This window comes from Macrosteles quadrilineatus, unplaced genomic scaffold (genome assembly GCF_028750875.1).
Source record: "Macrosteles quadrilineatus isolate MER2022 unplaced genomic scaffold, UCM_ALF_1.0 Scaffold_3__2_contigs__length_128488019, whole genome shotgun sequence".
In the NCBI taxonomy this organism is placed as follows: domain Eukaryota; kingdom Metazoa; phylum Arthropoda; class Insecta; order Hemiptera; family Cicadellidae; genus Macrosteles; species Macrosteles quadrilineatus.
Genome location: NW_026542596.1, coordinates 56,399,311 through 56,687,668, shown reverse-complemented (window position 1 = coordinate 56,687,668; position 288,358 = coordinate 56,399,311). Strand labels below are relative to the sequence as shown.

General features: G+C 34.4%; 5 protein-coding genes, 1 non-coding gene and 1 pseudogene across 9 annotated transcripts; 3 read left to right on the top strand and 4 right to left on the bottom strand.

Moving 5' to 3' along the window:
* Positions 1 to 59,995: 59,995 nt before the first annotated feature.
* On the bottom strand, positions 59,996 to 91,822 carry LOC128988719 (chromatin-remodeling complex ATPase chain Iswi). 2 transcript variants are annotated; one of them, XM_054410294.1, is made up of 21 exons: positions 91,645 to 91,822; positions 85,234 to 85,296; positions 84,804 to 84,976; positions 81,483 to 81,722; positions 80,717 to 80,858; positions 77,797 to 77,903; positions 77,415 to 77,595; positions 76,644 to 76,822; positions 76,054 to 76,219; positions 75,146 to 75,286; positions 74,295 to 74,489; positions 73,032 to 73,164; positions 71,927 to 72,072; positions 71,426 to 71,538; positions 70,737 to 70,863; positions 65,881 to 65,994; positions 64,350 to 64,475; positions 63,486 to 63,585; positions 62,237 to 62,397; positions 61,230 to 61,390; positions 59,996 to 61,030 (listed from the first exon to the last, which is right to left on the bottom strand). In XM_054410294.1, exons 1-21 carry the CDS (start codon positions 91,690 to 91,692, stop codon positions 60,799 to 60,801), a joined length of 3,048 nt encoding a protein of 1,015 aa, XP_054266269.1. In that variant the 5' UTR covers positions 91,693 to 91,822; the 3' UTR covers positions 59,996 to 60,798. The 2 variants fall into 2 exon arrangements, with proteins under 2 accessions (XP_054266269.1, XP_054266271.1); XM_054410296.1 differs by having other exon boundaries at positions 62,246 to 62,397; positions 91,645 to 91,821.
* Positions 91,823 to 109,649: 17,827 nt separating this feature from the next.
* LOC128989223 (caspase-1-like) lies at positions 109,650 to 110,546 on the top strand (annotated as a pseudogene).
* A 2,439-nt stretch (positions 110,547 to 112,985) lies between these two features.
* Positions 112,986 to 115,538, bottom strand: LOC128989713 (uncharacterized). Its single transcript, XM_054411717.1, has 2 exons — positions 114,831 to 115,538; positions 112,986 to 113,267 (listed from the first exon to the last, which is right to left on the bottom strand). Exons 1-2 carry the CDS (start codon positions 115,470 to 115,472, stop codon positions 113,076 to 113,078), a joined length of 834 nt encoding a protein of 277 aa, XP_054267692.1. The 5' UTR covers positions 115,473 to 115,538; the 3' UTR covers positions 112,986 to 113,075.
* Positions 115,539 to 123,400: 7,862 nt separating this feature from the next.
* Positions 123,401 to 123,472, bottom strand: Trnad-guc (transfer RNA aspartic acid (anticodon GUC)). Its single transcript has one exon. It is a non-coding gene; the product is annotated as a tRNA-Asp (tRNA).
* A 4,495-nt stretch (positions 123,473 to 127,967) lies between these two features.
* Positions 127,968 to 203,907, top strand: LOC128989779 (spondin-1-like). Of its 3 annotated transcripts, none has more exons than XM_054411823.1 (21): positions 127,968 to 128,103; positions 158,289 to 158,485; positions 173,913 to 174,189; positions 175,375 to 175,519; positions 176,309 to 176,421; positions 177,393 to 177,486; positions 179,048 to 179,171; positions 180,383 to 180,513; positions 182,281 to 182,374; positions 183,106 to 183,192; positions 183,482 to 183,644; positions 184,142 to 184,388; positions 185,513 to 185,896; positions 188,825 to 189,023; positions 189,640 to 189,792; positions 192,328 to 192,501; positions 194,961 to 195,058; positions 195,805 to 195,933; positions 201,492 to 201,573; positions 202,227 to 202,280; positions 202,745 to 203,907. In XM_054411823.1, the coding sequence occupies exons 2-21, from the start codon at positions 158,296 to 158,298 to the stop codon at positions 202,900 to 202,902; spliced, it is 3,096 nt and encodes a 1,031-aa protein (XP_054267798.1). In that variant the 5' UTR covers positions 127,968 to 128,103; positions 158,289 to 158,295; the 3' UTR covers positions 202,903 to 203,907. The 3 variants fall into 3 exon arrangements, with proteins under 3 accessions (XP_054267798.1, XP_054267797.1, XP_054267799.1); XM_054411822.1 differs by having other exon boundaries at positions 202,224 to 202,280; XM_054411824.1 differs by lacking the exon at positions 192,328 to 192,501 and having other exon boundaries at positions 127,970 to 128,103; positions 202,224 to 202,280.
* Positions 203,908 to 214,571: 10,664 nt separating this feature from the next.
* On the top strand, positions 214,572 to 259,149 carry LOC128988853 (neprilysin-2-like). The gene is made up of 15 exons (XM_054410567.1): positions 214,572 to 214,616; positions 216,679 to 216,726; positions 218,600 to 218,706; positions 219,622 to 219,760; positions 219,991 to 220,196; positions 222,485 to 222,661; positions 223,681 to 223,898; positions 232,568 to 232,726; positions 233,608 to 233,751; positions 234,343 to 234,439; positions 254,598 to 254,766; positions 255,793 to 255,911; positions 257,035 to 257,166; positions 258,209 to 258,369; positions 258,571 to 259,149. The coding sequence occupies exons 3-15, from the start codon at positions 218,608 to 218,610 to the stop codon at positions 258,740 to 258,742; spliced, it is 1,992 nt and encodes a 663-aa protein (XP_054266542.1). The 5' UTR covers positions 214,572 to 214,616; positions 216,679 to 216,726; positions 218,600 to 218,607; the 3' UTR covers positions 258,743 to 259,149.
* An 8,249-nt stretch (positions 259,150 to 267,398) lies between these two features.
* LOC128991073 (neprilysin-2-like) lies at positions 267,399 to 285,269 on the bottom strand. The gene is made up of 14 exons (XM_054413799.1): positions 285,245 to 285,269; positions 283,663 to 283,769; positions 283,089 to 283,227; positions 282,794 to 282,999; positions 282,308 to 282,484; positions 281,193 to 281,410; positions 277,372 to 277,527; positions 276,542 to 276,685; positions 272,970 to 273,066; positions 271,982 to 272,150; positions 270,604 to 270,722; positions 269,682 to 269,813; positions 268,919 to 269,079; positions 267,399 to 267,924 (listed from the first exon to the last, which is right to left on the bottom strand). Exons 2-14 carry the CDS (start codon positions 283,759 to 283,761, stop codon positions 267,753 to 267,755), a joined length of 1,989 nt encoding a protein of 662 aa, XP_054269774.1. The 5' UTR covers positions 283,762 to 283,769; positions 285,245 to 285,269; the 3' UTR covers positions 267,399 to 267,752.
* Positions 285,270 to 288,358: the final 3,089 nt, after the last annotated feature.

The window sequence follows — 288,358 nt, the reverse complement described above, 5'->3', positions numbered from 1 at the left end:
CTGAGGTGCGTATTGTAGGTCGTGCATTAATTGCGCCAAGCCCAATTCAGGTAAGGGTGAGTTGCTAGCAGAAGGAATAGCCTTGTTTACTTGTCATCCTAACTTAAACTTACCTAACCTAGTCTGACCTAACCTAACTTAACCAAATATACAGCGAGATATACAGCGAGAAAGAGAGCCGCCACTTGCGACCCCGTAATGAACTTATCGGGTGGATCTCTGGAGTAGTTGACGCAATTCACGAATACCCGACTATCTGGTCATTTGGCGCAATTAATGCCCGCCCGTATTTTAAGCCAAATATGAGTGAAGTAATGAGTGTAGAATGAATGGAGATGATCTGTGTAGTGTGTAGCTTGTTGCTGTTAATATTAATATTTAGCTGTTTCACCCAGCCAGTATAATTTATTAAAAGTCCAATGAACAAGAATGACGGCTGGGTCCAGTTTCAAATCAACCGAAAGCTTCTAAATTGTCTCAGGATCTGAATCAGGATCTCAGGAACCACCAGAAAGTACTGGCTTAGCCTATTTCTGTCCTGGGATCCTGTTGCAAAGCACGTTAATACTAAACAATGCAGAAATACACATGCAAAATCTCACGAGTTAAAGAAGAATGCACTCCAAGTAGGACACTAATTCAATACAATGGGAATAATTGAGTAACGTGCGACGACAGCGAAGCCCCGCGGCTTAGGAGGCACTTGATAGTCTGCGGGGTCGAAGGGACTTTGGTTATGTAACAATCCACTTTGGCTAAGCCAGACGAACCTATGTCCTGGCAATCCCTTTACACTGTGATGAAAAGCAAATTGGCATACACTGAAAGTATAAACTCCATATAGATGTGTCATCCTTATGAATCAGCTGAAGATAGTTTTAGGTTATGTCCGTCCTTTATGTAAATGGTGTTTGGTTGATTACTGTTTTTATTTCAGTTTTATTTACAATCGCCTCTACTGTCTACATTTTAACAAAACATTTGTTGGTCACTATCCACTGGCGTGAGTTCATTTAAGTTTGTTCATAGCAGTTATGTTGTTCAAAAGGTTTAGAAACAGGAAATTAGGTTGATTCCGAGTTTGTTTTGGTATTTACACTGAATTTCGTTATTTTTCTTGGACTGTTCGATATGTCGAGCAATCGACAAAAATTGGCTAAGAACTTACCTAATAAATCAATCGATAAATAATTTCGATCGATACGATTGCCCTAATCGAAATTTGCAACTGTCTACAACAGCTGATTTTTGCTCCCTAGAGACTAAAAATGATTTTTTCTCTAGAAATGCTACTTTTTAGACCCGCAACGCATGCATTAAAAACGGCTGTTTTTACTGCAGTGTGACGAAAAAATATTTTTATTTATATAAAAACGTCACCTACCCCAATCATTCATTGCAAAGTAATGATGCGTTTTCAAGTTATTTTTGTTGTAAATTGAACAAGTTTTCAAGTACAAGCCGCTCAGATACTCGGACGTGTTTCAACAGAACGTTTTACTATTGAGATTATTTCGTTGGTAGTTCTTTTATTTTTACTTTTTCCATTTTGATGTGTCACGCTTCGTACTTTTATTATGAACATAAAGTTCACAGATTTGTTTAGGTCACGTATTAGGCAGCCAAAACCTTACAAAGCTTAGTTAGACCGTGTTAATTTTATTACAAAATCAGGTAGGATTCAGCAACACCGGTACCAACCCTTACACAGGTCGTTTCACTCCATTCCACACTGACCATACATTCATTCACAGGTTAAATACGTACAACTCTATCTCCACAACATAATTGATTTGCAAACAATATCACACTTTTACAACGACCTACTCCATATTATTCACAACAATGGTTCAACCACTAGTAAAACATAGGCGACCGATGTCAACGCAATACGATTTTTTTCAGCAGATATCAAAAGACCATAAATGATTCTAGCGTCGATGAGTAAAAACAAAGGTAAACATTTCAACGCCATACGATTTTTATTTGTTTTCATCTGATATCAATGAATAGACCATCAATGTTGACAATCAGCTGGTACTGGCCGGATCTAGCTCGTCCTTCCGGTGTCGAGACTCCATGTTGAGAGGCTTCTCACTTCCCCTGGGGCACCTGCGGCCCAGGGCTACTCGGATGTCTGGGGGGAAGAGAGGGGAGGTGGCGTGACCACAACTGAACTTCTCACCTCCGGGTAATCTTATTGGACATACTCAACTCACTTACATTATAGTATTGAAGTTAAGTTTTTAAATGACATGTTTTAAATCACCTTCTGGATCTAGGACTCGTCATACACAACTAAACACAGAAACGTACACACGCAATTTTGTTGACCTGGAAATCAAGTCCGACATTTCGCGGGACAAACAGTCCAGTTTCTGCAGGGTAGGGAAACTCCATAGTTTTCCTGCTAGCGGGTAGAACGCTTAACTAAATATAATAGGGTGTTCCTACTCTAAAAATGCAGGACGTTTTTCGGGCTCCACGAAACCTGGGAGTTTATTTACAGGACGATTGCGTGTCATGTGTCGAGTCCTGGATATTGCCAGACAATTAATAATGGAGAGTAATGCCCACAACATGTTCCAGCTATATAAGTTTGATTGTAGAACTTGCTGCAGCTTGGACATGGTATTATTACAGCTTTAACATGTTTACTTACATCAGTTACATCAATAGTCAAATGTTAAATGCCAGGATAGTTATTGGGCAGGATAAACATACTGGTACAGAATGCAAAAAGTATAAAGTTGACGAATATTCTGAGAACATTGCTTGAAACGATTGAATGACACCTTACGTTTTCTGGTCACATGAATTGATTTCTTACCACTTAAATAAATAAATAAATACCCCCACCACACCAAACCTGCTAACTAGGCAAATTTCCGTTTGTCTGAATAGATTTTCAATTAAATCTATTTAAATAACATTAGGTTTAACGAGTACCTAGGTTTTTCTGCTACAGGGATGCTAACAAAGTGAATTTTTAGAAAAAATATTAATAGCCTAGTATAAGATAACAAAATTTATTAAGTTTGATCAAAATATATCCACAAACAAAGCAAACTACAACAATATACAATATTCTCCATAATAATAACTTAGGAATTTTAAAATTACGATTTTTTTTAATTTTCTCCGTAACTAATAACCGTGCAAAAAAAACTTTAATATACTAAATTATTTGTTTTTTTAAGCTCTTTGAAACAGTCTAGAGAGAAATCAGGAATTTCATTTGTTTTGAGGGTAAAAATTGAGAAAAATCTGTCCTACCCCACAAAACACCACATAAAAACCCGTTCCCATAGCCCGATCATGCTGGTTCGCAAATTCATTCAAGTTTATCGCACCTTACACCTTCAAGCCAAATTTAATCGTAATCGCACAAAAATTTCTCAAGTTATCACGTTCACGGACGTATATACATACAGTACATAAACATTTTTACGAATAGTGTTTTTGGCCTCTGGGGACATCAAAATTAAAAAGTAAATCGGTCCCGGACCTAGGTCTTACCATGAGATTTACGGTAATAGATATATTCTAGTTACAACTCGTGTTTTTGCCTTTGTACTGCATTTTGTAATTTGCTAGTATATTGTTGTTATAAACACATGTTACAAGTCTTTTTGTTTACTTTTTCCTTGTTACTTTGTTCAACCAATATGGTTAGTTGGCAACCCATAAGGCTAATGTTAAATTTTTAAATTTTAAGTGAGTTGTGTAGCAAAATACGAATTTTCCTGAGGTACTGGCTGTCGGCTGTCGCCAATCACGTTTTTAGTGCTATAAGCTCTGAATTCCAAAATTTAGTAAAATCCTTCCACTGGATTTCAAGATATATATTACAGACAGACAGACAGACAGACAGACAGACAGACATAGCTTGTACCTATTATAGTATATGATAGTATTCACAAAACAAACAGATTAAATCCACTTCCTCACAGATCTAGGTCCTACGTGAAGAAAATGTTGAGGTACAACTTCCTCCTGTATACTAGAGTATTTTGATGTTAGCAATTTGTCTCTTGTTGCTTTATCAACTGTGTTTCACCCATTGGTCATACTACACTGTACATCAGCGATGTATACAGGTAAGTTCTTCATCCTATTGTAAAATATGAAGCTTTTACTTTGTGTGTTTCGTGTACGATTACGTAAAAGAGCGCTGAATCCCACTTAATTCTGTTACATTTTAAGGCAAATTTCACACGCTTCAAAACCAAAGGGAAAACAATAGTATATCTTATATATTAAAAACACTTTTACAAAACTTACGACAGCCACCCTGACCATACTACTAAATGAACTGCAAGCAGGTTGTACCATAAGAAAGTTCATTGGTCCTATATGTGCAGGTTTTATTGGTATTTTGAAAATATTTATGTTAATTGGGTCAAAAATGGAAATAAACTTTTCTTATGGAGATTTAACATGTTCTGGGCTACATATTAATATACAAGCATGTTTATTGAAAAACTTTTTTCTCAACTCCTGTGCATCGTAGGGAAAATAATAATGCATCGAGTTTTAGTAAATAGGTAATTTAGTTTGGTAAAAACAGTTTTTAAGTCAGTGAAACATCGAGAAATAAAACATTAAACATAAAACACTCTCTATTTTCCTGAATATAAATATTTATTAAAAATTATGACCTGATCTATCAAACAGGCAAATCTATAAAAGACTATATATTTTTTATAATTGACTGTTTATATCCTTAATTGAATATAAAATAAATTGTTAATGTTAATATATAATATTTTAATCTACGGTAGCACAATGGTAAGATACTACAAAGCCAAGACAGCGTAGCAGTACTCTAATCCGCCGTTAGGAGCGCTAGCTGACAGATAATGCAGCACCGGTGTTGTCGGCAATGTAGATCGTCCATCGATTTCTTGGACCAAAGTTTAGAACAGAATATGATATAAGACTGCTAACAGTGCATTGTAATATATGTAACGAGTTAAAAATTAAACAGTAACAATATTATACTTAATATAAATAGTGAATTATTATAATAGGCTTTAAGCAATATTCACTTAAATATTTACTTAATTCATTTAAAGTAACAATAATAGCACACATTGAAAAACATGCGATAAAGAATGCATAAAAATGTAAAGTGGGAAGTACGAATAGGTTATCTTATATATTAAAACGTGACAGGGTTTTTTTATATCACGATTCTGAATCAACCACTTGACGGATTTTCATGATTTTTGTGTTGAAAGAAAGATAATTTTGAGAACTAGGGAATGTCGAAGCCATAATTTTAGTTTAGGCTTTCAGTTTTTTAGAAATTAACTTTTAAATTTTAAGAAGTCTAGCAGCCGACACTAACATTCTACTCTAGCTTCTGGTATAATACGATTTGCTTAACGTAACAGCTAGAAACATTCAGCGTTTTCGACACAAATTCAGCATTTGGATGAAAATGAAATTACATACGTAGAATTGACTATAGGCCTACTGGATGTTCTAATTTATTTTTTAGGACAATCTTAAAAATCTTAAGTTTGTTTTAGTGCAATAAATTTGTTATTACTAACAGCTGTTCGAATATAAAAAAATCTATATATATAAAAGGCAAAGCCCTCACTGACTGACTGACTCACTCATCACTAAATCTCCCACTTCCCACTTACCTAGGAGGCTGAAATTTGGTACACTGATTCTTTAGGCATTAAATAGGAAAACTGAGTGGTTTTTATTCTGATCGAACTCTCGGGCTCCGCCCCAGTGGCTCTGGAGTTTCCCATGTTAACCTAATGAGTACTCATATTTAAATGGAATTAATGAATCATAACAGCTGTTTCAATTAAACAAGTTGGTTCTGTTCTGTGATGTTCAGTTACTAGGATTACCAACAGAGTGCAGCACTATTATTTTTTTAAATTTATGACAACAGCTAATTTGCAACCAAAAGGTGAGTGAGCGCAGCGAACGAACTTCAACCCGGAGGCGAGTTAGCGTAGCGAACGAGCTCCAACCTAAAGGTGAGTGAGCGTAGCGAACGAACTTCAACCAGGACGTGATTGAGCCATGCGAACGAGCTCCATATGAAGTTAAACGGGGCAAAGCCCGCGGGTACAGCTAGTATTCTATAAAACTAAGAGGTCGGTTTATTTACTCTGTGATTTTGCTATTGAATATAGGAAATAAGTAAGATTCTATAACCATTGCTGTATACGAACCGAAGCTCAAGGGTGTTCAAAAGAAAGCTTTTGAAAATTATTTTACTGCTCAACTTTTTGAGGAAAGGTTGGGAAAATAACAATGATTACATATTGTTTTAGAAAGCTTTTTGCTTACAACAAATTTTGAACTGCTTAAACTATATCCAAAGGAATAGAAATATTGATATAATTATCCAGTTTACAGTTTTAGTGGACTACTCGATTCCCGTACGTAGGACGGGCCAACAGGTCGTACTAATAAGAAATCGCAGATAATGTTTACCTAAATTAGGTAACTTTCAAATGGTATCGTCTGCATAGCACCCCCATAGCTTTATCAATATTATAACTATAATTTAAACATTAATTAGAAACCATTTGATATCAGTGTAGTAAACTCAATAAGAAAATGGAAGTGAAACTCAATTCAAACATATTCTTTATTACACAGAAAATATGTATTCAAAGATACAGATATAAATAGACCAGCTGCATCAAATGTTTTACTCAAAGTGACTTTTTATAAAAATACAATCGAAGTTATATTTTTTGTTTCTTTCCTAGGTTTCAATCTGACGACAGATAATGTGAACACAAAGTATGCAAAAAATTGTACTGAATAAGTCCTTTATTAGCTTCAAAATAACATTTTATTTATAAAGGTTTTATGTTAGTTATTAGTCATTATAATGTCATAGATTATTTATGATTTGAATTGTACTTACTATGCTAATATTTGATGCCATGCAATATGTTACGATAATGGTTTCTACATATTACATCTGTTAATGATTTTTGATACTATCATTATTATTATCTGAAAATATAGAAACTTTTCTATATTATTATACTTATTTTATTACGTGCACACATTTAGTTACCGAATGAAAATCTTATTTTTTTAATTGAAGGGTTATGCAAAAGCACAATATCTCAAATAAAAAAAAAAAATTACTACCGATTATTTTAGCCTAGATTTTTAACCGAACTTATCTTGTCAAATAATTGTGTATAGAAATTTCGTAATCACCTCGACAGAATGATGGTATAACAATATTTTATTGAAGAAGATTAAGAATTATATACTCAATAATTTGTAAAAGCTAATGATAATCTTTTGTCTGCAAAAATGTATTTACATATCAAGTACAATTCGAAAACCCGACTGTGAAAACACGTTTCTATATTGGAGACTACAATAGGGGGTGGAACCGATGGCGCCCCTCAAGCATTGATTGCCAAACTTTACTATATTATAAAGGTTAACAAAACTACTGTACATGCTTTTCTTAAGAGTTTAATATAATGGAGTAGGCACATTTTTATCCATTTGATCTGAAATTATAACAAAATTAGAATGTTCGTGATATTTTAAAATGTCAAAAATATGTATAATTTAGAATTAATTGTATAAGAAATTGTACTTCATTGATATCTACATTTAAAATAATTTATCATAAACATAACTACGGGATGCAGCTGCAATAGTGTTTAGAGCTCTACGTCCTTGTGGACCAGGTTCAAATCCAACCATTCGCCAAAGGGGCTTAGCTAAAACATATTGCCGTAATTTCGTCATTCTTATCCAATTTTATGTAGACCTTTGTTTTTCTGTATAAGATAAGTAAGCAAATTAACATCAACAAGTGAGTGAAAGATTTTGTGTTAAATAATACAGAATAACTTCTTGATCAGCATTGTACGTGTTATTAAATTTACGGAAAGTAAATAAAAGAAACGTCTTATAACACATAAAACATATATTTACGCTTATACTGTATAATAATAATAATAATAATAAAATAATACACTTACTGTACAATAGAACTGCCTTTGGTGTATGATTAAGTATAGATATCGTGTGACTCAATAATAGTACGATAAAAAACCTTTGTTCACCAGGATAATATTAGCACTTAAATATTTGAATAGGTAAAGCCAAAATATAGAAATAAAATTATTTAAAATATTCTACCTCACCTAGAACTTTTGACTATAGATTTTATTAGACATCGTATTTCTATGTTAAGAGTTTTCGATTTTTCTAATTTTCATTTGAAACATTCATTTGAAATTTTCATTTGAATTAACGCGAATTGAGCTTTGAATTGAACTTTTCAACCTAAATGACTGATACCTGTCAAGTACGTCAACTTTTCAAACCGAAATGACTGATACCTGTCAAGTACGACAACTTTTCAACCTAAATGACTGATACCTGTCAAGTATGGCAACTTTTCAACCTAAACGACTGATACCTGTCAAGTATGGCAACTTTTCAACCTAAACGACTGATACCTGTCAAGTATGGCAACTTTTCAACCTAAACGACTGATACCTGTCAAGTATGGCAACTTTTCAACCTAAATGAATGATACCTGTCAAGTATGGCAACTTTTCAACCTAAACGACTGACACCTGTCAAGTACGTCAACTTTTCAAACCGAAATGACTGATACCTGTCAAGTACGACAACTTTTCAACCTAAATGACTGATACCTGTCAAGTATGGCAACTTTTCAACCTAAACGACTGATACCTGTCAAGTATGGCAACTTTTCAACCTAAATGACTGATACCTGTCAAGTATGGCAACTTTTCAAACTAAACGACTGATACCTGTCAAGTACGTCAACTTTTCAACCTAAACTACTGATACCTGTCAAGTGCGTCAACTTTTAAACCTAAACTACTGTTACCTGTCAAGTACGTCAACTTTTAAACCTAAACTACTGTTACCTGTCAAGTACGTCAACTTTTAAACCTAAACTACTGTTACCTGTCAAGTACGTCAACTTTTAAACCTAAACTACTGTTACCTGTCAAGTACGACAACTTTTAAACCTAAACTACTGTTACCTGTCAAGTACGGCAATGTTTCAACCAAGCTTAACTCAAAGAACAGATTATTGTAAACTATATAATTGCTTTATATATTTTAAAGTATCAAAAATTAAGGGCATAAAAAGAGTGGCTACTATTTTTTCGTAAAAATAAGTGAAGCTGGTCCATATAAATTGAATATCTACTTCAGCATCCAAAACTCAATGATGTATCAAGCAAAATGCAATAAATAATTTTATCCATTCATAACAAAACTGTTTACGTTTTGTGATGAAATTTAACATGTAAATGTCTAAGAGACGTAACTAGGCTTAGGCTATAAAAAAATCTTAGCAACACTCATGTAAATAATTTAGCCTTATTTATCCATGCGTAAAGCATTTAATTCGATGTTGAATGCTATTTATGTTTTGTTCATAAAATAGTTTTCCACTAACATTAGCAAATATTTCATGCTTATGTGAGCCCGATTTTTGACATAGTTTGCAAAAAACAATGCAAATAATGCAACAAGCTCTTTTATGTAAAAATTAAGAATGATTATGATCAAAAATATATTTTGAACGCTATTTTGGAATGAATTTTTAAACTGATCTAAACAAAGATATTTGCTTTACATCTAAATATTTATGGACTGGTCTATATTATCTTACATATCTATGAAGCTATATTTAATACTAGTTTAAATATAAAATCTTATTTCGAGTTAGAAACAAAACTCTCTTACCTCCAAGATCTCACTACATACGTCACCAAGTTTTGAATGTGATTTTGTCAAACAACAACTAGTAAAGCTAAAATAAATATAGAACGATTGTCACAACTACTGACTTTTATAACACGTAGCTCTATAAAACACATATCACTAATGGTTAGCGCACTGAAACCTGTTTTTTCCATCCCTATTTGTCCATGACCGAGTTCCCGCATGGCCAGCAATGACGTCACTGACTGTTAGGGGGTGGTTTTGTGGGGTAGGAAAAGGGGGTTCTGACGTCATCCCGGCACGTGCGGCAGGGAAAAATCCCCGTGTTAGGGATAACAGGGAATAAAGCACCGAGCTTACAGATGCTAACGGGACCGAAATAACCCGGGTGTGGGGAAACAGCAAAGTCCGGTGACGGATTACAGGGTAAAAGTGCAACGGGAGTGGGGTAGTTGTGACCTACTCTGTGTGACCTACTTCCGCGCTCTAGTCACTAGTAAATGTGATAAATTTATAGTAAATATTTTTTTTAATGACAATGATTAATAAATGTGTTGTACAAGTGAACTGTTCATTCAAGTTCTCCACGGTTTTTGTTGGAACAATGAAATAATCCCGAAAGAATTCGATTTAAAAAATAAACGATCGATATGAAATATCCTTTTATTCAAAACCACCCACCCTATTTTAATACCCATACACCAGGTTCAAAGTCCAAAACCACACTTATTAAAGCATCTATATGACCTATTTTCATATCCCCCGAATGACTCATTGATAGACAAGTAACCTAATATGGCTCGGAGCCATATTTTCTCTATGGAGGTTGAAATCTACGTGTATTCTTCTCAGGGTTGAGGTTCCATTCATTTTGGAGCATTTTGAATGATCGTCTGCAGCAAGGCTCGGGTGGTGAAGTGAATGGAACCCCACAGCCCTCTAGGAGGTCATCCACGTGCTCTTGGTGAACCTACGACCTAGTTGGGGGTTGTGGGGGTTGGTGGGGGTGAGGCTATTTTTAGAAGGTAACAGTGAATGGGTTTCACTTTCACTTTTCAACAATGCGATTCATAAGTTTATTTAACGAAAGTATGGAAAATGACACATGTTTTAGGTTATTTTCGAGGGGAGGAAAATAAATTAAGTGGTTAAAAGAATTGGGGTAGTTAGAAACAATTAGGTTGCCTGTAGTATGGATTTCTAGATATTGTGGGAGATTAAACATGGTTTAGGTAGTCAAGAAGATATTTGGGGTAAACAGGGCTGTGAAATAATTGTTTAAGTTTTAGTTAATTAGGTTCCCTGGAACACAAACTTTCATTGGACTTCAAATTTGTAGGAACAATGTAGGTTGTAGTTTGGCATGATTTAGTTTGGGACACAACATTTTCCTATATCTCAAGATTTTGTAGTGAACTTTGTAGTTGGTTTATACTAATAAGACAGTTAAAAAAATCCTATTAAAATGATTACGAAATATAATTATTAGTTTCAAACGAATGTATTTTGGGAAATTTGGAAAAACCACAAATTATTCAGTAATGTACTTTCAATGTTTTTTTGTCATATAATTTCATATTACATACATTCTTTTTGTTTGTGAAAACACATGTTCTGTTCTATAAATTTAAAATGCGATTTTATACTTTCCAGAGAGCTATGTTTAACTAAAATAAATGGTAGCTTTTCTCCAAAAAACATTATTTTTACTTGGAGGTTTTTAATTTTCTCTAGGAAAATAAAAATAAAGGTTCTCTTTAACACATGGATTTTTTTACCTTATAATGGTGAAAAACCTATAAACTCTTTCATTGATTAGGAACTGCCTACAATTACAATTTTTTAATAGTAGTTCCAGTTAACCTAAAGTGTGTATGTTGAAGTGTTTTGTTTTACTGAGTAGTGCATTATTGTTGTGTACTCCAAAGAATAAAATATTAACTCACAGTCAGATTATAACTCTACATTTTTCAAGTCTAAGTATATTACAATTGTAATATTTTCTTTTGAGCAATAACAATCTTTATACAATGCTCCTAAAAGAAAATTAGTTTAAATATCTTAAAGTAGTTTATATATTCATATTTCATAAACATTATTTACATTTATTTAACTACGGCAATTTATTATTGCTACCTTGTAGCAAGACATTATTATTGTGGTTAAGACATTATTTTTTTTACGAAAAACAAATTTACTGGAGCAAAACAATATTAATGACTAGGTAAAAACTATTAAATATACTCAACGAATTCCGTTACAAAGAACTTCCTTTACAATGTACAAAACGCATTGAGAAAAAATATATAAATCAAACAAACAATGTAAATAATTACAGTTATAACTTACGCGTTTACAGTCAGTATTAAACATTTTTTTTAAGAAGTTCTTGACACAATTAAATCTCGTAATTTTAATAAAAACTTTAACAAGTCAATATAACTTAATACAACCTAATACACAAGTTTTTTTTTTAATTTTAGTGCTCTGATTCCAACAAATATATAAATTGAAAGAACTTACAGTCTGTATATAATAACGTATATAATACCGTATACTATATATAATACCGTGTTTAATTAATCAATTATGAACAAGTAATAAGGTGATTTAAGCCGATATAGCTTAATGTTCCTTGATATAGCTCAATATACCTTAAAACTAAATACATTAAAATTCCATCTTGATTATAAAATTTCCTTTCCGCACTGGACTGAGAAATCACCAATACTATTATTTATTATTATTTTCAATTCAGGTTATCGTCTTTATTCAGAACTAATGGAATGTAATGTTAATTTCCATTTTTGAATCGAACATTAAACATCTCACAAAAATAGTACCTACAATGTTAATTTTTGACAACAATTCTTACATTTATTTTTATACTATCGATTTTTTATATGTTTTAACGAATGTGCTCCTGTTATTTATCAGTCAATATGTGTGTTTAGTCAATTATTAAGCTTCATCCCTTATAGCTGAATGATAGAGGCCTCATTCAGGCCTACTGACGTCACTCGCACGTGGAGGGCTGCAGATGACGTCATAGCTTTGCCCCCCTTCAACCCCCTTTACCCCCCTGGCTAACAACCGTTAGCATTCCTACCATCTCCTATCAGGGGTGATTTTAATAAACTCATTGACGATTAATCAATGTAAAAATCTCAATAGAATGAAGGTAGGTTATTCTAGGACGTGTTAATACGTAAATTTAATCAAATGATGACAATACTTCTGAATACATTTGTTAGAATTAAGAGAGATTAATCAATAAGTAAAATAGTTAGCTTTTGACTCTCTTTGATACAACCATAACTAGCTGCTACCCGTTCTTCGCAACAGGCAGATGTACTATACCACCTAATACAAACACGTGTTAAGTAGTTCGAATCGGACACGAGTTCTGGATGGATCACTCTCAAGCAATCGGGTGGCAGGTTGGGAGGCCACGTTGACTAACCCTCCCATGCCAGCCAGGGAGGAACTGGCTTCTGGTGGAGGCCTACATTACACGGTGTGGAAGACCCTAAATCGAATCAGGGTCTAGGTACCAAAATGCAAGACAAACATGCAGAAATGGGGTCTCTTACCAGACGAAGAAAACATCTTGTGTGCGTGTGGTGCTGTTCAGGATCCTGGCCATCTGCTGATCAGTCCACGGCTAGACCAGTCTTTCACATTAGATGATATTTTACAAGCGAATGATAAAGCCATATCGGTTGCCAATTTTTGGAAAAGCGAAGTCTGATTTCCGGACACGGAAAGTAAGTAAAAAAAAAATGTATGTAAAAAAGCATGACCTGTAATTGTACTACTATTTACATTAAAATATAGCAATAACATAATGCTCATAACTTGTAGTTATATAATCTTTCTTTATTTCCATAATTAATGATATCGTTGTTGAATAAATAATCTATGACAAAGTTTAAGAACAAATAAACCTACCTCGTAGTTGTGTAAAATATTTTATTTAGTTCGTTTGGATCGGCAGTATTATTAGTATAGTACTGCGGATATTCGTAGTACTCACTAGAGCGCATGTTAATCCACACCAGGGAGTATCGCATCCACAGTGCATGCCTGTAAATATCCACAATTCGTGACCTCCTAGTAGCTGGATTACAGGACGACGCCACCGTCCTAGTCCTACATTCTATCGACTGGATTAGCCATTTAATACGCGAAAAAGGTGTGAAATTTCAATAATGGCCACCTTATTGGAATATTTTGACTACAAAACAATCTGAGTTAATAGGGAATGTTTAATTTAAAAAAGTTAGACACAAGCTACGTTTAAAGTGTTTAACCTATAGTTACTGTTTATTAAATGTTAAATTTTAACAGTTTATTTCTGTTTATATAGCTAATATGAAATTACAAAAACCGACACAATCTATCAAAAACTTAAATGAAATAAAACTGTGAATAATTCAAAAAAGCAAAATAAATATAAGCATTCTTACTTTCACATAACTTACTGTATAAAACTCCGCCTGTATACATTTTGCGACACAGCTTCTATTGTGTTATCGCTTTAACCTTACATCCATCTGAAAGGTGGGTATTTTTTGGCTTAACATGTATGTTAAAATGTTTGGAAAATTATAAGTTAAAAAAAATTTATTGCATAGCATTGATCTGGTAACATAAAAAATGGCTACTCTCTTCAGCATCTCAGTATGTTGATAGATAAATAGATTTAAATATACACCGTAGCAGCAGTGCTGTAGTTAGCAAAAGTTCTGGCTTCCACCGCTACGGGCGCTGTGTGGTTACTTATCTTGTCCGCCGCAACTACACGGCGTGGCGCTCCCAACGGTGGATGCCAGAAATTATGCTAACCGCAGCACTGCTGACGGTCTATATTTAATTATATTTGTCTATAGTATATTAGAAACATATTAATAGGTGCCTTACCATAATAATTCAAGCAAGACAACCAATAACCCTATCTAGTATACACAATAGTTTTGCTAGTTGCAAACACAAATTCTGTAGCTGATGAAAAAATTGAAACACAAATTTGTACCCAACAGTCCCCTTGGATCTTATATTTTAAAACCTTAAGAAATAACTTTTAGTCTTTCAAAATTACAATACTGTATGTGTTTTGACCAATTATCAGTCGGGACGTAATTCAAAACCATTGTATTGCTGAAAATACTCAGCGTCAGGCCTATTGAAGCTTGTAAGTAAGCTTGTGATAGTTTCTAGAGGTGTTGGAGGGGGAGTGATGTGTGTGTGAGGGGGGGAGAGAGGGAGAGAGAGAGAGAGAGAGAGAGAGAGGCTAGAGAAGGGGGAGGGTATCTGCAGTGAATACGTCACTAACACGTCATTTTGTAATGAACCTGTTAAAATTTTGTCAACTGTTTCATAGCATCTATGTAATCCTGATGCAATACTTGTTAAGTTTGTTTATAAATATAATGCTGCAACATTATAAACACTGTATAAATTCTGTTCCTCAAGTTAACCATTGTTTAAGTTTACTTCCTCGTGAAATTATCATCCTGATGAGCTAAAGAAAACTTTAGATAGATTTTTGTTCTATACACTTTCATATTTTATTAAGCCAATCCTAAAACTGTAAATGCATATTAAATTATGTATTTGTAAACTTAAGTTGGTTCTTTGGTATGATTGTCACAGGGCAGATAATAGTACTAGTAAAAGGTAACTAAAAAATGTCTATATTTAATCTACATGAGCCCACAGCAAGCGTAACTGGATTAAACATGCTGAAAGACTTTACATTATTAATTAGGTAAAGAAAAATACTTGCAGTAACAAAAAACAATAGGTTTCCTCTTGTCTTAAATAACTGGCCTAATTTGGGTGGTTAGGCATAAAAAACAGTTATACATTTTTTCGAAGTTAGTACTAACGATTTTATATTTAACTTGTTGTTTTACACGTCGTTATAGTTTGTCCAAAAACTATTTTCTCAAGTATTTATATAACGATATGTTTATAAAATATTTCAATACAATAATAAGTCAATAGAAAGTCACTACAAGTTTAAATTTTACCTTGTGTCATCATTTAAACAACCACTTACAAAGAACATGTATTAGTTTTTAAATACTCTTTTTAAATATTTTGATTAATGTATCATTATTATTTAATTGTTTAGTATTACATTATTAAATACTATTATCACGAGTAGAAATATTAAATGACACTTAATAAATGTTAAATAATAACACTGTTTAATAATATATGTTTAGATTCTCAGTTTACGAAGAGGAAGTATTTCATAATGTATAATCAAATATTTGCATTTTTATATAATAATGTATTCATACCCATCCAAAATTGTTGTATACATTAAGAGAGTTTAGCACAGATAGCAAAAAAGTATTACATATTGACAAATATATACTAAATCATAGTAAATGTTTACAAGTTCCTCATTATACAATTAATTTATTCATCCAAAAGAATAACAAATATTACAATAAAATAAGGGTTATAATTAAATTATCTAACTTTTGGACTGAATTAAACCTTTATCGTTTATTCATATTCAATATACTGTTTGTAATATGTATTCCGTCGTATACACAAGTTTAGAACCAGTTACTATTATATTTCAAATACATTAATAATATATATAGCCACGTCTTTTATCAGTGTTGTGATGTCAAGTAACAAAACGTACGAATTAAGATTGTCCGGAACGATTTCCCGTCCAATAGCCGAGAGCGCCTTCATTTGATCTGATATGCAAAATGAATACTGCACTCATATTGCATTGGCGGCACGACAGGCGTTAGGCATTTGGTATCTACAATAACAATGTACCCACATAGGTTGGTCGTTTTTGTCCTAATGATATTCTATAATTTGAATGAAATGAAAATTAATCTCTATAAATAAATTGAATTGTATGTCGTTTATGCATTCATCAGATCGTAAATATTAAAGTACTTTTCTGAAATTTTTAGTAAGTTTTTATGACTCCACAGTGATATTTAGTGTATAAAGATATTACATTGATTAGTTTCCTTTAAAAAATAAGTTCAGAGGTACTGTATATCCGCTTTTCTCAATTTTATCCAAGCTGTTACATAGATGATTTACAAAAGTCAGATAGAATATCGTAAAAAAACTAAATAGAAAGTTTACCATGTTTGTACCAATTAAACATTGCCAGCCAAGATTTGGAAGCAATTAGGCATATTTTACCTAATAGTTAACTCTGGGTATGTGTAGAATTAAATAGATTAAACCTGATTAAGAAGAGTCGTTACTGAATTTGATCAGATGTTTTTTTTTATACCAGAGTATTTTTTTCGTTATTCAATTCATATAAATGCAATCACTATTATACAGTTAACGTGTAAGCTATTGACTTCAAAGTCAAATTGTACTGTTCAACTGAAAATAAAGGAACTTGTTTATTTTGTGAAGCTCTTGAAAGATAAAATACTACTTTTCTCAGGATCGAAGTGGCAACCTCTCGATTTGTAAGCATTGAGACAACAATATTAATTTTAAACACCTGATGAGAAAACCCGTCATCATTGGGAGTTTAAAACACTACTTTATAATCATTACAATTTCCAATACTGTATCTATGAAAGTGATTGAATTTAGTTTTCTTCCATTTCACAATTTTGTTCCTTTATATACTTTAAAATTATTATTAAAAAGAGTTTTGATTCATTCCATAAACTAAGGATACTTAATCAAGAACTAGAGTTGTTTTATGATTTAAATTGGTCTGCAATGAAATTGGGTTGATGAAGTTGTCTATCCTTAAAATAAAAATAAAAAAAAACGAGAATCTTGAATTGGATAGCTTTGTTTAGTATTGTATCAATATTCTAATACCACTGGCACCCCTGATTTAGTCTCTGGCAAAAAAGACAGCCAAATTGACACAAACAGAGAGACGTACAAACATGTAGAAATTACTCAAAAAAATCACTTTTAGTGAATTTCCCATTTTAGGGACTAAGCTATTACCATATGTCTTATGGTAAGACCTGGACCAGGGACCGATTTACTTATTAATTTTGAGGTCCCCAGAGGCCAAAAATACCATCCGTTCCAATTCATATATACTGTATATATATATATATATTTACTTATGTGTCGTTTGAACGATAACTCGACCAAAAATGATCCGTTTTTTATTAAATTTGGTACAAACGAGTAAACATACGTTTATTCGAACGAGTTCGCGAACCAGCATGACCGGACTATGGGAACAGAGGTTTATGGGGTAAAAAATGGGTTTTCCCATTTTTTTACCCTAAAAACAAAAATTTCACAATTTCCTTTCAAAACATTTTGTAGAGAAAAATTTTGTATATTGAAGCGTTTTTGTATGCCTAACGGTTACGGATAAACCCCAAAAAAATGTAAATTTAAAATTACCATGTTATTCTTATGGAGAATAAAACAAACTGTTGTAGCTTGCTAGTCTATGGACATATTTTAAGGAAATTTAGAAATATTGTTTCCTTCATTATAAGCTATCAATATTTCAATAAAAAACACACCTCATTGTCTTCCCTGCGTCAGCAAATCTAAGTACTCATCAAAATTGATGATATTTAAGGAGGAAACAAATCTGACAATTTTAAGGGAATAATTTAGTGGAATTCCAGGCAGTTAGATTGAAATTCACTTAGTCTGCAGGTTTGCTTTGGCGGGGGTATTTTATAAATAGGGGGACATAAACATATTTCTAACCACTCAGAAATTAAATGTATAAAAAAGTGCTTTACAAAAAAAAATACGGAGAGGCAACTATTCTTTAGGTTAATCTACAAACTAGAAAAAGTTCAGCTACGTAACGTTATAAATCAGCTGGAGCGTTACGTACAGTGACGTAAACAGATCGAAAAGTAACTAGGTTGCACAAAAATAGGCGGGAAAAGTATTAAAAGCTCAGGTTAGTGCGGGGGATATGCAATGGTCCACAGATCTATTTATAGAGTTACACTCAGGTCGGCAGCTATTTCTGTTGCACTCAATCACGTTATCGGTCATGCGCACTAGACTGTCGTGTTTCCTAGACAGGACTGCCAACCTAAGTGTTACGTCACGGAAATTGTCGTGTAGCATCTCAACATGTATATAGTCAATTATTAGTTTTAAATTAGAGGATAAAGTAAGGTTGGAAAAGTTAAATATTTATCAGGATTAAAAAGATTTTTCCAAACACATGTTTTTATTTTAATCTAATTATATAAAAGGCAAAGCCCTCACTGACTGACTCACTCACTCACTCACTCACTCATCACTAATTCTCCCACTTCCCATTTACCTATTTACCTTCAGGAGGCTGAAATTCGGTACACCGATTCTTTGGGCATTAAATAGAAAAACTGAGTAGTTTTTATTCTGATCGGGCTTTCGGGCTCCACCCCAGTGGCTCTGGAGTTTCCCATGTTAACCTTATGATTTTTCATATTTAAAAGGAATTAATGAATCTTAACAGCTGTTTTAATTAAACAAGTTGGTTCTATTCTATGATGTACAATAGCATTAAAGTTGCAAGGATTACCAACAAGGTGCAGTACTATCATTTTTTTATATTTATGACTTCAGCTAATTTGCAACCAAAAGGTGAGTGAGCGTAGCGAACGAACTTCAACCTGGAGGCGAGTTAGCGTAGCGAACGAGCTAACCTGAAGGCAAGTGAGCTTAGCGAACGAGCTCAAACCAAAAGGTGAGTGAGCGTAGCGAACGAACTTCAACCAGGACGTGATTATGAGCCATGCGAATACTTATGAAGTTAAACGGGGCAAAGCCCGCGGGTACAGCTAGTTAATTATAAACTTCATATTCTATATCAGATGTTTTAGTTTTGTTTATTTTTATTTACTTCTATTTAATCCCAGGAAATGGCATTTGAAATAGATTGATTGAAAATGGATTAAACGGTACCTGTTTCTAATTTATATTGAAGTAAATATATTTTTTTTGTCTTATATGATATATTTTTTGTTTTATGTATAATATAAATCGTATTTCATTTAGCAAAATATACTAAATGTAATTTTAAAAGATTTCTGCTATTTTGTTTATTTTTTAATTTAATAAATATATGTCATGTATACAATACCAGTAATCAGACTGGATTTAGTTTCTGCGCCTATAAAACATTTTTTGTATTTTTGTTAAAACCTTTTGTTTAATATTTTACTTATAATTTTATCAATTAATCACAACGAATCCAGTAATTAATGTCTAGACCAATTTTCTAAATTTGAAGACATGATTGGTAAATTTGTCGACGAATAAAAGCTATTTTATTTTGAATGCATTTGACTTACGTTTATTGCTATAATAGAATTATTTTGATAACATTAAAATGTTATAAAGTATATATGCATTACCTACTTAAACACTATTTATTATTTGGAAAACTATAACAGGAAATTTATAAAAAAATCATAACATCCGTGTTAAATTGTTATGAAGAAGATTAAACTGTGTAAGATAATTTATATTACGTACAAAAAGTCGTGCATATATGAAATGGGTGCAAAAATCTTATTTACTCTTGTTCGGATATCTCCATAAGTTAGAGCATACACAATAAGATCATTTACTCAGTATGATAGCCCATTCCACTATTAAGTTCACCATAGTTTTCATCCATTTAAAATATCAAGTTTAAATCAAACATTTGGCGAAAATTTGTGAAATACAGTTTTCTATGCAACATGTGGATTTGTCATTTTTAAGTGCTGTATAAAAACGTGAATTTAAATATGTACTTCAAAGTAAGGCTGTGGGTATTTTATGACATGAAAATTATTTCAATAACTAAATATTCAAAATAATTTAGTATGATTTAATAAACTATTACGACTAATGGTACATATGGTTTACCAACTGAAAATAATAGAATATAGCTTAGTTTAACTCAATAACCTCTTTAATTTAAATTTTACTAAACAGTAAATAGTTATTTCCAACATAATCCAAATAATTCGAGGGTCCAAGTAACTTAAGTTCCCAAAAGTCTGACCTAATTTTGTTTAACACAATATAATCCACCCACAGCTACTTTATAACTTACTATACACAAAATACATCTATTTCACAAATATTTTAACCTTTAAATACGGTTAAATCAGTAATATTCTACATATACATATCGTACCATGAGAGTCTGTTGTACGACTATTTGTCGTGCAGAGGTTGGCAGCGCTGTCCAATGACGTCAGAAGTGACGTAAGACCAGCTTCGTGCGTCATCGCTCGTTCCTCGCCACCAATAAACAATTGTATTGAACCGGCTGCCGCTACTGCTGCTCAACCTACTTCTACGTTTTTTACTTTATTTAGGCTTAAGCTGAATTTTCGGACCAAGAACAATTATTATAGTAATTGGTCGTGTAAACTACTTTCCTTAAAGGTATTACATTATTTGGTTAAGTTTTAAGTGTAGGGTTAAAAAGTTTCTTCCCAAACTTTTTGTAAAGTTGGTCTAAGTATTTTTGTTATTTAGGTTCCAAATAATTCGATTTTTGAAAAATAAACTCTTATAGTTTGTTTTAACAGAATCTATGTTTAGAGCTGGATGGATTTGAACTTTTGTGAAAACTGTAAGCCTACCTATCAACCGCATACTTGAATGAAAGGTCTTTATGTCAAACTTCCCCTAAAAATATCAGTTTGCCAATAAACCCTCTCCTATTAGGAACCTCAATTAAAGGGGATGTATTTTATCACAAAATACTGAGATACATCAGCTGTTGGATTTTGTTTAATTTTGTTTACCTTGATTCTTTCATACAATTTCTTTATTGCATCAAAACAAGTGATAGTAGCCTATGTTTTTCTTATAATGTAGAATAGTGTTCAAAGCTATGAATTATGTTTCAGATGTTTACACCAAAACACACCAATGTCGTACTTAAAAAACACACCAATGTTGTTGATATAATTAAATAACACAAGAACTATAGTTTGGAGGAGCCTTATAGGTTCTAACTGGTAAAAAAACGCATCTGTAGTGTATTTTGCCCTGGACATGGACATTGATAAAGCTGATTTACATTTAAACAAACAAGCGCCTAATAAGCCAGCAGTTTCCATTGGACGAGGTAGTAAAGAACGCCATATCTTCTCTGTGTTCTCTTTCCATGGCAAGACACGGGCAGAACAACTTATCTAAAGTCATGTAAAGGAAAGTCAAGTTTGTTTATGGGTAGATATAACAAAAGGTTTTGATCATTTGTTAAAATATTACAGATAATTCATTATTATTATTATTTTTTTTTTATAAAGAATAATAAATAAACATAAATTTCAGAGAAAGCTATGTTAAATTATCTATGTTATCATGCAACTCGGCTGAGTATTTGATTATTGGGGTCTTAATAAAACCTAGCTAAAACAGCTGATCTTACTCATCTTCAGCCGGTCCATTCTGTTGTCACAGGGTTCAATGGAGACAATTTTATGAAACGTAAAATGAACTTATTTTTGATCTTTCTGTGTCATTTATATTTTATGAGTTCTCCGTAAGGAAATTGTTCAAACCCAGAGCCATAGAGTCCTAGTTATTAATGAGATTTGGTCAAGAGCGGAATCTAAGATAAAACTGGCGAATATTTGCAAGTGATGACTGCAACTACAAAATAAAATCCACCAACAACAGTATTTATTCTTTATTCTGTGCTATCCAACGTTGTATATAGTCTAAGTATAGAGCTTCCTATCTAGCAAGTTCGATTACACAATTTAGTTTAGAACTCAGAAAATATTGGAGAATGTTTTCTATGATAATGTATGAGAGACAATACTTAAGTACGGGCGGTCCACAATTGTCACATATTAAACCATCACTCACAATAGATATGAAGAATTGTGATATGGTTTAGATAATTTCTATACTTTTATACGGATTATACGTAGAATGGATTAAAAGTTATTTTTCAGTGACCAAACAAAAAAGTGAAAAATTCCAAAGACGTAAATGTACACAAAATAAAATATAAAGCATTATTTTAATATTGTCCAAAGTATTAAAACATACGCACATTCCTTCTACTAAGTTAGCCTACATATTAAAAAGTACTAAAATAAGTTATTGATATTAGTGAAAAGTTGGTTGACCTAATTTTACTTTCCATATAAAATGCAGACTTTCATATAAGGCAAGACTCGTGCAAGACATTTTTTTAATAATAAAGAAATACATTAGTTGCTTCATCAATGTCACAGTTTTATTTTAAAAGATGAACGCTTTGAATATATTATATTTCTTTGTTTTACTTTAACATATACAAATTAATACTCAACTTTGAATTATTTATATCGCTGTACAATACTTGTTTTAACGTGAAATTAAAACTAACTATGTATGAAAGTTAGGTAAATACCCATGTAAGGATTTATTTTATAAACACAAACAAAAACCGAATTAAAAATCATTTAATTTAAACTAAAAACAGTATTTAAATTGAATTACCTTTGAATACGTAACCAGTTACATCTTTTTGGATATACCTGAAACAACAAATAACAATTTGTTTTTAAAGAAATAAATAACAATGAAACAGTATCGAACGAAAAAGTTATTAGCAGTATAAAAAATGTCTTATGAGTTGCAATGTGTTTTATATTCTAATCAATTGATTACCAGACACCATTTATTTACTTTCTATCTTATCATACACTACCTCAAGTTTCGTCCATTCTAATGCCAAATTTTGTATTCAGTTATGTAATAAAAAATTACTTAGACCAAAGTTCATATGAGCAACAAAAGAAATGGCTGATCAAACAGTGCAAAACAGTGGACTGATTTAATATAAGTTTTTCTGTATTTTTTGTATCTGACTACATACCTTTTAGCAAATGTTTGATTAAATTATACCAAATAATGACTTGATCAAAATTATAGTATCCGTAATGGCCCAACCAAATTCTGAGCTTTACCATAGTACTCTATTAATTTCTAATTCAATGAAGTTATATACCAATAAACGATGTCTACAGCTGTTTCGCATTAACCGGATATCTACTTAAACATAGACAAATAGAATTAATATATGATATATAGCATAAGTCCTGGCGTCCACCGCTGGGAGTGTCGTGTAGTTGCGGCGCACACGAGATACGTAACTACACGGCGCTTGCAACGGTGGACGTCAGAACTTATGCTAACCGCAGCACTGCTGGCGGTCTATATTTAATTTTATTTGTCTATGACTTAGGGGTAAAAAATGAACGTACTGCACAAAAGTTAATGGATGACCTTTCACAATAAAATGGAGATTCAACTTTTTAAACAAAACTTCTGTAAATGTGATGTGTTTACAAAACAGAGGATTCCTTTTAGAACATTTTAAATTTAAACTGTACATGACGTAAATAATATGTTAAAATCTTAGAATCCAATTCATGGAAAAATTCCATGTTTTATAAAACCAAAGGTTAAATGGGATTTTTGTATATTGTGAAACTGTTAAGCGGGAATTATTTTATTTATTATTTTATTTTTTTCGTACAATGAGTAGTTAAAGGAAAGTAAAAGATTCCCTGGTAGGAAATAGCTACCTTTTCAATTGGGCAAACATGAAATTTGCATGACTGGTTCAAACGTGTTTGAATAGAAAGTATTACAATATAATAAAATAACGTGAGTTGTTTTTGGTTCAATTTTGTCAGAATAGTTAAAAATTCCAAACTAGAAAGGAAAAACGTAAAACGTTTATGTTCAAGTTTATGCAATGAACTTCATAAACTAAAAGCGAAGCAATAGTATACTAATGTTTAGAAATTTTATTTTTCAATCTAATCCACGGAAATCAAACAAAACTAAACAAATTGAGCCATAAATACGAAAAACGACGAAAATAACTATCGGTAGGTGTATTAAGGTCTATTGTCAGTGAAGATATTTTTATCCCCATTATTATCCTACAACACCAATGAAATGATAAACAAATACGGAACCAAAAAACATAGACGTGACATTTGCGAATCCAAAAACGTCCTGTGACAACGAAGATCTCAATACAACTGTGACGTAACAGAAAGGTCACCCAGGTGAAGCACAATGACTATCTTCAACATTCAGTCAAGCAAAATTAGACTAGAAATGTAATGTTGTAAAAAGACTATCTTTAGTTGATATATTTGTAAGATTTTTAGTTAAATAGCTAGACTGAGTGGTAAAAGTGTCCGTGTGATAGTAAGAGGTTCCCCGGTTCGATCCTAATTAAAATTAAGCTTAATTATATTATAACGTATTGCATTGAAGATTTTTAGCTGAAGATTGAAGATTTCTGGCTCGAGATCGGTTTTTAACTACAAGACGAAGTCGAGAACTTGAAACGATCAAGAGCTTCAAAAAGATTTCGGCCCTGTGGTACGAACGCTACTTTTCACCACACTATACCCTATTACCACTATTCGCCACAATATTAATTAACAGTCAACACAACTATTACTTTAAGGTTATGTGAAATATTTTGAGGAATCAGCAAACATAACAATAAATAGTTGCATAGACAGCGGTGACAATCAAATAAGTCTATTCAAACGCATATGGATGCTGCTTGTATATTTAATATGAGACATTATTTTTTTAAGTAGGCTAAATAAACAAACAGCTAGTTTACAATCCTAATTAAAATGAAGCTTAATTATATCATAACGTATTGCATTGAAGATTTTTAGCTGGTTCAGCAAAACGTCTCACTGAAAGAATTTAGTATGAAATCTGTTGGTTTAAAATTTATTTTTGCGGAGGGAATATTATTTTCACCACACTATTATGTTTTTAGATGTGTTACATACGTTAATTGGTGGCTGAATGTTACGTTTTGCTGGCCATGCCAGCTGTCATCGTCATTTTGGGGGCCGAGCAGGTTTTTACATCCCTAGGGCCACAAAATCAGGTACCCTCTTACTTTCTTAAAACATTAATGCATGTTAAATACACAATCAGTATCCATAGCATTACAATAAAATTGTTTTATTGTTACCGCTGCCTAGCAACTATTCATTATTATCTTTACTGATTCTTCAAATAATTTATTTACATAACCTTAAAGTTGTAGCTAGCCTAAGTGTACATTATTATTGTGGTGAAAAGTGGTAATAATGTATAGTTTCGTGAAAAATAGCGTTCGTACCACGGACCGAAATGTTGTTGTAGCTCTCGATTGTCCCAAGAACTCTACTTCGTCTCAAACGAACCATCTCAACCACAAAACCATCTAGAGCCGGCAAAACCTCATTTTCGGCCCTAGGTACGAAATATACTATTTAGCCAACTATATCACAAAGTTTGCTATAGTACCTCCTAAGGAAATTGACACTGGATTTAAAGACACCACATGTATATAGAGCATAACCACCACTAAAAAAACATCATTGATAGTGCCTCTTTTCGGTGTACATTTCGGTGGAAATTGGATGCTAAATTTAATAATTACCTAATAATAAACCTAATAATTTGATTCTGACGTCAAAGTTAAGTCCAGTAATGCCACCATACTTCACACTTTGAAACAAAAACATCTGTTGAAGAAAAGGATTTTTCTAATTTTTATCAATCGATTAAAATTGCATAATCATTTAACATTTCTTATGCTCACCCATAAAAAAGTACCAATTAAAATTAAGGCTAAGAAGGAATCGTCATGTAAATGAAATAAAACTAAGAAATAAAGCACATTCCTTAATTTCACAGCTTGCACTGAAAAATACGCTTATTTATCTAGTAAAACTATTATCATCAGAATACTAAATACAATTACGGTATATTGCACTATTATCTTGATATCATTATATCACCAAACTATTATGAGGTATAATAATGCGTATATTAACCAATATAGTACAGTATTGTTAAATTATTTAATGACTGGTAGTATTAATAAATCCTAAAGCCAATCCAATTAGGAATAGTTAGTTTTTTTTAGAAACAACGTTAAGGGAAGCGATGAAAAGTGGAACCTTAGAAAATAAGCTTCAAACCTAAATAATGCTGCTATTTACGAACAAAGATCAGCTGTTCTTTGGCTAGGACCATTTAAGGCCCAATAGTCAAGAAGTTTTAGGTCCAGTGACAAACCACCAAAAAGGTACCTTTCACAGGATTGAACAATCTACCTTATTTTCAAAAGGCAGGAACTTTGACTTTTCGGCTTTTCCATCACTTAACATCAACAAAGTAAAATTTGGCAAATTATACCTAATGTTTAAATATATAGTTTTTACAAATAAATTTGATAAAACTTAACATCGGCCTCCATGACAAAAGCGGAGTGTTATGCAGACTCAATCTAATAACGATTATGTTAAGCTTTACACCAAGACTTTACATCAAAACACAATTACATATAGCCAATTTTACCTCGGTTGTACTAGTTAGATTTTATTGACTATTTAGGCTAAACGGTTATGCATTGCAGGAAAAAAGACTCGAAACTTTTAATTTTATTGAAAATAAACTAACTGATAAAACAATCTAACATCCAAGGGGTGCAGCCCGAAAGGAACTCAGGGAAGTGAATAGGCCTATGGCATTCCTAGATATGTGCACCATCTAGCTTTGTGTTTATTTTTGCCTCTATCGGTTTAGTATTTTAGTGACAGCTGCCCAGATAGACAGACACCACCTTAATTTATAGCACTAGCCGGCCCGACAGACGTCGTCCTGTCCTAATGTGGTTTAATGACAAATGCTCGTTCATTTTCAAGATTAGCTTGTTCACTTGTAAATTTGAAGTTATTTTTATCTGTTCAACAGTCAAACTATTGTGTGTATTAAAGTCTGAGAACAAATATCAGAAATGGCTGTGTAGGCCTACTCACAAATACAAAACAGCTAATGTCACTGCATTAAACTACTAAGGCTAGTGCTGGTAAAATAAACCTTCATATTTTTTATTTTAACAATCCAGATTCTGTTATATAATAAGAATGCTTTGATTCAAATCAATTTGAGTGTTTAAGTATAAATAGTAGAATAGAAGCGTATCCAGTTTATCTAACCTAACCTAACCGCTGCACTGCGACCTTATGTACAGTGAATGTTTCCGTGGCCTAAACTTGAAAGTTCATAATGATAATTTTCAAAGGTAACGGTTTAATTCAATACACAGCATAGAGTTTTGAAGATATGATATAATACTTATTTGAAGCAGCCTACCATCATAATTTATACAATACTTTCTTCATTTGTAGGCTATAGGAGGTGAAAGTTAAATTTCCCACCCCTGACATCTGATAGATTGAAACATGTATTTTGATCTAGCAAAGCCTTATTTGGAAAATTAGAGTCCGAAGAACGTGGATGGATATGCCTACCATCAATTTGGTGTAGACAAGCTTCAGTTTTTAATACTATAATAGTCAGAAATATAAAGTATTTTGCATTTTAGGCATTTTGTCCGTGGCTCATAAACTAGTTTTCTTATACTTTTAGCTACAAATTTAACATGGGAGTAGAATATCTACTTATGACGGTTAATTTGTAGTCGAAGGTAGGTATAACCATCTCTCTATGTAGTATGAACACCATCTGACAAGGGTAGTTATAACCACTAACCCAATTGCAAATACTTTATATGAAACAGACACTTAAATTTAAAGTATAACCGAAGTAATACTGTGGTAAATTCGTAGAGTACATTATACTATTTATAGCCATTCTGTAACATACTGCTAAATAAAATTGAGTTTACTTTAAAGTTATATAGACAAGGTAGGCATATATACACGGCATATAGAAGGTATGTACTTTCTTTATAAAAAAATATTAAATGTAGTTTTTAACTGATCAGTGATCACGAGGAACATTGTTTCTTGTTTAAGATGAAAAGCCTATATTTCAATAGTGTATACAAAAATAACTTCCAGAATATCTTTCTACCAACACGTTTGAAACAAAAACGTTAGCTAAATTAGATACAGTAAATTTACGTATTTAGTCAAGCTAACTGTGAATCCATCAAAAACATTGTTAGCTAGGCCTTATGGAAAAATATATGAGAACATCAGCTTATGAATAAAATGAAAAAAAGAGTTAAAATATATCTAATGAAATATTTTTTATTACGTATAGTATTCTACAACTAAAAGTGCTTCTATTTATTCCAACATGAATTACCACTATACTACCTAACAAATAATTTCACTACATACACCGTTTTGAGGTTATGTTCCTAACCTCACTTCAAGACAGCAAACTGCCAATTAATTACCCATTTTCTACTATCACTATTATTACTTCTCAAAACTCACACTTTTATCGATCGAATATATTAAAATACAACCTTTTACATTTCACTAATTGTGTAGTTCTGTTATTATCTCTATGCATGTCACTTAAAGTGGAAACGTAATAAAACGTCAAACAGCTGATAATAAAACGCCAAACAGCTGATAAAAGCGAGGGATTAGCTATCAAACAGTAAACAATGCCAGCGAACGTTACCTGGGTAGCTTAGATTACGTCAGCTGATACGTATACATACAAATACAACGTACGTCGTACAGCGTACAACGTAGTCTACAGCGTACAACGCTCGATCGATACGGACACACGAAACCTGATAATTAGCGAGTGATAAATAAAACACGGATACTTGCGATATTCGTGATAGAACGTTTAATTATACAAACTGTCAGTACAAACACGCCATTGTTGCAAGAAGGCCTAGCAGATGTGTGTGTGTGTGTGTGTGTGTGTGCATGGTCGATGGTTAACATATTATATATATATATATACTAGCAGGCCCGACAGACGTCGTCCTGTCCTAATGTGGTTTTATGTCAATGCTTGTTCATTTTCAAGATGAGCTTGTTCCCATGGCTCAATCACGTCCTGGTTGAAGTTCGTTTGCTACTCTTACTCACCTTTAGGTTAGAGCTCGTTCGCTGCGCTCACTTGCCTTCAGGTTAGCTCGTTCGCTACGCTAACTCGCCTCCAGGTTGAATTTCGTTCACTACGCTCACTCTCCTTTTGGTTCCAAATTAGCTGTTGTCATAAATTTTAAAAAATAATACCGCTGCACCTTGTTGGTAAACCTATTAACTTTTTAATGCTATTGAACATCACAGAATCAAATTGTTTAGTTAAACCAGCTTTAAAGATTCTTTAATTCCATTTAAATATAAGTACTCATAAGGTTAACATAGGAAAATTCCAGAGCCACTGGGGCGGAGCCAATTGGACAGATCACGAAATTGATGGTGTATAAACCTATTCCATGAAATTCTACACGTATGTACCAAGTTTTGTGGCAATCGGTCCAACGGTGTCCGAGCTCATAACGTTCAAACATACAAACTTCCTCTTTTATAAATATAGATTTTATAAAATGGTCGATGGTTTGAACATATTTTAAGCTGAATTTGTTTTATTGTTTCACTGTACGATATTTCATAATAGTGCTCGCCTAGTACTCTAGACTCGTTCAATCTATAATCTAGAAGTATTACAGAGAATCAATCCTTTTTCATGGTTCAAATCGAGACACAGCTGTTTTTGACCATTGGATTTTATCTTACTTGGTGGCCTATTGTTTGTGCTAGTATAAAAGTGAAGGTATGTGTGTTTGTTTGTTTGAACCTCAATCAACCATTAACTACTGGTTGGATTGGGTTGAAATTTGGCATGTTGATAGCTCACATTCCCGATTTACATATATACCTATTCTTATCTAAAAAATCATTTCGGGCTCCGCCCCAGTGGCTCTGTAGTTTCCCATGTTAACCTTATAAGTATTCATATTAAAATAATTTAAAAAATTAGTAAACTGTTTCAACTAAACAATTAAACAAGGTTGTTCTATGATATTCAATAGTATTATACAGTTTACCAACAAGGTACAGCACTATTATGTTTTTCATCTATGGAAACAGATAATTTGAAATAAGCAGCAATAGAAATCTGTAATACACAATGAGAACTGGCAAGGTAGGATTGTTTAGAGTTATATTTGTTTGTAATTTAATGGATAATTTGTGATATTGTGCGAATGATTGATATTTTTTATTTTTTTGCAGTGGTAGAATATTACGGCTATGGTAGATATGTTATACTGTACCATATCGTAAATTTTAATAGATCAACGTTATCAAACATGTCCTTCCCCATTGCAAACGCAACGCTTGGGTAGATCTGCAATAGGTTTTGTATACTTATGAGCCAACCCCGTACGCAGGACGGGTACTCTGCTAGTCTTAGCTAAGGAACTAACGCCATTCAGTAACATAACGTTCACTTCGTTCTTTCAACATGCTTTGTTCTAATCTTTATCTTCGCCTAAATGGCACCCAGGTTTTCATCATATGAAACAAAAATAATGTGCTCTTATATTCCCCAAACTATATGTGTTACATAAATTGACCAATCAATAAAAAAAGACAATCGTTATTGCAAAAAATAATGAGCTTGTGTAACAAAGCTTTGTCACTACCTAAGATCAGCTGATTCATTAGAAGTCATCATTTATCAGCTGATCATTTATTGGAAGTCCAATGAACACGGGCAGCTGGGCCCAGTTTTGAACAATCAAGGAGCTACAGGATCAATTTGGACTAGACGAGCAATATAACTATACCTCATCTCAGCTGTAGATAAAAAAAAAGACTTTGCAAAAAGAATTTGAAAAAGATCACTCGTAACGAGCACTTTCAAATGAATCTTGTTAAAAAATACTTCAGGTTTTTTTTATATTGCTTCTATTACTTTTTTATGCATAAAAAGTCTTTAAACGACCTTATCCCATGGCTGCTTTTGCGCTATTCTTGGAGGGTTCATTGCTTTTGGAGTGCCTTCCAAGCACTTTCAGAAAAATCTCCTGGGACAATTTTGTCATTTTTTATGTGTGTCTTGCCGTTTTCCTTTCAGTAAATTTTACATTTTGAAAGTTATATTTTAATGGGCTTTGTTCATAATTCAAGCAAATTAACGCCAGAGAATCCGAAGCAGTATTAGATCAAACAGTCTCGCAAGAATGCAGGTTTTAGCAAAAACTTTTGTATACCAAGGTAAACACCCCACGTATATGGACCAGCTGTAGCTAATTTTGCTCCCAAATAGAACCTAGTTGAATAAGCCACTCTTTGAGTTATCTATATTTTCTACCTTTGTTTTCAATAATTTTATAATAGGTATGACAAAAAATAAATATGCTTTAGTAAATTGCGTAAGTTATCGTGTTTACGAACATACGTATGTGTTTGAACGAATAGTTTTTGGCCTCTGAGGACATCAAAATGAAAAAGGTAAATCGGTCTCTGTTCTAACTCTTACTAGACCACCCACGGTATTGGTGTCATTCCTATATAAGAAATACAATAAAAGGAGAATGAATCCAATATTTTAAAGGAAATATTTTAGTTAAACTATAATTAGGCAAATATAGATTCGCTCAGTCTGCTGGTTTGCTGTAGCAGGGGTATTATTTGTATTTCTTGTTTACGAAACATAAGGTTTATTTAAGAAATATCACACAGACATAGTATTCTCATTTACGTTGAATAGAACACTTATAAAATGGTGGTCAACGAAGCTATTTGCCAAGGCTATCTGCTAGACAATGCGCTACAGTTTTAGTGACGTCAAGGCTGTGACGTTGGCTGGTATAGCGATGACGTCAGAGCTCACCCCCGCACACTTTGGACGTCAGTCAATTTCAAAATCTAATCAAGTACCTGAAGAATACGTCAATTTCTCGAACAATTGTAAATCTCATTTATTGTCAGTTTTTCCTATATTCTCCTTGAAAAAGGGTTAACCCTGGGGTAAAGATTTATAAATTAAATATGTTAACATTTTCAACCGTTTATATTCTTGAATCTTTAACATTTGTAAAATTAATTTTTCAATTGGACTTTTCTGTCAATCCCTATTAAACGTAGGGATGTAGGGACGTATTGAACGTATTGTAACGTCACACACATTACAAAACCTTAATTCAACAATTTCCCCACACACTTAACTACAATGGTAAAACACGTTTAAACTCATTTCTACTTTTGTTTAGACTTGAACCACACCTTTTGTTTATTCTGGCTCCAAAGAATATTTGATTTGCATAATTAATAGTTAGAACTGTAAAACGTAATATTTTAAAACTACGTTTAGCATTTGAGTTTCCAGTATCCTCATTGACGGTAACACTTGTTAACTAAGATCATAGACTAATCAACAAAAGGGGTATGTTTTATCTGTGCTAAGATACACCATGAAAGAAAAGATTTATTTCATAATGAACTACCTTACTAACACGACAAAGAAATCATTCTGTAATACCATTGACCATGCACATAATATACATCCCATGTAATGTAGAGTTTTGAAGCCAAAAAACGTAATGCAATCTGTAGAGATGGTCTACCAACTAATGACAATATTCTGTGTTAAGTGATAAATCAATCAGCTGTTTGCTATGATACTGCATTGGTTTTAATTAATATTTATTTAACTATACATTCCATCCCATGTTAAATTTGTAGCCAGTTTTTTTACCAAAATTGTTGTAGTTTATGTGAGCCACCGACAGATTGTGTTGATCTATATTGCAGATTTCTGTCAAATAAACAATCTTTTTTACTAATTCAAACAAATGGAAGGACTTATTATGAGCTATAGCAACTGTTATGACACCTCAACTTGGCCAGCAACAAAAAATAAGGTAGATTGTAAAGTTTTAGTCACTAACACATTCTGTGTCTGGCTCACACTACTAAGTTCTAAAAAAAATGGCTACAGCTGGTCCATATAGATGGGACGTCTACTTCAGTATCCAATAATCCAATTATTTAATCCAATTATTTAACCCAATACACCAGACAGTATACTCCAGTGAGATGGTCCTGAACTTCATATATAAAATTGTCCATTACATAGTATATTGTACATACATAGTATATACATTATAGTATATTCTGTGTATAGTCAATGGTAATAATTGTATAATAGCTTATTCTGCTGTAGCTTAGGATTAAAAATCTTAAAAGTAATATAACCTGACAATCAACCAACTGCATAAAATGGACATAACTATTTCATAATATGGGCTTCAGCTGATCCATAGGATTATAAATCTTGTATACTTGATTCTAAGGGGTTTCCCTATAACTTTTCCAGTTCCAGCCACCCAACTTAACAGAATTTTACGATTGTCATTTTAAAGCGCACCTGAGAATGATAATCATACAGGTGATTTCTTTTAGGGATTTGCCCCCTCCACAGGTTTAATTTATTTATAGTGTCAATTTTAAATATCCAATTATGCTGATCAACTTTCTTTATAACGGTAATGTGAATTATAATTTAACAGCCGTTCCTTCAGTTCAATGTTTATAAAACTCAAACATCTTTATTTTGGACAGTTGTTACGAACTGCATAATAGCGTCAAAAAAATTCTTTTAAATAAATCAAACAATATTTTTTTATGGATAAAATCTAAAAACTAAAAATCGTCTTTTTTATCCTTTTTCATCTTTTTTAATATTTTTTTATCAAGAGCCATATTTTAAAACAAGAGACAAAAAGTTTATAAACAAGTATTAGAGGCTACTTTTTTGACAAAATGTGACCTTAATTATAAACTATTAACTAAAACTATTAATAAATTACTAACTATTAATTCGCGTACGTTTCCTTTCGTATACAAAAGAGTACGATTTATCTATGTCTTTACTAATTACTGTAACTACTTTATTTGACGAAGGGAAAGATCACCTGTTTCAATCATAAACCGAATATTTATGGTTTTTTATGGCTAATTATACAACGTATCGACTATTTAAAGCCCGAACCGCTTAGTAAATTTCCAAAACAATGTTGAAACCTACGTTGCCTCGACGTAAGCATTGACGACACGGCAGCCATACTGCTTCCAACATGGCGGCCAAGTAATATTTACAATGAGTCTAATTTCCTTACATCGTCCTACGGTTTTAGATGAGATTGATTATTTTAGAGATTGATATTTTACAATGTTGGCTATCAAGGTATTGAAATTTAGAAAAAAAAATAATATCAATAGAACGATTTGCCTTTTACCACACTACCAACAGTTTAGATTATTTTGGGTGATTTTTAAATGTGTTTATCGTTTTTTCTTGTTATAAAGTAATATAGGCCTAATTAACTATTACAATTTAAATTTTAGTCATACACAAAAATATTTTGCGTTAATTGCCGTCGTTTCACAACTAATCGTTTATGAATTTATATGAATCATAAATTCATATTTACTAAACAAAAGGATTTGCTGATAAATTACAGCGAAGTAATCATAAACTGAAAAGATTGAAACGTTTTCCCTTGTTCAAAAGAAGATTGATAACTTATTTAAAAAAATATATTTAAAGCAAACGGGTTTGATCCCAATATGTTCATGTGTACATGGAATGTTTTACTTCAAAATATAATATAAAAAATTAAAAGTTCAGGCAATCTAGCCAAGTATCGCCTAAGTAAAACACCTTTAAAAACTAAACAAATAAAACCTAAATTTCTTCGATAGGTCTGGCCAACAATATTAAATCCCAAAGACTATCACATTGTAAGTTTTTATATGAGAAGAAAACCTTTATATAAATACGAGAGCTCACCCCGTGGTCGAAAACGCGACCAAAAGTATGTAATGTGCAAACTACTCAACTTTAAACCCACGCTGTAAATAAAACATGTGATTGGAATTTATTTAATTTGTTTAGATTTTCTGTTGATATTACTTTGTTATTTCGTCACCAACATGGCAACACATAAGGCACATGTTAATCTTTTTTTTTCAAATTCATTTTTTAGCCTATTTTAATTTATAAAGGGACTCTGCACATGCAAGAAAATATCTTTAATTTGGTGCCAACCACTTGTAATTCGGTCCAGTAGTATGGTCAGGCTAGATGTCGTAAGTTTTGCACAAGTTTTTCAGGATATAAGATAAGGAAATTAATTTCATTCATAATATTACAAAATACTATGCAGTACAAGTCAGCTGCTAAGTGCTAAGACAAAGCTAAGTGTCAATTTTAACATAAATTTAATGTTATTTTATTGATAGTTATGGTATTAAGTGACGATCAATTGTAACTGTACAAAGGATTTAAACTTATTCCCACATAGATTTATGGAATTGCTAAATACTCTTGATACTCTTTTCCGTGTAAGCGGAGTGTGGTTTGACGATCACAGCTAGCTTTTTAACTTCATCAACTTTCAAACTATTTTCACTAAAAAAAGATTTTGTTTGAATACTTTTTCTCTTGAATTTTTCATTGGAGGAAAACGCTGTTAAATTTACCGTGAAAAACATGAGCATATTTAATCAGCATCAACTCTTTAAAAAGCTAATCAGACGAGGTTAGGCTAGGTTAGGCGACTTACTTGCAGTAACCAAAGTAAATTACAATAATGATTTCTGTTGCCATATTTCCTAGTATTCAAATAAGACGTTATTTAAAGAAAACTCCAGAAAGACAGACTTGCGTGTAGGTTGTCCCAAACACTTCCTTTACCTCGGAGAGTTCATTTCTATTTTCGTATCACACGAATCCTACATATTCAATTTTATACGTTGTTTTGAACCGATATGAAATATTATTGAAGATACAAAACCTCAAAATACTGAACAAAATAAAATAAAAGGAAATTTGACTGTTCTACATTGAGTTTTGCATATAGAAAGAACTGTTTATATATCTGACGGGTTACAACATTTCAGATTTAAAAACAAATCTAAATTTGGGTTTATTTTGCAAATATTTCAAAGCCAAATCTAAATGTGCACTTTAGGTAAGTGCCTAATAGTTATGGAATAAAAAACAAAGTATAGATAGATGGTTCATTTGGTTTGTACTGATAATTAGATGGTTTTTAATTACTTTTCTTTGTATCACAATAAGAAAACAACGCAACATTTCTTGGCACAGTATAAGGAAGTGTGTAAGGAAATATAACCAAAACAGTACAATCGTAACAAACAGCACATGAATAGAAAAAATAATGTGAACGAAAAAGTAAATTATGGTTATGTAACCCCTATTAACGTGCCTACTGAGTGAACTGCACTGTTTTGAGGTTCTGAAGTGGTATGTTCTTCTATAATGTCCGATATGTAGAAAGACTTGTCAATGGGACGTCTGTTGAATATGGTTGTTTTATTGGAAGTTAAGATAGTTAATGTTGAAAATATTATAAAACGGCTAGAAAGTTGTGGGCTCCTATTCACTTTTTGTAGTTTTAAGCAAGGCGATTCTATATTGTTTCTTAGGTTTTTTTTTGTGAGAGTGCTTGTCTTGTCTAGAAGAATATTGTCATATCTGGTGATTGGATTTTCGTGTAGTCCTATACAACAAAATTATTGTTTTTATGTGTGGTTTTCAGTGTTTCAAGTGACCTAATTTAAAACATTCTCTAAAGTAGATTGTTTTTAATTTCCCTCTTTTGTTGAACCTTGTTGGTTCAATGGTGGCGGTATGTTAATTTAAGTTGCCTATGTTATTTGTTTCAATTTATACGTCTTTGTTTTTAACACTATATGTAATTCCATCACATGACGATCATGTAAATTCTCATTGTTGCATTCATTCATCTCGAATCACCTCTCGTACACACACGTACCCTCATTTTCTCTCATAAACTAAACCTCTTTTATACCAAAACTCTCGATTTTTCCTCTTCTAGTATAATTACACCGCACTATCTGAATTTGAGTACCTTAATTTCAATACCTTTCACAAGCTGATCCTCATTCAAATTCTGTAAATCAGATCAAAAACTTCGAAATAGGCCACCACGGACAGAAGATGCTGTTCTAATATCCGCGTATTTCATTATTTTCGTATGTTAAGGTATAACTGAGTTGGTATATTTTTGTCCAATAGTAACTTATGTAGTCTGGCATCAATAATTATCTCTCTAAGATGTAATTACCTTTTGGAAGGGTCCGCAAGCCCGGTTCTATGGCCCTTGTTCTTCATTTATTGCTTGTTTGAGTTTGGACTCATAAATTATCACCTATAATATAGTGCATGTTTCAGCGCAGGAACAAATTATTTTTTTGTAAATTGGCCATTGTTAGTATGGAGGGTAAAAAACAACATTGACAGCAATTAAAGCAGGAGTTTCGCAGGGCTCAGTCCTGGGCCCTTTTCTTTTCATTGACGCAGTTAATGATCTTCCATGTAACATTCCTATCGACTGTGTTATAAATGCAGACGACACAACAAATTTTACTTCTGATAAAGATCTAACGAAGCTCTCAGAAACACTTTTTAATGCAGAAAACAGTGTATTAAACAGGTTTTATGCAAATAAACTCATCTGTAACTAATTCAAAACGAAGACAATAGAATTCTCACTCTCTTCAAAACATTTCCAATTTAATTTACTATCAAGGTGAATGCCAAGAAGTTTTACTGAAGTGTTTTGCTCACATCACAAATCTAAGCAAAAACACTCTCAATAGTGTCATTTCTATTCTGGAAATTAATGCCTCTCGTCAGCATTGAATATCTCAGACTAGCCTATTTGGGGCTGTTTCAGTCTCACATTCAATATGGAATTTTAACATGGGCCCCTTGTTCATGAGCTTCTCCTTATACAAAAGGAAGTCATCCGCACAATGTTGAAGGCTGACCCTGCGGAGCACTGCAAACCACTTTTCATCAGACTAAACATATGTCAATCGTAAATACATCTAATCTGTTATTACATAGGCCTTCAAAATGAATTTTCTACCAGGCAAGACTACCATTCACACTTCACACGAAGGAAAGAACAGCTGGACATACCCCATCACAGACTAACCATCACAGGTAATTCCTTAAAACTAAATTGTGTGAAATTTTACAACAAGCTGCCTGAGCCTCTCAAGGCAGCCAGCCTTTCTCTTTCTACCTTCTAATCAAAAATTGTCAATTGGCTTGTGGCAAACCCGTTTTATAGTATTAAAGAATTCATTGAACATGAAATATAAATTGTTAAAACGGCTACATAATTCAACTAGTCTTACTTTTTAATTGTATTATATCTTAGAACTCTTTAGAACTTAATGACTCTTGGTTTTATGTATGTATATTATGTATTTATACTTGTTTTTATTCATATGCAGCTTTACAATGCCTATTGCGTTCTGTACATGGTCAATTGCAATAAACTATTGTTATTCTTATTGCGACTACTGTATTTGGAATATAAATTGGTATTTATCAACCTTGATTTCATGGCTATGAGCTTTTGTAAAGTGATGATAACAAACGCATTTTCAGTTGTATAACTGTTGTGTTTGTGCCTATATTCGGAGACAAGTTCTCTCTACACAATACACACCTTTTAGGCTAAATTTTCACAATTTGTATGAGTAGAGTTTGACATTTTGCCTTACAATTTACCAGTGGTGGATTTGTGAGTTGCTTGCAGGGGGTGGAGAGAGACATATTTGTCAAACATGTCAATTTATAATTTTGTTCATGAAAATATATCGTATGCAGCTGTAAAGGTCACAGAAACCTCCATGATAACCTTGAATTTTGAGGCAGTAAATAAAGTATTTTAATGGGGGTGGCAAGTTAAAGGGTAGCAAAATATATGAATCTACCACTATTCCGTATACTGAATCTTGCACTCATCTTATCCTTTTTTGTAACTCTCATGTTCAGTATTTATTGCTTATTTTGATAAGCTATCATTTTTGATCAGGCCATATTCATCGATGCAATTTAACTTTATAGTATTTTTTTTATTTCTGATTCAATCAAATTATTAGTTTAAGTTTGTTAAGATTGCATAATTCAAGGCTTTCTAAAGATGAATTGATGGCAGACCTCAAAAGTATGAATTTTTGCAAGATTAAATTTACCATAAAATTGATGTAACATTTTTCTATAATGATGTCAATTACAGTACTGCATTGTTCGAAGACTTATTAATGGCTGTTCGATGTTCTGTTGGTTATTTTATTGTACAGCTTAGAGGAATCAAATCAAATCAAATTAAAATTAACTATTTAATTAACTATTTAAGGAAATAACGTAATATGTCTTGATTCTGCTTCGAGTTGATATCGGTCAAGTCACACTGGTCATACTTACTACACAATGTGTGGAGGTTTTTTCTGCTTCGATAACTTTAGGACATTTTTACCGTAGGATTGTCAATTGTGGAATTTCTCTCTCTTTTTGGTTGAAGAGGCGGTTTCTTACTATTCAAGATGCATGGTTGTTCCTCATTGTAGAGCTCCATGAGATAGATGATAATGTTACCTATAGATTCACTGACACTGAGCAATCATTTATGTTCTTATTCCACATCTTAATAATTGTTTAAACAAGTGGTACACGATCTAACATAGTTCAACCTTCTGTTTGGTAACAAACATCCAGCCATAAATATCGCAGTACTGTAACAATGTTTCAAAACGTTACTGATTCGAACAGAGTACTGACCTTCTCAAACCTCATAGGGTCGAAATGCATTTATGAGCCAATTACATATCATTTCATATAGTTCTTGGCTTATTTGCAATTTACACCTACTCTTACTAAACGTCAATAATCTCATTCTTTCACTTATCATTCAATTTACTTTTTCTTGTGGAACATGGAATACAAGCACATTATTTACACCACGTTCCTCATTCTCATTGGTATGTTCATAAACTTTGTTGATAAATATCATAAAATAGCTCTCAGTGGAGAGTTATCCATTGAAGAAAAGTTACTCTTGTCTTTATTTCCTTATTACCGGTTCTTCATCTTTTACCCCATGGGGGATTGATGGCGTCATTAAAACATGAATCACTTGACTAAGTTATACATATTTGCAAGTTAAAGAAAACACATATTTAACACTGATGCTGTGGGCAGGCGTACTTCAGCCTATGCCTAATAGAGGGTCATCAAAATACTCCTTCAGCGACTTTAAATTACGCATAGAGTATCTTAAGGTGTTTCCTTTTGTCGAGGAGTAGGATGCAGTTTGGCAACTTATATATTGTTAGGGCTCCATTACTGCCTTCTGAGTCCTTGACAGTCTAACTCTAGGAACATCTAGTTGCCTAGAAAGGTGATGATGTGTTGCTGCTCTGGAAGGAAACTCTTCGATATTATCTAGTACGTAATTTATACAGGCAAGGATATAGTGACCAAACACTGTTATAATTCCCAGCCTGGCAAAGATAGGCTTGCAGTGAGCCAGATCGCTAAAGGTGATTATTCTTAATGCTCTCTTTTGCTGGACCAGGATCTTCAGTCGTGGGTGCGTGTCCCCACAACAGCACACCATAGCTCACGTGGCAATGAAACAATGGTAAACGTTCATCAGGTATTTCTCTGTGACCAGATACCTAAGTTTCAGGAGCAGGAAGCATGCCCTTGACAGCTTATTGCAGACCTGATCTACGTGGTCGTTTCAGGTCAGCTTCTGGTACTTCATAAACCATCCTGGTATTTTGTACATGTAATATTATTTTGGCTTAAGGCTAAAGTACGAATTTGCACTATTAATTTCACTATTAGACCTATCCCTGCTTGTAAATAAGTTTACACAACAGTACTTAAATCAATCATTGGACCTTTTCTAGGCTAAAACCCCACAGAAAAACGGTGTTTCAATGATATGGCTGTCTTCGCGATCCTCAAAGCTCGCCTAATGGAAAAGACGTTTTATAAGTGAAATGATATATTATTGCACTGCATCTTATTATTATGGTTAGTGTCTTTTTGTTTGACACTTATTTACTTGTATTGGTATTCTTGATTCATACAAATTATTAAGTTTTTTCCAAGTTCTAACACATAATCAAAAAAGTAAACTTTTTCAGGTATTCGTTTATCTTATAAGTATGTGCCATTATACCCATAGACTTTGTCTTCTGGTACAGTTTTGGTAATCAATTGAATGGTCTTGGGTTCTCTTCTGAACTTATATCTTTTTATCGTTGCCTATAACCTTTGACTATCAATACAAAATAACTTAACTTGAATGAAATGTATATTATTCTTGTCTGTGATATTATTTTCTATTGTGTTTATAAAAACCCCAATGCTCATGGACAGGTGGATTCAGTTTCGCAGCTACACTTTTCCTTATCGTATAAATTGTAAGATACCTATAAAGTTTGACGAATTAACAATAAAGAATATTGTATTGTATTGTATTATAAAGTAATCTGTTTTCAATCAAACCAAAAACTGTATAATTTAAACTAAGAACTCCTAGGAATATTAGAAAAGTTAAAGTAATGTGTTTACATACCAGATATATATTGGAATAATAATTACCATGGGCAAGTGCATAAAATAGCACTGGCGATTGGCAACAATAAAATCAGCTGATATTGAAGAGAACCTGCATTTATTTGCAGAGACTCGAGTACAAATAAATATCAAAAGGTACAATCTGTAATCCAAAATGTCCACCTCCATATTTAAATTCCATTTATATAATGACATACAGCATTTTAAACTAGATATAATAATTAAAATGGAATTCGTGCATTAAACTATGGTAAAATATTGGCTTTGCTACTCTGTGCCTCCCCCCCCCCCCAGTTTACCACCCCCAACCGTGGTTGGACTTTGTTTATCGTCGCATAACACGTTATAGTTATCAATATTGAAATATCTAAAAATAGTTTATATAGTAGAGTTAAATATCAAATTACAAAGTAAACATGCCTACTTTAACTAGATTGGCAAATTCATTGATATATTTTTAACTAGGACTGATTCGACATAACATAACCTCACTTTTTAGATCAGACTTGTCCTAATATTCTTACATTTTAGGTGTTTTTATGTTCGTAGGGGTTGGTTTTTATTTACATTGTTTACTCAATATGTCTTATTTTTATTATTTTTTTATTTCAATCATTAATTAATAGTTAACAAGAGGTTATATTAGTTAGTTTATATTAGTAGGTTATATTTTAAAACACACCTTCCTGTCATGCATATAAAAGTGTATTTTATTATTGTATACATTTCAAGTTGCAGACAAATTATTTTAATAATCCACGTGAATTTCACAAATGTTAAATCTTTTCCTCACCAGATATTCCTTCGATCGCAAGGCTAACAGATACTCACCTACATATTGTACAGACGAAGATGGATGTGATATTTGACAGCGATATCAGCTACTTATATCAGCACGGTATGATATCTCACTACAGTATATCACCTAACACAGTGCACATGAGCTCGCGAATCGGCCGACTGTCAGTGAATCAACAGTGTTCCGCGACCGAGTGAATGGCACTCGTTTCTGATTGGTCCGTGCAGTAGTGACGTCAGCAACAATTGATCCACCGTCCGCACCTCCCATTGGCCCACACGACTGGAAAGGAGGGGCTTCTCGAGATCAACATTATTCAAAAAAGTTCTTTTATTGTTTGCTTTATTGTTTATCTTATTGTTACATTCACAATTAACACATGTCCTATATAGGCTGTCTTGCTAGTTGGAGACGAAATCGGGGTATTTAGGTAATTTGAGTTTTCCTACATTTAGAAGTTAGGAATACGTGGTATTGACTTAGATGACGTCACGACTCTAGCTGAGTTTTGTTTTTATTTTATATACCAACGGACACATCCAATTTTATAAACTGGACATAAATAATTTTGTCTTAAGTGAATAAAGGAAATCTGAACATTTAATGGGTGTCTGCAACACATATATCAAGTTTTTAGAGAGAATAAAGAAAATACCCCCGCCGCAGCAAACCTGCCCACTAAGTGAATATCCATATGTCTGAATTGTTTTTTAATTAAATCTATTTAAATGCCAAGTTTGATCAAAATATATTCACAAACAAGCAAACTACGACATTTTACAATATTCTCCATAAAAATAACATGGGAATTTTAGATTTACTATTTTTTTCATTTTCTCCGTTACCAATAACTCTACAAAAACACTTTGATATAGGTAGTAAATTATTTGGTTTTTTATTTTTTTAAAGGTCTGGAGAGAAATTGTGAAAATTTGTGTTTTGAGGGTCAAAAATGCGAACACCAAAATTTTTACCTAATACCCTCGTAAAACCTTGTTCCCATGGTCCGATCCTGGTTCGCGAACTCATTCAAATTTACCCTCCTTAAGGCTGGTTTTATGCACCGCGACAGTCGCGAGTCGCGTGTCGCGCCACGTCTTGCGGCTGACCAAAATGTTACGCGACAGCGACACTTTTTTGTCGCGTAAACTCACATCCGGTGGTGGGGGAATTAAAGAAATCAGTCTGTTCTCAATCCAATGTTGTGTGTTTTGTTTGTGATGTAGAAGTGATTATTAAGTTGTTTAAATATAGACCCTGTAGTGTTGTACACGTTAATGACAAAACCCCAGTTATTTAAACAACACATACAATTTACAGTTGGAATTAAGTCAACCCTCTTAAAAATGACATTACATAATATAATGATGTAATTTATATTAGGCTACAAAAAAAGGATAAAGAACTCATTTATACTAATTATTAACATTAATCAATATAAATATATGGAGAATATACCACGTGGAGTATGAAAAATACTACTGTCGCGCCGCGACTGTCGCGGTGCATAAACGTGCCCATTTGATCCAATAGAACTTGAACCGCGCGCGACACATTTTTTGAAGCTGCGATTCTAAAACCTGTCGCGGGTATTTAGAGTCGCTCCGCGGCAGTTTGTCGCTGTCGCGGTGCATAAATGCTCCCATTTAACTCAATAGAACTTGAGTCGCGCGGTGACACGCGACACGCGATTATTTGGCACGCATAATCTATATAAATAATGTTTTTACTAAGATAAGTAAAGAAGGATATTTTAAAATACTTTTCCAAAACCACTTAAATGCCGACGAAATGCAGTTTGGTGAATTAATTAGACTTACAAAGAACTAGTTTATTATGATTCAGGATAGGCTGTAGCTGGAATCTTCTTCGATCTTAAAAGCCTTCGATACGGTAGATCACGGCTTCTTATTAGACAAACTTTGCTCACTCGGGATAAGAGGTGTGGCTCACTCCTGGATAGAATCTTATCTGGCCGGCAGAACTCAGGGAGTTCAAATTCCTTTCATTGATGACAACAACTGTTCAAAGTCTACATTTTCAACCCCCCTGGAAATCACTGCAGGGGTTCCCCAGGGCTCGGCGTTTGGTCCAGTCTTATTCATCCTTTTTATCAATGACCTGTCAAGTTGTGTGCCTGCGTTTGAGGGTAGGGTATGCTTGTTTGCTGATGATACCTCATTGACATTGTCTGCAGCATGCGTGCGCGGCCTCAGGACGAAAGCAATTGGTCAGATCAGCTCAGTATTAAATTGGTTTAGCTGCAATAACTTGTTTGTAAACAGTGCCAAAACTCAAATGATCGATTTTCGTATCAGAAACAAAAAGAAAAACACAGAACCCATGGCAATTTTCATAGACAACAATCATTTCATTTCGTCCTGTTCAGAAACTAAGTTCCTGGGGGTTCCCATCGACAGCCAGTTGAAGTTCACAGTCCACGTAGATTCTGTTTGTAAAAAATTGAGTTCTAATATATTCTTATTAAGAAATTTGGCGACATTTTTGGACTCTAAAATTCTAGTAGTGGCTTACTACGGACTGGTTTTTCCTTTTCTTCAAAATAAAAAATCTTATTTTTCCGTCCATCTATGTATCTTAAGCTATCTTGTATTTGTTAAGAAAGATATTGATCTTTTTCAAAATCTGTCTCACCCTATCTCCTATGGTTTGAGAAGCCGGTCCGGGAGTTCTAATATATTCTTATTAAGAAATTTGGCGACATTTTTGGACTCTAAAATTCTAGTAGTGGCTTACTACGGACTGGTTTTTCCTTTTCTTCAAAAAAAAATCTTATTTTTCCGTCCATCTATGTATCTTAAGCTATCTTGTATTTGTTAAGAAAGATATTGATCTTTTTCAAAATCTGTCTCACCCTATCTCCTATGGTTTGAGAAGCCGGTCCGATTTAGACATCCCAACACACATAACAGTTTTTTTTTTAAATAACTAGCTGACCCGGCGAACTTCGTATCGCCTAAGTTATAGGTTTCCCCTAAGACAGACCGATGGAAAGAAAGTACAGTTACGTTTAATTTTCAAGATGATCTCGTTCGCATCGCTCAATCACGTCCTGGTTGAAGTTCGTTCGCTACGCTCACTCACCTTTGGGTTGGAGCTCGTTCGCTACGCTCACTCACCTTTAGGTTGGAGCTCGTTCGCTGCGCTCACTTGCCTTCAGGTTAGCTCGTTTGCTACGCTAACTCGCCTCCAGGTTGAAGTTCGTTCGCTACGCTCACTCACCTTTTGGTTGCAAATTAGCTGTTGTCATAAATGTAAAAGAAATAATAGTGCTGCACCCTGTTGGTAATCCTTGTAACTTTAATGCTATTGAACATCATAGAACAGAACCAACTTGTTTAATTGAAACAGCTGTTAAGATTCATTAATTCCATTTCTCATAAGGTTAACATGGGAAACTCCAGAGCCACTGGGGCGGAGCCCTTTTAAGAATTTCGAAACGGGAAATAGTTTACGTCCGATTCGCATACCTACAGAATTTACACACCAAATTTCATAACGATCGGTGAAGTCGTTCCGGAGGAGTTTGCAGACAAACACTGTGACACGAGAATTTTATATATTAGATTTATTTTACAATGATATTAAACTGTTCAATGCACTTCCCACTCCCCTGAAGATAGAAAATAGTGTGGACAAATTTGGCAATGGGGAGAGAGTCTTCTTTTGTCACGTCTTTGACGACCTTTAGTTTTTAGATTTATCTATGAGAAAATATTGTTTTGATTTGTTTAAGAGAAATTTTGTTGACGCTATTATGCAGTTTGTAACAACTGTCAAAAATAAAGATGTTTGAGTTTAAGTAAAATACATCTAGATTTTACGGAAAATGTATTGTTTTGTAAAAAAGACAAGTAAAACCTATGGTAATAGCTACTTTCCTATATAATAATTTGCACAAAATAGAACAGGTAGTATTGACAATTCGATCAAAAATATAAAAAAAACATTTGATAAGCCGTTATGATCGTATTATGATCGTCAACAGCTGCTGGGAATTCGCTGAGCAAGCTAGAATAGGTTGGTTTGCTGTAATTATTCATGTATTAACTTTTAACAAAACTATCAACCGTTTAACAACAGTTTGGTTAACTACAACATTTAATAATAAAATTAAGTTTTATATCAGAAAATTTCATTTTTTTTATATTTCCTACGAAATACCATAGAAATCTTATACACTTAAACCCTTTTGCAAAACTTATGACAGCTAGCCTGACCATGATACTACTGGACTGAACAACACTCGGTTGGTACCAAATGAAAGATATTTACCTGTATATGTGCAGAATCCCTTTATAAATTAAAATATGCTTAAAAATATGCAAAAAAATTAATTTGAAATTAAAAAAAAATTACATGGGCCTTATGGGTTGCCATGCAGGTGACAAAATAACGACAAAATACAAACAGAAAATCAAAACAAACTGAAGAAATTCCATATACTGTACATGTTTTATTTACAGCTAGGGGTGAAAATAGAGAAGTTTGCACAATACTTACTTTTGGGGCGAGCTCTCGTAACTCTTAAAATGTAATCAAGTGTGCACTTTAAGCACCAATGAAATGTTTTAACCGCTTTTTACTGGTTTATCGTATATATAAAAAAATGTTTTTTCTTTCCGAGTTCGTTTGGCTATACTACCCGACAAATTTTCATATTTGAGGTCTCAAATTGAAGGCATGCACGAACAGATTTGCCATCAAGCATCGGCATATATTTATCTATAATCCCGCTCGGCTTATACGTAAACGAAATTTACTCCCCATGCATTTCTTAAGGGAGTTGGTTTTTCTTCTCAGAGTTCATTTGGCTCTTCTGTCCAAATTCCATGATTGAGACCCCAAATTAAACGAATGCACGCAAAGATTTTACATCAAGCATAGGCTGATGCAGTAGGTTTACCTACTGTATTACTTGACCAAAAAGTATAATTTAATTCATTTTCGAATTCGTACTTTAATTTAAGTTGTATTTCACCTTTATAATTATAAAATCCTATATATTTTGGTCTAAGAACCTTCTGTGAAATACCGGCTTTCATTTAAGCTATTAGTTATTCTAATTGGACCATCAGCTCCAGTATCGTTCATGTTTTATATTATTTAGACTCAAAATAATCAGTAAATTATAGGCTTTGATTTGAGCTATTGATCGTTTGAATAAGTAACGCTCAAGATACTGTATTACTCAAACAAAAATCATAAACTTGATTATTTCTCGGATATTATTTATTTTAACGCTACGAAGCAGCGTGGGTCCTCTAGTGTCTTTTTGTTATGTATATTAAAATGCTTTTAATGAAATAGAAAGTTCAAATCAATGCAAACTACCTGTTATGGAGCACAAACATGATAAAAAGGTCTATTTCACAGTGTTGACTTTAAACTGGTTTACCTCGAAACCCGTTTGAGATAGAAAAGATCATGTCGATAATGTAATTCCACACTAAAGATGTCTCCATTTTGTAGAGCTTAAAACAAATAATTAAGTATACTGAAGATTTATTGGTAAAAAGATTTAAGTTGAAAATTATCGTGTGATTCTTATGGAGAATAAGTAAAACCGTTGTGTTTCGCTTGTTTTTAATGCTATAATATCGATCAATTCAGCATATTTTGTTTATTTAATACTTAAGCTATAACCTTCAGCTAGGAAGCACTAATAGACATTTTTAGTGAAAATCAGGAAAATTAAAATTCGGTTAGTCTGCAGGTTTGCAGCTTCTGGGGAATTTCTTCTTACACTGTTCCAAACCATAGATTTAGTCGGCAATAGGCCTACCTGGAGAGTCAGATAGGCAGATATTGAATCCAAGCTCTGACGTCATTACCACGTCATAGCCAGACCCTCCCCCACACTTACCCCGTCCCCTTGCAAAAGTGGGTCAACATGTTCCATCACAAATAAATTATTTGCTGAAATATTGCTTTTCGAAATCTACTGTTGAAGTAAGATTCCTCCACAGCCTTTGGTCTACAAGGGCAGCGACTTAAATAGAATTTAGCTATGCGAAATGGTACAATTATTTAATAGAGTTAATGGTTACTAGGACATTAAAATAGGTCTGTTTATTTAAACGTTAGCTCGCTTTCTTGTCTTTTCTGTACAAATTTTGCAATCGATTTTCAACTAACTTCCCGATTAGCTAGAGACTTGAACCTTGAAATAACATAGCTCACAGATGGATGACAATGCAATATTATATCATTTTAGCGAATTTCCCCTATAGGGAATATGCTATTACCGTAGTGCTCATGGTAAGACCTGGACCCGGGACCGATTTACTTTTTCGTTTTGAGGTCCCTAGAGATCAAAAACACCATCCGTTCAAATTCATATATAAATATTTTATATATATAAATATTTATGTATATATATTATATTTATTTATATATGTGTCCGTTAGCGTGATAACTCGAGCAAAAATCATCCAATTTTGATTAAATTTGGTACAAACGTGTAAACCTACGTTTATTCGAACGAGTTCGCGAACTAGCATGATCGGACTATGGGAACAGAAGTTTATGGGGGGTTTTATTTGGCAAAAATTGGTTTTTCCCATTTTTGACCCTAAAAACTTAAAATTTAACATTTTATTTCCAAATTATTTTGTAGATCTTAAAAAAAAATAATAATCTAGTATATTGAAACGTTATTATGCGACCAATGGTTACGGAGAAAATTCCAAAAAAACTGTAAATTTAAAATTCCCATGTTATTCTTAAGGAAAATAAGTAAACTGTTGTAGTTTGCTTGTTTATGGTCATATTTTGATCAAATTTGGAAAATGCATTCATTTCATACTAAACTATTAACATTTTACAAAAAACACCTTTTTACCCTCCCTGTTGCAGCAAACCTAAGTACTCGTTTTACTAATGTTATTTAAATAGGGAATAAATGTGATATTTTTAAGGAGACATTTTAGTGTAAATCCAATCAGGCAAATGGAAATTCGCGTAGTCTGCAGGTTTGCTGTGGCGGGGATATTCATATTTCCCTTGGGCTACGCCCCACGGGCTTACACATTTTCAATGTTTACACAAAAACAGCACACAGTAACGGCATTTCTTGACATATCTCAGGCATTTGATAAGGTATGGCATGACGGTCTTGTCTTTAAATTGATTAATTTCGGATTTCCAAAATATTTAACCAGTATTGTAAAATCGTTTCTCTGTCACAGGACCTTCTCTGTTAAAATTAGTTCTTCCAAATCATCTGTACGACGAGTCAATGCAGGAGTTCCACAAGGTTCAATTTTGGGCCCTGTATTGTTCAATCTATACATGGCAGACATCCCTCTTCCAGAAGACGCCTCATTAGCTCTTTACGCCGACGACACTGCTATCCTGTGCCAACATTCCGACATCCACGAGGCCACGTATTCCCTGCAATACTCTGTGGATCTTCTCATTGATTGGTTCTACAAGTGGAAATTTCGCCTAAATTCAACTAAATGTGAGACAAAAATATTTTCCTTGAAAAAACATACATTGCCACATGAAATTCAAATATATGGTAACTTTCTACCTTGGAACCCTGATGACCGGGCCATAAAATATCTTGGAGTATGGCTGGACAAAAAACTTAATTGGAACTAACACGTTAATCAAAAATTGTCCCAAGGTTATGCACGCCTTGCAAAGCTTTTCCCTTTAATCAATAGGAAATCTACTCTGAAGCCAGCTTGTACAGTTCTAATCTACAAATCAATAATTCGGCCCTTGATTACATATGCATCTCCTATCTGGGGATTAGCTATATCAAAAAACAAACTCTTCAAAATTCAAGTGATTCAAAACAAAATTCTAAGAATAGCGGTGAATGCTCCCTGGTTTGTTAGAAACAGGCATATACATGAAGAACTAGGAGTGGAGTCTATCTCGGCTTTTATTGAAAAAACCACCTCAAAATTTCTAAAATCTTTAAACGATGTTCCTGGTGCATTAACTTTTCATCTTGGTGAAGCAACTGAGAACAGGAGGCTACGTCGAAGGCTCCCTCAAGATCTATTGGATGAATGAAGCCTAAAGACGATTAAATTATTCTCTAAATTAATTATGTTACAGGGTGTACCAGGTTTGGGCGAACCCACGATGTTATTATAGTTAATTTCTTTTTAATTTTGTTAACACTTCTGTGTATAATGTCTACATTGAACCAGAAATAAATGCTGTAAAAAAAACAAAAAAAACAATGTTTACATCATTTTGGAAGAATGTAAATAAAATTTAAGTCAGCTGTAAATACTTTAATTCGACAGTTTGTTCAAAGAGCAGCTGGTTAAGAGGTACAGGTTCTGTACCTGAGAGATTCAAAAGTTTTAGGATTATGAGAATATAAGTTAGTAGCAACAACATGATTACAGTTAAAAAGGGTTTGGTTATGTATTAACAGTCTATACAAAATATATTTCATATATTTACTCATTTTAAAGACTAACAATTAGAAAATAGTTAATAAATAAAAAAAAATGTTTTAAATACCACGTTTTTAAACTAGCCTAAATAAAAAGTAGAATATAATTTACGTGGAGTGAAAAAATACTTGTAAGATTTAAAACGAAAAACGTGGGCGCATGCATTAGGTGAAGTTAATAAATATAAATTACCTATTGCATGCACCCCACGTTTTTTTTTTTAATCTAACAAAGTATTTTTCCCCTCCACATATTTATAAATTATTTTCTACATTTTATTTCGTTTAAAAACGTGGAAAATTTAAAAACCCTTTTTATTTATCAATTATTTTTTAGAATCGTTTTTGAAAGACTTCATTGAGACAATATATACACGAAGTAAAATCGATCGCGCCATCCTAAATGACTGTGATTGTAGTTTTTTTATAAATTTCGAAAAAAGTCGGGGGTATTGCCATAGACACAAGTTTACTTTTCATACCATTGTAAATTTTGACGCTAGTTTTTCGTGTCTTGTTCTTATTTATTTATTTTATTTTACATTTCAACGGAACACTCCATTTTTACAGTTTTGAACAAAATATGAATGCATTCAAGACAATGATGAACATGCGTAAATGTATAATCCAAAATAAATACGTGAGCTATTGATGGCAATGACAAATCAATTTTTAGTGCGTGCAGTTAATGATAAATTTTGTATGTGTTGTAAATCTTGTCCGCTACTAAGAACTCTACTAAGGGAAATCTACTAAAGAGAAATCTACTAAGGGAGTATGTTTTGGCGATGGTAGCTTGCCTATCTTATGTGATTTTGACTTCAGATACTGCAAGTATCATCGTATTTTCAAAACTGATGCCTTTTTGGATGCGTGTGCCGCGTTTAGGCATGATGAACGCGATGTTTGGCCTTACCTTTAAGTAAAGAATGTGCTTGTATGTTTTACTCTTTAGTTTATTCTGCAACGCAACACTATTATAAAATATCAAACCATAAATCGAGTAGCCTGGTTTAAATTGTTTTAGATTTTGTGAAATGAAAAAATACTTATCCTAAACGTGCTATACATAGGAAGGACATAGTTTATTAAAAGGGCGTAGACTACAAATAATCAATGGTTAAACCTTCCGTACTTACACATTGCTAATACAGAGGCAGAAATAGCCTTCATTAAAAAAACGAAATTTCTGACGTTTGTAAGATTTAGATATTTTTGCTACGAATAATTCAAATGAAGTCCGTAAAAATACATTATTCAAACACTTTCAGGTCTTGGCTTGTACCAAATGAGTGGTAGAAAATTATGGAATACAAAGAATATGGCAAGATCGCCAATTCAAGAATATTAGATGCTAAAGCTAAAAAGGTTGGTTGGATCAGTGAAATTCATAGTAGTTCTTATAGCTACCCAAGAGGAAAAACTACATCATTATATCAGTCTAAATCTGCAAAGAAAGGGCTATAAAATGTTAGAACCATGACTAAGCAAGCTACCTAACCTCAATGGTAAAACTAAAAAACATAGAAATGAGATATAAAGAAACAAAGTGCATCGTTTTCATCAGGGTTTATTTCATTCACAACCTTTAGCAGAGTAGTAGAGGGTTATTCGAAAACAGTTATAAATTTGGAGATGGTTCCACATTTAACAAAAATATTTGGTGACAATGTCCATTGAAGGTTTTAGAATCTTCAGTACAGTTGGTGCGGTCAGGAACCTGAATGACAAAAGCCCATGCAAAAACGTTTCCCACAAGGTTATTTTTCCCTTTGATTTCAGAACTGGACCATATTTCGTCTGATCTAAAATTTGAAAAACACGCTATAACTACCAAACAGCTTACTAAGCGCATTATAGGCCTACATTGTATGAACAATTTTTAATTTCTTTCTGATATTGTAGTCATAGAAATAACTAGTGCAGTAAATAGTCTACCTAATAGAAAGATAAATTAGGAAGAAAGAATTTTAATTTACCTTTGTTATGAATTGCCATTCTTCAGATTATACAGGGGATGATAAAACATTTTATAGGTTAGAATACTACTCTTTGTCTCTAAACATAGTTTTGTATTTGATCAGCTGGGCAATTATAGGAGTCGGTGATGTTTACTGGCCAACATATTGTGACTTTTCATTTTTAGCAAATTTTCCATATAGCTTAGGGAATTGTTGATGAACAGGTGCTTGCTTCCTGACATTGTTTTGATATATGTTTTACTTATTGTTCTCATATTTAAACAGATTGTAAAATAAATTCTGATAAAAAAAGCTTAGGGAATAAGCTACCTATTTTCATTACCTTAGGTCAAATGGTAAGACATGGACCCAGGGCCGATTTACTTTTTTGCTTTGAGGTCCCTAGAGGCAAAAAACACCATGTTCAAATTCATATTTATTTGTGTGTCCATTAGCACGAATAACTCTAGCAAAAATGATAAGATTTTGATGAAATTTGGTATTAACGTGTAAATAACCTACATTTATTCAAACAAGTTCGCGAACCAGCATGTTTGGATCATGGGAACGGGGGTTTATGGGGGGTTTTATGGGGTAAAAATAGGCTTTTACCATTTTTGACTCTAAAAACAAAAGTTTTGTAATTTATTTCTAAACCATTTTGTAGAGCTTAAAAAAAGAAACAATTTAATATTGAAGCACTGTCGTATGCCTAACAATCACGGATATTCCACGGAGAAATTCCCATGTTATTCTTATGGAGAAAATGAAAACTGTTGTAGTTTACTTGTTTCTGGGTTTATATTGATAAAATTTGGCAAATTTGATTTTTTTCATCCTATACTATTGACGTATGGTCAAAAACACTTTTTATCTTCCCCATAGCAGCAAACGTATTCACTCGTTCTAATGTTATTTAATTTGGGAATAAATATGTCTTATTAATGGAAATATTTGAGTAAAAATGTTATCAGACAAGTTTAAATTTGTTTAGTCTGCAGGTTTGCTGCTGCTGGGGTATCTTTATCTACCTTACTAGTATTTCTTGTTTTAGCCGCTTTAAAACTAATTCACACAAAAAAACTGAATTATTTATTTACTAGTTACTTCTCTTGGAACTTACGACATTGTATAATAAAGAAGCTCTCTGGCATGTAGGATGGCAGAATATACAGCAATATTGATGAACTACCAGTATGTATTACAATCACATCATTGGTCATAAAAACATCACAGATTCATTACTCACAGTTTTACCATTTGCTTCAAAGGTTGATCACTTTTTAGAGTTACATACCTTCACTGACACAAATCTATTACTGTAAATAGCATACTTTATTATTCAACTAGGTACATTTATTTTGATATTTATAAAACTTTGACAAAGGGATAGAATGTCTAGGACATTATGTACGTTATTTTTGCCATACAAAAGCATCTGTCTTTATTGCTTTTAATTTTCTTTTAATGAAAAAAACATCAGGATGTAGTAATTAATTTCATTGTGAAACCGAGAGTGGAAATTAAGCTATTATTTATAAATCGGAGGGTGCCATAAATGGCTTTGTATGGCTTACCTGGATGTAAAAGTTCCAATCTTTGCACAAGAATCACTAAAACGTTACACTTTGAGGATGTTACCTAGAGACTAGAGCACAAGGGTCTAGGTATTTAGGGCTATTTTGTGAGGATAGTGTTTACCTGAATGGGTAAGAGACACAAAATTTGCACCATGTACAAAAAAAAATTGAACATTTCACTGTCACAGACAACATTTTCAAGGAAGTGTTTTTGAAAAAAAAAACAAAACAAAAAACTTGTAGAAACTTTCTCTTCCTTAGTTAAAATGCTGTCTGTGACAGTGAAATATTCCAATGTTTTGTGAACATAGTACGTAGTTTTGTGCTTTTTGAACTCTTTCTCATTCAGGTAAGCCTGCAATTTTCACAAAAAAAATCCAAAAACTTTACACTATTAGGCAAAACTAGAATCTTACTTTATCTAATACTCTGATAAACGTAAGGATGTTTGAATTTGGAAGAGAGATGTCTTGGCAATAAATGAATATCGGTACTGTATTATGTTTGTGTTTTTGAAACCAGAGTGGACAGACTTCTGACTTTGGTAAGTCTGCTATCCTAACCAAAGTCCTTATAGTTTGCAACAACCTTTCTGCTTGACTTGGTTATGTAATAAGGTTGGTACCTATGATATTATAAATCAGTAAACTTAATTAATTGGCAGCAGTGCAATCTGTTGGAGACTCAATTCATATAACTTTGTTTTCATTGTAAATTTGGCTTCAACTTTATATAAATAGCTTATTCCCTATATGGGAAATTCGCTAAAATGGAAAAGTATCAATCTATCCATTAGTAAAAAGGTTTAAAATGCTTGGACAAAGGCATACTGACAAGGGCGGCATTTCAGATGAGTTTGAGACAAAGACAGGTTTAAGACAAGGATGTATAGGAAGTCCTCTCCTGTTCAGCTTATTCGTAAATGATTTGCCAGAGGTGCTGGAAGGTGGCTGTAATTTCGGTGGAAAGAGAGTAAATGTTTTGATGTATGCAGACGATATCGTATTGTTGGCCCCCACAACAACAGCATTACAAATGATGATTAAAAACTTGGAGTGTTACAGTTCAATTTGGAACCTTAAAGTAAATATATCCAAATCCAAAATAATGGTTTTCAGGAAAGGTGGTAGATTATCGGGACATGATAGATGGTGGTATAAGGGCAAACAGGTTGAAGTGGTAGATAGTTATAAATATTTGGGAATGTTATTTACAACGACATTGTCATGGGAAAAACATTTCATAGAGAAGAGGAGGCTAACTAACTATGCAATTAATTCAGTATGGCAAAGGCTAGTAGACAACAACAAAGTCCCGCTGCAGATTAAAATATTATGCTTCGAATCTATTCTCAGAGCTATTTTGTGTTACGGCGCACAAGTTTGGGGGTTTTCAGAAATTTCTCAGTTAGAAAATGCTCAGAAAACGTTTATTAAAAGGATGTTTAGATTGCCACATAACACTCCCAACTATATTGTTTACTTAGAAACATGTTTTGAAAAGTTGTATTTCTTTAATCTACAAATTAACGCAACATACATTTTTAAGGTTTTTAATATGCCAGAATCACGCCTACCAAAAATTATTGCTAAATCTGTAATTGGAAAAGGTATTTTTTGGGCCAAAGAGTGGAAATGTCTAGGGCGAAAACACGGTTTGGATATTAATTTCGAGTCAGCAGATGTTTTTGAGGGATTAGTGAAGATAATTGAGGCGGAAAGAGATAGCTGGAGAATTGATATGGTTGGCAGAGCGCGTACATCGCAATATCACCAACAACTGCTTGCCGTTGACCTTGACCTAGGGCCCAGGAGTTTTCTCACTGATAGCATCAATATAAGTCTTATCTCATGGGTCATTAAGGCCCGAGCAGAGCTGGTTGATTTGAATCACAAACCATGGATAACGAATAAAAATCATTTCTGTAGTTTGTGCAATTTGCGTGAATTTGAAACAGTTTTTCATTTTGTTTCTAATTGCCCAATTTTAGGTGATATCAGGGAGTATTGGTTTGGAAAACGAAGCATGCATTGGGAAGAACACATAGAATACATAAATGGTAGGGATTGGCGTAAATTAGCAAACTTTATGAGGGAGGCGTGGAGAAGGAGGTGGGAGTTAATTAGAGAATTTAATTACGAATAAATTAAATGATTTTGTTTTTCAAATTCAAAATTGTTTTATTATCTTTCTAATTTATAAATTAAATCAAAACAATAATTATGTCAAACAACTTGTCAGCCTGTCTTCTTGAATATTCATAGTAATTTTTATAGTTTTCATTATGCGTAAACCTTTTAAATTCTAATAATTTTAAAAATAAAATAATAAAAGTTATGTAAACAATATTATGAAAAAGGTATTTTTTTTAGTTTTGTTGAAAATGGATGTAAAATTGTATGTAAATTTTTGTACGTTAGTAAGTGTATTTTGCTTCAACTTAATTTTCATAAATGTGTTTTCCAGGTGTGCCAACCAAACAGACGGTCATAGACCATTGTTTAATTAAGTGTATGCTTATGTTATGAGAGGAATATTTATGTTAAAATAAAGCACTTTATTCATTCATTCATTCATTCATTCATTCAAGGCATACTGACAGTAAATATATGTTTCCATAGAAACTATTTATTTTATTCATTCACTGCCACAGTAAATGAATACAACATGAAATTTTTCCTCCTGTAAAAATTATTTTGAGGAAGAATACGGATTCAAGAAAGTTACGTCTATTTGCTCCAATCCAGGAGGGTACTAGGAAGAATTCTTCTGTTCTTGGGACTATTGCTAGGTACTTATGAACTAGCAGAGGACACTATAGTAAACAACCAAGAAGCAGCTTCTAAGGAAATGGGAGGTCGTAACTACAAGGAGACCTGATGTTGTATTGCTTCAGTAAAAACAAGGATCCACTTAGTAGAAAGGATTGTTTAGAGTAAAGAGCCAAAGGATTTTCCACGGAAAAATGTAAAAAAAAACATGATGGACTGTAGGAGATTAATGCAATCATGGAAGAGGAGATTGAATTTCTGAGGAGAAACTTCAAGAGGAAGAAACATTGTTAGCCGATTGATGACAAGTCCCGAAGAGGATTAAACAAAGTAGTCTATGACATAGAACCAACTCGTTAGTGTTAAGTATACCACGTATCTTTTAAGTACCTATTGTTAAGTATCTTTTGTACCTGGTCTTAGTATTTTATGTATCTGGTAATAAAGTATCCGTGCGCTTTCCTACTTCAGCGTATACGGAGCGTCCCCTGGGTGGCGGATAGGGGGAAGGTCGGTGGAACTGCTTGTCAGTCCTCCCGGCTAGGTCCGATGGACCCGCTGACCAGAAGTAGGTCCTCCATTCACATTGGGGGTTGAGGCGATGGGCTAACCACCCTCCCTTGTAAAACAACCCTGGTTACCTGGAATACCTCGGACAGGATGGATCACAGTGGACAACAACCTTAGCTGCGCCATTAGACGCTCCATGTTGGCGTGAGGACACAATAAAAAACACTCGGCACCAATATCAACCACCTGTCTCAACAAATGCCCATAGGCAAAAACCAAAATGCTCCTGAATGGTGAAGTACACCTCTATCGAATCCAACCGGTCGGACCCCTCTCCACTGCTCTTTTGAGGCTACAATGAACCAGTCTCGATACTTATTGAATGGAGGGTGTAGGTCACTTTGGAACTAGTAGTTAGTGAAATATACTATTTCTGAAAGAAGTTGTTATTAGTTTGTATTGTAGCACTTTTTAAAAGCTGTCTTTGCACCAGATTTGCAACAAATAGTTCATAAAATCTTTTAACAACATATGTTTTAACATTTTTTTGCAAACTCCCAACACTTGTCTAAGAGACAGCACAATGGATGGTTCTAAATGTCAGAAAAATAGATTAGCCTATTATAAAATAGCCTCACCCTTTTTATTTTTGTTTATTGGGTTTTTACCACTACTGTATTTTTGAAAAGATTGAATTCAAAGTTTGTAATTAAATTTTAAGTCCTTTTTCGATGAGGCAAACAACCATTTAACTATGAAATAATAAAAAAAATTGTTCAGGTAAAATCAGTGAAACTTTATTAATTAAATGTTTCATGTAATAGGAATTTGTACCTATTTGTAGTTAGGAGAAATACAACACACCAGATATTATAAAAAAGATATTTATTACTACCGTCATAGTATCACTATACATAAGAAGGACGAAAACAAACACAGTAAAAAATCACAAAATACATAACTTACCCTTGGTACCAGAGTGTGATTACAACCTATTGAAAGTTGTTCATAATCAAATTTTCCAACATGGAAAAAATTTTATTGTAACAGATCACTGATGAACTAGTACAATTTTAAATTGAACTGTATTTGAAGTAGTTGTTCAAAAGTAAAAACATTTAAGTGGATACATTAAAATATGGTGCATAAAAATCAAATATTTAAAAGTCAGAGTTTAAAAATCTACAATTTTAATTAAGAATTTAAATTTTAGCATTTAATTAAAAGAATTAAAATAAACAGTGTTGACAATGAAAATTTTACAAGATTGATGACTGTCAACGGGTAAAATAAATGCCAAGTTATTCCATTGTAATGATCTAAAACAGCAAGGTGCTTGCAGTTTTTCAGATACTAACTTGGGGAAAGGATTGAAAGTGGTTAACCTCTGCTCATTTCATCAAAGAGTATTTATCCTATATTATACTTGCGTATTAATTTTTAAACTGCTAATACTGAAATGTTGCAGTACATTAAGTAGTAAAAGATCTATTATAAACTCAAAGCTTGATTTCGTGCAAAGTTCTACTTGTGAATCTTAGCCGGTTGGGAAAAGGACTTAAAAATGTGTGAATCCCATAGAAGACGATAGCTCAGTAGCGTATTGTTTTTAAAATAAAAGCTAGGCAATGCTGGTTTTAGACTAGCCCTCTGCACACCAAAGTGAATTATACCAGGAATAGAGCTAGTCTTATGGTAGAGCGCAGAACTTCGGTCGCTGAGGTTTCGGTTTAAAATCCCCTACCAATGGATTTTATCTAAACTATAATGCCACACCTTCTAGACCTTGAAGTAAAAGGGATGCTAGTGGGACATGAAAAAAATTGATTTAAATCACATCGGTACTTTATACTGAATAGACTCTTAATGTGTAGCAAAGCTCTTAATGAGGGGCGCTTAGTTGTGGATGGGCAACGTTTAATGCAAAATTAAAAGAGGCCACCAACCTCTTATAAAAAAAAAAAAAAAAAAAACAGAACAATAAAATGACAATGGGCAGGTGAGGTTTTTATTGCAAAGCATTTCCATGTTTACTGGTTGAGCCACAATAGCAAGTTACATGGCAAAGACAAATGCCAAACCTTTCCTCAAGTTATGTACATCTAATATATTTCAATTTTTGTTAGACCTATGGTTCTCAAAAACTGTCCGCTTAGTACACAATTCTTCTCAAAGTTTGAAATATTGGGTCTCCTCTGTAAAATTAACTAATAAAGCTGTGAAAGATTAAAATTATCATACTTTTTCATTTCCAGCATTATTTATGACAAAAATGTCCTTTGTAAATATTCTTGATTCAAAACAAAACAGTAAAAAATACATGGTAAGTTTAAAGGAGCTTTAGAAACTCATTTATTTAACACAAAATATTAAATACTATTATTCTACTAAACAATGGAATGAAACATGTAGAGCTCTGTTCTGATCAGTTAAGCTTTTCTTATTTACTAAATGCTATTTAATGATAAAACAAAATAAGTACCGGTAACAAACTCACAATGACTAAATAGCATGCAAGTACAGTTCGGCATGTAAAAGACAATGTTTATAAAATCCCTTCAGTTTAAATTTTTTTATTTACTTTTAAAATTTAATTGTTACAGTAATCGTTACTGACGATGAAAAATGAGCACCAGTTAAACATTGATGTTGAACAATTACACTTTTGCTACACATTTTCATGATTCTTAACGCTGTTGAGGTACTTTCAATTGTTTAATTTCTAGACACATTTGAAATAAATTAAGGACAGTCCACTGTTTGTTCACATCTACTTTTTCTTTTTCTTGGGTGTTTTTTGATCTGGTGTCTGTCCGCTGACATTTTCACTTTTCCGTTTCCCACTACCTCTCGGCGCTCTCTTCTTTTTCTCTGCTCTCTCCTTCTCTTCTAATTCTTGGTTCTCTCTCTCAATGAGAGTGATAAGCGTATTGCACCTTCTTTGAAGCTCCATCGCCGTTCTTGACTTGATGAACCAGTCAAATCGGAACTGCGGGGCACATCTGTATACAAAGATTATAAGAAATTATGTTTACCTTCCAAAAAGACAAGATTTTATAATCCTACCTCCTACCTTTACATCTTTGCACATTAAGATCTAGCCAGGAATTGTTTTTCACGTTACTTCAGGCTTGGCCTTTCACAGATGGATTTAATGAAATTGAACGAAGAAAATCTTAACTTAAATTTTCTTTTACTTACCTGACAGCAGCTCTGAGCTCTTCATAGACATTTTCCTTGTCAAAACCAAGCTTATGAAGCATACAGACAAGGAATCTGTCTTCTTCTTCAATAAAATTCTTTCCTTTGTTGGTGCCATATGCAATCCTCAGCTGATGGAATGGAGCTCTGTATCTTGCCATCTGTAAAGAAAACAAATGTTATTTATGCACAAGTTGAAACCAATTCTTCATCCATTTAATTTCTCAGACATTTTATACAGGTAATAAATTACTGTCAAGAATGCTTTTGATATTTAAAATATAAATATTTAAATTTAGTTATGAATATCAATGAAGTTTGTTAGGCCTATTGAAGAGAATGTGTTGGGTGTATAGGTAATTACAAAAAAAGAAGTTATGTTTTTTGCCAGAGTTATTAAAATCTAATTATGTACCTAGCATAAAATATTTTCACCTGAGAATAAAGGTGTAAACCTTGACATCAATGACAATCAAACAACAAAAAGCTTTGACAACACCTTAACACTCAATGGACAATATTATTTGCCTGGGATGAAAATACTTAAGATCCTGATCTATTATTTTGTTAACATAGACTTTTTGAATCCAAGGACTTGTAGTAGGGCGGACAATGTTATGTAACATTATATTTTACGTTAAATATATGTTATGTTATATTTGAGGATAAATGACTGTTTAGGTTTAAATTCTGTCATGGTTTTTCCTTTTTTAAGGTAAATTTTCCTGCACAACAATGTTGATAGAATAACATAACAACTATACAAAAGGAAAATACTTTATTATGCCGTAATACACAATCAAGTGGCAATGACGGTTCAAAGCACAAATCAAAGCGAATGTATATCGTTCCAGAAACAAAACTAGATATATTTCTTAAGTAAAAATAACTCTTTCTAGGTATGTGGAACAGTGCTAGTTCCTCCTCTTTAAGTACATTTCAATCACTTAGCACAAGATTTAAAACATTCGGTCATTGTTTGACCTGAATAAATGAAAAATACATACATCACCGACCTTAGCGTCAAGGGCTTTTTTGATGCTGGCCCGGCGCTGTATCTTGGCCTCGCCTCGCTCTATCTGGGCCATGATCCTGTCAATGTCCTGCAGCTCGTGACAACGGTCCCAGAACACCCGGCTGTACTGCCGCACCTCCTCCGGAGTTTTGCCTGTCAGTCAACATTGTGTTCATCAGAAATGTGATATTAATGATGTTTTAATTACTGTAGACTCCCTCTAGTTTAGATCTGTGATTTTGGTCCGACTTTGGATGATTTTGACTATGGATGCTTTTAACTATGGATGGTTTAGAATTTAGGAGATTTTGACTATGGATGGTTTTGACTTTAGATGATTTTGACTATGGATGTCCCAGTCTTATTGTCTGCAAGTACTCGGGGATAAGGAGTAATACTGTAGAGGTTGAGGAGAGGGAGGAAGTAAGGACCAGGCTTGGTACCTAGCTTAATACACTCTGCAACAACTGAAGCTACAGAGTTTTTTAGTTTGCCAACAGGCTCACGGTGTTGCAAACAACACCCGATTAGAATAACAAGTGTCTTATGTACAAATTCCAAACAGGTAAGTCAAGAAATCGGGACTGCCTGGTTATCAGGTGCAGAGTTTAGTATTAATTAGTTTTTTATTTGCTTCTGATGGCACACAAATTTTAGTCAGATAAGAGGGAGTCTACAAATTAAAATGTATAATAAATTTGTTGTCAAACTATTTATACTACAACTTCGTTGATCTTAAACCAACCATCTACAACAAAGAATCTTAGTGTTGTAAAATAATAACAGAAACTTAAATTATAGAAAAAGGAGGATAGCAGCTAGCTTACCTTGAATGCGTAGGTAGGCCATAGAACAAGTAGAAAACACAGTGCACAGTGTTTTTCTACTTGTTCTATGGCCTACCTACTCTTTCAAGGTAAGCTAGCTGCTATCCTCCTTTTGCTTTTTCTACAATTCAAAATCCTGGCCTATAGCCTTTCCTTGAACAAAAAGAAACTTAAATTAGTAAGGTTGTGAGATAATAAAATTTTTTGTAGAGAGCAGTAATAGGCTACTAAGGGTGATGGGCCTAATTGTTTTTTCCACAAGAAAAGCTTTAATTTATTCAACTGGTAAAATGTGATCTTCAAGCAGACTAATGAAGGTGTCACATTTGATAAAACAAAATTTGCTGGATCACTATTTGGATCATTCATAGCTTTAACATACTAAAGTTCCCTTTGTCATACTCCTTAACCTACCTTCAACATCTTTAGATATGTTATCAATGTCGTCTCTGCCATACTTCTCATTGGCCTTGATAAACTGATTGAAGTCTCTTTTGGTCCAGTTTGTAAATCCCTAAAAAATCAAAACAAATAAAATAATTAGATACAAAATATCATCCAAACCGGCAAAAGGCACATCTAGAGGATAACAGCTTTAAATTGATACCCAATATGCCTATAAAAATAAATATTTAGGGTTGATTTGCCGCACTTAAAGATCCAAAAAATTCTTTTAGTAATAAAGATGGTTATCTTAAGCATTGTCCTAAAAATCAAGGTATGTCCAATTTTTATAATAAAATAAAACACTGAAAAAGAAATTAAAATCCAGGCCGGTGGACTTCTTGAAATGTATATATTATGCCATAAAAGTGGTTTAAATTTATTTTGGGCAGAGGGATAACAAGGCTTAAAGAAAGTGATGTGTGGAAATTCAATGTGGAGCTTGTTTATCCAGCACTAGCTTCACATATTAGTATCACCAGACCTTATCTTGTCTAAAAGCTTAAATTAAAAAAGATAGGGCAACGCGCCACAAAACGAGGGAACACCATTATTTGAGGTACTCGGCTCAACCAAAACATCTGATTTTAAAAAATGCAAGAAAATTAACCACCAGTAAAAACACGTGATTAATGGGTTGGCTAAATCTAGCCTAAGTGTCACAAAGCCTTTAACACGCAGCATTGATATTTCTGTGTCACTTAATCAGAGAGTAGATTGAATGGTTGAGTTTTTTTATAAGTCCCTGTACACAAATGTTCTCAAGCTTAAATGTATGATTTATTCTAAAAAAACTCATTCATCTGCAAGATTTATGTTCAAAATTTATTTTACCTGAGTGAGCAACTTTTCCTTTTCGCCAATTTCATCATCATTCAAAGGCTGTGCGTCATCAATTTTTCTTTGTTCTTCTTTCTGTATCCTTGATGCTTCACTACCCAACTCCGGATTTTTTGGAACCTAAATCCATAGAAATACTAAATAAAAAACAATACAGTACAAAGATTTGACTAGCCATCATAACATGTATAATGTTAGTAAAATCGATACACAAGTTATATTTAAAATATTAAGATTAAGATGTTATTGCACCTATTGATTTATTACACCTGTACAAGTCTAAAGGGCCTTATGAAATCTTTAAAACAAAGATTAGTAGGCCCTAAGGTAGAATGTACTGGATCTCAATTAGATAATCACTTCTTAGAATTGGATATTGTGTGGTTATCCACAACTTGGGTTTCCACTTAAAAATCCCAATCTGTCAAATATTTGTTGGTCTTTTTTTTAATGGCCTACACACTTATTGAACTAGTGGCTCAAGCTTGTAAATGAAATTCATATGCATTTTTGTATATTTTGTATGACTTTGTAAGGGTCACCAGTCTTAGACAGGGGTACATGTGGAAATTGCAGCCTGTCACAACAAACCCCAGAGATAAACGTAAATTTTGCCGCATGTGGTTAACAAAATCTTTAGAAAACTCGTATCCCCATTCTTTGGGATTTTAATTATTTCAGCGTTTTTTAAATCTATAATTTTGGGATGCTCTGATTACTCCGTTTTTACAGATAGCCATATATCTGTAACAACGGCAAAAGCGTTTGCAAACGTCATGTACCATGGCCGTGCAGTTGAAAATTTACAATATCATTGTGGTCAAGAGATTACATTACACATTATTTATAAGTGTCATGTCCGCTACAGATGTTTCGAATTGACTGAAAATCCAAAGTTATTAATGATTGAGAAAGTTTGACCTTGTAATTCACAGCCCATTCCAGGTTATTTTTTCATTGAGCAAAATTCACGGTTTAACGTTTTGCTTGGTTGAGTGGGTAGGGTCCATGAATAAAATTTGTAGTACAAAACAAACTTATTTTTCTTGTTGCTGGTTACAAGAGAATATTAGTACAGTAGAGCGTCAAAAATCCGAACCGCTCCTGAGGATTTCAAATGTTTATTTAGCACTGAGACAAGAGATGTTTTACAATTTTGCAGGCAAAACAACAGTAGGCTAGTCAGTAATGTACCAAAAAAAAAAACTTAAGTACAAAAAACTTTGATTTAATTTTATTTACTATATCCTAGAATTTTTAATACTGAAGGCCTAATAAACTAACAACATTTGTTAAGTTTTTTGCCGAAGCAATCTCGACACCTAGAAGCATTGGTCCACCCAAATTATGTGTATAGAATTATGTGTCTATTAGGCATTTCTAGGTTTGAAAGTCCGAACAAATCAGTAATCTGAACTACCTACCAATTGGTTCAGACTTATGATGCTCTACTGTATAAGCCTTCCCCGAGTTATTGAAATATAAATAACCTCCTAGACTAAGTTATATATGAAGACAAAAATACCTTGTATCCAACGGTCTTCCTGAAGTAGTAAATCTCTTGGTCAAGCAGCTCAAATAGTCGAGGAGGGAAGAATTGGAAGTCTTGGACAATCGGTTGTTTCGGCGGACGAGGGGCCTGACAAGCAATCATGATCATGTTAAAGTTAAACTTAAAATTTATTGAAAGGTTATTTTGTACTGTGAATAGTTTATATTTTGTAATCAATACTTTGCCCAAACATTTCAAAAATGTTTGGGAAATTTTTTATTTTGTCCTATGAGACGAGATTTTATTTTGATCAACATTTTTTCAAGACAACATTATTAAAAAAATATTTTAAAAACACCTGCAGAAAGTCAATGCTAGCAATGCAGAAGCGTATTGTTGTTGCGTTTCCTTTGCGAAGGCATTCTTATTTAATTAATGCTTTACATGTAAATATTGCTTTGTTTTATAACTTTTAGTTTTGACATTGCAAATGATGAGAAGTGTTTTAAGTGTAAGCAGTGTGAGACTTGGTATACTGTAAACATAGCCAAAAACAATTCACTCCAACATCATTTTAAAAATAACACAAGACAGAAAAAGTATTGTTTTAGACTCATAAATTTGGTATTTTTCAAAGTTTTATCATTGTAATTCATACTTAACCAAGAAACTATTTATTTAATCAAAATGAACAAATTAGGAACAGTATTTTATCTAATAATTTCAACACCCTCCCCTCTTAGTCCCAGCTCTATTAGGGGAACCGAGCCTCAGGTACACGGTGGGTCACAGCTGGCGGATAGCGGACGTTCCATCAGATATGGTGGACAGCTGCGAATAAGGGGTACCCCGAATAAGCAGTCCCGGACCGAGGCGGCAGCACCGGAGGGCGTGGGAGGGTTATCTGTGGCAGGGTCACACTCAGCAAGTCCACATGAGCCCGATGATAGTGCTGTGTCATGGCGAGGAAGTGCCGCCATCAAACAAGCACTGCCCGTACTGCCTTGTACGATAGGGTTTGGGTATCCAAAGGCTAGGAGAAGGAAAACTCTGATGTAGGCCTAACACCAAGGGCACGACGGTTCCACATGTCAGTGGCGGTTTCCTGACAGCGTCTGATTCACATGTTAGTGGCGGCTGATTCATATCTTCTGTGGCTAACAACCATAGTTGTAACTCGAAGCTTGCTTCACCCCGAAGGTTTAACTTCTGACGGTCAATCATGGAAAGGTCTTTTAGAAGAAAATTTCCACCGTCTAACCCCTTGGGGAAGGAGAAGGCTACATCGGATTCGGTGGGTAGCCAACTAAAAGGCTCACATGAAACAAATTACTTGAAACCACTTGATCACAAACGTACAAACAAAATAAAACACAAACAAGTAAACTACATTGCGACACATAACATAAACTCTCTACTGAAGACTGGTAAGCTCAAGAACTTCACGAATGAACTAGACAACAAAAGATCATTATAGCAGGACTTCAAGAAATGAGGAATACAACAGAAGATCCATTTGAATCTCAAGGATATAGGATTTACAATGGAAAACCACGAAATAAAGTAATGAAACAGTGCCCCCAATTTAGAACAGGATTCATAGTAAGTTTGAAAGTAATAGATTCAATAGTTGATTTTAATGCTGTTTCACCACGGATTGCAACCTTAACTTTAAAAACAACAAATAAAATTTACACTATTATTAATTCTCATGCCCCTACAAATGAGAAAAACTATGGAAGAAGTAGAAGATTTCTGGGATCTTTTGGATCAGACAATAAACCAAATTAACAAGAACTTAAAGATATGAAAAATTATAAAGCATCTGGTGAAGATCAAATTTATGCAGGAATGTGGAAGTATACGGGCAAATCAACAAAAACATCTCTACATATGATATTACAAAAAATCTGGATAACCGAGAAATTTCCAGAGCATTGGACCACAGCCGTAATCAATCCACTTCACAAGAAAGGAGATAAGAGCAACCCGGATAACTATAGAGGAATTTCACTTTTGGATTGCACATATAAGATTTTTTCAAAAATTTTATATAATAGGATTAAGGAACAACTTGATAATGAACTAGGAGAATACCAAGGAGGCTTCAGACCTTGGAGGAGCTGTGCAGAACAAATAATTACGCTGAAATTGATTATGGATTACTACAGAAAACGAAACAAACTTCTTTCAATAACATTTGTAGATTTTAAGAAAGCTTACGATTCCATCCATAGACCATCATTGTTAAAGATTCTCAGACATTTCGGACTCCACCCAAAATTAATAAAACTTATAGAACTTACCTTGACAAATACCTTCAATAAAATTAAATTTAGAGGAGAAATATCAGAACCTGTCCTGGTCAAAACTGGTTTGAGACAGGGAGACGGCCTTTCACCACTTCTTTTTAACTGTGCACTTGAATACATTATGAGGCTTAAAACAAACCCAAAAAATATTACTGTTGGAACAAAAAAAGATGACATAAAGTTAAACTGTTTAGGATTTGCTGACGATCTGGCTCTTCTAGCTAATAACATCCAAGAAACCAAGCAACAAATAAAATCACTTCAGGAAATAGCCCAGAGCATAGGTCTAAAAATTTCTTTTGAGAAAACTGAAATAATGTTAACAAAACCACCATTGGCTAACAAAATCAAAATTGGAGAACATTGCATCAAAATTGTAGAAAATTTCAAATACTTAGGTGAAGTTATAACATACAATCTTAAAGAAAATCCATCATGGCAAAATAGAATTAATAAATTGATCAGAATGCAACATATTACTAAAAACACATACATCAAAAAATGCCTATCAATAGCAACAAAATTGAAACACTACAAAGCAGTTATACTTCCACAAATAACATATGCAAGTGAAACTATGTTTAAAACAACTAACACTGTAGCAATAGATAAAATACTAAAAATAGAAAGAAGAATCAGTCAGAACATGTATAAACAAAAAATATCAAAAAGATGGAGTTTGGAGACTGGCCTCAAATAAAACTGTATACATATAAGGAAATAGACTATGTTTAAAACAACTAACACTGTAGCAATAGATAAAATACTAAAAATAGAAAGAAGAATCATCAGAACATGTATAAACAAAAAATATCAAAAAGATGGAGTTTGGAGACTGGCCTCAAATAAAACTGTATACATATAAGGAAATAGAGCCATTAACAAGTATAATTAAAAAGAAAAGAATTTCATTCATTGGACATCTTTTAAGGACACCGGAAAATAGAATAAGCAAGAAAATAATTGACAAGTTGTGGAATAGCAAGAGTGACTTTAAAAGGTGGATTACAGAGATTAAGGAGGACATGAGAAGGTTGAAAATATCATTAGAAGATTTGGAAAATAAGTCAGAGGCGCTTGCAGTACACAAAGACAAAAATATCATCCTGCCAATAGGAGCAAACAATCAGAGACAAGGAAGAGTGGTTTCGGAAGAAGAAAGAAAACAACGGTCGGAAAGAATGAAGAAGTATTGGGCGGACAAGAAGAAGAGACAGAATTTAAAAAGAATCTAACCATTATATTGACTTAAGTGGTCCAATGCTGGCCATAAAATAATAATAATAATTTCAACAGCTCATCTCAAAACAAAAGGTAACAATAATAATAAATAAACAGTCCATCTGATCTTTTAAACATTAAAAATATGGTCAAAGATTACATATGCTACGCAAAATAGATATTACAGCCAAGCCATTTTTGTGATGTAAACTTCCATGCGAAGCCTAGCGAATGTCTTCACAACCTAAGACTTCATTGCCGACATGACCAGCTGTTATTTACGTATTTTTGTTGTTGTTTATTGTTATGGTTATTTGTGGTTGTTTGCTTCTGTAAGTAACAGGAAGTTTATTAGAAGATGGATTAGCAAGAGTGAAGAAGTGTTAGTATTATGTGTACTGAATAACAATTGTATTATGATGTGGATATTTTCATGAACAATACCAGGTATTAAGACGAGTGTATGTGATAAATAGCAAACACGGCAATCAAAAAACGGAAAGGCCTTCCCGACACTGCTTTACATTCACGTTTAGTTTGTGAACTGCATTTTGAACCTTACTGCTTTATAAATAATATGAAAAGTAAAAAGGAAGCTGTACCAACATGACTAGTTATGTACTAACAAACTATGGATGTACACCAGTTGTCACTCAGCAGTCTGCACTCATTACCGCCTCTACAGACGATCACCACTGTCTCGCGGCAGCCCCTTCATCACATAGCGATAAATTCACCAGTATTTCTACTGTCAAGGTCTCATTATCTTAAGAGTCTGCCTAAAAACAGTTACGATAGAGTTCCGAAATATAATATTAACTACCTTCATCATACTATTACGCAATAATTTGTAATTTATTGTCAATTTAAAATAGACGTACGTTGAACGTTGTGGTTTAAGTGTTTATCAACGAAGACCACTACGAGGGAAATAAAGTATCCTAGGCTATATATTTATGGGATTCAATTTTGGAGAAGGGTGGTTAGGCAATTTCTGCTCCAGGGCGCTCCAATCAAAACCTGGCTACGCCAATACAATGCCTTAATGTTGATTCAGGAACTTACCATGAATATAATGGGATGGCGAACGAAATGCCTGTTGTAAAATGTTATTACAGGCTTCCGGTACAAAGTATTCGACCTACTTGGTATAAAGTAAAATCCCTACTCGCCCACCCCTACCAATCTTGTCCATCCCTAAAGATCATCTATTACCAGCTATTAAGCAAATTATGAAAACCTCATAAAAAATAGAACCTCTATTATACTTCATAGAGGCTCCTTCAGCAATGTTCTGTCCAAGTGGTCTACTAAGAAGGGATGTCTACTTATCCATAGTCAATGGGAGTTACTCACTTTAGGAGCCTTGGGTTCAGACACTCTGAGGGCCTCTCTGAAGTAAGCGTCCACAGCGTAGTTTGCCTTGCGTTCTCTCTTTGGAGGCTCAATCCAATTGCCGATCCCCATTACTCTCTGTTTTTCTCTATAATAATAAGAAAAATAGAGAAATCAAATTGCACTAGTTGGTTAATCACTTACCATATATTATAACTCTGCACTTTTTGTTGCAAGTGTAACTTTGGAATTTTTACAACAATCTAACAAATCATCAAAATGCTCTATGTGTTGTAATAAAATAAAGGATTGAAAATTATTTCTATTTAATGCAACATGTCTTGTCCTAAAACTACTACTGTACTACTGTAGTAACAAATAAGTTAATGTATTGCTGCTTTCGTCGGTCATTCTCTCATAGTCAATCGTATAAACAAATAAATTCTCTTCTAGATTCTTTGTAAGTTGATTATTCTTTCACTTCTGTATTAAGGAGTTAATTTAATTTTTAATGTTTCTTTAAAAAGTTTGGTTTAGAGAATTGAACTAACAAATTTAAGATTTGAGTCCTCCTAAAATGGTAGTAGGCCTATACACCTCATTTTCTCGAACAAATCATAATGAAGGACAAAGTCACTTTTTAAGTCAAAGGAAACATTAGTCCTACTTGTTTTATCGCTTGTGTTTTATAGGTTGTTAGTTGAACCTACCTGTAATCTTCACCTTCAAACTTGTACACAGATTCTGTTGGAACTTCCATTGTGAAGTTCCTCAAGGAGGATTCGTCCCCAATATCTTCCAGCTTCTTTTTCATCTCCTCCGTCTAGAAAAACAATGACAGGAATTAGAATAGTTAAATAATAAAATGCGGACAAAAAATAGTTATGGTAAAAAGGGGGTTCTTCAGTACCTACAAAAAATATTTGCATCGTCTGAACAGAAAATATCTATCCTTATTTGTTTCCTAAATAGGTAGGCCTTGATGATCACATGTTGCAACTAAACCGGCACAATTATAAATGTTAGTTGAGTCGAAATAATACAGAGTACTAATTTTAAAAGTAGTTCTTACATTTAATTTTACAAAAAATGTTCCAAAGTTTAAAGATTTGGGACTCAATCTTCAGGATTTTGATTTGGGATTGAAGACTAATCCTAAGAGTTAAATTATACTTGTCTTGAGTTTTACAATTTCAATGACTTAAGTGTACCTTGGCTTCGCCCTTCTGTAAGATGGTATCAATGTCTTCATCAGTGATTTCCGAATCCTTTGAAGCAAACACATGATTGGCTCCGTGTCGGATCATATTGAGCATCTCGTCTTTGTTCAATGTGTTCTTGTTGTCTACTAGACGACCTGATGAAAAATAAATTGTTAGTTAGAATGAGGATTAGAGAAATGTTTGCTATACACATTGAGAATATTTATGTGAAGGGCCTACAGTACATACAATTTAGCAGGCCTAGCATAAGAAATTAATTCCAAACAAATTATTGGTAAGGTGTTAGTGAGAGATACACATTAGATTATTAATAGGCATATTTTTTTTTACTTTTTTCTCAGCTTGTGTGCATCACAGGCTACCAAAAAGCTACCAAGACTGTTATAAAGATAATCCTGTAGATGTGCAGAATCCCTTCGTAAATTAAAATAGGCTCAAACATAAGCACAAAAAATGAATTTTAAATTTAAAAAAATTAACATGGGTCTTATGGGTTGCCATGCTGGTGACGAAATGACAAGCCTACATAAAGAGAAACAGAAAATAAAAACAAACGGAATACTGCTGCACAATTATCACATGTTTTATTTAAAGTGTGGGGTGAAAATAGAGAAGCCTGTTGTACTTTAGAATTAGATTATTTTTTTGTTGAGTTTTTGACACCACTGCACGACCTTTAGTTTACATAAATACATGACGTTGCAATAACTTTATAGCCTAACAATTAAAAATGTTATATTTTTCCAATACTAAGTACTCTTACTCGGAAAATATGTTTTTTGTTGGTTTGTTTTAAGAGTCCTTGGAGACAAGACAAAATAATATAGAAACAAAGAAATTCTTTAAAAACTTTTTTACTGAGGATTGATCTCACTATATATCTGTACTGGTTTTTTTTACATGAATGCTTTATATGCCAACTTATAAAGTAAAGTTTTGTAAAGTTCGAGTTCGGTGGTAAAAGTGGCGTTACTCATATAATCTAGTGCATATAGCTAGGAGTAGTTTAGCTGTATTAGGTGGATTAAAATAGTTAAAGAGTTTGCAAAAGTTTAGTAACACTAAATCTCGGGTATTACACTTCATAGCATACCTTGTTGTATAACCAGCTTGTCCAGCCTTAACTTGACTTCCGCTCTTTCAACAATCTTCTCTTCCACAGTGTTTTCTGTTATCAGTCTAAACACCCTCACCTGCTTCTTCTGGCCGATACGATGGGCACGATCCTAGAACGGAGAATTAACATTGACAATCATGATGTTCTAATGAAAACTACATACAACAAATACATTATTTAGCATCATAGAAAGTCAATAATATAATGGAACCATGATAAACACATTTATAAGATTCCTTCATCAAAGAAAGACCTCTTAAACATCAATGAATAGGGGAATAGAGAGAGACTAAAGACATGAGAATGTTGAAGACCAATAAAGAAAAAGGACCAGAAGAAGTGCAGACTTATAGTTGGTGTGCCCAAATACCTGCTTGGGTATAAGTAACCATAGAAGTAGGAGTTATTTTTATTCGTCTCTTTACAGAATCAGAATCTTTATTGTTTGTTTACAAATGCAATAGACTAAAATCCAATTTTTAAAAATTTTAATGGGGTTTTTATAGGGAAATAACAAAAGTTACAATAACTTTTTAACCCCAATTTTCACAGAAATGGGATTTGTACAATTTTGTTCAGAATTTAAAGAACTAAGATATAACATTCAAAAATGTTATTAAAATAGTTCGAAGGCAATCTTAGAGAAAATCAGAATTTTACGTTACTCTATGGATGTTATGGGAAAATCAACATAAAATAAAATAACGCCTATGGAGATACCATGAATTAGTGCTTACAAACAAACCAAACTTCATCAAAATCAGACTACAGGTGTACACATCCACACATACAGAAACACACAGGCATTACTTTGAAAACCTCTTTTTTGGGTTCAGAGGAACTCAAAACGGATATAACCACTAATCCACTCAAAACTCAAAAAAAAATTTTACGAAAACAACACTTTCTCCACAAAGGCCTACTACGGGTATAGGGAGAGAAAGTAAAAATTACTAGTCAATAATAACATATTTCACAGATAATTGATAATTATACATCCTAGGCTCTAGTGTCGATCCGTTTCACACGTTACCTCATGCTAGGCCTAGAGGATTACGACATTATCTAAAAGCTTTAAGTTGTTGATAATAGATGGAATTTGAACCTAGAACCTCGGAGACCCAAATCGCTATACCACTAGACCAGCTTGCTTCCAGTTGATGATCCAGTTAGTGTAATAAAGTATTAGAAAAAAAGTGTGCATAATTCAAATGTTGAAATATAAAACTCTGTTTTTACCATAGCCTGTAGATCCATCTGAGGATTCCAGTCGGAGTCATAGATGATGACGACGTCCGCTGTGGCCAAGTTGATACCCAGACCTCCAGCTCGGGTGGATAACATGAAGATGAACTTCTCGCTGTCGTCTGCATTGTACTCGTTGATCTGTCGCTGTCTGTCTTCATGAGGTGTCTGACCGTCCAATCTGCAATACTGTACAGACAAAATTGTTGGCGTAGCTTGTAGTGGTTAGTTTGCTAAATTACTGCTCCTCTTAACCTTTCAAGGCAGTTCTCGCATCTTCCTCATCAGGTAGGCTACAAAAAGACTAAGACACTGTTAAGGTTTGACATCCGCTTGCCATGGCGCAACCCGGTAGCTGGTCTGAGGACGAATAATTTTTAACTTAAACTGTATTTAGCAGCACAAAGTCCATTAGTTGCTTGATCTTATACAGCTGATCCAAGTTGTAGTGAGTGCGACAGAGATGGATTGTTTTGAAAAGTGAAAACTATGAAAGGCACCTTCGTAAGTTCTCAACTCTTTAAAGAATTATTTAATTGTGAGTATGGACCTAGAATTTGAGTTTAGAATGCCCCCAAGGTGTTTTATTTATAAATTGATGATTAAATTATGAATTGAACCATAACCAGCACTAACACTGCAAAGAGAAAAATAAGGGACTGTTTGAAGCAATTTGGGTATTAGGTTTATTTTTTGAAAGGTTAAGTTTATTATATTTGAGGGACCTTAGGGAAATTTTCAGTAACAATTAGTAAAAAAAAAGTAAGCTTGATTCAGGATTCGGAATGTGAATCTGGATGGAATCTATTTTTAGTATTTTTAAATCTTGAGGTTTTGTCATGTACCTGAAAGCCTCTCCAGAAGCAGTAGTCCTCCAGGATGTCTATCATCCTGGTCATCTGACTGAAGATAAGTACTCTAGAGCCTTGCTCCTTCAACTTGGGCAGCAACTTGTCCAGGATCACCATCTTACCGCAGTTATACACCTGGCAAAAATATGTCACAATAAAATATAACAAGCTCTCCATAAAGCTATATTAACACATAGAGGATCAGAACTAATGATGTGTCAAACCTTTTTACTAGGGGGCTGCGGGTATTTTTGGGTCGGGCCAACAGTTGGTGAAAATGATTCAGGCCAAGTGAGGATGAGTATTATATTAACTGTGATCGCAGAAGGCGTTAGCGATTTTGATGTGATCGCGGAAGATGTCAACAATTTTGATGTGATCGTGGAAGATGTTCTTGGCTTACCAAATCACAGAAGACATTCAGAATTTTGACGTGACCGTTGGAAGATGTTTTTGATCTCACCGTCACTGCTGTGAACAAATATGTTCGCCAATTCGACAAGACCGCTAGATTTTACTGTTACCGCAAACAATTTCCACAATTTCATTATGACTGCAGAAGATGTTCATGATATTGTAACAGTCAGATTTTTTTGTGCTGACAGAGATGGATGAGCGTTTATGCAAGAAAATCCAGTAAATTGATCCACCCACACTTGCTGGGTGTTAAACCTTTCAGAATTTGTCTAAGATTCATATTAAAACAAAATAGCAATAAAATAAGTTTTCCTGGAGAAATTTAAAAAATGTACGCATAGCCTAATTCTTGGTTCTCCCGGTATGGGCCACACTTGAACGCCATTAAAAATTCATTTTCCTAATAGCTGCTTCATTTGATGAGTGTATTAGAATTACTACCTACGATGCAGGACACCTACTTTTGTAGTTTGAACAATATTTACCAGATGTTCGTCAGTGGTGTATGGAGGGCCAGGTTCAGCTCCATCAAACAGATACGGGTGGTTACTGCATTTTCGCAGCTGCATGAGAATGTTCTGCAGTCGCATCTTTTCTATCTTGCCTGCTCCATTCACCACATCAATATCCTTCATCAATACTTTGGTGTACCTGAATAAAATTAAATAAAAATTCAGCAAAAAATTAAATACATTTTGATTTTATTGATCTTATAAAATGCAATGACAATTAATCTATGGCTTAGAAAAATTATGAATTAGAAATGGACCAGACCAGAAAAATGTATTCAAAATCTTCTGACGGGGTACAATTAATTTTTTATCATGGGGACAGAATTTATCACAGTGATTGCAAGAGACGATGAAAATATTTTAAATAATGTTATTTTTTCTAGTTATATTTTGTTTTCCAAAAAAAGATTAAAACAAGCAGCTGATCACAAACGGCAAACATTACGTCATTGCCGTTGCCTATGATGTCATGCCAGAGGAGCATTACAGCCTGTTTATTAGTGTTGCCTTGCTAGACCCTATCTTCATTCAAGTATTTTAGAGCAGTAATAAACAAAACTTACCATTCACGCTGCATTTTACTCAGCCCAACGTAGATTTTAACTTCTTTCTTAGGCTTCAATCGTTTTTCTACTTCTGACTTCAAACGTCTCAGCAAGAAAGGTCTTAAAACTGAATGCAACCTCTCAATCAGGGAATTGTCACCCATAAAGTTGTTGGTGTTGAACCAAGAATCGAAATCCTGAAATAAGTCACAGCATTTTGTTTATTGTGAAACAAAATTGTATTAATTACTGTATCACCGATTAAGATGCGGATGCTATGGTCATATTTTAACCTACATACATACACGAAATGAAACAGAGTACTTTTTTGTGAGAAAGTTGCAGTTAGCAGGAAAATTGTGGCTGCGACTTGTATAGAACATTGCCTTCGACTTAGTGAGAAGGCGGAAATAGTAAACTGCACAGTTGTTGATGACACCTTTTAGTGGGAAAGGATTTTGTTATGGATGGAATTTATCTCGTACACTTATAAACATTTGAGTAGAGGACAGAGGTACAGAACAAGTTTCAAAATGTAATATATTTAAATATAGTCTCATACAAAATAGCATACACGTTTTTATATTGTGTAACCTTCCTTTTTGATGTCTCTAGAGGCACAAATTTTGTTAGATCAGTCATCTGAACTCTGTAGGCTACCTTTAAAAAAACCTTTATAAAACTGTATGGCTTCTCTTAAAAAATATTCTTTGAACAAGTATCCTTTTTGCAAATCGACAAAAGAAGGTATTTATCTTCATAAATCAGTTGTTAGATTTGACTACTTACATCGGAAGAGTTAAAAACATCCGGCAGCAGAAAGTTGAGAAGAGACCAGAGCTCGTGCAGATTGTTCTGAAGTGGAGTTCCTGTCAACAGGAGTCGGTTGGTGGTTTTGAATTCCCTTACGATCTCAGAAAGTTTGGACTTTTCATTCTTGATACGATGAGCTTCGTCAATCACCATATACCTGAAATAATCACCGAACGCAATGAGAAAAATGCAAAAAATGTTCATGGTTGTGTTGAGTCAACACAATGTTCATGAGTGTGTTGAGTTTATTCAAATTCGTTACGCCAAAGGAAAATAAGTTAAAGCAAGAAGAAACATAATACCACATGATAATTCCAATGATTTAAAACACTTAAATCGTCTTTGGATTTGTACTCACCTCCAGTTGAACTTCTTGAACACTCCTTTTTCCCTGATAACCATCTCATAAGAGGTCACACAAACATCCCATTCACCTGGCATCAGGACATCTCTGATGAAAGAGTTCTGGAAAACAAATTACTGTTGAACAAACAATAATATTTCTGATTCAAAAACCAACCAAACAGGGTTGAGGTTTGATTCAGTGAGTTTGTTTAAAGGATTTTCACCAATAATTTGCTGTGTGCAATTTGCTGTGTTTGTCAACCATCAGTAATTGATGTGCCATTTATGCCTTAAAGTGATGGTCAAAACCAGAAATTTCGAATCTCGAAACCAAAACCGAAACTTGAAAAATCAAATCCCAAATTTCAATTCTCAAAACCTATACGTGAAACTTTTTAGTTACCTGATCAAGGCTGCTAAAAATACAGGTAATGATAACATTTTTGCGATCAAAACTGAAAGAGACATTAACATAAACATGAATATTACACTCTAATTAGAACATTTTGTGGTCAATATTTCTTTGTGTTTAATAAAATTTGATATGAAACTGAATTGTGAGTTGTTCCAGTACAGTAGAGTCCCGCAAACTCGGCACTCGATAACCCGTCAGTCTGGATAACTCGGTCATCACCTGGCTCAGATAATTTTAATAATTTGTTGAGTCCGAGTTAAACATGGGTTCAAGCCAGCTCAAGTCAAATCATTCAAAACTCGTACCAAGGATTTGTTACGTGTGTTGTGTTGTTGTCGTCTGATGACTTAATACTGACTTGCAATATAAATATAAATAAAAATGCCGGTTAAAAAGCTTTAAAATGGTATTGTTCTTATTTTTAACCCTAGTTCCCGATAACCTGGAATTTCACAAACTCGGCACCCTTCCAGTCCACATTATGCCGAGTTTGCGGGACTCTACTGTATTTAAGATACTTTTTGCAGTTCAGAATACAATTTACTTGTTTCATTTATGTTAATGGAGATGTGTTTGTTCCATTGCTACAGGCTTATAATGACACAAAAAATTACAGCAGTTTCAAAAATAAAATTGTCAAAATTTTCTATTGTGAAACTTTTGAATCTCGAAACTTGCATATCGAATCTTGAAACCGAAACTTTTCCTAAGTTTGGATGGTTTTGAGATTTGGTTTTGATACATCATTAATGGCTATATTGTTATTTGGTTAAGTACCCCAAAGCAGAATGGTTCCTACGTGTCTGCAACGGCCTGTGAAAACCTCAAAATGTGTCCACAAGCGCTAAAACTAAAAAGCTAAATAATGACTTATATACCGGTATATATATAGCCTATATATATTCACTCTTTAGGGCTACTAGTAATATAGTTAAATAAAATAAGGAAATTTCAATAACTTGTATAGCCTACTTTTAAAACAAAAAACTAAAAAACTATTAAGGGGTAGGCATAATCAGGTTATTTAAATTTACTTTTTTTTAAATACGTATATATATATATGCACATACCTTAACAAGTGTTAACAAGGTCTTCAGAAGTAAAACTTTAAATGTACTATAGTTTCTTTATATAAACACACTAGGGATGGACGGGATTGAAATTTTAGTTCGGGACGGGACGGGATTTTTATTTCCTTCCCGATTTTCGGGACGGGATGGGACAGGATTTTTTTCTGTGCATAAAAAAGTACTGTATTGCAGTTACCAAAAAAGACATACGAAATCAATTTTTACCATTTGTGGCACTGATCTATAAAAACCAAAAAATGGGTAACAATTTACAGGTACCTATAGAAACTTGTGACTCGCGGGTCACGGGGTGATCGTCTGTAGAACTCACGGTCACGGCGCGATCGTCGTCATGACTCGCGGTCACGGCGCGATCGTCGGTATGACTCCGCGGTCACGGGGTTATCGTCGGTATGACTCCACGGTCACGGCGCGATCGTCGGTATGACTCCGCGGTCACGGGGTTATCATCGGTATGACTCCACGGTCACGGCGCGATCGTCGGTATGACTCCGCGGTCACGGGGTTATCGTCGGTATGACTCCACGGTCACGGTGCGATCGTCGGTATGACTCGCGGTCACGGCTCGGGGTGATCGTCTGTAGAACTCACGGTCACGGCGCGATCGTCGTCATGACTCGCGGTCACGGCGCGATCGTCGGTATGACTCCGCGGTCACGGGGTTATCGTTGGTATGACTCCGCGGTCACGGGGTTATCGTCGGTATGACTCCACGGTCACGGCGCGATCGTCGGTATGACTCCGCGGTCACGGGGTTATCGTCGGTATGACTCCACGGTCACGGTGCGATCGTCGGTATGACTCGCGGTCACGGCTTGATCGTCAGCATGACTCCGCGGTCACGTCGTGATCGTCGGTATGACTCGCCATCATGGCATGATCGTCAGAATGACTCCGCGGTAGCGGCGCGATCGTCGGTAGGACTCCGCGGTCACGGCGCGATCGTCGGTATGACTCGCGGTCACGGCGTGATCGTCGGTATGACTCGTGGTCACAGCGTGATCGTCGGTAGGACTTCGCGGTCACGGCGCGATCGTCGTTATGACTCCGCGGTCACGGCGTGACTGTCGGTATGACTCCGCGGTCACAGCCCGATCGTCGATCCAATAATCGCGGCCACGGCGCGATCTTCGTTATGACTCCGTAAATGTGTCCGCAGGCCCGCGTTTCTCGGCGTTTCGTGTCCGCGACAATGTCGCAGCGTCGCTCGTTGTTCTGCTTTGGGGGTTAAGTACGGTACCTTAACCGATTAGGCCTACCACAAATTTGACTTAACAAATTTAATAATATAATAGATTTTACACAACCTAACCTATTTAGATTAATAGTTTGGTACAAACTTGCAATGACAATTTAAAAAGATATTAACATGATTTCTTTAGCTAGTTTATTTTAAAGTTGACTTTGCAAATCATCTGAATACATACTCTGGCCTCCTGGTCACCAATCAGACAAACTGCTCTCAGACTTGGGCACCATTTCTTGAACTCATTCATCCAGTTGGCCAATGTTGACTTTGGCACAATCACCATATGTGGCCCGAGAATGTTGCGATAGTGCTTCATATACCTATACAACACCACACAGACCTACATTACACTGTTAAATGTAGCTAAATGTAGCTTGTTAAAATCTTATTTCACTGACTTGTCTCAAATGCCCAGGAGAACCTACACTTAATATAACAGTCATAATAAGAAAATGTGCGATAGCGGCAAAATCATATACATATCCCAGGCCTTTCGGAAATCATCATCGTCTCCCCAGTCACGGAAACGTCATCGTCATCATGTGTGATTGCGGCAAAATCATTTACATATCCCGCGGCCGTGTGGACATTATCATTGTCTCCCGCGGTCATCTTCGTCATGCACGATAACTCTCTGCAAAATTGCAAATTCTCGTTAAAAACTAATTCGCATAACTTCTGGTTTTTTCCCAGTTCAAAAAAATCACACGTAATTTCTAGTTTTCCAGGTCGGTGGACACCCTGTTTATTTTGTGACATCTAAGTCCTTCTTTTCAAATTTACGTAAATTCCCATAAATAGGGTTAAAAATTGCAGAATCTTTTCCAATGGTCCAGGTAAGATGATTACCAAATCATTAAAATAATTAAAATGTGTTATTAATAATTACCAATTTGTAAAAATCATACCTTAAAGTAACTAAAATACTAGAACTACTAACTTACCCTAATAGAGAAATTGTCTGCAATGTTTTCCCCAGACCCATCTCGTCTGCCAAGATACCATTAATGCCATTTTCGTAGAGAGATATCATCCAGTTCAGACCTCGTACTTGATAGTCTCTCATCTCCCCGTTCTTGATGTAAAAAGGTGATGCTTCAAACCTAGCGATTGTCTTGCTCTGAGAGTTTGTTTCTGCAAGTAATTCTTCATCTTCCTCCTGCTCTGTCTTTCTATGGCGATGGCTGAAAAATAAAAACTCAAGTTGAATTTATTGCATAAAGATTTAATTGTGTTTTCCATATTCATATATCTGAAACAACGGAGTAAAACAGAAAGAAGTGGCAGTGAGGACTATTGACTGATAGAGTGTAGGCCTACGTTTACATGTTTGTACCGAATTTCATCAAAATCAGATGATTTTAGCGAATTTCCCATAGGGAATAAGCTATTACCGTAGATCTCATGGTAAGACCTAGACCCGGGAACGATTTACTTTTTCGTTTTGAGGTCCCCAGAGGCCAAAAACACCATCCGTTCAAATTCATATATATATATATATTAGGGATGGGCCGATTCCGATTCTCGATACCTTCGATACCAGTGGTATCGAAGAATCGCCGATACTCGATACTTTGCTTCATTGTACTCGATACCGATTCTGAAAAGTGAGGTTAATTAATAATGCTAAACTCAACTGACATTGAAGGTTGTAAAGAGTGGCACATCATAGTTTATTTGAAATACTCTGAAGTCAGCTAATATAAATAATTCCAAGTTCATTATCTCACATTGGTAATAGTTTTTTATCATCCAAAATAGATTGCCATTGCATTTCAGAACGAGTAGCAATGGGTACGACGAGCTGTGTTCATTTGACAACAGTGACAAGACAAGACAACTAGGCCTATCAGAGCAGAACTCTAGTTGCCGCCATGTTGTCAGATCAAAGGCAATGTTGCCAGATGGTACAAGCATTTAATATATACATATAATACACATAAGGTGTATATAGTCAATGGTTTAACTCGCATTTTCTAACTCCAAATTGTGGCATAGCTTATAATTTTTTGTGAAAGTGTGGCATAGCTTATAACTGATTATAAGCTATGGAACAAATTCACGATTATAAGCTATGACATTATAAGATATGAGACCCCACGAACTGTTCAGCTAATTCAGGGCTTCATGGTGACTATTGTAGAAAGCCATTTAGCGATGTATTTTTATCGGTTTTTTATGTTGTTTCTCTATGACTGAACTGAAACAGCTGTCACGAGTTTGCAAATGGCAAAGAATTGTTTAACCTATGTTTTGGTTTTTGTTGTTTGTTTTGTTTTCTGTGCGTGCATAGTGAGTTTGAGTTGTTCAAAATGGATATGATCTCCGACTCCGTTCTAGTGATGTGACGAACTCCATGACTTTTTTATATGATTCTTTAAGTAATTAAAGTGATATTGATGATGACAATATTGAAGATGACTTTGAGTTTATAACTCAAGCAATATGGAACATTCATTGTAGGCCTAGGCCTAGATGTACAAATTATGAATTCTTATGAAAAAAAAAAAACTCTGAACATTTTAGGCCTACCGGTACCTAAATTGGTGATTGTGCTCAATTAATTATTATTATCAATTAATTATTAATTTAATAAATTATGTTAAAATTTATGTCTTCTTGAAATAGCCCTATCTTATTTTTCCTTTTTGGCTAACCTAATCTATGTAACCTTAATAAATTCAATGCAGTTATCTTATTGTATTTAAAGATTAAATAAAGTTAGGCTTTTTCATAAGTTCATAAGTTATTATATGTGTTATTAAATGAATTTTTAACAGGTATCGGTATCGAGTGCGGAATCGAGAATCGAAACCAAAGTTGTAGAATCGGAATCGGTATCGGAATCGACCAATTCAGGAATCGGCCCATCTCTAATATATATATATATTTATATATGTGTCCGTTAGCGCGATAACTCGAGCAAAATTGATCTGATTTTGATGAAATTTGGTACAAACGTGTAAACCTACATTTATTCGAACGAGTTCGCGAACCAGCATAATCGGACCATGGGATCAGGGGTTTATGGGAGGTTTTATGGGGTAAAAATGGGTTTTTCTCATTTTTGACCCTAAAAACTTTAAATTTCTAAATTTCTCTCTAGACCATTTTGAAGAGCTTAAAAAAAAAACAAATAATTTAGTATATTGAAGTGTTTTTGAATGTTCATTGACTACGGAGAAAATTTAAAAAAATTTAAATTTAAAATTCCCATGTTATTCTTATGGAGAATAAATAAACTGTTCTAGTTTGCTTGTTTATGGATATATTTTAATCAAATTTGGCAATTTGGTTTATTTCATACTAAGCTATCAATATTTCAATTGAAAAAACACACCTCAACATCTTCCCGTAGCAGCAAACCTAACTACTCACAAAAGTTAATGTTATTTAAAAATGGAAATAAATCTGAAAATTTATAGGGAATATTTTAGTAGAAATCAAGCCGGGTAAATGGAAATTTGCTTAGTATGCAGGTTTGCTGCGACGGGGGTATTTACCCTTATATCATGTTAACGGACACAATATGTGAATTGTAACAGATTGTGTTAGGCCTCCAAGGTCCCGGGTTTAGGTCACCCCATGACATCTACGTTATTGTGCATTTTCTATATGGGAAATTCGCTTATGACGTAAGTTAAATTAAATCATATCCATTCAGTTTCGCTTGATTAAGAAGTTGCCAAATTCAACAGAAATCGATAATTTAGATCAGTGCACTCTGATGGTACTTCAATTTAACAACGTAAATTTTTCTTCTAAATCTGGAAACAACCATGGGTATAGAATGTGTAGGGCCTAAGTTATTTTTACGTTTAAGTATAGAACTAGTGTTTTAGTAACTATTAATGGAAAGGAACTCAAAAGGGAGGAAAAAAAGGTAAATTTAGAAGAGGACAATAGAAAAGAGGATTTTAAGCGAGTAAGGGAAAAACAAATAAATGTGAGGTGAAAGCCCTAGGTTGAAAAAAAGTTCTATGGCACTGTTTTGTCAAAGCCATGCTTTGCTTCAATCACGAGCAATAGGCATTATGTGAAAGTAAGTCAAGCTCTGATACTTAAATGATCCGTCTCAGATCGAGACCAGAACAAGGTTCTCGACCTCTCAGGCGGGTTTAGGTCAGATGATTGAGACTTAACAATTTATAGGTAGGCATTAAAGCATTTTTAGCCTTGTCCTTTGCCTTCAAATAATAAAGGGACATAAGAGGAGATTACAGTAACAGTTAAGTGTTGACTATTCAACAAAACAAGCAACTTACTCTCCCGCATCTGCAGAAGAGGCTGCTGTTTTACTGGAGTCTCCCTTATCTTTGCGAGGTCGACCAGCCTTCTTCACCGGACTCGCAGCCTTATTGATGTTGTTGGTCATAAAATGAGAGAAGATCTCAGTCTGCTTCAACAAGTATTCAAACCTTTTCCCTCGATCAGTTTCCTGAAATGGAAATTTCATTAATGAGATGGAGAAGTAATTTGGGTGCTAATATCTAAATGTTTAGTCATTACTTTTTGAAATTGTATGGTTGAGACGATTAAATGTTGAAAAAGTCTTTGATAGCTGCCTCACAATGGCTTTATTTTGATTTTAGAGCTGTTACCTATAAAACATAGTAGGTATCTTTAACACTGCAACAAGTAAGGCTTCTACAACTACACATGAAATCCAATATTCTACAATAGTAAGCTACTTACAATTTTTGTCTCAAAGTCTTCTGGCCTTCCTTTTGAAGAAACGGTCTCTACTGAAGACTCATTCTGAAAAGACATTAAACAATTAGTAAGGTAAGGTTGGTAATTTTTGATTAATCATCAATAACTAATGTATTTTTAACGAGACCCTAACACAGGTTTATTATTGGCATACATAGGTTTAGGTGTCCAACTAAACCTCCGCTTAGGGCTAAATTACAACTCTGAGGATTTTTATTCTTCTATCTCACCTGAAGATGGGACAAGATCCCAAATATTGTGATAACTTGGTTGTTTAACTTATTAACATTATGGACAATGTCTGCAATTGGCCTAAGCTAATCTTTTGAATGGTATGGGGATAGCCTAAGTTACTATACGGACGATTATTATTATGATTTAGGAACGATGCATCTAGCAATGCGAAGATTAATCTATAGGCCTAATAGAGGTACAAAACCTACAGGGTTCCCACAAATACATCTTTTTGTGGATTCCCTGAATTTCTCTGGACCTCCCCTGACCGTTTTCCGTAAATTTACTTGACCAGGGCATATTTTAGACACTGAGTTTTCTTAAAATTTAAAGTAGGTATTAATTAAAGTATATAGGTACAACTTATTATATTGTGAGTAAAAAACTACTTTTATTTTATTACTTATTTCACACGGTCTTTCCCATCCCTATAAACACCCTTAAGTTACTCTTCCTTTTAGAAAGTTTTCCATACAGATAATAAAAGTTATAGGTCTCATGGTAGGACCTAGACGAATTTACTTTTTTTTATTTATGAATAACAAATACTAGGTAATCTACATATTTTTCTGAACTTAAATGTATTCTCTAGCAGCAACTATCTCATTTCAACATAATTACCTACATATTGACACAACCTATATAAGTTTTTAATAAACTTCCCCGACTTTACCTTATTTTCAAAAAAATTTCCCTGACTTGCGGCCTCTTTAAAAATCTTTCCCTGACCTTCCCTGACCCTACCTAACCTGTTTCCCTGACTTTCCAGGTCCGTGGGAACCCTAAAATTGTGAAATACACGGCTATATATAGCGACGTCTGTCATCGGATCCACGGGATATGGGCTGGCACCCTCACTGTTAATACCTTTAGCATCCATCAGGTTGAACTAGAATGAAGGACGCTTTATAATGTGTAGCCTACGTCAATACTTGTAACAGATAATTAACATGGCGACCGTTAAGGTACTCGTATTGACCCCATTGACAAGACGGTTTATAAGTGCACAGATGACAGGTACGATTTACATGCGTGTACGTCAAAAACAGACAACCAGTCCGTGATCCCAGATCATTTACGTCAGGTGACGTCATTGACAGACGGCGTATCGGCAAACAGTTGACGAGTAACCCAGCGTTTTGATTAAGCTTAAAAGTTGTTGTACAAGCCTTAGTTAAGCTTAACTTCCAGTTTAAGTGTTAGTGGTTAGCTTAGGCCTACTTATGTTTTTTTTACATAGTAGGCTATGTAAACAGCGGTTCGTTCTTCTCATACCTCCCTCCTCTTCATGTTTTTACTTAGTGTTTAGCCACTGCAACTTAAACTCACCCAAACTAACTTAACGTATACCATGGGATACATTCAATTAATTACCGTCTTGTGAGTAACAGTATAAGCGTAAATATGTTTTAAGTAGGGATGGTCAAGTCTCGAAATTTCGGGAAATTTTCGGGAAATTTTCAATCTCGTTACACGAGACGAGATTACTTTTTGGCCGAGATTTTTATCGAGACGAGAATAAAAAAAAAAAAAAAAAAAAAAAAAATTAAAAACGCCTGCAGAAAGTCAATGCAATACCCGCAATACAGGAGCGTGTTGTAGTTGCGTTTCCTTTTCGAAGGCGTTCTTATTTAATTAATTCTTTTAATGTAAATATTACTTTAATTCTTTTAATGTAAATATTACTTTCATTATTTTAATAATATTACTTTAATAACATTTGAGAAGTTTTGTTAAGTGTAAGCAGTGTGAGGAATGTTTTATTACTATAAAAAAGTCAAAACAAGTAACTATTTTATAAAAATTAATATTGCTTTTATTTTATGATTTATTTTATTTTAGGATAAGTTGAAATCTATCCTAACTGATATCACCATGTTTCCTAATCGTAGGCATTTTTAATAAGTTAGGCGTGATTAATAAAAAAATGTTATGCTGATGTTATTTAATAAAAGATTGTAAATATTCTTGCCTATTATCATTATTTTAGTATTTAAACAGTCATCTAACAATGTTACAAAATCAGGTAAAAATTTCGAACGTGCATTTCCCGTTGTGTATGAGAAGAGAAATCTCGTCTCAATCTCGTCTCGAAATTTTATGAGAAATAAAAAATCTCGTCTCGTCTCGAACTAAAAATCCAATCTCGTCCATCCCTAGTTTTAAGTAAGACATTTCTTTCCCTATTTACTTTCCGTATTATATATGTTGCTGCCTAGAATGGAATAACTTACCCTACCTACCTACTGTTTCTGTTTGCTTAAAAAGTTAGATCTTGTCAGTGTTTCTATTTATTGTAGGCTACCTAAGTTTATTGTAAATTAATTTATTGTTTCTATTTGCTTTGATTTTGTTTCATATTTCAATTTTTGCATTGTTATTGCAAGTATGTAGGCTTAAGTTATTGTATATTTCTCGTTGACTGATCTGTTAGGTTGTTTCAATTTGTTGTAAGTTATTGTTGACCCTTACGATGCTAAATATTTTTTTGTAATTTTCCAAAAAATGCTAGAGTTAGGCCTATTTTACTTAGTATTGTTACTTAACTTATTTCGTCCGAAAAGTGCTAGGATTGCCACGGGTCAAATTCTAGTGTGCGAGAATAAAAAATCGGTACCGGTAGCCTAAAATTAAAATTTTTCATCTAAAAAGTGCTACTTGCCCAAGGATCGATATAAGTATTGGGCCTTGATCATGAGAGGATTTGAAAGAAACCATCACTGTTTCAAAACTATGCTTACAACCGAGTCAAACGATTTGCTCATTTAACCCTCCAACTGGTATAAGTCACGATCGCGACTCAATTACGTCACGCGATTACTGGTAAGATCGCGATCGCGACCCATTTGCAAGCGTTATGTAAAACACAGTTTACTCCGTTATTTTACGTTTAATATCTATGTATTTTATAAAGTATTAAAGAGCAAACACTGAGCAATCTAGTCATCATATGTTTAGTTGCATTTGTTGGAAAAAAGAATGTTGACAAGCCTGTATTTCAGTTGATTGTTTGTGTTCGCTTGCGTCGTCTAGTCTGCCGCATTTTGTTGTTAATCCTTTACTTTGAATGCTTTAAAATGAATATTTTAGTGAGTTGTGGTGAGTTTTTAACTTAAAATGAGTGAACTAAGTAATTCTAGTGCAATTAGGGTCTGTTTGAATGATAATGAACCAATATCTGACCTACAAAGTGATGTAGGCCCTATTCAGTGAAAATGAAAATGAAATTGATGACAGTGATGTGGGTTCAGATGTGTATGGTTCTGACATATCTTTGACTGATTTTTCATCTGGGAGTGGGGAATTATACTTTCCAAACAGTGAAGATGAGAACTCAGATACATCAATTACAGATTTTGGTCTTCCAAGACCTAGGCCTAGGCCTAATGAAGTAGGCTTGCGTAGGCCTTTGCCAAGTTCTCCAGAACACTCAGATCCAGATGACCCTCCTATCCCTGAGGTAAATAACCCTTTGAACCAACCTAATTATACTCTGCCAGGGCCTAGGATTAGCTCGGGTGTACACTGGGTTAGAGTTTACCCACCTGAACAAATGTTTGACGTCACAGAAAAATTTCAGGTACGAAATCCAGGTCCTCGAAATCTTCCTCCCCGGAATAGCAACCCTATTACATATTTCTATCTTTTCTTTACTAATGTTATCTGGGGTATGATGGTGAGGGAAACAAATGCTTATGCAAGCAGACAAATAGAATCAGCTATAAATGGAGGTACATTGACGCCAAACAGTAGACTAAGAAGGTGGAAAGAAACCTCTATCAAGGAAATGAGGTGTTTTATGGCCCTTCTTATAAATATGGGTCTGAATTACAAACAGAACATTGAAAATTATTGGTCAACTGTTAGATCTCAGAGATTACCTTTTTTTCCTGATAATATGAGCCTAGTAAGATTTCAGGCACTGAGATCAATGTTCCATCTTAGCTCTCTACAGTATATACCAAAAGGACAGCTCGGACATGATCCATGGTTCAAAGTGCGACATTTCTATGAGCTAATGAATGGATATTTTAAAGTTTATTTTATTCCAAACCAGAACATTTCATTAGATGAGTCTATGATAGGGATGAAGAATAGGTGTACATTTATAAAATATATGCCTAACAAAAGACATGCCCGCTTCGGGATAAAAAAATTTGAAGTGTGCGATAGTGACACCGGGTACGTACTTCATTCTGAGCTGTACAGTGGTAAAGACTTCCTTGAAAATACAAATCCTGATATTGCATTTACAGAAAAGGTAGTTTTACACCTACTAAATAAATGCTACTTACTCAATAAAGGATATCATCTGTAGGCCCTACACAGATAATTACTACACCAAATTACCTCTTGCCAAAAAGTTACTTCAACATGAAACTTACATTACCGGTACCGTCAACAAGCGGTCAAAAGAACTCTCCAAAAGTGTTTTAGATGCTAAATTACAACCCGAGACATCAATCTATTTTAGAAAGCAAGGAGTTCTGCTTGTTGGCTACAAACAAAAGAAAAAACGCAAGCCTGTTTACCTTATAACAACTGGATACCTCGCAGATGACCGTGTAGTAAAAAGTAAAAAAAGTGGAATAGAGGCTATAAAACCATCCCTAATAAATGAGTACAACCTTCATATGGGTGGTGTGGACAGCAAAGATAAGTCTATATATCACAGCACCTGCACAAGAGCTACAAAAAAATATTGGAAGAAGATCTTTGAAAATTTTTTGGACATGGCTCTCCTAAACAGTTATATTTTGTACCTGAAAAATACTGACCAGCCTATGACACGATACAACTATATGGTTAGCATCGTTGAAAGTTTATCAAGTGATGTTGCAGTGCCTAACCCAAGAGCTCAGATACCAGACGTTGGTCCTGGAGGAGATGCAGGACCCTCTGCGTCCCATGTATTGACAAGATTGCCTGGAGTACAACTCAGGGTGTGTGTTGTGTGTTCCACTCCACAAAAAAAGTCCCTGAGGAGTCATTTTTGGTGCCCTGCATGTAACTCAGGAGTGCACCCAGGCTGTTTTCACAAGTTGGAGCACTTTTGGAGAGCACCCAAGAGGGGTAAGAGAGCAAGGGAAAATAACGCTAACGATTCTGACTAGAATTCTTCTTGTAAACGGTTATCTCCTTTGTCCAAAGTTGATTCTAAGACTTGTATTTTTTATTTTGTAAATAATTTCAATTCACATATAGGCCTAAAACACAATATTTTTATGGTGAAATGAAGTGAGAAGCCTGGGGCAGTGGTTTCCAGCACAGGTCCAGCAGGTCTTTTGTTTGTGCGGAAAAAGTGCTTCGTGTTTCTGTCACATAGGCCTATTTGCTTTATAGACTTTTTTTGTTATATAAACTAGCAAGTGTTATACATAGTTGGAAAGACAATGAAACTGTGAACATTTTGGCTATCTTATTTTTTGATATAAGACATATTTTACCAGAGATAATATACTAAAAGAAGAAGAAACATTTTTTTTCAATATTGCTGTACCCACATAGGAGGAATACCTGTTAACATACTTGTAAGTACACCATTAAAACTATTATTTTTGAATAGGTTATTTCTTTCTGAAAAAATCTATATATAGCCTAATATGTATGTTTTTTGTACCATTTTATATGTTTTATGTGGTATTTACTAAATGCTTGCGCGGTGGTCAAAAAAACCTTACCAGTACGGGAAATTTTAATGACCAGTTGGAGGGTTAAACTCACATGATCGAAAGTCGTGCCAGCACAATATAACGTCGCTTACCTTGGCGCTTTTCAGATGAAACGCGAATAACAATCCCGGTATATCGTTCCATAGCACTTTTCGAGAAAAAGACGCACAATGATATATCGTTGCATAGCACTAAAAGGGTTAGGCATACCTATTGTTCTTTGCTTCTGCTTGGGTATTAATTGGCAATTTGCCATTGGCCTAGGACTAGGCTACTACAGGTTTTAAACCTAGCCAAGTTTGGTTGATAGGCAGCAGTATTTTGACAATTCCTAAATTTTCTAGCTAAGTCAGTTACGCTAGGTTGACGACAACCCTGAGCTAGGCCTAGCCTAACTGAATGTCTAACTTATTTTGGCAGGCTTCTCTAGATAACAAAAACGATACGGTAACCAAAGCAGAGGTAAGATAAACATGTTATTACTTACAGAGTTTTCAGCAGTATCACCAGTCTCCATCGCTTCTGGTTTTGACATATTAGTGTAACAGTAACAGTTTACCAAAATTTAACAACCACCACAAGTCCATAAAAGCCGCACCAAATAAAAGTCTTAAAATGGCGCATATGATGATGACAAAAGGCGAAACGCCACAAAACGGCGGCCACTCGGACTCGGATCGGACAGGCGGTCGCGGAGCGGAGGTGGCAGAGTTTCGAAGTAGGATTGGGATTTCGATTTGGTGATTTGGATGTGGACGATGTGGATCTGCTCCGGATCTAGTCTAGTCTAGTCTGGTAGTGGGATTTTGGCCATTTTGGGTCTTTGTCTCATTAGTCATTGAGAGAAAAAGATTTGGGGTCACTACCATAGATAAAACCATAGATTAAACATACTCCTCAAGGACTAATTAAATCCAAATTAATAATGAATATTTTTTTGGTTATTATCTGTTATGCTGTCTGTTTGTTGTTGTTATACTTTGTTAATGTTATTATCTGTTATTGTTGTTACGTTACTATCTTGTTGTTATTACTTTTTGTAGCAATGTTGCAATGATGTTTTGTTAAGTGGTATGCAGCTTCTCTTATTATTTCAAATGCAATTTTTATCTTTCCATTCTACTCATGTGCTTGAATATATATTATTTTGTAAATGGTGTAGCCGTTGGAATAAATAAAAATAATAAAAAAATAAAATAAAAATAAGGAGTCCTTGAGGAGTATGTTTTATCTATGTCACTACTCTCTGGTTAAACATTAGAGAAAAACAAGCCACTGTTATTGCTGGTTGGTTTTCGGTGTTTCGTGTTGTTAGGTTGGCCGTGTGATCGGTTGGTGGGATGCTGTCAAATTCCACATGCTATTTATTTCTATTTGGGGTTATCCGTTATTTCAAGGACTTGTATCAAAAACTTATTTAAGTTATTGCACGTTAAAACGTGCCGGTATTTAAAGTTATTTTGAAACATTATAAAATGTTTTTGGAAGTGATAGTCCTCTTTTAAAGCTATGATTTTTTTACAAGTATTTGGGACATCCCATAGTAGTCCCATATGTCCTGAGAATGTCTCGGGATATGTACGCTAGCCTCAGGATATCCCGCAAAATCCCGGGACGAGTACGAAATCCACAGGATATCCTACAATATACCGTAATGTCCCGGGATTTGTAAGTTAACCTCAGGATATCTTGTAAAGTCCCGGGATATGTACGAATGCCATAGGATATCCCAGAATGTCCCATGACAATCAATCAATCAATCAATCGTTGAGATGGGGACGCCACCTAGGTGCGTATTTTAACCCAAATATGAGTGAAGGATGAGTGTAGAATGGTGTGTGATGACCTGTGTAGCTTTGTTACTATGACTAAGATATAGGATATCCCAGAATGTCCCATGACATCCCGGGACATGTACAAAATCCACTGGATATCCTGTAATGTCCCGGTAACAAATTGAAGAAAAAAACTACTACCACTGATGAAATGTATATCTAAATTTAAATGTTCAACAAGGCCAATATAATAATTTGTTTTATTCACTAGCGCTTTCAGGAACTAGGTTTCCATCTTCAGGCTGTGTTTAAACTAGTACAAAAAGTAAATATTTACTTACTAAATTAATTTTAAACAAAGTTAAAACAGATGATTTAAAGGATATTGGAAAAATAAAAAATAATATTAGAAAAATTAATCTTTTGAATTTTATATTACTACAGTGTTGTTCTTGATGTAATTATTTTCAGTAATTCCGAGTTTATAATTGGGCCGTCTTCATTATTAACAAATAATTGTTAAATAATGTTTTTCCTATAAAATAAGATTCCCACGCATTAAGATGTTGAGGTTTTATAATTTGTTTTAAAAGTTTTGAGGTTTCCCATATTGAAAATATGTCTTGTTGGTACTGTGGCTAGCAAGGGCTGACTATACTTTACTCTAACTGACATATTACTACCACTGAGTTCAGGAAAACTAGAGTTCTATCATAGTTGTGTGAAATGTGTATTTAATTCTAACTTTAAATTAATAAAATAATCTAAAACTAATTTTAATCATATATAACAATCAATTATAACAGTGCTAATCTAATGGCAATTAAATAATCTATATTCAAATACCAGTATCCTCTCCAACTACCAGAAAAACAATTCAACTACTTGGGGCCTAAACAGATTAACAGAATCATATTATACAGTACGGTATACTGTAGTATCAAAAATATTTTAAGTATTGCGACCATTGCAACTGTCGGCTACTCTTTCACCACTTGAAAACACTCATAATCATCAAGCGCAGATAGCTCAGGAGATAAAGGTATGAGTCTCATAAGGCGAAGGTACCATCAGGTTCGAGACCCGTCTGGGCCAAAAACTTTTTTCTGGTTTTTTCTTCAAAATTTGTGTTTATTAACTATTTAATCAATTTACTCAACTGATAATTAAGCTTTTCATACTAAATCTATATTATTTTGTGTTTTTTATGTTCAGGCCCAGACCACCCTTTATCCCAGGACATCCCATAGTAGTCCCATATGTCCTGAGAATAACCTGAGGACTACCCTGGGATGACCTCGGATGTCCTACGGATATGCTGTGAGCTTATCCGTAGGACATCCCCGGGCGGGGACATTACGCATTCCTGCGGATATCCTGGGATATCCCAGGTTGACCATAGGACTACTATGGGATATCTTGCATATCCTGTCGCAATATCCGTGGGATGTCCTGAGGAGAAAGAGTGATGTCTGGGATGGGTTAGTTACACTCCATCAAGTGCACTAACATACAAAAACGGCCAACCTAACAACACAAAACTCTGACTGAAACAAAACCAGCAAAAACAGTGGTACGTTTTTTAAACACGGACTGGTGACTCCAGTTATTATTATGGTTAGGGTTCACTTAACCACGTATTTCAAAAAGCGAACAAAGTTGACATGTTTACATGGTAGGTAGTGCATACAGCTTTTTAAATAATGTCTTAGTTGATATTGTGTTTTTTATGCGATAGGCTTACTCGAGAAAAACTAAATTTTTAATATTAGTTTTAATGGAAACAAAATTATGAATTAGTTTTCAATTAATCATTTTTGTTGAGCTAACATGAGAAATAGTTGGCATATACCAATGAATTAACTTACCACCATTGATCATAAAGCAATGTGTGAATTTTCACTCACTGTACTAAAAGTTTGTTTTTAAGCTTCTGCAGATGATTTTTTTAATTGAAAACAAACTAACTGTCCAAGATTGTATTTTTGTTTAGTCAATTTCAAAATTCTATTTCAAACTCTGACTATTTTATTATTCATTGAAACAACTTACATTTTTTTCCAAAGTATTCACCATGTTTTGACAATGGCTGACAAACAATTGCTTTGGCAAGTTTTTCAAAGAGTGGACTTGGATAAAAGTGGTTACATAAGCTCTACAGAACTCCAACAAACACTGTTATGTTCTTGGGAACCGTTCAACCTAGAAACTTGTCGACTCATGATAAAAATGTTTGACAAGGAGAAGAAAGGAATGATTTCGTTCCAGGACTTTGGTGCATTATGGAATTACATCACAGAGTGGCAAAATTGCTTCAGAGGCTTCGACAAGGATAACTCCGGAAGTATCAACAATTATGAACTTCTAACTGCTCTTCAGACTTTTGGGATGAAATTTCCTCAGAAAATAGTAGATGTCATTATAAAACGATTTGAAAAAGGGGCCAAGGGGAATATATTCTTGGATGACTTCATTCACTGCTGTGTAATTCTTCATAATATTGCCAACAGATTTAAAAAACTGGACCCATATAATAGAGGGGAGATCAATGTAAATTATGAAGACTTTGTTGAGATGATTTTTGAATTTGGCCCTTGAAGCTGGAACAAATCAGTTTGTTATACAAACATGGTGTAAGTAAAAGAAATTATTGGTGTCCATATGGTATAAATTAATTATTGTAATAGTTTGAAATTATAATAGTATGTTTTTTTATGAAGTTCTTTTCAATTTGGTAAAAACTCCTATCTTTAAGAGGATATCACCCTTAACCTTTCAACATTCACATTTTTACATTTAAATGTCAAAACAAATGTAAACAAACATTGTTAGTGTTCTCATCACAGCCATGGAGACCAATCAATTTTTACTTTTAAAATGTTCACCTCAGAACTCTTAAAGCCAAAGGGGCAAAGCCTACGGTCAGTATTGAAATGTGAATAGTCCTATAATGGTCCTTGGTATGGTAGCTATATTTTTGTATAATTTAAGCCCAGTTGGTTCAGTAGTTTTTGCACCTATTAGTAATACACATACAGACAGACACCATTACATTTTAGCGAATTTCCCTATAGGGAAGTAGCTATTACCGTAGGTTTCATGGTAAGACTTAGGCCCGGGACCGATTTACTTTTTCATTTTGATGTCCCCAGAGGCCAAAAACACCATTCGTTCAAATTTTTATATATGTATATATATATATAGATATAGATATACCTATATATATAGATTTATATATATATGTGTCCGTGAACACGATAACTTGAGTAATTTTTATCCGATTTTGATGAAATTTGGTTTGAAGGTGTAAGGCAGGATAAACTTGAATGAGTTCGCGATCCAGCATGATCGGACCATGGGAACAGGATTTTATGGGGGGTTTTATGGGGTAAAAATTGGTTTTCCTCACTTTTGACCCTCAAAACACAACATTTTCCAATTTTTCTCTAAACCTTCTTAAAGAGCTTAAAAAAACAAACAATTCAGTATATCAAAGTGTTTTTGTACGGTTATTGGCTACGGAGAAAACTAAAGAAAATTTAAATTTAAAATTCCCATGTTATTCTTATGGAGAATATTGTAAAATGTTGTGGTTTGCTTGTTTATGGATATCTTTTGATCAAACTTGGCAAATATATTCATTTTATACTAAGCAATAATTATTTTACTTAAAACACACACTTTATTAGTTTCCTTGTAGCTCCCCGTGCGGTACCGGGTTAGAATAGCACCGCAGCCTTCTCGGGCTTGTCGTAAGAGGCGACTAAAAGGGTGACCGACGAACTCACTGGGAGTCCCTGGGAGTGCCCCTGTTGTGTTGCAGGGGTTGATGTGTGCTCTGCACTGCCGATGGGTTTTATCAGTGGGTCGTGAGAAACCAGCCACCTCGGTCCTTGGTCAGGGAGTGCGGCATGGATGCAGAGGTCGGGCTCTGCATTGCGACGGGCGACCCCCGGCATGTCAGGTATCCGGTGCTGGGCAAATGGAGGTCGGGCCCTGGGGAACCGGGGTAGGGGTTTTTGGTCCCCGAGGGTATACCCGTTCCTGACTGATTCCGGGCCGCTCCTTGCCGCACGATGCGCTGGAGAAAACACGATGAGTTTTAATAAAAATCCTACAAACACATCATTGAATAGGAGCTCAAATGAGCAAAATGAAGCGTCTGAAGTGGAGCAGAACCCCTTTGATCGAAGCTCCAAGCTTAAGAGGTCGCCACCACCGAAAAACGTAAGGACATCTCCGCCACCTGCACCTTTCAAGTGCTCTACGTTCCCCCCGTTAGGATCCCTTTCGGCAAGTGGAGCTGGAAACGGTCCAGGAAATGTTGGCGATGTAGATGTCGAACTGGCATTGCCGGGAACTGTTGTAGGGATGCCGAAGGAAACCTTCACAGCGACGTCGCGGTCGGAAAGCTCTGAGATTGTGCTTCTGCGTCAGGAATATCTTAACGCAGATAGTAACATTGAAACCCGGCTCCGTGACATGGAAAAGATGATTAAGGCTATGCTGGACACCTTCCGGACCCAGAGAGCCGTAAACCAAGTGGTAAAAAATGGAATGGCAAAACTAGAGGATGACCTTGGCTTCGTCTTTGCCTGCCGTCTGGTAAGCAAGGCGACCATGGAAAAGATTGCCGAAAAGGTGGTGTCCCTGCCCGATGAAAGAGCGCTGCCTTCTAAAAAACGTCGGAGGCCTTCCACATTGGAGAGTCCTCCAAAAAGAGAAGAAGGCGTCCAGACCAAAAAGACCACGGTAAAGGCCAAGGCGACTCAGACGGACCTCTCGTCTGCTGTGCCCAACGGTACGTCGTTTTCGGACGTAGTTGCATCTCGAGCGAGGCGCCAACTGGCACAGCAACCCACGACCCCTCTTCAGGGAAGTTCCCGAAAGGGGTCAGTGGTGGAGACACCTGGGGCTGTTTGGGAAAAACGCCTTTCCAAAAAGGAGAAGAGGCAATTGAGGCCTCCACGAAAAATGAGGCAGTGAAGGCACAGCCAACTGGCGTGGCCCAAACTGGGCCCGGTTCGGTGCCTGCACCTAAAAGGTTGCGGCCAAAAAAGCCCAGGATGGAGGCAATCATTGTCAAACCCTCAGGGGGGAGATCTTTTGCCGAGGTCTTGGGTGCAATCAAGGCCAATGCTAAGCCAGAGCAGACCGATACGGTTGTACGGTCGATTAGACAAACCCGGGGCGGGGACGTCCTCCTTGAACTGGGTAGGTCGAAAGACAAAGCAGCCTTTACTGCCGAACTGAAGGCAGCTGTCGAAGGCCAGGGCACCGTCCGTTCTCTTGAGCCAAAGACATCAGTCGAGGTTCGAGACATTGATTGTGTTTCGACGGAGGCTGATGTTGTGGAAGCCCTGAAGAAAGCTATCCCCGAGCTTGGTGGGCAAACGGCTTTTCTGAAGGTGTGGCTCACAAAACCGAATAGGAGCCAGCAGCGGATGGCGGTCGCCGAAATGGCAGACGCACATGCCAATAAGGTGCTGGCACTCCAACATCTGAGAGTCGGCTGGGTCAACTGCAGGCTCAGACGGAGAGTGGAAGTAAAGAGGTGTTTTAAATGCCTCTGTTTCGGCCATTCCTCCCGAAACTGCAAGGGACCCGACCGAAGCAAGAACTGCCTTCGGTGCGGGGAGGTCGGTCACATCCGTAAGGACTGCCAAGTCGAGTCCTGTTTTCTTTGCAAAGAAAATGGGCTCGCTGAAAAACACTTGAAGCAAATAGCTGGGTCTGGACAGTGCAGTGCATTTAAATCTGCACTACAACAAGCGAAAGCCCTCCCACGAAGATAAGAATCCTTCAATGCAATCTTGAGCGATCCAGGACGGCTGACGCACTTCTATGTCAGTTTGCCCTAGAACACGATGTCGACGCGCTTTTAGTCAGCGAACAGTACCAGTACCGTGATAGGGACCCAGCTTTTTGGTTCCCTGATAGTCTTGGTACTGCTGCAATCTGGGCGCGTAATGCAGCTACAGTACAAGTACGGGGTCACGCGAAGGGCCGAGGTTTCGTTTGGGTTCGGTGCCGGGATGTCACTTACTTTAGTGTCTACCTCACTCCCAATGAGGCCATCCGTGACTTTCGTGAGAAGATAGACCGCCTGGAAGAGAGCGTGCGCAATACCACAGGACACGTCGTCGTGGGTGGGGATTTTAATGCTAGGGCTGTCGAGTGGGGAATGACCCTCACAAATTCCCGGGGCAAGTACATTCTGGACTTTGCTGCCAGAGCCGGACTCGTTGTCGTCAACGAGGGCAACACGCCAACTTTCCGGCGCCCTGGGATGCGGGGAACGATCCCAGACATTACCCTTGCATCTGAGTCTCTTTTGCCAAGGATCAGAGCCTGGAGAGTCCTGGAGGATTACACGGCCAGTGACCACCAGTACATAATTTTTGACGTCCTGGATGGTCATCAGAGACAAGTGGCAGCGTTTCGTCAAGTGCCCGTTCGATGGAACATTAAAAAACTGGACGTGGCAAAATTCAATGGAGCCATCCTACGAAGAACGCCGGTGGTTCATCCTGCAACTGGCGTGCCTCACACAGAGGCGTTAGTTACATCCACGATGAAACTGATTGTCTCGGCCTGCGATGAGTCTATGCCTCGCAGGAGATACCGGTGCAATAAGCGTCCTGTGTACTGGTGGACTGCCGAGATTGCGGAATTGCGTCGAGCGGCATTGACGGCCGGAAGACTTGCTACCAGGGCTAGAGAACCCCTAGACAGACGGCGTAAGTCGGATGCTTATAGGGTGGCTAGGAGGTATCTTCGTCGAGCCATCAATCGGAGTAAACGCAGTTGCTGGGATAAATTAAGGGACGATGTTGATTCCAACCCGTGGGGCCTGGGTTACAAACTTGTAACCAAGAAACTTGGAACCCGCTCTCCACCTTCCGTCATGGACAGGTTCACTATGGAGAGGATAGTCGAGTCCCTTTTCCCGGCTCACGCGTTGCGCCCACTGCGGGATTATGGAAGGGTGGACGACGTCCCACTTTTCAGCCCTGAAGAGCTGGTGGCGGCCGTCATATCCCTGAAGAACAACAAGGCTCCTGGTCCCGATGGGGTGCCCGGTGAAGTCCTCAAGAAGGTTTTGACTACCAACCCCTTGATCCTTTTGAGCATGTATAACGCCTGCCTGGTTGAAGGGGTTTTCCCCTTGTGCTGGAAGACAGCTAGGCTTGTGCTTGTTGGGAAGGGCAAGGGAGACCCAGATCTGCCATCCTCTTACAAACCTCTGTGTATGTTGGATACGGCTGGCAAAGTCCTCGAGATATTGATCCGTTCCCGGCTAAATTCAGCCGTTGTCGCTGCGGGGGACCTCTCCCCTCGTCAGTATGGATTCAGGATGGGGCGATCAACGATTGATGCGATTGAGGAGGTGAAGCAAGCCGTGATGAGAGCTGAGGTTTTTACCCACTACTCTCGCAGGGTTGTGCTGCTCATAACGCTCGATGTGCGAAATGCATTTAATTCGGCGAGGTGGTGCGATATGCTGGATGCTCTGGAGAACACCTTCCACGTGCCGGCATACCTCATGCGCATCATAGAGGATTATCTCTTCTCATCATAGAGGATGAGTGTCACTTCTGGTGCTGCCCAAGGTTCCATACTCGGCCCAGACCTCTGGAACGTCGCTTATGACAGCCTTCTGAGGTCTGAAATGCCTGAGGAAACAGTCTTGGTTGGGTACGCAGACGACGTTGCAGCTTTGATAGCTGCACGTAGCGTTGAGCTGGCTCAGCTAAAGCTAAACCGAGTTATGCGTACCATAAACGCATGGATGGCAGACCACGGTCTCTCGCTTGCTCTGAGCAAAACCGAGATCGAGATTTTGACAAAAAAACGGATTGACACCATCGTGCCGTTGAGGGTGGGAGCCGTCGAGGTTCAAACTGTTCGTTCTGCCAAGTATCTTGGGGTCATGGTAGAGAGCAAGCTTAGCTGGCGGGATCAGATCTTCCGTACAGCGGACAAGGCAGCTAGGGTGGTTTCTTCTCTTAGCCGGTTGATGGCCAATGTCGGAGGGCCTCGGTCCAGTCGTAGAAGGCTGTTAATGTCTTCGGTCCAGTCCGTACTCTTGTACGGTGCGGAGGTGTGGGCAGACGCACTAAATAAGGAGGCATACAGGATGCGGCTCGCGCGAGTGCAGCGTCAGGCAGCACTGAGGGTAGCATCTGCCTACCGAACAGTGTCCGAGCCCGCCATCCTGGTGATTGCTGGAGTCATCCCCGTCAAACTTTTGGCGGCGGAGAGAAAGGCAATTTACCGGCGCCGTGGGGAGGACGAGGCACGAACAGAGGAACGCACCCGCACCTACCAGCTGTGGCAGGAGGGCTGGGAACAGGAGACACGGGGACTCTGGACCAGGCGACTGATACAGCAGGTCCAACCTTGGGTTGATCGGCGGTACGGAGAGGTGGACTTCTCGGCTTTTTCCGGTCGTACCTGTTCAGGATGGGCAAAGCCGTGTCACCCGACTGCATATACTGCCCAGGCATTCTCGATGACGTGGAACATACATTTTTCCACTGCCAGCGCTGGGAAAGGCCCCGCCTGGAGGCTCAACAATTAATAGGACTGCTGTCGGTGGACACGGTCATACCGATTATGACGGAGGGTGAGGACAATTGGACCTGTGTGTCACATTATATCCAGGGTATTCTCCGCGCCAAGAAGATCGACCTTGACCGGGATGCGGTTGTAGGTCATTAAGAATCGAAATGCCAGAAACGGTGCGAGCCCTGAGGGCTTAGGTCACATGTTGGCCTGACTTGAAGTAATGTGACAAACAATTCCAGGTCTGTGTCCAACAGAGTAGAGGGGGTTTTTTAGTGAGTAGTCTGACAATTTTCAGGAGTCTCACACTACAGGCTGGCTACCTGTGTGCGTAAAAGCATTTTCCCTCCTCTCCCTAAAAAAAAAAAAAAAAAAAGTTTCCTTGTAGCAGCAAACTAGGTACTCGTTAAACCTAATGTTATTTAAATAGATCAATTATTGAAAATCAATTCAGCCAAATGGAAATTCGCTTAGACGGCAGGTTTGCTGCGGCGGGGGTATTTATATAATAGTATAGATATAGAAAGATATATTACAGAAAAACAACAATATATTGAGTAACAATCAGTTTGGTTTTAGATGGAATAAATCCACGGTTGATGCTCTAGATAGCTTAATAATAAAAATAATATCGGCATTTGAAAATACAAATTTAGCTCAGGTCACATTATGCGACCTTAGCAAAGCATTTGATTGCGTGGATCAAGACAAATTAAACAAAAATACCCCCGCCGCAGCAAACCTGCAGACTAAGCGAATTTCCATTTGACTGGTTGGATTTACACTGAAATGTCTACTTAAAAATATAACAGTTATTCTTGATTTAAATAAATTAGTTTAAAAAGTACTTAGGTTTGCTGCATCAGGGAGGGTAAACCTGGTTTTTTTTTGTAAAATGTGAATAGTTAGTAAGAAATAAAAACATTTTCCAAATTTGATCAAAATATGTTCACAAACAAGCAAACTACAACAGTTTACTTATTCTCCATAAGAATAACATGGGAATTTTAAATTTACAATTTTTTTGGAATTTCCTCCGTAACCATTAGGCGCATAATAACGCTTCAATATACTAAATTATTTGTTTTTTTAAGCTCTACAAAATGGTTTGGAAAGAAATTGCTAAATTTTATGTTTTTTTGGTCAAAAATGGGAAAAACCTATTTTTACCCCATAAAACCCCCCGTAAACCCCCGTTCCCATGGTCCGATCATGCTGGATCGCGAACTCGTTCGAATAAACGTACGTTTACACGTTTGTACCAAATTTCAGCAAAATCGGATCATTTTTGCTCGAGTTATCGTGCTGACGGACACTTATATATATATCTAATATATAAAATTCTCGTGTCACAGTGTTTGTCTGCAAACTCCTCCGGAACGACTTCACCGATCGTTATGAAATTTGGTGTGTAAATTCTGTAGGTATGCGAATCGGACGTAAACTATTTCCCGTTTTGAAATTCTTAAAAGGGCTCCGCCCCAGTGGCTCTGGAGTTTCCCATGTTAACCTTATGAGAAATGGAATTAATGAATCTTAACAGCTGTTTCAATTAAACAAGTTGGTTCTGTTCTATGATGTTCAATAGCATTAAAGTTACAAGGATTACCAACAGGGTGCAGCACTATTATTTCTTTTACATTTATGACAACAGCTAATTTGCAACCAAAAGGTGAGTGAGCGTAGCGAACGAACTTCAACCAGGACGTGATTGAGCGATGCGAACGAGATCATCTTGAAAATTAAACGTAACGGTACTTTCTTTCCATCGGTCTGTCTTAGGGGAAACCTATAACTTAGGCGATACGAAGTTCGCCGGGTCAGCTAGTATATATATATATATAAATATATAAATATATATATATATATATGAATTTGAACGGATGGTGTTTTTGGCCTCTAGGGACCTCAAAACAAAAAAAAAAATCGGGTCCGCGTCCAGGTCTTACCATGAGTACTACGGTAATAGCTTATTCCCTATATGGGAAATTCGCTAAAATAAATAATTATGGATTCCGAGGGGTAACTTAACACTAGATTTCTTTCAATCATATCTTAGAAATCGGAAGCAAACTGTGCTGGTTAATGGACAATGGTCAAATGAGTTACGTTCCACAGGGTTCAGTCCTAGGGCCTCTCCTTTTTCTAATTTATGTAAATAACTTACCATTTGCGGTAGATTATAATATTACACTTTATGCAGATGATACAAACTTCTTTAATTCTAATAATAATATTAATGATCTAAATAAATTAGTCACAAAAACAATGTCTCAGGCTTCTGATTGGTTTCAATGCAATGGATTTTTGCTCAACACAGATAAAACACAAAATTTGCTTTTTAGTTTAAAAAACACCCCATATAATTTTAATCTTGATTTAGTTACAAGTGCTAAATTCCTAGGTATTTATTTAGACAATCATTTAACTTGGAGCTCACATATAGATTACATTAGTACGAGACTATCAAGAGTAATCTTCTATATATTTAATACACAGTTGTAACACTGTTTTCTCAGTAATTACTGGACCGATCCCCAAGATTTATGTCTCAAATTAAAGGGGATCGTGTGTAGATTTGCCGAACTTCCTTAGAATGTAGGTTTTTTCTAAGGGCTACGACCTACAGCCCTTCAAAGGTCGAGTCAATACAATTCTTATTGAAGAATATAATACACAGTTTATAAATTATTCGTCAGCTGTTTAATGTTTGTCAGACATTTGTTATTATTTTTATAACCTCACTTTCAGTATGTCATTATTAATCTAGGAGTTCCTGTTTATAACACACAATTTTGATCCTGGAAATGTGTATTTGTTAGCTTTTTATACCACAATGTATTATTTATAATTGTATTTGAACATTATTTGTATGTTTTGGTGTACATTTTGTATTTTTGAAATGTTTTAATTAGTTTTCCTGCAAAGTGATCTGAAGGAAAGTGGTAATTGAGTTTAAGTTTGAGTATGGAATGTGAAATAATACCCTTTATAGTAGGGACGGAAACTTATTGTTTTGATCATTGTAAATTATTCTCTATTGCCACCAGAACAATCATAGGGAAATGCACTTACAAGTTGTACAGATAATTGTTAATGAGTGGGAAACATACAAACCTTTTTTCTTAAGTGATTAATCTTACTCAAGATCAGAGTTTGACGTTCAGCAGTACCAAATTTTACCTTCACACGCTGACATACGCTGAGATGGTGGTGTTGGTGGAGTGAGTACGCTGGGATACGTGGAACTACAATTTATCAGTGAACTATACCCTAAATATTTTTTTCGAGTAGGGAAGTTGCTTGAGAAACTGTGACACTTACGATTTCGGGTCTGGCGAAGAAGTATATGGCTTTATGTTTAATGGCAATGTTGACTCGGGTCATTACAGCGTTATAAAGTTTTATCATTAACTCCAGGGTGTGAAAAATACAAAAAGAAAAAGAAAAGGTAATCTTTAACCGGGCGTAAAGAGACATACAAAACGAAAAAAAAAACATGTAGGGAACCATCGAACCAAACAAGTAAAGAGCGGTAACTTAATGTTGTTAAATGTGCTCAGGAAGTCCCTAAAAAAACACCGACTCTTTTGAATTGTGTTAGTTAAATTGGATTCGTCACTACAGAAAATCTACGAATTTGGAGTCAGATCAGACTAACAGGGACACAAATATATTCTCCTTATGTTGCCACAAGGGGAAGGTAAAATGAGCTCCTTATCAACATTTTGAGTTTAAGGAAAAGCTTATCAATGGGGCTACAGTGACTTTGAATAAAGTAGTGAGGGTCAAAAGAAAAACACAACTATTTGAATAATATACTATCACACAACTCTGCATTTGAAATGGCGAGTCGAGTCTCACTTGCATAAACATCTGTCTGGTAGGTAGTGGTAGTCTATATAATTTTAAGATCCGGGACTCCCTTTACCATCGGTTTGGACCATTAATACTCTAACATTGAACCAAAGTATGCCCAACTTTATATATACGACGTAAACACAGCTGTTACTCACATAATGGGTCAAAAGTTCGTGAAATGCGACCAACTGCTGATGTGTGATTTACATGTAAGTGACTATATTTATTTCATACAACAAATGTAATAAACAAAAACCAGTTTAAAGAGTAATTTGAATTAATATAAGTAAAACATTAATTTGGTTAAACTTATATATTATGGTTTGATTACCATAAAATAGTTTATACAGGCCAACTATCAGTTCTATTTCATGTAAAAACTTAAGCAACCCCTAAATAAAATACAAAGATAAACAGTATTTGTTAATTGTTATGTTTTTTATTGCTGACAATATTCCCGTGGCGGAGCACGGGCGGTTAACTAGTATATCTTATGAGACGCCTTATAAACATTATTCCTAAAAATTACATCAGAAGTACGTACTTTGCCTTTTTTGAATCTATCATTCGATACGGTTTAATACTGTGGGGAAACTGCTCAGGAATTCAGGACATTTTACTGCTCCAAAAGAAGGTGATTAGAATTATGGCTGGAGTACATTTTAGGGAACATTTGCTACGGGGTTTAAGTTGTATTTAATTTTAATTACTATTTGGATGTAATTATTTGGGTTCCAATAAGTTAAGTTAAGCTACCTCGTTTTTGATTTTATACTTAGGGTCTAGATTATTGCTGTACGGTAACCAGGAAAAATAAAAACATAAAATTGAGAACAACAATGGACCTTTATTTAAACATAATGATTTGAAACTATACTTACAGAACTCAAAAGCAAGCATAAGTTAAGATATTGATAAATTTAGAGATTGTTTACGAATTTTAAATAATAAGACAAGCCTACCTATATGCTTTTAAATTATTGATATGTAATTTGTGGCTTAAATAAATTAAATTAAATTAGATTAAATCTGGCCTGTTTGAGTGGTGATCTGAAGTTTCATCGTTGACTACGGTTCCGCAGCTGAGCTGTAACTAGACGACAGTCTCCCACTGTAGACGGTACGGTGATATCAGAAAGAATAGTTCGATTTCCCCAAGACGTATCTTTGATGCCGAGCCGACTCAGTCTTTGCGTAAATAGTAGAGGTTGAAAATACCCAACGTCGGTCTGAAGATAAATATAAACAGCTAAATCATCAAATCCACCCTCACAATAGACGGGAATGTATGTTCACAGGTACAACAGCACTATCGAATATTGTCGCTAATAACGTGAAGATCACACAAATCGGTTTCACAACACAGAAGAATAATATGTAGTGTAGGCGGCACAAGTTGGAAACACGTTCACTTTGTCCACTGCAGCACGAGAGTACTAATCACCCTTACATCGGAGCCAAACAATAATACGTCCATTCATCTACAGTGGTATACCTCGACTCACTTGCCATGTGCCTCTCAAAGCTCACCTGCTACACCTAACCCCTATGGTTCGAGCTCTCCCATTGGCTGCCGAACTCACCCTCGGCTCCCGAACCTCCCTGAAGATATACGAGACGGTTTTGCGTTGTCGCATTGGCGCCATCTATACAAGCCTGTCCCAACAGGAAAATTGTAGATACTCCTAGACTACATTTTGTCACGTAGGCCAAGTTAATTAATAGAATTATTTTTTATATTAAATATTATCAAATTACCAAATGACCCATCACACATTGCAAACCACTTTTTAGGCAGCTTTAGATTTTAACCGTCATAGACTTATTTGAAATCACAGTTTATATATTAAAAAACTCTCATCTATTAAAATTCAAAGATAAAATTCATAATTATAATACCCGAAACAAAACTAAAGCAGCGATTCAATATTGTCGCTTAACTAAATCGTTGGATAGCCATTAAAAATTTACAATATCTTTGAGCCTATGATTAGAAAATATTCAATAAATCTATTTAAAAACAAACTCTATAATTGGTTACTAGATAACCCATTTCATACATTAGATGACTTTTTAAAAATTTTTGAAATCAAATTTTAACATAATGTAATCTTTTCACTTATTTTATTTAATTTTTAATTGTATTATTATTACTATTACCTTTTAATATTATTGTATTTTACATGAGATTTTTAGAGGTATTTAAAATTTAGTTTCTTAAATGATTTACTCAAATTTGTCTAACCTCTTTGATTGCTTGACAAAAAAACTTGAACAAATTTTTGTTTGTATTTAATTACTGTTGTTGGAACTTAACTATTCCTAATTAATATTATTTTATTCTTTTTTCCCTTCATTTTAAGAAATTTATTAAGCTCTTTTTTAAATGTTTTTATGTTTTATTAATAGATAGCGTAAAAGAAAAAAAAGTTAAGTTAATTTATCATTTTAATTTTACATCCTCTAGATACTTAATCCTAAACTATATTGTATTGTAGATGTGTAGTATGTATGTATATGACGTAGGCCTATACATAGGCTGATGTGTTGACTTTGTCAATGATTTGTGAAAATCCAAAAGACAAATAAATGATATGATTTGATTTGATTTGACATAACCATGCGCACAAGCCGACTTCAAAACAACAACTGAGGCGTTTATACTCTGTTAAGTCTAGGATCTAATTTAAATCCTGCCATTGGCGAGGATCTAAAATTGTGCTGTTTTAGATCCTAGACTTAATGAATTTTGTTAAATCCTTGACTTGGAAAGAGAAAAGAATCTAAGTTAAGTCCTAAATCTATATATCTTTCACTCGGAAAGTCAAATTTTAAATCCAGAGTCTAACCAGCCTAATAAACGCCAGAGTCTATGAAGTTCTGGAGTTCGCTAACGCCCTGACTCGGAAAGCCACTTTTTAAACTCCGAGTCTAAAGCTGGTTTAAGTCTAGAACTTAGCTAAACCCAAGCTTGGAAACCGGTCCTAAATTTGATGTCAGATCCCAAAGATGAGTGTAGTGAGTCGGTGGCTCAGTCGGTAGCGTCACGAACTTCAGACCCAAGCGATGTCGTGGGTTCGGATCCTGGTCACTGCCACTAAAATTTATCAGCACAGTTCACCTTTGTACTGTACCGGCTCACTCCTTGCTTTGCTGTAATCGTTCCACGCACGGGCGGTTAGTATGTGGACGGGCAAATGCAAGGTTAAAAGAGGCCACCAACCTCTTAAAAAAAAAGGAATCAACACCTTAGTGAAGCAATAACCAATAACATCAATTACCTACTTAATATTGATGATGTTACATGGAAAAGATGTTTTACCTTCATTTTTAGTCAAGCCTCTTTACCAGTAGCTTACTATATAAATTACAAAGAAAGCTGTGAGCAATTTTTACATTTCTTTGACTAAACATAGCCTTCCTTTTAAATAACACAAATTTAGGCATTGGCTACACAATGTAAATAAATCACCTTAAACAAACTCTTTCAAGTAAAAAAAAATCACCTGTTAACTTATTGGCATTGACCAGCAGTTTCATAATCAGTTTAACCAAATATTATCATTCAACCATGGAAGCATAATGGTCTCCTTAAATTTTCAGCCCGTTGGAAATTGACCTGAGGTAGAGCCCTTAAGAAATCCATTCATACTTTTCAGCAAATCTACATACCCTACTCTAAGCAAAGGGTGTATGTGATTTAACTGTGACGACCCATACAATCCTGGTTACAAAGACACGTTTGAAAACCCGCACAGTTGAAGCGCATTTGTTTAAATGATTAGCAAATTTTGATTTCATTTAGGAGGTTTTAGAAGGTTCATCTGGGAATATTATATTGTTTGACTGAAGTATAATCTATGTCAAACCGTTACCAAGCAACAAACCACCCTAAATTGGAATTAAAGGTTAGAAAAATTATCGTCCCTTTAAAAAAAACACAACCAACCATAATTATGACTGATGAATTTGTGAGGAACAAAATTTCGGCCAGAATACCACAAGCTCCATCCAAAAGTAAAGAATCAAAATTCATGTTTTCGGCCCCTGGACTATATTGTTAAGACAATAATAGGTTTTTTTACATACCTCAGTCAAATAGTCCAAAAATGGTATTGCTCAACAGCTTACATGTTTCGTTGCGAAGACAAGCTTTGATAATGTTGTCTTCGCAACGAAACATGTAAGCTGTTGAGCAATACCATTTTTGGACTATTTGACTGAGGTATGTAAAAAAACCTATTATTGTCTTAAAAGTAAAGAGTCGAACAAGAACACGTATTATAAAATGGATAACCCACGTCGCGGAGTAGCCGCCATATTCAGCTATCAACATCCTGGACGTGATAAAGACGTGGAAAGTCTGCGTCGGACATTTGATAATTTGAAGTTCGATCTTCAATTCTTTGTTGACTTGACATTCTTCGAAATAACTACAGCTCTGGCCGACATCAGCCAAATGGATCATTCGAAATGTGACTGTTTCTTGTTAGTCTTCATGAGTCACGGTCTAGAAGGGAAGCTGCTAGCCAAAGACGTGTTGTTCGATGTGAGTCACCTCTAGTCATATTTCACCCCGGAGAGAGCACCGAGTTTGGCCAACAAACCGAAGATCTTCGTAATAGATGCTTGTCAAGGTTATGGATTTATGAGTGGAGTCAGAGTAGTGGCAGATGAGGGGTCGGAGAAGTCAACTCTGATTCCAAGTTATGTTTTACCCTCTTCTCCAGACTTCCTTCTTGCCCTCTCCACCATCCCTGGATTCGTATCCTGGAGTATCCCCACGGCAGGTTCATGGTACATTCAAACCCTCTTCACTTATTTGGATCGCTTTGGAACCGAACAAGATTTAGTCACACTGTTGACCCATGTAGGGAGAAGGGTTGCACTTGATTATGCTGTTGAAATCAGAGACCAGACATGGCATAGGTTTTGGTCTCTGATATCAAAAAACTCTAATGTCATAAAACAAGCTCCATCCATAATTACGTTTCTAGTCAAGAAGGTGCAGTTTACAAGAAAAGGACCAAACAAAATATGTGGTGATAGAAGAAGGAAGATAAGTGATGACTTAGAGACAACATGTGAGGGTGAGGTGATAAAACTTGATAACGATGGTGGACAAAACGTCAACCGTTTAAATAAAAATTAATTAGACAGAACTGCAAACCTTTTTTGGTCACTATCGGAGACCCAAAAGACACTGTTCCAAAAAATATCATCGGAGCAGGGTTTTATTTAGCGGCATTTCCTATTTGGAATAGTTCCTAATCTGTACTTCCTTTGGGAATAACGCGGTGAAAGTTTAATTTTATTTCGAAACAGTACCTGACCGGCGCTTCAATTTCGGAATAGGCTACCAATCTTCGGAATAATTAAATAATAATAATATATTATTCACAGAATAGTGCGTGAATGGTGCTTCTGTTTTGGAACAGTGCCTGACCAGTGATTCCGTTTAGAAATATTGCGTGAATGGTGCTTCTGTTTCGGAATAAGTGTCTGACCGTTACTTCTGTTTTGGAATAAGTGTCTGACAGTACATCCGTTTTGGAATAGTGTCTAACCGGTGCTTCTGTATGGGAGATGAGATGTACCTTAGAGGCGCATGTCTTTTAGAGCTGTGCCACCTCTAAGCTTCAATCAGTTGCGGATCCAGAGGACGGCGAAGGGGGCAACCGCCCCTCGGGCATATATATACATACTGCATGTAATACAGTAGTGCATACACATTGTGTAAAATAATTTAGCACACTAACTTTGGACAAATAAATGATAGAAAACTGCCATTTTGGAGACTAAGTTTACACAAATGTTTCAGGGGGGTACCCCTGAATCCCCTAGACCCCCCAAGATGGCCCCTCTTGTGCCATGCCTACACTTTGATTCGGTAAAAGGACATAAATGATGAGCACAAATTTGACTGTATCACTTTAATAATGTTATCAATTTGTAGATAAGCAATTTTTGTAATTTAACCCTCCGAGTGTCCATAGTTTAGGCCTTAATGTCCACCTATTTTTGGCCCCTTTGCAAGGTTTTATTAAAACGGATCTGAGAAGCTTAAAACAATGTTAATTCTAATGTTCTATATACCATTTTGTTTGGAAAATCATGGGCTTCAATATTATATATAAAACATAAGGAACATTTTTTCAAAAAAAAATTTTTAGGTAAAAAAAATATAATTTCGAAAATTTTCAAAAAAAAAATAAGTTCGCGCTCAATGAAATTGTATAAATTATAGGCCTATAAATATTTGAAAATAGCCACTTTGTTCTAAATTTAATGAGGATTACAAATATATAATCATATAGCGAGGTAAGTTATCAAATAAATAAGTTATGAGCGAAAAACGGATTTCAGTACATAGCGTTTAGCTAAGAATGCATAGCCTAACCATAGCTAGGAATCTGGCTGATAATTTACATCAATATCACTACCTACTTCTTCAGGATCATCAACCAGCACTTCAAAACCACTTAAATCTTCTTATAATGCACCACGTATATCACTACTGTCCATTTTTACCACTAAAAACGACGATAAACTTACTAAAACACACAAGGCACCGACGTAAAATAACCAAGATGGCTGAAACACGAACGTCAGCTGTCTGCATCAATTATGATCGGCTAGGAGAAAAATACAGCGCTGAGACAGACATCTGGAGACAGCTTAGAATGTAACGGAAAGAACGATACCTAACTCGATCCAGTTCAATCCGATTCAGTCAGTTATAGAGCCTTCGCCGTAAACGATGTCTGCTTGTCGAAAAATCGGCAAGTAACACTATACAAAGTGTGGTGCTTGCCGAATTTTCGTTAAGTAACACTGGGAGGGTTAAAATGTATTTACTTCTCACTTAGCATTTTTACACAATGAGAGAAGCTCAAATAATGAAAAATAATAATTTGAATTAATTATCGTGATTATTAATTAGGTTTTTTCATCTATTAAAAAAATTATAATTACTATAAAAAAATATACAGTAACCAAACAAAATACAGTCAGTAAGTTATCTTACAAATCATAAATTCAGAAGAAAAAATAGTTAGGTGTCAGGCTTAATATGTAAAGAGCAAGCTTGTCTCAGTCTTATAATAACCCAGAAAAAAATAACTGATCGTTGACCTTAAGGCTGCGCTTCACCTGTCTGGCACGCGCAAAAGCAAGGGTTTACAATGTGTTCTTTAATCTTTCATTATAATACCAGGGTTACAAGCAACACTATTTGTAAGGATTTAATCTTAAAAATGTAATGATTTTAATTTAAGATAATTTTGAAGTTGGTGAAATTACAGGTAGAAAATACTCTGGATGTACTGGATGGATAAAAGACCTAGCGTAATTGTCATTAGCTGATTCAAAAGATTAATAAATCTACAAGAACACATTCTTTACTCTAATTTATTATTAGAGTAAAGAATGTGTTCTTGTAGATTTAGGGCCTATTAATCTTTTGAATCAGCTAATGACAATTACGCTAGGTCTTTTATCTATCCAGTATAAAAATAAAATATAATAATAATAAAATATAATAATAAAATATAAATATAAAATAAAAGCTTATTGCGTTTAAGGTCACATAAGGTCACACAAACAATGAGAATGCAATAAGACAAAATTTTCTCTACCTGTTACTTGTGGCCGAACTTGTTACAGGAACTTTTGTTATTTTTCAAGTAAGACAACACAAAACACTCCACTGGTGTTAAGTTCCGTTTTTAACACCTTTGGTTTCCTCACCCTGTTGTTCTGTATTTCTTGAACTATCAATCTTTTTTGGAGTTTCAGTTTTCTTCGGTGGAAGTATTTGAAAACGTATATCTGGGCCCTTACTTCGTTTCTGAACTATTCTTCCATTAATACTAATTTCTCTTTCAATAATTTTGAAAACATTTTCCTGAAAAACAGTAAAACAGCTGAATGTTGCATATATCCTATGATAGATTTAAATGTTTCAAATGAATACATTTAACAGAATATTCTATACTTTTTAAACAAAATATTAAAATTACAGGCCAGACTCAGTGAGAAACTTTAAGCCTTCCCAGACGACTAATAGGCCTTGCTAATATGTTTCCAGAAAGCAAAATAATTTATAAATAATAATATAAAAAATAATAATAAACTCAAGATTTGCCTATTGGGTCTGATGATGATTGGAGTGTCCAATCGAAATCGTTCACCACTTACCATCTTTTTTGTAGGTATATTTACTGTCTTTTGTGAGTAACAGTAGGCCTATAAGCGTAAAAATTGCAACGTTATAAAATTCCGTTTCACTTGCCTTTTCTGTTATTAAACAGAGTTTTTAAATGGCACAGCAAGTTTGGTTGGTTATTTTAGGTTAGCTTGGAACAGTTTCATTTCTTAATCCATAAGTTAATAGACTATATTTTAGTCTAAATAAGATCAATCGTCAATTTGTAATAGATCATAAAGGAAAACAAAAATATCGATATTTAAAAAAAAAATCATTGATAGGCCTACCAGAAAACCTTGCTTATAGCTCTATGGCTGATGTAAAACTACAATTTTAAAAGTGTGTTCTAGGTAGGCCTACCGTAAATTAAACTGGTAGGCCGTAGATTATTTATTTATTTTCTGGATTTTAAGATATAATCAGTGAGAAAAAATAGGCTTCATACTAGGCCTAAGTTGTAACTTAATATTGGTCGAGAAGAAATAAATTGGAAGTTGTAAAATAGCAGTTGCTATGCTAGGCTACTTCAATGACGAGACGTTAACCGACAGACCGCCACCGCCCACCACCGCACCGTGCAGAACACATCATAGCCGAACTGTTCGTGGGGAATTGTTATCTCTATCGCTGTCAAAACGTATCGTTTGTAGGTTAAGTTAAATTTAAATAAATTTAACTGTCATAACCAAACTTTAAATAATTAATCTGTCTAACTAAACTTGCTGATAACAACATTAAGTTAGTTCTGTTCATAAAATAAAATTATAAATGTCTCAAAATCAATTATATAGCCTAATTTTTTAATTAGTAAAACTAGGTACCGTAGGTAGGGAACCTAACCAAACCAACCAAACTTGCTGATAATGAAAAAAATCGAATTAAAAAGATAATGCCTAGGGTGGGTTTCGAACCGGCTACCTTCGAATTATCAGCCCAGTGCGCTATCCACTACACCACCGAGACCGATGGCTGTACAACGTAACGTTGCGGTAATGGTGTTCGTAATGGTGGGCGGTGGCGGTCAGGAAGGGTTTCTCTTCAATGCTGAGTACTGCTATGTTAACCTCTGGTGGTAATGAGAGTGGCGCGACGGACAGTTTCTGATTACACAGAGGATAAGCGTCCGGTCACCAGACGCGTATCCTCTGCTTTTTGATTATCAGCCAAGCTCAATCCTAGTTGACTAAATACATTTTATGAGCAACCTAACTAAAATGGTCCGATAACTTGAGCCACAGATAAAAATATGAAGTTACTTACCCCATTTTTTGAATCACCCGTTATGACTACTTTGACTTCATGTCTCTTCTCTAACCATTTTAGCATCATTTTGACCTTTATCAACACATCGTGTTCAGCAGTTGAACTTGTTAAAGACACTACTTTATCTCCCTTAGTGGATTTCCCCTTTTCTTTTCTTGATTTTGAATCCCCCCAATCAGTATCTCCTTTTAGATATTCAGACTCTGTCACTAACTTGTAAACAGCTCTTCCCGTTTTTGGGTCATAATCCATTTCCTTGCTAAGTCTCATATTTCTTCTTTTTGCTAATTTTGTGGCTTCTTCTATGGTTGTGACAGAAATAAAGTTTCCATCTGATGCTAATAAAGAAATATAAACTTTCAATTCTTTTTTCTTTTTCGTTTGGTCAGGTTTAGCATTTTCTAGGCTACTTTTATCATTAGCTGGATTAAAATTGCTAGGCCTACTTTGTGTTGAATAAGTTAACCTAGACGTTACCTCTAAGTTCTGAAATGATGGTACTTTACCAACCAGCTCATTAAATGGTGGAATAAATTTATATTGTTTTGGATTGGACGAACATACATACATAAGTCGATTTTGTACACACGTCCGGCACTGAAGCTTAAATCCAGCCCATATAACGAGGCCTAGGCGCATTTTATTTAATATTTCACAGTACTATGAAACTTAACCTTAAAAACAAGTTGACATTACAGCATTTGATTTAGCAGTATTGGCAGGAGTAGCCCCCACCCAAGAGCGAAGAGCAAGCTCAGTAGCAGTCAGTGCAGTAGTAGTAGCAAAACTGAAACTGAAAATCAAATTTTTTTAACATTAGTCTTATGGGTTGCTAGGTAACCATGTTGGCTGAATTAAATAACAAGGAAAAAGTAAACAAAAGACTTGAAGTTGTAGCATGTGTTCATAATAAGCCAACTACCCACAGTATACTAGCAAATTACAAATACAGTACAAAAGGAAAAACATCCTATTTAGCAAAGATTATACTGAAGATTACTCCCAGTAGCAGACAACCAAAACAACGGATTTTTTTAAATGGAAATGGAATGAAATGAACTATAGGTGGAGGAACCGGAACCGGGGGTACAGGGAACGGCAAATCACAGTCAACATCAGCAGTTCGGTCAACACACCCAAAAACCACCAAATATTGTACACACACTATATACAAAAGTTTATCTTTTTTTAAAGATATATTTTACGATTCTTGTTTTGCTTTTTGGTTGAAATAAGGATTATTTTGTGTTAACTATTCAAAATACTAAAGGACAAGTAATAGTTTACACATCCCTTGTTATACTCTTCAGTTAAAATAGCATTGCTCAACTGGTTGACAAATAACAATGTAGACCTACTGTAAAAACAGGGATACGCCTCTATTCACAAAAGCACACAAAACACCGGACACAAAAGCTGATCCATTAATAAAAAAAAATCAGATGGTCGATGGCAATGGTAAGAGGTTTCTGTTCTAATTTTCGTGTTAACTTCTTAATTATATAAAGTTATTTTGGTGTGACAGTGCTGCAAGATTCGGTTTTAGGGCCGATCTTATTTCTTGTTATGTCAGTTGAATGATCTCTGTCAAATTGTACAACTTCCTCAACGTTGTTTTAACCTATACTGTCAATAAAGATTATTTGCACACATTGGACACATTTAATTGCTAATAAAACAGTAGACAAATAAGTTGTCATGTGGAAGTGACAAAAGGATTTGTAATACGTGAGGCAAAACACACAAAGAACTATTTTATTCCTCAAAAAATAGGCTGTCATGTCCAGTTACAAGGACGTAGTCAGGACAAATTTTCGGGGGGGGGATCTGGTTAGTGGCTGTTGTATCGAGGGCCCCCGTTTGGTTGGAAAGAAAGAAGGGGGGTCTGGGGGTCCTCCGCCAGGAAAGTTTTATATTTTTAAAGTTGTTTGGTGACTTTAAGAAGTTTTTTACGCCTAAAACTGTGTCCAATTCTCCAAAATCTCCCATTTCACCCTTTGTTTGTTATGGGCAAGTAGACATTTAAGAAATAAAATTATGACAATTGCATTAATGAATTTCAAAACATAAGACTATGGCCATATCCTCCTGCTGGAACCTGGAAAGGAACTCTTGCTGACTTTCTAAATCCATTTTTAACCTCTATAACTGTGTCCAAAAACCTCCCAGTACCCCTTGTTATTCGTTATGAACAAGTAGACATTTTAAAAACTAAAGTATGACGATTGTCTCTTATATTAATACGTGAGGGCTGTTTTTTGTGAACAGTACTCCTCCCTTATTTGTGGACCAATTTCAACATTTAAGGTCAAAATATTCGGCCCAATTCGTAGTTTTGCATTTAAGGTTTTAGAATTTAAATATTCCTACCCTTAAGGGCGTGAGACCCTTTCAAAGGTCAGGGTTTACCATAAGAATTACATTGAACAAATTAAAAAAAAGCTAATAAAAATAAACTCACCAGTTTCTTGGGAGTAAATATTAATGTTTGTAATATTTAGGAGGCTATAATCTAAACAGTTAATCAGTTTTGTTGGAAGAACAGAGAATTTCTTGAGTTTGAAGAAGAAATATTGAAAACAGGATGAGGTTAAGAGGAAATCTTATTCGTATGAGAAGAGTAGAATGTAAAAGAGAGGTCTGGTCTAACAGTAAGAAATCCAGATACACACTCACTTGGAGAGATGAATAATTTTTACCAGTTCTTCTATGCAACTTAATTTGCGAGTAAAAAAATCATGAAGAATAAACAAATCATGTTTTCAATCACAGTGGTAAAGAAAACCTACTTATATGTCAGATCAAATAAATATGCAAGAAATGTTCACTGGTAAACAGCTAAGTCGGGAGAAATTGGTACAAAACACTAAATAATAAGGCCGGCTTCTAAAAAATAATGAAATATTTTTACAATAAGTGTTTATTGTATAGCTTTCTTAACCCATTATTAATAGAGTAAGTATTTAAATTAGTTACATAAGCTTTGAGTCTTTTAAACTTGAGGCATGTAGAACCAAAAGCAGGTAGTCACCCGAACCAAATTTTCTAGGAGAAGCCTGAAAACTGTGTCATATACTTGCCAGCAAACAATATACATCCCACAATTAGCAATACCATAGAAATAACATACTCCCTTAGGCAATACGTACATACATAAACTATGCTAATGTTTACAAGTAATCCTATCAGCTGGACTCGGTTAAAAACCTAAAAAGTTCACAAATTCGACAGAATTCAGCAATTTACATCAGCACAATCTGTTGGTGGCTTAATTCATTACGTCAATTTCGATTTAAAAACTGGTGACATATTTAAAATGTGGATGAAATGTCTAAATCTATCAATAATCAAAGGATAAACTTTCTAACATGAATGTATTAGTCCTGTAGATTCAAGAGTGGGCAGCTACCGCAATAGTGACAGTGGAATTTAACTTCTATAATTTAAATATAAATCGTTCTAGTATGTGTACATAGGTTGTTACTAAAAATGTTGATAAGTTCTGCGCATTAAAAAGTACACATTACATATATGAAGGAACCATAAGTATCATCAATTTCAGACAGCAGCAGACAGCTCACTGTAACAGCTGGGGCCCATTTCATAATAAACTACAAGTTACAAGTTACAACTTGTAACTTGTAATTTCCATTAGATTTGCATTGGGCGATCAGCTGATTTACTAAAAATATTAGTTTGTACTTTATTATGAAACTAGCTGTACCCGCGGGCTTTGCCCCGCTTAACTTCATAAAGTATTCGCATGGCTCAATCACGTCCTGGTTGAAGTTCGTTCGCTACGCTCACTCACCTTCAGGTTGGAAATCGTTCGCTGCGCTCACATGTTTTCAGGTTAGCTCGTTCGCTACGCTTACTCGCCTCCAGGTTGATGTTCGTTCGCTACGCTCACTCACCTTTTGGTTGCAAATTAGCGGTTGTCATAAATTGTTTGCTAAAGGTTTTTATGTTTTAATATTTAACATTGGAGAATTTAAACGTTGTTGACTGCACAGGTGTGCTGCGATTGGGGTTTAATACATTTGGACTTAGTTCTTCATGACTAATGCTAATACAGAATGTTGTGATTATTCAAACCTACAAAACAGTTGGTGAAAGTAAACATCTGCTTTTAAATTATATTTATTTGTAAATATTGTAGATCAAAAAGTCTGACATTGGCCCACTTAAAACCCTCTGGGGCAGAGCCCTTTTGACGGATCTGCACCAAACTTCACTCGAACCATCCTTGAAAGATGCTTAATAATGCCTGAAAGTTTCATTACAATCTGTCGAGCGGTTTCGGAGTCCATAACGTATATACACACACACACGCATACATACATACATACATAGTTCCTCTTTTATAGATACTAGTGGTCGTCCTGTGGTCGAAACTCGACCAAAAATAATTAATGTACAGACTTCTCTATTTTCTCCCCACACTGTTAATAAAACATGTGATTGGAATTTCTTCCCTTTGTTTTGATTTTCTGTTTACATTTTGTTGTTATTTCGTCACCATCATGGCAACCCATATGGTCCATGTTAATTTTTGAAGTTTTCAAATTCATTTTTTGTGCTTATTTGTTAGCCTATTTTAATTTTTAAAGGCATTCTGCACATCTACAGGAAAATATCTTTCCAACAGTATGCGTAGATTTTCCCTGCGATGCACACGAGCTGAGAAAAAAGGTTTTAAAGAAACATGCTTGCCTATTAATATATAGACGAGAGGTCGTCCAGTGGTCGAAACTCGACCAAAAATATGTAATGTACTCACTTCTCTATTTTCACCCCACACTGTAAATAAAACATGTGATTGGAGTTTCTTCCATTTGTTTTGATTTCCTGTTTATATTTCGTTGTTATTTTGTCACCAGCATGGCAACGCATAAGATCCATGTTAATTTTTTCAAATCTTTAAACTCATTTTTTGTGCTTATCTTTGAGCCTATTTAAATTTATAAAGGGATTCTGCACACCTACAGGAAAATAGCTTTCTAACGGTATGCGTAGATTTTCCCTACGATGCACACGAGCTGAGAAAAAAGGTTTTAAAGAAACATGCTTGCCTATTAATATATAGATAGATAGATAGATATAGATGGGCCCCTGGTGGGAGGAGCTGTATTCTGATTGGCTACAATGGAGATACCTGTTGTTGGTTTGAACTGTCAATGGATTTACCTTTATTTGATTCTAACAGCAGTTTTCAACAGAAAAAAGGTCTGGATATATATTTTTCCTGCACTAACCATTTGGATAGGCTTGTAGATCTGTTTCCAATGTATTATAAACACCTGCCACCTCAATTTCGACAAAAATTGGACATAGGCTACCTGCTTTTGGAACTATATGCCTCACTTATCGAAATCGAAAATTATAGTCGGGACCACGTAAGTTTGCAGTTGGCGGCAGCCAATCACAAGACAAGGCTAGTGCAACCATAGATAAAAGGAGTATAGACATCTTTTAATCTATGGTGCAACGTTGCCACATCGCATTAATAAAATATGCTAAGCAATATTTTCAAATCAGCTGGTATTATTAGATTTGGCAACACCTCACGGTTCCCATTGGTTCATTCAAACCCATATGGTAAATAGGCTCCTCTCTCAACTGCAAACTTATGTGGTCCCGACAGTAGGAATGTTATTACTGTACTGCAGTTTTAAATAACGCCTGTATAATATTGGTACTTGACAATTTCTCGATTTTTAGCTCCCATTGAAGATGACTGTAATTTTTTTAATAACTCCTGTATAATACCGGTACTTGACAATTGGTCGATTTCGAGCAACAGACTAGTATTCATAAATTTCAAAACATACTGTAGGCTACGTCAATCATATATTGGTACTTTCCTGTTAAAGGGAACATTCATTATTATCATTCAATCATTCATCATTTGTATCATATGTAGGCCTACAACTAAATTTTGAGATTTCGGGGGGGGGGGTTGACCCCCTAAAGCTATGGTTCCACAGGATGCGGAATCTCCGCCATGCGGTGCGTAATTTTTCGCAGCGGAAAATTACGCAGCGAAAAATCAGAGGGGCGGTTCTACAGACTGCGAAAAAATCGTTGCGGAGATTCAATCCTGTCCAAACTAGCGACGAGTATGCATAGAAAGAGGAAAGCCCTTTTGGCTTTGATGCTATATGATGACATTGATGATGATGTTGTCGATCTTTTATCTTTGTTAGTGTCAAGTCACAGTGACCGAAGTGACATATTTAAGAATCGGGACTGTGAAGGGGCGTATAACATTCTGGTTCGTAATCATTTAGTTGACAACGAAACTATAAGTACTTCCGTGTGTCAAAAGACCAATTTTTCTTTTTGGTTGATCTCATCAAAGATGACTTACCCACCAACGCTACTAATCGAGACAAACAACCATTGAATGCCGAGATGAAACTAGCGGTAACACTAAGGTATGCACCAATATTTAATATTTTTGCTATTTATTTAACGAAACTTAAGGGGTTTCAACCACGATCAGATCCCGTTCAACACTTGATACCCAAACATCGCAGGATAATTGTTCGTCAGGTCTACCATTTTCGACAGTTTATGTTAGATGTATTATAATAATTTATTTAAGCAGTTAGTTTGTTGAAAGTTGGTGTTGCGGTTATAGGTATTACTTTATAATTGGCTCAAATTTTGTGTATAGGTAAACGTGACCTAAACAAACCATTACAGTACTTTTATCATTGAATGTATTCTGGTGTGATTGTGTGCATACGTCTTCGCTAATTTTTCAGAAACCCACTGACATGCGATTTCCACATCATGTTGAGACACCAACTCGACAAGTTCTTCCTCTTCAGTCGAAGAAAAACGTTCATCCATAACTCTTTTTACAGCACAAGACATAATGAAACTGCACGGTTACAATATTTGATGGCTCTTCTCCGCTGGCGGAATCCGCACTGCTACTGCTCTCAGACCAGTATGATTTCTCCGCCATGCGGAACGGAAATTTCGGGATGCGGAATCGCAAGTCAGTGGAACCGCACACATGGGAACTCCATTAAACCAGTGTCGTTTTAATTCCGCAGCGGAAAAAATCGCACCGCACGGCGGAGATTCCGCATCCTGTGGAACCAGGCCTTAACCCCCCCCCTGGTTACGGCCTTAATTGTCCAGTTAGATTGCTCAATATTCCATTAAAATGCAAATCATAACAACTTGACTTTTCCATGATAACAAAAATTTATACCATGGTACAAAAGTTATACACTTAATAATTTTTTGTTTGTTAACTAACTTACATGATGTTTTCGATACACAATGCTCGGTTTCATTCTGTGACGGATATGGGATTATTATTAATTTTATCGGGAAATTCTCATCAAATATCTGAAGTGTCGCAAAATATTTTTAGAATATTATTGCAATTCTATAAAAATAAAAAAAAACTCCTATGGTAAAAATACCCCCGCCGCAGCAAACCTGCAGACTAAGCGAATTTCCATTTGACTGATTGGATTTACACTGAAATGTCTACTTAAAAATATAACATTTATTCTTGATTTAAATAGAATTAGTTTAACAAGTACTTAGGTTTGCTGCATCAGGGAGGGTAAAACTGTGTTTTTTTTTTGTAAAATGTGAATAGTTAGTAAGAAATAAAAACATTTTCCAAATTTGATCAAAATATGTTCACAAACAAGCAAACTACAACAGTTTACTTATTCTCCATAAGAATAACATGGGAATTTTAAATGTACAATTTTTTGGTATTTTCTCCGTAACCATTAGGCGCATAATAACGCTTCAATATACTAAATTATTTGTTTTTTTAAGCTCTACAAAATGGTTTGGAAAGAAATTGCTAAATTTTATGTTTTTTTGGGTCAAAAATGGGAAAACCCTATTTTTACCCCATAAAACCCCCCGTAAACCCCCGTTCCCATGGTCCGATCATGCTGGATCGCGAACTCGTTCGAATAAACGTACATTTACACGTTTGTACCAAATTTCATCAAAATCGGATCATTTTTGCTCGAGTTATCGTGCTGACGGACACATATATATATATATATATAAATATATATATATATATATATATATATATATATATATATGAATTTGAACGGATGGTGTTTTTGGCCTCTAGGGACCTCAAAACGAAAAAAAAATCGGTCCCGCGTCCAGGTCTTACCATGAGTACTACGGTAATAGCTTATTCCCTATATGGGAAATTCGCTAATAGGCTACTTTATGAGTAGTTTTAGGCCTACTCTTAAAGTTTTTTTTTTTAGTGTTTTACAAGTGGTAAATGTTCATAAGTATTAAATACAATTATTATTCGCTGGACTATAAACCCCGTATGTTATTATGATAATGTGGACAAATACCTAATAAAATAAAATATAAATTATGCTCTTATATACCAATATGTGTTAATTAAATGATTATAAACCCTAGTTTTGTATCAAGCTTTTGATGGAAACTGGTCCTTGTGAAAATATGTTGTGAATAGCGTATGTTCGATAAAAATCGTGACAACCATTATAAAAATTCATGTTGGCATTTTACTGTGACCAAAAAGAATCCTCCCCGGCCGGGAATCGAACCCGGGTCTCCCGCGTGACAGGCGGGGATACTGACCACTATACTACCGAGGACTTATGAAAATACGAGTTTGACTACAATTTGGGATGCACAAACGTCCTGTAATGTCTTAATTACATGCTAATTTAATTAACCTTTATTCATAACTCTTAAATATTCAAAATTATTCGATTTTTAAGCTCTAGACCCATACAGTGGCTGAAATAAAAACTGGGCAAATATGAAAACCCCATTACATCCCTAATTCCAGTTGCCATGCTGTGTTCCTGTTTATATACAAATTTAACGAATAGGGGTTTTGGCATCTGTTTGACATCAAAACAAACATTATTTTTGTCCAGGTTCTAGGTCTTTACCATAGATTAAACATACTCACCCTTTTTAATCTATGGTCTTACCGTGCCACCTATGATACTAGCCTCTTCCCCATGGTAGAAATTCGATAAATTGAGAAATATCTATCTATATATTAATAGGCAAGCATGTTTCTTTAAAACCTTTTTTCTCAGCTCGTGTGCATCGTAGGGAAAATCTACGCATACCGTTGGAAAGCTATTTTCCTGTAGGTGTGCAGAATCCCTTTATAAATTTAAATAGGCTCAAAGATAAGCACAAAAAATGAGTTTAAAAATTTGAAAAAATTAACATGGATCTTATGCGTTGCTATGCTGGTTACGAAATAACAACGAAATATAAACAGAAAATCAAAACAAATGGAGGAAACTCCAATCACATGTTTTATTTACAGTGTGGGGTGAAAATAGATAAGTGAGTACATTACATATTTTTGGTCGAGTTTCGACCACTGGACGACCTCTCGTATTTATTAAATAATGTTTGTTTGCGAGAGATAAGTAGTTTTATGATTAGTAAGTCATTATTTAAAACTTCAATATATATTTAAAAAAGCTTTTGTTTAGAGACTGGTTTTGACTTATTGCTTAAAGACTGTTTTGTTTTGATGAGTTATTTTCAGTGTGTTTTAATTGTTTATGTAGACAAAGTGAGTTTGTTGTTTGGATTAGTAAAGAACACATAAGCTCATCTTGTTGTCGAATTAGATGCTATATTTTCTCATTCCTGAATTTCATTTCGTCCGTGATATCTCAACTAAGGGAATATTGCGTACAGTGACGACGGCAAAATCCACGAAAAACTCCTATATTTTTGGAAAACGAAAATGCAGCTATGGTTCTTTGGAATGCGGAATCTCCGCCGTGTGGTGCGAAATTTTCCGCTGCGGAATTACAACGTCACTGGTTTATTTTGCACTGTAATTTGATTACCTATCAACAAATCATTATCATAATAAAATGCATAGCATTTACCAAAAAAACTTATTGTATTATATTTGTAAGTTTGTTAAACGCATTACACTTATCACGTGTGTTTGTAATATGTATTATATGTTAAATTCAAATTGTATTCATATGTAGGCCTGTTTATTATTTATTTTTCCACTAATTGTGACGTGATACGGCATTCCACACATTGCTAGTTTGCCTTGTATTCACGGTAGTAGGTTATCTGTCGTTCTAGAATCACAAGGTTGGTATTTTCATGATAAACAATTCTGTAACAAAATCCATAATCTGAGTTAATTTTGTTACAGTTTCGATTCCTTAACAACGGAATATTATGAAAGGAAAAACTGTAAATGTTGCTAGGTAGTCATACTTGAACTTTTTACCAGTACGCTTGACGTTTTGAAAAAAATGTGTTTTCAAGCTACTTGAAACTAAGATTAGATTTTTATTTTTAATTTGGAAATCAATCCTACGTTTTTATTCGCAAGTTTCCATCAGACTTGTGTATAGGACAAGGTGGCTTTTTTAAAGTGTATTTCTTCTGAATAAAATTTTTTTTAAATTATATTGACCAATAGTTGTTTGAAGGAAGGCTCGTATTTTAAAATTTCTACGCGTGTCGTTAACACTATTTACAGTACTTTACCTACGATAGTGTTTTAATTACTAAAAATCACTACTCATAGCTTTTAAGAGACGTTATGTTTTCGTTTATAACCTCTCCTTGCCACTGAAAGTGATGCAACGAAACATTGTACCAAACACTTATTGCCCCACTCAACAATTAAATTGGCCTGAACAGCTGATTAGTTTAAGTTCAAATCATTACAATTTTATTTCTTCTTTCTCAATCCTTAAACCTCATTGGTCCGTTACCCGTGTTGTTATGAGTAAAACCATAGACAAAAAGAATTGAAATAATTCTTTTTGTCTATGGTAAAACTATGCTGTTATGAGAAACTTATCAATTCTAAGAACTGAACTACTTTAGGCTACTTTAGAAAAAGTCGTGGTTACAAAAAATTTGATGTTACTGCTCAGTGCTCAGTGTTCATAGTCTGGTAGTATAAGCATAGTATAAGCAACGAGTTAAGTAGGCTTGTGATTTTTACCCTCAATTACGAGAACTAAGTTAATAAGTTAAAGTAAACTCCCACTAAAATTACAAAACATAAACGTATAAAATGAATCAGTTTCAAAACTAGGTAATACGTCTTTTTTTAATTGTCCAAAGTCAATGGTATAGCGAAGTTTGTTATTATACAATATGCAATAATTTGAGATTATATAAAAACTGTTTCTTATGGAAACACCCTTTTTTATTAATCATGACAAACTGTCGCTGAATATTTTATGTATTATATATTTATTTATCCAAACGATAGCTTGGACAATCGTCAATCAATTAAAGAAACAACTTTAGAATTAAATAGCTTTCCAATATCAACAATATTCTATTTAATATGTTAATAGGTTCGTTTTCATCCACAGATGGTGAAATATTATAGATAACTTATAAAGTGAAATTTTTGCTGTGACTGGTCATTTATTTTAAAAAGGTGTGGAAAATATGTACATTTTAGCTTTGAAAAGGATAAATAATTATTAATAAACATTACGCACTCTAAACATTGCACATCAAACACATAAAATGAAATTAAATGTGTTTATTGCCCTTTGAATTTTGGCAAATTATTGACAATGTCATAAAACAGCTAAAATTTTAGTAAAGTCAGTTAATAAATACAAAATAGCTAACTAGACAAAATGAGACATGTTACAATACATATTTTAAATATTATGATTGTATAATCTTATTCCTTATAAAAATTCGTGGCATTTAGAATAATGGAAGTGATTTAACCCCATAACCAACAAAATCCAATAGTAGGCTACTTTGGTCAATTTGCTAACTCTATTAAAAAATTAATACCAGGCATTAAAAAAAAAAAACATTTAGAGAATAGAAGGAGTTGTTCAGAAGCCATTTGTAGAATTTAGTTTTTAAAGTATTTTCAGGTTATTTTCGTATTAAATGTATTAGCTTGTTGTATATTTTCAATGAGATACAATATGGCTTTTAAGAGTTTTAGACAGTCTGAAAAAATCTATGTAGCAACGTTTTTATTCCTTGTATTATGAACATGAGAATTTTGTTTGATTAAGTTATGATTTTCAAAATGTATAATACACAGTCAAATAAATAAACGTTAATTACTGTTAATTTGTAGCTGAAAAATCATGCTTTATGAATCATGATTTTATAAAAGAATGAAAAGCCTTTTTGTAGTGTCCAAAGTCATTGCTTCAACTCATATAGAAGAGGGGACGCAATTTTAACAGTGTTATTGAAAGTAACAATACTAATGTAGAACTAAAATCTTGGTTAAGACAAATCTAAGAATCTGAATGTACATAATAGAATCCGAATTTCTTAACAGATAAAACAACTTATAGAATTAACAAAAAGAATCAATGTTTAAGAGTGCAGACTGATTTAATAGTTTTTTTTAAACGTTCTCGACACCAAGACTGATTACAGAAACAATATAATTGTACATAACTTTTGTCAGTCCGAAAGTGAGTAAATATTGTATTGTGTTGTACAATTAAATACAATTAGTAAGTTTTTCAATAGACTGAAGACGGACAAAATTTATTATATTATTCATGATTCAATCGAATGGAGATCATTAACTAATCTCATTGACCCATCCTGGAATAGCCTGCACTGTATGTGCATAAGATTGAAATGCTATCATGTTCTACAATCCAGAATATTCTAGAATAGAACAATCATTCAAGTTTAGTTCAATTTAAATGCATTACTGGTACAAACGCATGGGGGCCCAAGCAATATACCCCGTTAATGACAAATATTTCTATTATGTATCTTTACAAATTGTTGTATATTGAGTCAAGTTGTGGAAATAATTTAATGGTTAATGAGATTTTTATGTTTTCCATTGCTTTACTAAGCAACTTTTTCTAAAGCACTTCTTACTAGATCGCCCAGCGTATTTTACTGGTGCATTTCAAACTCCACAAATGCACCCTTGGGACCTCTCTTGCAATACGTAAACTTAACTCTCCAATTAGATATGACGTGGTATCCTGTTTACAACAATTAAACAAATTGACCTTCGGACCATGTGTTCAATTAATTCGTCTGCAATCCAAAGTTGGTGTCAACAATTCCAATGTTAGTGTTGTTAGTTCCGACACTCGCCGACGAAGCGCCACTGTCAAGTGCCAGACTTGGCAAGTTTCATTTTCAGTGATTCCCTTACCTTAGTTCAGTGAGGTTCGTTTTAGTGCAGTTCGGTAAAGAACGTGTTTTGCGCTCAAGGGCACAAATTAACCAAAAAGTCATTAAGGTATTTGATTTTTTTAAATTAACATACATATAAATTTAAATTATATTTAAATAGTTTTACATTTAAAATTACAGTATTACATTTGAGGACACACATAAATTATAAGTACTTTGGATTCATGTTTGTTAGTTGACGAAAAGATATTTATTAGTCTTGTAAATCTTTGCTGAATATTGTCCTGTAAAAAATAATACTAGCCCAGTATTTCATTAAAATAGGACATGTGTCGGTTGTTTTAGTTTTAAATATTAAAATACATTTTCTGGCAGTATCGTGATAAACTGCTTTGGTCAGTTGATCTGTTAAGTCTAAAATAAATAGTGAATATTTTTATGCTATACAAATTTAGTTATTAAAAACTAGGTGCAACCCGTCGAAATCGACGGTTACTTACAAGCTCACGCTAATTCATCTAACTGCAATAAATTGAGTGAAATGTTACAAATTTTGAGCATTTAGCATTGTTTAATGAGTAATTGTTTGAGTGTAGAAACAATAATGACTAAATGGCGTCAGTTACAAAATATGGTTGATCATTCAATGAAAAAATTATTTCCCATGCCGTAAGTTATTAGATTTATTATTATGTTAAATGGTTTCTCTTCGTTTGTAACCATTAAACAGTATTAAAATCGTATTGGTGGGTCTTTTGTGGTAAACACTTGTACAATTTCATCAGTGTAATGAAGATCAAATCCATGTTTTTTTACATATGTTGGTTATATGAATTAAATTCATAATATTAAAATACATTATCTAGAAATATCGTGATAAACTGCTTTGGTCATCATAACATTGGTCTTCGTCACATTTACAAGAGTACCTCAAGGTACTAATAGTGCACTTAATACGTAATTCATAATTAAAAACAATTAATGCATACACAAGCACGCAAAGATTAGTTTTAATTTGAATGCTCAGGAAACTCATCACACATAAAATAAACTGTATCAGCAATCTGACACATACTTTCTCCCATTAGCTAGTGAACAACCTTTATGGGTGGGAGTAATTGTGATATTATATAGGGAACATGTCGTAAATTGCAATAAATTTTGAACCGCAACTGCTTCAGCAATGGGGGGTTGCAATATTTTTTTAGAATTATAAGGACCATAAATCATTAATTTTAATCAAATTGGCTTTTTTCCTAAATTCAGATTTTTTATGGGAATATAACATAATTTAAAATAAATTTTGAACCGTAATTTTTACGGAAATGGTATTTGTATAATTTTGATAAGCATTTAAAGGACTATAAAATACAAAATTTTAATCAAAATCGTGTTCTGTATTTTTTTTACCCAGATTTTCCGTTATTTTATGGGGTAAATTTATTATGAGAAAATCACAATTAAAAATCTAAATAAAAAAAGTGCCTGGATACCATGGATTTGTGACTACGCTCTAAATTTCACAATCGGACAACAGGTGTGGTCTGTAGTTCTGTACACATTCACACATACAGACACACGCATATCTATCACTTCGAACCCCCTTTTTTGGGCTCAGGGGGACGTGTTGTTTTTATAAATCCACGAGGAGGACCTAAAACAGATATATCTATTCAAAACTCAAACTCGAAAATTTCTACGAATACAATACTTTCTCCATATACTATAGGGGGAGAAAGTAATTATGTGCTGAAAAAAATAAAAGTCAACAGCTGTCGATGAGATAGATTGGGCACATTTACAGTACTTATAATAACTAAACCTTTTTGAATATTGTTAGGATCTCCTTATTCAATGGTCTTAAAAAATAGTCCTCGAAAAATAAACAGTCGATCTTACTCAGTAAAAAAGTACTCTCATGCACTCAAAACTTAGCTACACATACTTTCTATATACTTATATACCGTACACATGTCGTTTGTACACATACGGAGTGTTAACACCCATTTAGTTTAACACAATTAAACAGTTAGTTGTTATTTATGATAAAAAAACAAATATTATGTTTTATAAGAGGTTTAATGTGAGTTACTGCATCAAACATTAGTTTAGATTAAATATAATTAAGTCCTACTCGATATACTGGAGTAAGGTTATCGGTCAGTGTCACTGGTTTTGATAAATGAGGACTTGACAGTTTGAAAACGAAATATGGCTTGGGATGGTTCATCGTCCTGTACTTCATATTGCATTGTAGTTGTATTGTTTTAAATAAATCTGTAACTAATTTACCTTTAACCTTTTAATAACGTAGTAGACATCCCATGCATATGGCTGGCTCCTTTTCAAATTAGAAAATAGTTGAAGCTCTCACCTACTGTGCTACTGTAAAAAATCCATGTCTCTTACTTTTTAATATTCTTTGGCCTGGCTAAACGTTGCCACATACGCCTCACAATTAAAAATATTGTTCCACAATGGGGTTATTCTATACACGTTTCTACACGTCATTGGCCACGATCATGTGAAGAATGAAATACATTCGAAAATTACGTCACTTTCTAAGCGATTATATATGTGATCAAACTTGAAACTTAAACACCGAGCAATTTTTAGTACAATATCCATCGCCGACTCTCGTATCCGTAATCTTTTCACCTCTTTTCTGTTCTTGCACAATCTGCATTCTACTAATGTAATTAATATATTCGTTGCGAAGATAATAAACGGAACAAAATTAGTACATTTGTTTTCTTGGCTAGTGCACAGAAATACCACATAGTGAAAAACTAGCAGAGTACCCGTCCTTCGTAGGGATTGGCATATAAGTATAAAATGCTTAGTACAGTTACTCAACCTTTGCGTTTGCAATGGGGGAGGACACAGTATGATAAAATTTGCTTCTTTAAATTTAGAGTATGCTATAGTATTACACTTTTACCATAGCCATAACTTTATACCACTGCACCTAAACAATAGAAAAAAATAAATTGTTAAAGATTCATAAAACATCACAAATTATTTGTGAAATTAAAAACATGAACAAAACTGTAACCAGGCGGTTCTCATTGCGTATCACAGTTTTTGTTGCTGCTTAATTCAAATTAGCTGTTTTCATAAATTAAAAAAATAATAATGCTGCACCCTGTTGGTGAATCTTATAACTTTTAATGCTTTTGCATACCATAGAACCAACCTTTTTAGTTGCAACAGCTGACTAAACTCTTTAATTACATTTAAATATGAGTACTCATGTTAACATGGGAAACACCGGAGCCACTGGGGCGGAGCCCGAAACGATTTTTGAGATAAGAATATGCTTATATGTTAATCGGAAATGTGAGCTATCATCATCCCAAATTTCAGCCCAATTCGTCCAGTAGTTAAAGCGTGATTGAACTTCAAACAAACAAACAAACAAACACACAAACTTTCACATTTATAATATTAGTAAGATAAAAGTACAAATGCATTATTTGATTTTCAATATAGTACTACAAATACATAATACTAATGTCTTATGCAACGATCGCGTAAAGATAGTGTTAACGACACGAGCAGAAAATTTAAGGTACGAGCCTTGGCGAGTGCCTTAAAAACTTCTACAAAACTTTACCTACGGCCGTTTTTTTAAAAATTAATCACTACTCATAACTTCTAAGAGAGGTTGTGTTTTCGTCTGTAACCTCGGGACCGCGTCTCGTTGTCCCTCCGTCTAGTTGTACCTACGTCTACTTGTACCTCGAGGCCTAGGGACAACTAGTCGTCCCAACAACTAGACGTAGGTACAAGTAGACGGTGGCACACCTGACTAGTTGTACCTGCAGATTTTTAGGAGGTACAACTAGACGCAGGTACAAGTAGACGTAGGTACAACTAGACGTGTATCCCACCGACAAGTAGTATCACCTAGCTTGTACGGATGCGACCAGTTGTCCCTACGACTAGTGGTCCCTACGACTAGTGGTCCCTACGTCTAGTTGTACCTACGTCTAGTTGTACCTACGACTAGTTGTATTTTGCGTCCTTACGGACTAGTTGTATCTATCCTTCAATTCGTTACCCTGTTTAATTGATAACTGCACGAGTACATTTTAATAATACCCTTAATTAAATCAGAAACTGCTGTGTTCCGAGTCAATTGAGTATGATTGGCAAATATTTGTCACCGCACTACGATGTTTTAGTAGTTTTACATACGTTAATTTGAGGCTGAAAGCTACGCATTGCTGTCCAGGGTCGAAATGGCAGCTATAGTTGTAATTAAAATTTTCCAGCCCTAGTACCGAACATCGCTTATTACATTTATATATATTATTAAATATACAAGCAGTATATCCTTAATGAATTGCAATAGACCGCTGCCTAGCAATTATGTATTAATATTTTTGCTGATTCCTTTAAATATTGTTTCACATAACCTTAAAGTATTTGTATTGATTAGAGTGCATTTCTTATAGTTTACAATGGATTTCCCAGTGAACAATGAACAATGAAGTGTACAATGAAGTTGAGGTCCAGTGGTTGAAAACTCGACCAAAAATATGCAATGTACAGACTTCTCTATTTAACATACACAGTAAATAATACATGTGATTGGAATTTTTTCTATTTCAAACAAACTAGAGAAGCTAGTTAAACTATATAAACTAAATTTGATACTGAGCTAGGTATGTGTACACTGGCTATGTAGTCTGCAACTAAACTAATATTGTAATATTGTTCGTAACTAATACCATTCAAAAACACTTCATTATTCACTAAATTACTTGTTTTTGTAAACTCTGAATTTATTTATTTAAGATAATTGAAACATTACAGTTTTTTTTTCTCTCAATCCTTGAACCTCGTTGTTCCGTTACTAGCGTTGCAGAGTAAAAAAACAATGATGTAAATTGAGTATTTTCAATTCTAAGAACTGAAAAGGGTATTTAACAATTCCGTAGGTAAGATAAAATTGCAATTTAAGTGTTGAAAATATACTTACTTGCAAAAATGAAACTATTATAAAAAAACTATTTTTTTGTTATAAAAAAACTATTATAGGCATATTCCTGACGGGCAATCTTTGTATATTAAACAAACCAATATTATTACACCCTCCTTTATTTTTTCGTTCACCCTTCTTTCTTTCATTTCATGTTGAACCAAGTAACAATATTAAAGTTTTTTACTTGAATTTATATACAAGATGTACAACCTATTCAGGTCGAAATAACGGAATAACAACGATGTTAGATTTTGCCAGAATGATTAGCCAATGACGGACAAGAAGTGTAGTTAAGACCAGATGTTGGTAGTTTTTGCGAGTCAGTGCATTAGTTTGGGTTCTAGAGGGCAAAAACATGACCAAAGCCTTGTCGTTGACGACTCGCGACTTATCTCCTTTGTAAGATGATTGTCAAGTTTAAATCTGCAACACATCAAAATTGCATTGTAATAGCTGGAGTGTACAATAATTAACAGGACGTTAATGCACATTCTCGGTGAATAATGAATCTGCTAAAAATATAGGATAAAACATATACAGTTCTGTAAGCATGTGTAACTACCCTGGCCATCTGCTGATCTGCCCACGCCTAGACCAGTCTTGCACATTAGATGATCTTTTACATGCGAATGACAAAGCCTAATTAGCTAATTTTTGGAAAAGCGAAGTCTGATTTCCGGACACGGAAAGTAAGAAAGTAGCATGTGTAAAAAATATTGTGAACGACGGAAGCTGCTTTACCGATAGACTTTGCAACGGAGTGAGGAAGTAGAAGGAAATAATGTGGTTATTTAAATCTGCTGAAGAAAGCATAACCCACCAAGAAACTAAACTCAATAGTACCAAAATACACCTTGAAGATTTAAAATCCTTCTGAAAACAGTTATTAGGACAGTTCTGTCCGGTTCCAGCAGAGGATTTTTGTGTACTATTTTTTTATTTGTAATTTAACAAACTTTTGAAATTATTGTAAAGAATACCATCTATTTATAACTAATCAACGTCTGACCAAAAAACCTTTTTCAGCTTTGGCACACCAAAACTTTACCCTATCATCTTTCCATAAACAGGTTGTACAATAGGAATATATTTCTACCTGCACTATTAAAGGCAATGGCTTCTTAGTGGTATAAGCCTATCTTTGGTTTAGTTATACTAGCTGCTTGTAAGGGATACGATCAATAAAGCTTTCTCCAATTTAATATAGTAACTAGGAATTAATGAATGCAAACAGCTCAAGTTTTCTCTTTTCTACTCTTGAGAAAAAAAAAGATACACATGGAAATCCTTTCGTTCATGGGATTTAGCTACAAAGAGTTTTATTGACTTGAGTGGTATGTCTATGATAGCTACGTTCATTAATATACTTATGTGTAAAATCTTAACTCAGAAACTCAGTGTTTTGCGCAATGACACAAAAGAAACAGATACACAAATGGAAATGACATCTGCTATACAGCTGATAAGCTAAAACTAAAGGGGAAGGATTTCTTTACAGCTGTTCATTATTTTATTATGATTGTTTATGATTTAAATTTACAGTTTTGTCTTGTGTTTACATTGTCAATCAAATGAACTCGTTATTTGAATCTATTATTTTATTAAAACACAACGACGCCTATTTTAAAATAATAGATAAAATCAAATACATCCTATATTTTCTAAAGGTGTAGATTTTCAACTTAAGGCCGAAGTAGCATTTCAAAGTGAAAAAGTTTAAACAAGAGAGGTTAACCGTTTGCTGATTAAAGAGCTTTCTCTCTGGATTCAAGAGTTGGATGAAAAGAGGTGCAAATGCCACAAATTGCTTCGGTTGAAAAAGCTAATGAGGTGAATTTGCGTAGTCTACGTTTCAACCTTTGCATAATCTAAGACTGATAGAAGTTTGAATACTCCTAGTGCATCGTATACAATATTCTAGGGCTAAATAGTTATTTGTGTAACTAGTGGGCAAAGTAGCACATTGCTCCACACAAGAGAAATGTTTACGCACAAGCTGTAGGCGAGTGTAGAAAGTTTCTCGAGTGCAGCAAAGTCAATTCGCACTCGTGTTAAACATTATATTTGTCCTAAAGTTGTCCTAAAGTATAAAGCATATAAATAATTAGTCTTTCAAACACTGTACAAAACGATTTAGGTTAGGTTAAATCAAAACATTAAACGAAATGGGGAAACCCTGCACCAGCTGATCGTAGTAGTAATATCTTTATAAGGGTTGCCAACCTATTTCCAAGCGTACACGGATTACGAGCATAATAGTATGTAAAGTATAGATAAACTACAGTAAAACCCCATGACCAGTATACTAAACAATGTTTTGGTTGTTGGATTCAGCGAGAAGATCTAGACCTATTTTAAACAACGCCTTTCAAATTTAGTTTTTAAATACCGGTTACATTTTAAAGCGCTACTATTGACTGAATAATCCTATTTTTCAGGGTAAATTTTATAGTTTGCGATTCAATCTTGATAGTATCAAAAAATAAACTATGAAGGAAGGATACATTGTAATTGTACTATATATAAAAGATATCTTCAAAAGAAGGCTTATCTTAGAGGATAATAGGAGGAGAAGATAGTACGAGACAGGATGATGGGAAGAAGAGTGCGTGAGATTGTTAGGAAGAAGAGAAATGACCAAGACGTTCCGTGGCAGGATGACTGATGCAGCCGCTGTGAAGCTTTTATCAAATCCTTATAATTGTAGGCTGTCTGCGATGAAAACAGAGTCGTTTACTAAAAGTGATCATTTTGAAAAGGATTTTATCTACGACCATTTTTAAACTAGCCGTTTCAGTTCAGTTCTTAGAATTGAGAAGATTCACTTAACAGCATCGTTGTTGTTTTACTTGACAACACGAGTTACGGACCTATGAGGTTCAAGGATTGAGAGAATAGTAGTTTACGCAACTATCGCATAAAGATAGTGTTAATGACACGTGTAGAAAATTTAAAGTACGAGCCTTTGTGAGTGCCCTAAAAACTTCTACGAGTGTCGTTAAGGCCGGGGCCACACGTGGCGGATTGTCCGCGCGGCTTATGATCGTACGATCATAAGCCGTGCGATGATGTCCCGGCCACACGGAGCGGATGAACCGCTTCCGGTTGAGGTTTCCCAGCCTACCTACTGAGATTCTCATGGTTTAATTCACTCGTTCTAGTTGTAGTCATGGAAGAAACACGTATGTTAGTTTGTGCATTAGAAGCGTGTGGTGAGCTAGAGCCTAAGGCAAACTGAAATCATTGGGTCCATCATTTCATAACCGATAAACCATTTGTGTTCCAAACCTTTTACGAGCACATGCGAAACCATAGTTCGGAGTTTTTTTTGTGTTACTATCGCATGTAGATAGCATCGTTTGACGAGCTACTTCAATTGCTTTGACCGCATATAACTAAGGAAGATATACTCATGAGAAATGTACAACATGAGAAATCCCACATTGTCTTTAACAAGTTCTATTGATTTGTCTGTATCAAACATTTTACACCTATAAACCGAAACGCACAAGCACAAACTAAAAAAAAAAAAAACAACTAAAAATGCTTGAAAATGAGCTCCAACCGCGCGGACAATCCGCATCGTGTGGCCACTCTCATAAGACTACGTGTGTCATCCCCTCCAACGCGGCTTATGATCGCGCGGACAATCCGCGACATGGCGCGGACAATCCGCCCTGGCGGCTTAGGATCGCCCCGTGTGGCCACTCTCATTTGATTCAATGTGTTGTCGGACCACGCGGATCATCCGCGTGGTCCGTCCGCGCGGATGATCCGCGTCGTGTGGCCCCGGCCTAACACTATTTACGCGAGTTGCGTACACTACTTTGCCTACGACAGTGTTTTAATTACTAAAAATCACTACTCATAACGTTTAAGAGAGGTTATGTTTTTGTTTATAACCTCTCATTGCCACTGACATTGATGCAACGAAAAATTGTACCAAACAGTAATTGCAACAATCAACAATTATTGGCCGGAACAGCTGATTAGTTGATGTTGGAATCATCATCACAATTTTACTTCTCCTCTTTTAATACTTGAACCTCATTGGTTCGTTACCATAGTTTACTTTATGTTAAACTATGCTGTTAAGTAAAACTTATGAAATCTAAGAACTGAACTAAAACGGCTACTTTAAAAAACTGTTGTAGGTTTTTTATCTACGACCGTTTTTTAAACAAGAAGTTTCTGTTAAGTTTTTTAAATTGAAAAGATCATTGTTGTTTTTAACAACTCGAGTAACGGACCGATGAGGTTCAAGGATTGAGAGAAAATAAGTAACATTGTACCACTTCGAACGTCATCAGGTGTTAAGGCCAATTTAATTGATTATACAATGAGTGAGTGGTTAGGACAATAAGTCGTTGCACCACAATCAGTGGCAATGAGATGTTATAAACGGAAACACAACCTCTCTAGAAAGTTATGAGTAGTGATTTTCTGTAATTAAGTTTGTAGGTAAAGTAGTGTACGCAAAACGCGTATTTAGCTTGAACGACACTAGAAGTTTTAAAGGCCCTTACCATGGTTCGTACCTTAAACCTTCTCCTCTTGTCTTAGAGACTATTTTTACTCGACAGTTTTTACAAAGCTGTGTGTGTTTCTATAAACGAATCTTTTTTACAACTCCCTTATCCAGCATGGTATAGGTTTAGGGAGTGGTGGATATAATATTACACAAATTTAAAATTACTCATACCTGTCGAATCATTATAATTGTAGGAGATAAGATGTAAACCAGAGTCACGTTTTGAGAAAACTGTCGATCCAGAATATCTATGTTTCCGTTAAGCTCTGTATCCAACTTATCACCGTTCCCTCTGTCAAAAACTTTAAGGGGGGGAGTGGAGATAATCATTCTATAATTAAAATCACTTACACTTTACACTATAAATTATACTAATTCTTATAAATTATTTTTGTGGCATGATGGAAAATATAAAACTAAAGTGTATGAAAAGCTAAAAAATATACACAAATAATCATATACTTCTAATTTACTATTAATGTTTTAAGTTTTTTTTAGGGGGTCTGTTTTCTTATTTTACATTCTTATTTGATACGGAGTAAGGAAGTAACTCTTATTTATTCATGGATTAGTTTTGTGATTGATATAAATATATAAATATACTTAGCAGAAATAACAAAAATACCAATTCAAAAAGTCCATTTGATCTTTAAAAAATTATAACAAGGGGGCAAATTGTGAATATTATCTATCTATTTGTATGAGTAAGTTAAATAAATTATACAATCTATACTATTATAAAGAAGAGGTGGTGTCTGTGTGTGTGTGTGTGTGTGTGTGTGTGAGTGTGTGTTTGTATGAGCTAATCTCAAAAACTACTGAACCTACTGGGCTCAAACTGCACACACATGAAGCTACAGTTCCGAGGATACATATAGAACTATTCCCGCTTCGATATTGTCCTAGGGCTCTGCCCCGTGGGCATACAAAAATTTGAGGTGAGAGATTTAAAAGTAAATATTGATTGATGGTATCCATGGTAACAAAGAACAAACCTACAAAGTTTAAAAATGTAAACAAGCAGAACTAACAACTGTCAAATGAATTTTGATTTCTCAATTCCACACAGCTGGTTCAAACATATTAAATACTGCACGAATATTAGAACAGAGAGGGTAAGGATTATAAATTTAAAATAATGATGTCACTAGCCCGAATGTAAACATTATTTAACATCACCTAAATGGAGCTGTCAAACCATATGTTAATGTAATTTCATTAGTGTATGATTCTTTCAGTTACTTCATTTGTTTATGTTTATGATCTATTATACTGAGTTTGTACTAATATTTGTGAAATGCTGTAATAATATTTTACAGGGAATAATTCGTTGTAAAATAAATCATTAAAGAAATAATTAAGATTCTATAATCATTGCCAGGCCATTATCCTGAGTTTTATGAGGTTTATTTTTTTGATTTATTTCTGTGTAAACAGCAATATAATCCCCCTGCTGCAGCAAGTCTATAGACTGAGTGTTATGTTAGCCTTATGAGTATTCATATTAAGGGAATAAAAGAATTTTGTCAGCCGTTTCAACTGTACAAGTTGGTTCTATGATATTAAATAGCATTAAAAGTAAGGCTTACCAACAGGGTGCAGCAATATTATGTTTTTTGCATTTATTACAACAGGCTAATTTGAACCAACTAGCAACAAAAGGTTGTGGTACACAATGAGAACTTTACTTTTTCCATGGTTTAGGTGCAGTTGTGTGCCACACTATAGGATACCGTATAAATTTAAGACCAAATTTCCTTAAACCGTTTCCTCTCCCGTAACTGCAATAAGCGTTTTATACTTCTATGCCAACCCCGTACGAAGGACGGGTACTCTGCTAGTAAATGTATAAAAAGGTAAAATGGAAATGAAGATTAAACTGCTTGGCTGGCGTATAATCAGAGCTAAATGACTTTTGAATAACTCCGTATTTCCATAATGATGTCAAAAGTCTGCTGAACAACATCACAAATGTTACATATTTCGTTTGTTGCCAGCGATCGTTTTAGACGTAAAATTTACAACTCTTATTTTGAGGTTAACTCTTAAGATTGCCATGAGTGTTTCAATCACAAGTCAAATAACCTGTTTAATACTTAAGCACTATTTAAGCTGAAGAATTGAAATAAAATGGAACCAGAGTGAATACATGAATTAAGCGTATAAATAATAAATAGGCCTACTAATATTCCACTCATTGGTTTTAATTGAATCGTTGATGTCTAACTCTTATTGACATCTATACATAGTATCCATACCTATGGACATGCATATGCATAACTATATACTAACTCACTGACGTCCCTAGATACATGTTAATATTAATACAGTATAATGACATATTGACAGGTGTTAGAATATCAATGAAGAATATAACCTCACCTAACCTAATTAAATAAATCTTTGTATAGATTATGTGTAATGGTATTTATATATGTCTTACTATACAAATTTACGTCGAGATATAGCTATTGATACAACAAATAATACCTACATAGGCTTGTGATACATTTTGATGTATGACGTCTAGTGACTTAATAATATACATTATTACTTTATATAGGTACGAGTATTTGAATCTTTAATTTATTTCAATTACCATTCCTTACCAGAGTTTTCATTGTACATACCATTCCGAATTAAACTATAAACTATTTTGACAAAATTAACCTTAGACAAAAAATACAGACTTGGCTATACTAATTACAATTAGAACCTACGTAACGGTTTAGGGATTGCATCAATAGACGCCACACTCTAAGTTACAAGGGCGCTCTCTAAGCTCCTGACCTCAAGGTATTACAAGGGTTTCCGCCAATCCATAGATTAACCCACCCTCTTATCCCTACACGCGTTCCCGGTCCATTTATAGTAAATTTAGTAGACAGTAAATACTTGTACCGTAAAATGTATAATGAAGTTAACATTGCACTAATACTTTAAAAATATTATAGTTGTATTTGAGGGATTATTGTGGTAAATTCCATCATGATAATCAAAAATGAAGTTTATACGGCATTTTGGGATCTGAAAACTACCCGTGCCCATTTTCGTACCCTCTTCTTTACTTTCTCTCCCTATACATAGTCCGTTTGTCTGTGTGGGTGTGTACGGAGCTAAAGACCACACCCTGTAGCCCGATTTTGATTAAATTTGGTATGTAGGTACTAATCCATGGTGTCTCCAGGTTTTTTTTTCATTTTTTAAAATTTAGATTTTTAATGGGGATTTCCGAATAAAAACCCATAAATTAACGGAAAATTGGATTTATAAAAAATAGCCCGAATGATTTTGATAACAATTTAGTATGTAATTGTCTTTTAAATTTTGAACAAAATGGTACAAGTTTTATTTCTGTAATAATTACGGTTCCAAAGTCATTGTAATTTTTGTTATTTTTTTATGGAAAAAAACTGGTTTCGATTAACGTTAGTATATTATGGTACTTTAAATTTTGAACAAAATTGTACAAATCCCATTTCCGTAATAATTACAGTTTAAAAGTTATTGTAACTTAAGTCATTTTCTTGTAAAATAACCCTTAAAACAAAATAAATCTGATTTTTTAGAAAAAAACCTCTTTTGATTAAAACTAATTTGTTATGGTCCTTATAGTTTTAAACAAAAAAGTGCAACCCCCATTCCTGTAAAAATTATGGTCCAATAGTTAATGCAACTTTTGTGATTTTATGTATACCATCGTTACTCTCATCGCTTACCCATGATAAAGGTTGTTGACAAGCTTATGGGAAAAAGTATGTGTCAGATTGCTGGTACCGTTAATTTTGTTTGTACGTTGTTCTTACTAATACAGTGTTCTGTGTGGTTTTCCTCTAATCTTGTTATGATTTAGTTATTATCTCACCTGCGAACAGGATCTGATCAGATTCCAGATCTCAAAGCGCCATAAAAACTTGTTTTCTATGAATCATGGAATATATTCGCAATAATCCCTCAAATTACAACATAAACCATTAAATATATAGTTGTATATTTAACGATATAACCCATACACCAAACATGAACTTCCTACAATAATACAGTTGCTTCACCTAAAAACTTTACTAAGACAGAAGCAAACTATCTGTGAAAATTTAATATCAAAGCAAGTTGGGTGTAGGATGGAGCGGATGATGTAAAATGTATTTTGATTTGTAAATCAAAATTGGTTTAGACCAATTGTTTCTGAAGACAATACCATAAGAGGAAGATGACCTTGTTATTTTATTCTTCATAACTAAAATTCATTGTGTAGCCCCTGAACTGTTGATTAGACTAATATTTAAGGTACATACGTTTACGTCCACAGTTCAAAAATGTATGGTCATACATTCATACATTTATGATATGTGGAGGTAAAGGTATGTACCTTAAATATTATTCTTCACAACTTTTGTACCTAATGGATCTTTAGTACAAGAATACAGAAATGTGTCTGACTGAGTTGATTATGCAAGAACAAAAAGATTCTGAACAAATTAAAGGTCAGGAGGCGACGGATAAGAGTGTCGGCGATTGATAGGCTATATTTCTTTATTGCTGGGAAGCTGTTAAGTTACATCACTTGACAACTTAAATTTACACAACAACTAGAACAAATACAAATTCGAGCGTAATTGCTGAACATGATTGCACAGTGACAGTAGTAGAATGGGGTGAGTTATCTGTGTTTTTAATGACTAGAGATCAACTGTTACTTTAGCTAGGGTGATTTATTAAAAGACTAGTGGGCAGCTCGGTTAAGTTTCGAAAATGTTAAAAATCCACTTACTTTTCTCAAGAAAGAACCAGTAACTTAAAGACACTCCTTTAATCTATCCTATCTATGAACAGGATAAGTTTCATGCGGGCGCCCATTGTTGGTGAAATCCTTCTCTGCTTCAAATTTGTTTTGGAAGATAAGACACACATAAAATAATTTCATTTAACACATACAAAAATACAGGAAGTTAATAAAATATACACAAGAACAACAGATGGCCTAAAGAAAATTAAGGAAAATAATTTAGAAATTGTTTCTTCTACGACTGCTCAGTTAGGTTAAATTGCTTGGTTACATTTTTGTCTTGAAATAGTTTTCTCAGCTTTGCCAAGAGATTTAATCCTTCCTTTGATCTGATTCACGTTCTCACATTTAAAACTTGACCTTTCCGATCATAAAATAAACCTTTGAAAGAGACAAGAAACTTGAATTGTAATATCTTATTGCACAAAGAAGAAATAGTTGTTATAATACAAGAAGAATTCCTAAAGTTCTCGTTTCGTTTTGATGATATTTTTTACATCATACTACACAGAAACAGGTACTTTTCCATCCGTATTGATTGGCTGGAAAGTTGCCCTTTACCATGCCTAAACAAGGAAAGTAACGTTAAGTACTTTTACCGTGCACTTAGTCAGCTGATGAAATGAACTGCAACGGCCTATTTTATTTTCTGTTACATAAAAGTATTATAATTTATGTTGTGTCCTAAATAAATTGGGTTATGTGTTTAAAATGTACCAATTATTTTCTGTATAGTATGATGTAAAGTATCGTACGTTACTCACCCGGTAAGATTTAACGTACTTACACGAAAATCCCGCATTCGACTACGTCTCACTAAATAACAGATTTTAACACTCAGTGACAGAATTAGGATCCCAGTTCAATCATGTGAGTGTAGAACCAATATTAAGATAGTTAGTTAGTACTAGTTAGCTCGATATGAACCAATACCAACTTAGGTTTGGGATTTGCACCTGAATACGTAAAGTCAAGACCAATTTTCTGCAAAAAGTCTTATTTTTACATATTTATGTGAGGTTTTTAGCCTGGAACTGTTTTTCATTACTTTAGGCTTTAGGCCTAGAGGGTTGCACCATTATCACATCGATAATACTTATATTGGTGGAATTTGAACTCGGGACTTCTGGGACCGAAGCCCTGCGCTTTAAGACTAGCCAAGCTCTCTCTTCCCTATATAATTGCATCATACCACTTACGTCACCGGTATATAAATTGCGTTTTCCTACAGTCACCCGACACAGTTAGCTTCCTTGCACAGATTATCGTACAGAAAGCCTTACTTTGGCGCACAGTTTTTTACCTAAATTACCTAAATTGCAGTCAGGGTTCAGAAAGAACCATAGTACCTGTACTGCGTTGACAAATCTCTTTAGTGATATGATTGATGCTAAAGATAAAGGTAGATACAGTTCACTGGTTATGCTTGACTACTCTAAGGCATTCGACTCAATGGATCATGACATGCTGATTGCTAAAATGCACTATTTTGGATTTAGCTATGAAATCACTACCTGGATTCGATCGTATCTCATCGACCGACTACAGGTTACTAGACTTGGAAACGAGACATCAGAACCCCTCGTCAAACAACGGGGTGTTCCTCAAGGCAGCTGCTTGGGCCCTGTTCTCTACACACTTTACACAGCTGACTTCCCTAACTGTGTAAAAAACTCTACGGCACATTTGTATGCAGACGATTCTCAGTTGCACTTGTCTTTTGAGCCTGTTTTCATGAAAGAAGCAATTGACAAACTCAACGCTGACCTGAAGAGTATCTCCAAGTGGTCATTTGCCAATGGGCTCAAACTGAACCCCGATAAGTGCACTGTCTTACATACAGCGCCTCTGGACAAAGTGCAGACCTTGAGAGATGATGGAGTGTCTGTCTGTCTCGACGGCCGGAGTCTGGTAGTGTGTGAGAAGGCAAAGACTCTTGGCGTCGTGATTGACAGATGCCTGAATTTCTCCGATCATGTCACCTTTGTTTCCCAGCGAGCCTTAGGGAGACTAAGAGGTTTGTATAGGTTCAGAGGCTTGTTGCCTGAGGCTGCAAAACTTCAGCTCGTGCAGTCACTAATACTGTCAGTATTTTACTACTGCTTCCCTGCATATGGCAATAGCATTTCTCGGGAAGACATGTATCGTTTGCAACGTCTGCAAAACTCCACAATCCGGTTCATTTTCTGTTTGAACAAATTTGATCATGTCTCTCCCTTTCGAGAAGTAGCTAGTCTGCTTCCCGTTGAAGCCATGTGCAGGTTGTTGACGTGCTGCATGACCCACCGAGTGTTGTCACTTTGTGAGCCCGACTATTTACGCGAGAGGCTTTCTCTTCGCGATGAGGTTTCCCAGCGAAGGACACGTCATGGTGGGAGGCTTCACCTCCCAAGAGTTTCTCTAGAGCTTGGGAGGAAGAGCTTCTCATATTTTGGTCCCTCGTTGTACAATGGTCTACCCGACGGCCTGAAGGTTGTTGCATCTAGCAAAACATTTAAAGAAAAACTTAAAGATATCTTTTTAAAAAAATTGTAATTATTGTCTAAGTGTATAACGACCACATTGATATGTTGAATTGTTTTGTAAAAAATTTCAAATTGTTATGTATAATTGATTATTGAATAAGATGTTTAGCATAGTGACGAAAGTTGTTCTGAAAAGCTGGTGTACCAGAGAAACGCTGAATAAAGACATTTTTATTTATTTATTTATTTATTTACTTTACATAAAATAAACATAGAGCAGAGTGCTTTTTATTATGCACGTAATCCGTGCAGCCTTCGCTTGAAAATAAGTTGGCAACACTTAAAGATATTAAGACTACGATCAGCTGGTGCAGCTTTTCCCATTTCGTTCATTGTTTGGATTTAACCTAACCTAAAAAACGTGTTGTATAGTGTTTGAAAGACTAATTATTTATATGCTTTATAGTAACTGTAGAAAAAATATAATGTATAACGCAAGTGCAAACTGCATTTGCTGCACTCGATAAATTTTTCATCCGGCAGTCTGGATAACTCGGCCATCACCTGGCTCAGAAAATTAGTGATTTTTTGATTCCGAGTAAAACATGGACTCAAGCCAGCTCAAGTCAAATCATTCGCAGCTCGTACCGAGGATTTGTTGTACTATATCTGATGACTTAATACTGATTTGTAATATAAATATAAATACAAAAGGCACTTAAACAGCTTAAAAATTTTATTGTTCTTATTTTTAACCCTAGTTCCCGATAACCCAGCATTTCACAAACTCGGCACCCTTCCAGTCCACATTGCGCTGAGTTTGCAGGACTCTTATTGTCTAGAAACGCTTCAATATATGGAAATAAAAGTAATAATTTTTCTATGAAACCTACAATTTGATATTCTATTTAATTTGAACCTCCCATTGCCTGTGATGCTTGCGGTTAACTTGGATTTAATTCCGCCTCATCTGTATAGAGGTACAAACTTCAACATAATAACCAAGTCTTGTTCACAAGTTTCACGTTTGTAACTTGTATCAAACTCTAAGAGATGGAGTTTATTGAGCCAACTTTATAATTATATTTAGCTTGCATTATCTGGCTCATTTATGACTCATACAGGTCAAAATTGTAGTAAGCCGAATTGGGAAGATTCAGTAAATAAATTCACACGTATTTATAGTATGTAGTAAATTAAAAACAGCTGAGCACCCTGAAATTAATATCTTTTCTATGAAGTGACATGTTTCATGTTTTATATAACCCAAAAGTGTGTTAATTAGTTTTCACCACAATATGATGTTTTCGGCTGTTTTACATACGTTAATTGGTAGTTAAAAGTTACGTTTTGCTGGCCATGCCAGTTGTCATCGTCATTTGGGGACCGAGCAGGTTTTTACATCCCTAGGGTTACAAAATCAGCTGTCCCCTAACTTTTTTTAAAACATGAATGCATATTAAAAACACAATCAGTATCCATAACATTGTAATCGAATTTGTTTATTGTATACGCTGCCTAGCAACTGTTTATTATTATTCTTCTGATTCCTCAAATTATTTTTTTACATAACCTTAAAGTTATAGTTGTGTTGACTATCAGTGTGCATTATTATTGTGACGAATAGTGGTAATAGGGTATAGTCTTGTGAAAAATGGCGTTCGTACCACGGACTGGTTTTACAACTCTCGATAGTTTTAAGTTCTCGACTTCTTCGGCAAATAGGTTTCATTTTGGCCATTTCATTCATTTCGAATTCATTTTCGGCCAAAGGTACGAAATATACTATTGTGAAAAACATGTTTGTTCGGTAATGGTGATTCTCAAACAACTTCACTGTTTGTAGTTAAGGTATGTATGTTCAATTCAAAGATAATTCTTCTCGCCGAGAAGATCCATTAAAAAAAATATATGTGACCATCCATCAAATGGTGGATTCCTAACCACCGATTCATGACGTCACATAGCATTACTCGGAAGGATATGAAGGATATAAATGGTTAGGTTGATTCGATTTACAGTTACGTACGTTTAACGTCGCATGATCACCGGGAGGTTATAATTTAAATTGATTGTTGAATGGCGGGATTTTAATTCAAGTCCTCAGGGCAGGAACCTTCCGCTTCAATCACCAGATCCTAGCTATTTTTATAGCAGGTATTTTACATGAAATGATACAATATCGCTACACTGATTGTTTATTGTATCATATTGTAAACATATTAAAGATGTAGAGTGAATGTAGGGAAATACTATACATACAATTGCATGGTTAACACGATTACATGAAATAAATAACACAATTTACGGAAAGTAAATAAAAGAAACGTCTTATAACACTTAAAACATATATTTACGCTTATACTGTTACTCACAAGACGGTAAATATACAAAACAGATGGTAAGTGGTCGCACCACTGTACATCTGTCACATCTGGTCGAAACCACTTACCATCTGTTTTGTATATTTACCGTCTTGTGAGTAACAGTATAAGCGTAAATATATGTTTTAAGTGTTATAAGACTTTTCTTTTATTTACTTTCCGTAAATTTAATAACACGTACAATGCTGTTCAAGAAGTTATTTAGTAACACAATTGACTATATATTTAAATTGAATGAATAGTGTAGTAATAAATAGAAAGGATAAAGCGAAAGTGATTTATTCATTCATTCATTATACATTCAGCTACCAAGAAGGGCCATATTCCAGAGTCGATCGCGGGGCGTACATTCCAAATATAAACTGCCAAAACTGGTATCCGCATCCCGTCAGGTCCACATGTCGTTTAAATTGGTTGTGTTCGTTTACTAATTTTTAGCCACAAATGTTGTAAAAAACATACGAGATTGTCTGGGTAGCCAATTGGTTATAGTTGTCACCTTCAAATCTGAAGGTCGTTGGTTCGAATCCAAGCGATATCGTTTTAGACCCAGGTGTTATTTGTTATTGGGCTATGAATTAATGATGCTACCTAACAAAAAGGTTGACGTTAGATAGGAACAATACCAGGGTTTGGACCGTTCCCTTACAAAAAAAGTTAAAATGTTGCTTCTGGTAACAACAAACCAAACTCAAACAACAACAAAAGCAATAACAGTAACCATAAATGAAAAACAGCACAATCATGAATTGAAAAATATCCAATAATTGGTAGTGGTGAGAGTTCTAATTTTATACAAGCATAGTTAATTATCATGAAATAAAGATGTATATTTTTTGCTTGATAGGTAAAAATGCAACCTAAAGTGGGCTGTGAATTACGGGCTTATACAACACAATACAACATGACTAAAAGCAAATAGCCTTTAGCAATATTTGAACTCAAATCTCCGTGACAGTAACCTCACGAAATGGTCCCTTAACCGATCCCTTAGTGAAAGTATTTCTTTATAGTATAAATAAGGTCCTCCTTTTCTACAAATCTAATCCAATTTTCCTATCTAGTAACGTGGATCTCTTGACTAACCGGCACTGAATTTATCACGAAGATTAAAGCAAATTTTAATTGGTAGGATTCGAACCCGGGATCTCTTTACAGATATTATTTGTATGTTACATACAATTATTTGTATTACAGATATTATTTGTAATATGCATTGTATTACGATAAAAGAAATCTTATATAAATAACATTTGCTACACTTTGTGTATTCGATCAACTGTATCACTAACTGCACTCCAGTAGTTTCCCCTTCCAGAAAATACGATTTTCTCCAGTCTTACAGCATTTTGATCTTTTGTAACGTCAAACCCTTTGACGATGAAAGCAGTTGAAAAGGTAGTTCAGTTCTAATATCATACAGGTTTGTTACAAAAGAAATCCTGGAAGGTCAAATGTTGTCAATAATCTCCATAGTCACGCTATCCTTTTAAAACAATATCTTTAACATATTAATTTAACCATGAAGTATATGAAGTTGTGATTAAACAGATACTAGTAGTAAATTGTAACCTACTATAGCTCTGCGTTTTGATTAACTCTTCACGTAAAATTTTCTTCGAAGTGAGCTGCCTCATTTAACACTGTATTTAATGATATTTTACAAGTACATAGCTAAGATAACTCCTCAAATTCAATAACCCACTTTGCCAAAAGGTACCTTGTATCTTCCAAAGGTAACATAGCTCCTTTATTAATAATACGTAATTAATAATCTCGTCAGCCGTACGAAAGGCGTGTTTGCCTTTCTGTGGATTGCCGAAATAACAGTTACATTTTTAATACTTCTTGTAACGTTTTAACAAAATCATTTTTTCTTGCAATAATTGTACATTATTTTATTTTTGATTTCTTTGATGGTAATTTAGTTTGTTGTGCCTTACTTATTACATAATATGCATCGATGGTGTAAAAAACCTTTTAATAATCAGAGATCATTAGGCTAGCAAACTTAGAAACAAGATTTTAGCCTATAACAAAGTATAGGACAACGCAGCAAAAATAATTCAAAAGTTTATAGTGCGCTTTTCTATAAACGGTTACAATATCCATATAAAAGCTGCATTATCTTCCGGTAATGCATAATACTATAATATATAGAGTGTAATTCGTATATACTTTAAATTAAATTACACAAATATACTTCACTAGATTTTAAATTAAAAATTCTAGAAAGTATTTGATCAAGAGAGATGAAGTTAAAGTGGTGTGGTCGGGGTCTAGACAAACAGGGAATGGCAGAAAATAAACACTTGGACAAATATCGTTCTTCTCCCTCGAAGTAAAAACTCCACTCATGAAAGTGTCAAAGAAACTCCTTCTTTGCGAGTAAAAATGTTTATTGTAGAATTTCCTATTATCTGGATACGATGATAAAGATTTATAAGTAAAATGAGATTTGATAAATCCATTTTGTAGATACGCGGAAATAAAGGTAATTGACTTTTACATTTTTTAGATTAATTTCAGTGTGTATGTAATTTTGTCAAACTTGTGCAATAGTGAAAAATGTAAACTATATATATTTAACTTGAAACCTGAAACAAATAAACATTTAAACCGACATTTGTTAATTTTGTTAGAGTTTTATATGAAGTTTCAAATGCATAAAGTATAAGGTTCAAACACTATTAATTTAGAACACAACAAAAATAATAAAAAATGCAAAAATCAGAAGATTGAATTACATGGTGATAATTTTTTAATACAAACTATAGATAATGTACAAAATTCAGCTATTTATTTCGTCGAATGGTATATAAGCAGGTATCTTATAAAAATTCTATTCCAAAAGTATTGGCACTGACTTTATGTTCATATTATTTTAAGGCTGTTCTGAAGTGTGTTTAATTGACGATTCTGATTGTTTACAAACGTAGATTTCTTCATTTCTTCTTTTTCTCTTCTTGTATTTTTTATCCTTATTTTACGGTTTAAACTTTACTAATTAGTCTTATAAGAGGACAAGTACCTGGAACCGAGCCATGGATCAGTATAGTTTATTTCCATTGTACCCTTATATCTAGTAAGCTTCAGTGTAATCTTTGCTCAATAGTAACATCTTATGTTTTTCCTTTGTACTGTATTTTGTAATTTGCTAATATACTGTGCATGGCTTAAACACATGTTAAAAGTCTTAGGCTTACTTTTTCCTTGTTATTTTATTTAATCAACATAGTTACTTGGCAACCCAAAAGGCCAATGTTAAAATTGACTTTAAATTTTATTTTTACAGAATATTTTTTTTCTTTGGTAGTTATAACTGCAGTAAACACGTTTGTAGGCCAAGTATAAAGTATTTACAACATTTTAAGGCAATCGTCGGAGCCGTTTTCGAGATCATTTTGAAGAAATACATACATACATACAAAAATACAAATATTGTTAATGTAAGAGTATGTTAGGTTTGATAGGAAATAGTTATTTGTGCAACTAGTGAGAAAAGTAAGCAATTGACTCACTCGAGAGAAATCCTTACTCACGAGCCGTAGGCGAGTGAGGAATGGTTTCTCGAGTGAGGCAATTGTAATTGAACTCGAGTTGCACATTATACTTTTCCTACAGTTACCATAAAACAAATAAATTGGTGAAGAAACATAACCTATTTTTACACAGAAGTGAACTTTTAATATAACATTTAATGTGAAGTGACAAATACAACAGTACAACAGCTGACCAGCTGATTTACAGCCAGTGCTGCCAACGTATTTCGCGCGCATACGACGTTGCCTGCATGCATGTTACGCGCTCACTATTTCGTGCCTTCACGCTGCAAATCTGGAGTGAGACAAAGTAATTACAGTGAGACAATGTTAACATTGTCTCACTGATGAGCGAATTGGCCACTTTCCTTTCTCAAATCAGTGAGAGAACATGCACATTGTTAGGTAACTGTAGGAAAAATATATAGCCTTATGTGGTTTAATTAAAAATAAATAAATAGTAAATATCAAACGCTCTATACATGATAGAATCATACCCTAAGGCTTTAATCAAACCACAAGGATGACAGATATGTTTGTTAAATCTGTGGTAGATAACTAGGTTAACAAGTTTTTATAATCACAGATAAGGTTGAAATATTCATCTTGTAATATAAATTGAAAATCTACCAACACTAAAGTTGTTTTGAGTTAATCAGCATGTAATATTTCCAAGCTTTTACGCCACTTCTATCGCATTATACATCCTTTTATGTTAAAGAGTAAAATTAACTTCTCTCTGGCAATATAACAGTGACACTTCAAAGGCAAGGGGAAGATTACACCTAAGAAAGCATTCTTGATGTTTAAAGGTTTCCCCCCATCCCTGGCACCGTGGGGATTCGCTGACAAATACGCCCTCGCTTAACCTTATTGAGCTGGCGACGTGATGTAATTGACTTTCAAAATATTAAATATTACTACACATTAACACTATATTATTATTAAAAACCTGTTTAGGTAACTTTCAAAAATATATAAGAACCTTGGAATTTTACGGCGTGCATTTTAAGTGAGTGCTTGAAAAATTAGATTACAGCTTTATTTGTGACTGAGATCTGCTGATTATATATACAGGGTGATTGGTACTCAGTGTGACAAAAGTTTTTCGGTGTACAAAGTAAATGAAGTGTGATGATGCATATAAGAGGTCCCAAGTCTAAAAATTGGCTTCCCAAAGAAGTATAATACAGTGGTTTCTCAACTACCTGTAAAAGTATTTGAGTAGATAATGTCATTCATGTGTTCTACATTAAATTTTGAATAAGAATAATAGAAAATGACGGAGTTGCGGTAGTAAAAAATCCTTTGTAAATAGACTCAAAGATGAAAATTAAGGTGTTTGAAAAAAAAATGGTCTTTAACCACTTTTCTACACCCTCTATACAGGAATGTGGCAAAATATGTTTGAAACTGCGACATTCTATAAGCTTTCCAACTATATGCTCAACTATCGGGATTTGGGTCGGCTATGGACGCTTTGGTGGTTTGAAGACTACTAAACATGGTGTCTTTAACATTTAAAACGTAGCAAGTCGGCATGTAATAAGCAAAACTTGTATTTTGCTTTCAGTTTAAACATCAAAGAATGTTTCATGCTTTCTATTATTCAAACCATTAAAACAAATAAAATTATATCTTAACTTTTTTAAACATCTTTGCCACCAAGACTGATATTCGAATATATAATAGGTTACGTACCTTGGTCCTTAAATAAGTCTAAAGACGGACCAAGGTACGTAACCTATTACAAATTATATCTAAACCTCAATAGTGTAGCATATGGTTGGAAAGCTTATAGAATGGACAGGTTGTAAATAAAGTCCTGCACGGGTTTTTTAGATTAGCTTGGAAAATCGCTAAAGCTTTGATAATAATTATTTAATGGAGTAGGAAGTTCGATGGACTATTATCGGTTGAGTAAGTTAAGCTTTCGCAACTTTGGTATCTCAAGTTATGACAAGACTCGGACAGTAGGCCAAAGTTTTAATAGGATTATAAGGGCTGATTACTTAATTAATTTAGTGGGTTGTTAAAAGGCACACATGTTAATAAAAATTAAACTGCTCATAACAATAGACAACTGAGTTATGATATCAAACCAATGAAGTGCCTTTATGATATAGCCTAAATTACAATCCAAGGTGACTGCGAAAACAGTGTGAAAAAAGAGGCCAATCTCGAACCTGAAGTCCGTCATATGAGGTAAAAATGTTACTTTTCAGGTACTATGTTCTGTAAACATACTATAAAGCACTGCAAAACCATAAAACATGTTCGTTAAAAAATTAAATCGGCATAATTTGGTCCTTCGGTAATTAAACTTTGTGTAAAAGTGAGTAAATACGTCTTTTGATACAAATTAATGGCCACTTCCAATATCGTATAATAGAAGTGTAAACAATATGTTCTGAATCGTGAATAAATATTTTAGGGAAACTAGAATTAAAACTATTTAAATGTAATTTGTGAATTACAAATTGACAGTAAACGCTTGTAGCCTGTTAAGAGTTTTGTAATTTTGGCCTGCCTCACTTAAAAGGCGAGGGTTAAATTTTCTCAGGAAGAGTTATTGGTCTTGGTGGATAGTTCTTTCTCCTCCTTATTCTTCTCAGAAATGTTATAAACGGGAACTCACTAGTAAAGTTTTTTAGTTTTGGTTAGAAATAAGTAATTTAATACGACTTTTGACTGACGAAGTGAAGATCTTTATTTTAAAGGAAGTTCCCTTCATCTGCAAAACCAGTGGTTTTCTATATACCAAAATTTTCTGCTTATGGTGTTATCTGAACCACTGGGACTAAATATAGCCTACACCACTTACTATATCCATATTCACTAGGAAAATAATGTGGGTCATGCAGAATAACTAAGCCCATTTGAAAATGATACTAAAATTGTGAGTTTAAATAAGTTTGTTTTTTAATCATTTCCTAAAAACAAAATAATATAATTAACAAACTTTAGAACATTGTACACCCACTATGAACACACGTTGAATGTTGAAATACCTAAATAAGAATATGGTACAATCAACTACAATAATCAACACTAAGTCATAAATAACCAATTAAACTAAAAAAATAAGTACAATTATTTAAACCTCAATTATCAGCCATGGATTGAATTAGCTACAAATCTCTGTATGTGTTCCATTAAATGTACATTATGCAATTAGTGGGTACACTCTTTTCATTACTGTATTATGAAATATATTTGCCTGTGTGTTAAGGTTATCGACTGCATATAGTTATGCAGCGTTATCAAACACTTTAAACAACTTGGATCCAATTGAATTTGTACCTTTAAAGAAAGTATTACTAAAATCCATAAATAACGATTTTGTGATTAATAATTATTAAGTGTAATTTATTCACGTTCTTCAACCAAAGACAATTACTATGTTTAGGTTGTAACTAAACGATTTAAAGTTTTTTAGATATATCCTACTTCAATTAAAATTTAATTTTGAAAATATTTGATGTCAAAATCAAACATTCACCGTGTGTTTCAATGATACCCCAAACGGTTGACTGTCCTATTACCACTATAAAATTTATTGTAAAAATGTTACTAATAATAAGCAGAAACATACAATATAAATTACTGAAATTTTACGGAAAACCCTGTATAAATTGGTCCACCAATAGGTCTATTATTTGGTTCCATTTTTCATTCACATAAAATAACGTATATTGTTTAATAAAAAAAATACAGTTTTAGTATTTTGCAACAAACTATTTCATATTTTTCTCCATTTTTGTACTGCACTAGACCTGATAGATAAATTAAGGTGTGAATACTTTTTTGTTATTTTTTAAGAAAAGTGACAAAAATAAATTTTAAGTATGTTTTGTTAAAAGGGTTTCTGTAAAAAGCTATATATTTATTTTAGACATAACGTCGAGCAAAGGGGCAACATATTTAAATGTGATGGATGCAAGGTTAAAGAAGATATTAAAGTCGGTCTCTTTTGTGGTACATGGCCATACTGCAAATAACGGGCTTCAAAAAGAAATATTCCAGCTTTTCTTTTACATTCTGCAATTTAGAGCGAGCTTACGTTAGCTTTGGCTTTGCAAACTCATATACTTTTTATTGACTTTGTGGATAATATGCTCTAGATTAAACTATGGTTTTCTATTAATCATTGTTCCGTTACGTTAATGCTTATCTGATGAACGATCTGACTCGACAACCTTAGTTTGTAACTAAATAGAGCAAATCCTAATAAAATAGTAAAATGGGGAAATTATACTATTATACTCATGTGGGTTAAACATTGAGTTATACATTTGTCAAGTCTTATGGTTACTTTCAATCTGCTCAACTCCATAACATTACTACCAAAGACAGATTTTAAACTTCATTAACAGCGCGTACTTAATTAAGCTTGGATAGAATCAGAGCGAGTCGCTTATCATTTGGTCAAGGCCAGGTCAATATGGTCGATTCTAAACAGAAATAATTCTTATGATGTTGATAAATCATTGAAATATCACTTGGTAAAAATTGATAACAGTTTAAAATACCCCCACCGCAGCAAACCTGCAGATTAAGCAAATTTCCATTTGCCTGATTGGATTTATACTAAAATATCACCTTAAAAATATCACATTTATTTATTTCCTATTTAAATTGAATTGGTTTAACGAGTAATTAGGTTTGCTGCAACAGGGGAGGTTTGGTGGGTGAAATGTTAATAGTTAAGTATGAAATACATTGATCATACATTGATTGATACATTGATCAAAATATGTTCATAAACAAGCAAATTAAAACAGTTTACTTATCCTCTATAAGAATAACATGGGGATTTTTAATTTACAATATTTTGGAATTTTCTCCGTAACCATAAGGCACATGATAACACTTCAGTATACTAAATTATTTGCTTTTTTAAGCTCTACAAAATAGTTTTGAAATAAATTGCAAAATTGTATGTTTTTAGCGTCAAAATGGGAAAAACCAATTTCTACCCAATAAAACCCCCCATAAACCCCCGTTTCCATTATCCAATCATGCTGGTTAGCGGACTCGTTTAAATGAACGTAGTTTTACAAGTTTATACCAAATTTCATCATAATTAGATAATTTTGGCTTGAGTTATCGTGGTTAACGGACACGTATATAAATATATATACAATATATGAATTCAAACGGATGGTGTTTTTGGCGTCTAGGGACCTCAACACGAAAAAATAAATCAGTCCCGGGTCCAGGTGTTACCCTGAGTACTACGGTGATAGCTTATTCCCTATATGGGAAATTCGCTCAAAGTAAGGATGTAAATTTGCTAAGAATAGAATAACAAATTTATTTCATAATTAATTCTTTAACCACAAAATTACACTACACAAATAACGATTTAATTTGAAAAAGTTGTTATGTTATACATTTTTTTAAATATGAAGCTCGTTTTTATTTGTGTTTCAAAATAATTACGTTTTAGTGAACTAGTAAACTTAAAGTTTTCTTTTTGGATAATTTGTGAATTTTGAGTTTCACCCATTTGTTTTAGTCCTATTACGTACTCAGCATAGAGAAACATGCGTTAACATAACTTTGTGTTAAGGATGGTCTATAAGGCATATGATTAATTAGTATGTCTATTTATCATTCTAGCTCTAATGTAAGAGGGGTGAACATCTTTGATAATAATACTTTTTATTGAAGTCGTTGTAGTTCTTAGAAAAGACTTTTTTTGTTGTCTTAATATGTAAATAATATTACTTGGTCCTTTTTTAACGCATAAAAAACGAAACCAAACAACAACAAAGAGTTGGGATTTCATATCAATGTTACAATTCCCAAGGTTAACAATTTTATATATTGGTTTGTTGTTGTTATTTTTAATACTAAAGGATTTGTTTGCATGGACAGCAAACAATTAAATCCATAATGCAAGCTTTTAATACCTAAAAAACATAACAAAATCTCTAGGATTTTATGTGATTGATTCTAGTTAATTTCTGTCTTGGATTAACCGAGGTATTTCGTATTTACTTGTTCTTATATGAGAAGATGGTGGAGTTATTCGTAATGTATGCTTAAAGATAGTAGCATTATAGTAGTATACAAATTTGACTCCCAAAATATTCTATAAAAATAATGTAGAATAAACAATTTCACATTTTTTCAATTAATAGTCATTTTAGTAAACTAACGAGGTTCAATAAAATGTTAACGTCTCACTTAAATAAGAGTGAATGAATAATAAAATAATAAAATAAAATAAAATAAATAATAAGCTAATGCAGATAAAAGGAACCTAGTTTTGATCATATAATTTCAATGAATTAAAACGACAATAACATTTCAACTTGTTAGAAGGTTAAATTAGAATCATCCTCTTACTACACACACACACAATTAAACTAATAAGAAATGAATATTTCACATTCTTTCAACAATATTTTTTAATATAAGAAACACCAATCTGTAAACCCGAGGATAAAATCTCAACTACAGTTTCATTTTAGGGCGATGACCTGCAAGACTGTATTATAGACTGTTCACGGACAATTTCCCTTGCCTCCAAGCTTGGTCTTTCACCTTAAACTGCTGCTGTCATTTACTCACCCCATATCACACTTTATGACAAGTCGTTTAAAAAATGATCCAACATGAGGCTAATGCTTAATGCAACATAAGGATGAGGGCTAAGATTACAAAAGTAAAAAGATGTTTTTTGTTTGTTAAATAATGAAACATCACTTGCCATAAACTACTGATTTGTTCTATGAGATAGTGTAACTCACATGGGTGGGAGGAGGGGGGGGGGTTGAATGCAGTGATAAGTTATTGTAGGGAATGGTCTAAAAAAGCAATGTCTAGTTTACAAGCACAAGGTGCTCCAATGGTTTCTTGTATTTGAATTGTGCAAATTCAACCCTATAATAGCTCTAACACCAAAGTGTTGGCTTACCAGGGGAAATAATAATGAAAACAAGGAAAAACTAAACCAAACCATTGAAAATCATACAAAGATCCTATGTGTTAATGACTTGTTTAAACTACATATTAATAGTGTTTAGTGTTTACTAGTCAAACAGTAGGTTGTGTAACTTGTTACAGTGAAATTAATTTTTATATGTTTTATCGTTAGGGTAATTCAGTAGGGAAATTAATTTTTAATGTTACAATCGAATAAGAGCCAATAAATGCACCTCACCAAGTTTTGAACCTAGTTTAATCTGGTAATTGAATTTTATGTTATGGTATCTTGTATTGTACTGCAACGACATCATAATGAAGCTACGAAGCTACGATGTTCAGGAGTTAATAGACCTTCATTTGTTAGATAATTTTATATTACATGTTATTTCCTATTATTTGCCTACATTTTGTAAGAATATTGAGAGAACCCAGTACAATAAGATGATTTTTAACTCATATTTTTTTACTGTCTTCTCTCACGGTATTTACAAAGAAGGCAGACCGAAAGCATTTTAGGAAATGGTGTCCAAACCCTAATTTGAGCTATACTGAGCTCACGGGTGCCCGGCATTACTGTGAAGAAATTGAGTTATGTTTAAATATATTTGAACCTCCACTGCACGAAACTGAGTTAACTTTTACTGCTTGTTTCAGGCACATTATGCTAGGAGGTACTGCCACCAGCCCCTGGGTGATTCTTCTTCTCCTCCTCTTGACCACTTCCTCCCTGGGCCATCGCTGTGATCGCACCCCCGAGGGTCATGTCTCCCCCAAGATACCGGCGGACAACCGCTTCCAGCTCAAGATCAGCGGCTCACCGGACAAATACGTACCAGGCGAGGGCTACACCAGTGAGTAACCAGTTTGTCTCTGAAATGTTAGTTGAATTGTTTAACAACATACAGTGCATATAAAAAAAAACCTTCATGTTAATTATTAGGTAAAATATACCGGTACTTTGGTATTAGACCGACCACACCGATAAATCGACTTCGAAATAAGATTTTGAAAAGTTTAAAAAACAAAATCTTCGTAACCTAAAACATAGTCCACCCTGGTTAGGTTAGGTTTTAATTATTAGGCGTGGTTGATATAATACCAAAATACCAAGGAAACAAATTAAGTTTTCCCTGATAAAAATCTATGAGAGTGTTGTTCGCAAAGAGAGATGATGTGTGCTGAAGTTTTGAATAAAACGTCAAGAATTAAAGCTTAGATAATGGTAATTGTAAAAAATACAATATAATGTAATTTTTAGTATGATCTATTTGAAAATCATTTTTGGTCATAAATGGTCAAGTTTTTAAAACATACAGAACAGAATAGTGTCAAATAGAATAATGTACTGTTAAGTGCTCCAAGTCGAAAATACAAGCTGATGACCTTTAGTTTTGGTTGAATTTTGTAAAGACAAAGTGCTGTTGAACTTTTGGAATACAATAAAATGAGCTTTGAGTAAGCTACAATGAAATACATGTTAATATATCATGTTTGAGCTATACTTTCATTGAAATTTCAAAACAATGATTTTTAGCTGACGCCCTAAAAGATCCTAAACAACGGATCAAATACAACTTCAACAAGTATATAACCACAAAGATAAAATTATTAGAAGCTTATCTTGGTATTTCCTAATTAAAAAAGAGAAAAGAGGAGAAAAATCAATAACCAATCATGGTTTTGTAATTGCGCAAAGATGTGTTTTAACGGCTTTCGGCTGGGTTTGACAGATTTGATAACCAAAGGAAATACATCAAAGTAAAGAAACTACATACTTTTAAGCTTTTAATCCCCTTATTACGTCATAACTAACTGAGCATAACTGCATATTACAAACGTTAAAAAGACTTTGTAGAATTATGTTGTATATATAGTATTTTTAAATTTATTGGGATTTTAGCTGAAATATATGGATGATTGTTTAAGTTAAAGTGTTTTTTCCGCTGAGCCACTCCTACAATGGAAACTAACCTAGATTTAAAGTGCTACCTTTCGTTTAAGAGATAAGTGGACATAAAATAGGTGTAACACAGAGAGTTAGCTAAGTGTGGGTTTTGAGTCACTAGAAAATATTATAACATAGTAATTTTTTGAAGTTTTTGAACACTGAAGCTCGAAACAGAAGCCCAGAGCTTAACTAGACCAGATGCCTACAAATATCAAGCAATACAATTAACTGATTGATCAATATAATTTTGTAATGCAATAACAGGGAAGAAACTGTAAGTAACAATCTAGGTTATGCAACGTATTATACGCTATCTGCACCAATAATGATCAACGTATTAAAGTTCATTAGTTATTACTTGGAGGAGAGTGCAGTATTGCTGTTGCTTCAAATATTTTTTTCTATGTGGTTTTTAGAAGCTTTTTGGGAAGAAATTATTTTCAGAAATGCTACCTTCAGAAATTCAGGGTTTGGCAAGGTTCAGGTTTTGTCCGGTGCATGTTTCAGTTTTTCGCCAAAAACTTGTGTTTCTGCTAGCAGTCAATAACCACAGCGCTGTTTCCATGATATTGGAAGTTCAGTGTTTCAATTCCTAACCTCAAATATTCACAGTTTTTGCATTAAATGAAAAATGCTGTCGTCTGAACAAATGAAATTTTATTTTCGGTACTCTATAATTATTACTTTGAGGGTCTCCTTGATAAAAAAAATACAAGACGAAATTGATAATCTGTTAAGGATGTCGTTTCTTTAATATGGTATGATTTCCTTCAGTACAAATCTTGAATGATCTTATATTGTTTGTATTTTATACCGATAAAGCTTCAATTGCCTTTGGGAAAATACAATTTTAAAAAATTAATTAACTTTAAAACCACATTCAAAAGATTTATTTCATGATTATGAGTTCCACATAGTAAAAGACTTGTGTATGTAATATTGTAATGTTTTGTTATTTAATAGGTCTAGTATGACAAATGTAGGTACAGTAATGTTTGACGGTATGCTGTATTTTATTTATAACCCAAGGTGCAATAAGTGAGGATTTACAAATTTTAAAAATGCAGTTTCTTTTTGAACCACCTGCAATATGTCATGATCATACCGTAGACTAACCAACACAAGGAGCATGTTTTATCTATGATAATACGTATTAATCATTGCGTTTGAGTCCAATATATAAATTCCTCCTTATAATGAGTCTGGCTTAATCTAAAATTTTATCTAAAACCTACAGTTCTATGAGTACTTAGAATTCACATTAAAACATCCAAATCTTAAATTATAACTGTCCTAAAACTTTGGGAGCGAGCTGGTGTAGTGGTTAGAGCGCGGAACTTCAGTCCCTGAGGCCCGGGCTCAAATCCCGTCAAGTCACCAATGGATTTTATCTAAGTGATAACGCAGTAACCCCTAGGTCTAGCATAAAGTAATGTGAAAAACAATTCCGGGCCATTGCCTATCGTCCTAGGACATGAAAAAAACTAATACTATTAACTAAACTATATTCAATCCCTGTGTTAAACAAGTCATCAGTTTTAGATCAAAATAAATGTAGTTACAATTAAGCCACCGACGGATTGCGCTGATATAAATTACTGATTTCTTTCAAAATATGCAGACGTTTTATCAAAGTTAAAACTAGGTAGGACGATTTATTGTAAAATATAGCATATTTTATGTCACGCTAACTATCTCATCAACGAAAAAAGTCGAAAATAGAATTTTGTACGCCATAGCAATCTGTTTCTGGTTCACAGAACTATGTTGCAAAAATTTAGCAACAGCTGGTCCATATAAATTGGATGTCTAGTCTACTTCAGTATCTAAAATGCAATGCCTCAACTTAATCATGAGGATGTACTTTTGAATCAATGTAATATATGATTTATTTAAGATTATTTATTTCAGTGTAATAAAATTGAGAACTTATATTCCAATAATCGTCAGCAAAGTAGTCTATAACCATGGTTTGTGGTGTATGCACAATTTAACACAAATACTTAATTTTAATCGTAACGATTTTAAAACCAGCATTTTGTTTAACTATATCTGTTGCAAGACATGTTTGTAGTAATGAGAGTATTGAACAATAAATTCGAATCAGCTCTCTGTGCTTCTATAATTTGTTTAGCTACAAACTAAGAGCTTCCTCCCGTACAACGGAAGTCATGGTTTCCTGTTTCCACATAGATTTATTTTATCAGATTAATCGTTCTTCCGGCTAGAAATGATTAAATACAGTTTCAAACAATAAACTACCAAACTTAACAAAACTAATGTTGTTTGTGACCGGATTGCATAAAAGTTGTTAATAGGATTTTATATTGCAGTTACTGTAAACATTTTCTTATAAAAAGTAGTTTTTCCTACAGTCATCCGTCAAAGTGGGCTTCCTTGCATAGATTATAGTACAGAAAGCCTTACTTTGGCTCACGGTTTTTACTTTGGCGCACACCATTATTCCAAATAAACAACACAAAACAACATGTTTTTATTATTTACGTAATGTACGCTTGGAAATAAGTCGGCAACACTTAAAGATATTGCGACTACGTTGACGATCAGTCGTTTGGTTGCAGCGTTTCCCAGATTTCGTTCAATGTTTGGATTTAACCTAAACTACAAACGTGTTGTACAGTGTTTAAAAGACTAATTATTTAATGTAATGTAAAGTAACTGTAGGAAAAAATGTAATATGTAACACGAGTGTAATCTGCCTTTGCTGCACTCGAGAAACTTTAATGTCGTGATGTAAACATTTCTCTCGTGTGCAGAAAAGTTCCACTTCGCCCACTAGTTACACAAATAACTATTCTCTGTTTCAACCTTATCCGTAATCACCTGTATATGTAAGTGGGTGTGTTTCTAGTTTTTTCTGGTTAGCGCCTTGGACTTTGCTAAATGGCTGGATTAGATATCGTCATATCCACATAAAATCTGAGGTGATCAAAAATCTTTGCTCTGCAATTCCTTAATTTTACAAATTACGAAAATACCACTGATGTGGAAACTTGAAAGTTACTTTTGAAAAGCACTAGCCTACAAGGTACACTCTTTAAAACACCCATTAATCTGATGATTGCGCTTAAGTTTAAGTGGTTTTCCTGGATAATTATAAGTTTACTGATTTTGCATGGTTTTTATTACTTATACAAAATAACAAAACTCAACAACCAACCAGTGGTGGTAAACCCAACATTTTAGGCTATTAAAAAATTAATTATAAATAATGAATTATACATTAACCCTTTCAAATCAAATAACAGTTCCTTTATTGCCAGTTAACATATATACATGCATGACTTGCGTCACAATTTAGAAATAAAATACATAGGCTAATAAGCAATTACATAGATACACACTATAACAGAAAAACACATTATGTCAAAAAACAACATATTTATGCTGAGTTGTAGTTTACATAATCTTTTACGCTATAAAAACTATGTCCTAAAAGAAATAATTTAACTTTCGTTTTAAATCCCTAATATCACTAACCGACTTTAGTTTGTCAGGCATTGAGTTTGCATATTGTCCATCCCTACTATTTTTGCTTGAACAAGTAAAAAAGTCTTATAGTAAAAATGAAACAACTACTGTAGAATATTACCAAGGAAATAATTATGCCAAATCATTTATTAGAAATTAATGTAAATTATAACAGGCCTCAAATAGTTATTATACAAGTAATATTTTGTCATTTTGCCTTTAAAAATTTAAGAAAGGTATTGTAGTAAACATCAAGTAAAATCTTTCAATTCTTAGCTTAAACGAGATACTTGCTTAGAGTTTACATCGTTACTAACAAGATAATATAACAGATTAGTAAATTAGAGTATTGCAGTCAAATAGCAAACCTCTCACTTTAAAAAGATGACACAGAGCAAGAGCTTACTTTAATCCGATCAAATAAGAGGAGATGTCTTTCCTGGGATGTGACTTTTTGAGACAAATCGAGTAAACCTGAGCTTTGACAGTTGTTACACATTAACTATATATAATATATATAGTTTGGGAAATTATTGTTACTTTATCACTAAAATGTAATCCAACGGTATTGACGTGTTCACTGTTCATGTTGATTATTGTACGGGGTTGTTAAGCCGGGCACGTCTGGCCTTCCAATACAACAGTAATAACATCGTCCGTGCGGTCAAAGCTCGTCTGATGATTCATTTGGCCGCCGACTGATTGATTTTGAGACTGATTGCCAGCCTGTTTCTACCAAGCGGCTACAAACTGATTCCCTAGATTCATATAATACATTTCGACACTCCACTACATAAAAAATTATAATGGTCTAGGAGAGTAAAAAATAATTGTACTCAATTGAACAGATTTTACATAACACCAAACAAAGATAGAATATAAAATTTTACCCTGACTGAGAAATTATTTAATTGGTTCACACTTATGTCAATTAATAAATAAATCAATTAATAATAGCTCAATTAATAAATAACAAAATTAATATTTGTATATAAAACATAGACGTTTACTGTAATGTATAATGGCTAAATAAACGATTTGAGTTTGAAATTTAAAAATAATGTAAACTGCATCAGCAATCTGAAACATGCTTTCTACCACCAGCTTGTCAACAACCTACTATTCATAGGTAAGCGGTGGGAGTAACTATTTAATTTTATGGGGGAAATAAAAATTGTTTTAATATAATTTAAGAGTCGTAATTTTACAGCAATGAAAGCTGTACCTTAATGTACTGTACCTTAATGTAATCACTACTAAACAAAAAAAAAAAAAAAAAAAAAAAAAAAAAAAAAAAAAAAAAAAAACTGGAGATACCGTGAATTTGTAGTCACACATCCAATTTGGTCAAAATTGGACCACAGTTGTAGCCTGTAGCTCTGTACACATCTATACACACACAAACACGACTATGAAAACCACGTTTTTGGGTCCAGGGGGGACCCAAAATTCAAACTAAAATATTTTCATAAAAACAATACTTTCTGTACTATGTCTAGGGGGAAAAAGTAAAAAGGATACATTATACAGGAAACACCAGCCATACTTCAAGAGTTATCAACTCTTTTAAATATATTTCCTCGGACAGCTATCGTAGTATGCATTTATAAACAATTGAACGTACATTTAAATAATCATTCTTTTTTAAGATTTGACAGGAAAAAAATACGTTTCTTACAAACAAAACTTAATAACAAGAAATAGCATTACGATAAATTAGTTTCGATTTTATTTTAAGCTAAGGGAGGCAATCTCAACAAGAATTTTATTAAATCCCCTACCTTGAAATTGTTATTGGAAAAGACCCAGTATTTCTTTCAAAGTATTCCTTTCCTTCTCAATTCCCTCCAATAAACTACAGTCTGTCTCAAACAGACAACATTTGCCTTCATGAATCCTACTTTGTTTGTTTTCTGTCACCTTTATGAGAGTCAAGTTTCACTACATTTCAACACTGACACTTGTGAGAACAGTTTCGTCCAACAGTCATATTTCATAAATTATAAAAGAAAATATAGAATAATTGAGTTTTATATCCATACAAATTGTTTGTAACAGTACATAATAAAGTTAATGGACACAAGTAGGAAAAGTAAAATACAGTAAAAATTACTAAGAATCATGTAAAGAGCAAAACTCCGTGGAAACATTTGAGGTGCACTGCTTTAGATATGATTAAAACTGGAAATTTCTTTCAAAACCAACATTATTTACTGTAACAACTACAGAGCATCAAAAAGTATTTAACAAAAAAACTGACTGTATTATAAAAATGAAAATGAAAATGATCATACCTATTTCAAAGAAATGTTGTCTTTATAGTAGTTTACACTACTTTACCTACGACCGTTTCTTAATTACTAAAACTCACTACTCATGACTTCCAAGAGAGGTTGTGTTTTCGTTGATAACCTCTCATTGCTACTGACGCAACTACTTATTGTCCCAGCCACTCACTCATTGTTTAAAATTAATTGGTATTTAAGCTGAAGTATAAGTTGAAGTTCGAAGTATTACAATTTTAATTATATTCTTACAATTCTTGAACCTCATTGGTCTGTTACTCCTGTTGTAAAGTAAAACAACTATGCTGTTAAGTAAGTAAACAAAGCTGTTAAACGAATATTTACAATTCTAAGAACTAAACTGAAATGGCTATTAAAAAAACGGTAGTAGGTAAAATATATAACAAGTCAAGTAGTATATTCTGAAGCATTAAAATTAGTGTTTGACAGCATGGTGGAAGGAGTTTAACAGTATAGTTATTTGCAATGCTTCATAGTATAACATTGTTTAGCAAACTATTATTGTATATTCAATCATAAGTATTTCTAAACACCAATTACTTTCATACATTGTATAGTGGACAAATTGTATAGTAGCAAATCAACAAAATAACTTCTATCAGCGGTAGACATGATTAATCTCAAACTCTGGCAAACTCCATTTATTACCAACTTCCACTCTTTGCTTAATACACCTCACTGGAGCTGATGATCGTTACTGAGTCAACGCTTTGATTCTACACTAGATCTAGACTTACGATGTGAATAGCTTTCCATTTGTCTTCCATTGATCACAGTTTGCAAAGGTATATACAAGTATTTGAAGATACAACGAATAAATTGTTTCCAGGTTAAATGAAAAGTAGCTGAGTGACTAAGTGCCATCTAAAATCAGCGAGTTAGGCCTACTGATTATCACAGCTTTCAAATAACTTTGTTAGCCAATATTTTTATATTTTTTGCTTATTCATAACAACGAATGCTTCTGGGTTCTGGTAAATTTTAAACAAAACTAACATTTAATGAATGCAAGCATTAGGTCATCTTCTCTTAACAAATATGATTTTACATTGTCAATTACAGACCTGATATACTGTTTTCAAAATGATCTAAGTTAGAAGGACATATGAATGTAAAAAAACGTAAAAATAAGACTTTTACATATCCTGACCCTTCTTATTATTTTATTCTTTACAATATTTACACGTTTTCAACATCGATATTTTATATTAAAAATTGTGAAATTGCAACCTCCTACAAGCCTTTATACAACAGTAGTCCTTATATTATCATCAAGGGTACCTGTTCCTAACTAGATTAGTACATACAAGGGTGTGAGCGCTGGGGGTGGTTAGGATAATGGACACAAGCCCCAGGGATCTAAATAATCCTCACCACAGCTGTTGACAACATTAAGGGTATGTTATATTCATCACTCGTCTTAGAGGGTGGCTTCTGCACAGGTAAACTGACAATAGTGCATTAACATGGATAAAAATATAACCCAACTGTTACAAACATCTAAGATTATATAGCTGTTCAGAACTTTTTACAGATTTGTTTTCCAGATAAATGAAAAGTTTAAAAAGGGTATAACATGAAAAACAAACATAAATAGCCATTAACACGTTTCCAAAAATTAGCAGAATAGTTATCAACAAAAACTTCTGAGATATTATTACTGAAGCCTAACAATAAATTGTAGTTTAAAGCTGAAGAATGCATGATTTTATTTATTTAGCTTCCTTAATGTAAAATCTTTGTACTTGAACTATACAATACTGTGGGATGGAAAAACCGCCATACTTTGAGTAACTAGTCGATAATCATAATCATATTAATCCTAGGTAAAAGCAAGATGTCAAGTAAAATATGTACATTTATATCACCTAAATACAAAACCACAACTACATATTACTGTAACAACCTTATACATTGTATGAAGCCGTAACAGCAGTTCCCTTCCACCTGCCAGCTTAACTCATTTATGATACGTACGCTCTGATAAATTAACAGTGCAGTATAACACGATTATTCCAACAAAACAGTTTTGTGGAGTGATTGTTTTAAAATAAAATGAATAAATATTAGAGTTATCTAACGTTTATTAATTTTATTTGACAAATCGGTAAACCAACACTTGCAGTTGTTGTGGTTGTAATTTTAATTTTGATTTGGGAATGTCGTAGATAATTTTGTTAACAGAGGAATAAGATGTCCTATAATGTCCCGAAACAAGTACTATCTTATTATGAAAAAATTGAACGAACGTTTTTTTAATAAATTAAATACGCTTATAAAGTAAAATTATGATTTCAAAAATCAAAAAAGTATAGGCTAAACAAAATCAAAAAAATGTTGATACTGCGAGAGTAAATTATTATGTTTTATACGATTCAATATTAATGCATTTTGATAGTTTTTTACGCTATTTTCTAATTGAGGAACATCCCGAATGTTGGTTGTATTCTGAATATTCTTTCATAAAAAGATATTTTTAATTTGAGAGTATTATTTTCAACCGTTATTCAACTTTTTAAGCAACAGTCGTGTATGTATTCATACAATTCCATTATGAATATTTAAATAGCAACCCAGCAGACGCACAGGCAGGACTTCCATATGTCTGCTGATTTAATAAAATACATAAAATTAATATAACACAAAAATGTTCTTTTTATTCTTAGTCTTAGTTTATATTTTATAACAAAATACATACTTTTGAATATTAAATATACAATTACGTACAATTTATATTCAAAAATATGTATTTTGTTTTCTGTATTGGTTTATGTGGAAATAAATATATTATTTAATTAATTAATTAATTCATAGAGGGAAAAGGTTGGTCTAGTTTTTAGAGCAAAAATACTTTTCTAGAGGCAAATGTGTTGCATGTTACTGGAAATTTGCATTAAAATACATTTTATGAAACCTTGTAGTACCTTTTGTTATCACATAAACGAACACACAAATGTAAAACTCGTTTCTCTGACCCTAAAGGAGTACAATGGTTCATAAGGTTTACTGAGCGAGCTGTATAATGTACATGGATGCTAACAGCTGTGAAGGGCTTACCTAGATCCCTAGGGCTCTTCCACGTTAAATCCATCTTGTCCCTTTCCCTTCACACATCTCATGGGGGAGGTAAACGCCTTCAGTGAGGACAGAGATATATAATATATAACAATATTTATTATAAAGGTACATATTGTGAGCAAATAAAAATATTACTGAATACATTCATAGTTACTTAAACTTACTGCAAAGTTAAATTAGATTGCTTACTCCTAAGGATCTATATTCACCTGTTGAAAATTTTGTGCAAAGCGGAATCAGGCTAAAAAAATAAATATATTATGTCAGTACACAGTATGAACATACATATTTACGAATATTCTAAGGTTATTGTATAATTTGTACAATTTTAATTGTTTCCACGAAGCCTAAAAACAAATTATTTATTTGAAATAAGTGAGTAGGAAACATCTCGATTGTTTTCATACGGAAATTCTTTAGAGGACTTTCATAATTTCTAGAGGATGGACCTAGAGCTTGAAGTACACTCCAAACTACCAGACCATTGAATTATCACCTGGCTTTGTTGATAATTGGGATTTGAATCTTAAATAAAAGGGGATGGTTAAATACCTTTTTGCGTCACTTGGTACACCATTAATAAACACGTTGGATTTTTAACGTGACAAACCACTATACCTTAACACTCTCTAAATAAATGTTGCAACTTTTTTTATGATTTAAAAATTGTGTTTTGCAGTTAGCTGCAATTAATAATTTGATTAACCATTTTAAAGTTGGATCGTAAATAAATTTATAGTCTAGATGAAGTGTAGAATGAAAGCGTTGACTCAGTAATAACGACCATTTTTTATAACGACCATCGGCTCCAATGAGGTGTATTAAGCAAAGAGTCGAAGTTGGTAATAAATGGAGTTGCCAAAGTTTGAGATTAATCATCTGTACCGCTGGGGATTGGAGTCTATTTAACAGGAAGACTATTAGGATTTGACCTGGTAAATGCAATGCCTACTTAATCATCTTTAGTTGTAAACTGCCGTAGGAAAGTGTTCTCCTTACGATCAGAAGGTCGCCGGTTTCAATCCTAAGAAAAGTCAGTAATAAATTAATAACCTAAAAAGATTTACTTATTAGAAAGGTAGTCCTTGATTGTTGGATTATTGATGTATGATTCTGTACAAAGAGTCAGATAATTGTAATATAAACGCTGTAATATCAATTAATTACTCGTCATAAAATACCCTACCTGGAGAGTAGGTGTCGCGTACTGCATACGTACAAATGTTTAAATAATCTAGAGATTGAAATAAAATTTTCTCTGACGACTGCTTGTGTGTTATCTTACCTACTGAATTTTTCTTTATTTTTCCCAAATTTGGGATATGATCAGTTAAGTTTAAGACTTCTTAAATGATTATTTAAACAATAACAGATAAACAATTTTAAGACAAAAATTAATGGTCTCATCACACAAGTTGAAATAGTTAGTGTTCGCTTTAATTTATTGTATATTTCAGTAGAATGTTTTTAATTCATTGTAATTTTATAATCGCCTATCCCCGCCACAGCAAACCTATAGATTAAGCGAATTTCCATTTAGGCCACATGGTTGGATTTACATGAAAACATTTCCACAAAATTGTGGTGCTACAAAATAGCGTAGACAGGTGTATTGCGAAACGTTATGTTTGGTAATCAAAAATGTTGAAAACAGATTTTCACCACATAAAACCCCGTTCTTTGAGTCCAATTATGTTGGTTCGCGAACTGTTGTGAATAAAACGTAGTACTATATAGGTTTGTACAAAATTTCATCAAAATCAGATGCTTTTTGTTAGGCGATAGATCTAACGGACACACATATATAGTAGATACAAATGTAAATATTTTGTTATAATGAATCACTATACAAATAAAAAATAATAATGTAAATGGATGGTGCATTTTACCTCTGGGACCATCAAAACGGAAAATTAAACTGGTTCGGGTCCAGGTCTTACCATAAGACCTCCTGCAATAGCTTATTCTCTATAGCTCAAATGATATGAAAGTTGGAAACTTGAGCTGTGCACCAGAAAACTTTAAGAGTTAACTTATAAATACGTCATGAAGTAAGTTGCCAGGTCATTTCAAGTTGGCAACTTTTAAATAGCACCGGTGATTTATTTTATTGTTGCCATCAATTCTACCCAGGCAAGCAGAAAGCCCTTCTGTTTATCCAAGGAGACAGGATAGTTTAACTTTTGAACTGTCAAACGACTAAGAACTACGACGCTAAACTTTTTAAAGTTTATTTTGTCTCCAAAGTTTCTCATAATAAATGTATTTTTATTTTTAAAATTCGATGGTAATAATCGGTTTTGGTTTGCCAGCTAAAACGCTTAACATTTTAAAATTTAAGAGTTTAAGTTCCATATATAAATTTCAAACGATATTTGCTTACTTTTTTAACATTTAAATATTCGTGCCAGAGATTTTACTGTGGTTGTTGAAGAGAATTAAAACCAAGAAATATTTTAAACTAATTTTTAAATTGACGAAACCCAAATTTGTTTGAATAGAAAAATGTTTGGTTTGTTTTTATATTGTTGTCAAAATTACTCTAATAGAAGCAAAGTCTAATCCTCGTGCAATTAAATACAGTTATTTTGTTCTACAAATTGTAGTCCCATGACAAATTGTCTATTTTCAGGTGAACTTTGACCTCTGTTCGTACAGTTATTAAATAGAATAATGTTTGGTTTGTTTTTATATTGTTGTCAAAAATTACTCTAATAGATGCAAAGTCTAATCGTCGTGCAATTAAATAAAGTTGTTTTGTTCTAAAACTGTCTAAGCATACTCTTTTACACATTTATTTTCATACGGATCAAATAAAGACCATTTTAGAATTATTTCCTTCCGTTTTATTTAGAGGGAATTATGTAGATATAAAATTCCTTTTTTGTTTTTTACAATAAAAAAAAAACGATTTTAGGAAAGTAAAGTGATTTAAAATTAAGAAAAATATTTTCCACCTAACATGAATATGAAACACACCCAACTATATATACATTATGATTAGAAAAGTGCACTATTTAATGTCTGTGCTACAGAATAAAAAGGGTGGTGTACCTACAGTCAAAGTTACCTATACTTAGGATTTATAAACTGTAATACTTTGGATATTTTAACAAACAACCCCATCTTTTTGGTTATTTCCCATATAATATCCAATAACACTTTGTGTAGTGTATTCGTTTGGCAATAGGACGTCAAAATATCCTAAGTGATATTTCTAATAAACCAGAATGTGAAAATGGTTCATTATTACGTTCCCTAGACGTCACTTCGGATGAGTTTTGCTTACAATGTTGGTTTAGACACGATACACCTTGTCTAACTGACGCTGACATCTCCAGCATGTAACAACATTGGCATTTACGTACGAGCGACTAAGCATGAACAAGTATAATAGCACAATAAACATATGCGATTGATAGGTTAGGCCATATTAGATATTGTTGTAATTTTTTTTTCATGGCCTGTTGATTTTTTTTATTGTTTGAAAGTTGTAACCTTTGCTGAAAATAATACTTGACATCTTTATAACTAGAAGCTTTAAATACCTACACAAATAGTTCATTTTCAAATTTTAACTTTGATAAATGTTAGGTTATATAAATTATATAAATAAATATAAATTATTTAAGATGGGGACGCCACTATGTGCGTATTTTAACCCAAATATGAGTGAAGGATGAGTGTAGGATAAGTGGCGCGATCTTCTGGTCTTGTTAGTGACTAAGGCCGACATGTTCGTTAGACACAGCTGTTAATTAATAGCCCACACAGCCAATGTCGACTAAGGGAGCTACAGTTTATAGTGGAATCTGAACTACATTTTTCCTTGAAATTAACGAATTGGTATAATTAGGTTATCAGGATAGTACTGTGGATTGTCGTAGTACTTAATAGTGCGGACGTTAATCCACACCAGGGAGCATCGCAACCACAGTGCATGCCTAGAAATATCCACAATTCGGGACCCCTTAGTAGTTGGTTTACAGGACGACGCCACCGTCCTAGTCAATGTTAAATACATGTATATGTGTGGAAGTAATTGATCACACACATATTTTCGAACTCAACTTTACACCTACAACATTTATTTAAACGATGTTTATTAAAATTGTAAGCTAATTTAACTACGTAAATTACCCGATTTTCTGAACTGCAGAAATGAATTTATTTATTTTTTTTTAGCTAAAGATTATTTATAAACGAATACCATGAACTTTAAATTAATTAATCTGCCAACTTAGCAATTTAATTTTTTTAACCAGGTTTTAATTCATTGAAATTTTAAAACTTTTATTGTGAAAAAAGGTTAAACAATGTTCATCTAACTGGTTTTCGAGACGAAAAACTGTTTAAAGCTAAAAATTAAACCATATTTTTTACTAATACCATTCAACATTTGTTTACTAATAAATGTAACCATTTTGTAAATGTAAATACTCCTGTCGTCATGTTATTATTGCTTGAAGGTACGAGGAGAAAAATCGTGTTAGTTTGAACTTCTTGTGAAAACAGCCATAAATTGGACGCTACGTTTAACATCACATAGGTCAACAGCGGGTGTGTTTACCGGCAACTTGAAAACTGTTTTAACTTTAAACATTTGTGCTGGAGTGTTTTTAGTTGATGAAAACAACAGTTATCAGCCACACTCTTTATTATAAATATCTTTTAATTGAACCACATCTACAACGTTTGATTATCTAATTATTTTTTTAATATTAAGAATCAGGTGCATTACTTTGTATGCGTCTAAACAGCTATATAAACAAACATTTACGTATGTCTGGTTATGAATCATTGCTGAAAAATACAACAAAAACTTTCCAATTATTGTAAAAGATTAATGTGTTTTTGCCCAGCTACAAACCACATGTAATTTGAAATTATAATGGCCAAGTGGTTTGTGACAATTCTTTGAAAAGCAATTGAAAAACTAAAATAGTTTTAAAGCTAAAAATAGATACAGAAGTCTTTGCAAAGCAATTTCAAGCTCTCTAATATAAGTAAGAACTGCTTTATATAGTCATGAACAATAGCTAACCCTTCTGTTAACGCTAGCAACGGACGATTATTCAGTACCGTGTAGGACTCGTAATTAAGTTATAACACTAGAACAAATACCTAACCTACCTGTTAAGTCTGTATTCTTTGTTAAAATCCCACAATGATTCTGAAACCATGTATTTAAACAATTTATTTTATTAACAATCATTTTGTCCCTCCAAAAACCATCTTAGGACGCTAAGTTCTAGCCCGGAACTGTTTTACATATTACCTCAGACTAGTCCTAGAGGGTTGCGGTATTATCACACACATAATATCCATTGGTGATTGTTGGGATTTGAACCCGGTACCCTTGTCTCCGAAGTCCCGTGCTCTAAGTCACATTTACCTACTAGACCAGCTCGATTCCCAATACCCCCAAACTCACAACCCTCCGTCGTGTTTCAGTAAGCCTGCAAGGTCTCCGCAGCCATGGCCAGGTCGCCGCCAAGTTCACCGGCTTCATGCTCGTCGTGGAGCCGCAACATCACATCCCTATGCGGGGGTTGTCTCCCCGTGACGTCACCCCTCGTCCTGTAGGAACCTTCCAGCTGTACGGGGACACTCTGACCAAGTTCAGTCCCAGCTGTCCCAACATGGTGACCCACACCAGCTCCATGCCCAAGAGTGAGGTGCAGGTCCGTTGGACTGCCCCACCCCCTGGTAGTGGCTGTGTAATCTTCAGGTGAACCTCTTGATTTATTTCATTGCATTGCGTTTCTCAAGTTTCTTGGATTAGACATTTTTTCAGGAGCATTTTATGATGTGAATGTACAGAAAAAGTTATTCAAACACTCTTCAGGAAAGTGGTCTAAGCAATATAATTTGTGGTGCCGGGAATTAATCTCATCCCTCCCGTGGCCAAGTCCAAGTAGCACTTAATTTACTGCTTGATATCATAAGGGTTATTGCTCACGTCCTTTGAAATAGAAGGATATGGTTAATGACGTTGTCGGATATGAAATGAGATAGTTTCTTCGGGTAACTTACAACTATGTTTGAAGTAAACCTTATGATGGTTAATTTATGTTATTTGAAGAATTGTTGCGAGCATAATATGATTAGTAAACATGTTACTGTATTAGTTAAGTACAAAGTTGTTACTGAGTTTTGGGATCTGTAATATAATTATATCCTCAGGCGTGACGTGAGAGTACCTAAATCATCACAAGATTACAAAAACTTTGCCAAAGCTGGGAAATCACAAACAACCACACATGTAGACTGTATGTTGTCTACACATAGCACAATAATCTGTGAAATTAAACAATAATCAGTACAAATTGAGGTTAGTAGCGCATAATCAGCAAGTCTTCACAAGGTGGCTCATCCAATACTGTTATCACGATATTGTTACAATAAACACAAGAACAAGTAAGAAAAACAAATGTAAAACTACACACGTTGTGATAACGTTTTTTTCACTGATGGTTTTGGAAAATTTCTACAATCCTTCAAATAACATAATACTAATACGTCAATTAACTGAAAAAAGCCTGGAATTATAGTATAATAGTCAAGTCTAAAAGACAGACAACAATAAATTAGAAAACTAAAAAAATGAGAACGTAGTCAGTTGTTAAGTCTTGAAACGTTTTATCACTTCTATTTTATTTAGTGGTTGGAATAAATCTACAAGATCCTTTAAATATGGTACTCACATTGAAATAAAAAGTCTAAGGTTTAAAATCCATTTATAGGTATTTTATAAAATTAGTCTGTTTAGCAAAAGCCTCATACTACAGGCTAGCTGATTATATGATCACAATTTGTCCACCTCCCTCTGAAAACCCCTGTATGCTAAGGCATATCCTATAACCTACTGACCATAACATTCACATTAACCTAAGTAGCAGACGTCTGCTTGCAGGGCCACAGTGATAGAACATAGGGATGTTTGGTACCAGGACGACGGTCCTCTGTCTAAGATGCTGTGTGAAGAAGTTCAAGAGAGTCACGACACACAACCTGAAGTACTAGAACACTGTTGTGCTTGTGATGAAGCTAAGTATGAGGTAAAACATTGACTGATTAAAGGTCTAATTATGTTATAGTATATTATATACATTGCTGTATGTAATATGGTGAGTTCGTTTTTTGAATAAATGTAAAAACTGCGGAACCGGATACAAAAGGGTAGATTGTAAAGTCAGCAACAGTAAGCTAATCTTACAAATTTCTTGAGCTACGCCTAATGTTTCTAGGTGGCTTTGGGAAATAAATATTCATTAACCTATTTTGCATTTAAAAGAAACGCCCTCAATAGATTTATTAAACTATCTGTGATATTAAACCAATCGTTGACATTTTGTTCAACTACTTAATTGCAATTGAGATCATTTTTTTAAGTGATAAACGAGTTACTCATCTAATGTTCTATTGTATTTTAAAGAATCACATCACTCACCTTATGGAAAGCCCAATTGCAAAGCATAGGTCAAGAAACAAGCAAACTACTAACATAGACGATATATATATACTCAATCAAGTATCAGTATACATAGTCAATGCTACGGTTATATAATAATAAGTTCACTAAAAATCAGTTATCAAATAAGCTACTAAGAAGTTGCACCAAGAAACTTTTCATACCCAATACTACTCTAAAGCTATAATATTGAAAGGATTACATGGGTTGGCAAAAACTAGTTATCAACTGAAGTTACTCAAAAAACAATAAAATTAATAATAAACCAATTCCACTTTTACTATGGTAGAAATATGCCCATAATTTAAGTACTTACAGTTCAGGAATCAATTAAAAATGTTTTAAAACTGTCTACAAACATTATAACTTTTTACAGGTGACATTTGAAGGACTCTGGTCCCGTCACACTCATCCGAAAGACTTCCCCAGCAACAGCTGGTTGACCCGCTTTAGTGACGTCATCGGCGCATCACATTCTAGCTACTACAGGTTCGGCCGAAAAACGCTCATTTATAAGTAAACACGATGAAAGAACAGTAATCTTTAATACTTATGTCTAAGAATGTAATTAGTATTCCATATTTTCATATTCTAACAAAAATGTGTAAAAACTATGTCATCTTTCTTTTTCTAGAGCCGGTGGCTCAGTTTAGCTCAACGGACTTCCAAACCTTTACTTTTGACTTTAAGGAAGCAGTATCTTTAGTGTCCCAGTGTTAGTACTTAAAAGTTTTTCATAGTACTTATTTTTGTACTATTTATACGTATCTCCACTTGTTTTTCTTGATAAGTTCCACGTAGGCCTTTAGGGCCCACAATTAGGGGAATCAAAAGGTCAAAAGAGGTATCAAACTTCTTTATAAAAAGAAAGATGATAAATTGGCTATTGCTTTCAACTAGTTACACGCCAGCCATCATTAAGCCCAAACAGTAAAAAATGTTTTAAGGTGACTTAAAAATCTGAAGATAAAGCAGTATATTTATTTTTAGCGCAAGGTTGAGTTACCACTATTTACGCGAGTTGCGTACACTACTTTAACGTCGACAGTGTTTACTAAAAGTGATGCAACGAAACATTGAAACAAACACTAATTGCAACACTCAACAATTAAGTTGGCCTCAACAGCTGATTAGTTGAAGTTCAAATCATTACAATTTTACTTCTTCTCTCCCAACCAAACCTCATTGGACCGTTACCCGTGTTGTTATGAGTAAAACCATGCTGTTATAAGAGTAAACAATGCTGTCATAAGAAACTTTTCAATTCTAAGAACTGAACTGAAACGGCTACTTAAAAAAAAGGTCGTAGGTAAATATATTAAATAGTGTTAGGAAACATATTTTGGGTATCCGGAAAATATCACCAACACGTATAAGCTATGGGTTGTTCAAAACTATTGTAGTTTATACATTTTTGAAGAATATTTATTATTATTTGATTGAATGTAAAATGTTTTTAGGTTCTGGGAATACGGAGGAATTGCGTCCGAAGGTCTGAGACAGGTTGCAGAACGAGGTTCTACCAGAATGTTGGAGTCAGAGCTCAAATCTCAAGTAAGCATTATAACAGAGTAATAGTCTTATTTATCTGGCATTCAAACGAAAATCGTTACACTAAACGTCAATTTAAAGTAACATTTCAGTAATCCAAGGAATTCGTATTTCATATACAAAGCACAGTAAACTTTATAATTTTACTATAAATACTTATATTCAATGTGATTTCACGCTTTTTTATTGTTAACCATTCTGTGCTTATTGCAAAGGAGTGTAATTCTTAAGAGTGGCAACAATGAAAACAATAAAACAGCTGATTTATTATTACCCCAATGCTGGTTATATTATGGTTATAACTATTTTTTTGTAAAATCTGTAGTTACTTGTGCTTGTTTCATGTTCGTTCAAGCGTAACTAACTATAGTTACGCTTTCGAGTACTGACTGTAACTTTTTAACGTATTTCAGGCTAACACTGTTAAGTGTGTGTTTAGTCTTGAATAAAAACGGGAATTTAAGGAATACAGTAGTATAAAATAAATCGTAATTATTCGTAATACAGTAGTTTTTAATTTACCGAAGTAAAAATGACAATAATACGCACTCCACATATTTAGGATAGAATAGTTATTTGTGCAACTAGTGAGCAAATCGAGCAATTGACTCACTCGAGAGAAATACTTACTCACGAGCTGTAGGCGAGTACGGAATGGTTTCTCGAGTGAGGCAATTGCACTTTGCACTCGAGTTGAACATTATATTTTTCCTACAGTGACCATAAAACAAATAAATTGGTAAAGAAACCTAACATATTTTTACACATAAATGAACTTTTAATATGACATTTAATGATACAACAGTACAACAGCTGACCAGCTGATTTACAGCCAGTGCTGCCAACGTACCTACTTCGCGCGCATATGACCTTGTTTGCATGTTACGTGCTCACTATTTTGTGCCTTCATATTGCAAATCTGGAGTGAGTGAGACAATGTTAACATTGTCTCACTGATGAGGGAATTGACCAGTTTGCTTTCTCAAATCAGTGAGAGAACATGTACATTGTTAGGTGACTGTAGGAAAAAGTAATTTATTGGCATTAATATTGTCAACTAAATGTTATGTTTTTAAGTAAATTCTACTCTTTTAGTTTAACCCTTGATTAAAATACAAAGTAACAAGGGAATATACTTTTGTTTATGAGTTAGGAATTGGAAGAAACAATGTATTAAAACCAAATCGCACTTTACATTTGCTGGATAAAAGCTTATTTCAAAAGTTATTATTTAGGTTAGCCCATAACAGCAATAAATCCATTTGCACTGCTAAACGGGAAATAACAACAATTTATTGTAAAAAGGTGATTTAACACCTGATTTATTGTAAATAGATGTTTTAACTAAGCGAAATTAATGGGTTTAAATTCCGATATTGCTTGTTGGTTGCATTTATAATTTTCAGGCTTTTAAAACAGTTAATGTGTCATTGTTCTGTAGTAAAAAAAGAGAAAACTTGATTTAAGTTTTGAATGTACAACTACAGAAGGCCATTCGTGGAAATGTGTTATTACTTTTGGTCACCTAATTATTTGTCGTGTTAAGTGTTAAATTTTGTTTCAGAGCCAAAACATTCGCACAATAATAAAAGCTCGGGGCATTTCCTACCCCAATGTGACCGGCAAAACATTCGCAGTGTTCAGAGTGGATAGAATACACCACCTGATGTCTCTGGTCTCCATGATTGGTGAGTAGGTTTTATTTCAAAATCTTCATCGAATGTTTGAGTAGTTTTTCAATTACAGTAGTTATCAAAAGGCTGTGTTAACAGAATTTTTTTTGCCAAGAACAATAACTAAGACTGAAAACCACCTAAAACTCTACTTCGTGGCATGTGGAGCAGCCAACGTTATGTATCCTAAACATAAACATAAAATATGTTTCAATGAGATGAAATGGTGTTGGCCGTTGACTAAATAAATAAACAAATGACGTCACTGTTCCGAAACTAAATTTTTTTTTTTTTATGAAAATATCGTATGACCAGCCAAATGTAAAAAAGTGCCAGATGATAAGTAACGTCTTCCTTTGACGTCATTTGCTCATACCTACAATCTATGCTCACCTAAAATGATCTACATGATCTAAAATGATGTATTTAAAACATAGTTAGAGGGGGTTGGTATTTATTGTTTGGATTTATGCCATGACTAGCTGCTGTACCCGTGCTTCACAACGGGAAGAAAAATCTATTTTATTGTCATTGAAATAAATTTAGAATAAATAATCTATCATAAAGTTTTAGGTTAATAATCTTACCACATAAATGTGTAAAATATATTTAAATTTCTCAAAAGCATTTGTCAGTTATATTGTTTACATTTAAATGCCAAAGTAAAGGTCAACATTGCGAATTTTCTCATGATTCCATGGACACATTAATATTTACTTTTGAAAACCTCACCTCAAAACTTTGGACATCCAAGGGGCGTAGCCCGAGAGGAACACGGGAAATTTAATAGGCCTATGAGATTTCTAGATATATGGAAATCTTTGTGCTTAATTTTGTTTGTATCGGTTTAGTATTTTATTCGTGACAGCTGCCCAGACAGACAGACAGACACCACCTCAATTTTATGATAGCATAGATGGATATAGATTATTATTTATATTCTTAACCAATGAGGGAAAAGGTTTTTTCTGTCTGTGTGTGTGTGTCGGTGTGCACGTTTCACGGGATAACGTGAGCTTACAGTGTTGTCTGTATGATTTAACGTGATGATAGAAAACCTAATAAGCATTTGATGACATATACAAATCAATGTGTGTAATTTTGAACAATTTATGATCACAAACATGTAACATTCACCAACAATAATATTAAAGCGTTTTTCTAGGTTTAAGGGCTGATTCCATATGTTTTTTTCAATATTTTTACTTACCCTCCCCTTGTTTCAGACCCGTCCCCTGACTGGATAGTCGGAGTCTCAGCCCTCGAGCTATGTCTACGCAACTGCAGCTGGGTGGAGTCCAAAGTGCTCAACCTGTACCCCTGGGACGCCGGAACAGACAGTGGAGTCACCTACATTGTAAGATATCCAGCTGTGTAATATACAGGGTGTCCGTAAAAAACTTTTCAGGACTTTGGTATATGATTACTTATACTAAAAGAAAGACAAAAGTTTGTGAAGACATGCTCGAAAATGCATATTTACCCAGTTATCCACTATTTTTCATTAATAAATATTTTTATCCTTAAAGTTGTTTAACCGATGATTATGAAACATGGTATGCATGTAGAAGATAGAACAGACCTGTCATGGAAGAAAAAGTTGGTTAGCAGTTTCAAAATGGCGGTCGTTTAAATTTTGATAGATAAATTACAAAAAAATGGTTAATTTTATGAAAATGTCTCAAAGGAGACTTTTATTTACAATTTAAAATGTCGTATCAAATTACACCAAATTCAAAAATACAAAAATAAAAAATATCAACAAATAACTGAAATACAGTAGAACGTTTTTAGTGTATGCCATTATGATATTTCTAGTAATTGTACCTACCTAGCTTTCCTATAACATAGGTCTCTTTACCTATTATATAGTTTAAACACCAAGCTTCATAAAGATTGGTTAAAAAGTCCAAATATAAGAATATTAATGAATAAAAACAAAATGGTGGATACCTGGTTAAATATGTATTTTCAAACATACCTTTACACAAACGATTTTCTTTTTTTAAGAATGAAGATCCATATCCAAAGTCCTTAAACGTTCTTTATGGACACCCTGAATAATGATATGGTATTGTAAACTTGATGTGGTTGTGAGGTTAATCAATTTTGAACAAAATAGTAATTGGTTTTCATTACAACCTAATTGTAAGATAACCTAGGGATACCTAACAATATTCTAGGATAGTCTATAGTATATCCTAATTGGTCTAATTGATACGCAAGAATGTTTCTTGAAAACATTTTTTCTCAGCTTGTGTGCACCACAGGGAAAATTAACGCATACTGTTAGAAATACATTTGCCTCTAGATGTGCAGAATACCTTTATAAATTAAAACTAAAATAGGTTCAAAAATAAGCACAACAAATGAAATTTTTGGTCTAGTTTGTGACCATGGGGTGACCTCTAGTATAGTCTGATTGGAGGTGATTTTTAGGATGAATATTTCCGAAAATAATATTCATTGGTCTCCATGACAACGAAAAACAAACACAGTTCTTACATAGTCTCCACTTTGTTTATTTCCATTTTGATAAAGTCGTATTTTTTTCAGTATGGCTGATTGTATTAAGTCAAAGAGAACTTAATTCGAATGTGTGATACAGTTTATTTTTGTTTCAATAGTAAATTTTGAGTTAGTAAATATTGTTATCAACGGAAGGGCAATGCACCGTATAAATTATCTCCCGCGTACTCTCCAGGTAAAAAGTAAACTGCAACTAGTAAATTATAATGAAAATTCAATGAAGTTTATGTTTATTTACAAAATATATAAACAACTTCTACGTTCATAAAAAAACTGTTTGCCATGTTTCATGGGGTAAAACCCGTTTGCTCATTGGCAACATAAATAAAACAAACTGTATCTTAAAAGTATGTAACGGGGATTTTACTGAAAGGACCGCTATTCCCTGACATTTAGTTTTCAGTTAAATTTATTTACAACCAAGAAATTATGAAAAGTATTTATTAGAATCGTACAAATTTTTAAGAGTTTTTCGTCTTTACAAAAACAATTTTTATGGTAGTGAATTTTAATTAAGTATAATTGTTTGACGGTATGTATTGTTATTGGGTTTACGTTCTAATAGGCTTTAAATTAAAACTTGAGTCATTTTCAGTCGCCAGACCAACAGACAGTGCCTAGAGACAAGATTCGAAGAATAACATCTTCGTTTCCGAATGATCCAAAATCACCCTTCTACGACCCATCTGGTAAGTCGTAAAAACTTTTTTATACATTTTTATATTGAACCTATTTCAATGTAAACATAAGCTTATTAAAAAGAATTTATTTTTTTTAACACCAATATTTATTTAAATTTCAAGCTAGAATTACAATTTATTATTCTCATTAGCTCTAAGAATAATACGCACTATACATAAATTTAATAATAAATAACTGATACATCACGATTTTAAGTTGTAAAAACTTCATTTGACGATCATAAATCGTTATATTTAACTTATTCTTTATTTAATCTTTTAGAACTTTGTGTCGTTTAATAGGGAATGTAAAATGTTAAGTAAAATAAAATTGTACTTGAAATTTGTTTAATAAAATCAGAATTCTTTTGTAATTTAAGTTTGTAAATGGCCTACATTGTGAAATGTTGAATGGAACCAAGATAATTATTTTTTTTTCTCTTCTAGGTAGCTTCTATCTAAGATACATAGCAGGTTTCATAAAGATCGGTTGGAGCAATTCATAGATAAAAATGTTTATGTAAACAATTCAAAATGGCGTAATCTGGTAAAAAAAGTGATTTTTGAAAAAAAATTATTCTTGGTTTATTTATCTCTTTATTTTTCACCCATGGAAGTGCTACTTGAATTATATCTCGACTCTTTTTGAACACTCTGTATTTTGAAACTATCTTCTCTAAAAGCCATGCGGTTATTTCCTAGATAGATAAACTCTATATTTTTCGTTTCTTGTTGAACAGGTGCAGAAATGAAGCCTCTAGCCAGGTTGTACTTGACTAGACAGAGACTATACGAGAAGACCTGCGATGATGAACCCATGACTGACGGTAAGAAACAGTTTTCAAGTGTAAATAAATCCATCACATCATTTGATTACACTTATAAGTTTTAAGGCGAAAAAAATATTCTTTACGAAACATCCGCTTCTTTTTTTTGTATTTTTTTGGAACTTATGACTAGTGTCATGGAATTGTTGAAAGGCATTTGACAGAGGTATACATTTTTGATTTGTATTATTGAAATGTCTGAACACTTCCACATCAATCGCTTGAACAGCAATTTGTTACAATATTTTAATTGGTTTAGTGTTGACTGATGTTAGAACATCTGTCACAGATCCATGCGCGTTAACGGAGTGGACACATTGGAATTCCTGCTCGTCCAGCTGCGGCCCGGGCTACCAGTACAGGGTCAGGAACTTCATCAAGAAGGGCCGCAACAAGTGTCCAAGGCCGGAGAAGCTGTCCCAGAGAAAATACTGCATGCTCCAACAGTGCAGGTGTGTGATTAAGCATGCACGATTTTCCACTTTTTGTAATAAAAAAAAAGAAAAACAAATTACCAAAAAAACTTAATAAAATAAACATATGACTCCGAAACAATTGTAATATGAACTCATTACCTAAGTAGGAGGGAGGACAAATTCCTATAATTTTATCCCTAAACCATAAATAGAATTCAGTGATGGCCTTAGTGGAGCTCGTTTTACAGTGTTAGACTGTAATACAATTATCTAATCCCTCAAGTCTCACTCTGAGAAAGTGAAGCAGGTCGGATTTTGCGTTAAGAATCCTCATCCTGGAAGAAGAGCCTCTCAAGAGTTTGTTGCTCTATAGGCAACCATGGTGCAGCTGACGATCCTACTAACCATATTCAAATCCTACTGCACCTTTGAATCATCATTCAAATTCTTGAATCTTTTTAGACAGAAACTAGCAAATAATGTTCTACTTTTTTTACTTCTTGAGTGCACTTTATTGGCTAATCTTGTATTAGGATGTCGCCTCAACCCACGGAGGAGCCTATCGACCCGAAGTGCGAAGTGTCGGAGTGGGCAGACTGGAGCCGCTGCGAGCCTGTGGACAACCGCTGCGAGAGAGGCATGCAGAAGAGATATCGTCACGTGACCGCCAGAGACAACTACCGACTCAAGTACTGCCTCAGTGTCAAGAAAGTTGACGAACGCGAGTGTATCCTCAGCAGCTCCTTCAGCATCTGTCCAAAGAACAAACAAGGGAAAAAGGTAAAAGAAACCATGCCATTTTCGTTCCACCTTTATTACGCTAGGTTCTAGTCAAGAACTGTTTTACGTATTTCATGCTAGGCTTGGAGGGTCACGAAAGTATCAGTTGGATGTAAAAAATTGACGAGATTTAAACCTGGGACCTCGGGTACATAAGCTCCGCATTATACCAATTTACCAGCTTGCTCCCTGAAAATATTCTTTAGTAGCACACCTCTTTTAGTGTCTGGCCCACAAACAGATATAGGAAAAGGTAGGTCAGGAACTATACATTAAAGGAGAAACAATATTCCTTAGCAGCTCTTTCAGTGGTCCAAGAGCAAAAAAAGGGAAAAGGTTGATCGGAAACCAAACCTTAAAAATGAACATAAATACTCCTTAAAAGCTCCTTCAGTGATTTCCCCAAAACATAAATTGGAAAAAGGTAGGTGAAATCCCTACACCGAATGGACAGAAGATAGTCTTTAGAATTACCTGTACCGTTTCACCTAAAACACTAACAAGGGCAAAAGGTAGGCCTGAACCTGTTCTTTAAGAGAGGAAGATTATCGTATCTCCTCTAGCGTCGTTTTTTGTATACACGAAAAACAACGAAAAAAGTAGTTAATTTTTTAGGAGAAAGGATTACTACTGAGCAAACTGTTTTGTCTTGATAGGTAAGAATGTGTTGATGAGTGTATCATTAACTTGTTTTATCTGCTGGCAGAAATACAGTGTTATTTTTGTTTTATAGTAGTTCTTAGTTAAATTCCATGTTGTTCGCGACGTTTCCATCTTTGATTTGTGTTGCAAGTTCCACGATGACTTGAGATCAGATTACTACCGTATACATCGTGAACATCCCCAAGAAAGGTTTTAGAGCAAAACTGTCATGATATATTCGCTCAGTAATATCATTTTTTTCTTACATGAATTTATCTCTTAATTCAGCATTTAATACGCATTAATCTAAAGTTAAATGAGGTTTTATATGTTTTATGCGCATTTTTCAGGTTTGAATGTTTAAACTCAGGGCTAGATAGGACGTCTGTGTATTTATTATTATTCAATACAATTTTATTTATATTTGTATTAAAGGAAATTTTGCAGACACTTTCACAGAGTAAAACTAACTATGTACTTAGGTATTCTTTCCTGGAGCACAAGGTTCCACATGTTGTGCTGATGATAATGGCAATACTGATAATGAAGAGACGGGTAATGAAGAAGAAGGAGGAGAACAAGGAGAGGACAATGAAGAAAATGAACAAGACAATGACACATATGACAAAGATAACGAAAATGACGGAGACAATGATAACAGATACGATGGTGATAGAGACGATGATAACAGATACGATGGTGATAGAAACGATGATAATAGATACGGTGGAAACCGATACGATGGCAACAGATACGATGGCAACCGATACGATGGCAACAGATACGATGGCAACAGACATGATGGCAACCGATACGATGGCAACAGATACGATGACGGCAACGAGAATGAAGATTATGAAGATGGGGTACTTAAAATTGAGCTTACTGGATTTCATGACATGACTAACTGATTAATTTTATTCACTTAGCCAATTCTAAAATACTGCATAGGCTGCTTTTAACATCACTAACATAAAAGTAAACATTAACAACCCTTTTGGACCTAAATAATTTTCTGTTATTAAATATTTGTTCTTCAAATTATTGTTATTTAAGATCTATAAAATTGCTTGATAGCAAAATTTAAAAAATTAAATTTTTGTTAAATTTTTTATGAAACGTCCACAAAAATAGACACTGGTCATTAATACCTGAAAAATAAATATATTTTTTCTTTATACCGCCTTATAAAGTTATCTGTGGGTTAAAACCTATGAATATGCTTCTAAATAGTCTATATTTCAATTTAAAATCACAAAATCGAAAAGAATTGCCATTTTTGCGTTTTCAGATTCAAAGATTTCTGTAAAACACAGTTTTACATATGTTTTTTTTATTTTTTATTTTAATAATTCATTCATTTTACATATTTTCTGTTATAAAATTTTTATTTTATATATATAATTTTTTTTAGTTATTTTTTATTTTATTTTTTATTATTTATAATTAGTTTTATTTAACGCTTTTTTTATTTATACCCAGTGTCCACAATTATTATGGACACTTGACGTTAGAAAATTCCTTTGATTTTGTTTCCATAGATATATAAATATATCCTACAAAAATAAATAGTATTATTTAAAAAATTAATTATTTGCCTTTACACTGATATCACAGCAATAATTATTGTTATAGCTAATACTATTACGGGAAAAAATAACAGAACAAACAATGACGTCACGAGCGTTGACTAAAGCCCAGTGAATAGTCACTAATATCTATTATTTTTTTGTTCTACTTAACGTAAAGATCTCAAAAACCAAATGGAAATCGTATTTCTTTTATAAATATGTCCACAAATATGAACATTATGTTTTCACCTCATAAACGCAAAACTAACCTAAAGAAAAGTTTACAAAATTAGTGTCTACAAAAGTGGACTCTTGAAAGGGATACCCTGAATACCGATGCTAAAAAAATACGAAACTTTCTAATCAGTTCCAATGGTGAAAACAATCTATTTACGTACATTATGGAATAACATACTTATTGTTGATACCACTATTGGACGAAATACACTAATAATATATATATATATCTTTTTTAAACACCCTACCTAGTATTATGCATACACGAAATGTGTAATCTCTTCTTTTTTTGCAAAGAAAGGTGTGAAGCTTGGGTCAACCGCCATACTAGACCACCTATTGAATATCGTTATGGAAGTCAATATCAATAAATTGTGGTTTAAATTATTTTTTTTTATTTATAACACCTTATTTTCATGTTACAGGATCTATTATAGTCTATTCAGGACTTTAGTGAAGGGATTATATAATTTTTTATTATAATTTCCTCGTTATAAATCATAAATGAAATCGAATGTGTCAGACCACCCATAGGTGTTGTTAGGAGATTTTAAACTAAAATTGTTTATTCTTGGAACAATTTTAGGACGTGTATAAAATCAACGTTGTTTACTCCTTATATTCATTTACTTTTTAATTGGAACCAGATTGATATTGTCAATGTATTTTCGTTATAACTCTAAATTCACTGGAACAATATGGCAGTCTATTTCTATCTCTCAAACTATTTTCATTGTACTATGCCTTAAATATAACTAAAGTTGTGATAGCCTATAGTAGGTTTGTTTATACAGTAAAGCTCTCAATGTTTTTCACTGAGATAATTTATTTTCGAACAATAGTTAACATTTAGTCTTGATTAAAGTAATATCTATTACATGGCACTATTGAAATGCTTTGCATGTATGATTATTTTACTATCATATATCAACCAAAAGTTAGATTTAAATTACACACATCATTTAACGCTTTTACTAATCCTTTTTATATTCTGGGTTAAATTTTTGATTTCAGTTTTTATAAAATTACCTAAAAGACCTATTATTTTTCAAGCTCATTAGCTTAGCCTCATTAATATTTTACGATTTGGTGAATAAATATTATAATATGGAACCAAAGAAACACATTATATGTAATTATGATTTTTCTTGAAAAAGTCCTTTGAGTTTACTAAATTTTAAATCTTTCTTTCACTGGTAGGCAAAAACTTGTGTATGCCCTTTGCTAAATACGTCTCATTTCTCATTTTCATCCAAAAGCCCTTTTGTGCATACTGTTAACGTGCACTCGATATCTTGTGACAAACCACCTAGTAGGGCCCAGGGGAGGAAGGGGTGAAGCCCGTTTACATAATTTTCTTGAATCGAAATTTAATCTTGGCTTAGCCCCTTGTTCCCCTTGGTGTCAAATCCTTTCAGATGGTATTCGTGGTAACTAAGCCTCCTTTCCTCACAATATTTATATACAGTATTCATAAAGTACACAAAAAACAAATATTTATGCATATTTACGTCAATTTGGAACAAAATTGACTTTGCCCATTTCCTCCTCTACTCTCGGTTTAATAGTTATTTGTGTAACTAGTAGGTAAAGTGGCACTTTGCAGAAAAAGCAATTAGCACTCGTGTGACACATTATATTTTCCCTATAGTTATTATAAAGCTTAGAAATAATTAGACTTTTAAACACTAAACAACACTTTTAGGTTAGGTTAAATCCAAGCGTTGAAATGGGAAACACAGCAACAGCTGATCGTAGTCGTAGTAGTGTTGCCAACCTAATTCAACCTAATTCGGATTACGTGCATAATAAAAGCACGCTTTGTGTTGTTTAGTTGGAATACTGGTGTGCGACAAAGTAAATGCAGCAATTAGTAGCTTTCTGTACTATAATTAGTTTAAGGAAGCCCACTTCTGTCGGGTGACTGTAGGAAAACAATATTTTTTTCGTTCCCATCTCACAATTAATAGGATATTACTTCTTCAGACGGACGAGCCGGCAGGAGAGTGTGCCATGACCAAGTGGAGCGAATGGAGTCCGTGCAGTGTGACTTGTGGGGTTGGAGAAACCAGGAGGTTCAGGTACTTGTTGAACCCTCCAGAGGGTGATGATGAACCTAGGGCGGAGTACCGCAGAGCTTCTAGGACCAACGACGAGGACTACGGCACAGACGACGATCTAGAAGGTAGGTCAAAGTACTGAGTCTCCTCTATAATGTTCGTTTTGATATAAATAGTTAATTAGATATTGGTACTTTCTTTTAATAGCTGAGTGGTTATAGTAATCGTCTTTCAGTCAAAAGTTTGTCGGTTTGATCTTTAGACAGCATCTTTTTGGGCCAGGACATACAGCTGTACTTGATCGTTAGGCTTTCATTAAATATTCCTTGCTTAAGCACCACTAATTAAGCAAACCCCTAAAAGGACTCCATTTAATACCCATCTTTAACTCATATTCAGGTTATAATGCCATAATTAATTGTGTCCCTTTCTTAGTGTAATGTTAATTGTATTCTTGTTCATATAAGCAATTAACCGTAACCGTATCTAATAGTCTTCTGTGGATTCGGTCCTTGTATACCTCTAAAGAAAACACATAGCATTGAATAGCTTAATCAAATTATAAATAGTCAAATGTACAATTTACTTGTCAAATCACTGTAATAAAAAAAACGATTTGTACATGCTTAACATTACGTTGTGCGAACTAAACATAATGATTAACATAATGATTTCAACCCACCAGCTTAAAATAATTCTCAACGATCTTGAACTGCAAACTTCAATTGTATTCCTGTGTAGGTATGGACGGAGAGGGTGACGGCGGGCAGGGTGGGGATGGCGAGGGCCAGGCAGAGTATGCTGAAGGTGCCTGCTCCATATACAAGACTCAAGAGGTTATGCCTTGCAATGGAACCTACCCTACATGTCAGTTCTCAGAGATGGATGCGAGGGGTAAGCCTTAATTTAAATTTGTCATATAAGATTTGAAATATCCATATCGTGTTAGTTATACTCCGTTCTAAAATGTTGGCGGTTTGAGGGGAAGTTCCCCCACTACCTTTACTCTTTATATAATGGCACAGCTGATTGATGTTTTTGGCAAACCTCAGCTGTTGAGCTATTATTTCAAAGAATTAGGTTCAAGTAGGAGACTGATTTCCCTAAACAGCTTATATTTTTGTAACAAAATATAAAGAGCTGGAACTTTTTTAAGGGTGGTTTTACTTCATTTTAGCAACTTACTGTAGTTTTATGTCAGACATAGCAATTATTATTTTTACTTTTTAATAATTTTTAGTGATATTAAAATTTTAGGTGTGTTAAGCTTTAAATATTAGTTGATAGTTTTATAACCATGTAATATGTTATTTATCTAAGGGAAATTAATAGAAACCATTGGTTGTTTTTCATTCAAAATTAGTACGCAGGTATAAATGAAAAAAAATATACATCATAATCAAACTATTGTCATAACAAAAAAAAAAAAAACTTGAGAATTGATCATCTCTAAGTAAAAATGTCTACAAATACAATACAGTACAATGCAGTGTAACAAAATAATACAATTAATTGGATCATTTTAATTAATGAGTGCTAAAACCACAAGTACTGTATGTCATGATCACCCTGACCATAAGAAATGCTAACGATATAGTTAGTCAGAATATGAAATATTTTCATGATGACAGCCTCTGAATCGCTTTTTTCAATAAGTGAATGAATGGTTTAATTACCTTTACTGTCAAAGCGATCCTTGTAGTCTTAATAGGCTACTGCAGTTTCGATGACCTTTTCATGGTATCTTCTTCAGGCTATAGGGACATCATCTTCGTGAAAGCGAACGAAGATGATGTCCCTATAGCCTGAAGAAGATACCATGAAAAGGTCATCGAAACTGCAGTAGCCTATTAAGACTACAAGGATCGCTTTGACAGTAAAGGTAATTAAACCATTCATTCACTTATGAAATATTTATTTATGAAGCCTATGTAATTTAAGGGGGTATCATTTTTCTAATTGCTACATAGACATAGACATGTCTCAAATAACATATCAAACAAAATTCACGGTTAAAAAATCGATGTGGTATAAAAATAACGAGTGTTTACTTATCCATTACTCAGGATTAATTGCTATGTGCTCCTCCTTAATTTTACTAGCCACATTACTTGTTTGATTTAGGAATATTTATGTTTCTCTTATGATTTATTTAAAATTTTGTGCTATTTTTTGCATAGTCATAAAAAAATTTCTCTTTTATTTTGTGGATATTTCATTATTTTTGTTCAATTAATTCATGCACTATAATTATTCAAGTATTTTTTTCTTAGTTTTAGTTTTAGGTATTGTTATTTTGATAGATTTAGTCTCATTATTGTATATGTTTACATTTGTCTGTAGATTACCAGCCTATATAATTTTTTTGTTTAGCAATTTAAGTAAAATTGAATTGGAGGAAATGATTTGATGTGTATTCTTGTTTTCCCTTGCCTTTGTATAGAGAAATCAATACATAATGATTATTTTGCATGTTAATTATTAAAGTAAGTTTATTTATTATTGTATTAAAATTAACAACATATATTTATCAACTCTTTCATTTAATATTTCATATTACTAAAGGAAGTATCCAAGATGTCCATGACGTATGTTTATACTAAATACCAAGTTCGTTCTCAAGCTCAGATTGACAAACACTGGTAAAATGTGACTTATAGTTATTTGTGATAAATTAGTTTGCTTAAGTTACCGACAATTTTTAACCTTATCTTTGACCAGTGGAAAAAGTGTATTTATAGCTCGTTACCTTAAACTTACAGGAATTAATAAATTAATAATGATTGTTGGATATAATTTTTAATAGTTTTTATTTTGACAAGTGATTTTATATTTTAGTTGACATTTCCTTGTTGTAAAATTATATTACTAGTCATATTTACAATAATTTATTTACCTTCACTCTCCTTTAAATAGTGTTGGTTTTTTTTCTTTTATGTGGGATGTAGTTTTATAGAACGTTAAATTAAATAAAAATACCTATTTGTATATTAGGAGCGCAAAATACGTCATTACCGCTTGAGAGGTGTAGATAGCCACATGGCGAGAGCGGCAATGACTTTTTGAGCTCGCAATGCACAAAAGATATTTCCTACCATCACAATTAGCTTATCATAACACACAGATTAACTTTTTAGTTGTATATAATATGAAATTTGTTTTTTTCTTACTAGATTTTAGAGTTTTATAAAAACGTCAACAGCAAATCAGCTGATTCGGTCACTTAGCAAGCGAGAATGGTCTTTTCCACTCTAGAGCGGAAACGAGCTGTTATGCGTAGTGTTATAGGTGTGACAATATGATCATTTCCTTACAGGGGTACGAAAAATTACAAATAATCTCTTCTAAACACCACCATTCACTGTAACCTATATCACTACCACAAGTAAACTCTCAATGCACTGTATCCCTTTTATCTCGCTACCCCAGAGATTTGCTCACTGCCTCCTCATCCGGGACGATGCCCTGGACCCATGGTCACCCGGTTCTTCTACAACCCCAAGCTGGAGGACTGCGCGGAGTTTGAGTGGACAGGTTGTCGCGGGAACAGGAACAGATTCCTGTCCAGAGAAGAATGTCGTACAGCTTGTCAAGCGTATACTGGTGAGCTATGCGGAAATTAACGTCATCGACATCGTTGTAGATCCACCCTGTTAACTTTGGTTATTTTCAGTATTTTTCGTATAATACAGTACTTTGGTTCCTGTGTTTGTGTTTGTTGTGTGTGTTTTAGTTTTCTGTTACATGATAGTTGTATAATTGTCCTTGTAGCTGAGGTGTTAGATTACTCGCCCTCAAATATTAAGGTCGCTGGATCGATTCTGGCCTTTTGTATTTTGGGTATGAATACATTATTATATCCAGTGACTTAACATATCAAACATACAAGGTCTAGACCACCCCCTTAAAACAATCAATTGTAAAATATACTACACAAATAACGTAAGGTAACTCAATGTAATAAATATCAAAAGAATTTATTATAACTATAGATTCAATGTGCTTCCACATAGATCAAATATCCTTATGTATCAGATAATAATAATTTGATTTTAAAGTAGTCTATAAAAGCATTTAACACTTTCCAAATTACAATTTTGTTAGTCTATGTGCAAAGAAGTTATGATAAAACATATATATGGGTAGTATCATAGATAAAACATACTCCTCGTTTTATCTATGGTAGTATTTATATACCACTGTAGTATAACACCACTGTATTGAGTGATAGTAGTGCACTGTGATCGTTTAATTTATTTTAGAGATTTTAATGAGACACATAAACTGCATTTATTACTATGTAAATTTTTTAATGAATTTGATTTATTGGGTTATTTTATCATCCACATTATACCTTAGTTATCATTTACTTACTGTAAATTCTTCGTTAACTTTTAATTATCATCAAAACAGCCTGCAATTGACAAAACAATTTCATACAATAATAAATATTGCAATTTACTTCCTAAGTAGGCCTACAATGCAAGCGATCAAACTGATACTACCAGTCTAGTATTTTATTTAAACTAAATTAATACTACTTCACTAATGACATTTCAAATTGTTTGCAATGCTGCGTACAGAGGAGTTAATTGAAAAACGTGCTGAAAAACTTCGAGAATTCGGAGTCTCACTTTCTGGAGTATTGAACTACAAAGTAGAACTCCGCAGTGATTGTGGTAAATTAATTCTATAGAATACAATTTATTAATCAATTGAAAAGGCGTTACAAGTGTTAAATTATAAAATTAGCATACATTAACAACAAGAAACAACAAATCTTTGCAGGCTGAGATGATGACATTAATTGTAGGCTACGCTTGTTTTATGTTTTGTTTTTGTCCTTGTTAGTTTTAGTTTTTGCATGTTAATTCATGTCTTTTGTTGTACCTGTTTTATTTTTACACTTTGTAAAGTATTTATGTTTTCCAATTGTTTGAGCATGATGTTTTATGCTTCAATTTCTGTTTATGTTTACTGATCATATATATAGGTGATTTAGTGTATTCTATGCATGTTATACAAGTTATTTTTTATAAATTAACTGACTTGTTTGCAGTTGTGATAATTATATGTTATTTATTGTTGAATCTATGATAGGTTTAACATTCTCAAATAGTTCAGATGTGTATTTTTAAATTAAACTTATTTAATTATTATCCTTTGACTGTACTTATAGATTAACTTGTTCTTTTGAGTAAGGGGAACGTAGATTCTGGTAGAAAAAATCTGTTTTGATTACTTACTTAAGAGTATTTAACTGCTACAACTTAACGTAACGCTAACTGTTTTAAATGAATTGGAAATAACAGCCAAAACCATAAAGATACACAATTTTCTAAGACACTGTTCATATTACTGATTATCCAGGGTTTAGCAAATCGATGGTTACATAGAATACCCTGTTACAAACTTTTGGCTTTGCTTTATTAAAATCCGGAATCACTCCTTAAGTAGGGTTAAAAAGGATTATTATTACGAAATAACATAAGCCGTAACTAGACATAAATTGAATCTTTTTTGCAAGTTAACAAGAATTAACAATACTTTCAAACATTGGTTACGGCTAAATATCGATTGTTTAAAATATCATTATTGTTGTGGTTGTTGTTCTTGTTGTTGTTGATAAAATGCCTATTTTAACCGTTGCTGAGTGGATCAAGGGCCATCGGTTCTCCAAAGTACATAAGTCACCGATTGTATTGTAACGGTATTGACGGTGTCTTCAGTTATCAATTATATAACTATATATAATTATATAGGCTATTTGCCTACTTAACAAACTTTCTAGTATCAGCCCGAAGTTTATTAGTAACAAAACGTGCGATGTTAATGAATGCGATGAAAATGCCACTGAAGCAAATCATAAAAACAGTTTTGTACTGTTCAAAGTTTTTCAACTCAAAATTACTATTTCAATCATATACGAATTATATACCCACCTTCCTATGGAATTACCAAGGCCTTAAAGAGGTATACTTGTTATTTATTCTATTGGGAACCCCCACATTTTAGGAAACGCAAAGATAAAATGCTACATGAGACGTCGTATGTTTGTTTAGAACCAGAGCCTGAGGAAGATGAAGAAGAGCCACAAGTGGAAGAAGAACCGACAGAAGAAGCTCCAGAAGAAGACCCAGAGCTGAATGCGCGTTCACAGGTACACACATCTAACTTAACTAATTCAAAAGATAATATTTATGTTAGTGGATTTGCAATCTTAATTTTCTTCCTTCCAAATTAGGAAAACTAAGATTTTCTCTCCTGCAAATGACAATGTTACACAAATTATATCTTACAAAACGATCTTTTCCAGATTACGAGAAGGGCAATGTAATTTTTTATTTAACATTATCCTTGCATTACTGAATTAAAATGACAATCCATTTATTAATAAAAATACTTATCTAAAACCTTTCAATTTTACTTTTCTGCAATATCACTTTATCGTGGTAAAAGTTAAGTAAGAAATGTGGATAAAATGTATGGAAGTAGTAATACGGCATATGCCCTTTTGAATACTGAAATAATGAATACAAATTTATAAATATTCGTTACAGTTACTTCTTAACAAAAGTTGATAGACATTAATTTATTATTTCAGTAATATTTTACATTGAATGGTGGTCATGGTTTTAACCACAACCCACGAACAAACTGCCTCTTTAAATTTTAGAACTTTCTTACAATTTTAGAAAGTTTTGTCAAATTCGTTAGTGGAAAAACACATTGTCAACGAGTTCTTGGAAAAACTGTTAATGGTTCAATGTTACCACTTTTTGTTTAGTTCTAGGCCTTTGTTTGTTTTTTCGTGTAATATTAGGCTAAGATATTTCAAATGTGACTGGACCTGCATATGTTTAACGGCAATAAAAGGTTCTAATTCTGATTCTGATTATTGCTCAGCTAGGGGAACAGTACGAGGGGACGGAGAGGCCCGTAGTGGACTGCAAGTTCAGCCGATGGTCTGCGTGGTCTAAATGTGACGCTGCGTGTGGTCAACAAGGCTACAAAGTGCGGACTCGATACATAGAGGTAAAAACACAACGGGAAGGAAAAATACTTAATTGGTTGCGAAATGATTATGAATTACACGTTTATAATAATTAATGATGAGTGACAAGTCGTCTATGAAGGTTATAGGTTGGTGGCGGTGGATGAAGTTGTGAACCCGTGTGGGATGTGCCGAAAAGGAGTTGTAGACAGCGATGTTGCAATACAGTGTGACGGTTTCTGCGATCTATGGTACCTCGGATCCTGTGTGAATATAAATAAGTCTAAATATAACGCTATCAAGAAGTTGGAGGAGACTATAGTGTGGTTCTGTGTGCCGTGCAGCCAGAAGTTTGAGAACCTCAAGAAGTCGTGGACTAACTGTGACGAGTTCATCAATATACAATTAGTGTTAGGTAAAATGTTTGATCTATTGCAAAATGCCGTGACAACAAAGCCAATGGGAGTGCTAAAGTGTAATGAAAATCCCTCTGCGGAAAATTCTAATTTTAAAAACCCTTTGACTAACGAGGTTAATAAAGCTGATGATGACAATGACGTCACTCATGACGTCGAAATTGGTAGTGAAGACGCGCACTTGCTCTCCCAGGACGACAACGTGACGGATCTGAATGATCTTAGTGAACTACAAAATGACGCTGCAAAATGTGGATCAGAAATTGATGGGAGCCATCAAACTGAGAATATTATGCCTTCACTAACTCAAGTTTCTAAAAATGTGGATAATTTGAATGAAAACGGCTGGTCGTTGGTAAATCGTCAAAATAAAAAACATAGAAACTACTCTCTTGCACTGCAGAAGGTTGCCGCACCTGTTACTTCCGCCACTAAGGCCTAAACTTCTCATCAAATGAATAATGAAGCTAAGGTACGCCATCTTGCTAAAGTGAAGACGAAGTTCGTCAGTGTAACAAACTCTAGTAGTGTGGGTTCTGGAAAGGCTAGTAACTTTCTATCAGGAACTAAAAAGGCTTTGTTTCACCTGGGCAAGGTTAAGAAAGGGACATCTGAAGACAGCTAACAGTTAAACAGTTTGTGTCTGAACAGTTTCCTAACATAGACTGCATCGTGGAAAAGTTGGAAACAAAGGGTACTAATGACAGTTTCAAGATCGGTATATACTTTGCTGGTAAGGACACCTTCCTAAAGAGTTCTATCTGGCCTAAAAACGTAACAGTAAAGCGTTTTTTATTCAGGAAAGCCTCGGAGAAAAACTCAACTCAATCTCAATCAGTGCAGGGACTAGGCCTGAGCTCAGAAGCCCTAGGCCAAACATCAAACAATTAAGTGTGGTGCAAAGTGTCTCATCCACTCATGTAAATAACAATTTGTGTAATATATCTTTTTAGCGAATTTCCCATATAGGGAATAAGCTATTACCGTAGGTCTCATGGTAAGACCTAGACCCGGGACCGATTTACTTTTTCGTTTTGAGGTCCCCAGAGGCCAAAAACACCATCCGTTCAAATTCATATATATATATATATAAATATATATATATATATTTATATATGTGTCCGTTAGCGCGATAACTCGAGCAAAATTGATCCGATTTTGATGAAATTTGGTACAAACGTGTAAACCTACATTTATTCGAACGAGTTCGCGAACTAGCATAATCGGACCATGGGATCAGGGGTTTATGGGAGGTTTTATGGGGTAAAAATAGGTTTTTCTCATTTTTGACCCTAAAAACTTAAAATTTCTAAATTTCTCTCTAGACCTTTTTGAAGAGCTTGAAAAAACAAATAATTTAGAATATTGAAGTGTTTTTGAATGTTCATTGACTACAGAGAAAATTAAAAAAATTGTAAATTTAAAATTCCCATGTTATTCTTATGGAGAATAAATAAACTGTTCTAGTTTGCTTGTTTATGGATATATTTTAATCAAATTTGGCAATTTGGTTTATTTCATACTAAGCTATCAATATTTCAATTGAAAAAACACACCTCAACATCTTCCCCGTAGCAGCAAACCTAACTACTCACTAAAATTAATGTTATTTAAAAATGGAAATAAATCTGAAAATTTATAGGGAATATTTTAGTAGAAATCAAGCCGGGTAAATGGAAATTCGCTTAGTATGCAGGTTTGCTGCGACGGGGGTATTTAAATGTGCAATGCCTTTGGACTAAGTTTAATCTGGCTTCGCTTTTTTGTTCTGATGCTAAAGTAAATGTGTTCTGTATTTGCGAACATTGGCTAAAGGTGGAGGAACTGGAGTTCTATCCAAAAATTGAGGACTTAATACTATCTTCTGCCTACTGTAGGCTTCATCACAATGGAGGCGGTGTGGCAATATACGCAGACAAAAACTTCGAAACTAAGTGCATTAAATTTGATGATCTCTGTGCTGAGTTTGATATGGAAGTCACAGGACTTGAACTAGTTGGGACATCCATTATTATATTAAGCATCTACCGTTCTCCTGACGGTTCCATTGAAAATTCCTTCGAGCGTCTTGACGCCTGCCTGACTCGACTTTCATCTCTTCGTAAGACGATCCTACTGGGTGGCGACTTTAACATTGCTCTAAACCATGACGAGCTACATACAAGGACTTTCACCAACCTTCTGAGGGCTCATGGCCTTTTTATTGCAAATTTTGCTCCAACCCGTGGAGATCGTTGCCTCGACACGGTGGCTACAAACCTGGACACCTGGGCCTATGAGGTGGACGTGACCGAACCTCTAGTTGCTGATCACAAAGTGGTGACTATAAGGACAAACATCGCCTCGGTGAGTACCACTTCAGATTTTCCTAGTTGGCACTCAGAATATAGTAGAAGTTTTAGAAATATTAAAGAAGATATTCTTCCACATTTCAGACATGCTTTGTCTCTAGTAAACTGGACTGTCTTATTAATGGACTTAAGTCCTGAGTTAGCCCTAGAAACATTTTTTAATGAAATAAATGACTTATTTAACATCTACTTTCCTGAAAAGATTAAGGCAAAGGGCCGTAGTACTAAGCCTAATTCTAAGTACAGTATGTGGAACCGAAAGTAAAGGCTAACACGTGGTATACTCCTGAGCTGTCTAGACTTAAGGCATTAGTTTTAGCCATTAGAGATAGGTATGTGTCGACTACATGTCAGGAAACTAAAGAACGTCTTAGACGCTTGTACTTCAAAACAAAGAATACGTATAAGGTTAAGGTCGATGATGCTAAGAAACTCGATAATACAAGTAAGATTGAAGGTGCACTAAATCCATGTAAGGCGGCTTGGTCGTTAGTTAATAGTAATAGAAGCCTCTCAAAGCAAAATACAGCCCTATGTAAAGCTAGCCCAGACGATTTCAACAAATTTCTGTTGGGTAACGTTGAGAAACTGGTTTCGGAGATTCCATCAGTGGCTGACGATCCTGCTGAAAATGTCCCACGTTCAAATGTCAACCTTGTACGATGGCAGAGAGTAACTCCTTTGGAGATAGTAAAGATCGTGTAGGGGTTTAAATCCTCACGTAGCCCGGATATCTACGGCATGTCAACTGTTGTCCTCAAGGCCATAGTGGATGTAATTGCTCAACCTCTATCCATGATTATAAATGGCTGTCTGAGCATTGGAATTTTTCCCGATCTTTTGAAAGTTACACGAACGGTCCCCATCTATAAAAAGGGCGATCCTTTAAACCTAAACAGCTATAGGCCTATTTCTGTAATTCCTGTGTTTAGTAAAGTAATAGAAACCATCATCAAGAATCAACTAGTAATTTTTTTTTAATCAAACAACCTTTTTTCCGATCTTCAACATGGATTCAGGCGTAATAGATCTACTGTGACTGCGATGGCCGAACTTGTAACCAGAGTGCAGGATGCTTTTGAATCTTCGGACACGTTGGCATTGACACTTTGCGACCTGAGCAAAGCATTCGATTGCATCTCCCACAAAATCCTAATTGACAAACTCGAACGTTATGGTGTGGGTGGTGTCGCCCTACACACATTCAAATCCTATCTTGGTAATAGAAGGCAAGTGGTCTCTTTGAGTGGTGCAAAATCCCAGGCCATGACTGTAGCCCATTGAGTTCCCCAAGGCTCGATTATGGGGCCTGTACTGTTCCTTGTCGCCATAAATGACCTCGAATTAAATGGTATGGCCCTTAGATTTGCGGATGACACCACCATTTTCTCGTATGGTGCAAATCCTACTCTTGCACTTGAGACAGCTGACATCCAATTTGAAGAAGCGAAACACTGGTTTGCGTCCAACAAACTAAAATTGAATGAAGACAAGACGCAGAGACTTACCTGTACTCTCAGTCACCACGTACAAGATGTACCAAACGTAAATCTTCTTGGCTTTGCAATTGATCCAAAACTTGCTTGGGATAAACACATCCAATCAGTTGGAAAAAGACTGTCCAGGGTGGTCCATCTACTTCAGAAGTTGACTAGGCTTGTCAGTAAACCTTATTTGATCATAGTGTACCATGCTCTGTTCCATAGTATTTTAAGCTATGGTCTCCTTCTCTGGGGCCATGCACCATCATGTCTTGAAATTCTCAAATTGCAGAAGAAAGCGGTACGTATTTTAACTTCTAGTAAAAGAAATGACCATTGCAAACCTCTGTTTGTCAGCACCGGTATTTTAACTATTGTCAGTCATTACATTTTTTTGTCAGCCGACCATGTGAAGGCAAACCTACATAAATTCCCTACAAGAAATACTGTTCATAGCCATGGTACAAGACATCGCTCCGACCTGGACAGTGGACATACCGTTCTGCCGGCTGTCTAAAACCAAAAACTCTTTCCCAACGCTTGCCCTGAAGATTTACAACCACCTGCCTACGTCAATCAAAAACCAAGTGGAAACGGCCTTTCGTACAGCCCTGAAAAACTTGTTGAGGGAGAAACCATACTACAGCCTACAAGACTATTTTAATGAAAAAGTCTTAAGTCAATAAGCCTGCGGCAAAATCATCCACCGCCAAAGTACTTTCAATACAGTTCGTACTTCAATCTATGGAAGTTTTTATGTATATAGTGTAAATAGAAAAAAGAAATTGACGCAACCTATACGGCTTTGCTGGTCTCGGTCAAGGAAGAGGTAATTAAGGTAATTAAGGTATATCACTCATACATCAATACTGCCATTTATACTAAAAGCGCTCTTACGTGTCCTCACTGTTATTAAAATAAATGATGATAAATAATATTTATATACTATGGTAAAACGGTGGACAACAATTCTTCAAAATCTATGAGCAAAAGTAAAAATTTGATCTTTACCAGCGTGTTTATTATGGTAAAAAAATATATGAACAACTTACTAGTCTATGTTAAGTTTTTTTGTAAAACTAAAGCACTATTCAATTGTGTTTTGTTTCACTAAAAAAACACACAAAAAACAAGTATTGAAGTATTTCACCGTTAATATTTTTTTGTAGGCAATTATTAATCAACCATTTATTAAGAAGTTTATTTAAAAAAAATTCTTTTTAAGTAGTGAAGTTTTACATGAGGCGATTTTATAGATTAACGAAATTGTTCAATAGATTACTACGATTGCTCACAAGATACTTATTAATATGTACGAGTTTTTCATAACATTGTCTGTGTGGTTTATTAGGTCCATGCTAAAAATGGAGGAAAGGCATGCACTGGGAAGACCAGAAAACAACGCAAATGTTCAAGAAAATGCAGACACGACGGTAAATATGCTTGCACTGACTTGTGTGTTTTTATCAGCTAGCACTAATTTTATCCTAATTTAAAATTAATTCTTCCTCATGGTAATTAAAGAAATAAAATTTAATATATTAAAATAAAAGTTAATTATATTATATTAAAAGTTAGTAACACTAACCGAGTTAGTTTGACTGCATATTTTTGCATAGTGAAATTAGATATTATATTTTTTCAGTATACTTTAACAAGATTCAATAAAATTTCTCTCCCTGAAAAGATTTAATTTTATTTAGTTTTGGAAGATACTCATATTTCTTTATAGGGACATGTTTTTATGTACATGTTTTCCCGTATCAATGACAATGCTATAAAGTTTAAGTAGTTATTTCGGAATTGCAAGTCAAATCACAGAGAATTAAGATACTTTACTGCCCTAGAGTATATTACTCCCCTCAAAGATTAATATACCCCTTAAATGAACAATCAAACTTTAACATTTTCTGACAAAGGAAAACAGTCGATACAGTCAACATTTTAGAATTAATTCAGTACGCAGCTTTCTTTCAGAGCTACATGTGTATTCACATGGAAGGAGCGGCAAAAGTACTACGATCAAATATTTTCTGGGTGAGAGAGTTTAAAAATTAATCTTTAACAATTATTATTGTTTCAGAAGAAGAGGAGGAGGAAGACCAAGAAAGAAGCACTGAAGTTAGAAGGAGACATGAAAGTAAGGGTCAATTTACATTAGACCGACAAAAAAAAAATAATTTATACAACTTTTGTTGTTAAATTTAAAATACTTAACAGAAAAAAAATAAAACGTGTTGTTTGCATTATTTCAATATGACACCTATTTAGATCGCTTACGAAACGAGCATAAAACATGTTCTACTCCTGAACGTCTTCCAGATTATTCGATTATTCGGTTGTTTCATTCGATATATAGTTTAGTTAGTTAGGTTAGGTTAACCTCATCTAACTAATAAAACAATATATCGAATAATCGATCTATGGATCGATATTTTCATTCGGTTGTTTGTGACAACATATACGGTGGTCTACCCGAAGAGCTCACAATCCCAGTCGAGTAGGCTACTGTTTATAGTTGCGTGCAGTGTTTGCAATATTAGTAATATGGAAGATAAACATATTTGCATTTCAGTAACCCAACTAATCAACACCCTGTTACAGAGTGTAGGTATTCTGAGTGGTCAGAGTGGACAGAATGCACAGCGACGTGTGGCTACAGTGCAATGAGGCAGCGCACTCGTCTAGTGCTAGAAGGCAACAACTGTAACGACCGAATCCGCCAGAAGCCCTGCAACGTGGGGCCCTGTCCTGGCCACTAATGTTAGACTGATTGCCTTTTGAGCATTTTATTTCATTTCCCATTTCAAAAGTTAAGTTTTATCACGTATGTTTTTACATTTTTTATTTTTACCGGATGCAATGATTATTTAGAGTTTTTATTTACTTTGATAGATTTTCATACTGCTAACAAAAACAATCATTCGTACAATAACAGTTTGTAAACTAATTATAGTAATTATGCAATATCACACAAAAAAAACAATAACAAAATTAGACTTCCCTCTATCAGAACCATAGGTAATCCAATGCAGTTTTTACTATAACTATTATAAAATGTTTAGAGGCAATTAAAAACTATCATACTCAATCAAGATATTATTAGCTTATCATATTTTCTAAGTACCTGTAAAAGTAAAATAATAATATAGAATTAACCAATTATTTATTGCACTTTATGTATACTTTAGAAATAACAATTAAACGATTTTATTTAGTCACCATATCGCAAGTATATTTTTAAGAAATTAAAATGTTATGTGTAAAAAAATACTCAAGCAGGGCAGCCAGAATGTAAAAGAAACTATCTGATAAGTACATTAGCAACAGCATTATTTGAATAAATAAACCATCGTTGAATGTAAAATATTAACCATTGTTCCGTTTCAACCAATGTGATGAATAAAATACAGTAAAATTTAAAATCTTCAGTAAATTGTAATGCTTTTATAGCAACAAATCATATTGTTTAACATTACTTTAGTAAGCAACTCGACGAATTTAGTTTTTTATATACATATATTATATTGAAAGTATGAGCCCAGTTAGTTTGATATATTCATTTAGTTATAACTCTAGTGAGATAAGAAGAAGCACAATAATTCTTAGTAATATGTATTGTACTGTAATAAAATAATACTGAGATAAGAAAGGTAATATATTTTTATCTTATCCTGAGTAATTAAAATGGTACTCACATATATGTATTGTACTGTATACATGATTGTAAATGTATTGTAATTTTATTACAATTTGTGATATCAAAACCACCTGTGTTTTTCATTTTCATGATGTTTGCCTAATTTTCCTACGCGTTTAAGTTTTTTAGGTGTTAAATTTTTACTCATTATAATTTGTACCTACTTTTAAACCATAATTTAATGGGTTTAGAATCTAAATAGGTGGGTAGTGGAAACTATCTCTACACTTTATACAACCCGTTTACTTTAGTTAATTTCAACATAAACCACTGTTAAATGTATTCAAGACCCAACTATTATACTCTATGTGGTGGAGGCGCGCCAAGCCGCGTGATAGACGATATTTGCCGCCAAATTGACTGCCCTAGGCTGGTCGCTAACTACCACTCTACCACTATCACTAAATGGTTTTTGATCTCCAGAAGACCTCATACGTTGGCAGTTTTGAACACGTTAATTATGCTCTCATTGATCCACTCAGAAGTCAAAGACAATTACGAAACAATGAGGTCCAATGATTGAGAGAAAAGAAGTAAAATTGTAATGCTTCAAACTTCAACTAATGTTTTCGGCCAATTTAATTGTTGAGTGGTGCAATTAGTGTTTGGTACAATGATTCGTTGCAACACTATCAGTGGCAATGAGAGGTTATAAACGATAACATAACCTATCTTAGAAGTTATGATTTGTGATTATTTCTAATAAAAACACTGTCTATGACTATGTTAAGTAGTACACGCAACTCGCATAAAAAGTATTAACACACACGCCTAGGCTTACATCTTAATTTTCGTCTCAATATTACTATTAACACATTATTCAGTGATATTTAATCGTTTTTGAGAAATACATTTAAAACATAAAAACAAAATGGCGGATATCTCGCTAATGATTTGTTTTTCGAATAATAATTTTAGTTTTATTTTTACCTAATAAATCCAATAAATCTATAAATCTATGCCAGAATTCATTGTACTTACTTACGGGACCCCCTGTTTATTACTTAAATTGAAATCTGTTTTCTACTTAATCACAGCACTTGGGTTTTTATACAATCTAGTTTTCTCAAATGTCAATTTAGTAATTTATTTTAAAGACTGACACAAAATCACTGTTAGCTTACTCTATCAACAAATTGCATTCTTAAATAAATAGTGTTACACTCTGGCCTTAGGTCGCTCAGTCTGGGGTGGGTCGATGTAAATGAAGAGAGTGTTTATCCTTAATAAATCAAAATTCTTCATGAAAAGGGTGCCACCTAGTTTTAACCTTCCTAGGAACTAAACTAGGAAATATTCCAAAGGTAAAGGATGATGTGATTAATTTTGAAAATAAGTTACTAAAAAGGGAATTGCAGAGGCTTACTATTAAAAATAATTAAATTGACCAAACATACAAGTCTTAAATAATATTTCTATCGAAATTTAACTATTATCAATGAAAGCAGATATTATTATCTTTTCTTTTTATCTACCAGCTAAATATTCAATCAAACAAAACTGATATTTTTGACTTTAAACACTATCACTTCTAAAATAAGGCTATTAGGCAATATGAATGAATACCAAAGATTTGATTACCCAAGAAAACATTTACTGATCAGTTGCAAAACATTTTTACCTTTAACTTCCATTTGTATAACTACCAAAATTAATTAGAAATTGTCGGCCGACACTAATATGAATTATTGAGCACAAAAGACATATAATACACAGTAATAAATATATAACCATATATATAAATAATAAATACATATAATAAATACATATAAATACATATAAATAAATATTTAAATATATAATATATATATGTAAAGTAATAAATATATATATAAATATATAATATATAACAGTAATAAATATATAATAAATATATAAATATATATATATATGTATATATAACCCTGAAACAAATACTTATATCTAAACAAAATAGATCCTGAAAGTGTCCAAATATCTCATAATAAACACCAAAATAGTAAACTAATGTAATATTATAATAATTGTCCTATCTGTTGTTTGAGAGCGTTGGTATGGTCGAAGTTAGGTTGAACACAGGTTGACTGCACGGACACAGGTGAGTCTGTCAATGTCACAGGTCGTGTTAGTTGAAGTCGAGGTCCTCTAGCCACAAAATGGAATAATGCCAGAGCAGGTCCAAGATACCACAGTCCACATCCAAAGGGCGATAGGTAACCAAAATCAAGTCCCGAGACTTTCCCTGTGCAAAACCCACACACTCTAGTATTGAAGACTAACACACTTTAAAATAGTAAATTATGTTAAATCTTTCAAAAGTCCGTTAACACAAATGGTAAGTCCAGAATAATTCAGAGGTTTATACATGAATTGGTTATAGTTCAGAATAACGCATATAACTTCATATTATTTGGTGTAGCATTATTTACCTTTGAGACTTTCAAGAGTTTAGTATTTTACATATTTACATATTTTACATATTTTACCCAGCATCAGATGAAAGAAGTAATTTTCTTGAACTGTGTTCCCTATTGCAATCATTACTGAGACATAAAAATCACTTCCAACTCAATATTTTTACAACTAAAGTTTACAGTGACAAATATTTCATAGCTAAACAACATTTAAATTAACTAGAGATATAAATAATAACACAGTTCTCATGAGAATTTGGAATATGTTGTTGAAATTAATCTATTCTATATATAATTCAGTTTTAAAAATCTTTGTACAACTAAATCTAGAGTTCTACTGGACCGATTTTATTAATTAATGGGTCGATGGAAAGCTTAGGTCGTGTAGATTTGCAAATAATTATGAAAGTTTGTTTTTATTATGATTTATGGTGAAAAATTTCAAAAAAACATGTTTTCCATAAGAAATACATTGAAAACGGTGTTTTTCACCCTTTTTATTTGGGTGCGACTTTTAGCTGCCTTTTTTTAGTGTTTCCAAGAAGTGTATGGTATCAATTTGTAGGAAATTTTATTCTCTTTCAGAATATCACCTTCCACTTTGGTCGATTTCCTCACCATTTAAAAGTTATTTGCAAAAAAGCTAAGCAACCTCCGAATTTATAATAATGAGAAAATATTGAGTTTGGGATATTTTTGTTAAACTTTGTACAACTAAATCTAGACTTCTACCGGACCGATTTTGTTAATTAATGAGTCATTGGAAAGCCTTACTCATGTAGATTTGCAAATAATTATGAAAGTTTGATTTTATTTAATATTCGTGGAGGAAAAATAAAAATAACAAAAATACATTAAAAACTGTTTTTTCAGGTTTTTATTTTCAAGTTTATATTTGTAGTCAGCTTTTGGCTGCCTTTATTAAATAATTTCAAGAAATACACAGAAGTTATTTGTAGGAAATTTTATCTTCTTTTAGAATATCACGTTCATTTTCTACGATTTACTCGCCATTTAAAAGTTATTGTCAAATTAGATAAGTGACCTCCAAATTTTTAGTTGTTAAAAATACTGAATTAGGGATATTTTTGTTAAACTTTGTACAACTAAATCTAGACTTCTACTGAACCGATTTTGTTCACTAATGTATCGTTGGAAAGCCTAATTTGTGTAGATTTGCAAATAATTATGAAAGTTTGATTTTATTAAATATTTGTGGTGAATAAAGAATAAAAAGCAAAAATACATTAAAAACTGTTTTTTTTTATAGTTAATATTTTAAAGTTTCAATTTATAGTTAACATTAGGTTGCCTTTTTTGAATATTTTCAAAAAACGTCTAAGAGTACTTCGTAGCAAATTTTATTCTCTTTCAGAATATCACCTTCCACTTTGGTCGATTTCCTCACCGTTTAAGAGTTATTTGCAAAAAAACTTAGCAACCTCCTAATTTATTGTGGTGAGAAAATATTGAATAGGAGAGATTTTTGTTAACTTTCTACAACTAAATCTACAGTTCTACTGGACCGATTTTATTAATTAATAGGTCAATAAAATCTGTGTAGATTTCCAAATAATTAGTAAAGTTTGAGTTTTATTTATTTATGGTAGTAATGCGTTTGCCGGTATGAATAATCTAAAAAATTTATGGTAGTAATAATGGGTTAGCCAGTATGCATCATCTGATCATATGGAACACATGTATTAAACTATAGTTTAACAGCTGATTGTTTTATTGTTATTTCCTTGATTTTTCTTTGTTTACATTTAGTTGTTTACTATTTGAATTGGTGGTTGAGGTCCGTAAAGTGTGTTTCTAAAGTGATGTTTTTAATCTGTACCATTAATAAGTATTGGTAAGTTAAGTGATGTATGGATTTTATAACCAAAAATTATTATTTTAAACTGTCAATTATAAATTATTCAAATTTAATTTATAATTCACAGTTTAAAATAGTATTTAATATTCGTTATATTGAACTGTTAATTATAAACTCAATATTTTACATTAGTTGAAAAATGAATAACTTTACTCTTCACTACATGGTTGGTGATGGAAACTGTTTCTTTAGAAGTGTCTCATTTTTATGCCACAAATCTCAATCCAGATACAGTGATATACGATCCACGGTAGTTGATGAAGTCGTCAATAACTGGGACTACTATTGTCCTTTGATCGTAGGGGATAAGAGATATAGACTAGAAGTAAAAAACGCGACGCAATACAGAAATTTGATGACCAAAGATGGGGAATACGCCGGTAATGTCGAAATCGAAGCTGCAGCAAGAGTTTTTGACTGCCAATTCAAAATATAGGCTATGCTGAGAAATTGGATTATTTTGTAACGGCTGGTGAAGGCACAACGATCTATAAACTACGATTTTCAGGAAATGTGGATGCTGGACATTACGATGTTTTGATAGACAATAGTGTGCCTGAGAATCAAGAGGATATAATCTTGCCAAAATCAAAACGTAGCCGTGCATAAAAAAATAGAAAAAGTAAAACATGTTCTGGCAGACGTAAATCAACAGCTCATAAAAATAAATTGAAGAAACTAAATTATAGTATAGATAAAGATTTATTCCAAGGGGTAAAAAAGTGTTTATCAAGCAATCAAAAGGATGGAGACCCAGAAAATGAAAAAGAAACAGAACAAGATAGTCTGACCAACACTTCACTCAGAGATGATGCAACTTCCTCAACCTCCTTAATTTGTGTATTGGGAATGCCAATACGCAAATTAAATTTAAAAATTGGATCTGTAATAATGTTGCTACGAAATCTTAACACAAAATGGGGGTTATGTAATGGCACACGATTAATTGTTAAAGAACTCAAGCCCAATTTAATAATTGCTGAGGTTTTAACTGGATCAGCAGCACGTGAAATTGTATTCATTCCAAGGATTGACTTAGCACAGACGGACACAGATTTACCATTTGTTTTAAAAAGACGGCAATTTCCTTTAAAATTAGCGTTTGCTATTACAATAAACATAGCGCAAGGCCAGACATTGGATAAAGTTGGGATATACCTTCCAGCACCAGTATTCAGCCATGGACAATTGTATGTTGCAATATCAATGGTTAAAAGGTTTGAAGACATAAAAATTAAAATTATCCCTGGCAAAGAACAAGGAAGATTATTAAAACAATCAGATGAAGTCTTTACAAAGAATGTTGTTTACAAAGAAATACTGTAAATAAAATATTTTTGTAAAATTTTATTTGTTTTTCATTATTTTACTCTTTTAGAAAATCAGTTTATTTTCTAAACAATTTCATTCTTAAAAAAATGTTCAGGTACTTACATGGGGGGGGGTTTATGTACTACTGTACTTTCTAGGGACCGTTGTATTTAACTACAACGGGCTCTGTTGCTAGTTAATAATAATTCAAAGAATAACTAACATTTAGATCAATTCATCGACTTTAACCTACACAACCTTTTGACACCTGAATTTTACAGTGAATCAAACATGACATAATATTTTAATATTTTAGAATCTTCAATAAGCATGTAAATCTTCTTTAAACATAATAATTACTAGCCTACATTTAGTGTCATTAGTTAATCATAAAAATCATTAATAATTTACCCTATCTGACTCATATTTACACAAAGCAATTAATTTATACAAAGTAAACAAATATCTAAAACTTACATTGGGATAGAGAACAGCATTACTATTACAATTAATTAAATTCTCAGGTAAATTAGCAAGTTAAAATTAGAAAGCACATGGTCAGCAATTTTCATTTTTTTCCTCTAGACAAGTTTTACTTTGCACTATATTACAAAATTGTAAAATTCCAATCATACTAACTAACCATGAAAATGTCATATTTATGAGTCTTTAAAACTGGCTAAAACTATATGACTAACAAATTGACAAAATATCTTACTTATTAAATAATGATTTACTCTGAAATAATCCAAATCCTCAGTTTGCATGTCTGGCCATTAGTTCCAAATCAAGAACCAGAAAAATATGAAATTAAAATGTATTTAAATCATAAATGGATTAAAATTGGGTTCAAATTATTTACAAAATTGATCATTGACTAATCTTACCTCTGCCAAATAAATCCAAAAGGAATGGACACAAGGGAAAATGTTGATGTTCACAAGGCTGGACACTGATCTTCTAACTGCAAACTCTTCAAAATGGCTAAACTATCTGTATTAATTTAAAACATCCTCACTGCATGGAGTTGCCTTGTAGAAGAGGTCAGATTTGCTCAAGTTGTAACTGTGACATGTCAGGATGCAAATTTCCTGTCTGGCAGGGGGTGGGGAATAGGAGTGGACAAAGTCCAGCTAGGCACAGGCTGTTGCTCACCATGTTAATATTTCAGCTGATGGGATTTATTTAATGCCTTCAAAACCCTGACACAAAGTCATGACAGCAAAGTAAATAATATTGCGTTCTCATGGGAAGGAGCTCCTAAATTCCCATTTGATCTCATAATGATAATGGCCATTGATCATTCAGAACAAGTATTTATTATACACAAAACTGTCACAATAGGTAGGTCTAGGTACTGTTTGATTTGTGTTAATGTATTTTCATCGGTAAGTAGGAATATTTAAATTCCAAAATACACATTATTTATAGTATTTGCATACGATGTTTCAAGATCAGAAACACTGTCGAAAAATATGAATAGAATATTTTATATCCATTGACCAAATCGATGAATAATAATTATTCATCGATTTGGTCTAAATTAATTAATTAATTAAATTAATTATTAATTTATTCCATAAATTGTATCCAGCATGTAATTTTTGTAATTATTACTAGACATTTTTTTGAACATGGCATATGGCTTAGGGCATAAATTTATTTATCTTTTGTTACTTGGCGTGTAGTAGGACGGTCTGCGGCTACTTACACGGGTCGCTGGTTTAATATTCGCTACTTTAATAGCCGTCTTCTGCCCCTAACGCCAAGCAACTCTGTCCTCTTTTTGATAATACTATTTTATAGCATTGTAGAAACAATGGTTATATGAATATTAGAGCATATTTTCTGTTTTTCGACTTCCATCTAACATGATAACTTTCAAAGCCCTGGCGAATTACAAGATAATGATTAAGACACAAAACGTACCTAGTAGAACAATATTTCAACGTTTCATGACAATTATATGAAAGGTTTAATAATTCAAATAGGCCATACTGACAAACATGGACAGATTGGCTTTTACTGTATATAGTGTGTAAATTAAGTAAGAAATTGTTATTTGTGCAACTAGTGAGCAAAGTGAGCAATTGACTCACTAGAGAGAAATCCTTACTCACAAGCCGTAGTCGAGTGAGGAATGGTTTCTCATTAGTTGCACATTATATTTTTCCTACAGTTACCATAAAACAAGTAAATTGGTGAAGAAACGTAACATATTTTTACACAGAAGTTAAAAAACTGTGTTCTTTTCTTTGCTTTTAATGTAACATTTAATGTGAAGTGACAAAATACAACAGTACAACAGCTGACCAGCTGATTTACAGCCAGTGCTGCCAACGTATTACGCGCGCTTACGACCCAACGAACTATATATACGACCTTATCTGCACGTTACGCGTTCACTATTTCGTATCTTGACGTTGCAAATCTGGAGTGAGACAAAGTAATTAGAGTGAGACAATGTTAATATTGTCTCACTGATGAGCGAATTGGCCACTTTGCTTTCTCAAATCAGTGAGAGAACATGTACATTGTTAGGTAACTGTAGGAAAACGTATTTATTAAACCAAAATATAAATATTCTGTTTGTGGCATTCATTGTTGACAACGGTTCCTCAATCTTTTACATCAAAAATATTTCTAACTCCACACCTTAACAGGGTTTGGTGGTAGAGACGTGTAGACGTATAGAGGGTAACTTATTTGTTCAAATATCCCTTATTAAGTAACCCCTCATTTTGAGGGGTTTGTCAAGAGAAATACAATGACGCAAACCCGGTGGATATCTCATACCTAGTCAAAATGGCAGGTATTCCAAAATTTCATTTATGTGAAAAAGCAGCTACTCCACAAATTCAAAATTTGGCATACCTGCCATTTTGGCTGTGAGTGAGATATCTACATCGGGTTTGCATAATTTTGTAACCCTTCCAATAAGGGGTCACACAATGACGCACACTATAGGGGGTTGCTATTTAAAAAAATAAGTCACCCCCTACCCCTCACTGTTGGGGTAGCTCAAAACATTTATGATGTTAAAAATTCCGATGCCACAAACAAAATTGTTGTATCTATTTCAGTTACCAATAACTCTGTTAGGTGGATTAAAAATATTTTTTAAACGATTGCGGGACCTTTGTTTAATCAATGTCATTTAAAAAATATTTCTCTCCATTTCAGATTTTAAAATTCAGATTTTTCCCTTACTTAATTTACACCCTATGCATAGGCCTATAGCATATAGTAAATAAATTAAAGCTTCTTTAAAAAACTAAAACTATTTAATTATGAAAGTAATAATATATTTTAAGTACTCAGTATAGTATTTTGTAACAAATATAACAAATCTAGTAGTACTTTAAATACCTAAACAAGTTTTAAATTGAAATTGGTCTAAAACAGTAGAATACAGAATACAGCACTATGACAGTTTAGAAGTTTAGAATACATAGTTTAGAATACAGACCACTTGGCTGTATTTTCAAACTCAAGCAGATTTATTTTATGAAGATCTCTCGCGCAATATCTCGAGGAAAGCACTGTACCAAGAAGTAACCCCTCTGTCAAACCTAGGAATATCACAGATCAATCACAATCTCCACAGTTTTACAACTCTTTGGTTTACGATCTTTCTTGATTGGTTGTTTTCGTCAAAATAACAAGTTCAGATTTGGGTTATGTGAAGTGATTTCAGTTCTAAATTAGAAGGTGTAATGAATGCAATAATACTTAGTAGATATAAATGTAATTCCAATGAGGATAGATTAAATTGTCTAGCGATACAGGAATGTTAAAATATTCAAAACTTTTTTACAATCCAACAAATATTTTTTTAAATAAATACACGCCACGTTACTTATATTTTTAACCACTTTAGATTATTTTAAGTTTGTTTGTACATTTACAGCTTTGAATTGAAACTCTAATATTTAATTAATTTAATTCAATAATAATTAAATCTAACTGGCAAACCTGTTATAACTACAAGCATATTAACCACTCATCTACCAAGCTTAGCTTGGTGAACTTAATATGAGCTTAATATGAATGTGTTGTTGGTTTCATTGTTCCATATACCCGAGTTAAAATGCAGCAACCGTACTTGTCAGCTCAAGGGATGAATGTGTGGAACTGTTGATGAAAGATAAAGCAGGTTTTCATTCAGGCAAGCTTCATTGAGGCGGCGTTAACTGAACACTTCCTGGTTATAAGTGTTCCCCAGACTGTATCAGTGTATTAAGACATTTTACTTAGTTTTTCTAAAAGTACGGTAACAGTTTAAACTGCTGTATTTATGTAGTGAAACGGGTACCGGTACCGGTATATAAACTACTAAAATTAATGTAAATAGAGGAAATGATTTATATTAGTTTAGGTTGTTTTAATATGATTAAAAGGTATAGTTATGGTCATCGGTTTGTTTTTTATATCTTTCCAACAAAGTTGTATTGCTTCATAATGAATACTGATGTTACAGTTTAATTTTTTGAACTCTGTTATTTTCTTCAATTTCTAACTGCCATTGTTCACGTAGCCCTCAAACAAGTTATATACATTAGTATTTTAAGTAAATTGCTATAGTGAAAAATATGTTTCAACTTAAACTAGCTTTAATTTTAAAATATTTACCAAGCAGGGAAAAATATAATGAGTATAAAACTCTCAATTGCCATTGCTTACCCTCATACATCAAGGCATGACTAAAGAACGACTTTAAGACGTTACGCTAGAGATTTTTGAGGTTTAAATTACATACTTGAGAAAATATTCGTCATTGGTGCCTCTCGAAGGAAAACTGAAGTAGTGAAAAGCGAGATAAAAATAAAAAATGACATAAAAACAAAAATATTTGTTATCTGAAACTCAAATGAAATAGGTGTACTCTGTTGAGGTTTCTTTACACTCTTAACCTGTAATGTGTATTGCAAAGAGCTTTCCATTAGTAACACCCAGCGTTTATGCTCCTTAAAACAAATCACCATAACAATCTTTGCGTAGTTACATGTAACTCTTTTACTCATGTGATGGCATAGATAGCGATTCTAATGCACATCAGCTTAACATAGTTAAAAAGGTGATTGTCACGGACTCAAAGTCTCTATATAAGCACGGACAAAAATAAACCAGCAGTAGTCATGGTTAGGACTTCCGAGGTAGTGTTTGGTCTTGTGACTTTAATTCTTCTTAAAAGTAAGTAAAATAAGACATTTATACTGGTCAAAATTTTAGTTAGCACAATGAAATTGAATTTTACTTAAAATAACGTTATTAGAGGAAACAGTCAGTGAAAAATTTCTACGTAAAATAATTTGAATTCGTTTTTTAAACTTAGAGTTGTATTAGAGTTGAAATACTAATAGTCAAGGCAACGAATGCAAAAAAAAGTGTAAGAGGGAAATGTCTTGAACACAAATTATGTGACTTCTTAACTTTGTTTAGTATAGTTAGGAGATAAACATACCAAAAGTCTCTAGCCCTTGTGCTGTGGGGGAGGGAGTCTTGAAGGTGCCATTTTCGTTTTTTTTTTGCTGAAATCTCGGAAACCATGCATTCAAACGAAATATGAAAGCTTATTAATTTGCTAGCAAGTTTTGTTTTTTACAATGTTCTGATATCTTGTAATGTTTTTGAGTTATTTATTTGTAGATACAAAAAAAAATTTTCCCTCTCATTTTTTGTTCTTTTTGACAAGTCAAATCTTAAAATATGCACCCTAAATAGGTGCAGGGCATAGTGTTTTAGAACATCAAATTTCCTTAAATATATGACTTTACTAGTATACCCTCTTTCGTTCATATTTTAAAGCAAATAAACCATCAGTAAAAAATTATAATTAAATTGAAATTTAAGACAATTTTAATCTATGGTTAAGCAAGACATTTGAAGTCTCGTGACAGCTGTTGACTACTGAATATTTCAATTTATCACCTTACCCAGTCAACTAATTGGTTGGAACATTCACTATCCAATAAAATAGTACAGATACCCACTATAGAAAACATATACTTGTGGGCTACCTAACCAGCTTCCTCACACTTTATGATCTAGCTAGACTATTTAAATGGAAAAATATGTTGTTATAACCATGTTTATGCATATAAGAGAGTTTATATGGAACTAAAAATATCAAACGTCCTCGTTGCCTGGACTAAGACAAAAGACATAAGACATTTTTGTTGATCTTTAGGCAAAATTACATGCAATCGATCTTCTCGTGGATGCTTGAAATGCACAAGTCAGTCATAAGTACAATAGTAAAACATGCTACACTAAAGAAAAAAAGTGTCCATTCTACAAAATTAAATAAGAGTAGCTATTAAAAAAAAAAAATCATGCAAAATTGATAGAGCTAAAGTCTACTACCTAAGCTATCATGCTGAGCTGAAAAAGGCAAGCAATTGAAAAGGTCAATACCTGTAGCTTCGAAGGATGTGGAACCTTGGTCAGTCTTGTGTAGGGTCTACAGATTTTGATTTGACCTCATGTCGCATGGTTGTGTACGTGCCTGTGGAAAATGAGAGTGTTTAAGTGCTTTTTTGGTATGTAAGATACATGCTAAAATGTACAGGTGCTTGATTGACTTTAAAGCGAGGAAAGAGACAGTGAAAAAGTTGCAACTAATTTTTACATTTTGCTACCTTTTCTCTGTGCTATTACCAGTATTATAATATTGACTTAAATAGTCAATACTGACTCAGCCTTCACAGTTATATAATACATCTTTAGTCTATTTTTACCTGAAGAGAAAAATGATGAATGATCTCATGGAATGCTTATTTTAGAGTATTTTTCTTTTTGGCGAATTTTCCTATAGGGAAGTAGCTATAACCGTAGGTGGCAGGAAAAGACCTCGACCCGGGACTGATTTTTATTTTTCATTATTTGATGTTAATAGGCCAAAAACAATGCTCGTTAAAATTTATATATCCGAGTATACTGTCTAATGTACGATTTCCCCCTTAAATCAGTCGGGTAAAATAGTAAGCCAACAATCCACCTTTGGTTTTAGAAACTAAATTCAATCGGCCCTCTTAGTTTGATAAACAATATTTCTTCAAAGCTATGCATGCTTACAAGGCCACCTATTCATACAAGGCACTGATGCATGTTTGTAGCCTACCTATGTGGTTTAACGTAAAAAGGTAAGCTTGCTTAAACGTAGATTTCATTTGGTTGCCTTTTACATTTATTAAACGAATATTAATTCTTTGTACGTGCTAAGAATTATTAAACTAATAATTTTACTTTTCAGATGGGGAAACTTTGGAAATATGCAAAACTAAAGCATGCGAGTCCATATGTAAGTTAAATGAATACAATAAACGTAATTGATTATCAAAGAACTATAATCTGATTATATGAATACTAGAGAACCCGTGCGGCTCAATGAGCCGCATAGTATGAAACATAACGCTGAGGAAAACTTTGTGCTTAAATTTGAGCAATTGTAGCTACATCTTAGAGTTGTTTAAACACTTGTTAGAAACTAGTTTTAAATTTTTCTGTTTGCGTCGTCAAGGTTCACCTACATTTTGTCTGGTCTCAATTTTAATTGATAACTTCTAATGAATGCTAAACGATCTGCTTCAATTCCAGTTAACATGTTGCAACAAAGTTTTTCCAGCATTGAGAGTTGAAGAAAACTGTTAACCTGTTGAATTACTGATAACCTGTGTTTAGTAATTTAAGTTAGGTCATTTTATTTCTTTGATTTGAGACATTTCCCTAAACTAACTAATTTTCACCGTGTAAAACCCTGAAAAGTGAGGTGATATTAACCATTTCATGTGCTCCATTTTTTACCCACAAACTCTGGGTTGCCAACTGGACTTCCACAATCTGCTTTGAATAGGCTAAAGCAGCAACACCATGGAAAGCTGGTTAACGTATTTTAACGTGTTGTCTGTTAGTCTCACGTTGTTCAGTGGAGTTTCTCTAAACACCTGTTCCAAAAATTTGAAAGTATGGATTCATTTGTCAAAATAGGTTGGATAACTCTTGTAGCTATACGATTTGGATAGCAATTTTCATATTCTCTTTTTGAACAGCGTATATTATTTGCCTCTCCTAAATCATAAAAATAAACTTGACTGTCCCTAATCGATCGTTGAATACATAAACACTAATTCCTTCACTTATGTTTGGTCTAATATTGCCACTAAAACTTTCAATAGCAAATGAGTTGTTGAAACTTCTTATTTTTTACTTGAAATGTCTGGATTGTGTTAGTAAATTCAGTCAAAAAACCTTGTATAAGTTTTTCCGAGGAACTGGCAACATAATCTAGAAGTATAAACAATCCATTTGCGTTTTTTTCTCAATTAAAGTAGAGCAAGTAATACAAAAGTTTACAATAAAAACCAAAGGTCTGCCAAGATTTGGTATAATCCTACTAGGCCTACTTGAACTTATCATAGTCAAGGCATTATTATAGTTTCTACTAAATGTTTTGAAATATCTCGATCTGTCAGTGTCAGAAGTAAACATTTATTGCATGCATTCATTTGATCTGACACTTGGCGAGTTTTCTTTACCACCGTGACAACACTATGTGCTTTGTATATTTTTTTCACTTCCAAAGTGAGTTGCATAGCAGAACTCGCAAATATTATTAATTAATCTCACCAAGTATCTGGATGGGTGTCTGTTAGACCAGGCCTCTCTATTTCTACTCTCCTCATACGCATAAGATATTATAAATTGTCTCCTACTTCCGTTTTCAATATTATTATACTTAAGTCATTGTAAATAAATTTAAATGTGTGTAATAAAAAGAACAATTTAATTAGGGTAGTTCTTTTGGTATAAAGTAGCTTTTCATAATGTAGATATTTGACCTTATGTTTTATATTATTCAATTTTGGAGAGAAAGTAGCACTAATACTTTGAACTAGCCAGGTTTGTAGTTCATATTAGATCAATACTGTAATGATTTTAGTTAAGTTATAGTGTGTAAAATACAAATTATTATTTACCAATAGCATTAAGAGAATTGATCTTTCTTTTAATTGAAAAATACAGTGACATGGATAATATGAAACTAAAAGTAATGTTCGGACATTTTTCTTTTAATCGGAAATCAAAAGCATTGGAACATTTACTCCCTGAAATTGATAAAAATATTATGTTTTATTACATAGAATTAAACAAACAAAACCATGTTTTTTGTGCAGCTCAAAGAATGCTCGGTTCCATAGACTTCAGTGCCAGACCTTGCGATGACTTCTACAGATTCGCTTGCAGACGTTTTGAGGACACTGCTTTAATAGATCATGACCAGGTAAGAGGCTGTTTTGTGCCAATCATTCATTACACACGCAGCGCCCATCGATGGTTTTAACTTTCCAAAGGCAAAAGAGGGCAGCCCCAGTAAGGCACCTTCTAAATTGTCATGTTCATCGTTAGTGCGACGAACTTTGAAGCTTAAGTTTCGATGAGGGATCACGTCGATGTGCTTCCACTTACAGAAAATATCGAGGCCCATTAGTGATTACAACAGATAGATTCATGGTTAAAAAGGCCAAAGAAATTTTAAAATCAAATTTATATACATTACTTTTATAAAGGTATTCAAATCAATACTTTACAGAATGCTATATAATTTATTGGGACGGGTGGCGTCGTCCTGTAATCCAGCTACTAGGAGGTCACGGATTGTGGATATTTATAGGCATGCACTGTGGATGCGATACTCCCTGGTGTGGATTAACGTTCACACTAGTGAGTATTACGACAATCCGCAGTACTATCCTGATAATTAGACCAATTCGTATATACCAAGGAAAAAATGTGGTTCGGATTCCACTATAAACTGTAGGTCCCTTAGTTGCCATTAGCTGTTTGGGCTATTAATTAACAGCTGTGTCTAAGGAATGTCGGCCTTAGTCACTAACAAGACTACAAGATCGCGCCACACATCCTACACTCATCTCCATTCATACTTGGCTTAAAATACCTACATTGTATGGTCGCCATTTCATAAGAAAGTATTAAAGTACTAAACCAGAAACTATGAAAAATCACACGGTTTTTGGAAGCCACTCTCTTGACTGAACGAACTTGGGGATTTTATAACAAGATTCTTTTCAAGTCCTGGATACATCCTTGATATCCGAACCTTATTCACAATTAAGTAACTAACTTTCCTAAAAAAGTATTTTCAATCGACTTCGGAATGGTATGTAATATATTTCAGACCAAGAATTCAACATTCTCTCAAGTAGAAGACAAGCTCCAGGAACAACTGAAAGTGATTCTTTCTGAAGAGCCCAAACCCGATGATCCATTGCCGTATAGAAACTTGAAGAATCTATTCTCACTATGCATGGACGAAGGTGAGTGAGAAATCAAACGAAAAACATATTTACAAACTATACAATCTTTATAGCTAATCTATCTAGATAATCTATAGCTGAAAAATGAAAGGTGTGAAAGTCTAGCCATCAAAATTAGTTAGTTGTTTAGCTCTACCAATTAAACGAGTGATGCAATGAAATTGTGCAACATACGAGAACAAAATTGTTCTCTGAGTATTGTTTTTATTAATTCCAAATCCTTATTCCAGAGGCCATCAACAGTCGAGGTACAAGCCACGCTGTAGCCTTGCTGCAGAAAGCTGGAGGATGGCCTGTGTTGGGAAACTGGGAGGGAGAAAATTGGAATTTCCTTGACACTAAAATAAAACTCAAAAAGCTCTCAATTGGAGGTGGCAACCTCTTTTACGTCTACATCTCGATCGACAACAAGAATACAACCCGGAGGATTATTGAGGTACTCTATAACAGAGGTTAATCTTCTAAAATATGTGTACTGTTTGTTTTTTTAGTATGCTTTGCATTATATATATTTTAATTTCTAGCAATTTTATACTATTCAAATCCGAAGTCCTTACCATAAGAAACATTCGATTATACAGGGTGATTGATATAAGTGTGCCAGCCGTTTTATTCGAAAACCATAAGAGATATGAAAAAAAGTTAAACGGTAAGGGCCATGGACTTTTTATTTAAAAAATTGTAGTGCAGTCGAAAAAATTATTTTAGCCACCATTTGTCCAATATGGCCGCCAACTTTGATTTTTCTTATGGAACACCCTGTATTTTATGATGTATTCTGGTAGAAAATAGAATTTTATGATGTATTCTGGTAGAAAATAGAATTTTAAGACGATTTTATTCTTGTAATTTTTTTCATAAACCTAACCGTTTCAAAGATAATAATGGTTTAAGTTGTGAAATGTTGAATGGTTTTCGAACAAAACAGCTGGCATGCTTGCTTAGGCCTTTATCGAAACTCTTTCTCATGCAGAAATTTCAAAACTTTAACCATTATTATCTTTGAAACGGTTAGGTTTATGGAAAAAATTACAAGAATAAAATCGTCTAAAATTACATTAAATTACTAAAATACATCATAAAATACAGAGTGTTCCGTAAGAAAATCAAAATTGGCGGCCATATTGGAAAAATGGCGGCTAAAATAATTTTTTGACTTGACTACAATATTTTTAATAAAAATTCCAAGGCACTTACCATTTAACTTTTTTTGATATCTCTTATATTTTTCGAATAAAACGGCTGGCACACTTATATCAATCACCCTGTATAATTTAAAGAGAAGATTAGAACAACTCAAAATTTTTTCTTGCGAATAATTCTCAAAAAACCTAAACGAACTAGCTCTTTTCCATTATACCAACAGTTATGCATTCTACCAGTTCAACATCTTTTTATTTTTAAAGTCCTGAGATTGTTCTTCATCCGGAGCGGAAACAGAGAAAATATAATTCCAAATCATCCTTACAGTACAAGAAGTTTTGCAAATAAATCTATCAAATTACCCAAAGTAAACAAAACTTTTTTCAGACATTCATTTCAATACTTGGGTCCAAAATTTTACAATCAGCTTCCGCTTCATATTAAAAATACAACAAATTTCAAACACTTTTGTAAAAGAACAATCACTTGGCTTAGTTCTCAACAGGATGTAGGTTATCTTGCCAACTCTTTGGTATAAGATTGTGTTACTGTTACCTTATTTTATGTGTATTTTGTTAACACTTTCTTAGTCTAAGTTTTGCCCAGATGTTACAGCAGGCGGATAAAATATTTGTCATCTGATGCTAGGCTCAACAATTTATTATTTATTATGTATGATTAACCTTTTAACTGGCCACACTACTTGAAAAAGTGACCAGTTTACATTTCTCAACAATTATTATGTTTGTAAAGTGTTTTGTATTATAGGAAATAAATTCATTTATTCATTTATATACTCCCTTGGAATTTACCTATTCTTACCGAGCCCTCTTATCCATACCTATTCACCTCACCTCCTGTCTTCAATTAGAATGTTGAGTGGCCTCTTGTGTCCTGACCTAATTTAGCACAAAGAAACTATGTGGAAAATTAGCGACGGAGAAAAAGTATAACATCAAATCTTGTGTTTTATATGTTTTTGCTACTATCATTTTGTGTGCATGGTTTTACCTAGGATAACCCAATTATATTTCATTTGATTCTGTTCGTAATTTATTTTTTTAAATTGATTTACCGATATTGTTAATTACTTTATTTAGTAAATTGAGTAGTTTACTATTTTGTCATTGATTGAATTGTAAAGAGAACCTGTCATTTTTAACTTTCCCGTTCCATTCAGACATTTCCATTACAATTTATTTGTTTTTTCTTCTAATAATTAAAACATAATTCAGCAATACAATTTGTATTTCATGCTATGAGATACCATGTACATTACATGTTATGTTATGTATGGATGCAACTAGGTCCAAATAAATATGAATAGATGAGTAAGATGTCTTGTGTAGCTTTGATACTTATATAGCTAAGCATAGCTGTTACTTTAGATAGGGCCTTTCATTAAAATACCCATGAAATAAAACTGGTCCAGATTCCCATCACCAAAAGACTACAGATTTTTTGTAATGGAACCTTCGTCCTTAAAATTGCTTGGTGATTACTGTTACCACTCAGCTAGTCACGATCAAATGTTAACCATATTTCACTAATACTTAAGTTATTTTATTTTCCATGTGACAGGTTGACCAGGCTGGTCTAGGCCTTTCCCGGGAGTTTCTGATCCGAGGAGAGGAGGACTCTATAGTGAAAGCCTACTACAACTACATGGTAGATATGGCTGTGTTGTACGGGGCTGACAGGGAAACTGCTAAACAACAGCTAAGGGACTGTCTGCTGTTCGAGATAGAACTTGCCAAGGTATGATTTGAGCTTTTTTTATTTATACATTCATTAAACCTCTTCCAATTTCAGCTTGGATATTCGAGTAAATACAAAATTGTTCTTTGTAGTCTTGCTAAGTTATACGATTGAATGAGCCCTTCGCATCACCTTAATTCGTCTTAAGGGTTGTCTACACTGTATAATATGTGTTAAAATGATAAAAAAAACCAAAAACCAAATATGATTTGGAACATATATTTTTACTTTTAGTACCCCTGTCGTTTACACCCAAAAAGGTATTTTCCCTCTAACCTATTTTCTATGCGCAAATTCTTCATCGGCTCTCAAGAATCTCAAGTCTTTTAGCTAGCCTATTTCAACGTCACATCTCTTTTAAGAGTATTCAGATGATTTTAAATTCAGTAGTTATGTTTAAACTGTGACAGTGGTGGCGTCGTCCTGTAATCCAGCTACTAGGAGGTCACGAATTGTAGATATTGATAGAGATGCACTGTGGATGCGATACTCACTTGACTGTATTAACGTCCGCACTAGTGAGTGCTACGAATATCCGCAGTACTATCCTGATAATTACACTTATTAGTTAATAATAAGGAAATAATGTGGTTCAGATTCCACTATAAACTGTACGTCCATTAGTTGCCACTAGCTGTATGGGCTATTAATTAAGAGACGTGTCTCAATAATATGATCATAGACAAAAAGAATTAAATATAGACCGTCAGCTGTGCTGTGGTTACTATGGGTTCTGGCGCAGACTGCTGAGATCACAAAGTAGTTACGGCATACGCGCTATGTAACTACACGGCACTTCCAGCGGTGTGCGGTAGAATCTATGGTAGCCGTGGTAACCACAGCACGGCTGACAGTCTATATTTAATTCTTTTTGACGGACTTAGTCACTAATAAGACTACAAGGTCGTGCCACTCATCCTTTACTCATATTTAAGTTAAAATACGCACACTGTACCGTCCCCATCTTATATAATTGATAATTGATAATAATTGATTTGATAAACTTCAAAAATTTTCAGTTAACTGTTCCAAGAGAAGAACGAAGAGATTTTGACAGAATGTACAACCCTTACACTCTTCCTGATCTCACAAAGGAGATCCCATGGGTTGACTGGAAGAAACTTCTCAAAAGTATCTTGCCGGAAGACGTTCAACTACGGGAAAATGAAATGATAAATGTGGCGGAAGTCAACTTTCTAAAGGAGTTAGAACAGTTGTTGTCTAAGTACCCAAAACAGTGAGTATACCTCAAAACACTACTTTGCTTCATATTAATATCTCAATACGTTAAGACGTTGACACACTATAGATCCTTTCTCCGATCAAGAACCCGAATCGAGCAGAGAGAAAAGAAAAGGGAGGTTGAAGGGAGCATGTTCGATAGTGTGTCAGGGGTCCGTACACCGATCCAGACGGAATGATATTTGATAAATGTTTTAACATTGTTTAAATTGCAGCAGACTTTTAACTTGTTTTTGTTATTGTTTTTGTTTCTAGTTTTTGACTCATGAATAAGTTCAGTTCTATTTTATTAAACTAATTTACCTATCAATTTATGTATTTAATTCAAACATAAAACTGGCGACGAGGATGATTTTATGGAAAACTTAGAGTGCAAGATAGTTTATTCAATTCCGCAGTCTAATTCATTATAATGTCTGAAGATACATTACCAGCAACTCTTAATAATCCTATGTTGGTAAGTCAACCTAGATGTGAAAAATTTAACCTTAATTCATGCTACATTGATGTTTGGAATATTAAATTCAAGGCAAATTTATGCAATATTACAAATGATGATATTAAAAGATGTTTATTCATTGACTGCCTGGATAGTACAGTTCTTAAAACATTGGTAACTATTTGCAAGCCAAAAGAAATTAGTGAATTCACTTATGGACAACTTTATGAACTTCTGGTAAAACATTTCAAACCAGTAAAGTTTAAAGTTGCCGAAAGAGTAAAATTCTTTTCACTGAAGCAAGGTGTTGAATCTTTGTCCACCTTTGCAAGTAACTTAAAAGAATTAGCCAGCAGTTGTGATTTCCCTGGTGACTTTTATCAAGATACTCTCATTACATCCTTCATAATGGGTATTAATGAAGATTCTATTAGAGCTAATTTACTTCAGAAAGGTTACACAGATTTTAATACTGTACTTGAATTTGCTAGAACATTAAGTTCAGTTTTTACCACTTCAGCAAAGAAAAATCTGATTTCATTTTCCGATAATGAGAGAAATGGAGAGGTTCTAAATACAAATTCAAACTATTTATGCTATTCTTGTGGTGGTAACCATATTAGGAACCAATGTAGATTTAGAAATGCAATATGTAATAATTGTGATACAAAAGGTCACTTAGCAAAAGTTTGCAAAATTAAAAGGAGAACAGATTTAAAAAAAAAAAAAAAAAAAATAATTGGTGGACATGGAAAAGGAACGTACAACCGACAAGTAAATTTCACTGACAATGAAAAAGGAAGAGATTCTAGGACCTTTATCGACTCTAACATTCTTGATTGTTCACCTAAGTTGACAAATGAAGCGTTTTTTTCTCTTGGTCTTCAGTGTCATAACGTCAATGTATTTTCTTTAATTTGGGTTTCTATCTGTATCAATAGTATTTGAATTAATATGCAACTAGATACAGGAAGTTGTGTTTCTGTTATATGTCAACGAACTTGGGAAAGATTGGGAAAATTTCCTTTGTTACATTCAAATACAAAACTGACATCTTATAGTGGCCATTGCATAAACTTGATTGGTGAACAAACAGTTAAAGTGGCATTCAGGAAAACTAAAAGAGAGCTAAAGCTGTACGTTGCTGAAGGTGGCACTCAGGATCTTTTAGGTAGAGACTGGATCGACGAGCTTAAAATCAACGAATTGCCACTTAATTCATTACAAAGTGATTGTTTATGGGTTTCCAAGGAAGTTGATGACATTTCAAGGTCAGGGTTTCAAAGTTCACTTCCAAGAATGAGCTTGAGTAAATTAATTGATTCTAATAAGGGACTCTTTTGTAACAAAAGTGGCCATTGTAGGAAGATGCTTCTCCTATTTACAAGAAGGCAAGGCCAGTTCCATTTGCAATAAAGGACAAAGTGTGCGAGGAAATTGACAGGCTTGTAGAAGCTGATCTGATAGAACCAATTGACTATTCTGATTGGGCTGCACCTTGTGTAGTTGTTAAAAAACTTCTGGTCAAATAAGAATTTGTGCAGATTTTTCAACAGGATTGAATCAGGCTTTTAAGATTCATAAATTTCCTCTACCTACACCTGAGGAAATATTTGCTAAGTTGAATGGAGGAGAAAAATTCTCAGTCATAGATTTATCTGATGCCTACTTGTCAATACCAGTAGATAGAGATTCGCAAGACTTACTAGTGATTAATACCATCAAAGGACTTTACAGATACAAGCGACTTTGTTTTGGAATTGCATCCGCTCCAGCTATATTTTCTAAAGTTATGTACAACATGTTGAATGGGTTGCCAGGCGTAGCAAACTATCTAGATGATATAATTGTTACAGGGCACAATGATGAAGAACACTACAAAAATCTAGAGAATACTTTTAATAAAATTAAAGAGTTTGGATTCCAATTGAACAAAAATAAATGCAAGTTTATGCAGGAAACAGTGACATATCTTGGGTTCGTCATAACTAAAAATGGCATACAAGTTTCGGATTCGAAAGTTCCAGGCATTGTAGATATGCCACAGCCATCAAATGTCAAAGAGTTGGAGGCATTTTTAGGGATGGTTACATACTACCCCAAATTCATACCAGAATTTTCAAAATTTTGTTATCCTTTAAATCAACTGCGGAAGAAAGGAGTAGACTGGTTGTGACCTGATCAATGTAAACGCAGTTTCAACAAATTAAAAGACTTGTTAATGAATGCACCTATACTAACACATTACAATCCAGAGTTACCCATCATTCTTTCTGCAGATGCATCAGCTGTAGGAATCGGTGCTGCAATTTTTCATAGATTTTCTGACAACTCTGAAAAGCCTATTGCATATGCTTCAAAAACATTGACTTCCACTGAAGCGAACTATTCTCAAATAGAAAGAGAAGGGCTGGCCATCATTTTTGCGATAAAGAAATTTCGCCCATATCTACTGGGAAAACACTTCATTTTACAGACCGACCACAGACACTTGCTTACAATTTTTGGATCTAACAAAGGGGTACCTACCACAACTGCCAATAGACTTCAGCGTTGGGCACTAATACTGTCTAACTATACGTATGACATTGAATACATATCTACAAAAATTTTTTGGCAAAGTCGATGGTTTGAGTAGATTACCGTCATTTCAACCTAATTCTAATTCTTTTGATTCCAATGATGAGGGACACCATACAATAGTAACGACAATTCAAACAGAAGTGCAGTCCGAGATTCCTATTACTTGTACTGAAATCGCTGAGGAGTCGGTTAAGGACCCTGTTTTGAAGAAGGTGATGCACTATGTAAAAGTTGGTTGGCCTAATAAGTGTCCAGATGAGAACTTGAAGCCTTATTTTTCTAAGAAAGATGCACTGACTCTACATAATAACTGTCTTCTGTGGGGAATAAGAACTGTTATTCCACCTAAATACCAAACTTACATCATGAACTACTTGCATGAATCTCATAATGGCAAGGTCAGAATGAAGTCAGAGGCTCGGGGTAATGTGTGGTGGCCAGGTATGGATGCTCTAATTGAACAGACTTGTCACCGTGGCCGTGAATGTAACTTGTTTGCAAAAGATTTACCAATTAAAAACATCTATTCAACTGGCCTAAAGAAAGTGAACCTTGGAGTCGAATCCATTTAGATTTTGCTGGACCATTTTACGGACAAATGTTTCTCTTAGTAATTGATGCTTTCTCGAAATGGCCAGAAATAGTACCTATGTCCTCTATTACCACAGAAAAGACAGTAGAAGCGCTCAAGAATTTGTTGTGTAAATATGGAATACATAGAACAGTCGTCTCAGACAACGGAACTTCATTTACTTCACAAGGTTTTAAAGATTTCTGCTTGCGTAATAATATCAAACATATTACGACTCCAGTAGCTCACCCAAGTTCAAATGGACAAGTGGAGAAAAATGTAGATACCTTAAAAGAGCTATGAACAAATTACAGTACAATAAAGAGCCTAGCTTGTTCACAGACAACTTGAGGACATATTTATTTCACTATCGAGCAACACCTCACACTGCAACTGGACAAACACCTGCATTTTTGTTCTTGGGTCGCAATCTGCGAACTAAATTAGATTTTATCAAACCTTCACAAGAGATAAACTCAAGAGATGAACCTTCTGAAGTGCTGTGATATAAGAAAACCAGAGGCTTTTCTATTGGGAGTAAAGTGTACATTCGTACGTTTGTTGAAGGGAAAGTAAAATGGAAAATAGGAATTATACTTAGACAGTTAGGTAGGAACACATGGTTGATTGATTCTAATGGACACACTAAAAGACATACAAGTCAAATGCGGAAATTTTACCAAAACAATGAATCGGAAGAGGAAGTCGACCCCTGCATTAAAAAATTACCACAGCTACTGTCTTCTTCATATTTCCAAGTACGAAATGCAGAAGTACATGTTCGGAATTCAGAAAACCATGGATCACCAGCTGTATTCCCTAGCCCTACAACATTCCCCACAGTAGCTTCACAACATCCGAATTTCACTCCTCAGCTACGACCTAGAACATCCCCTGCAGAAGCTTTACCACACCCGAATGTACCTCCTCAGCTGCGAAGATCAACAAGGACCTTCAGGCCACAGAGGAGGTTAATTGAAGAAGCCTAAACTTGGTGGGAAGAAGTGATATGTTTTAACATTGTTTAAATTGCAGGTGACTTTTAACTTGTTTTTGTTATTGTTTTTGTTTCTAGTTTTTGACTCATGAATAAGTTCAGTTCTATTTTATTAAACTAATTTACCTATCAATTTATGTATTTACTTCAAACATAAAAATATTAATAGTGTGTCACGGTATATTTTTGTCCGTTGGTTTGATATGAACTACTTTGGTAGCCGTTCTCTGGCCCTAACACCAAGCAGAGATCATCAGAGAGATGCTCTGCACTATGTTGTGGAAGATTATTTACTTGTAGCATAGGCTAATTTTGTTAATTGATATGAAAAACACAAATGTTTTGTTGTAATTAGTAAAACACTAAAATACATCTAGTAATCATCAAATTAAATTAAATCAAATTAGTTAATCATCAAAATCGGCAAAAAAATTAGGGAGGATTTCTGTTCACAAAAATTGTTTTATTGTATTTTCATAGAACAGATGGATGATAAGTGGTGATAATTTTCTATTGGACCCTACAATCATCATCAGACCCAATAGGCGAATGAAGTTATGGGGCGAATGGGTCATTCGCCTATTGGGTCTGATGATGATTGGAGAGTGTCCAATCGAAATCAATCACCATCTTTTATGTAGCCTATATTTAATCGTAAATGTATGTTTTAAGTGTTATAAGACGTTTCTTTTATTTGCTTTCTGTAAATTAAATAAGACGTATAATGCTGACCAAGAAGTTATTTGAGGCTATACATTTTGAGAAAATTTAATTAACTATCAACTGCCGGCTATCTATCTCGCTCCTTATCTCCTTACCCCAAGAAACTAAAGGCGGCACACATCAACGCCCAGTCACTGCGCTCCCATATTGATGAGGTTAGGGAGATATTTAAATACAGGGATTTTGATTTGATAGCTGTTTCGGAATCTTGGTTGAAGCCGAGTATTTCATCTCATGAGGTGAACCTCCCTGGCTATATTCTGCAGCGAAATGATAGAACCGGCAAACAGGGTGGAGGCGTTGCAGTTTATATCAGGGAGGGAATCAATTTTAAAGTTATTAACTCCTCACTTTCTGAGTACTCGGCAAAACCAGAATTCCTTATTATAGAAATTGGTCTAGCTGGGGCTGACGATCTGTAATTGTGTGTGTGTTACCGCCCACCTAGAGCAGGAAATTTTTTGGATTTTGAAAATGCACTATTAAACTCTTTGTTTCATGCCTTGATCATGGGGGATTTCAATACTGACCTACTCTCAACAAATCAAAACTATGAATACAGACAACTGACTACATTGTTTAACTCTTGCAACTTAGATATACTTCCACTCGACCCTACACATCATGCTGCCGAGTCTGACACTCTCCTAGACTTGATAGTGGTGTCGGATGCTGCATTACGCATCATTATGCGACATTATGCATCATGGGTAACTTCCAGTTCCAGCAGTATCCAAGCATGATCTCATATTTTGTGTGTTTTCAGTTAAGGCTCCTAAACCCAAGACTAAATTTCAAAAATACAGAGATTTTAAGAACATTAATGTAGTTGACTTTATGGCAGACATTTATGAAACACTATGGCACTTAATAGAAAACTTACCATCAGTTGATGAAATGGTGAATGAGTTAAACACTACAATTATTAATCTTTTTGACAAACATGCTCCAACAGTAACCAAACGTTTGACTAAAACACGTCCGGCACCATGGATAACCCCAGAAATCCGCAGATTAATGGCTAGACTTGATTGTATTTTTAGGAAAGCTAAACGTTCTCAAAACCAAACAGAAATGGAACAATATTGTTATCTTCGAAATAGAGTGAAACAGCTTTTGATAAATTCAAAATTAAGACACATTCGTATGCTTTTTGAAAATAAAAACCAATCCTCTAGGGTTTTATGGCGCAATGTAAAAAGTCTTGGGTTTGGGAAGCAGTCTGAACCACAGAGAGTAAATGTCCCTCTCAATGAATTAAACGCTTTCTTCTCTTCATATGGTCAAAGTATCGACCAACAACATGTTGTAAATTACATCAACGAAATCAGAAACCTCCCTGATCCTAAGGGCATCCTAAGTTTACTTTCAGACCTGTAGTGCAGTCAGATGTTCTTAACGCAATTCGTCGGATTCTTAGCAACGCAGTCGGATCGGATGGCATTCCAATTCGTTTTATAAAAGACATTCTCTTTGCTATACTCCCAACTGTCACATGCATTTTCAACACATCTCTAAGGCAAAGCGTTTTCCCTATTTCTTGGAAGTCTGCCCTTATTCGTCCATTAAATAAGATCCCAGCCCCGGCATCTTGCCAGGATTTCAGGCCGATCAGTATATGGCCCGCATTATCAAAAGGCCTTGAAAGAATTGTGCACTGCCAAATGACGGAATTTCTGACTGACAACAACATACTTTGCAGCTTTCAGTCTGGTTTTCGAACGGCTTACAGCACAGAAACAGCACTATTACGTGAGACGGACGACATTAGACAAGCAATGGAACGTCGGCATGGTACAATTCTAACACTATTTGATTTTTCGAAAGCTTTTGACTGCGTAAATCATAATCTTCTTATGGAAAAGTTAAGGGCCATAGGGTTTTCAAATGGTGTATTGGACTGGCTGGGATCCTATCAGGCAGGCGGCAATGTGTTGTGGTTGATGACGTACGATCTGACTGGGAGACAGTTACTTGTGGCGTGCCTCAGGGGTCAATCCTTGGCCCTCTGCTGTTTGTAATATACATAAATGACCTGAGTTCAGTCCTCACACACTGTAAATACCACATGTATGCCGACGACTTACAGATTTATACGCATTTCTCAGCAAAATATATCAATGACAGTGTTCTAAAAATCAACGAAGACATCGAGAAAATCATTACCTGGACTGATAAACATGGACATAGACTAAATCATACAAAAACAACACCAATAATAATTTGTCATTCACGTTTACGAAACTCAATTGACCAAGACACAGTGAACTCAGTAACTATAAATGGGACAGCTTTACTTTACTATGACAAAGTGAAAAATCTAGGACTTACTATAAACTCGACACTTGGGGAGATGCAGTAGTAGACATACGTAAGAAGGTGTTTGCATTAATCCACTCACTATAGAAGTTAAAGAATTTTTTACCTTTACTTATAAAGTTACACCTAGTAAAATCACTTGTTTTCCCTCACTTCACTTACTGTAGGCTAACACTGTGATCAATGACATGACTGTAAATCTCGCTGATGCTCTCCAACGCACTCAGAACTACTGTTTAAGATTTGTTTATGATCTGAGACGTAATGAGCGCTTCATTCCTTTTTATATTGATTCTAAATTACTAAAACTATGTGACCTAAGATCAATAAAAATTCTTATGATAACCTATTCAATATTAAAAATAAAATTTCCAAAATATTTGTTAAACGACTTTAAATTTGTAGCTGAAGAAAGTCTAAGAAACTCACGTTCTGCTTCAGTAACTTTGCGTATGCCTCATCATAGAACGGCAGTTTATGACAGATCGTTTGTTGTTTCTGCTTGTAGCCTTTGGAATGATCTCCCTCTAGCCATAAAAACCCTTGATAGCCGTCCCCGGTTTGTTACAGCACTAAAAAATCTGTTTTCTGGACGTATGGCCATGGTTGGTATATCCTAGGCGAGCGCTTGGTTGATCACTGACAGGTGTGCGTGTGTGTGTGTTGTGTGCGTGTGTAGGTGTGCGTGTGTGTGTGGGTGTTTATGTAAGGTGGTATGTTTTAAAAGTTTATTGTTTCTTTTTACATTAAATATTGTAAATAGATTATAGTATTTTGTATTGTATAGTATATGTTTAGATTTGTATAAACAGGTTAAGTGTAAGAGAGGGCCATTTGGCCCTAACTTTGCCTGACTAAATAAATCATTTTTCATTTCATTTCATTTCATTATTTGAGATCGTTAACAGCAAAGAAACACAGATCATTCTACTCCAGTCTACATTCTTCCATAACTCCACCTTATATGCACTTCTTTGACGTTTCCGTCTGGAAAGCAAAGATAACTAACGAAGATATTCCATTGTCACGTAGAGTGTTGGCCAACTACATGGTTTGGCATGTTGCACGACGCTTGTCAGAATTCCTTACAGATGAGATGAGGAACAGAAACCAGGAGTTCAGGAGAACCACTGATGGTACCACGGCCAGGGATCCTAGATGGAAGGAGTGTGTAGGCGTGGCTGACGGAAAGTAAGTATTTTGAGTAAATGCCTTTAAACAATATTGCAAATTTTTACTGAATTTGCTTGAACCCTTCCAGAGGCTGTTTAGGGGTTTGGTATTCGGCTTACCCTAAACTCATGATTGGTTTGGATTTCAACTAAACCATTCCTCTAAAATAAGGCAGTTTTTAATGCCAACGGTCTAGGATACGCGAAAGAAAATATACATATATTTAATTTAACCTCACATTATTTGAAAATGGTGATATTTAAATTCCTTAGTACTGGCTGTGGTTGACGATACTTAAAGATGCAAATTTCGAAGACTATAGATTCTTATAATGCTCCCCCTAGTTAATTTTTGAACCACTGCATGTATTCAAACTAGCTTCCATAAACGTTAAGAGGGTAATGTAAAGTACGTTTTGGTAGTATTTTGAAATCCTCCCCTCTTAAATAGGAGTTGCTGAGGAAAGCCCAAAATTTTAAACCGGCAACCCTTATCTAGTAGCAGATTATTAAAAGGGACTTTAAAAAAGGAAATTATTGCCAAAAGTCCGACTTTAATACTACGATTTTTAAAAGTTTATGGCAAGATATTTTAAAATTAATTCAGGAATTTTATATTCCACCACTTTTATTTTTTTCATGGCTGTAAATCTCCAAACACCCTTCAGTTCGCGTGGCCAGGGTGATGTCACGCACTTTTTAAAATTATTTTCAATTTCATCACCAACCCCCAAATAGGGGTTGGTGTAAAAAAATCAAAACGCCACTAGCAACCAGCATTTCCAATGGGTGTTCCAAAGGAACTGCATATATTGTTTGGATACATGTTTAAATATGCAAATATGTTTAGTTCTTCAACTCTACTCAAGCATGACCAGTTTCGCAATATTATGCTTTCAGCCTTAAAATAGCACTGGCTTCACTGTATGTAAAGAGGTTTTTTGACAAAACGTCGAGAAAGGAAGCTTTCGATATGGCAGAGAAGATAAGGCAGGAAATGTACAAAGTACTTCAAGAAGTGGACTGGATGGACAACGTAACAAGGCGAGTTCCTTAGTTGTATTTTACTGATGAGAAATCAATAAGAAAAAATGCCAAAGTTTTAAAGCACAATGGTTAACTGTTTGCATTCTTATTATAGTTCGGCCGCTTAGAAAACGACCTGCGCGCTAATGCTAAACCAATGCTGGAGGAGGTCGCTTTCTAAGCGGCCGAACTTTACATTGTATCTTTTGAGTTATATCACAGACTATAGACCATTATAGTTCGGCCGCTTAGAAAACGACCTGCGTGCTAATGCTAAACCAATGCTGGAGGAGGTCGCTTTCTAAGCGGCCGAACTAGTGGTCCATTGTATGTATACACGTTGCTAATCTCCACTATGGGTATTCCTAGTAAAAATAAACCTGAAATGCCATGCAACAATATCCTTTAAAAACTGGAGTTTCCAGACTTTGTTGATAATAACGTAAAAAATGCATGCAAATGTCATTCTGTTTTCAATCAATACATATCCATCCCTCGCTTAAATCTTTTGAGGAACTATTATTGTAAAAAGACACGTTCAGAATAATTTACTTGCAAAACTTCCCATCCAAATTTAAAATAAGATTTGATTTTGATGTGCATTTTCAGGTCTCAAGCTCTCTACAAGGTTCTCAAGATCCAGGATAACATTGGATATCCAGACGAGTTGTTGGATACATCCAAGATTGAGCAACATTATGAAGGAGTATGTTGAAATACACTAGTCATTTAATTTTACGACACACTATGTTTACAAACTATCTATTGTTATAAGGTGATACCATTTACATCAGGTATAAACGTGTTGTTTCTAAGATTACACAGCTACAGCAGTTTGATTTGGCTTCTTATGAGCTTCTCATGATCTACCTATGAGCTGATCACGTATGTATCGATAAGCGGGGTCTTTAAGTAAGGGCCGTTTCTGCGTAGAAATCTGTAATTTACTTGTAAAGAGGCCCCTCGCCACCTACTGGCATCATTTATTTGTAAATGAAACACAATTCGCAGCTCTAGTAGCTTTTATAATCAATGTCTGTAGCTAACATCAATGACTATATATCCTGACATGTACGCTTTGCTTTTTAAGTATAGAATTTTCACCGCATGAGAGATAAAGTCAGTTTTACGTTTTTTATTGCAAGAAATATATCCGATGCCGAAATAGTAAGAAGTAAGGAACCTCGTTACAACGGATATATACGCGAAAACGGTCCTTACATAAAAACCGCCCTCGAATATTAAAAATATTTGTTTTAGAGAAGCACACTTCATATAATTTTTTTGCTAGAATGTAATCCTTATGTGTTTTATAATATTCCTAATGTGAAAATAAAGTATAGCATAGATAAATCATACTCTTATAGCTTCCGCCACATGTCAATCAGTTAGGTTGCAGCCAAACCATACTTTTTGTCACTTAATCTCCATCCAATTCCAACTGGGCTGCAAACTCTACATTAAAACATACAAGCATATAACACATGCTTGTATGTCTACATTACATATAAGCATACATGTGACATTAGTAGTGTAATATATGTGATTTAATATTGATCAAAAACAGTAAACAGTTACATCTTAGGACGTGTTATTTGGCATATAGAACTTTCGTAACAAAAATATCGAAGATATATTTTCTCCTTAATTTTTTTTACAAAGTTCGCATCAGAACTCCTTTGAAACTAAAATTGATTTCATCTTGACCAATTTATTTTCTCCTGCTTAATTATTCTTTTGTTGCTCTTCAGCTTCAGACACTTAGTATCGAACCACAATCCTTCTTAGTATTCTTGAAAGATCAAACATCTCTATAGTCCAGGCGCTAAACGGGTTGAGTATGCACTGAAAGTCTGACAAAATTTGACTTTTGATTATTGTTGGGGACATATATTAGATGAAAAAAATCGATGATGTCGCATTTCTAGGGTGGTCACAACTCGGAGGGGAGGGGGGAAGTTGCGCGGGTCATCGGTTTACGTTTCCGCGTCTAACTCACAAACGGTTAATGATAGAAAGGTGAATTAAGCGTCTATCTACGCCTAGATATATTGTCCTTCAAAAAGGTTATTACAACCATTCTTCTATCTCTTATACTTTTGGCGCTAATCAACATTTATTGCAAAAAATAAAATTTAAAAATACTTTAAAATGAAATATCGGAAATATTGCGCTTGTTTAGGGCATGTTACAAACTATTTATGGTTAGAAAAACTAACAAGTAGTACAACAGCACCAAGTTTAAAGAAATCTGTGCAAAAACAACAGAGCTACGTTGATTTCAGTAAGAGTAAACGTGGAAAATTCGTAGTAGTATCGAGGCGCGCATGGATGGTACGTAGCCCACAGTCAATATAGGTTTGATGTTGTAAGTAACTATGGGAAAGCTGAATTTTTCTATGCTGTTAGAACATGTTGAGATGATCATTTTCCAAAAAGTCCCCACTCCTACCCGTTTGTGCTTTCCTCTACCCCCCCCTTTTAGATAAATTTACAGTCTCTTAGAAATTAAGCTATAACTTTAAAACGGGTAAGGATAGTAACGCAATCTTTAATTAATCATTTTGCGTTACGATATTCTACAAAAAGTGTATTTACCACGGTATCCTAAATATTCATAGTTAAAAAATATCATAAACATAAAAAAGTAATTTTTATGGATTAATTTATGAAACTTTTCTTGGTAGATTTTTTATCGCACAACAAAATGTTTGATACAAAATTAGGGGTGCATAGTTTACATTTTAAAATGATACATAGTTATTAACAGTTTGTTTGCATATAGTGGTTATAGATAGTACAGTAAATTGATTTTACAGGACTCTGGCTTTTTTGTGCACCGCAACAATGAAAAAAAATACGTATATTATGGTTTTTGTATTTGAATTTGCCGCTTTATATAGATTATATTAACATTATGTAGCTCATTCAGTACATATACAGACTATAGTGGATACATATGAATGAATATCGTGCATTTGCTGCTGTACGCCAGAGCCTCATTTTATTATACAGGGTGTCTCACCTAAAGTGAACCAATAGATAACTTGTTTATTATGAGATATAGAGTTAACTTCTTATGGGACACTACCCTTTATTTTAAGATGTGTTTTTAGTGGTTTCGAATTTTAAAAATATGTTCGCCATTTTCCAATATGGATGACAACTTTGTTAGTCCTATAGAATACCCTGTATTTTATGATTGTTTTAGAATGTAAACACTCAATTTTTAAACCTTTTTATTCTTGACATTTTTCTCTAAAGCTACTTGTTTAGGAGTTACATCGAAGAAGAAATGGTTTGTGAGTACATCCTGCATCCTGTAGCTCATAAACGAGTAAGTTTAAGACCGAAAATACAAAGAATAAACAAGTTTTCAAATCACATCTACATAAAAAAACCATAAAATAAATTGTCCCAATATCAAAGTAAGCTACCATTTTTGAAAATGGTGACCATTTTCAAAACAACAAAATCCGTATTTTTTAACGTATTATATATAATTTTTTTAACGAGGACTTATATGTGACTTATTTATTCTTTGCACTTTCTCTCTCAACTTACTCGTTTATGAGCTACAGGATGCCGAATGTACACCACAAGCCTTTCTTTTAGATATAACAGGCTGTAACTCCTAAATGGGGTAGGTTTAGAGAAAAAATGTCACTAAGAAAAAAATAGCTTTTAAATTCTAAAAGAATACTAAAATACAGCGTATTCCATAAGAAATAACAAAGTTGGTGGCCATATTGGAAAATGGTGGATATATTTTTTTATTCGTAATCATCCCTAAAAACATTTTTTACAAATAAAGGGGGTCGTCGAATAAAAAGTTAACTCTATATGGAAAATAAAATTTATGTATGTTCACTATGTAATCTCAACCGGGATGAAACGTGTACCCTTTTATCGCAGAATGTCCAATTTTAAAAAAAAGATACGTCAATTTTGGTCCAACAAGTTATATTTAAATGAATATGAGTTTTTTTGAATTTTTAAATGGCAAAGATTGGCGGGCACTTGGAAATTATCTTAAAGAGGCGTGGAGTAAAGGGTGGGAATTGATAATGGAGTATAATTATTAAATTTAAGAATTGAGATATCAATACAAAAATGGGTAAAATCTATGTAATTTAAAAAATTTATAAAATATTGTTTGTTAAGTATCTATCAAAGTAATTATAAAAGTAACAGGTTTGTTTTATGAATCTGTTTGTAGGAAAAATTCAGATTCTCAGTAGGCTACATTTAAATTGTATTATTCATTCAATTGTTATCTGATCTGTATTAGTATGTAGTGTGTACCGATGGTAGTTAGTTTTTATTTGAAATAACAAAACAAAATCAATATTATTTAATCATTGGCTAGAAAGATTAAGAAAGAGTGACCAGCAGTTTAGAAGTTTTAGTTTTGTAGGGTTGGTAGTGGTTAGTGATAACCAGGTTCAACTTTGTCAGTTTTAAGTTCACTGGAAATATGGTCATCTAAGTTGTGGTTGCTGTAGAAAATTGTAAGTAGTTTTAATATTGTTTAGTAATAAGATTTTAGCTGATTTATTGTATGTAGCTTTGTAGAAATCACTTTTGGAAAAAGATGAAAAGGAATGAATAGTTTTCAAATCAATTTTAATGCATTTCACAAGAAAAGAAAACAAGTAAAGTTTATACAGACCTGTTGAGTTTTGTTCTAGGAGAAGCGCATTTTCACAAGAAGTTGTAAAGATCTTAAATCTACTTTTAATTATTAGAATTTATAGAGAATAGTTTTTATTGGGTTTGTGTGATGTTTTCAGACAGAAATCAACCACTTCTTGGTACTACCACTTCTTGTTCACCTTCTTATGATTGGTCCAGTGGCTTTTTGCACCACTTCTAGTTTGCATGGTATCTGCTAGTGCCTGTTCTGACCATTAAACCAGTGTCTCTGTTTAAAGTAAGATCTTTCCACTATTTTATTATTTAGTATAATTTTTGGAAGTAACATCTGGATATTTAATTTCATTTGGAAAGTGTATTTTGAGAAATTTGACACCCGTAAAATAAATGCATCTTTGGTCTACTTTGTCTTTTAATTTATCTCACTTCTACTACCAGCTTAAATTAGATTCATCCTAAATTAAAGTATACTACCTAATTGGCAACAAGGTAGGGGTATACAAGTGCGCCACTCTGCTAATGAATCATTTAAAATTAGAAGCTGGTAAAAGTGAGAAATACATAGGCCTACATGATTATTGAGGATTATGCCTATGTTAGAAGAACTACAGCAAATAAATAGAGGCTGAAAATTTTCAACATGTCAAAATACAATTTAAATTATCTAAACAAAGAAGAACTTCTGTACGAGATAAGAATAAGAGGGGAAGAAACGAGTGATAGTGATGTAGACTCTTTAAGAAAAACTTTAAGATCTTGTATTAACCAGAATACCGATTTAACAAATTTAAAAGGTTCATACACTTTATCTGGGGAAATAACTATAATTGGGGAAAAGTGTGAACAAATTGATTCTCTAATTGAACAGTGTAGGGAAAATGTGACTAAACTCAAAATAGCTAAAATCAAGGCTAAACTAGTGCATGTACAAAACCGGACTACTAATCTATTACAATGTAAGCTGGATCCAGATAAGAAAGTTAGTTTAGACAAATTAAATCAGCAAATCTTAAATAGTTTTGAGCAATTTAAAACAATGCATACCTTCTCAGACCAGGAAATGGGGGATTTTGAAGAGGAGCTGAATAACTCTATAGTTGAGCATGAAATAATTGGGGACAAATTAAACCAGTCTAAATCTGTAGTTCCACCAACTGAAAACTTCACTTCATCAACACCTCAAAAAGTAGAAATGGATTGTTTTCAACAAAATGTGCCGGGTCAAGTCATAAATAATCAACCAAACTCATGTACAGTTGTAAATAGTAGCCTAAGTCCTAGTAGCCTTTTTACAAAGTTGTCAAACCCATTGGAAATTTATTTAAAAAATTTTCCTGTGTGTAATGGTTTAGAAACAAACACATTGTTGCAGTTTTTGAGAAACCTAGTTACTGTCCGTAATGAAACTTCTTTATCTGAGCAAGATTTGTATGAGATTCTACCAATTTATTCTACAGCACCATTAGTGAATAAAATATTAGAATTCAAAAGGGAATCAAAATCAATTGATTTGTTGCATGCTAATATAATCACTACATTTTTGGCAATCACCTTAAGGGAAAAGCTGAAACAAGATTTAATTTTTCGACCTCAAAAACACCTTGAACCTTTGTCTATATATGTGCATGAAATAAAAATAAACCACCAGGTATTAAAGTGTGATTTAACTGAGAGTCAACTTGTTAGTTTTATTAAGAATGGAATACATCCTGATTTGCGCAACAAACTAATATTTGAGAAGAACCCTGAAACATTTTTAGACTTAGATCATCTTTGTATAAGTTTAAATAATGTAACATACAATGATTACCTCAGAAATCAAAGTTTTCCAGTTAGTAATAGTAGTGTTAGCAAGCCTTATCTATCAACTGATTGAGCCGACCCCTCGCACCGCCCCCAGACGAACAACTATTGGAAGCATGCCCCCCATAGTGACAGTGCGAGTGGCCGCCCCACATCCCTAACAAAAGTGAAAGGCCGTGGGTGAATATCAAAAACAAAACAAACAGTTGTCAACAAAGCCTATAATTAATCTCAAAATTCAACAATAAAAACAATCAACAATAAACAACAAAGCAGCCATCCAAAGAATTATTTTATCAAAAATATTTAAATACTTTAAGCTTTCTCAAAACTTTACCCTCCTGAACTTACAAATTTAGTGGTAACTGTGGATGTTAGGCCTAACAATAATTAAATAGGATTGTACGGTTATATTAAACTTTAAATAAATTAACAAGCAATAAATAAAAATTTGGATACTATAAAAATAAATAACAATCAAATAAATAACAGTTCCTATGAAATACTAGAATGGATAATCAATCATTTTGGGGCCCCTTTAAAAAACAGTCCTTTAAAAATGTTCATAATTTAAATATTCTACAGTATAACTTGCGGAAAAGTGGCACAAGATTCCTTGACGGTGGCAGGCGGTGGGTGGCTTAGTGGTCCATACTGGAAGATGGAGGCATAGTGGTCCCCGGAGAAGCTGGGCCGTTGGCAGCCCAAGGAGGCAGAAGAAGGAGTGTCCCTCCGGGCGAGCCTCTCCGAGGACAGCTGCTGGTGAAGCCTCACATCTGGGACCTCATCTGACGACTGGCAAAACACTTAAACCATGTTCAAAATTCGCTGGCGTAGAAAATAAAGCAATTGTCTGAAGTAAAATATATTGCCTTCAGAAAACAACAAAGTTTGACAGGTTAAATTGACAGTCGCTCGCCTTCTGCCGAAAATGTGCTCGGCAGCGGAAAAATAGCCCCGGGGTCTGCAGGACTGCTGCCAGACCCAAACTGAACGAGTTCCGGCGCAAGGCCAGCACTCGCACTATACAAAAACACTGAGGCGTGACATTGGTGGGACGCTTGGCGTACAAGTCACGGCTCAACCTCCCCCCCCAAAGGAGGACTTCCTCTCCAAAAAAAAAGAAAAACAACCTCTCCCAATTCTAGAAGATCTCAACACCACAGATCAACTCAAGTGTCTGAAGTGGGGAACGCCAAAAGTCTTTCAACTGGAGGGACTACTCACCCCCAGGGTTTGCACTGGCCAGTGCTGGAAAATTTACTAGGGAAAAATCTTCAGCAGCGCACAAGGGACAGAAGAGGTGATCAAGCTCTCTGGCCCAGTGCACTTCCCACTCAGACACAAGAGTAATGAAAGATGACCTACGGAATTGTTCCCCGGAAAGGCTTCAGATGAGAAATGTGAGCCCTCCGGAAAACTTCTCCAGTCTGCGGATTTCCTAGCCGCACGGAGACAGGAGTCAAGAACTTCAAGATGCGGTGGGGACCTGACCACCGATGAGACAACTTAGCGGCTCTCTTGTCCACGGCCGAACTGACCGGATGAGCCTTACAGAAAACCAAATCACCCACCTGGAAAGGATTGTCCAACCGACCTCGATTGTGCTTCCTCCGGACCAATTCCCTAGCTCGGATCAAGTTCCTCCTAGCCGCCTGCCAAGTTGCCTTGACATTGGCAGCACCAGGGGGTGGCAGAAGGTCGCCAATTTTCCACACATTTGCCAAGGGATTATTGGGTGGATAGCCCAACAACAGCTCGAAAGGGACCGCCTTGTGACTCTCATGGTGTGCAGTATTGAAAGCAAATTGAATCCAAGGAAGTTCCTGATCCCAGGTGGTCTGCTTGTCAGCATGAAAAGCTATGAGAGCGGATCGAAGATTTCTGTTGAACCTCTCAGCATGGGAAGGCTGTGGATAGTAAGGAGAAGTGGTCACATGGCGGATACCGTGCCCAAAGCACATTCTTTTGAAAAGGTGAGACACGAACTGAGTTCCGTTGTCGGAAACAATGGTGGCGGGTATTCCAAAGTGTTGGAACAAATGGGTACGAAGTGCCTGCACGGTGAGCTGTGCAGTGGCGTTCCTCAAAGGAAAAAGCCAACAAAACTTGGAGAAGGCATCCACACAAACAAGCAAGAATTTGTTTCCTGACTTGCTACGTGGGAGAGGCCCTACATAGTCTATGAAAACCTTCTCCAAAGGTCTCTCCGCCACCTCAGATGACAACAACCCATACTTGGTATTCTGAGCAGGCTTGCTTAGCGAGCATGTTTGACAAGAACGTACTCGTGCCGCAATGTCCCTGTCCATACCCTTCCAGATGAACATGTTCCTAACCTTCGCAATGGTCTTGTGAATCCCTAAGTGCCCACCCACAGGGGAAGAGTGAAAGTACGCAAAGACCATGGGTACAAGAAGACTAGGCAGCACGATCTTGGGTTTACCTCGCTGTCGGTCTCGACAACAAAGGGCACCCTGGGACAGAAAATATGGGGGGTGGGCTCCCCCATTTTGAAGCTCACCAATGATCTTAGCCAGCTCGGGATCTTTTAACTGATGTGGGATGAACTCAGAAAATGCAAGGGGAAACTCCAGGAGCACGGCACACCCAGTGTGCTCCTCCTGATCAGAAGCTTGGTCGTCAGGTGAGTGATACATCCTTGATAAAGTGTCAGCAATCACATTCTGCGTGCCTCGAACATGTTGCACTTGGAATTTGAGGGAAGATATCTGGACAACCCAACGACCAATTTTCCCAAGCTGGCGAGGATGTGCAAGGAGCCACGAGAGTGCTTGGTTGTCGGTTTCCAGCAAAAACTCCTTGTGTTCCAAAAAACGTCTGAACTTATTCACTCCAAACACGACAGCCAAACACTCTAACTCATACACAGAAGAGCTTTTCTTTTCGCATGGGTTCAAAGTGCGTGAGGCATACGCAATTGGCTGCCTAACACCATCTACCTCTTGAGACAACACAGCCGCAATGGCGACGGAGGAAGCATCGGTTTGCAAAACAAACCTTTGACTGAAATCTGGCATCGCCAAGACCGGAGGTTGCATGATAGCTTCTTTCAGAAGATCAAAAGACATCTGTTGTGCTTCACCCCAAACAAACTTGGCGCCCTTCTTCCGAAGCTCATTGAGAGGAGCCGCCAACTCAGCCACATTGGGGATGAAGCGCCGGTAGAAACCCACCATTCCAATGAAACGGGCAATGCCTTTGACATCTCTGGGAGGAGGAAACTCCCTGATAGCCTGGGTTCTAGCCGGATCGATACAGACACCTCGAGATGATACTAGATGACCTAGGAAAGAAATCTCAGCCTGAGCAAAACTAACTTTCTCGGGATTTACGGTAAGGCCAGCCCTAAGCAACCTATTCATGACTTCCTCAAGATGAACCAGATGGTCTTCAAAGCTCTCACTGTACACCAAAAGATCGTCAAGATAGTTGAACACAAATTTGAACTTGACGTCATGAAAGATGGAGTCCAGAAGTCTGGTGAGGGTCTGGGCTCCCACAGCTAGGCCCATGGGTACACGTGTGAACTGGTACAAGTTCCACGGAACGCAGAAGGCAGTGAGAGGCCGAGATTCAGGTTTCAAAGGAATCTGATGGTAAGCCTGGTTCAAATCAAAGACGGAAAAATACTTGGCCTTACCGAACCAATCGAACGCAGAGTGCAAATCAGGGAGAGGGACAGAGTCAATTTCAATCTGAGCATTCAACTTGCGATAATCTAGAACCATTCGAGACTTGCCATTTGGCTTTGGAACTAGAAAAGCTGGACTTGCGTAACTTGAGCGAGAAGGCTCAATTACCCCATTTTCAAGAAGCTCATTGATGATTCCACGGAGTGTCTCCATCTTGGGTGGAGCAAGTTTGTAAGGATGAGAACGAACTGGACGGGTGTCAGTCAAACGGATTTCGTACTCCAAAAGATTGGTGACTCCAAGCTTTGGCGTCAGCACCTCAGGAAAACGAGAACACAATGTTCTGATAGCTTCAGCCTCACCAGGAGTCAGATGCCCTAAAGGATCAACTTTTGGTTTGCTGGGTGTCTCAGGCTCTACCACAGCTGCACCATCCACAATTTCATCCGCAAAAGGAATGAGCACCCGTCTTGCGAAACGAAAGAAGCACTGGCCTCTGCCTAAATCCAAAATCAGGCCACAATGCTTGATGAAATCCGCTCCCAAAATGACGGGAATGCAAAGGTCCTTGGCTACCCAAAAACTCCACACCCAAGAAAAATGTTCAATTTTGAATTTCAAACGGGCTTCATAGATGATAGGAAGTGGGGATTTTGATGCAGTCCAGCAGATGTGGGTACTTCGCTCAACTTGCTTGATTAGCCCAGAAGATTTTAGATTTTCAAACAGGGAAAGGGAAATGAGACAACGGGCTGACCCAGAATCCACCAGGGCCTTCTGCACCGTTTTACCTAAGAAGATGTTGAGTCGTGGGCAAGTTGAGCGCGCCGCTTTCACTCCCATGCATGCAAGCTCCCTCATACCCCGCGACAGAGGCTCCCCAAAACCAGCACTCCCAGAAGGGGCAGTACTCACAGAAACCAAAGTCTTACTGACTTTCTCCAAAACAGCTTTCTCACAGGGCGGTTTAGGCAAACTTTCCCCTTGTGAGCTACTCAGGGTTTTGGACAAAGTCCCAAGATTAACCCTCTGACGACACTCTCGTCTCATGTGACCTGTTTGACCACAGCCAAAGCAAACAATAGGATGCCTCTGTCTCTGCGGTGTTTCAGGACTTCGACACACGGATGCTACAGCGGGATGGGGACCAGTCCGGGGAAGATGCCCCGCAACGTGCTCCCTTTGACAATCAGCGTCTTGAACGCTCCGTGAAAGGATGACCAACCTATCCAGGTCTGCAAAAGAAGAAGGCTTTGGAGCAAAAATCAGTCTGGACCGCTCCTCAGGCTTCAATCCCTGCAAGACAATGTCCACCAGTTGGGGTTCAGGGATGTCCAGCCGTAGGACACGCCACACGCCACAAATGTCACCCACATACTGACTGAGAGTTTCATCCAATTTTTGAGGTCGAAACACTCTCTCAACCTTCAATCTCTCCATGACCCTGAAGGGGACAAAGAGCTCAAGCACTTCACTGTGAAAATTGTCAAAATTTACTCCCCGTTTCAAACAATCTAACAATTTGTCACCAAGAGGTCTCAGGCAGAGTGGAACCAGCAGTTCCAACACTACTGAGTCCTCCATGCCTGGGAACTCCTTCAGGTGCAACACCTTTCCCAAAAACTCTAACAAAGGTTCCACCTCTGAACCATCAACCGGGCGAATGTCGCTCAAAACCCCAGCAATGGGATTGGGCAGTGGAGCAAACAAACCCATATTGCTCTCAGTCAGTCGGCCTACCTTCAAAACACACACAAACAAATTTTACAACAAACAATTCACAAACTTAACTAACTAAAGACTCTGGACTGAAATGCCTACAGTCAGATGAGGTCCCAAACAGAAGAACCTGCCCATACACACCGCCTAAGCCACCAAAACAAAACACGGACTTACACTCACCACATACACACAACATACATACACTAAACAACAACACCTAACATTTGTGTGATGAGGTAAACACACACACACACACATACATACATACACTAAACGACAACACCTAACATTTGTGTGACGAGGTAAACACACACACACAGTTTCAATTTTGGGATTGGCCATGCTTTTGACACTCTTGCTCCCAAAGGATGCAAGTCATTAACCAGATTCCACCCGGTGACTCGGCCAAGGGCGAGCTCCTAATAAAAAACTACAACAGTGTGCTTACCCCACCACGACAACATTTCTTCAAAAAATTCCTAAGACTGCCAGACCAGCATCACCCAAAAATCAAATCCAACCACGGCCTTTCGTGGAAAGAGCACAAAAAACCACGCTCTGCTACCATCTGAGCCGACCCCTCGCACCGCCCCCAGACGAACAACTATTGGAAGCATGCCCCCCATAGTGACAGTGCGAGTGGCCGCCCCACATCCCTAACAAAAGTGAAAGGCCGTGGGTGAATATCAAAAACAAAACAAACAGTTGTCAACAAAGCCTATAATTAATCTCAAAATTCAACAATAAAAACAATCAACAATAAACAACAAAGCAGCCATCCAAAGAATTATTTTATCAAAAATATTTAAATACTTTAAGCTTTCTCAAAACTTTACCCTCCTGAACTTACAAATTTAGTGGTAACTGTGGATGTTAGGCCTAACAATAATTAAATAGGATTGTACGGTTATATTAAACTTTAAATAAATTAACAAGCAATAAATAAAAATTTGGATACTATAAAAATAAATAACAATCAAATAAATAACAGTTCCTATGAAATACTAGAATGGATAATCAATCATTTTGGGGCCCCTTTAAAAAACAGTCCTTTAAAAATGTTCATAATTTAAATATTCTACAGTATAACTTGCGGAAAAGTGGCACAAGATTCCTTGACGGTGGCAGGCGGTGGGTGGCTTAGTGGTCCATACTGGAAGATGGAGGCATAGTGGTCCCCGGAGAAGCTGGGCCGTTGGCAGCCCAAGGAGGCAGAAGAAGGAGTGTCCCTCCGGGCGAGCCTCTCCGAGGACAGCTGCTGGTGAAGCCTCACATCTGGGACCTCATCTGACGACTGGCAAAACACTTAAACCATGTTCAAAATTCGCTGGCGTAGAAAATAAAGCAATTGTCTGAAGTAAAATATATTGCCTTCAGAAAACAACAAAGTTTGACAGGTTAAATTGACAGTCGCTCGCCTTCTGCCGAAAATGTGCTCGGCAGCGGAAAAATAGCCCCGGGGTCTGCAGGACTGCTGCCAGACCCAAACTGAACGAGTTCCGGCGCAAGGCCAGCACTCGCACTATACAAAAACACTGAGGCGTGACATTGGTGGGACGCTTGGCGTACAAGTCACGGCTCATGATGATAAGCCTAGGATGGATAAACCTAACCCAGGAGTTCAACGACCTAAAAGTCACTACTCAAATCGTAACAATGAGAGGCCTGTTTGTTTCAAATGTCAAAGAGTAGGTCATATTGCTCGTAATTGTTACAGACCAGATCCAAAAAACTAGTTAAGCCAGGAAAAACACGTAGCCTAGACTACAAATCTGTTTTTCCGGACGGCAAGAAAGAATTCGGAAATAATAAACCTGTATATAGTTCTCATAGTCCCAATTTTAAGTCTGAACTGAGAAGAGTTGTTAAGGATTTTAATAAAATAAATTCACCTGGATTAAAGAAAGTAAAAGCTAAAACTGTAACACATTTACCCTGTATTTCTGTGGATTTAGGAAACAAATTAAGTGTGGGAGCTTTGTTAGACACTGGAGCTAGTCAAAACTTTATAAGCTTGGATTTATACAACAGATTATTGGGAAATAAATTAATTATGAGTGAAAATACTTGGCAGGGAACCATAGTTGCTGCAAACAATGAACCTTTGAACATAAATAAGCAATGTGAAACTTTGATTAAGATAAAATCATTTACCTGGAAACAAACATTTTTAGTGGTTGAGTTAAAATATTTTGACATGATTTTAGGATACCCTTTTATGTGTGCAAGCAAGTTAAACCTAAATATGGATCGACAAATGGGTTATTTTACATTTAAACCTGAAGATGAAATTAAGTTAATTCCAAGTACAAACCTGAGTGAATTAAGCTTAAGCTATAAGAATTTATAGAGAATAGTTTTTATTGGGTTTGTGTGATGTTTTCAGACAGAAATCAACCACTTCTTGGTACTACCACTTCTTGTTCACCTTCTTATGATTGGTCCAGTGGCTTTTTGCACCACTTCTAGTTTGCATGGTATCTGCTAGTGCCTGTTCTGACCATTAAACCAGTGTCTCTGTTTAAAGTAAGATCTTTCCACTATTTTATTATTTAGTATAATTTTTGGAAGTAACATCTGGATATTTAATTTCATTTGGAAAGTGTATTTTGAGAAATTTGACACCCGTAAAATAAATGCATCTTTGGTCTACTTTGTCTTTTAATTTATCTCACTTCTACTACCAGCTTAAATTAGATTCATCCTAAATTAAAGTATACTACCTAATTGGCAACAAGGTAGGGGTATAAGTGCTATTCGTGTATATTCTGTAGTTGAAATCAGTTTATTTTTTGAATAATTGTATGTGATTAATGGAATATTTTTCAACTGTTTTAAAATATTTTAAAATCAGTGTGTCTAACACAAAACAGACGGTCTTCGACCATTGTTCTTTGCATTTAAATAAAAAAAAAAACACTGTATTGATATTTTATTACAATGAACAAATTTTCTTCTTCTTCTTCTTCAGAAATCCATAATAATTCTTTTTAAATATTTATTTATCTCATAATTCTTTTTGTAGATTATCGTAACGCAAAATGATTAATTAAAGATTGCATTATTATCCTTACCCGTTTTAAAGTCATAGCTTAACTGCTAAGAGGCTGTAAATTTATCTAAAAAGGGGTGTTAAAAGGAAAACACAAGGGGGGAGGAGTGTTGAATTTCGGGAAAATGATCATCTCAACATGGTCTAACAGCATAGAAAAAATCAGCTTTCCCATAGTTACTTACAACATCAAACCTATATTGACTGTGGGCTACGTACCATCCATGCGCGCCTCGATACTACTACGAATTTTCCACGTTTACTCTTACTGAAATCAACGTAGCTCTGTTGTTTTTGCACAGATTTCTTTAAACTTGGTGCTGTTGTACTACTTGTTAGTTTTTCTAACCATAAATGGTTTGTAACATGCCCTAAACAAGCGCAATATTTCCGATATTTCATTTTAAAGTATTTTTAAATTTGATTTTTTGCAATAAATGTTGATTAGCGCTTAAAGTATAAGAGATAGAAGAAAGGTTGTAATAACCTTTTTGAAGGAAAATATATCTAGGCGTAGATAGACGCTTAATTCACCTTTCTATCATTAACCGTTTGTGAGTTAGACGCGGAAACGTAAACCGATGACCCGCGCAACTTCCCCCCTCCCCCCGAGTTGTGACCACCCTAGAAATGCGACATCATCGATTTTTTTTCATCTACTAGATGTCCCCAACAATAATCAAAAGTCAAATTTTGTCAGACTTTCAGTGCATACTCAACCCGTTTAGCGCCTGGACTACTATATCTATACTATTATAAAGAAGAGGTGGTGTCTGTGTGTGTGTTTGTATGAGCTAATCTCAAAAACTACTGGTCGGATCGGGCTGAAATTTGGCATGATGATAGCTCACATTCCCGATTAACATATAGGCATATTTTTATCCCAAAAATCCTTCGGGGCTCCGCCCCAGTGGCTCTGGAGTTTCCCATGTTAACCTTATGAGAAATGGAATTAATGAATCTCAACAGCTGTTTCAATTAAACAAGTTGGTTCTGTTCTATGATGTTCAATAGCATTAAAAGTTACAAGGATTACCAACAGGGTGCAGCACTAGCACTATTATTTCTTTTACATTTATGACAACAGCAAAAGGTGAGTGAGCGTAGCGAACGAACTTCAACCTGGAGGCGAGTGAGCGTAGCGAACGAGCTAACCTGAAGGCAAGTGAGCGTAGCGAACGAGCTAACCTGAAGGAAAGTGAGCGCAGCGAACGAGCTCCTACCTAAAGGTGAGTGAGCGTAGCGAACAAACTTCAAAAAGAACCGAAATTTCTTAAACCATGTCCTCACTCATAACTGCTATAAGCATTTGATACTTATATGCCAACCCCGTACGAAGGACGGGTACTCTGCTAGTTATATATATAGATATAAATAAAATTACAGTTTTGTCTGTACATTGCTTAGAATCATGCAGTTTTTGGTTATTTTTTCGTTTCATAGCCTAAGAAAGCCGAAACGAGTCTTATCTCAATTTCTGTCTGTATGTCTGTTTGTTTGTCTGTTTGTCCATTCTGTGGTTGCGTCTGTAACACCAAAGTGTCATTTTACGCGGCCTACTCCTTGAAAACTAGAGTACAGATCAAGATTCCAATTATTTTTCTGTATTCACTGGATTGGCGAGAGTGTCTTTGGCTATAAAAACATGGCCTCGCTTCTTTGAAAACAAAATAACGAACCATCAAAAACCCAATTTTGTTCGATTTTTGTCAAATTTTATCACAATGTTTACTATTACTTTTATAAAATAACGATCAGCTGTTTGGATTAGTTTTCACTTCTAGCTGTCACTGATATGTTTACATTAAAAGTTGTTTACAAATACCGCAACCATTTCCGATCAAGCTTTGTTAGCATATCCAAACCAAGTGAGATTAAAAACGTTGTGCCTTACTTAACCGGTTTAATTAATCGCAAGTGCGACGATTGTTCTTGAGTTTTGATAACCGGGGAAAATACTGTGAATCAGTGTTGTATTAGTGCTGGGAAACTTACATTTTTTTAATCATAGTCACCAATAGCTTACAAAAAAGGTTTCCACTCATTGACGGCGCTTCAAGGACAGTTGTGTTAAGTTCAAAGTAAAAACGCAGAGGATACGCGTCCGGTAACCGGACGTGGATTAGGCGTCCGGCAGTTACTGTCATAACCTAACCTAACCAACCAAACTTGCTGATAATTAAAAAATCAAATGAAGGTTCAATTATCTTCATAACATAAAATTATAAATGCCAAAAATTCTAACAAAAGATGTACAGTTAAGAAGAAATTACATTCAAAGCAAAATCTGTGACAAAAATTTAAAGAAACCGATGGGTTTCGAACCAGGGACCTCTAGGATATCAGCCGAGCACTCCATCCACTACACCACGAACAACGCTGACCGAACATCGTATCGTTGTGGTAATGGCGTTCCGGGACCCCACAACCCGGTGACGTCACTACCGGACGCCTAATCCACGTCTGGTTACCGGACGCGTATCCTCTGTGAAGTAAAAAATCACAACTGTGGTGGGTGATCGTGGATGTTGCTGCGATCTTGGTAGATCTTTCTGATTTCTTACAGTACTTACATTTCGTTAACGATATCGGTACTTTTCCTACTTAAGAAGTATTCCTCCGAATATTTGCTAGATATATGTACCGATTATCGTTTAGAGATTACGTAATCTTTTAAATAAGAAACCTTTGTTAGGATAAATGTGGTTTCTTCAAACTGTCATTAATATTAACATTAAATTTTGCTTACAAATAATGCTATTAATGGGAAATAACTTTGATTTTCGAAAACTGAAAAAAACTAAGGGATAATTAATAACTTTGGTACTGCACCACATTTAGTGAAAGTTTTTTTGAGCAAACCATAGTGATTGTTTAAGCTTTACATTGTTAACGTTACATGTTACATGTTTTGTGGCCTGTGTATTTATTGAGCGGAGCGAGCGAAGCGAGCGAAGCTCTTTGGGATCAACTTCAATGCAAACAATATAACACCATCACTCAATAACGGCTGAACACATTTCAGCCAAACTTAACAAGACTACTTAGACTAATAATCAGATGGTTTGTAAACAAACAAATTTCAATTAGATAATGCTAATGCAATTTAAAACGAACTTAAAATTTAAAATTTTTAACATTGGGCTTATGGGACTAAAGTAGCTATGACAGTTTTTTTGTTTACAAGAAAAATGTAAACAAGAGAATCATAAGGTATTTCTGAACTTTCTATACTTTTCTTTTAAACGATTTTAAACCATTCCTATGATTTTAATAAACAAGAAAATGCCGTTAAAACATTTTTTTAAGGCACGGAATTCACTGAAAATCGAGAAAATATACTGAACTACTTTCTCAATACGCGGAGCATAAACAAGGAGCGGAGGGATACGGACCGGTGACTACTTTCTTGGGAACCTATTTGTGTTGCCAGCTGATTAGAAACAGCCAATGTTAGAAATCAGGATTTAATAAGCGATATATCGAACCGCATCGAAATCGGTATTTAATCCGATAATACCTCATAGGTTATATTATGTTTAATTACGTCGACGGTACAGTAAGTTATTACACTTATTGATAAAACGCAGATTGAACACTGATTTAGGCATGTGGGGAAGTAGGTCGGGGTTTATGAGTATTCGTGACTACATTAAGTGTTTTGAAGTAAGGTTAGATTAGGAAGGTATAGTGTAGGTTATAGGTAGGCGATCGGGTTGTTTATTTGTGTTGCACCATATAATTTTTTAACTTTTGGAATGGAATAGTTGGTTAAGGTTAAACGGGGAAACGATTTCAAAAATGCTTGCATATGGTCTTAACTTAACAAACCATCTACAGTATTCTAGCTTTGACTTTATATAAAGTCAATGATTCTAGCAAATTATTACATACTGACCAGAAGAAAAGAGAACATTTGGATTTGTACCTTTGACCATAGCAAAACTAACATATAATTATGGAATGTGAAAAGTTGTATATCATTATATACTATTCTGTAATATTAATAATTGTTCGGCAAATCCTCATTTTAATGGCTCGGCTGAAAAAGGAATCTGCATTTTGTAAAACAGTAATTTGGTAACAATTCAGTTATTTCAAATGTTGATAACAGTAGCCCATCCTATACAAATACTGTTATTTGATTGCCAAGCCACGGACTATACATACGTCCAGTTACAACCATTGATAAGTAAACCTGGGCTTATAGAAGTACACTTTTAACCACGGTATGGATAATTGTCTAGGCCTGTCCAGAAGTAGGCTACTAATTTCTAATTATATTATCTACATTGTATATTTAAGGCATGTCTTCCCTACTTATTATATTATTCTGTTTTCACTTAAATCAGCTGAATGCGATGTTTACTTATTACTTATGTTTAGGCCTACATTTCAGCCATTTTATGTTGCACGGTTGAATTTAAATGTCAAATTTCCCCTCCTGTTGTTATACTTTAATACTCGTTTTTTTATAGTTACTGTTTTTTTTATACTTAAATACTTTAACCGATTGTAAGGGTGAAAAATGTAGCCCAATGTTTTTTTGTTGTAGGCTACAGTTGCATTTTAATGTTAAATTACCTTTCTCATTTTTATACTTTACTTTTTGGATGTTAATATCAGATTCCAACTACTGTAATATTTTCCTGGTCAAAACTACCGTAATGCACTTCTCGAAGAGGTAAATTTGAGTTATTATAATTTTAATCTTTAAAACCAGCATTAGTAAATAAATCTATTGACCTTTTTACATTTAGTTACTTATACAAATATCAAATCACGTTTGTTCCGCTCAACTGGCTTTCACCTCTCTGAAAGCAACCCTAGTTTATTTATGTATTGGCCAACGGAAGAACCGGTGGTAGCAGTAAGAATCATTTTTACGTACAATCACATCACTATTTACAACTATAGTTATCGTTATTAAATTCTTCTTCTTATTAAATTTAATTGATGTCTTACTGTATAATATAAGATTTTTTTTTATCAAACCATCATGAATTTTTAAAGCTTGGCGTTGATAACGTATCAATGTTTTGTGGACTGTGTATTAATTTACTTATTTATATATTTGCCAACGGATTTACACACCAATTTTACAGTTTTGATTAGGCCTAAAGACGATTATCATAACATTTGATGACACTATCAAAACTTTCAAACAATTATTTTGTTTGTAATTTGCTTTGGTTAAAGCATAGCAAACCCCCTAATTCAATTTTGTATTTGTGTGTGTATGTCTGTTGGTAACGCATTAATGTCCTTATTTCTCAGTGTTTCGTGGAAAAGACAAGAGCGCCTTTGTTAATGAAAATTTCAACTCGAATAAAGTGAATTAGTGAGTCGGTGGCTCATTCGGTAGCGTCGCGGACTTCGGGCCGAAGGCAGCGATGTCGTGGGTTTGGATCCTGGTCACTGCCACTAAAATTTATCAGTACAGTTAGTTCACCTTTGTACTGTACCGCCTTGCTTTGCTGTAAACGTTCCACGCACGGGCGGTTAGTCTATGTGTGGGCAAATGCAAGTTTAAAAGAGGCCGCCAACCTTTTTTTTAACAGTAAAGTAGTAAAGTAAAGTGTGCAGTAGTGAGGTTGAGGTAGTATTTTAACTACTTTTAACCAGTGTCAAAAGTAACTTTCAATTGCAGGCCTACCTTAGGGCTATGCCTCATAGATCTATAAAGCAATTCCTATTATCATTAGATATAAAATATGGACTAACACGATCGGGTGACATTTAATTGCGAAGCATTCGTTTTGGCATTGAAACTGTCAGATATTGTATTTGAGAAGGTTTAAATGTATTCCTATACAGTAATAGTTTTGCCACCATATCTGGAAAAATGCACACTAAATATGCAAACCAACTCCTGTTCTGAACATAAGGTTTCAACTTACTACAAGGCTCCCGTACGTAGAACGGGCAAACAGCTAGTCAATGATATTTTTACTCAAATAATCAGCTGTTTGTAGCTGGTCCTGGACGGAGAACATTACTTTGAGGAGCTACTGAAGTTGTCCAGATGGGAAGACAACTACAACTACAGACAGTTGAGGCAACCTGTCAACAAAACAGACTGGCGGGAACACAGTAATGTAGCCATAGCCAACGCCTTCTACGATCCTCTGGAGAACTCGATGCGTGAGTCCCAGCTTGCTTTCTGATTCTGTTAAGAGTCCTTGGATCCTTAGCATAGGTATTGGTGTCCACCACTGGGAGCGCCATGTAGTTACAGCGTAGGTGCTACGTAACTACACGGCACTCCCAGCGGTGGATGCCAGAACGTAACACGGCTGTCAGTCTATATTTGCAACTTTTTGTATATGATCCCAGCTTGTTTTCTGTTAAGGCTTTTGTGGAGATGCTACATTAAAAGGCTTTGTTGTACTCAAGTTATTCTTTTTTAAACTCACGGATGATTTGAAAACATTATTAAAAGTTATTGAATGTGTGGAATTGTATTCTAATATTGCAAACTGAATCCATAATGATTAATTATATAGTGGAACGAACAGTCTTAGAACTATAAGGATGGTTTCGCCCAAATTTAAATATTACTTTGTTAAGTAGGTACATAAGACTGGCGGGAACACAGTGATTTACTCCAAGTCAACGCCATATACCTATTCCAAGAGAACTCTATTTGTGAGTTCCAGATGGTTTTCGGTTAAGGCCTTTGTGGAGACGCCACATTAAAATGCTTTGTTGGTATTCCATTTATATTCTTATGATATTACGGATGGGTTTAAGGTTAACAACGTGTATAATTAAGTTTTTACATTGCAAACCAACCTAAAGTGTAAGTTCTATTACTTTCCCAAAATCCCATATCCATCCCTTAGTTCTAATGTACTAAGTACAATGTCTCCAATGTATTTAACCCCTCGTACATATGGTCAAGAGTCAAGAGTATTTATTCCATTGATCTATAGCAATGGAATGATGGAGCAATGGAATGGTGCCCAACGTCTCTCAATTCTCATCTTCAGTGATACTTCCAGTTTTTGCCCAGTTGTACGTCAGTGTTAAAAAAAGTCCATACCAGCCCTGTTACTTTTATTTTTATGAGATTCGGGCTGGTTTATTAATTAATTTATGTTCATAATTCACACTTTCTTGCTCTAATTTTTTAGATTTAGCCAGCGAAATAATTTACGTTTTCCACAGTGATTCCAGCTGGCATTCTGCAGAGGCCATTTTTTGACGCAAAGCTGCCTAAATATGTCAACTACGCAGCGATTGGCTTAGGCATGGCGCACGAGATAACACATGGGTTTGACGATCAGGTTGGTCTCGTTGGCTAGTCGGAATTTTAATACTTTTGTCTTCCTTTGCCAATAGTTAAGCTCAAACTGTCCAACATTTTGCTTCTTTAAAAAACCTCGTTTTTTTAAGTAGTGTTAGATAAGGACAGAGACTCGCTTGGCTATCCAAATTTATGTTTTTCTGACGTCATCCTCTCTGACTGGCTATAAAGAACGTCCAGTTAAATCTTGGAGATAATAGAAAATATATTTTTGACGGGCCTTGAAGGTAGTGCTGTTAGCAGACAGCAGCACAAAATAGAAATAACACAAAAACTAGATTTTGAGAAAACTGTGAAGTGAAGTGGTCTACGTCGTAGGAATTGGAAAGGCGAGCAGTATGGAGTGTGGGAACCTTTTGTGTCAAGTTAGATTAAAGTAGCAATACTAAAATGGTATGGGAAGGGAGAGAACCAGGTCCACGACGTAGGAAGTAGTAAAAGCGAGCAGTGTGGAGTGTGGGAACCGATTGTGGCAGTTAGATTTATGTATCTGCAGTACTAAAATAATATCTGAAGGGAGGGAAACTGGTCCACGTCGTAGGAAGCGGTGAAGGAAGTAGTAAAGGGGAGCACGGAGTGTGGGAACAGTTTCTGTCAGTTAAATAAATGTATTTGTAATACGAAAATGCTATGAGAAGGGATGAAAACCGGTCCATGTTGTAGGAAAATGGTAGAAGCGAGCAGTGCGGAGTGTGGGAACCGTTTGTGTCAGTTAGATAAAGTTATATATAATACTAAAATGCTAAAAGAAGGGAGGGAAACAGGTCCAAGTGGTAAAAGTGGTTAAGGAAATAGTCAAAGCGAGCAGTGCGGGATGTTGGAACTGTTCGTTTTGTACAGGAACGATAAATTTACCACCTTAGTTCGATATTTGCTGGAAATCCACCCGAAATTGAGTCATTGACTTAGGTTGATAATTAATGGACGAGAAAATACTATTGTTGTTAACTAAACTGAGATTTGGTGGATTTGCCCATAAAAATAACAGTGTGTTCACCAGTGACACCGGTGAATGAAAGATTTAATAAAACAGCTCCTATGATCTACTATAATTTTACGATCGTAAAATTCCATCTCCTGTTTAATATTATGTCCTGTCACAGGGTAGCCAGTTTGACTTCAACGGAGACCTCAAGGAATGGTGGACCGAAGGCAGCAGGAATATATTCAACGAGAAGAAGCGATGTTTCATAGACCAGTACAGCAACTTTGTGGACTCCAAGACTAGTTTGCATGTAGGTAGTACTCAGTATACAGAGATCCCTACACTGTTTCAAAAGACGGTTTTTGGGAACAGTGATTGTGGAGCAGAGTCTTTCAGAATAATTACTTTCTGAGCCGTGCCTGACCACGCAAGCTCTTTTGGAGTTATGCTTTGTGTTTGTACAATGGCCGCAATACGAGGAATGCGATGAGCCCAAAATGATTTTAATACTGGCTTTGTTTCAGTATTAGTGTGTAGAATGTATTTTGGTGTCTAATATTTATATATGGCTCCAAAATCAGGATAGATACACCATGTTGAGAACGCACTGAAGCCCTACTAGACCTGAAACACACACTTCAAAGAGGCTTACAGATCATGAAAGTGCAGCGAGAAGTTAGTATCCTTGAAGTGTAAAATTAATTAGTATCTGAGAGATATAGAGTTTGGTCTTGAGGATAATTTCCACAACTGTTAGCTGGACGAGGGTTATGTATACACGTTCTTGTCTCTCGGAGCCGAAGAAATGTGCTAATTATTGTCTTATCAGCTAGCTTTGGGATTTGTAATATGATCCTAGAAATAGCCTCTTTCGAATTTGTTGAAGCTAAGTAAAAAAGGATATTTACTATAGACTATAGATAAAGATAAATATTGTTGCGCCTAAAGCATTACTGCTTTAGGTGGTTCTAAGATTGCCTAGTTGCTTTACCCGAGCTTCAAAGACCACAAGGAGGTATGCAGGAGAGAATAACGTGGTGTTTTAATCTACAGGAAAATGTACAACCAACACTAAATGTTCCTAAAACAAATGTCGTTTGAGGAAAAACAACTCAACTCTACCAATTAGATGTTACGAGTTTTCATATTTTTTCATCTGATATCATTTTGTTACTTATTTTAGGCCACGAATTTTAAATCGCATCTTTGTCGTATCTTTGTCAGACTAAGATAATCTGCCTCTTAGCTTGGGCCACGAGCTCAATAACATCTGCTTAGTTAAGTAACAAATCATCATTGACTTATCTGAGGATCCAACAGAACACTAAAACATGTCAACTTCATTATTACAGCTCAACGGCATCAACACCCAGGGTGAGAATGTGGCGGATAACGGTGGCATCAAACTAGCCTACCGAGCCTACCAGAGACTCAACCTAGACGAGCCTCTTCTGCCAGGACTGCAGAACTACACCCAGGATCAGCTGTTTATGCTCAGCATGGCAACCATATGGTGAGTACTGAAGTAAAAGTCAAAATTGGAAGTAAACAAATCATTCAAAAACAGCTAGTTAAACTTACTTGCAAATTATAAAGTAGCGATTACATCCATTTTCCGATAGCCGATGGATAAATATTGCCACGGAAAGTAACAAGATAACTAACAAGAAAAGCTCTATACATTTGAATTTTGAGTGCATGTTATTTTATCTAGGTGCACCAGATATCGTCCCCAGGCACTCAGGTTGCTGATCACTACAGATGTTCACTCTCCAACAGAGTTCCGTGTCAACGGTCCACTCAAGAACTTCCCTGAGTTCTCCAAGATCTTCAGGTGTTCAGACAATGATGCGATGAACCCTCGACATAGGTGTGTGGTTTGGTGACCTTAATTCTGCCAGGGACATTAAATGGAAAACAAAATTAGTAAACATATTCTGTCTGTTTTCTTTGGGAATAGTTAAACTGTCGCATTCGGTAACAGTTGAATGCTAATCAAAACCCCCAGATGTAATTAATTTACTTGAAATATTTTTATAATGGCATGATCAGATCTTTTAAACCTAAAAATCCATAAGTCCAGTACTCAGACCTTTAGTTAACAAATTAGTTTTTTCAGCTACATTCTAAGTTTCCTGCGATACTGGTCCACCAATAACATTTTTTGCTCCAAAATTAACTACGATTCCTAAAATGACAACAATAATCTTCCCTTAGTTTTTGAAAATACTGTACATGTTAAACATCCATAATCACATCTTACTCATAAAAGCATGAGTCTCTTGGGGGGGGGGGGGGGGGGGCGGTAATCTCTACAAGGAGTAAGATTTTTCTCTCGATACTAAGTTAAAAAATTTTAAAGTAAGAAATAAACTTCAGCATGAGCATATTCTCTTAAATACTCTTGTACGATGCATTAGCTGAAGACAGGTAAGTTCGATTCAAGCCTATATTGTTTAATATAAAAATAATAAATTCTAATACAATTAATAATCTGTTTGGTAATACTGATTCAACTGAATACAGCTGTTTATATTATGTAAACTACAAAAAGGTACGTACAAATTGTAAAATCTACCTTTAAATAAAAGTGAAACGTTAAGTTGACGCCAGTGTACTCAAACGTCACTAACACGAAACACTTAACCACTCTAATTATTGCTCTACATTTTATAGAAAAATAAGATTTTTTTAAACTTGGTAAAGTCAATGACAAAATTAAAAAATTATTAATAGTCTATCTCTAGATAAACGTCGTATTCCCTATCAAACCAAAGTGTTCTAACAATGCATTGTCTCAGTACTTATGGATTAACTTTTGGTGGGAGAGGGCTAAGTAAAATAATCAGTATTTGATTCAAACTGTTTCCCCTTGTATCAGGTAATCTTAAGTGTAATCTCTGCTCAATACAGTAGGTACAACTGATGTTTTTCACTTTGTACTGTATTTTGTAATCCGGTGTATACTGAGAATGGCTTGTCAAATTTCATAGATAAAATACATCAAAATTTAATATCTTTAGTAAATGGTAATGCTTTTACAGAAACAAATTATGTTATATTACATTACTTTAGTAAGCAGCTTGGAGAATTTAGTTTTCACTTTATATACATTATGTTGAAGGTATGAGCCTAGTTAGTTTGATGTATTTATTTAGTTATAACTCCAGGGAGGTAAGAAGAAGCACAATACTTCTTAGTAATATGTATTGTACTGTACTAAAATAATACTGAGATAAGAAAGGTAATATATTTTTATCTTATCCTTAGTAATTAAAATGGTACTCACATATATGTATTGCACTGTATACATGTTTGTAAATGTATTGTAATCCTAATATAATTTGTGATATCAAAACCAACTGTGTTTTTTACTGTCATGATGATTTGATGATTTGATTGTCGTGATTTTACCTTATTTTCCTATAAGTTTACAGTTTTTATGTATTTATACTAACTCACAAGATTATAATTTTTACTTACTTTTAAACCATCATTTAATGGCCTTAGTATGGAAATGTAGATAAAACTATCTATACACTCAATCCAACCGTTTACTGTAGTTAATTTTAACATAAATCGCAGTTAAATATATTATACCTAACCCAGAATATTATCATATATAAAACATACTCTTACTCTATGATATTATACTCACAGATAAGTTTATTTACTTCTCCGTGTTGTACTCTATGTGGTGGAGGCGCCAAGCCACGTGATAGACGATATTTGCCGCCAATTTGACTGCTCTAGGCTAACTACCACTCTACCACTACTACTAAATTATTTTTGTTCTCCAGATGGGTACAAAAGTTTTGTGGAAGAATGAAATCATTTTTGTTTAGTTTTTTTTCTTTAGCAAATTTCACATATAGGGAATAAGCTATTACCGTAGGTCTCCTGGTAAGACCAAGACCCGGGACCGATTTTCTTTTTTGTTTTGAGGTCCCCAGAGGCCAAAAACACCATCCGTTCAAATTCATATATATAAATATTTATATGTATTTGAGGCCTGTATATTTATATTAAACTATAGCGAAAATGATCTGATTTTGATAAAATTTGCTACAAACGTGTAAACCTACGTTTATTTGAACGAGTTCGCGAACCAGCAAAATCGGACCAAGGGAACGGGGGTTTATGGAGGGATTTATGGAGTGAAAATGGGTTTTGCCCATTTTTGACCCTAAAAAAAAAAAAAAATTTTCAATTTCTTTCTAAACCATTTTGTAGAGTTAAAAAAGATATATTTTAGTGTATTGAAGTGCTGTTGTATGCCTAAGGGTTACGGAGAGAATTAAAAAGAAGTGTAATTTAAAATTCCCATGTTACTCTTATGGAGAAAGTGAAAACTGTTGTAGCTTACTTATTTATCGGTATATCTTGATAAAATTTATCAAATATATTTATTTCATCCTATACTATTGACGTCATGTTTTAACTTCCTCGTAGCAGCAAACCTAAGCACTCGTTACATCTAATGTTATTTAAATTGGTGATAAATAGGTCTTATTTATGGCAATACTAGCTGTTGTACCCGTGCTTTGCAACGGGAAGAGGACACAAAATACAAACATTTTGATCTTTACATTTGTTGTATAAAATAGTTACACAGTGGCCTATGCCACTTTTAGAAAAAAAAATTCGGCTGCACTTTAGTATCTGTCCAACAATCATTCCAATGAAAAATATCGGTATAGGCTATAGATTATTCGATATATTCATTTAAATTAATAGTACTGTACCCTGTCGGTAAAGTTTATAACTTGTTAATGCTATTTAATATCAGAGAACCGACTTGTGTATTTGAAACAGCTGACGAAATTCTTTTATTCCAGTATTTTTCGCGTTTACTTGTCACAAACATACCAACTTCTAAACATCCAAACTTTCTCACTTATAATATTTGTAGTATTTAGTAACAATGGAATCAGACGAGTTGAAATTCGCTGAGCTGCGGCGAGGGTTTTTTATTTGTATTACAAAAATTGCAACAGCTTGGCCTCACCAATTTTAAAAACTTGATGGTAAGATCCAACTGATGCATAAAGATGATAAACTAAAAGTTTACATCTTTTTATTTTTTTTTAAGACAAATATTCCTAAATATACTATTTCTACGACGGTTTGTGGCAGACACTTTAACTTGAAACAAAGTAATTGGCAGCACACTAAAAAATCTAAATGTAATGACATAAGTAACTGCTTTGTAATCTACGGAATACTATTTTGATCGCTTGTATATTTGGTCCTCTTTGCTTTTCATGGTTTGTAGACCATGTTTGCACTGTTTTTGAACTTCAGAGGCAGTGCCGAGCTGAGCTGATTGAGGGGAAAAAACACGAGAAGTCATTTGAACGTAACCTCTCCTCACTGTGAAACTCCCATGCATGCATTCTCACAAAGCAGAGAAAAATAAAAATAATTATAATGATAATGCGGCAAAACCTGTTTTTCTTCCCTATAAAATATTTATATTTATTTCTTGTTATTGTGTGTTCAAACTGAACACTGATGTAGCCCACTGGACACACTAGTGTCAAGTAACACTATAGTGATAAAGAATACACTATTTTATTTATACAATTTAATTTTAATTTTTAGTGAGTCGGTGGCTCAGTCGGTAGCGTCGCGGACTTCGGGCCCAAGGCAGCGATGTCGTGGGTTCGGATCCTGGTCACTGCCGATAACATTTTATCAGTACAGTTCACCTTTGTACTGTACCGGCTCACTCCTTGCTTTGCTGTTAACGATCCACGCACGGGCGCTTAGTCTATGTGGACGGGCAAATGCAAGGTTAAAAGAGGCCGCCAACCTCTTAAAAAAAAAAAAAAAAAAAATTATTTCTTTTGGCTGAAACAGTGAATAATAAAGTTTGTCCATGAATTGTAACTTTGCCTCACTGTATTACTGTATCCGGCATATAATTTTTGTGTTTTAGTGTAGAAATTTAATTCACTTTTATTACTTGGCGGGTAGTAGGGCGGTCTGCGGCTACTTACACGGGTCGCTGGTTTAATATCCGCTACTTTAATAGCCGTCCTCTGCCCCAAACGCCAAGCAACTTTTGCATCATTTAAAGCATTTTTTCCAATTTTTTATTAGGCCTAAAATACATTTTTAATTACATCATTTTATGAGTGTAAATGTTTTTCAATATGCGATTTTTATTAAGACTTTTTAATGAATGCTTCACTATTCTTGTAGGTAAAGTAAAAAGATTCCGTCTTGGAGTTCCAGGTCCAAATCCTGTCAATCGCCAAATATTTGTATCGACACGGTAATACTGTTTCAACCTTGCTTTCTCAATTTGGGTTGTTCTTAATCTGTGGCCTACCAAACTAGGAGAGGAACCAGTGATAAGTACGTAAGGCAATGGGAACTATATCTGACTTGAAGAATTCCTTTCATTAAAAGTCATTGTGGTCATTTTATTTAATTTAGTTGAAAGAACCTCAACTTTGAAGTGTAAGCTTGGCGTTAATGACAGAAATTTCTATATCACGAATTAATTAATTTACCCCATAGAAGATTGTGAAATGTCATTACTAAATATTGAATACAAAAAGCTACTAACCTATCATGTTTAGACGATGTAATAATAGTACCTGGGGACCGAGCTTTGCTCGGGGAAATTTATTACTTTACTCTGAAAAGTATTGCAGATACATTAATCCACTCCCAATCTCCACACTGCTAACCTTCACTACTTACTTCACCACTCCCTACGTCGTGGACCTGTTTGCCCTCCTTCCCTATACCATTTTAGAATTGCAGATACATAAATTCCACAGATAGTTCCCACACTCTGCACTGCTAGCATTACTACTTCCTACACCATTTCCTACGTCATGGACCTGTTTTCCTCTCCTCCCTTCTCGTAGCATTTTAGGATTGTAGATACCTTAATGTAGTTCCCATAAACAGTTCCCAGGCTCCAGACTGCTCGCCTTTACTACTTCCTTCACCACTTCCTACGTCGCGGACCTGTTTCTTCCCCTTCCAATGGCATTTTAGGATTGCAGATACCCTAATCTAATCGTCATTAACAGTTCCAACACTCCGGGCTGCTTGCCTTTACCTCTTGCCTTTCCTTCACCTCTTCCTACGTCGCAGACCTGTTTCCCTCCATTCCCATAGCATTTTAGGATTGTAGATACCTTAATCTAATCTTCATAAACATTTCCCACACTCCGGACTGCTCACCTTTACTACTTCCTTCACCACTTCCTATGTCGCAGACCTCTTTCCATCCCTTCCCATAGGATTTTAGGATTGTTGATTCTTTAATCTAATCGTCATAAACAGTTTCCACACTCCAGACTGCTCGCCTTTACTACTTCCTTCACCACTTCCTACGTCGCGGACATGATTCCCTCCCGTCCCATAGCATTTTAGGATTGTAGATAACTTGATCTAATCGTTATTAACAGTTCCCACACTCCGGACAGCTCACATTTACTACTTCCTTCACCACTTCCTACGTCGTGAACCTGTTTCCCTCCCTTCCCATAGCATTTTAGGATTGCATATTCCTTAATCAAATCGTCATAAACAGTTTTCACACTCCAGACTGCTCGCCTTTACTACTTCCTTCACCACTTCCTACGTCGCGGACCTGTTTCCCTCCATTCCCATAGCATTTTAGGATTGTAGATTCCTTAATCTAATCGTCATAAACAGTTTTCACACTCCAGACTGCTCGCCTTTACTACTTCCTTCACCACTTCCTACGTCGCGGACCTCTTTCCATCCCTTCCCATAGGATTTTAGGATTGCAGATCCTTATTCTAATCGTCTTAAACAGTTTCCACACTCCAGACTGCTCGCCTTTACTACTTCCTTCACCACCTCCTACGTCGCGGACCTCTTTCCATCCCTTCCCATAGGATTTTAGGATTGCAGATTCCTTAATCTAATCGTCTTAAACAGTTTCCACACTCCAGACTGCTCGCCTTTACTACTTCCTTCACCACTTCCTACATCGCGGACCTGATTCCCTCCCTTCCCATAGCATTTTAGGATAGTAGATAACTTGTTTTAATCGTTATTAACAATTCCCACACTCCGGACTGCTCAGCCTTGCTACTTCCTTCACCACTCCCTATGTCGTAGACCTGTTTGCCCTCCTTCTTTATACTATTTCAGAATTGCAGATACATAAATGCCACAGACGGTTTCCACACTCTGCACTGCTAGCCTTACAATTTCCTTCCCCATTTCCTACGTCATGGACCTGTTTTCCTCCCTCCCATTACATTTTAGGATTGCAGATATTTTAATTTAATCGTCATAAACAGTTCCCACACTCCAGACTGCTCGCCTTTACTACTTCCTTCACCACTTCCTATGTCGTGGACCTGTTTTCCTCCCTTTCCATAGCATTTAAGGATTGCAGATACCGTAATCTAATCGTCATAAACAGATCCCACACTCCACACTGCTACCATTGACTATAGAATCTAGTAATCTTCAGTATAATCTTTGCTCAATAGTAACAACTGATGTTTTTCCTTTTGTACTGTATTTTGTTTTGCTAGTATACTGTGGATAGACAAATTACAAGCTACAAGTCTTTTGTTTACTTTTTCCTTGTTATTAATTCAGCCAACATGGTTACCTAGCAACCCATAAGACTAATGTTAAAAAAATGTGATTTTCAATTTAATTTTTCTACGTAATTAGATTTTTGTTGGCAGTTCTAATTGCAGTAAACTCTTTTTTAGGCCAATAATAAACTATATACAACATTTGAAGAAAATCGTCGGAGCAGTTTTCGAGATCTTGGTGCAAGCATACATACATACATACATACATACAAGCAAACTTTGCTCGTATTAGAGTATAGGATTTCATTCCCTACTCAACAGAGATAATTCTTTGTTTGAAGCTCATTGTTGGTGATGGTGAGTTAATGTCGGTCAAAAGTTTATTGCGTACATTTTCCATTACGATGGTAAAAAACAATACACAACGTTTCGGGATCTAGAATCTGATCCCGTCCTCAGGTGAAACAACTTTACTAACACATTCCAACTAACAATACACAACCGCCCAACCTAAGTTGGAATACACTACAGAGAGTAGCAGTAAAAAAATGCCGTTGTATTGTTTTTTACCTTCGTGATGGAAAATATCCGCAATAAACCTTTGAACAAGAGAGATTATTCGATTTAAATTAATCTGTTGGTTAAAATGAACAGCTTTGATACACAGCAACAACAAAGAAATGTTTTTAAAATGTTGTCAGGACGTTTCGCAACAAGGACAACATGCAAAGGGGTTGGCTGTTATTGGTTTGGGAGCAAGACTTTTGTCCTGAAAGTACGTTTTTACAACTTACCCAACATTAGTCGACTACCGAATGAATAATATTTCCGTTCATCCGTGGGTTTGGCGATAATCTTCATCTGACAAGGATCACGATAAAAGAATGAGTGAGGAGATAATACCCCTTAAATATTGATACGTCTTTACTCAAATCCAAGCGGTAATTTATTAAAATAAAATGCTTTGATGCCATTGTCATTTCACAATAACAGGGCTAAAGACTTATTCTAGTAATCTATTTTTTTTTATTTATATTATACACAGTAAAACAAAACAGTACACAAAACAGTACAGTATTTTAAAAGTATCTGGCATTTACTTTAGACCTAGTATCAAATAGCTACTTACCAATATCTTATAGTTAGTAACTGTACACAAATCAACCTATAAAACTAATATAAACTGTCAAAGTATACATTAAAGCTAAATTAATTATAGCAACGTGATACATGTCAATCATATAACACAGCTTACTGTTTCCCGCGTATGGTAATTGAATTATGGTAAACCATATTGTATTCACATGCAAATCCCAAATGATTTATGCATTCAGCAATATGTAAGCTAAATATTAATTTTGCAGAGGTGAACCAAAGTGTTTGTATACAGTTGTTGACTTGTTAAGCATAGAATACCAAATAAACAACTAAAAAGATTTAAAAATGTAATTACATGTATTTTAAAAGTACAACACCTAATTAAATCTGCAGTTGTACAGTAACAGTAACTACATGGTCTTGCACCATAACATTTTTAATACAGTTCGTGAGTAAGTATTAAAACTACATGCAATTAAGTTTATCTGAGTTCCAATTTTACAGTTGTTAAATTTCACACCCTTCTATAAGTTCTCATTCTCATAACAATTTTGTTGGTTTATTAACCCTTAATATTCTAGTCCACATGTGCCTAGAAGAATAATTTAATTTTTATAAACAACTAACGAATTTTTTATATTGAACAAAATAGTTATAAAATAAAAATACATGGTTTACAAGGTTATTAGGACTTATTTACTACTATAAAATTGGTCCTATAGTTACACAAGAACAATTTTAATTAATACCACACATTGTTTAATACATTTGCAATAAATTCGAAAAAATTGCAACTAAGATAATCATATAAATTTGTAATACAATATTTAGATTAGAACCCAAACGAATCGTATTAAATTAATTCACAAAAGTCCTTGGAAATATTTGAATTCCTACGTGTTTACACAACTGTAAAATAATGTTGCACTGCTCTAAGCCTTTAATTTTTGTAGACCAGGTCGTTTCTCTCCAATGATAATGAAATGTATAAAAGTATGATTAGGTTTCCTTTGTATCCTATACTAATTTATAGCTCCTAATAGGTTATTTTTTGTAGAAAATAATAATTCATGAACTATAAAATGTATCTGGTTTTACCACGATAAATATGTTTTAACAATATAATTTGTGTCGAATTTTGTTTCCGGAATTGACCGCGTCGTTGAACTAATTAAATGGAACATGATTACTTAAAATATGATCAGTACTTAATTATCATTCCCAGTTAATGTTCCTGGCAGCAGCAAGATCACCAAATCGCGCACCTATGTTGTGGGTTCATCGCATCATTGTCTGAACACCTGAAGATCTTGGAGAACTCGGGGAAGTTCTTGAGTGCACCGTTGACACGGAACTCTGCTGGAGGGTGAACACCTGTAGTGATCTGGTACTTGAGTGCCTGAGGACGATATCTGGTGCACCTAAATAAAATAACATGCACTCAAAATTCAAATGTGTTATTTTTTAAAACTACATCTTGCAGCGGCCTCTTCTTGATATATTCTTAGCAGTATGGAACAAGAGTTTACTTTATGTAAAAAAACTTCTTGGTAAGCATTGTACATGTTGGGGCCACTATAGTAGTGTAATAAAAAGTATTAACATTCTACTACTATTTATAGTTGTACTTTATAAGTATACTGTACAATATATTTTTATTATTAGAGTACTGAGTAAGTAAACAATAAATGTATTAAATATAAAAATACCCATATCACAAACGTTGCTAGATAAGGATAAAAGATATATTAGACGATATTATATGAAAAATCAATGGAGGATGTTTAATCCATTTAGCTTATCAGTGACTGAAATACTAGTCAATCATTTTTTATAATTTACAATATGAGTTTTGATACATGTTATTGGGGTTTCTAGCTAAAGAACCCAAGGTCAGCATTTTTTAGAGGATCGGGCTTGTATAAATGGGATTTAGAAATGTTAGATTGATTCAGATAATTGTTTGTAAAAGATAAGGAACTATGCATTTTATGTTGAATATATAACATTCTAACTTCATTTTTGTGTTATAATATAACATGAAGTTATACCATTGGTTGCCTTAACAAGTAAATCAGTACATTTATTAATAAGTTCGAAAGGTTTGATTTGAGCTATGTGCGAATTGTATCAATGTGTCTATTGACACTGTCGCCAAACAATAATTTGATTGAAAAATTAGTTTCTAATGACAACCCAATTCTTTTCATTTGCATTGACCAAGATGGTAAAAATTCTGGGGATTGAGTGAAATTTCATCATTCATGTAAAAAAACAAACATCTAATCAAGTTTCATGCCAGTTTAAAAATATTAAACGTACTCATTTCTAACCCCTTAAGTATTAATTAATCATTGACAAATTGATGCTAAAAAATGGCTTTCCTCAATCCTTGAAGTTTACTTCAGTACTCACCACATGGTGGCCATGCTGAGCATAAACAGCTGATCCTGGGTGTAGTTCTGCAGTCCTGGCAGAAGAGGCTCGTCTAGGTTGAGTCTCTGGTAGGCTCGGTAGGCTAGTTTGATACCACCGTTATCCGCCACATTCTCACCCTGGGTATTGATGCCGTTGAGCTGTAATAATTATTCTGAGTTATTATAGTAATCACCTCAACAAAACGTCATCTTTTCAATTCTGAGGTAAGTCAGTCAGAGGATTTGACACTTAACTTAGGTACTGTTCTTGAGCACTTCTGGATAAAGAGGCAGACCAGAGGGTCAGTGACAAGGATATGATTTGAAAGTTCGTCGCTTAATGATACCCACCTTGGCATTTTGGCATCGCACATATCTATACATACGGCTATTTAGGATCACGAACTTTTGAGACAACCATAAGCCGCTCACCTATCAACTAAATTCGTAGGATGATTGCAAGGATCATATTACAAAACCCAAAGCCAAATCGTAAGACAGTAATTAGCACACTTCTTAGGCTTCGAGAGAAAAGAACATGCATACATAATCCTAAAACATGATCCAAAAGAACTTTCAGGCACTGCTCGGAAAGTCGTAGATCTATAAGCCTTTGCTTCGGAAAACACTGTTCCTAAAATATAATACACCATAACCCCTCGAGGTTATGTCTTTCGGAGCAGTGCCAGGATCTCTGCCAACTATGTCGATGTGCACTACCATTGACTATATTGGTACATATAGCCAATGGTTTAACCTACATGCAAACGAGTAAGAGAGTCCACAAAGTTGCTGTACTGGTCGACGAAACATCGCTTCTTCTCGTTAAATACCTTCTTGCTGTCTTCGGTCCACCATACCTTGAGGTCTCCGTTGAAGTCAAACTGGCTACCCTGTGACAGAAAATGATATTGAAGAGGACTGAGGACTTCGTGATTATAAGATTATAGTGCAGCCGTTCATGAGAGCTATTTTTATTGACTCACTAACTCACGATTAAGATATTTTTATTCTCATACTATTTATCAGCGAAAGGAACATGTGGAACAAATTTATGTCAAATCAGCAAGAGGAAATATTGAAAGAAAACCAAGTTAAAATGGAGTCAGCATAATTAGGTAGAATTATTCCACTTAGGATAAAAAAATCTATGACAAGATTAATTACTTTTTATTTTGTTATAACATTAATTTCTCTTGTAGCTAACTTTTGCAATATAAAAGTTCTTTTTGAAATTCTATGAAGGGTATCTTAAAAGTAAGAATAGTACTCTGTATTGTTCATAAGGAACAGTTTTGATTATTTTGACTTACTGATTCTTGGTTTTTAATGTAGATAATGGTCTATATGCAAATTTGTAAATTATTAATTTAAGATAGATTTAGTTGTCGCCATTCAATGTACAAAACTGTACTTTATGAATAAAGCATATTTGATTTTATTTCATTTCATTTCAGCACAAAGATTTCTCTGTTAAAAACATACTTTACTTAGTGTCTAAAAATGAACGAAGGAGCGTACAAAGACTTCTGTTTGAAGAACAACTCTTACCATATCAAATAGTGTTTAATGGTGGTTTTTAAACAATGAGGGATTTTAATAAGCCAAATAATCAGTTTGAGCTTGATTATTGGCAAAGAGATGACAGAAGTGTTCCAATTCCTACTCGCCAACGAGACCAACCTGATCGTCAAACCCATGTGTTATCTCGTGCGCCATGATGAAGCCAATCGCTGCGTAGTTGACATATTTGGGCAGCCTTGCGTCAAAGAATGGCACCTGCAGAATGCCAGCTGGAAACTCTGTGGAAAACGAACTTTATTCTCAAAATACTACATAGCTATTTCGGAACAGAAAGGGTATGGATCATAACAAATTACGTCAATGGCCCGAATATTTTACTAACTACGTTTTTCACTGGCTTAGACCTTTTTTAACTTCATTTTAAATAATAAAACAAAGATGAAAGAGGTTTACATTAGGGCTGGTGACGTCATTTCTTTATGTTTATGATCTATGTTCAACCTACAACTTGAATTGTAGTAGCATTATCCTAGAACTTATGTAAACTTCAGTTAGGCCTTTATAAAGTTGTATTTTTTATCTTTTCAATTAATGAAGTAATTTAATTTTACGTTATTGTTCAATAGTTGCTTATTATTATACAAAGTAGGCCTACATAAAATTTTAAAAACGAAAAGAACCAACACCTTACAAAGAGATAGTAACAACTAAAAGAGACTTTTTGTAAATACAACAATGGTCACATAACACAGATTTTCAGATCCTTTTTAACATTGATCATTTTATTATGAACGCGATACGATTTTGTGCAATTCAAACAGTATGTGTGAAGAATTATAAAAGACTGGAGTAATATTTATTGTGTGGTTAGTCTCGAAGAGAACCCAGCTGTTTCTTTATTAATGATCATTTATTGGAAACGCTCAACGATCACGGACAGCTGGAGCTACTGAGGATTGGGTAGCTCTCTATAATTTTGGCAAAACGTTGTATTTTTAGGTGGCTGTGATTTTACTGACAAAAATCCTGTAACACTAAATATTTGCTGTGGTAAATTCTCAGGATTCAACTGACTTTCTTATTCTTTTCAAGCCCTATGTACCTACTTAACAAAGTAGGCCTAATATTTAAATTTGGACGAAACCATCCTTATAGTTCTAAGACTGTTCGTTCCACTATATAATTAATCATTATGGATTCAGTTTGCAATATTAGAATAAAATTCCACACATTCAATAACTTTTAATATGTTTTCGAATCATCCGTGAGTAAAAAAAAGAATAACTTGAGTACAACAAAGCCTTTTAATGTAGCATCTCCACAAAAGCCTTAACAGAAAACAAGCTGGGACCATTTAGAAAAAAGTTGCAAATATAGACTGACAGCCGTGCTACGTTCTGGCGTCCACCACTGGGAGTGCCGTGTAGTTACGTAGCACCTACGCTGTAACTAAATGGCGCTCCAAGCGGTGGACACCAATTCCTATGCTAAGGATCCAAGGACTCTTAACAGAATCAGAAAGCAAGCTGGGACTCACGCATCGAGTTCTCCAGAGGATGGTAGAAGGCGTTGGCTATGGCTACATTACTGTGTTCCCGCCAGTCTGTCTTGTTGACAGGTTCTCTCAGCTGTCTGTAGGCGTAGTTTTCTCCCCATTTGGATAGCTTCAGTAGCTCCTCCAGGTAGTGTTCTCCGTCCAGGACCAGCTACAATCAGCTGATTAGTTGAGTAAAAATATCGATGACATAAATAGAGAGATTCGTATTTTGAGGAGACTGATGGAGGTTTGTGACTAAAGGGGCTGAAGCTGAAGAGTAAAATAAGAATAAGTAAGCTGTCGAAGGATAAATAGGTTAGGATGCAATCAATTCAAGTTTAGTTTCTGGGAGTGATGGTATAAACTTTTGAGTTTCGATTAGGAATAAATCTATCTTAGTTATTTTTATCACTAAGCCAAATAATAGATAGTTTAACGGTTTGATTGTTAAAACATATTAAGTACAATAATAATTTTAAATATATGCAAATATAAGTTTTCTAGTGCATGGTTTAGAAACAGTAAGAAGTGAATTATGTAACAAAAAGCAAAAGCTTTATCCTAACTGATTGATTTGTGACGAATGCTATAGTTTTATTTATATTTAAAACACAAAACATTTAATTGTTGGCAAAATAATTATATGAACTTTGCAACTCAAAAATACATATTTTTAACAAATTGTAGTCCCTTAACATACTTTTCGTAGATAATTAAAGCTACTACAAACCCCAACCTGTGTGTCCGGAGAATCATGTATATGAATTAAAACATTTCGTAACAGATATTGTCTCTTCTGTAGTTCTATAATGGTTTTGAAAGGTCAAAGAAAACGTAAAAATAAAAACTTAGCCAAAAGGTGAGAAAGTTGTGTAATCTAGGAATCGAAATGTTAACAGCTCCATATGAAATGTTAGATAATAAAATTATGAATGGATTTAAATATAGTGTTTCGTAAAATTAGGTCAGTGGTATAATTTCAACATACTCCTTTGTAATGTTGCTCGATCTTGGATATATTCAACAACTCGTCGGGATATCCAATGTATTCTTGCACTTGGAGAACCTTGTAGAGAGCTCGAGCGCTGAAAATTAAGATTCATCTGAAATCTTATTTTATCGTATGGATATTGTACAAAAATATCTTAAATGGGTCTTATTTACAGCAAGATTTAAAAACAAATTATGTGAAGGATAAAGATTTATTGAATAAAAACAACATTAAATTTGCAAATGCTAATTATTTACGCTACTTATTTGCTATATTTAAATTTTGTCACTTATACCGTAAAGATTAATTTACCGGCCTCAATCAGCCTGAAAGTGTATCAGTAAAGATAGCACGTTTAAAATATATCTTGATAAACTGTTTCGTCTCCTGATGTTTACAATCTGACTATAGTTCAAAAAAACTACTGTTTAACTACGGTTAACTAACAGTTATATGACGGCAGTTAGTTGGTTAGCAACACCCCTTGAGCTTATGTTGGCCTTTGATTGTTCCCTCTAGAATAAAACCAAAGCTATGAGGGCGAACCCTAAAGAAAATACATTTGTTATTGCCATTGTCACTCCCCTGGATCATAAGCTTTAAAATGACGACTCAATCGTAAAAATTGGCTAAGTAAGACGATAGAATGTTACATAAAAACCTTTTATTGTATAACTAGCAACAGTGCCCGTTGTGGTTAAATACAACGGTCTCTAGTAAAGTAATGGTTATGAAATCCATACACCACTTTACTCACTAATATTAATGGTACAGTTTAAGTACATAACATTAGAATCACACATTTAACATAAGGAACACACTTTAAACATAAATGCAAATTGTTAACAACAACATTTAATCAAAGAAAAATTCATTAGATAACAATATAACAATAAGCTGTTGAATTATTAACACATGTTTCGTATGATTAGATAATGCATACTGGTAAACCAATTATTTCCATCTATAAAAATAATTGGTTTTTCTTTTCCGAGGCAGGTTAGCTCTTCTACCCGACTGGTTTTCATAATTTTGGCCTTAAACTAAAGGTATGGACGTTGCGCAGATTTACCATCAAGCATCGGCATTCATTTTGACGTATATTTCGAGTTATGCACAAACTGCCTCCCTGTACATTTCTTATGGGAGTTAAATTTTGGTTTTTCCGAGTTCAATGTTTCGCAAGCGGGCGATGGTTTACAGGAGGGCTCTTCTACCTGCCCGATTTTCATAATTTTGGTCTTAAAATAAAGCTATGCAAGCACATATTTGTCATCAAGCATCATCATTAATTTATCTAATGTATTAATCGACGAAAGAATTTGTTTTCTCTACAATTAAAGATGTATTCCAGCAGTTCTAATTACATTATACATTTTGGTCTAAACACCTTAAGTGAAATACCAGCTTTCATTTGATCTATTGATTATTAAGATCGGACTACCGAAAGCACACTGCCGAATCACGAATCAACAATAAATACAATAGTTTTAGTACCTATCTGCAATCAATGATACGTAACTCTATTTTTATTTAAGTTATTTTATATGTCTTGGTCTTAAAATACTTCAAAGGCTTTCACTTGAGATATTGATAGTTTTAGTCAGTTAAGTTCAAGATACTGTATCGCTCAATCAGAAAATATAAATTTGATTATATCTTGGATTTGGAATTTAGTTTTAGATACATTTACTTAATTCTAATTACGTTATTCTATTTGTTTTGACCTAAGAACCCTCATTGAAATACCAGCTTCCATTTCATTAAAGCACGCAGCTAAATCACGACCAACACAAATTGTTCAAAAAATGGAGTTATTTATCATCGATTTATAGCCAAACGATCTTGCTTACTTTCATAATTATTTGCAAATATTCACAAATTAGGCTATCCAATGACCTATTAATTAATAAAATCGGTTCAGTAGAACTGTAGATTTAATTGTACAAAGTTTAACAACAACATCTTTAATTTAGTATTTTCTCACTACTATATACCTGGAGGCTGCTTAACGTTTTTGCAAATAACTTTGAAACGGCGCGAAAATCGACCAAAGTGGAAGGTGATATTCTGAAAGAGAATAAAATTTCCTACAAATTACTATTAAGAATTTCTCGAATATACTCAATAAAGGCAGCCTAAAGTTGGCTACAAATATAAAATTGAAAATATAAACCTGGAATAAAAGGAGTTTTAAATGTATTATTTTTATTTTTTATTTTTTTACCTTAAATAACTAATAAAATCAAACTTTCATAATTATTTGCAAATGCACACAAATTAGGCTTTCCAACGACCCATTAAGAAACCAAATCGGTCCGGTAGAAGTCTAGATTTAGTTGTACAAAGTTAAACAAAAATATATCTAATTCAGTATTTTCTCACCACTATAAATTTGGAGATCACTTAGATTATTGCCAATATCTTTTAAATGGAGGGGAAATCGACCAAAGTGAATGTAATATTCTGAAAGAAAATAAAATTTACTACAAATAACTACTATGCAATTCTTGAAAATACTTAATAAAGGCAGCCAAAAGCTGGCTACAAATAGAATCTTGAAAACAGAAACTTTAAAAACCCAGTATTTAATGTATTTTTGTTATTTTTAATATTTCGCCACAAATATTTAATAAAATAACGATTTTATAATTATTTGCAAATCTACATGGGTTAGGCTTTCTAATGACGCATTAGTTAACAAAATCGGTCCAGTAGAAGTCTAGATTTAGTTGTACAAAGTTTAACAAAAATATCCCAAACTTAATATTTTCTCATTACTATAAATTCGGAGGTTGCTTAGCTTCTTTGGAAATAACTTTTAAATGGTGAGGAAATCAACCAAAGTGGAAGGTGATATTCTGAAAGACAATAAAATTTCCTACAAATTGATACCATGCACTTCTTGGAAATATAAAAAAATGGCAGCTAAAAGTCGCACCCAAATAAAAAGTGTGAAAAACACCGTTTTCAATGTATTTCTTATGGAAAACACGTTTTCTTTAATTTATCACCATAAATCATAACAAAAACAAACTTTCATAATTATTTGCAAAAATACACGACTTAAGCTTTCCAACGACCCATTAGTTAATAAAATCGGTCCAGTAGAACTGTAGATTTAGTTGTACAAAGATTTTTAAAACTGAATTATATATAGAATAGATGTTTTAATAAAAACTTAGTGCTGCCCATGGTGGAAGTATTTACTTCCACCATGGTGCTGCCTGCCCCTATAGTACCCCATTTCAGGTCACTTTATTGGTCTTGTTTAAGGTAGGTCTAATTATAGGGCAGAGACAATTATTTATTGGCCCTGTACAAATATTTTGTTTTTATGACGATGATCTATGCTTTAAAGTTTATCTAATCATTTCTAGGACACGACTTTTTGCAAACCAAATAAAAACTCATTGCCATATTCAGTTTCAATGTATATGCAATTCAAAATAGAAATTCTAGCGAGAAAACAAAAAAAAACACGTTAACCACGAGGAATTAATCGTTAGAATGTTTTCTTCTTAAGGTATATTGATTTCTCATCAGTAAAATCCAACTAATGAACATACCTTGTTACGTTGTCCATCCAGTCCACTTCTTGAAGTACTTTGTACATTTCCTGCCTTATCTTCTCTGCCATATCAAAAGCTTCCTTTTTCGACGTTTTGTCAAAAAACTTTTTCACATACAGTGAAGACAGTGCTATTCCAAGGCTAAAAGCATAATTATAAAACTGTTCATGATTGAGTAGAAGATGTACTAATTTTACCTATTTAAAGCTGTAGTTGAACTATAAACCAATAATTTGGGTTTTTGATGCAAACAATTTTGACCGTCGATTTATTTAAACCTTTCGATGTTTATTAAATACTTTTAAATCAATATGCAGTTCCTTTGGCACACAGTTTTTTAATGCATAATTATTTAAATAATCTTTCATCTTTATCCAATTTTATAAAGGCTGACCAAACCTTATACAGGCTGAAAATATATATGCTTCGATATTGATATATTTTTACGGATCGTTAACTACAATCATGATTGCAACACTAAATATAATTTAGATAAAAATATTTCTTGCGGGTATCCTAGAACAGACTTTTGCTTGCACGGTAAAAAAAAATAGCATAATAATAAGTTACGAAATATTAGTTTGAAGTTTGGCCGATAGTGTTTGTTTTTTAATCATTTCATAAGCTTAGGTTTTATTATGTCGTAATCTATTACCGTTGACATTTAGAAATACCCCATTTTAAGGTAAAGCATTCCAAACCACAGTTAGAGTAGTGATATGTTGGGAGCTTAACTCCATTATTTCTAAGCTTGTGGAGGTGTTCAAGCTAATTGAGTAAGAATATGAACATTTTTTAAAGGCATCTACTTAAAATACTTACTTTACCTGCCAGCCACGCCTACACACTCCTTCCATCTAGGCTCCCTGGCCGTGGTGCCTATAACGGCTCTCCTGTACTCCTGGTTTCTGTTCCTCATCTCATCTGTGAGCGCTCCTGACATTCCCCGGGCAGCGTGCCACATCATGTGGTTGGCCAGCACTCTACAAGACAAGAATATCTTCGTTATCTTTGCTTTCACACATGGAAGTAAAGTACAGGGGAAACACGCATGTGCGGCAACCGCGCGCGTTCAGGTCTGGTGTGTTGGAGCGGAAATAAACTTGTGACGAGCAAAGAAGAGCGTTGTAGTACATGAGGGCGAGGGTGGTGGTGCTAGACACCAGCTCTAGTGCTAGACACCAGCTCTAGTGCTAGACACCACTTCAGTGCACTATGGAATGTCGTACTACTCTGTAGCTTTTAAGACAGCAACCCCACATAAGGTGGAGTAGAACGTAGAACGGAGTTAAATGATCTGTGTTGCTTTACTGCTTAATAATATCATTTTTTTTTTGTCAAAATAATTTATTAAAATCCCAAAGATGAAGACCTAGACACCGTCAGCCTATGTCCAGTGTCAAACCTACAAAAAGCTGTTTTTTTAGATTGGGCCTTTTTATATTTCCGGCTCAATAAAGGATACACAGTAGAGAATTTATTACTAAACATTTATACAAATACTGATGTTGCATGATGTTTTATACTTTTTTAAATTGTATTTGTTGCTTAATGTTTTATTAAAGTATAGTTTTTTTTCAAAATAAAGACATTTTGCTTTCTATGATTAGGAATAAGGAAATTTTAAGATTTGTTTAGTTTTAGGAACATTTATTAAAATGCTGAACATATAAAAAAATAAGTTATTGGTTGGTGCCAAGTGGCAGACAGGTCATTTGAAATGCTTTGATTAAAGTAAATCTAACGGATACTGTTTTCGAAGAAGTAATCATTCATTGATTTGTCTGTATATAAACAGGATATTTATTCGAAAACGAAGATAACAAAAAACAACATTCTCTAAACTGCTAATTACCACCAATTTTCAATCAACTAATTTAAAAATATTTAGCTTACAGCAACCTTGTTGGCAAAATGTAATTTAAAATTATAAATGACCAAAAATATGTAATGTACTTTCACAGATAAATTTATCATCTAAAACATTATGGATTAACAATTAAGCTATTAGCAAATTAATTTTCCACAAAAAAGGGCAGAGGGATACAGTATTAGCGGATATTAAACCAGCGACCCGTGTAAGTAGCCGCAGACCGCTCTACTACACGCCAAGTAATAAAAGAGAATTACATTTCTTCACTAAACCATTAATAATAGGCCAACACGTTTTGTAAACTAAAAACGGGATACAATGATCAAAACAAAAATAATAATGGCTTCTTTAAGTCAAGAAACTCAGTTGTTAAGTGTAGGATATTCTCAATTATTTAGCAGAATATCATTTCTTTTGTTTTAAGTGTTTTAATATAGGGACGCGAGAATTTTTAAAGAAAATTTTTATTAACAAATTTCTATTTAAAGTTCTCAAAACTACTTTGACGCCAAGTAATAAAATAAATTTTATTCATATTTTACTATATGTGTCTAAGGAATATGTCGGCCTTAGTCCCTAACAAGACTACAAGATCGCGCCACTCATCCTACACTCATCTCCATTCATACTTGGCTTAAAATACCTACTTTGTATGGTGGCCATTTCATTGAATAGTATAAAAAAGTATAGTCGTCTTTCAATGTCCAAGACGTTCAATGGATATTAAAATAAACTGTGTGCTAGAAATTGCCAACCTTAAAAGCCCTTTGGAGAACAGTAACGTTCAAGGGAAGCATTTAGTGGTAGTTAGCAACCAGCCTAGGGCAGTCTATTTGGCGGCAAATATCGTCTATCACGCGGTTTGGCGCGCCTCCACCACATATCTGGGTCATGTGTGTGATAAATGTGATAGAAAATTTCACCAACCTTGATATTTGTGCTGTTACGAGCAACAATTTAAGGTATTTTTTTAATTGTAGTTAACCATTAGGGTCTACTTAAGCTGTTAAGAAAATGTCACACTTTTTGAGTCCTACTTCAGTACTTAAAGATCCATGAGATAGAAGAGGAGTAAATTTAATGTTTATGATGAAGAAATCAGCCTGTAGGAAAAAATGTCATGTTTCTCATTTTTCACTAGTAAGTGACGAAAGTGAAGAAAATAATGATGGTAAGAACGCTTGGATCATTCAAATATGTTGTAGTCAAACACTGGCTATAACTTGTCCAAATTTGGGATGTCTACTTGGGTATCTAAAGTCAATGTTTCAAAGCATCCAGCCAAAACTAGCCAAGGTATCTCCAAACGTACTTACGCTACATGAAACTTTGTCGGTTGAACTCCTCCGCCATTTCTTAACCGATGTTATCCATTGACGTCTCATTGGAAAGAGCGCGTCGCGTAGATTTGCAAACTGGCCTTACATTTTTGAAAAAGTCCCTTGGCCTCTGCCCCATTGGCTTTGAAAGTTCCCATGTTATCCTTATGGAGAACACAATTGTTTACATTTTGATCAGCTGTATAATTTAATTGCTGTTATTTATTTTTCAATTCAATGAAACGCATTGAGTACATTTATTTACTACAGTATTTGAGTTTGTGTAAACATAACCCCCAAGACGGATCGTGTTAGTATGGTTGTATCTCAAATTTGTGCATTTATCGTTGTTTTGTGTAGCTATAATGTGTTTAATTGTTGTTTTTTTCTTTTAAATGCCTACGACGTAACGACAACGAAACATAGACAGGAGGCAAAATCGTGATAACGACCGTAGCTACAGGACAGTGGCGCGTGATAGGCTTAACTCATCAAGTCAGCACCTGACCCTGGACAATCTCAACTATTAAGTTATAAATGCGCCCTAACATTACCCCAAAACGACTTTTTGTTCTCAATTGGCCCTCTATCAATGTCCTGTGTTGTCTGTACAGCGAGGCATTTTGAGAAGGAGAAAACAGGCCGGAATGCTTTAGGTTTATCAATAACGAAGATAAACATGGTCTCGACCGGTAAATGTTTGAGTTGACTCTTTTGAACTCATTGTAAATATGACTGTTATTCGTTTTGAAATAACTCCTGTAATACTTTGCAATTGCTCGAATTCGAGCAACGTGTACACTAGTAGAAATTTATTGCTTTAAAATAAGGTAAATTAATGTATGTTTCTGCGATGGTATATAATAACTTCTTTACACATTAAATGTACTTAGTGTAATAAGAGGAAGGTGTGTAAAAAAGGTGTAAGGTCCAATGTAATGTTCGTAGTTTAGAAGTATGAAAAAAAAACATACTAAAATGGCTTAGTTCTATTCATTGAATATTTATACTGCTATGAAAAAACACAAGACCAAACTAAACCAAACCCCTTTACATTTAATCATTTTTAAATTCCTAAACTGTATAGCAATAACACATCATGAAGCTTTCACAGTCTGGTGCACTACTGTATTTAAAACACCTGCTGAAAGTTTTGCAACATTTGCTGATTCCCACACATATTATGAGGACCATTTAAATGAGCTTCAATACGTAAATACTTTATCTCTTTGGTTAATGTAATGATTATACATTCAATCTCGTTGGCTTGTTAGATTCTCTGTTGATAAAATGTATTCTTTTGGGTTTTTTATTTTATCAGAGATAGAAAAGATGTGTACAAAAGTGATTAAAAGTATACGCATATAAAAATTTGTCTATTTTTCATAGTCAAAGTTATTAATCAAACGTAACATAATGATGAATGTATATGAATAAAAGTTTGAGGTTTACTTACTGTTTTGGATACTTAGACAAAAACTGTTCTAAATCCTTCAGATAGTTCACTTCCGCAACAATCAACATTTCATTTTCCCGTAGTGGAATGTCTTCCGGCAAGATGCTTTTGAGAAGTTTCTTCCAGTCAACCCATGGAATCTCCTTTGTGAGATCAGGAAGAGTGTAAGGGTTGTACATTCTGTCAAAATCTCTACGTTCTTCTCTTGGAACAGTTAACTGAAAAACATTAAATTTCAATAAACATAATACAATTTCTAGTCATCTAGAAGAAGACTTCTGGATAGGAGATGTGTGAAGCTGAAGTAGGTTAACAAAACACTCGAGATCCTTGATAGTGATAGCTGATGAAGAAGATCGGAGACAATTCGTTGAGGAGAAAAACTACTTTTTTGGGTATAAATGGCGATGGAGGTAAGAGTAAAAAGAAAAACATTCCAAAACCTTTGATCAGAAATTTCATTTTTGTATCACCACTATCCTATTATTCAAATGATATCCGACTGTTGAAATAACAATCATGCAAAGTTATTGTTGTGTCATAGTGCATTTGCTTTTCTACATAAGTACCATGTAATATTTGGTTAAAATTTATTGTACCTTTTTTATGATTCAAAATTATAGTAGGCCTATGAAAATTGAGGCTATTTGAAGAGTTCATTCAATCATAACTTCGAAGCAAGACTACAAAGAACATTCCTTCGACTTAAAATCAACTATCTTATGCATTATCTCCAATAGCCAAGCTCTGAACTTAGAATAGGTTTAAGATTAAGCTTCGATCAAATTCATTGGATTTCTAATGTGTTGTTACTTTTGCAATTATTTTCCAAACATTTAGAATGAAATAATTTTGATGTGCATTCGAATGTTAAGTTTTTAACGTATACTACCACCTATAAGCTTTTTTAGTACTATACATATGTTAGTACTGCAGTGGTGTAAGCAGGGGGTTAGGGGTTTGGTGATTGGTTGCTATTTAGTGTGTGTGTCGTGGGTTTGGTGTTTGTAAATTTTGCATCATGTACACTTTTTTAATAGTGGTTTATCATCGATGAAACTAAAAATAGACAGAAATCTATTCACAAAATATTGATAGAAAAGCTCAAATCATACCTTGGCAAGTTCTATCTCGAACAGCAGACAGTCTCTTAGCTGTTGTTTAGCAGTTTCCCTGTCAGCCCCGTACAACACAGCCATATCTACCATGTAGTTGTAGTAGGCTTTCACTATAGAGTCCTCCTCTCCTCGGATCAGAAACTCCCGGGAAAGGCCTAGACCAGCCTGGTCAACCTGTCACATGGAAAATAAACGCTATCAGCAATCTGACATGTACTTTCTCCCTTAAGGTCGTCAAAAACCTAAGCGGTGGGAGTAACTTTTATATTTTATAGGGGGAAATCACAAAAGTTGCAATAACTTTTGAACCATAATTATTACAGCAATTGGGGGTTGTAATATTTTGTTTCCAATTATAAGGACCATAACACATTAATTTTAATCAAAATCGGGTTTTTTCTAAAATTTGAATATCATTCAAAGCACACTAGCAAGCAACAAGTTTAAGTAATTTAGGAATATCATTAACTTCTTATAGAGTACCTCAAGAATCCTGCGGGTTGTATTCTTGGTATCGATCGAGATGTAGACGTGAAAGAGGTTGCCACCTCCAATAGAAAGATTTCTCAGTTTTATTTCAGTGTCAAGGAAATTCCAGTTTTCTTCCTCCCAGTTTCCCAACACAGGCCATCCTCCAGCTTTCTGCAGCAAGGCAACAGCGTGGCTTGTACCTCGACTGTTGATGGCCTCTGGAATAAGGATTTGGAATTTAGAAAAAAACTAATACTGAGAGCACAATGTTGTTCTTGTGTGTTATTTTGCTTGATTGTACACTCACGTTCGTCCATGCACAGTGAGAAGAGATTCTTCAAGTTTCTATACGGCAATGGATCATCAGGGTTGGGCTTGTCATAAACTATCACTTTCAGTTGTTCTTCGAGCTTGTCATTTACTTGAGAGAATGAGGAATTCTGGGTCTGAAAAATGGAATCGCGTTTTTATATAATTTTATTGATAAGACGTGTGGCTTTCATTATCAAACATCATACTAAATCTTAACATCTCAATAGAAATATAACAGAGTCAGTAAAAAGGTAAAAGGTGAACGATTTTAACTGACTATCCTATTGAATTTACAATAATTACACCTGTCACTGAATAGTCGGTTAAGAAAAAAATATCTTTTTCCGATTTGGCCTAAGGTTAGTCACTAACTATCCGGATCTTGAGAAGAATCTTCTATAAGTATAAAAGATAATGTTGATTTGTTTGTATATTTGTTTGGCAGTGCAGTTTCAGAAGGTACTGGGGCTGTTTGATGATTTTGCCCTCTTCAGTTTTTGGAGGGTTAGCTGATCAGCTTTGACATTTGCTGCGTATTTCCTTTTATTTGACACAAAAACGCCACTTACTTGGTGATCATCTATTTCTGCAGTGTCCTCGAAACGTCTGCAAGCGAATCTGTAGAAGTCATCGCAAGGCCTGGCATTGAAGTCCATGTAGCTGAGCATTCTTTGAGCTGCACAAAAACATTGTTTTGCTTGTGTAATTCCATGTATTGAAACAAATATATTTATCAATGACATGGGGAAATGTGCAAAATCTTTTACTCTTGGATTCAGAAGGTCCGGGTATTTGTATTTGTGCAAACCTCATCTTTTCCATGCCACTGCACTAATTGTCAATTAAAATTAAGACTGAATGCTCTGAATGCTATACGAAAAATAAAAACTGTGATCTAAAAAACTGCAACCTTACTGAAATCATTATGAAATACAAACCTGACATGTTCAAAGTAATAATACTACTTTCATTGCGAAACCAAATGAAATAGATAGAGCTAATGTAAAATATCGACATTATGCAATGGTTAACTATGGAAGATAATTTGTATTAAAAGACCCTACTATTAACCGCCCTTTTACTTTCTATCCCTATACCATAGTCTATTGAGAAAGTATTGTTTTACTCAAAATTTTCAAGTTTAAATCTTTAGCGAAATATCTGTTTTGGGTTCCCCTAAACCTAAAGAAATAGGTTCCGAAGTGATGTCTGTATGTGTGTCCGTGTGTGTCTGCGTGAGTTTATGGATGGATGTGTACATTCAAGCTACAGACCACCCCTGCCCGATTTTGGTGAAATTTTGTACATAGGTTGGTATCTTGACTATTTTTTCAAATTTTACAAAGTTTCATTTTTAAGTGTGATTTTACCATAAATAACCTTAAAACAGAAAAGTCCAATTTTCACAAAATCGGTTAAATTTATGTTTATCAAAATTTAGAATGTTATATTCCTTTTAATTCTTTACAAAACTACACAAACCCCATTTCTTTAAAAGTTACTGTTCAAATTAATTGCAACTTTTGTGATTTTTCCTAAAACCTCATAAAGTAACGGAAAACCCAGTTTTTTTAAAAAACGGATATGCTGATTTTGACTAAAATTTAGTTTGTTTTAGTCCTTTTAACACTTAACAAAATTTTCCAGCCCTAATTGATGTAAAACCTATGGTTTAAAAGTTATTGCAGCTTTTGAAATTTTTTCAAAAAATCATAGTTACTCCCACCCATTCATGTTGTTGACAAACTATTGGGAAAGTAAATGTCAGATTGCTGATACCGTTTAATTATAACTATAATTTAGCTTTATTTACAATAACATCAGTTGGGGGCATTTAAGTGTGTAAATTTAAGCGGTAGTAGACTGGTGTATACATGTTTGTAATAGCGAACCACACATTTTCATTAATATAGCAAAATCTGATACATTAATAGTTCCGATAATCTTAATTTCGACGATTCAAGAGTTATATACTGTCAATGAATAAGCAGCTTACACTTAATCCGGCTTCGTAATATTTTAGAGCTATATTGTTGCTCTTGATCTTTTTGTCATGAGCAACAGGTACATACTAGTTGGACATAAATATTTATAAAAACCGATTATAGTTCCTTAATAATGAATTACGTTAATTACATAAATTTTACTTACATATGGACTCGCATGCTTTAGTTTTGCATATATCCAAAGTTTCTCCATCTGAAAAGTATTTTTTTTTATTCTTAGCAAATACAAAGGATTAATATTTTATTTACTGAATGTACAGGCAACGTAAAATCATATACGAACATACATGCATCAGTGTCTTGTATAAATAGGTAGCCTTATGAGTTAACCTAGCTTTAAAGACATATTGTTTAACAAACTAATAGGGCCAATTGAATTTAGTTTATGATTTTGTGGGCTAACCATTTAACACAACAGATTTTAAGGACAAACTATTTTCCTTCTAGCCCTCTCCGTTGCAAGGCACGGTACATTAGCTAGTATATAATAGTGTGCAAATTAAATATGGAAACAAATCTGTATTTTTTACCAGAATATATAGAAATATTCTGTTTGTGACATTGATCGGTAACAAAGATTCCGGGATCTTTTACACAAAAAAAATTGTTTTTAACCCCATAACCCTATATTTATAGACCTAACTTATATAATGGTAATGGCCTGCCATTTTGGCTAGGGGTGAGATATCTAACTCAAGTTTGCGTCATTGTATTTCTTTTGACAAAACCTTTAAAATGAGAGGTCACTCAATAGAGGAGGATGTTTGAAAAAATATAAATCTGCCACTACCCACTACTCTGTCAGGGGACTTAAAAAAATATTTTTGATGTGAAAGATTGCGGAACCTTTGTTAACGATCAATGCCCATCGATGTATAATAACTGTACATTATACATAAAAGATTATACATTAGGGAGTTATTATACCTTCTTGATCAGCATTGTACGTGTTATTAAATTTACGGAAAGTAAATAAAAGAAACGTCTTATAACACTTAAAACATATATTTACGCTTATACTGTAACTTACAAGACGGTAAATATACAAAAAAGATCGTAAGTGGTTATTCCACCTACCATCTTTTTTGTATATTTACCGTCTTGTGAGTAACAGTATAAGCGAAAATATATGTTTTAAGTGTTATAAGACGTTATTTTTATTTACTTTCCGTAGTTATTATACATCGATGTCAATGCAACAAACAGCATATTTCTATCGATTTATGTTAAAAAAACTACAGATTTGTTTCCAAACTTAATTGACTAATGGTATAAGTTTTGACGATTATTTTTTATAGGCCTCTGGGAAAATCAAAACAATAATTAATAAAAGTAAATCAGTCCCGGGTGTAGGTTTTTTTGCGCTACCTTCGGTAATAGCCACAATAGTTTTCTATGACGATGTGACGTCTGTATCAGCATGGAGTATTTAGAATATTCTAATAATAGCAAAAGGAATAATTTATAAATAGAAAATCTTTTTTAAATATCACGTTTTAAACGCACTAAAAAGTAGGAAATAATTTATAAATAATTTAAATTTTTTTAGTGTTTAATGTGTAAATATGTTAAATGAATTTTATATGACATTTTTATGCAAATTAAAACTAACTGTCCATTAAAACTGTAATCATATGTTGTTGCAAATTTTCTCATAATCTTAAAACTTAAAAGTTGCTCTCGAGAGCAGAACCTGTACCTCTTAACCTCTGCTCTTTGAACAAATAACTGTCAAAAGTATTTTCAGTCGACTCCAATTGATATACTATTTGCATTCTTCCAAAATGTAAACATTGAAATTTTGAAAGGCCACTAGGCGTATTCCAAGGAAAATATGAAAATTAAATTTTTTAATATTGTATTGTCATCCATTTAAGAGATATGTTTCTAGTTTTAAGTATCTAGCTCGTAGGGAAATTAGTTTAAAATCGATTGCCAAATTTGTACCGAAACCGAACAGACAAGAAAGTGAGCTAATAAAAACGTTTTAAAAAAGGCAGAAAACTAAATGACTAACTGACTCTTTCTTCGAGTTAGTATTTCAATTCAAAGTTTAAAACACAAATTTTATTGGAACGGTTTTACTGACTTTTTTTACTTAAACCTATTAAACCACGACATTCATTTTAAGTTGAATTGCTTATTGTTCTAACTTACATTTTGACCACTAGAAATTTCATGATTACTTACTTTTCAGAAGAATTAAAGTTACAATACCAAACACGACCTCGGATGTCTCAAACATGACTACTTATGGTTTATTTTTGTCCGTTCTTATCAGATGGTTGTTAAATTGAGACTTTGAGTCCGTGACAATCACCGTTTCAACAATGTGTCTATCTGATTTACATTAGAACTGTATCGCTTGTGTAGAATCAAACCGTTCGGATGTAAAAGAGTTACATCTAACTAAACTATAAGCAACGATTCATTGTTATGATAATTTGTGTTAAATAACATCAACACAAGTTGTCTCAAAAATACACAGGAGAGGTTTCTTTGAAACTCCCACAAATTATATTGAATAGCAACTGAGTTTCACATAGCGAATAAATTGTTGAAAAAGTTTTATTTCGTTCTTCTTTAAATCCCTTTTCAATCGCCCCTCCCCTCTTCCAATACTTCAGTTTTTCTTTGACTCAGAGGTACCAATTACGAATTTCTTGAATAGGTAATTTAAACTTAAATATCTGACTTGATGTATCCAAATCCTCTTTTTATCAAATCCAGCTGTATAAGGGACCAAAATAAAGTATTTACGACAAATATTTATTGATATTGTTAGGAGTTATGATCCTTATACAGATTACATTTTACCCTGCTTTCTAACTCTTTTTGATCAGGACTTGTATTTAAAATGAAACATACTGCATCATAAATGTTAGGAACTAAACAAATTAACAAAATTGATATAAATTAAACTGTAACTTAAATAAACAATATGAAACAATATAACATGCGGAGGTAAGGTGAAAAAATAAGCTAGTAACTATAATAATGTAATAACTCTCTTTTAATCACAGATCTAAACCAAATTAACCATTATAAGGTATTTGTATTTCTCTGTATTGTATTTCTCTCGACAAACGCATCAAACAAAGTTATAGAACTTTTCATAAAAGTGTCTTGAAACATTGAGATATTGTTACTAAATTTTATATGTGTCGATCATAATCTTGTAATTCGCCAGGGCTTTGTAAACTATCGTAAACTATCATGTTATATGAACTTCTAAAGACAGAAAATATGCTCGGATATT

Excerpts from the sequence above, each read along its gene's own strand:
- LOC128989713 (XM_054411717.1), bottom strand. The coding sequence starts at position 115,472 with ATGCGCCTAGGCCTCGTTATATGGGCTGGATTTAAGCTTCAGTGCCGG. Across the intron at positions 113,268-114,830 it reads CGGGTGATTCAAAAAATGGG|GAAAATGTTTTCAAAATTAT; the intron begins GTAAGTAACTTC and ends ACTGTTTTTCAG.
- LOC128988853 (XM_054410567.1), top strand. The coding sequence starts at position 218,608 with ATGCTCGGTTCCATAGACTTCAGTGCCAGACCTTGCGATGACTTCTAC. Across the intron at positions 234,440-254,597 it reads TTGAGCAACATTATGAAGGA|CTGGTCCTGGACGGAGAACA; the intron begins GTATGTTGAAAT and ends AGCTGTTTGTAG. Across the intron at positions 257,167-258,208 it reads ACTCCAAGACTAGTTTGCAT|CTCAACGGCATCAACACCCA; the intron begins GTAGGTAGTACT and ends TCATTATTACAG.
- LOC128988719 (XM_054410294.1), bottom strand. The coding sequence starts at position 91,692 with ATGTCAAAACCAGAAGCGATGGAGACTGGTGATACTGCTGAAAACTCT. Across the intron at positions 84,977-85,233 it reads AAGACTTTGAGACAAAAATT|GAAACTGATCGAGGGAAAAG; the intron begins GTAAGTAGCTTA and ends TTTCCATTTCAG. Across the intron at positions 73,165-74,294 it reads AGATGGATCTACAGGCTATG|GATCGTGCCCATCGTATCGG; the intron begins GTAAAAACAGAG and ends TCTCCGTTCTAG.
- LOC128989779 (XM_054411822.1), top strand. The coding sequence starts at position 158,296 with ATGCTAGGAGGTACTGCCACCAGCCCCTGGGTGATTCTTCTTCTCCTC. Across the intron at positions 158,486-173,912 it reads ACCAGGCGAGGGCTACACCA|TAAGCCTGCAAGGTCTCCGC; the intron begins GTGAGTAACCAG and ends GTCGTGTTTCAG. Across the intron at positions 192,502-194,960 it reads AGCTTGTCAAGCGTATACTG|AACCAGAGCCTGAGGAAGAT; the intron begins GTGAGCTATGCG and ends ATGTTTGTTTAG.
- LOC128991073 (XM_054413799.1), bottom strand. The coding sequence starts at position 283,761 with ATGCTCAGCTACATGGACTTCAATGCCAGGCCTTGCGATGACTTCTAC. Across the intron at positions 282,485-282,793 it reads CAACCCGCAGGATTCTTGAG|GTTGACCAGGCTGGTCTAGG; the intron begins GTACTCTATAAG and ends TCCATGTGACAG. Across the intron at positions 277,528-281,192 it reads TTGTCTAAGTATCCAAAACA|AGTGCTGGCCAACCACATGA; the intron begins GTAAGTAAACCT and ends CTTGTCTTGTAG.